Source organism: Oryctolagus cuniculus, chromosome 16 (assembly GCF_051225735.1).
Source record: "Oryctolagus cuniculus isolate XC-2025 breed Fujian yellow rabbit chromosome 16, ASM5122573v1, whole genome shotgun sequence".
NCBI lineage: Eukaryota > Metazoa > Chordata > Mammalia > Lagomorpha > Leporidae > Oryctolagus > Oryctolagus cuniculus.
The window spans coordinates 78921630-79209987 of NC_142882.1; the positions used below are offsets into that span (position 1 = coordinate 78921630).

At 41.9% G+C, this 288358-nt stretch overlaps 4 protein-coding genes across 18 annotated transcripts in view; 3 read left to right on the plus strand and 1 right to left on the minus strand.

Annotated features, from left to right (window-relative positions):
* Positions 1-47922: 47922 nt before the first annotated feature.
* VPS50 (VPS50 subunit of EARP/GARPII complex) lies at positions 47923-167433 on the minus strand. 5 transcript variants are annotated; one of them, XM_008261723.5, is made up of 28 exons: positions 167238-167433; positions 155296-155364; positions 144309-144431; positions 142715-142786; positions 141521-141574; positions 140613-140683; positions 139236-139353; positions 139119-139154; positions 137935-138017; positions 123191-123233; positions 121055-121153; positions 118477-118617; positions 105991-106123; positions 103041-103132; positions 100776-100870; positions 100350-100448; positions 97372-97462; positions 94543-94719; positions 91752-91870; positions 89438-89544; positions 82512-82633; positions 69921-70001; positions 61744-61892; positions 60252-60348; positions 59127-59285; positions 55037-55158; positions 51085-51274; positions 47923-48654 (listed from the first exon to the last, which is right to left on the minus strand). In XM_008261723.5, exons 1-28 carry the CDS (start codon positions 167268-167270, stop codon positions 48535-48537), a joined length of 2895 nt encoding a protein of 964 aa, XP_008259945.1. In that variant the 5' UTR covers positions 167271-167433; the 3' UTR covers positions 47923-48534. The 5 variants fall into 5 exon arrangements, with proteins under 5 accessions (XP_008259945.1, XP_051708950.1, XP_069915918.1 ...); XM_051852990.3 differs by lacking the exon at positions 167238-167433 and adding an exon at positions 164700-164879; XM_070059817.2 differs by lacking the exon at positions 141521-141574 and having other exon boundaries at positions 167238-167417.
* Positions 167434-167437: 4 nt separating this feature from the next.
* HEPACAM2 (HEPACAM family member 2) lies at positions 167438-219372 on the plus strand. 6 transcript variants are annotated; one of them, XM_008261727.5, is made up of 10 exons: positions 167438-167610; positions 182033-182386; positions 186041-186325; positions 199128-199424; positions 210696-210821; positions 210911-210935; positions 211028-211065; positions 212349-212422; positions 215719-215828; positions 218669-219372. In XM_008261727.5, the coding sequence occupies exons 2-10, from the start codon at positions 182182-182184 to the stop codon at positions 218670-218672; spliced, it is 1164 nt and encodes a 387-aa protein (XP_008259949.1). In that variant the 5' UTR covers positions 167438-167610; positions 182033-182181; the 3' UTR covers positions 218673-219372. The 6 variants fall into 6 exon arrangements, with proteins under 6 accessions (XP_008259949.1, XP_017199806.1, XP_008259948.1 ...); XM_017344317.4 differs by having other exon boundaries at positions 167475-167610; positions 182036-182386; XM_008261725.5 differs by lacking the exon at positions 167438-167610 and adding an exon at positions 175346-175520.
* A 24723-nt stretch (positions 219373-244095) lies between these two features.
* SAMD9L (sterile alpha motif domain containing 9 like) lies at positions 244096-263439 on the plus strand. 4 transcript variants are annotated; one of them, XM_008261728.5, is made up of 3 exons: positions 244096-244330; positions 248393-248519; positions 258019-263439. In XM_008261728.5, the coding sequence occupies exon 3, from the start codon at positions 258040-258042 to the stop codon at positions 262792-262794; it is 4755 nt and encodes a 1584-aa protein (XP_008259950.3). In that variant the 5' UTR covers positions 244096-244330; positions 248393-248519; positions 258019-258039; the 3' UTR covers positions 262795-263439. The 4 variants fall into 4 exon arrangements, with proteins under 4 accessions (XP_008259950.3, XP_008259951.3, XP_069915919.2 ...); XM_008261729.5 differs by having other exon boundaries at positions 244106-244330; positions 258023-263439; XM_070059818.2 differs by lacking the exon at positions 244096-244330 and adding an exon at positions 247941-248079.
* An 8042-nt stretch (positions 263440-271481) lies between these two features.
* Positions 271482-288358, plus strand: part of SAMD9 (sterile alpha motif domain containing 9) — a 21700-nt gene continuing 4823 nt past the window's right edge. Inside the window, exons 1-3 of one of the 3 annotated variants that reach the window (XM_051852992.3) lie at positions 271482-272017; positions 284538-284628; positions 287010-288358. The exon at positions 287010-288358 is cut by the window's right edge and continues 4823 nt beyond it. In XM_051852992.3, the coding sequence (XP_051708952.3) occupies positions 287018-288358 (1341 nt within the window). In that variant the 5' untranslated portion in view covers positions 271482-272017; positions 284538-284628; positions 287010-287017. Of the gene's footprint in view, positions 272018-284537; positions 284629-285358; positions 285485-287009 lie in introns of those variants that run through there. The other 2 variants (XR_016223133.1, XM_051852995.3) reach the window with 2 other exon arrangements.

Genomic DNA, 288358 nt, shown 5'->3' on the forward strand with positions numbered 1-288358 from the left:
TGGCAAAGTGGCAGGATATAAAATCAATGCACAAAAATCAACAGCCTTTGTATACACAAGCAAAGCCATGGCTGAGAAAGAACCTCTAAGATCAATCCCATTCACAATAGCTACAAAAACAATCAAATACCTTGGAATAAACTTAACCAAGGACGTTAAAGATCTCTACGATGAGAATTACAAAATCTTAAAGAAAGAAATAGAAGAGGATACCAAAAAATGGAAAAATCTTCCATGCTCATGGATTGGAAGAATCAACATCATCAAAATGTCCATTCTCCCAAAAGCAATTTATAAATTCAATGCAATCCCAATCAAGACACCAAAGACCTTCTTCTCAGATCTAGAAAAAATGATGCTGAAATTCATATGGAGGCACAAGAGACCTCGAATAGCTAAAGCAATCTTGTACAACAAAAACAAAGCCGGAGGCATCACAATACCAGATTTCAGGACATACTACAGGGCAGTTGTAATCAAAACAGCATGGTACTGGTACAGAAACAGATGGATAGACCAATGGAACAGAATTGAAACACCAGAAATCAACCCAAACATCTACAGCCAACTTATATTTGATCAAGGATCTAAAACCAATTCCTGGAGCAAGGACAGTCTATTCAATAAAAGGTGCTGGGAAAACTGGATTTCCACATGCAGAAGCATGAAGCAAGACCCCTACCTTACACCTTACACAAAAATCCACTCAACATGGATTAAAGACCTAAATCTACGACCTGACACCATCAAGTTACTAGAGAACATTGGAGAAACCCTTCAAGATATTGGCACAGGCAAAGAATTTCTGGAAAAGACCCGGGAGGCACAGGCAGTCAAAGCCAAAATCAACTATTGGGATTGCATCAAATTGAGAAGTTTCTGTACTGCAAAAGAAACAGTCAGGAGAGTGAAGAGACAACTGACAGAATGGGAAAAAATATTTGCAAACTATGCAACAGATAAAGGGTTAATAACCAGAATCTACAAAGAGATCAAGAAACTCCACAAAAACAAAACCAACAACCCAATTAAGAGATGGGCCAAGGACCTCAATAGACATTTTTCAAAAGAGGAAATCCAAATGGCCAACAGGCACATGAAAAAATGTTCAAGGTCACTAGCAATCAGGGAAATGCAAATCAAAACCACAATGAGGTTTCACCTCACCCCGGTTAGAATGGCTCACATACAGAAATCTACCAACAACAGATGCTGGCGAGGATGTGGGGAAAAAGGAACACTAACCCACTGTTGGTGGGAATGCAAACTGGTCAAGCCACTATGGAAGTCAGTCTGGAGATTCCTCAGAAACCTGAAGATAACCCTACCGTTGGACCCAGCCATCCCACTCCTTGGAATTTACCCAAAGGAATTTAAATTGGCAAACAAAAAAGCGGTCTGCAGCCTAATGTTTATTGCAGCACAATTCACAATAGCCAAGACCTGGAACCAACCTAAATGCCCATCAACGGTAGACTGGATAAAGAAATTATGGGATATGTACTCTTTAGAATACTATACCGCAGTAAGAAACAACGAAATCCAGTCATTTGCAACAAAATGGAGGAATCTGGAACACATCATGCTGAGTGAAATAAGCCAGTCCCAAAGGGACAAATACCATATGTTCTCCCTGATCGGTGACAACTGACTGAACACCAAAAAGGAAACCTGTTGAAGTGAAATGGACACTATGAGAAATGGTGACTTGATCAGCATAGCCCTGACTGTTAATGAACAACTTAATACATTATCCCTCTTAGTAGTTTTTTTTGTCTGTTCTACTTAATATGACTGGTTTAATTCTGTAATTAATACACAGTTATTCTTAAGTGTTGAAATTCAACTGAAATGTGATCCCTGTTAAACATAAGAGTGGGAATAAGAGAGGGAAGAGATGTATAATTTGGGACATGCTCAAGCTGACTTGCCCCAAATGCTAGAGTTAAAAACATAACAGGGGATTCCAATTCAATCCCATCAGGGTGGCATGTACCAATGCCATCTCACTAGTCCAAGTGATCAATTTCAGTTCACAATTGATCATAATGAAAGGACTAAGAGTCAAAGGGAGCACATAAACAAGTCTAGTACCTGCTAACACTAACCGATGGAATAAATAAAGGGGAGAGTGATCCAAAATGGGAAGTGAAATACTCAGCAGACTCATAAAATGGCAGATGTCCTAAATAGCACTCTGGCCTCAGAATCAGCCCTAAAGGCATTCGGATCTGGCTGAAAAGCCCATGAGAGTATTTCAGGCATGGAAAGCCAAGACACTCTGGCAAAAGATCTCTGCGAGTGAGATCCCAGTGGAAAGAACAGGTCTTCAAAGAAGGAGGTACCTTTCTCTGAAGGGAGGAGAGAACCTCCACTTTGACTATGACCTTGTCTAAACGAGATAAGAATCGGAGAACTCAGAGGGCTTCCATAGCCTTGGAAACTCATGACTGGAGCATAGGGAGACTACTGATGCCATAGACAGGAGTGTCAATTGGTAAAGTCAACAACAGGAGTCACTGTGCACTTACTCCTCATGTAGGATCTCTGTCCTTAATGTGCTGTGTATTGAGATTTAATGCTATAACGAGTACTCAAACAATATATTTCACTTTGTGTTTCTATGGGGGTGCAAACTGTTGAAATCTTTACTTAATGTATACTAAACTGATCCTCTGTAAAAAAAAAAAAAAAAAAGAAATTCTCAACTCCCAACTTGACTCTCACTGGGATTAAACATGACAATAGGTCTGATCTGATTTCATCATCATTTAAAAAAATCATCTATTATTTTTCACTTTATGTTTCTGTGTGGGAGCAAACTGTTGAAATCTTTACTTAATGTATGCTAAGCTGATCTTCTGTATATTAAGATAATCGAAAATGAATCTTGATGTGAATGGAAGGGGAGAGGGAGTGGTAAAGGGGAGGGTAGTGGGTGGGAGGGACAGTATGTGGGGGAAGCCATTGTAATCCATAAATCGTACTTTGGAAATTTATATTCATTAAATAAAAGTTAAAAAAAAAGTAAAAAAAAAACATAGACGCAAAAATCCTCAATAAAATTCTAGCCAATAGAATACAACAACACAACAGGAAAATCATCCAGCCAGACCAAGTGGGATTTATCCCTGGTATGCAGGGATGCTTCAACATTCGCAAATCAATCAATGTGATTCACCACATTAACAGACTGCAGAAGAAAAAACCATGTGATTATCTCAATAGATGCAGAGAAAGCATTCGATAAGATTCAACACCCTTTCATGATGAAAACTCTAAGCAAACTGGGTATAGAAGAAACATTCCTCAATATAATCAAAACAATTTATGAAAAGCCCACAGCCAGCATCCTATTGAATGGGGAAAAGTTGGAAGCATTTCCACTGAGATCTGGCACCAGACAGGGATGCCCACTCTCACCACTTCTATTTAACATAGTTCTGGAAGTTTTAGCCAGAGCCATCAGACAAGAAAAAGAAATTAAAGGAATACAAATTGAGAAGGAAGAAGTCAAACTATCCCTCTTTGCAGACGATATAATTCTTTACTTAGGGGATCCAAAGAACTCTACTAAGAGACTATTGGAACTCATAGAGGAGTTTGGCAAAGTGGCAGGATATAAAATCAATGCACAAAAATCAACAGCCTTTGTATACACAAGCAAAGCCATGGCTGAGAAAGAACCTCTAAGATCAATCCCATTCACAATAGCTACAAAAACAATCAAATACCTTGGAATAAACTTAACCAAGGACGTTAAAGATCTCTACGATGAGAATTACAAAATCTTAAAGAAAGAAATAGAAGAGGATACCAAAAAATGGAAAAATCTTCCATGCTCATGGATTGGAAGAATCAACATCATCAAAATGTCCATTCTCCCAAAAGCAATTTATAAATTCAATGCAATCCCAATCAAGACACCAAAGACCTTCTTCTCAGATCTAGAAAAAATGATGCTGAAATTCATATGGAGGCACAAGAGACCTCGAATAGCTAAAGCAATCTTGTACAACAAAAACAAAGCCGGAGGCATCACAATACCAGATTTCAGGACATACTACAGGGCAGTTGTAATCAAAACAGCATGGTACTGGTACAGAAACAGATGGATAGACCAATGGAACAGAATTGAAACACCAGAAATCAACCCAAACATCTACAGCCAACTTATATTTGATCAAGGATCTAAAACCAATTCCTGGAGCAAGGACAGTCTATTCAATAAAAGGTGCTGGGAAAACTGGATTTCCACATGCAGAAGCATGAAGCAAGACCCCTACCTTACACCTTACACAAAAATCCACTCAACATGGATTAAAGACCTAAATCTACGACCTGACACCATCAAGTTACTAGAGAACATTGGAGAAACCCTTCAAGATATTGGCACAGGCAAAGAATTTCTGGAAAAGACCCGGGAGGCACAGGCAGTCAAAGCCAAAATCAACTATTGGGATTGCATCAAATTGAGAAGTTTCTGTACTGCAAAAGAAACAGTCAGGAGAGTGAAGAGACAACTGACAGAATGGGAAAAAATATTTGCAAACTATGCAACAGATAAAGGGTTAATAACCAGAATCTACAAAGAGATCAAGAAACTCCACAAAAACAAAACCAACAACCCAATTAAGAGATGGGCCAAGGACCTCAATAGACATTTTTCAAAAGAGGAAATCCAAATGGCCAACAGGCACATGAAAAAATGTTCAAGGTCACTAGCAATCAGGGAAATGCAAATCAAAACCACAATGAGGTTTCACCTCACCCCGGTTAGAATGGCTCACATACAGAAATCTACCAACAACAGATGCTGGCGAGGATGTGGGGAAAAAGGAACACTAACCCACTGTTGGTGGGAATGCAAACTGGTCAAGCCACTATGGAAGTCAGTCTGGAGATTCCTCAGAAACCTGAAGATAACCCTACCGTTGGACCCAGCCATCCCACTCCTTGGAATTTACCCAAAGGAATTTAAATTGGCAAACAAAAAAGCGGTCTGCAGCCTAATGTTTATTGCAGCACAATTCACAATAGCCAAGACCTGGAACCAACCTAAATGCCCATCAACGGTAGACTGGATAAAGAAATTATGGGATATGTACTCTTTAGAATACTATACCGCAGTAAGAAACAACGAAATCCAGTCATTTGCAACAAAATGGAGGAATCTGGAACACATCATGCTGAGTGAAATAAGCCAGTCCCAAAGGGACAAATACCATATGTTCTCCCTGATCGGTGACAACTGACTGAACACCAAAAAGGAAACCTGTTGAAGTGAAATGGACACTATGAGAAATGGTGACTTGATCAGCATAGCCCTGACTGTTAATGAACAACTTAATACATTATCCCTCTTAGTAGTTTTTTTTGTCTGTTCTACTTAATATGACTGGTTTAATTCTGTAATTAATACACAGTTATTCTTAAGTGTTGAAATTCAACTGAAATGTGATCCCTGTTAAACATAAGAGTGGGAATAAGAGAGGGAAGAGATGTATAATTTGGGACATGCTCAAGCTGACTTGCCCCAAATGCTAGAGTTAAAAACATAACAGGGGATTCCAATTCAATCCCATCAGGGTGGCATGTACCAATGCCATCTCACTAGTCCAAGTGATCAATTTCAGTTCACAATTGATCATAATGAAAGGACTAAGAGTCAAAGGGAGCACATAAACAAGTCTAGTACCTGCTAACACTAACCGATGGAATAAATAAAGGGGAGAGTGATCCAAAATGGGAAGTGAAATACTCAGCAGACTCATAAAATGGCAGATGTCCTAAATAGCACTCTGGCCTCAGAATCAGCCCTAAAGGCATTCGGATCTGGCTGAAAAGCCCATGAGAGTATTTCAGGCATGGAAAGCCAAGACACTCTGGCAAAAGATCTCTGCGAGTGAGATCCCAGTGGAAAGAACAGGTCTTCAAAGAAGGAGGTACCTTTCTCTGAAGGGAGGAGAGAACCTCCACTTTGACTATGACCTTGTCTAAACGAGATAAGAATCGGAGAACTCAGAGGGCTTCCATAGCCTTGGAAACTCATGACTGGAGCATAGGGAGACTACTGATGCCATAGACAGGAGTGTCAATTGGTAAAGTCAACAACAGGAGTCACTGTGCACTTACTCCTCATGTAGGATCTCTGTCCTTAATGTGCTGTGTATTGAGATTTAATGCTATAACGAGTACTCAAACAATATATTTCACTTTGTGTTTCTATGGGGGTGCAAACTGTTGAAATCTTTACTTAATGTATACTAAACTGATCCTCTGTAAAAAAAAAAAAAAAAAAGAAATTCTCAACTCCCAACTTGACTCTCACTGGGATTAAACATGACAATAGGTCTGATCTGATTTCATCATCATTTAAAAAAATCATCTATTATTTTTCACTTTATGTTTCTGTGTGGGAGCAAACTGTTGAAATCTTTACTTAATGTATGCTAAGCTGATCTTCTGTATATTAAGATAATCGAAAATGAATCTTGATGTGAATGGAAGGGGAGAGGGAGTGGTAAAGGGGAGGGTAGTGGGTGGGAGGGACAGTATGTGGGGGAAGCCATTGTAATCCATAAATCGTACTTTGGAAATTTATATTCATTAAATAAAAGTTAAAAAAAAAGTAAAAAAAAAACATAGACGCAAAAATCCTCAATAAAATTCTAGCCAATAGAATACAACAACACAACAGGAAAATCATCCAGCCAGACCAAGTGGGATTTATCCCTGGTATGCAGGGATGCTTCAACATTCGCAAATCAATCAATGTGATTCACCACATTAACAGACTGCAGAAGAAAAAACCATGTGATTATCTCAATAGATGCAGAGAAAGCATTCGATAAGATTCAACACCCTTTCATGATGAAAACTCTAAGCAAACTGGGTATAGAAGAAACATTCCTCAATATAATCAAAACAATTTATGAAAAGCCCACAGCCAGCATCCTATTGAATGGGGAAAAGTTGGAAGCATTTCCACTGAGATCTGGCACCAGACAGGGATGCCCACTCTCACCACTTCTATTTAACATAGTTCTGGAAGTTTTAGCCAGAGCCATCAGACAAGAAAAAGAAATTAAAGGAATACAAATTGAGAAGGAAGAAGTCAAACTATCCCTCTTTGCAGACGATATAATTCTTTACTTAGGGGATCCAAAGAACTCTACTAAGAGACTATTGGAACTCATAGAGGAGTTTGGCAAAGTGGCAGGATATAAAATCAATGCACAAAAATCAACAGCCTTTGTATACACAAGCAAAGCCATGGCTGAGAAAGAACCTCTAAGATCAATCCCATTCACAATAGCTACAAAAACAATCAAATACCTTGGAATAAACTTAACCAAGGACGTTAAAGATCTCTACGATGAGAATTACAAAATCTTAAAGAAAGAAATAGAAGAGGATACCAAAAAATGGAAAAATCTTCCATGCTCATGGATTGGAAGAATCAACATCATCAAAATGTCCATTCTCCCAAAAGCAATTTATAAATTCAATGCAATCCCAATCAAGACACCAAAGACCTTCTTCTCAGATCTAGAAAAAATGATGCTGAAATTCATATGGAGGCACAAGAGACCTCGAATAGCTAAAGCAATCTTGTACAACAAAAACAAAGCCGGAGGCATCACAATACCAGATTTCAGGACATACTACAGGGCAGTTGTAATCAAAACAGCATGGTACTGGTACAGAAACAGATGGATAGACCAATGGAACAGAATTGAAACACCAGAAATCAACCCAAACATCTACAGCCAACTTATATTTGATCAAGGATCTAAAACCAATTCCTGGAGCAAGGACAGTCTATTCAATAAAAGGTGCTGGGAAAACTGGATTTCCACATGCAGAAGCATGAAGCAAGACCCCTACCTTACACCTTACACAAAAATCCACTCAACATGGATTAAAGACCTAAATCTACGACCTGACACCATCAAGTTACTAGAGAACATTGGAGAAACCCTTCAAGATATTGGCACAGGCAAAGAATTTCTGGAAAAGACCCGGGAGGCACAGGCAGTCAAAGCCAAAATCAACTATTGGGATTGCATCAAATTGAGAAGTTTCTGTACTGCAAAAGAAACAGTCAGGAGAGTGAAGAGACAACTGACAGAATGGGAAAAAATATTTGCAAACTATGCAACAGATAAAGGGTTAATAACCAGAATCTACAAAGAGATCAAGAAACTCCACAAAAACAAAACCAACAACCCAATTAAGAGATGGGCCAAGGACCTCAATAGACATTTTTCAAAAGAGGAAATCCAAATGGCCAACAGGCACATGAAAAAATGTTCAAGGTCACTAGCAATCAGGGAAATGCAAATCAAAACCACAATGAGGTTTCACCTCACCCCGGTTAGAATGGCTCACATACAGAAATCTACCAACAACAGATGCTGGCGAGGATGTGGGGAAAAAGGAACACTAACCCACTGTTGGTGGGAATGCAAACTGGTCAAGCCACTATGGAAGTCAGTCTGGAGATTCCTCAGAAACCTGAAGATAACCCTACCGTTGGACCCAGCCATCCCACTCCTTGGAATTTACCCAAAGGAATTTAAATTGGCAAACAAAAAAGCGGTCTGCAGCCTAATGTTTATTGCAGCACAATTCACAATAGCCAAGACCTGGAACCAACCTAAATGCCCATCAACGGTAGACTGGATAAAGAAATTATGGGATATGTACTCTTTAGAATACTATACCGCAGTAAGAAACAACGAAATCCAGTCATTTGCAACAAAATGGAGGAATCTGGAACACATCATGCTGAGTGAAATAAGCCAGTCCCAAAGGGACAAATACCATATGTTCTCCCTGATCGGTGACAACTGACTGAACACCAAAAAGGAAACCTGTTGAAGTGAAATGGACACTATGAGAAATGGTGACTTGATCAGCATAGCCCTGACTGTTAATGAACAACTTAATACATTATCCCTCTTAGTAGTTTTTTTTGTCTGTTCTACTTAATATGACTGGTTTAATTCTGTAATTAATACACAGTTATTCTTAAGTGTTGAAATTCAACTGAAATGTGATCCCTGTTAAACATAAGAGTGGGAATAAGAGAGGGAAGAGATGTACAATTTGGGACATACTCAGGCTGACTTGCTCCAAATGGTAGAGTTAGAAACATACCAGGGGACTCCAAATAAATCCCATCAAGGTGGCATGTACCAATGCCATCTCACTAGTCCAAGTGATCAATTTCAGTTCACAATTGATCATAATGAAAGGACTAAGAGTCAAAGGGAGCACATAAACAAGTCTAGTACCTGCTAATACTAACCGATAGAAGAAATAAAGGGGAGAATGATCCAACATGGGAAGCAGACTCAAAGAATGGCGGATGTCCTAAACAGCACTCTGGCCTCAGAATCAGCCCTAAAGGCATTCTGATCTGGCTGAAAAGCCCATGAGAGTATTTCAGGCATGGAAAGCCAAGACACTCAGTCAAAAAAAAAAAAAAAAAAAAAAACCTAAATGAAAGATCTCTGTGAGTGACATCCCAGTGGAAAGAACAGGTCTTCAAAGAAGGAGGTACCTTTCTCTGAAGGGAGGAGAGAACCTCCACTTGACTATGACCTTGTCTAAACAAGATAAGAGACGGAGAACTCAAGGGGCTTCCATAGCCTTGGAAACTCATGACTGGAGCATGGGGAGATTACTGAGGCCATAAACAAGAGTGTCAATTTGTAAAGTCAACAACAGAAGTCACTGTGCACTTACTCCTCATGTAGGATCTCTGTCCTTAATGTGCTGTACATTGAGACTTAATGCTATAACGAGTACTCAAACAGTATATTTCACTTTGTGTTTCTATGGGGGTGCAAACTGTTGAAAGCTTTACTTAATGTATACTAAACTGATCCTCTGTAAAAAAAAAAAAAAGGAAGAAGAAATTATCAATTCCCAACTTGACTCTCACTGGGATTAAACATGACAATAGGTCTGATCTGATTTCATCATCATTTAAAAAATCATCTATTATTTTTCACTTTATGTTTCTGTGTGGGAGCAAACTGTTGAAATCTTTACTTAATGTATGCTAAACTGATCTTCTGTAGATAAAGAGAATCGAAAATGAATCTTGATGTGAATGGAAGGGGAGAGGGAGTGGGAGAGGGGAGGGTTGCAGGTGGGAGGGACGTTATGGGGGGGAAGCCATTGTAATCCATAAGCTGTACTTTGGAAATTTATATTCATTAAATAAAAGTTAAAAAAAATTTCACAGTGAGCACATATTACTCCTACATGCAGAAAATTACTGTAAATTAAAGAAAATAAGATGAACCACGTGTTTTGAACAGTATGTGTTACATGACGTTCATGACAGTTCCTCCCCATACAACTCCAGTGGTAGAGCACGCATGTTATTAACAACCATCTGGGCCACCATGGATATACGTTGCATCTTTAATGTTTCCTTCAATAAGAAAAATTAAAAGTGAAGCACTTTCTTCTTTTGAAAGTGGCTTGATAAAACTGGAAGAGAATGGGCTTTTTCCATCCTGGATACTTCCCTAAGAATCCCAACCTTCTTGCGACTCTGGGCAATCCGGCCAACATTTCTGAAGATGGGGTAGGGGCTACAGTGTGGAACGCTGGTGACTGTCTCTTGCTGTCTCTTGCTGCTAACCCTGCTTCTCTCTTCTGAGATGCTAACTCTGGGAGTTTACAAACTACATATCCCAAGATCATTTGCAGCTGGATGACAATAAAGATTTGCTAATATAAGTCACTGGCTGGTGCCTGAAGGAAGGTTTCCAGGCACTTCCTAGCTAGCTGCAGATGACAACTCCAGCTCCAGTTTCTGGCTTCTGTCCACAGGCTGAGCACCCAGCGCTTGGCTTCAATGGTCCAAGCACCTGGCAGTGTGGCCACAGAGGCATTGGCATCAGCCACAGAGCACACATCCTACCATGCACTCCTTACAAAGACCCAAATGCTGCTCCCATGGCGGGGTGAGGGGAACAGTGAGGAGTCTTCAGAACTCCCACTGATTTCAGAGGAAAATGTGCCAAAATATTAGCAGTTTCAATGATTTAATCAATCAAGCAAATATGGTTAGAGGCTAGCTGGTTCTGTGTGGATGTCTGCTGTCCACAGGCTATGATTATGCATTTGGCAAAGGTAGAAAACTCAGCAGTATTTGACAGACCAACTCTCTCCCTCTAACAGACTTTTCTGACCTGCAAGTTACGGAATGAGAGGGGGAAATTATTCTTGACAGTGGATTAAGTGCCTAGCAAAGACAGGGCTCACACCCTTGTCGCTCCCCATCTTCGTGGAGGAACGACACAAGACCCTGCACTGTTCTTTCGTCTGCTCGGCCCTCCCCGGGTTTGCTGCTGGTTCTTCCCGGGTTGGCTACCGACCCTTCCACCTCCGTGGAAGGGCGGTTCCCCCTGCCACATTCCCCACTTCTGCAGGGGAGCGGCACACCGCTGGCCGGCTCTCTCAGGGGCTGCACAGGTGTTCCTTCAGATAGATGTTCCTGGTGCATGTTGTCTCTCTCCTCCTTTATAGTCCTCCTCCGCCAATCCCAACTCAGCTGCCCACACGCCGAGTATGCTGCTCTCCTCCAATCAGGAGCAGGTCCTGCTGCCTATTGGTTGAACTGGAGGCAGCTGTGCAGAAGCCGTCTCTCCCTTCTCAGCGCCATATTGTGGGAGAGCAGATGCATAGAATAAGTCTTAATTCCAGTAACTCAGTCCAGTCCGGGTTGCTCCCAGTTGCTCTCCACACACCCTCCTCTTTTTTTTTTTTTTTTTTTTTTTTTTTTTTTTTTTGACAGGCAGAATTAGACAGTGAGAGAGAGACAGACAGAAAGGTCTTCCTTCCATTGGTTCACCCCCTAAATGGCCTCTATGGCCAGAACTATACCCATCCGAAGCCAGGAGCCGGGTGCTTCTCCTGGTCTCCCATTGGGTGCAGGGCCCAAGCACTTGGGCCATCCTCCACTGCACTCCCGGGCCATAGCAGAGAGCTGGACTGGAAGAGAAACAACCAGGACATAATCCGGCGCCCCAACCGGGACTAGAACCTGGAGTGCCGGCGCCACAGGCGGAGGATTAGCTAAGTGAGCCGTGGCGCCGGCCACACACTCTCCTTTAAGTTATTGAAGTACTAAAGATTCCCTCGTCTGAGGATATAACCCTATCCCCTCCAGAGTGACCACTGTACATTCTTTGCTTTTTGTAAAATAAATTGTATTGTGTTTACTTGAGGTTTACAACATGATGTTATGGGATACATACAGATGGTAAAATGGTTACTATTAGTATAGGAGATTAATGTAAAGGACTTAAAAGTTCATGAGAAATGTGTGCTATCTTAAATCCATTTGTTCACAAGCTTTTTGACATACCCTCATGTCTATCATATGATAAAGCTATTTTGTGATGACAGCAGCTAAAAATCTACTTAGCTGGCAAAAATCCCCGGTAAAATACAACTTGATTAATACAGTCTTGTCGTCTGCCCCTCCTCGCTGGTCCCAGTGTCCCACTGGCCACCCTGTCCCCGGTGGGGTGTGCATAATGCTCTTCTGCATTCAGAAACGTGGGAACAAGGCTCAGGAGAACCTGAGTAGTGCTGTTGCAAAGGAAGACAGCCAGGCCCTGGAAGTAAAATCCAGTGTGAGAACTAGTCCCGGGGGCACAGCACGTCGTCGTGACCTGCAAGGAAATTCCTGTGTCCTCAGGGCAGAGGATGGGAGCTAAGCCACTCTGGTCGGAGAAGAACCAAATCCCTCATGAGAAGGCAGGGCAGGCAAGCCCACCTCTGCCCCAGAGACCCCCATTCTAGTATCCAGGAACTAGACCACTCCCTGTCAGCCGTGATGATGCCTCTGAGTGCACGATCAGCCAAGCCACTCTTCAGCTCACCAGAGCTCATTCTTACTTTGCTATTGTAGATGTGTCCAGGGCCTGACAAATGGTGCAATACTTCATATGACAGAATGTTCTGTGCCAGGAGCAAGCAAACTCTGGACTGCTCATACATGAGCCGTCAGCACTTTCCAATGTTCTAATCAACTGTTTCCTTTTGTCTGGACTGGGAATAGACCACACTTTCTTTTTCCCAAAAATTAGGAACTAAAATAAGTATCATAAAATGACTGGGACTGCTGATAATTTTCCATTTTTCAACTCAAATATTACCTCACCTCAAATATTACCTCTCCCTCTTGCCAGCTGTCATTTAGTTTTGTAGCTTCTTTTTATAGTTACACATTCAGTTTAGAAAGATCAGCTACAAACGTAATTCTTTTAGGAGAGATTTTCACAGCACTATTTCTCACATTCAGCAAATCTAAGTCAACAGTTGCATTATATTACTTGTAGCCAGAAGGAAGAAAAGTAGAGACGAGGGTTACAAGTGAGTTCTCCTGCTTTCATATTTAAAAATTCAGTGCTAACAATTTTCATTCCAAGCTAGTTGAGTCCAAGGTTTCAGTTACGTAAAAATCCCTCAGGGGCTGACCAAGGTCTAGCACCCAAGAAGGGAATGATATGCTGTATGTCCTGCTTGCTCTGATTATAGCAACCATGAACTTTATCATTGCCAGCTGGCGTTTTCCCATGGCCCACATGTGTTTCACAGTATAACACTCTAGTACTCTAACTTGGTGATCCAAATGCCTTCATTTCAGTCTATAGTCCACAACCTCTCTCAACAAGGACTGTCTGTCTGCATTCACCTAGCAGGGCTCCAGTGTGAAATATGCTGTTTAGAATGCAGGAAACAACATCCCATAGGACAACTCAGGGCTGCCTGTGTTCTTGTTGCCTCTACTTTTGCAAAGCACATGGACAATGGCTGTATTTTAGTCGCTGAGAGAATCCCTGGCCCACTTTCCTATCTTCTGCTTATTCCTACTCCAAACCACCAGAGAGTAGATTTAGGCAGAAGAGAGCACCAGTATACTTCAAGAGCAAAGCTAGAGGCCAGCATTGTGGTGCAATGAGCTAAGCTGCTGCCTGCAATGCCAGCACCCTATACTGAAGCACCAGTTTGAGTCTCAGCTGTTCTGTTTCTGATCCAGCTCCCTGTTCATGTGCCTGGGAAAGCAGCAGGGGATGGCCCAAGTGCATGGGCCTCTGCCACCCACACGGGGGAGATCCAGATGGAGCTCCAGTCTTCTGCCTGCACCAGCCCTGGTTGTTGAGAACATTTGGGGAGAGAACAATCTCTCTCTCTCTCTCTCTCTCTCTCTCTTCTTCTCTCTCTCTCTCTCTCTGTCCATTCAAAAAAGTAAACCTTTCTTTTATAAAAAAAAAAAGTCCAGTCTACATCACATTTGTACAGCCTTCACAGCTAAGATAATCATTTCCATCACCACTTTTTGCTATGATAGGAAATGTACCATTCTCAAAACATGGTTGATAGTTAACCATCTACCCCTTTTATCCAGGAGATACCTGAGCTACAAACAGCACTGTGCATATTGTCCTTAGTTTGGGAAATCGGGCAGCAACACAGTTGGAGTAAACTAGTGAGTAACTAAGCAGAGGCAACACCAAGCCCGTGATCAAGCATGTCTCCCAGGAACCTTCTGATCCTACACCCATTCACAACTGGCCTTTTACTGAAGGTGAACTCTTCTCTTTACATGCAGCGCTCAGCTTGACCTGCCCTATCAGTGCTGGCCCCAGGCAGGAAGCAGGACATGCAGGGCCACGAAGAAGGTGTTGGAAGGTGGAAATGAAGACACCAGATTCTTGGAGAGCCTAAGGAAGGGAAAGGAGTACACCATGCTTCTTGTTCTATTATGTTTCTCTTTCTCTAGATAACACAAAATCTTCCCTGCCACTTGGCTCAGAAGAGCTAAAATCACATGAAAACTCAAATGCTGCTTTTGATCTGGGTCTAAGGATTGAGACCGACTTTGCCATTTCTACATGAACCAAGCAGTGATCAGAAAATGGCATCTCTGGAGCACAGCAGGCTGTTGTGGCTGTACTGAAGAGTCAGTGAAAGGAACTCAAATGTGATGCAAAGAAAAGGTCTCCACAGCCCTAGAGGGCAGTAGCATAATGGAGGCAAAGTGGGAGAAATCAGGAACATCCATTCAAACTGTACTAGGCCAAGCAAGAGGTATTAAGAACTGGAAATTAGGGGCCGGCGCCGTGGCGCAGTAAGTTAATCCTCTCACTGTCTGTAACTCTACCTCGCAAATAAATAAAATCTTAAAAAAAAGAAGAACCAGAAATTAGTCAAAGACAGTGTTAACGAAAGGAAGTAGCAAGTATGAGTAGGACGTTGTGAATAGAACCAAGCAGATATTTTATTTCACAGGGTATGGAAAAGGAAGGAAGTTGAGAATTGAAAATGGCCTAGAGGTTTCCAGCTAAAGGGCAGGCACTTAAGACACCACTTAGGATGGCTACATCCCTGAGTGACCTGGGCTTGAGTCCTGGCTCCGCTCCTGATTCAAGCTTCCTGCTAAAGCGCACCAGCAGAGGTTGAAGACCCAAGTAGTTGAGTCCCTGCCACCCACATTAATACCCAGATTGGGTTTCTGGCTCCTGACCAGGGCTGGCAAGCACTGGGCTGTTGAAAGTATTTGGTAGGATGACCCAGTGAATGACAGCCTCCCTCTCTCTCTCTCCTCCTACCTTTCAAATAAATAAACACATAAAAATAAACATATTTCCAGCCAGAAGACCAGAAGGATGCTTAAGCCATTAACCAGAAGAGATCTGCGGAGATGGAGAGGTTTGGAGAAGGAACGTAAGTGGAGAAAATCTTGGGTATATTTATAATGCACTTCAAATAAAACTGAAAGCATGAACAAAGGTGATGCAAGTTTATCGGGCAATTTAAAGATTGGCATTTTAATCTTTTTCTTAATGAAATTTGTAGTCTTACCAAAACCCAGTCCTTATGACAAATGTTTGACTGAAAATATATTAAACCCATTCTCCCCAAGGCTCTGTTCCCCTCTGAGGGAGATAACAGCTGACAGGTGATGACCATGAATCAAGATGCCTGGAATCACACAGTTGAGTAGTTCATTAACAAAATCATAGTTTCTCAGGATAACCAAAGAAGAATAGCCTACAGATCACACTTCTCTAACAGCCCATAACTGTAAGTGAGGATATGTGGTTTCCTAAGTTATTAAAAATAACTTGTAATAAGCCAGTGGGAATAAGCATTCTCACAATAACAGAAACATTCTACCTCTTTGTTTCCAAAGATCATGGTGGACACAGAGACAGAAAACTCTTCCTTATATGATACTCTTGTTTAGGCTTCCTTTACAAACTTAACTCTTGTATATAACATACATACATTTTATAATACAGTGAAAGTTTTCAAAATATGATCCAGCACATCCTACTGATCTGAAGCCACAGTCCACGTCAGATTTCTGCAGCAATAAAGATGTTTCTGCTTTCAGATTAAAGTGCGCAAATATTTTCCTACACAAGGAATATACAAAAATACTTCTAGAATAATGAGTTTAGTGAGGTACCAGGATACAAGATAAACGTTCAAAAATTGCATCTCTTCATACTACCAAAGAAAACATGAACAAAATAAGAAATATAATATCAATTATAATCACTCAAATGAAATGAATTTATAGATGCCAAATATGCACAGGACTTAAAGGATGAAACCTCCAACATGTTTCTGAAAGAAATCAAAGAAGCTTTAAATAAAAAGAGTGACATACTGTGTCTATGACTCAAAGATTCAATTTTGTAAAAAGTCTTAATCATACTCAAATTAAAATACAAGTTTAATACAATTCAAATAAGACTCTCAGCTAGATATTTTGTAAATATAGACAACATTATTCTAAGATGTATATGGAAAGACAAAGGAGCTAACATAGCTAAGAAAAATTTGAAAAGAAGAATGAAGTAGTAGGAACTAATCTACTTGATTTCAAGACTTAATATGTAGCTATAATAATCCATACTGGGTGGTATTGCTACATAGATCAATGGGACAGAATACAGAACCCAAAAATAAAACCAATTATAATCACTTAAAAAAAAGAAATGAAGAAATGGGAGCCTGGTTTCCCGTGTTCATGGCAGGAACTCAAACATTTGTGCCATTGCCTGATGCCTCCCAAGGTATGATTAGCAGCAAGCTGGAATTGGGAGAAGAGCTGAGACTTGAACCCAGGCTCTCTGATGTGGGATACAGGCATTCCAAGTAATATCTTAATTGTTGCACCAAACACCTCCCCTTATAAGAAATTTTAAAGCCACTCAGAGCTGATTTGTCTCATTAAGCAATATTATAAAAAAAAGAGCTTTTTTTTCTCCAAAATAATCAATTTTTTATTACTAGAATGATTTTCTCTGTAGTTGGGAATCACAACTGCTTTTTATATATTTTAAAAGTTCAGGCCCTTGAAAAATTGCATATAGGATGGAATCATCCCAAATACTTTCATAAATGTAATAAATTAAATAAAATAGGAAATAAATGAACACTACAATGTCATGATGGCTTTGTTCACTTTTGCTTTTATTTAAAATAATTGCACAAAAATATGTGAAGAACAGCATACATTTTGGAACATGGCTTACCTGGTCCCGATTTCCTGGGATGTTGCCAACACATGCAAGACCCTTGTGCAAACTAGAACAAGATGCCCATCTGGGTGGGGAATTTACAGCTGCCCCTTCCTCCACACAGCCTCTCGGAAAATAGAAGCATCCTGTTGGGTTGTTCATGGAGGTAAAGGAGAGTTTCCATTTTATGAGCAGCAACTGGGTGGTAGGATAAGGAAATCTCTGATTTTTTCTCATGGAGAGTCACAAACATACTCTTAGAGATTCCAGTCCCAGGTACACCTTGAAACTGCTCACTCAGTACCAAGTATCAGGAAGTCAATGAGTCCTTAACATGTGCTTCCTAGCTTCTTCCTGCAGTTGGAAATGCTCAACTTTGTCCACTCTACAACCTCCCAGAGCTCCCACTCTGACTCTATTATATTTGTTACCTCCAGTGTGCTCCTTGTTCCCAAGGCCCGGCCATCCTCCTGTGTCTACCCAGCTTTCCAGTCATTCCAAGCAGGTGTTATCAGAGAGCAGGTGCTCCTACTCCCATGCACACTAGTACTATTATAAAACTGCTGAATCACCTTCTGAGAAGGGGAACATTTATTAGTACTATTGCTAATATAATTACAGGCCTGTAGGAGAAAAGAGCATGTCGTACAGATGCCCAAATCCATCTTCCCACTCAGAACCGGGTTTGGGAATTTATGGGATTAGCTAAGCAAAACAAAGTGACAGAACATGATAGAAGAAAGGGGTGAGGAAAGCCCTTGGAGCATGTGCCTTGACAGGGCATGTATTTCTATATGGCTTATGTCAGGCATGGGGCATCACTTAACATGATAAGGAACCAAAATGTACCTCTCTGGTCTGAGTTGATCTGCTGTGCAGGCTCCAGTTGCAATGTTGGCTGCAGCCAGTTCAGTCCAGGCTTCTCAGGAACCTTGAAAGGGCAATTCAGATTCCCCACCCCCCACCCAGGAAAAACAACGGTTATGAGGTTGCAAGTTACTATGAAACAGGCGGGTGAATGACTGTTGCTGGGTGGTTAGTATGTTAAGCAGCCACAGGAAGCTTGCTGCTGAGCATGGGGAGGGGGACTCTGTGTTACCCGTGGTTTCACAGGCTGTAGGCCTTTCACTGTGTCTTTCCCTGTGGACAAGATGTTTAAGACCTTTTCATGTCTGCCACTGATCTCTGAACCCCTCTCAGCTACCAGATAATGAGATGGCCAGGACTGAAAACATCACTCACCAAGTAGGGAGTGGGTCCATACTGCCTCCCAAGAGGATGGTGGGATGCTCAGGTCATGTTTTTTAGCAATTTTTTTAAAAATAAATTTATCTCCCGTTTAAGATTTGAATATAATTTTGTCTGTTTATAACTAGAGTTGCATCTTTGCATGCGGATTTATTTATCCTTCCAGTTCAAAATTTTTTGAAGTATTTTGCCAGATGTCTTAGCTTCAGTTTTTAGAGAGTATCACCTTATTTGTATATTTCAGTATTTTTAAAGTTCATTTATTTCTTTTTATTTATCTGAGAGAACTTCCATCCACTGATTCACTCCCCAAATGCCCCCAATAGTACTTTTTAAAAAGCAAAATCTTTCAAGATACTCTATTAGAGAGTGCCCGAGTAAAACAATTTACATAACGCATTCCTACATATTGCTTTTTTTTTTTTTTTAATTTTTGGACAGGCAGAGTGGACAGTGAGAGAGAGACAGAGAGAAAGGTCTTCCTTTGCCGCTGGTTCACCCTCCAATGGCCACTGCAGCCCGTACGCTGTGGTGGGTGCACCGTGCTGATCCAAAGCCAGAAGCCAGGTGCTTCTCCTGATCTCCCATGTGGGTGCAGGGCCCAAGGACTTGGGCCATCCTCCACTGCACTCCCGGGTCACAGCAGAGAGCTGGGCTGGAAAAGGAGCAACCGTGACAGAATCCGGCGCCCCAACCAGGACTAGAACCCGGTGTGCCAGCACCGCAGTTGGAGGATTAGCCTAGTGAGCCACAGCGCTGGCCATATTGCTTCTTAAAAACAGGATGAAAGGCTTTATAATTAACCTTTTGCTCAGAGACAGCATCAAAACAGAAATTGTTTTGTAAATCACATAGTCTTTCACTTCTTTGTCATGGGGGAAATACTCCCAAGAGTATCAGATTATTTATTCTAGTCTTAACCATTTGAATTATGGAAGTACATGTAATCTTAAAGTCTTTAGGAAATGTCAAGTAATAAAAATAATTTTTCAGGGGCCAGTGCTGTGGCGCAGTGAGTTAAAGCCCTGGCCTGAAGCGCCAGCATCCTATATGGGCGCCGGTTCCAGTCCTGGCTCCTCCACTTCTGATCCAGCTCTCTGCTGTGGCCTAGGAAAGCAGTAGAAGATGGCCCAAGTCCTTGGACCCCTGCACGCATGTGGGAGACCTGGAAGAAACTCCTGACTCCTGGCTTCAGATCGGCATTGCGGCCATCTGTGGAGTGAACCAGGAGTGAACCAGCTGATGGAAGACCTCTCTCTCTGTCTCTACCTCTTTCTGTAACTCTCTTTCAAATAAATAAAAAAGAATGCTCTTTAACAAAAATTATCAAGAACAAGAAGTTGTGATGTAATTGCTCCCCTGAAGATTATACCTTTGGGGATACCAAACATAGCATTTATCAACACTGAAAGAAAACAAAAAAAATTTTCACAAGCAGAGAATACATCAAACAAACATTTGCTTGAATATATCTGGCAAGGAGAGTTTTCCAAAACCTAATGAATCACAGTCAGACCCTGGCAAAGAATGACACCAATTCATTTCACTTAACTGAAGTATTGACTCATTCTTCACCTAAAAATTTCAGAATATTCTATGTCCATTACCAAATGGTAGATCACATATAATAAAAATAGATTAACACCAATCACCCTCCTAGGAAAGACGTGAGTGGAAAGTAATTTAGCTTTTATGTTTTTGATCCAAAACTTGTGTCTGATAATTGGTTTATTTTTTATATGGATAGTGCAAATAGCACAATCTGATTTCAAGTAGCTTATTTTTGGCACTCTTTCTAGGGAAGTTTGAAAGAGTTTCTGGGAAAACATCAATCAAAAATATTTCATGTTGACAGACTACAATGTATGTAAATCTGATTTTCTGCCTTTGGGTGATTTGTCTTGATTTGAGACTTAACCTAAATTTATGTACAAGAGAAAGATGCTTTGGAGCTTCCCGCCCCATTAATCTAGCACACAATTAATGTAAGTCTCCCATCAGACATCACTACTAACTAGGGATTTTAGGTGCAAATGACAGAAAGACAAGTCAAATCAGTTTTAGAAGGGGGAGAAAAAGGAATGCATCAGCTCATATAGCTGAGGCTCAGCCAGGGTTGAACTGGCTTATGTGCAGGAAGATCTGGAAGCTCAAGGTGTCACCTGATTCATCTACCTTTCTCCTCCCCTATGAGTTTTGTTTTCAGGTGGGTTCTCTCTCTATTTTAATGACCTCAATAGTCCCAGATTCCGTTTCCCTGTGGTTCCAAATACAGCCAGATACTAAGTCTCATTGATGCACATGAAACATCAGGTTTCCATGCTTACCACCAGAAGGGGGTGTGAGTGAGAGAAGGACCTGTATGACCCAATCTATAAGGACCAAGAATGAAGAGGGCTTATTCCCAAAAGAAGAATCAAAACTGTATAGCTAGAAAAATGGGGGAAGGATGCTGGGCAAGCAAAACCTACATCTGTCTATCAGAAGTTGGCAGGACCTCTGACCACATGCAACAACTCCAGCTGCAGCATGGACAATAAAAGGAGATTTTTGGTTCACAAAATCCAAACCACTAAAATAGCAAGAGAAAAGCTGCACTTCAGGAACCCCAACATTTCTAGGACAGTCTTTTCATGTCTGCACTACTGTTTGTGTCCCAACCTCACTGTCTCAGACTGGACTCCTCCATGCTGGAAACATGGTGGCCTACAACTTAATATTTCTTTTCTCATGGTCCCCCAAGGAAGGGTTCTGAATTTGCACTCTCTGACCTGGCATTTAAAAAAGGCATTTAAAATGGTTCAACACAATCCCTGGGCCAATCTCTGTAGCCAAGGAGGAAACACCTTTGATAAAACCAGGAGAGCTCTTCACAGGGGAAGTGGTCAAAAGAATGGTTCCCAGGAGAAGAGAGATACAATTCCTAAGAGAGAAGAAAGACAGGACACACTGAAGGGTAAAGGTTCAGAATGTCTTGATTTGAATCACAGCACAGTACAATGATCGATCTATTATGGCTCCTATAAATACACCTTCCATATCTCCAAAAGCAAATATCAGAGATAAATAGTAGACAGGTAGTTGATGATACATATATAGACGATTGATAATATAGATGGATGAATAAATATGGATGAATGGATAGACAGGCAAGAAGTATATATAGTCAGATAGATACATATCACCATAGCGACTATATTCCAGTAAAGAAATTCTTACAAATTTCTCTAGGGCCTTTCCACAATGCCCTGCTTGCACAAAGAGTTATTTTCCAATAAAAGTATGTCTTATAAAAGGAAAAGTTTTGTAAGCAAATTCAAGCTTTACCTCTGTAACATGTCCTATTTTTCCTTTAGCTGCTAGGAAGATGAGACAAATTCATCCTGCCAAACCATGACTCTTCCCAATGCTAAAAGTCATCTAAGTAAATGCAGTACCACTGTACTATTGTTACTATTGAAACAGTAAAATCTTCAAAAATCTTGGTTTTGACTAAGATCATGAAATATGGGCAGGTTGACATAAAAGAGGAAAACTGGGTGGCTGTAGGGGGACTGATACTTCACATGGAGTTGCCAGTTGTACTGGTCAAGATGCTCCAGAAAAACAAATAGAATGAATAAAAGTTGTGTGTGTGTGTATGTTTACATGTATACACACACTCATTCACACGCAAGTACATGAAGGGACTTTGAAATGTTTATGGAGGGACCAGTGTTGTGGTATAACAGGTTAAGCTGCCACCTGCAATGCCAGCATCCCAAAACAGTGCTGGTTTGATTTTTGGCTACTCTGTCCAATCTATTTTGCTGCTAATGTACCTTGGAAAGCACTAGAAGATGAACCAAATCCTTGGGCCTCTGTACTCACGTGGGAGACCTAGATGAAGCTCCTGGCTCCTGGTTTCGGCCTGACCCAGCCCCAGCCATTGCAGCCACTAGGGGTGTGAACTAGCAATGGAAGATTCTCTCTCCTTCTCTCTCTCTCTCTCTCTCTCTAATTCTGTCTTTCAAACAAATAAAATAAAATTTTTAAAAAGTTCATGGAAAATGAATATTATTAAAAAAAACCATGCATAGATTTAAATTTTCTTTGATACCAAAACAAACTTACCTCCAATTCCATTTTCCACAAACTTTTTGAAATACCCTCCTGTGTGTGTACACTTCTATATATACATCTATAATTAATTTGTATCTTTTTTTAAGATTTATTTGTTTACTTGAAAGTCAGAGTTACACAGAAAAGGAGAGGCAGAGGCAGGGGGTGAGGTCTTCCATCTACTGGTTCACTCCTCAATTGGCTGCAATGGCCGGAGCTGAGCCGATCCGAAGCCAGGAGCCAGGAGCCCCCATGGGTCTCCCACGTGGGTGCAGGGGTCCAAGGACTTGGGCCATTTTCTACTGCTTTCCCAGGCCATAGCAGAGAGCTGGACCAGAAGTGGAGCAGCTGGGACTAGAACTGGCGCCTATATGGGATGCTGGCACTACAGGGGGCGGCTTTACCTGCTACACCACAGCGCCGCCCCTATAATTAATTTATATTATGAGGAATTGACTCATGTCATCATATAGACTGACACATCTAAAATCTGCAGAGTTGACATCCCAGTTCCATTCCAAAGGCCAGAAGGTCTCCCTGGAAGAGACAATGTCCCAGTTCCAAGGCCATCATATAAGAAGATTCTCTCTTACTCATGGGAGGATCCACCACAGGTTCTTTCCAGGCCTTCAGTTGATCAGACGAGACTCGCCACATGAAGGAGGCCAATCTGTCTGAAGCAGCCCTGAAAGCGGTCACTGTTCATGGAGCCTGCTTCCTTTTCATGGACAACAGGATTAGTGGTGTTTGGGTTAGTGATATTATTTATGCCAACTGTATTCATCAGATCTAACGAACTGATAAAAGTTGCATTTGTAGGCACATTAATTCACACATTTTATCTATGGATTTTGAACATTATGAGTTCACAATTATGTCTACAAATTTCAATCTGAAGCCACAAGGTTCTATTTCATTTTCTTCATGTACAAGTTTGTAACTCCCTTTAACAACATTGAGAACCCTGTCTCCCTAAAGTTTACCTATTTGATCAGTTTCCCCTATATCTAACCAATCTCCCACCTACAACACCTCATCCCTCCTAAACAGAAACTCTCCTTACTCTTTTGCGGCTTTAACATTACTTGTTGGCTCACTGTAGCCTCGTAGTATCAGAATTGGCAGGGTAGCCCACGGAGTATTTGACTAATAAGAGTACGGTGCATGTATCACTAGATAAAGAAAAATATGTGGCTTCTGGCTGTCTCCCTGATCACTTGCTTTGGGAAAAGCTAGTGTCAAATCACAAAAAGAGGCCTGTATAGTGAGAAACTAAGGACCCCTAGGCATATGAGCGAGCCAACACCAAAGTGAATCCTTCAGCCCCGGTCAAGACCTCATAGTGCAGTCCTGGACGTGTGATGGTAATATCGTGAGAAACCTGGAGCCAGAACCACCTAGGTGAGTTGTTCCTGAAGTCCTAACCCTTAGAAATTGTGAGAGATCAATAAATACTCACTCTTTTAAGCTATTACATTTTGTAGTAATTGTTAGGCAGAAGTTGATAAGTTATACAACCTGCTAGTGGGTGATCATGTCTTGCTACTGATTTTCCTGATTTTGATGTTGGAATCCCAAGTCTTTGTAACTCCTCAATTCTGGATAAACCAGCACAGCTGAACAGCCTACAGGTTGGACAAAATGCAAAGTACATTAACATGGCCGAGTCATGAGTTAATGTTTATGGCAAATAGCAACAGCTTCATCACAAGCATATTTATTATCATCTTTAAGACATTTTTTAAAAGAATTCTAATTAGCATGTAATACTTCTAGTCTGGGAAGACACAATGCAACATTTCAACATATAACAGGCACCAGGCTTTCCATTTCCTTTCCTATTCCTTGTGTTGGGAGTTCACTAGCTCCTCTCTTCTAGTGCCTTACACAGAAATAGACCATCTTGCATCACTGGGAGCTATAATCACTACACGATGCTCCAAAATACCAGAACCTGTTATGTTTACCCTACAGTGTTGGGTATACACTATCCAACCTCTACCCATCCCCGTTCCTCTTCCTGGACTCTAGTAATCACTTTTAAATTCAGATAAAACATACATACTACATATATACATATATATAATCATTACTATATTATATATTATACACTAATAGATTAGATTATTATATATTATTATTAACAACTTCCATATATTAGAGAGAATATGTAGTATTTGTCTTTGTACATCTGGCTTTATTATCTTTATAATGAAATAATTAAAATAAATTATTCCTAAATTCCAAAAAAATACCGAGGGCAATCTGTTTTACTCTGTCTATAAATATAATTAATGTCATCTAAAGGAGCCCTCATGGAAACACCCAGAATAATGCTTGACCAAATGTCTGGGCACCCAGTGGCCAAGGCAAGTTGACACATAATATTAACCATTACACCAGGCATCTCTGAGGGAATGAGATTGCAGAAGAACCAGCCCTGAGAAGATCTGTGAGAACAAGTCCAGAGGCCCTGTAGAGAGGACAGGTTGATAGATTAGGGGAACAGAAACAGCAGTGTTTGTAGACCAGGCTAGGCAAAGCCAGGGCATTAGCTGAGGCCAGAGAGGTGCACAGGACAGGCTCAATAACACTGAAGAGCCAAAAAGGAGCAGTGGTCTGCAAAGTATGTATGTTCATATTTTCAGTGTTTTAGTCTAAAAATCATAAGTGAATGAAAATCAAACCCCACATCGCTTTACATTTTAAATAGCTTTCTAATGAATAATGAGCAGAGATTATCCCAGAGGGTCCAAGAGGTGAGGTCGGCATCACAATCAGCCTGCGATACAGACTTGGAGGAGGCAACCATGGAGCGGTAGTGTGGGGTCTCTTTGGCACAGTTTATCATGATCCAGGGTGGGATACTTTGAAGCCTGAAACATAGTATCTTCCTTAATATTTCATGTTTTCCTGAACATTTTGTGATTTTCTGGAACTCCTTCTGCTTACATATAATCATTCTGAAGAATGCTGTTGTGTGAAGGATGGTCAAATTACACAGGGGAAACAGGCACGCCCACTTAGTCTTTGACTCACAGATGTCTCACCTAGTGGAGGTAAACAGAACACCAAGTGAAGTTGGAGCCAGACGGGCCAAGACTGACTCGGAAATAGCCACCCTGGCCCTTAACCCAATGGATCTTCTCTCTATGCACTTTTCTGAACACTTTGGATTTTACCCCCTGAGAGACACAGCATTTCCTTAATAGCATCTCTCTGGCAAAGGACCTGATACACCAACATTCAGCTTTGAAAGTTCCTCATGCTCACGTGATGGCTCGATGAAGGGTCTACCTTCGGGAGCTGAGTGGGTTCTTTCTTTCCTCTTTGCCTCTTAAGCCCCTTTACTTCCAAACCACTCAAGATCCACTAACCACAAATCTCCACGAGACTGCCACAGAAGGTGGAAAACAGCGCAGAGTATCCCCCACCACCACCACACGCACACTTGCAAACCTGTTTAGAATGTGTCCCACATCTGGAGAAGCCCAGTTAGACCTGGTTGATGAGTCAGTTCAGGCACTTTGCATTTAAGACTGTATTTTTTGCCTACGAGCTGATTATACAAACAGCTGCTCATAGCCAAGAGCAGAGATGAATGGCACGGTCAGTTTAAACAGACACACACATTGCTCCCTTCGGCACTGGAAAAATGTGCTGTTTTTAGCTCTGCTCATCAGCAGTTTTTGGTTTAATTCTCAATGAGAACCCTCTCCCGGAGCCAATCTGGGAAGAGAAGTTCTAGTCAAGGCAAGGACTTGTGAAGTCACTGATCTCTTCATGAGATAGCAGATTTCTCTGAAAGATCCAAGAGGACGTATTCAAATGAAGGAAACTTAATGTACTAGGATTGTCCACGGGAACAAAACCAAGAAGAAAGGTGTGTGTGTGTGTGTGTGTGTGTGTGAGAAAGAGAGAGAGAGAGAGAGAGAGAGAGAGAGAGAGAGAGAGAGAGAGAGAGAGAGAGGACTGGAATTACTTATGTAATCATGGAGCTAATTCTGCAGTCCCAAATACTGCAGGGCAAGTGGGTAAGCAGGACACTCCAGGAAGCTGATGGTACCATGCAAATCTGAGGGCAGCAGGCTCATGACCCACAAGGAGTCAATGTTTCAGTTCGGAGTCTACGAACAGAAAAAGCAGTAGGCAGGAGGAATTCTGTCTTTTTTGGGAGAAGGTCCGCCCTTTGCCCTATCCAGGTCTTCAGTCCCTTAGGTAAGACCCACTCACATTAAGTCTACAGATTCAAATGTGAATCTCCTCCAAAAATACCTCATAGAAACATCCAGAAAAGTGTTTGACCAAATGTACTGGGCTCCCCAAGGCCCAGTTGACAGGTAAAATTAACTACGACATTTTCAAACACTTGTATGATTACATTTTAATTTATTGATGAAGATTGATTCCAACACTTAAAGGTTTTTCTTTCCTTAACCAAAAACTAGTGATCCACTCACAATTTCCATGTTATCAACATTGTTTTGTACAATCTGGTAATATCTCAAGCAATATTGGGAAAATATATTTATTGGCATTATTTGAAACTACGGATTCTCCTTATATTGTGCCTGACATTGAAAATAAGTAGAGGTGGTCAGTGTGGTACAACGGGTTAAGTTGCCACTGGGTCACCTGCATCCCCTATTGGAATGCCTCTGCTTCTCATCCAGCTCCCTGGGAGACAGCAGCTGATGGTCCCTGCCACCCACATGGGAGACCCAAATGGAGTTCCCGGCTATTGGCTTCGGCCTGGCCTGGCCCTGGCTGTTGTGGGCATTTGGGAAGTGAACTAGTGGATGGAAATATGTAATTTTGTCTTTTTTTATTTTCCCACAGGGATTCTCTGGGCTTAGACTTTTGAGCAACACTAGATGAATTCTGATTTGGAGATGATGAGGTATAGAATGAGGGCATTTTGCATTAGGGTGGACATCGATCATGAGGACCAAAGGTGGGATGTTTTGGCTTGGATGGATCCCATGGGTTCAAGTATGGGAGGCATGGCTCCAGGTGGCAGTGCTGGCAGACGGTGTGGGTCTTTGGGATTGGGTCCTAGTGGGAGGTGCTATTTCTCACAGAACCTTTGGTGGTCTTAGTGAGAGAGCTGCTGTAAGACCCTGATCTTGCCCGGGGTCAAGGTGTCTTCTCTTGTTCCCACACACTGCTGCCACTGCCATCTGCCCTGATGTGATGCAGCCACGAGTCCTCATCAGAACCAAGCCAGTGCCAAGCCATGCTGCGGGACTCCAAACCTTGGCAGCTAAACAAACCTCCTTATCTTCAATTAGCTTGCCTTAGGTATTTCATCCTTGATAGTTTGGATTTTAGGTTCTGGTCTAGGATCCATTTTGAGCTAAATCTTGTTCATGTTGCAAATGAAAAGCTGGTTAATCCATTGACCAGTGGTGTGCATTTGCTGGACTGGCATATTTTAGAGACATTCTGTCGACAGAAAGATTCTGTGGACAAAGGGTTTGGAGATTCAGCTAGCGTTTCAGACAGGCCTCAATGATATCAAAAGTGATGATGAGCCGGTGCCGTGGCTCACTAGGCTAATCCTCCAACTTGCAGTGCCAGCACACCGGGTTCTAGTCCCAGTCGGGGCGCCGGATTCTGTCCCGGTTGCCCCTCTTCCAGGCCAGCTCTCTGCTGTGGCCAGGGAGTGCAGTGGAGGATGGCCCAAGTGCTTGGGCCCTGCACCCCATGGGAGACCAGGATAAGTACCTGGCTCCTGCCATCGGATCAGCGCGGTGCGCCGGCCGCAGCATGCCGGCCGTGGCGGCCATTGGAGGGTGAACCAATGGCAAAGGAAGACCTTTCTCTCTGTCTCTCTCACTGTCCACTCTGCCTGTCAAAAAATAAAATAAAATAAAATAAATAAATAAATAAATAAAAGTGATAATGAATGGGAGCGGAAAAAGTTACTCAGAAAGTTTTTGTGTTTTCTACCCACTGCTGAAGGAACTTAAATGAAATCACATCTATTCTTCCCCCATGCCAAGAAGGTCATCAAACACTATTTTCTTTACGTAGCCTCCCTTTCCCAAGGGGAAGCCTCAAGATTGTGTCTCATAACTGAAATGGGCTGCTGAGGGCTGCTTACTTATACATCTCTCTCTTCTGCAGAACTCCAGATGGGGGTATGAAGGCAAGATGCCCGGTAGGATGGCTTCAGAGCCAGGAGATGCTGTGCAGGCCTGAGTCTGCTCCTCTGCTTTGAAAACAACAGCCAGTTGGTGTCTCAGAGAAACCTGAATACAAGGGCCCAAGAGAGGGAAAAGTTCCAAATTCTGCCATCACACCTGCAGTGGTGAAGCTCAATGAAAATGCTGGCACCCAGGACCCTCACCCACTCTCCAGGAGCCTTGGAGGTTTCTATAATTCTTTTTATATGGTATCAGTGGAGAGGAAAGTCCCTGAAAACATGAAAAAAATTGAAATTCTTAACATCCTTGTATATAGGAACATAAATGCATGCAATTTTTAAACGCTGTTATTGAAGCAAAATAAATTGTGTTTGAAATGTTTTAACAGTTAATGATGTGTAGCATCTTCTCATGGCCTTACTGCCACTTATAGGTCTTTTATGGTAAACTCTCTTTACATATTTTGTTCATTTTTTTGTTGGATTTTTGCTTCCTCATTTTGTAGTTTTAAAGTTTCTTTATATAGTCTAGATCCAGTTCCCTCATCACATATATGACTCTGCTTGAGACTTTTCTCTTCTTCTCTAACAATGACTTTCAGGGGCAGGCATTGTGGCACAGTGGTTAAAGCTCCAGCATCCCATACTGGAGTACTGGTCCGAGTCCTTGGTGCTCTGCTTGTGATCTATCTGCCTGCCAAGGCACCTGGGAAGCAGCAGATGATGGCTGCAGCACTTGGGCCCCTGCCGTCTGTGTGGGAGATGGGAGTGGAGTTCCTCGCTCCTGGTTTCTATCTGGTCCAGCTCTGGCTGTTGCAGACATTTGGGGAGTGAACCCACGGATGGAAGATCTTTCCCTCACTCTTTATCTATTATCTCTCTCTCTCTCTCTCTCTCCGTTACTTTGGATTTCAAATAAATATCTTTCAAAAGATGTCCTTCCAAAAGCAGCCATTCTTAATTTTTATGTAGTTCAATTTATTTTTTTATGGTTCATGCTTTCTGTGTTTAATTCAAGAGATCTATGAACCGAATTCAGTTTTTTATGTTTCTTTCTAGAAGTATTATGATTTTATATTCAGGCCTAGGATCCATTTTGAGATAATTTTAGTTTATGTTGCAAGCTATGAATCAATTATTATAACTTTTGTTTTCTCGAGGCCTTGTGTTTTTGTTTAGTTTTTTTATTTCTGTTTGTTTTTTTACATACAGATATTCAACTACCCTGGCACCATCTGTGGAAAATACTATCTTTTATTTTTTCACCAATAAGTTGTCTCTGTGCTTTGTTGAAAATTGACCACGTATATATTGGTTTACTTCTGGACTCGCAATTATGTTCCATTGCTCTACATGCCAACCTTGACGACAATACAAACCGTCTTGATGGCTGCAGCTTTATAATAAATCTTGAAGTCAAAGTGGGTCAGAGTGTGCAGAGCAGACCTCCTTGCTTTGTTCTCATTCTCCAGGGGAAGAATTCAGTCCTTCACTATTCACTGCAACAGCAGCTGTCGTACTGTTGGAGGTGTTCCTTGTCATGTTGAGTAAGTTCCCCTCTATTCACTTCTCTGAGAGAGGCTGGATTTTTAAAAACTGCTTTCTCTGTATCATCCTTTCTCCACTGAACTGACTCCAATAGGATCAAACAGGAATCAACAGCAGAAAGATAATAGAAAAATCTGTACACACTTGGAAACTAAGCTACACACTTCTAAATAATCTGTAGGGGAAAGAAGCAGGCCTAAGGAAAATAAAAAGATAAACAGAACTGGATGAAAGCAGAAATACAACAAATTAAAACTTGTGGGAAGAAGCTAACTCAGCGCTGACAGGGAAGCTTACAACACTAAATGCTTACAATAGAGAGGAGGAAAAATTTCAAATCAGGCATCTAAGTGCCCATCAAAAAGCAGGTGATCAAAGGAATCCAAAGAACAATGGAAGAATCACAAAATAAAGCCAGAAAGCAGTAAAATTAAACACAGAGAAGCAATCAAGTCAATGAAACAGGGCATTACAAACATCCTACACAGCCAGTCACATGAGCAGTCCTGTATCTATTAAGGAAATCAAATTTGTAATTCAAAATTTAAAAAAGAAAGCGAAATTTCCAGGTCCGGCTGTTTCACAGAATTACAACAAATAGTTACAGAATTAACACAAATTCTAAACAATGTCTTCCAGAAAAAGGTAAAAGACACACTTCCAATTCATTTTATGAAGCTACTATTACTCAACAAAAACAGTTTAAGAAAGAAAACTACAGACAATATTCCTCATGAACACAGCCACAACAATCCTTTAAAAGACTGAAAAGTAGAATTAACCGACATACAAAAAGAACACTGCACCTTGACCATATGAAGATTATTCCAGGGACTCAACATTGTACAGAATCCACACAGCAACAAACTACAGGAAAAATCATACGTGGATTGCATTTCTCCTTGCTGGTCAGAGGTCCAGCGGCAAGACACATCCAGGGACATTCCCCACCAGACTATCCCTGAGCTCCTCTCTCTATCTACAACCAACACTGATTTATCAACCCATAACTGTCATCACTCCCACTTTCTAAGGGAGACCCTTTCTCTGATGAGCTTAGAAAGAAGGAAAAAAGAAGGTCTCAGTAATCTCAGGGAAGCAGATCCTGAGAAGAGAGGGGAGGGGAGGCGTCACTTCCAGCCTCAGGATACAACAAGGGCTGAGTCTGGGCTGTGGCGGGAAGGATTCAGAAGCTTGATTGCAGTAGGGAGGAATGAGACATATGATGGGAAAACAGGAATGGGAGAATGGACCATGGGAAAAATAAACTAATCTACGGCAATGTGTAGAGTGTAGCTCTGGAGATGAGCGCAATGCCAAATAGGGAGCATTTGTGTTGGGATAGAAGGTAATCAAGTTCAACTATTGTATGCATATGATAAAAACCACACAGCCAGAGTGGGGGCAGGGCGTGGGGCTGGACACTGAGGATTACATCCATTTCCTGAGCAAGTACAGCTTGTGTCGGGGGCAGTTTCTCATGCATTATCTTACACAGACCCCCTATCCACCCTAAGATTTAGCTATGCTAACTCCCATCATACAGCTGACAGAGGTGTATTAGGAAGGCTTGGCGGTAACATTCCCAAAGTCACATCTGGATCAGGCAGTGGAGTGAGAATCCAAGCTGGGGGCATCGCTGCAACTTGCTGCCGTCCTTTCTCGGGAGGCAAGCCAGGGCAACATCCACACTTCAAACCTGAAGCCACTTTCCATGATGCTCACTCTGCAAAAGGCAGCTCATCCTGATGAGGAGTTCTCACCTCGCCTTGCTGCCGGTTTCATTGTTCAAAACAGTGGAAGGAATGAGGGCCAGGTACTGCGCAACTGAAAGAGGCCTGAATTCCACTGCAGTCCTCGGAGCAGTCACCTTAAACTCCATTCTTCAAACAGAGAACTGAATGATAACGGGATGACAAGGAGAACCTTTGAATAACGGAGCCAGATCCCTAAGATTCACAGTAGCATAGTCAAAAATGGCCCCCACACCATAACAATGTCTAACATATATTGCTTTGTGCCAGGCACTTCACCATGAATTGTATATACTCTTGTAACCCTATGAAAGATTCTTTGTTATTTCAATTTTGTTTTTTGACAGGCAGAGTTAGTGAGAGAGAGAGAGAGACAGAGAGAAAGGTCTTCCTTCTGTTGGTTCACCCCCTAAATGGCTGCCACAGCCGGCGATGTGCCGATCCAAAGCCAGGAGCCAGGTGCTTCCTCCTGGTCTTCCATGCGGGTGCAGGGCCCAAGCACTTGGGCCATCCTCCACTGCCTTCCTGGGCCACAGCAGAGAGATGGACTGGAAGAGGAGCAACCGGGACAGAATACGGTGCCCCAACCGGGACTAGCACCTGGAATACCGGCGCCACAGGCAGAGGATTAGCCTAGTGAGCCACAGCGCTGGCCTGTTATTTCAATTTTACAGACAAGGAAACTGAGGCACAAGGAGGGTAAGTAACTTTCTCATGCTCACCTAGCAAGTTCAGTTCTGGAGCTGTCACTTAAGCACTGCTCTGCATCCTGGGTCCCCCTCCAACAGATTCATAAAATGATTAAACAGAAATTACAGTCCCATGTCCAGACCAAAGGAACGTAACTAAGGAAGAACTTCAAAAGAGAAAAGAGGTGAGAAGAAGGAAGGAGGAAGGAGAGGGGGAGGAAAAATGGGAAAGTGAAGGGAAACAGGAGGAATAGAAAGCAGAGAAGGAAGAAATTCTAAGTAGAATAGCCAAAGGAAAAATGGTAAAATTTTAAAAAGTAAAATAGCCAAAGGAAAAGAGGAGGTGATTCAACAAAATGTGTTTTGGCTCAAAATGGAAAATGAGACCATTCAAGATGGCTTACCCATCTTTGACTACAAGTGCCAAGTTCCTATCACCACAATTAAATGTGTGCCAAATAACACTTCAAATTGCCCATATTTTTGAAAACTCCTCTAACACGCTCAAAATGATCAATGGTCTTCGGTGACAAAGCTCATCTTGGCTCTTGTCTCCAGGACAGTTTGAAAAACATTTAAAGCAGCTTCCAACAAGTGAGCTTTAAAGACGAAGACAAAGTACTCATGGAATATACTGGATACTCAGTCCTTTGATATGAACTAATTATGATCTCATTTAGAGTTGTATTATTGACAAATACTTAAATCTTAAGGACAAAACTGCATTTGGGTTGCTTGCAATAAGCCTTGTCTTAAAGATTAAGGACTTGAAAGTAAGCAATGGATCTGAGTCCAAACGCACTTGAAATAACCATCCCATTATCTGGAGCAGCAGCCACCAGCCAGTGCATTTGTTTGTTTAGAAGGTGAAGTTGGGGCCACAGAGTTATGCATATAAGCATGGAGAGGAAAATATCAGATCTTTGCATTTATAGATTTCTCAACTACAGAGGATTCTACTCCACAAATAAAGGGTCCTCTCTTAGAATCTTAAGGTAATGAACAGTGGTGGGTTACCAACCCCATTGATGCCTCTGTGGTTTTCTCCATTTCCATTTTCTTTCGCTCTCACTAGCATTCCAGTGCCATTCTTCTGTCAACCCTCAAACGAGCTGAAATAAGGAACCAGAGAAACTGGCAATCCAAGTATGAACTCGCACACTACTTCTTCTGTTCCCTGGGACAGTGCAAGGTTGGGACTGGAGAGGCTGGAGAGTGGGTGACCAGGATGAAAGAGGACAGAGAGGGAGTAGGCAGAAAGGGGAAAAGGAGATGCCATGGTGTGACTAAGCAGCCGAGGGACTCACTGCTGAGCCTCCCCCAGCACGAGTGCTGCTATGACCATGGGCCACAGACCACTAGATAGCCTGACTTCAGCCCCTGCATACAGGCAGCGAGGGCTGTGTACCATACAAGAGGAGAAGGGGAACACTGATTCCACAACTGACAGAAATAAGTTAGGATTCCCACAGGAGCTGGTGTGGCAGCAGAAACAGTCCCACTGCCACATGAATGTCTTAGCAGTCAGAAGAGGCTCTCATAAGCAGTATACCAAAAGAATGCATGAAGGCAAAGACCCTCAGGCAATCAGCTACACAAGGCATAACCATGGGTTCTTACTTCCCTAGAGCAGTCATATTACTAGCAAGAAACTCGGTTCTTAAATGCACAGGCACGAAGACCCACAGGAGCACCATCCAGCATGTGCTCTGCAGTATGCTAAGTGACCCCTCAGGAAGGAGACAAATACATAGCAAAGGAATGGAAACCGGATGCAACCCAGGCAGACCCTGAAGAAACGTGATGAGGTCCATCAGTGGCCCTGCTTGGTTCCCACGGTTGCTGGGAGCAGCCATGGGAAGAGTTCTGGCTCCACCCTGCCAGCCCTTGCAGAGTGGCTTTGGGAAAACTGTAGACTTCTGAGCCCCGTGGAGTCACCTCCTCTACAAAATGTTAGTGATGGCTACCGCCTACTGAACTACGAATTAAATCCTTTGCTAAGAGCAGGTTTCACATTCATTTATTCTTAAAATGGTCCTCCCAAGCAGGTGCTTTTATCCTTCCTGTGTTAAAGGAAATGCTCTTTAAAATTAATGAGGCACAAGAGTAACCAGAGAGTAGGCGAGGGCAATGTCAAGCCCACCAAGCCCCAGCCATCAGCATACATCTGGCTCTTGGTAAGTCTGATGTGGGAACAAATAGGAGAGAAAGGCCCAAACTACCTGTGTAGAGTAAGAGAAACTTTCTCCAAAGAATCAAACCAAAACCATGTGCTTGGAATGGTTTATAGGGCAATACATAAATGCACAGCTTCCAAAATGAGAGTGGATTCTGGATTTCTCAATCAAATCTACCTCTTTGATTTACTGCATGGCCATGAATTAAGCAATTTCAACAGATTATCTAATTTTCTCCTTTATTGAATGGCCATATTAGTGTACCCACCACACAGATCTGTTGGCATGAAATAGATGGAGGTAAAGCATTCAAAGTATGCTTGGTGCCTGTTATCTACCAAGATTGATCCTACTGCTGGCTGTTCAGCACGGGGCTGTGTGTTGTGCACTGCACAGCCTTTTCCACAGGGGGCAGAGCCAAGAGAATGGATCCCAGATGATGCAGCATGAAGAGCTTACAAGAGAGTCTAGAACACAGGCTGGGAAATTGATGATGGCAGCAGGAAGACTTCCCTAAGAAGGTCCCTGGATGAAATGTGGATAGGGAAAGGAGGCCACTGAAGCTGTGGTCCTGCAAAAAGACAGCTGGCAGGAGTCTGCAGAGAGGTGGCCAGGTCCTGCGAGTAGGTTTTCTTTTTAGGTTGTGTGCAAAAGCAAAGAAAGTTGCATGTGCATTCTTCCCAGAAAGGATAGATTTTGCAAAGTCCTGGGAAAGTACAGTTCTAGAATTTGCTTCATAAGGAACACACAAAAAAACAACTACAATGCAATTTGTTTATAAATGTGCTTCATTCTCCTCTCTCCCAGCAATGCTGACTGGTAAAAATGGTTGTCCTGATGGATTCTTGGAGGGAAGGAATTCTAATGGCCTTCCCTTGTGCAGGGGTTCAGGGAAATCTCAGAATACCTTTAGCTGAATAACTTCAGCTTCTCATTCTGAACACTGAGAGAGATGCACTCACTTACCTTCTTCACAGAGTCCAGCTGTGGCTTCTTCATAAACCAAGTGCCTCCACAAATCCTCCAGCATCTGAAACAGCAGTTGTGCATTAACCAATTCTGTAAGATGGTTCAGCACTTCCTGGGTACGGGAGGCTATCCACAAAATGGAACTTTGTAACCAGCTGATGCACAGACAATGGCCATCTAGATGGCTACCTTCCTTTACCAAATCATGAACTGGCACCACTCACTCTCAGATTTAATGAATTGCTGAAGGAATCAAAGACCAAATCACTGCCAAATGGACTGCATTAGCAATTCTTGCAGTTCCACTCGACGCCATGCTTAGGACTCATGCACGAACCGCAGACTCCCGGGGAGCATCCCTCTTCTTCCGCCCGTCAGCGGAAGGCGCCGAAACACGCCACACTGCTGGCCACTCGGAAGCTCATGCAGGAAAGGCAGTGCTCAGAGATCTGGCTCACACACTAGTAACAATTTTTACACTAAAGTAGGCAAACAATAAATGCTGTCTACAAACTGCAAGAAAATCCCTCTCAGCAGTCAGCCTGGAAAAGCTATGGGGCTATGCTTTTCATCAGGGGAAAGAAAGTTCAGGTAAATAACTTCTATGAACCACTTCCGCCCTGAGTATGTACGTATTAAAAGGTAAGCTTGAGGTTTTAGTTCTCAAATCAGTGCGCATCAGTGCTTGTGGAAACACTGATCACTGGGCTGCATCGCCAGTTTCTGACACCAGAATTTGCTTGTCAGACAAGGTCCCAGGTAAGGCAGAGGCTGGTGTGGACACTTGGAGAAGCAGTGGTCTGGTGCTGTGGCATAGTGGGTAAAGCCACCACCTGTGGCACTGGCATTCCATATGGGTGCCAGTTAGAGTCCCGCCTGCTCCAGTTCTCTGCTAATACACCTGGGAAAGCAGTGAGAGATGGCCCATGAGCTTGGGCCCCAACACCATGTGGGAGACCTAGAGGAAGCTCCTGGCTCCTGGATTCAGAGAGGCCCAGCTTTGGCTGTTGGGGCCATTTGGGGAGTGAACCAGCAAATGGAAGCTCACTCTCTTTCTGTCTCTCCCTCTCTCTCTGTAACTCTGCCTTTCAAATAATTTTTTTTTTTTTGGACAGGCAGAGTGGACAGTGAGAGAGAGAGACAGAGAGAAAGGTCTTCCTTTTTGCTGTTGGTTCACCCTCCAATGGCCGCTGCGGTCGGTGCGCTGTGGCCGGCGCACCGCGCTGATCTGATGGCAGGAGCCAGGTACTTATCTTGGTCTCCCATGGGGTGCAGGGCCCAAGGACTTGGGCCATCCTCCACTGCACTCCCTGGCCACAGCAGAGAGCTGGCCTGGAAGAGGGGCAACCGGGACAGAATCCAGCGCCCCGACCGGGACTAGAACCCGGTGTGCCGACGCCGCTAGGTGGAGGATTAGCCTAGTGAGCCGCGGCACTGGCTTCAAATAAATTTTTTAAAAAGCATTAGTTTAGGGCATCTGTTAAGAACAAGTTAAGTTTCACCACTGTTCACCAAAAGCCAAGATATGTAATTGACCAAGGTATTTAATCATCACATGAATGGATAAAGAAAATGAGGTATATACACACAATGGAATATTACTCAGCCACAAAAAAAAGAATGAAATCCTGTCATCTGCAGCAAAATGAACAGTATGGGAGGACAGCATAAAAGTGAAATAAGCCAAACACAGAATGACAAATGTCGCATTTTCTCTTGTATGTGGAAGGTAAAAGAAAAAAACAAAAAACTCAAGATGAACACAGAATGGTGATTAGTTACTAGAGGCTACGAGGAATGGGAGGGGATAGGGAGAGTGTGGTAATGAGTACCAAATCAGAGTCAGATCAAAGGAGTAAGCTGCAAGAGTTACACAGTGTAGGGGGTAATTATAGTTCACAGTAACCGAGTAGATTCTGTATGAACAAATAGAAGCAGGAACTCCAAATTTCCCATCTCATAAAATCATGCCAACAGAAATGTGGATTACCCTGTTTTGATCAGGATGCATCATATACATGTACTGAAAGACTACTGTGGCTCCTATATAGTTTTTGTTAATGAAACTATTTTTTTAAGATTTATTTATTCGAAAGTCAATATTTACACAGAGAGAGGAGAGGCAGGGAGGGAAGGAGGGAGAGAGAGAGAGAGACAGAGAGAGGTCTTCCATCCGCTGGTTCACTCCCCAGATGGCTGCAACAGTTGGAGCTATGCCAATCCGAAGCCAGGAGCCAGGAGCTTCTTCCGGGTCTCCCATGCAGGTGCAGGGGCCCAAGGACTTGGGCCATCTTCTACTGCTTTCCCAGGCCATAGCAGAGAGCTGGATCAGAAGTGGAGCAGCTGAATCTCAAACCAGTGCCCATATGGGATGCCGGCGCCACAGGCCACAGCGTTAACCCACTGCGCCACAGCGCTAGCCCCGTTAATGAAACTATTTAAAAAAATAAGTCAAGCTTCATCTCAGGCACCTATGGGTGTTTAACTTCTAAGAGATTGAGGTACACTGTGGGGAGCAAACCGGACTAGACTGAGTTACTGGAATTAAGACTTATTCTATGCATCTGCTCTCCCACAATATGGCGCTGGGAGAGAGGTAAACAGCTTCTGCACAGCTGCCTCCAGTTCAACCAATAAACTGTAGGACTTGCTCCTGATTGGAGAGCAGCGTACTCGGCGTGTGGGCAGCCGAGTTGGGATTGGCGGAGGAGGACTATAAAGGAGGAGAGAGACGGCATGCACCGGGGAACATCTAAGGGGAACATCTGAGGGAACACCTGTGCAGCCCCCGAGAGAACCGGCCGGCGGTGTGCCGCTCCCCTGCGGAAGTGGGGAATGTGGCCAGGGGGAACTGCCCTTCCACGGAGGTGGAAGGGATAGTAGCCAACCCGGGAAGAACCAGCAGCAAACCCGGGGAGGGCCGAGCAGACGAAAGAACAGCGCAGGGTCCTGTGTCGTTCCTCCACGAAGAGGGGGAGCGACATAATGGTGCCGTGACTCGGATAGGAAACCTAGGACGGATAGGAAACCTAGGACGGATTAGGAAACCTAGGGCGGATAAGAAACCTAGGACGGATATGAAACTTAGGAGGGAAGAAACGGGAAGAAATGGGAAAATTTCGGAGAGAGAGATTAGCAGACAGCCTAGGGAAAAGCCGGACAAAAAGGTGCCGGAAGAAGCTATTGAAAGCCTAGGCATAGACTCGGATACGGACTACGGGGAAAGCTGGGAGAAATCTCTAAGGTCGAAAGCGAAAGTGAAAGCTAGAACAAACAGACTCGGATGCGGACTGTGGGGAGAGGCCAGGAGAAATGAGGGAGGAGTATTGTTGGAGGAAAGCTTGGGGAAACATACTGGGTAGAGAAAAATGTTAGGGAAATTGAAGCCGCGGGGGGCAGGCCGAGGCGGAAACGAAAGCCACTTTGGGATTCTCAAGTTAGCCCGGGAATAGGGGGCGAAAAGTTAAAACCAGAAGCGGAAACGTAAGCCTGGTTGGGATCCGTCTGATTAGCCCGGGGAGCAAAGGACGGGAAGCCAAACCGTGGGGCGGAGACGTAAGCTGGGTTGAATTCGCCAGGCTAGCCCGGGGAACTTGGATTGAATGCTAGTGGCGGAGACGCAAGCTACGCTGTGTGACTCGCGGAAGCCGCCGCGTGCAGAGAGAACCCTGGGCGTGAATAGATAGGGAACGCGGGGCTGGCACGAGGCCGTGGTTCAGACGCAAAAGGGCTAGTGAGAGACCGCGGAGTGTGCCCGCGAAGCCGAGCCGCGCAGATGAGAGAGGCGCGGGCTGAAGCGGCTCAGAGCCGGTGAGGCGCCGAGAAGCAGCCTCGGGGCGGAGCCCGCTGGCGGGGCGAGGCACCGGGAAGCGCAGGGATAAGAGAAACAGAAGTTTAGAAGTAAAATGAGAGAAATGGGAATGTTGGCAGACAGAAGTAAAATGGGAGAAATAGGAATGCCCGGAGATAGAGAAATAGAGAAATAGAAAGGCCTCCCTACAATACTGCAATTAGAAGGCTTGGATTCGGTCTGCCCGATTAGTGAGGCGATGAGCACCTGCGGTGGCTAGCAGCTTATGCGCCACAGGTCACCGAAGACAGGCACGAATTAACATCAGTAAGGCCTCCCCACAATACAATTAGGAGGCTTGGATTCGGTCTGCCTGATTAAGGCGGTAAGCGCCAGCAGGCGGCTCGACCAAAGTATGAGCCGCAGGTCACCGAACACAGGCACGCATCAGCGCCTAAAAACCTCCTCACAACATGGCGAAGAGAGGACCCGGATTCAGTTTGCCTGATTGATAGGACTTGTAAGAACCTGTGGCAACTCTAGCAAGTAGAGCAGGGTGTGTGCCGCGGGACACCGAAGACAGGCGCGTATCAACGCCAAAAATAAAAAGAAAGGGGGATCTGTGGGGAGCAAACCGGACTAGACTGAGTTACTGGAATTAAGACTTATTCTATGCATCTGCTCTCCCACAATATGGCGCTGGGAGAGAGGTAAACAGCTTCCACACAGCTGCCTCCAGTTCAACCAATAAACTGTAGGACTTGCTCCTGATTGGAGAGCAGCGTACTCGGCGTGTGGGCAGCCGAGTTGGGATTGGCGGAGGAGGACTATAAAGGAGGAGAGAGACGGCATGCACTGGGGAACATCTAAGGGGAACATCTGAGGGAACACCTGTGCAGCCCCCGAGAGAACCGGCCGGCGGTGTGCCGCTCCCCTGCGGAAGTGGGGAATGTGGCCAGGGGGAACTGCCCTTCCACGGAGGTGGAAGGGATAGTAGCCAACCCGGGAAGAACCAGCAGCAAACCCGGGGAGGGCCGAGCAGACGAAAGAACAGCGCAGGGTCCTGTGTCGTTCCTCCACGAAGAGGGGGAGCGACAGTACACTGTCTTTTTAAACTACTAATAATTTTATTTCAAATGCCAGCGTGCATCTATCTTCAATAGCCACTGAATGAGTAATTCTTTTTCCACAATATTTATTATTTGTTTACTTTCATTCTATTTGAAAGGAAGACCATGAGAGAGCGAGAGAGCGAGAAAGAGAGAGAGAGAATCTTGCCTCTTCTGTTCACTTCCCAATGCCTACAACAGCCAGGTTGGGGCAGACTGAAACCAAGAGCCATGAATTCCATCCAGGTCTACCATGTGGGTGACAGGGAACTGAGTACTTGAGCCATCAACTGCTGCTTCCTCGGGATGCATTAGCAGGGGGCTAGATCAGAAGAGGAGAAAGTGGGACTCACCCCAAGTCCCTATATGGGATGCAGGCATCCCAAGTGGCTACTTAACCACCAAGTGCCTGCCCCTTTTCCACCATATTTGGAAGTCAATAAACACCAATTATGTCTGATGCAGGACAGGGAGCTCTAGACTGTAACAAGTGGACACGTGACTACAGTGCCCTAGAGGAACTGACCAGCTGTTCAGGAAGGTGTAGACAGGAATTCGAGTTCAAGGGGACTTAGTGTTTACGTTTCATCCACCCTTTCTTCTGAGCTAAGGAAGATCCCGTACTAGGTGCCATCGTGGATACACAGTGGAATACACACCAGGAAGTCCTCGGCCATTCTTCCCTCTATAGAGACTCTCTCCTTTCCCCCAACTAACAGGCCAGCAAGTGGTTAGTTCCACTGGATGCAGAGCTTAGAATTACAATTTGGGTGACTGTAAGTTCAGCCTGTTCTACCCCCAGAGTCCATGTTTCAATACCCTGTCCCTTGTATTTAAACAACATCTGCCACTGTATTCATTCCTGTTCCCTTCCTGACTTCACAAAATCTGGCTCTGCAGCCCACCCTGTGTCTTCCAAGGGGCCCCTTCCCCTCCACCTTAGGCAAACCACAACAGCCTTCCCATCCTTCCATCTGCTCTCCTGCAGCCAGCTCATTTCCCTCTCTTCTTAAGGGGGTCCTTCCTGACCCTCACCCCAGACTTTCCCACTGTGACTCTCACCAAAATGTAATGCATGCTTGCCTTGCGGCCCTTGATCCTACTGGATTCCAGCTCCTTGAAGGCTGGTGCTTCCTGTCTTGTCCACTAAAGTATGTGTGCAGAATGTCTGGCCTGGCCCTGCCGTGGCAACCACAGGCAGGACTTGGAATTTAATAAATGTGCAGCCAAAGGGATCACATAAACAAGACTAGTGTCTGCTAATAATAATTGATAGAATTAAAAAGGAGAGAACGATCCAACATGGGAAGCAGGATACAGAGCAGATTCATAGAATGGCAGATGTCCTAAAAAGCACTCTGGCCTCAGAATCAGCCCTTAAGGCATTAAGATCTGGCCAAAAAGCCCATGAGAGTTTCTCAGGCATGGAAAGCCAAGACGCTATGGCAAGAAAAATGATCAAAATGAAATATCTCTGAGTGAGATCCCAGCAAAAGAACAGGCCATCAAAGGAGGTACCTTTCTCTGAAGGGAGGAGAGAACTTCCACTTTGACCATGGTCTTGTCTAAATAAGATCAGAGTTGGCAAACTCAAGAGGTTTCAATAGCCTTGGCAGCTCATGATAAGAGCCTTGATTACTGATGTCATAAATAAGAGTGTCAATTGTTAAATCAACGTGAGTCACTGTGCACCTGCTCCCCATGTAGGACCTCTGTCCTTAACGTGTTGTACTATGCGAATTAATGGTAAAACTACTCAAACAGTACTCTATATTTTGTGTGTCTGGGTGGGTGCAGTCTGTTGAAATCTTTACTTAGTATATACTACGTTGATCTTCTGTATATAAAGATAATTGAAAATGAATCTTGATGAAGAATGAGATGGGAGAAGGAATGGGGGATGGGATGGTTGCAGGTGGAAGGGAGGCTATGGGGGGAAGAACTGCTATAATCCAAAAGTTGTACTTTGGAAATTTGTATTTGTTAAATAAAAATTGAAAAAAAAAAAATAAACGTGCAGCAGGCTACTTTTTAAGTGGACAATTTTGTATGGCCTGTAAATGTTGTTATAAATATCCAAATGGCCCTGGCAGAAAAAAGGTTCTCCATGCCCATGAGCACTGTCAGAGGGCAGCCAGGGCCTGACACAGGAAACACACTCTGAGACAGCACAGCCTCGGAGCTCCCTGTTCACTTGATTGCCAAGCTGCACCAAATGCACCTTCACGCAGCAGCAATGGCTTCCTCTTCCCTGGAAAAGGGAGCTGCAATGTCTGAAGGCTCTGGGGAGCTCCCAAGATGGCTCTTCTATTTGCACCAGAAAACCTTCCCTCTCGTACCCAGGTCCTTGCCTGCCTCTCGTGCGGACTGACTACGGCAAGGCCATGAGCACAGTGCTGCTTTTCTTTTTCAAGTTACCCGACAAAGCTTATGCACAAACTGACTATGATGTGGAATTTTTCCTTAGCTTTATGATCAGGCAGATGGTGACCCTAGAGGGGTCCAACTTGCATGACCAATTCTCACTAAAATTCACGGCTGCAATATGAGTCTCCTGCCTCCTGAAGAAAGCTGGGCTTTAGGTTATATTCTGATGTCTCCCACATCTCTGAGCTGTAGAAACCATGAAGAGCAAACTGCCCTGCCCACAGCTTCCTTGATCTCCTTCAGTAACCCAGCCCTCCAAAGACTTCTATTCCCTTGAGCAAAAGTCTTAAGTCATCCAGAATTCTCTTAAATATCACATCAAACAACAAACCCTATTGCCTCTACCTTCAGAATAAGAATCTGACCCCTCTCACCAGAGCCCCTGCGATCCTGACCACCAGCACGCCTCTGATGCTGAGCTGTGTTCACTTCCTACCTCCTCTCCTGCTTTGCTCCGTCTCCCTACAGCCTTCTCTTCAATGCAGAGTGGTTTTTGCTAAAACCCAAGCCACGAATCAGGTCAAATCTCTTCAGAGCCCTCTGAAGCCTTCTCATCTGAAAGTAAAATCCAAAGTCTCTCCAGGCTTCCCAGCGTTGTCTCTGACCCCTCTTGCCACATCCTTTCTGTTCTTACTCTGGCATACTGTGCCAGCCACACTGGTTTCCCTGCTATTCCGAGGACAGAGCCTCCACCCTAGGGGGCCTTTGGACAGACCACTCCCTCGGCCTGCAGACTCTACCGCAGTCATCTGTGTGGCCTTCTCATCTCCTTGTAAGCAAGAACTGCCTGCAATCACCCTGGTTAAGACTGTATTACCATCGTAACTATCATCATCTCTTACCAATTCTTCTCCCCAGCATCTATCCCTGAGAAGGACATATTTCATGGAAAGGAAAGCATTTTGTTTGCTTCTTAAAAGGTTAAAATGTGACTATCAAGTACAGAAGGCAAGATGGAGAACAAGAAACCAGAAAAATACACCTCCCAAAGATTGCCTGAGGGTGTAATTGGTTAGAAATGAACTTACTGGCTGGGAACCAGTAGCCCCTTCCTGTTAAGGCAAAGACATCATGCTTGCTGTTTACTGCAGCTGGGGAAAGACAACCACAGCATACAAATGTATTTTTTTTTTTTTTCATTTTATTCGGAAGGTAGAGAGACACACAGAGAGATATCTTCCATCCACTGCTTCACTTCCCAAATGCCCAAAAGAACTGAGGCTGAGCCAGGCCAAAGCCAGGAGCCTGGAACTCAATCCAGCTCCCCTCCATGGGTGGCAGGGACCCAAGTAATTGTGCCAACACTTGCTGTCTGAAGGGTGTGCATTAGCAGGAAGCAGGATTCAAGAGCAGAGCCAGGACTGGGATCCAGGCACCCTGAGGGGAGGCAGGCATCCCAAGCAGTGTCTTAACCGCTGCACAAAATGTCAACCCCTGGAAATGTCTTCTCTTTAAAACAGAAACCCTTTCTGTTACTGACAGGCAGAATGAACAAATCAAGGACTAGGAAGAAATAGAATAAAATGAAGACTGTTCATCAGGAAAATCCCTTTTCCGTATGGAAAGGCTCAGTTCAGTACAAAAACTCCATGAAGAGAGAATCTAGAAATCCTCAACAAGGCCATGGGTGGTGCTGGTGCTGCAAGGAATTAAAAAACAAAACAAAACAAAACAAAACAAAAAAAAAAACAAAACTAAAGTAATTGATAAAAATGGTTCTTCATCCAAAATAACAAAAAATCGTTTCTAAATGCTCTATGTTAATCATATCAATAAAGTACTAAAATCCCACGGGGACCATTTTAGATGAGGGAGAGTATTTAGCTCTAGTTTTGTTTATAAAATAAGAAAAATGAGAAAAGATACAGGTATGCTTAGCATTATTCACAAAAGCATGTACCACTCAAGAAAAATATGTGAAAGCTAATTAATTGCTTTCCTCTCTCTCTTACTTTTGAACCCATTAAGAATCCTCAGGAACAAAATTTTGTTCCTGTGAGAGCGAGCAGCTTAAATGTTTGATGGCCTTCAAATCTGAGGATGATAGGAGCTGAGCAAGTACTTTCCACAATAAGAAAAAAAAATCTGCAGAAAGTTGTAATAGTCTTAGCATTTATGAAGATTACCTTAGAAATAAGTCATTAATCATTTATTAACAAGTCATTAATCACTATCAAGAAATAAATACCATTTTGTTAACTAAGTCTGTGTCAAAATTACCCCAGCAGTTGTGTAGGGGTATGTGTGTGTGTTTGTACAAGTGTATGTTTTCATCTTACCACCACTACTTCTGTTGGCTTTGAGCACCACTTGTATCCACCTTCCGGTTCTATTTTTCATTACAAAAAAGTAAGTATGCTTCCAGAGTGAACTGGATTACAAGCTTTTTTGATGACTACCTTTCAGCAAGTGAGTAAGGAAAAAGCTATTTAATCTAACATTTTACTTTAGCACCCAGCTAAATAGAAATTTTTAAAGGACATTTTCCTTAAAGATATGATAAACTATCACATAGTCATGGCTTCAGGAGAAATTCCATTTCATTTTGTTAGTAAATGAGCTTATTAGTCAGGGTGAACTCACAAGTCTCTGTAGGTTGTTATAAACTGAAGCAAATCAGCTCATTTGAATTGCTATGTATCTACCTAGCATTTTTAATATAAAACAATGTATTTGTTGAAATAATCATTCTTTCTTAGGGATACTAATTTACGATGCTCCATATCAATTTAAAACCTTGAATTCTACAAGGTGCTTTCATATAAGGTGTCAAAGTTGAAAAAAAACTTGAGACTAAAATAAATGTTTGGTAACTCTGTTGTTTTCAGAACATGTACGAATTATATTTACATCCTCAGCTTTTCAATTCTACTCATCTTAAAACTGGTTTCACAAAATGTTACACCGTCATACTTCAATGTCTCTACATAACAGATTTGAGAAATGTCTGGTAGCTCTCTTTGGTGATTACATGATTCCAATCTCCTTCTACTATTTTGATATGAGCACTTATTAAACTACCCTCTAATACAACAACAACAAAAAATCCACGACAAAACATAAAACTTTTTCAAACAGCATTGAAAAGACTTACCACTTTTGTTTTGAAGATGGAGAAAACAAAGTAATGGTGGGTTAAAAGATCTGTCAAACTGCACAGCAGAGTCTTTAACAAGATAAACCATTCTTTCGTAGCACTTCCTATGACCTTGCATAACACTGGCCTCTACCAGGCAGGCAACTGCCGTCACATTATCTACAGCCAAGTAAGCAGAAATGAAAGGAAACCAACTATAAAATCCATACTAGAAAAAAAGGAGAAATAAGTAGCTTCTAATCAATTGAGAAACAAATAAGATTGATTAGTTCTTAATGTGCCCCACTAAATATCCACTTACACGTAAGGACCAAATTCATCTCATGGTTGCTCTCTTCACGTGGCTGCATACAGACAGTGGCTACAGGCAGCATCCACGAGGGCACAATCTAGTGCCACAGCAGATCACAATGGCACCACACTCATACCTTTCTATAAAAGGAACGCTTTAAATCGACAGGAAATTGAACTGTGAAGCGACAGTCTGAAAATAAGAAGTTGTTCACACAGGTACCCACAGATACAGTCTAGACTTCATGTCACACTGTGTGGTTCTGGACGTCCATGGGGGCTGATGGACATGGAGGGGCAATCCGCCTGCCTCTCCTTGCTGATCACCTGGCAGTGCCACCCTTTGCCCTTTACATTAGCGTCTCAGCTCCCAGACAGCTCACGGGACACAAGGCCTATTTCTAATGCAATTGCTCACGATCCTGGAAGTTACTGATGCACACAAACTTGGGCACAGAAATCACCTGGGCTTAGGTGTCTTCCACGCTCCAGACACAAAGAACAAACATGAAACTTGTTGGATGGTTGGTAGGAGTGCCTGGGAAACTGACTTTTGTAACACAGGTAGGTAGATAGGTAGGTAGGAGGTAGGTACAAACACCTCTGGCTTCAGGGCAAAGTTGAGAGGAACAGCACGCAGTTACTACAGATTTAACAGGGCTCCAAGGTCTATCAGTGACTACACTGGTATTGTGTTACATCTGTGTCACAAGCTGATATTTAAGAAAGGCAAGCATATGATCCTATACTTATCTAGCATGTAATTCTTTCCTGAGTCAGTCAAATAAGGCCTTATAGTCCTAAAATATCCCATATTCTTATAACGAAAGATGGAAGAAAATCTAATCACTACAAGGCACTGAAAAGGTATACTCAATCAAATTACTTTTCAACGTGGATATGCAATAATTCAAATTAGAACATGCTGAAAAAAATCCCATTAGTTTCAGGAAATTTGCCTACCAGGTAAAAATATCAAAATACAGTCTCACACAAGCTTATCATATTACAGTATAACATTTATTCAATCTCATCACTTATGATCACTTTATTATAATGAAATTAACCCTGACATAAACTTTTGACATTTAAAAACAGAGAATACACAGATTTTTCAGCTGTTTTACTTACATGTACTTTTTAGTTCCCATGCAGTACTCATAATAAGGAAATATTATACATCAGCCCTCTCATATTATGCTCAGGCAGAACCAAGTTCAGAGGGAAACAAAGTGCCAACATAAATTCATCTCCAAAAACTGCCCAAAGCCACAGGAAGCCACTGTTCCTTCTAATTATATATTTACTGTACATTCTTTTCTGTAAATGTGTAATTGTAGTCACATAACAATAGTTATGATGAGGCAATAATACCGTTTTAGGAAGGGATTAAACAAATGCGACCCGAAGCTGAAGAGAGGAGACCAGAGCATATAAAAGTCATCGGAGAACACCACACACACACGCACACCAATGCTTTCCACTTGCCGGCTGGAGAGAACATGCACAAGGTTTTCTTAGCTGACGGTCATCAAGATCGCATGAAAAATTGGCCTTCACATCATCTGTGCTGACAGGAGAGTAATACCACTGAGGAGAAAGAGCCGTGCTCATTATCTTCTAGGTCTGTCTAGGTCATCTATGGCAGCTAGAAGCTTCTGTCTTGCCTTCTTATTGATATGGGATCCCAGGCAAACGTTTACCAGGTTGGTTAGCTGCTTCGTTGAATATTCCTGCTCAAGAAAAGAAGATCCAGGTTTAGCACACGGAGAGATGGGATCAATGAACCAAAAAGAACAGGTGTCGAGGTGCCTGCCAAGCTGCGGGACCAGGGAATAAGGTGAGCACACACTTGCAACAGGGAGCAACAGAACCCGTTTCAACAGGGCCAAGGAGCCTCCCGGGCCTGTGCTTTTTACCATTTCGAAGATGAGACGCTTTATGCTTGTTTCTGTGACACTCTCCGCTAGGAAGTTGTCAAAATATGCTGACATCTCAGTTCGTAAAAACACCACTGATTAAGTATTTTTCTGGTACTCTATAGTTTGTGAGCAACTTTATATTTAAAAAAAATTTCCATGAGAACAACTCTTCTAAGATACAATAAATTAATAAAGTAACAAGGATCAGAAAGTCACTGTTTGTTAAACTCTATTAAAACTGGCAGCAAGGAAGTAAAATTAAGACCTTGGGTATCTCAGCATTCAAACCTATCCAGTTCCCATGCTCAATGGGAGGCTTGCAGCCTAATCTGGTTCTGGAGCTTGAACAGCAACAGTCCAGATGGGGAAAGACAATGTGTGCTCGCTCTAAAAAGAAAAGGATATCCATCTACACTGAAGATAATGCACAAGATAAAGCAACTTCCAAATACGAGAAAGAGCTCCCTCAAAAAAGTCAGCAAACTGGTATCAATGAAAGCGTTTCCAAAACCCCAAACTAGAGAATTTCAGTCTGCTATGGTAAAGAAGAAATCCTACATGGGGCAGCACTCTGGCACCGAGTAACAGAGCTGTACGAGCTGTGCGTTTTCTCCTTGGCCGCTTCCTACTCCCTCCCGGCCCGTTGCTCAGCACCAGGACTGACGCGTTCAGAGGGCGCTTTACCAGGCGGATTCTCGCAGCACTCAGCGGCGAGTCCCTCTGCACATGGCGTTAGCATTCTGGTTCTCAAAGGTCACAGGGGCCAAAAGTGGTGGAGTTTTTCTCAATTTTGACTTACTGCTCAACGTCACTGAAAACCAAATGTACATTTCTACTCTGTTTCCAACTGACAACAGGCGCATTCACACAAAACTCAGCTAGTGCTGACATGCCACGCTGATGTTCACCTCATCTTTTTACAGCATTGAAAGTAGAAAAGCAAAGCCTGACATGGTAAACACAAACAATTCCTTATTTCCTTTTCCGAATTTTACTTAGCTTTTACCCACAATGGTTATAGCCTATGTAAATATGAACTCTAGAGTTACTGGTGTAATAAGATTTGGTGATAATTTTAACATTTTCCATATTTTCTTAAATCCATGTTCACATACTGCCTATCTAAACAAATGGCATAACAATAATACAAAAAAGCTCTCCACACATATGCTTGGGAGAGACACAAAAGTACATCAAAAAGGGTGGAAAAACGGAATTAAAAGATTTGGTGCAAAATCTTTGAAATCCATGCATAGTCTTTTCTTAATAGTCATTTCCATGACTTTTTGAAGACCCCTTGTAATTGAGTTGAATTGTGTTGAAAATTCAGCTATTCTTTTTTTTTTTTTTTTTTTTTTAACAGGCAGAGTGGACAGTGAGAGACAGAGAGAAAGGTCTTCCTTTTGCCGTTGGTTCACTCTCCAATGGCCGCCACAGCTGGTGTGCTGTGGCCAGCGCACCATGCTGATCCGATGGCAGGAGCCAGGTACTTATCCTGGTCTCCCACGCAGGTACAGGGCCAAAGTACTTGGGCCATCCTCCACTGCACTCCCAGGTCACAGCAGAGAGCTGGCCTGGAAGAGGGGCAACCGGGACAGAATCCGGCGCCCCGACCGGGACTAGAACCCGGTGTGCTGGCGCTGCAAGTTGGAGGATTAGCCTAGTGAGCCGCGGTGCCGGCCTCAGCTATTCTTAATAACAATAAATCATATTTTTCTACTTACCTACACATCTACACAGCAGAAAAATTGTCAATCTGTATTAAAGGTTAAATCTGATATAGGATACAAATGAAATTCCACCATTTAGATATTTACATCTTCCACCATCCCCAACACTGTCACTGTGGTTAGGATGTTGCTATTTCATTGCTGAGGGGCACAAGAAGGCTACACAGCAGTCTACACATTAGGAATCATTTCAGCATTACTGCTTTCCATCCACAAGTATCTTGATGTTAACCAACATCAGGCTTTTCTTCTAACGCAGTTGCAGGAAATAAATAGTGAGTATTCTCACTCTGGCTGTGTTTCTAGATAATTACTGTAATGATTCAAATGGGCTCAAAGGGACTTGATTAAGGCAAAGGACACTGCACAGACAGAATCTGGACATAGTAAAGAACTAACCTGAGTATTTGTGTTAAAAAAAAGTTTCTTTATGCTCCACTCTCATGATTTTGAATTAAATGATACACCAGATATACAAAAGGGAGTGAAAATTAAGGTTTTCAGCTCTCACCCTGTGCTCCTTGATCCAACGTTCCATGTCATTTTCAGTTAGGTAGTAGGCTTTAATATAAGTTTCCACAAATTCTTTATCAGGAATGGGTCTAATATCGGTTAGTTTTTCAAGTTTCATTAAAAACTGTTGAAAATCTAACTGCATTAAGGCACGACCCTCATTACTGCACTTCTTGACGTTGGCATATCTAAAAAACACAACAATAAAAAAACTGATAAATAATAGGCACTTGAATTTTTCTCTAGCTCCTATTTGGGCAGAATAGGAGTAACATGAGAGGGTTATAGGAAAAAGAGCAGAAGAGCTGGGAGTCAGAAGTGGGTTATATTTATACCTTGTCATTTTACCTACCTGGTATGTATGTATTAATATATGTATATGTATATACATGTGTATGTATGTGTGTGCATATGTATGTATGTATGTATGCATGTATTTGAAAGACAGAGTTACTACAGAGAGAAGGGGAGACAGAGAGACAGATCTTCCATCCACTGGTTCACTCCCCAAATGGCTGCAATGAGTGGGGCTGGGCCAGGCTGAAACCAGGAGCCAGGAGCTTCTTCTGGGCCTCCCACGTGGTGCAGGGGCCCAAAGACCTGGGCCATCATCTGCTGTTTTCCAAGGCACAATAGCAGAGAGTGGCCGGGACTCAAACCAGTGCCCACATGCGATGCTGGCACTGCAGGCCATGGCTTTTTAACCTGCTCTGCCCCAGCAGCAGCCCCACCTATCTGGTCTTCAACTTCCTCACTTGCAAAGCCAAGAGACTGAGTAACTTCAAGGCTCTTTGCTGCTCTGTGGACTACAGTTCCCTGCACTCAATGAACACTTTGTAAGAAAGTTAAACTGGCACCCCAGTTGATCTCACTGCTAAGAATTATTTATGAAATCCAAAGTAATCTTGGTTTTAGAAAACGATTCAATATTGGAACTAGTCAGCTCAAAGGAAACAAATGAAACAATCCTCCCATGAGCACCAGATAAACCTGAGAAATGCATAAGCATACTCCTATTAACCCCAACAGAACAATATTTTATTACTCCTAAGTCAGTGTCTCATTCCTTCAATCACACAGATTGTGGACAATTCAATTTTATGGAATGAGCTACTTCCCCACTGGGAAATGTGCAAGAAAATTAAAGCTTATGTTATTTAAGGTGACCAAGCTTCCTCCCCTCCCCCATAAAGTGTTTTATGCAGAAATCTCACATATGATACTCATTTTTATACTTTATTAAATAAACTTATTGAGGGCACTTTTCAGTTGTGACTGCTGACACACAGCCTTTTATGTCTGATGCCACTGCTGGGTGCCACTCGGAGTGCGCAGACTGTGGTCTGCTCATCACCTTACCTCTCCACATCCCAATACATTCTTTCATAGAACAAATGAGAACTAAACAGAAACTGGGTAAATGATAGTGTCAAAGTTCAACTGATGTGCAATTCCTGACCACTGTGCATGGTCTTTGAAACAGCTGCTTCGGGGATCGGCTGTGGTGAAGTGGGTTAAGCTGCTGTCTGCAGTGCCGGTATCCCATATGTGTGTTTGCTCAAGTCCTGGCTGCTCCACTTCTGATCCAGCTCCCTGCTAGTGTGCCTGGTAAAGCAACAGAAGACAGCCCAGGTGCTAGGGTCTTTGCCACACACATGGGAGCTCCTGGCTCCTGGCTTCAGGCTGGCCCAGCCCCAGATGTTGTGGCCATTTAGGGAGTGACTCAGTAGATGGAAGATCTTTTTCTCTCTCTGCCTCTCCCTCTCTGTAAGTCTACTTTTCTTTTCTTTTTTTTTTTTTTTTTTTTTTTTTGACAGAGTTAGATAGCGAGAGCGAGAGCAAGAGAGAGAGAGAGAGAGAAAGGTCTTCCTTTCGTTGGTTCAACCCCAAAATGGCTGCCATGGCCGGCACTGCGCCGATCCAAAGCCAGGAGCCAGGTGCTTCTTCCTGGTCTCCCACACGGGTGCAGGTGCCCAAGCACTTGGGCCATCCTCCACTGCCTTCCCAGGCCACAGCAGAGAGCTGGACTGGAAGAGGAGCAACCGGGACTAGAACCCGGTGCCCATATGGGATGCCGGCACCGCAGGCAGAGGATTAGCCAAGTGAGCCATGGCTCAGGCCCCTGTAAGTCTACTTTTCAAATATATAAGTCTTTGGGGGAAAAAAAATAGCTGCTTGCTATTCAAGGATTTTCTCAAAAGTTTTCTAAATTTTAAATTCAACTGTAATAAAAGTTTACATACAATAAAATGTGTTGTATTGCAGGTTATAGATAAACCTCAGTTTTTCAGCATTTTATTATTTACAACTTTTGATTCACATCTAACACTTGAACACCTTTATGGGGCACCTCACTTCAACATATTCACACAGAACAAATGCATCAAGCCAGGCAACCAACCCTTCTATTTCCTTTCCTTTGTGTTTGGAGCCCACCAGCTCCTCTTTTCCAGTTCTTCATACAACACAGAACAGAATGCTGTGAGTCACGGTCACCCTACTCTACTGTGGTACACTGGAACTTGTAACCCTTTTTTTTTTTTTTTTTTTTTGACAGGCAGAGTGGACAGTGAGAGAGAGAGACAGAGAGAAAGGTCTTCCTTTGCCATTGGTTCACCCTCCAATGGCCGCCGCGGCCGGCGCGCTGCAGCCGGCACACCGCGCTGATCTGATGGCAGGAGCCAGGTACTTATCCTGGTCTCCCATGGGGTGCAGGGCCCAAGCACTTGCGCCATCCTCCACTGCACTCCCTGGCCACAGCAGAGAGCTGGCCTGGAAGAGGGGCAACCGGGACAGAATCCGGCGCCCTGACCAGGACTAGAACCCAGTGTGCCGGCGCTGCAAGGCGGAGGATTAGCCTAGTGAGCCGCGGTGCCGGCCAACTTGTAACTTCTTAAATGTATTACTATTTCTTACTTGTGTCCTACATGTCATGGGCAGACTGAGCATAGACTCTCAATAAATGGGAAAATGTTGATAGATCTGTAACTTGACGCATGGAAGATGTATAAAGTTTACCATGAGATGGTGAAGACGATTGTAAATGGGGTAGGGGTCACAGGGCTGACTCTGCCATCAGAAAATTAGCTTTCATACACTCATCTTCCCCATCTATAATACTGTGAATGTGGACATGCTGCCTAGCCTCGATTCAATGAGCCCAGGATTTTTCACTGATAAAACATAGAAAATAACTGTACCTACTGAAGAGTACTTCTGTCAGGATTTATATATTTGTGCTGCTTGGTTCAATAAATGACACATGATTGGTGCTCAATAAATGTTTAAGTTCAAACATCATCAGTTTTATTGTTAAACAACTATTGGTTTAATTTTCAGATAATCATTAAACTTTTTTTTAAATCATTTATTCAAAAGGCAGAGTTACTGAGAGAGGGAGAGACACAGAAGAGAGAGGTCTTCCATCTGCTGATTCACTCCCCAAATGGCTGCCATGGCCAGGGCTGGATCAGACTGAAGCCAGGAGCCAGGAGTTTCATCCAAGTCCTTGGCTACGTTCCACTGCCTTCCCAGGCTCATCAGCAGGACCTGAATGGGAAGTGGAGCAGCCAGGACTTGAAGTGGTGCTCATATGGAATGCTGGCATCCCAGTGGCGGTTTAGCCTGCTGCACCACAATGCCGGCCCTGATAATCATTATATTTCACATTATCCAGTCGTCTATTAATTGGTTCTATGTCATCAAAAAGGGGGTGGAGGTGGGCGGGAAGGACAGCTAGAGAGAGACATACTGGAGTTTAAGGTTTCTTTTCTAATGGGTTCCAAACACCTCTGCTGTTTATCATTACCTCTACCTATTCTCTCTATCCATTAGTGATTTTAGTCACACTGATTAGTGATTTTTTAGTCAGACAATGACTTAGTATAATATCACTCATATACTATAATTTATTATTGAAGAAGCAGATGATACTTTCATGAGTGACTTACCCTTCCACAATAGTTCTATTAGCCAATCGAATACAATGTTCCCAAAGTATATTAGACACAGGCAAAGGTATTCGAACTCTCTTAGAAACTTCATTTAATCGCCTGTTAAACTGTTCAAATTCCTAAGAAGACAAAAAGTGTGGTTGTATATAAATATCATTATAACGCCACAAAGATTCTGCACAAAAGTAGTAAAACAAAACAAAACAAGATTTAGAAAGATTCAAAACTGAACCAAGTAAAACAAAAAGGAGTCATGCCAAAGATAACGTGGACTTAGTGAGAAGTTTTAGAAAAGCAGGAATAAATTATGTCACAGTCGAGTACACTACATTTCATCTCAAAAGAACGAAGTGTTAAGAATGCTCAATGTTTCCACATCTCAAAATTTCCTATGGTTGTCAGTATGTAATAAAAGAAATAAATAACTGAATTTGCCTTTAAAAATATCTTACAGAAACCCACTTAAAAATACTTAGAGCTTGCAACTCAGAATTAACTATTTGGAATCTGTGGCTTTCTTTTTTTTTTTTTTTTTTTTTAATTTTTTTTTTTTTTTGACAGGCAGAGTGGACAGGGAGAGAGAGAGACAGAGAGAAAGGTCTTCCTTTTGCCGTTGGTTCACCCTCCAATGGCCGCCGCGGCTGGCGCGCTGCGGCCGGCGCACCGCGCCGATCCAATGGCAGGAGCCAGGAGCCAGGTGCTTTTCCTGGTCTCCCATGGGGTGCAGGGCCCAAGCACCTGGGCCATCCTCCACTGCACTCCCTGGCCACAGCAGAGGGCTGGCCTGGAAGAGGGGCAACCGGGACAGAATCCGGCGCCCCGACCGGGACTAGAACCCGGTGTGCCGGCGCCGCTAGGTGGAGGATTAGCCTAGTGAGCCGCGGCGCCGGCCCAGAATCTGTGGCTTTCTGACACAAATATTTCTCTTTGCTAAATGTTGAAAGTAAGTAAGTATCAAATAATTCAAAGGCATTCCTCAGTACAAATGAAAAAAATCTTCTACTACCTTTGGAAGAACTGAACATTTTATTAACATTTATTGCCATTTTGACATAATTGCATTCAAAATTAGAACATTTCTAACTGATTTAGACAACTCTAATAGTTATATGAAAGCAGTAGATGCTTAACCTCCTGTTTCTTTGGACTATTATCATCTAAAATACGTTCATTTACAAAAGTAAATAATGCTGTACCCTTCCTTGGCAATATATGTATATATGTGTATATATATATATATATATATTTAAAGATTTATTTATTTATTTGAAAGTCAGAGTTACACACAGAGAGAAGAGAGAGGGAGAGAGGGAGAGAGAGAGGGAGAGGGAGAGGGAGAGGGAGAGGGAGAGAGAGAGAAGAGAGGTCTTCCTTCTGCTGGTTCACTCCCCAATTGACTGCAACGGCCAGAGCTGCACCAATCCAAAGCCAGGAGCCAGGAGGTGCAGGGCCCCAAGGAGTTGGGCCATCTTCTACTGCTCTCCCAGGCCATAGCAGAGAGCTGGATCAGAACTGGAGCAGCCGGGACCTGAACTGGCGCCCATCTGGGATGCTGGCACTGCAGGGGCAGCTTTACCCACTACACCACAGCACCAGCCCCTGGCAATATATTTCTAATAAAATTATAAAAGCTTACAGGAGCTTCCTGGTTGGAAAAGCTATACAATGTGTGCCTATTTTCTAGCAACACTCAGGAGAAAAACAATCTAGTCAGAGTTACACAGTGATAACTGTACTATCCTGTGCTCTTTTGCTACTTCCTAAATCCTAACTTTGCTTACCGACTTATCTTTGACAGTTCATTGTTTTTAATTACTTTTTAAAAAGGAGCAGACCATCCATTCACTAAGCCTACCTTTGAAAATCAAAGTTAACCAAGCAACTGCTCTTTATCTGCTGTTTCGTTTTGTGGATCCAGTGGAGCAATATTTGCCATGGTATTCATTGACACATTTGTTATGGGAAACGGCTTTGAATTTCAAGAGGCATAATTCAATATTTTTCATTAACCTTTTATTTTAAAGATGAAGCTGTATGCTTACTGGATAAAGTGACATTCCACTTAGCACTAAATTCAATGTTTAAGAATGCTTGTTGTATAATGAATAATAAAACCACTTCATTTTACTCATGATTCTTCTGAGACAAGAAAAGAGGCGGCTGTCTTCTAAATGCTTACATGTGGATAAGTAATGGAAAGGACAAAAGTATCACAGACAAACTTTATGATTAAAAAAGCCCTTAAATAATGGCCCCAAATGGGTTTAGGTTAATAATCTGAATAACACTGGTGCTTTCTTACAACACTTATGGTTTTCAGACTTAAAAATAACTGAAGCAGGGAGCCTCCTTATGGGTGCATTCTTGCTGAACGCACAAGTCTTTTCTTACATCCCTATGAGTACCACAGTTAGCACCCTCTGTGGTCTGAATCTGCCTGAATATGATCTAAAATCCTCCCTCCCAGGCTGATGGTGTTAAGAGGCCAGGCCTCCAGGTGGTAGGTAGGTCATGAGGGCAGAGGGCCCCCACATGGGATTAGTGTCCTTTAACAAAAAGGCCCCAGAGAGCAGCCTTGTGCCTTTCTTTGCATGAGGATGCAGTGAGAAGGTGCTTTCTATGAGAAACTGGATCCCTGCTGGACAGTGACTCTGTCTGGTCCTTGGACTTTCCCGCCTCCAGGATGGTAACAAATAACTATGTATTGCTTAGAAGCCACCAGGTCTGTGACAGTTTTCATAGCAACCTCGATGGACTAACATAGTATGTCATAAAAAACAGAATCACCTTTTCACAAATGGAATTGTTTAAAAAGAAAAGAGGGGGGATGTCATTTTTTATAAATTACAATGATGTTTCTGGAGTTCTGACAATGAGGCTTCAAAAAGTGCAAGAAACCTTCACATCACCTTTTAATTCCATGGTTCTATAAACTCTTTGAAGCGTCCTCACATGGAGGAACCTTGTCACACACCTCTCAGATCTCCACAGAAACTTCTAGACACTGCTCACTGAGTCCCTTGATTCAGGGACAACCTCACAGTCATCAACCCAGTCCTCCAAAGGGCATCAAAACTTGCTGGGAGCTGGGGCACAAACAACACCACCACTACCATCTCTGTTCTAATTTATGGATTTGTTTATTGGCTTTCAGCTGTTCCAGGATATTAATTACTGCCCGTGGCTAAGCAGGTGGCAATGACTGTGTAAATGCAACCAAAGCCAGCACGGTCAAGAAGAGTCAATTTCTTCCCATTGACAAAAATGGAAAACAAAGATTTTTCTGAAAGCTGCTTTTATTTTCTGGGATGCTCTTTCCTCACTCAAGTACTGTATTAGCCCAAGTCTCTACCCACTTCAGGCCTCTTCTCCACTCTCACTAATACGGTCCTTCTCTGACCACATCAGATAAACGGAATCCCCCACCCATCCGTATCCCCCTACTGTCTCCCTGTTCAGCTAGTCTATTTTTGTTTTGCACAGGACATCATAGCTCAGTCTATCCATTTCCTGACGCACTGGGATGTTCCCTGAGGGCACGCTGGTCCTGAAGTCACAACACCGACAGATCCTCTACTTGGTCCATGTTAAGTGACCTATAAATATCTATTCATGCATATACAAGGGTGGGGGGTACAGCTAAAATTCCTTTCAGGAAATTCATAGATGCACTGATTGCAAAGAGATGTTTGTGTGACATACTGCAAAAGTAATGTGACTTCTAGAAAAAACAACTGGGACTATCAGGGCGTGGTCTCTTGCTAATGACTAAACACCCTGCTCGACAGAGATAACTTCTAACAGAAATGTCACTGAGCCATGGCTATTGAGACTGCATAACAGGAAATATAGCCATAACATGCGACAATCCAGCCATTACTCAAAAGGGGAAATTAGAAAAATCAGGAAGTCTACAAAGTATTCTAAGATCTACAGAAGAACACAAAAGTCAGAAAACAGCCCTATCCCAACTCAGAGACTTTAAACACCACAATTTTGGAAATGTAACAGTAATTATAACTGCGAGTAACGGAACATTTGCCCTAGAAGAGTGATTGTTGGCCAAGACGTGTTCCCGAGCACTTGCCTTTAGCAATGCATCTACATATATGTTGTGCTGTGACATAATTTCCTTTACATCCCATTTCACATTAGCCATTAGCAGCAGCATCTGTTCATAATCGATGGCTTTGCCAGCTACAATCCAGTAAATGGGTTTGCGTAGTTCACTGGCAGTTGAGACTGTCTGAAATTAATTTCATAAAAAAGAAAATAATTAGTTCTTGAAAGTATCGAAACTATAAAGAATATCTTGCCCCTGTTTCTAGTATACATCATATCTGAAAACACAATGTCAAGCATTTGGAGATTTCAACTATGAATATATTTCACTTGAGCACAAAGGTCTCACGCAAAACATCACTGAGTCATTCGATAAACCTGAGAACACCGACACTACAATTAGAAAAGAGTTTGGGATTTTCACGAAGACTAGTGAGCACTTCTCAAACTCCTCCCCCCGCCCTGCATTTCCACCCCACCCAGCTCCCTCAGGAGCCCACCACCCTTCCCTGGCTCTACTGCAACAGCCTCCAAACGTGTCTCCCTGTCTCTAGGCTCTCACTGCACCCAAATTACTCTTCCTAACACACTTGGCTCCCCTGTTACAGACCCTCCAGTAGCTCCCAGTACCCCTGGAATAAGTCCAGCTCCTGGCAGGGAGTGCTATAGAAATGACGTAATTCCTCCTCCTCACTGCAGCCCTCTTCCCTTCTCCAGCCAACTCACAGGCACCACGCTCTCCCACACCTCCCACGCCAGTCCCTGGTCTAGCATGTACACTCAAAGCACTCGGTCCACCTGGCTGGCCCACTTGAAGCAAGCCTTTCTTCACCACCTCCTCCCACCACGGCTTCCTCCGGCCGCCAGCCGTGGCTAATATCCTATCAGTACTTTTTCCCTTTATCAGACTGCTCATCCTACTTTATGTAAATACAGTCTTATCAGCTCTCTCTCACTAGACTAGAAGTTATGAGTTGTTCAACATGTACTATTTGACACAGGACTTCATGAGTAACTAGATAAATATTCTATCCAACTCCCCCGGGGTTTGGAAACTGACCTCTAGATAAAAAAATAGATAAATAAATAAAAGTTGAGACAGCCATCTTGCCCCCAGTGGAAATGATAAGCACGCACGAGCATCTCTGACCTGGGAATAGAACTGCTGAAGGAAAGGCTTTTTGACCGCAGGCATCACAGCATCCAGATGGGGCTGAAGGAACTCAAACTGTTCAGCCAAGAACACCCTGAAGGGAAAAAAAAGTACCCACTGTGCACATGGTGCAGGGTTCACAGCCTGGAAATGTTCCCTTTAATCTTCTAAGATCTCAGACCAAAACTTTACCAATTAAAATGATTTTCCACCTTAGCGAATTCCCTGTACTACCCACCTGACAAGTTCATTAGCAGTATCTATCTGTACAATAATTAATTCTGAGCTTATCACCGAATGGCACTTGAGGAGAAAGAAGGGTGACTTCAAAGACGCTAATCAGGTTACCATAAGATGTAGAGTTATGCTGCTCTGCATGTCAGATGGGGGCACAGATCACAAAAAATTGAAAAAAAAGAATAAACACTATTTTAAAAAAAAGAATTTCCCTTAAAGATCCCAGTCAGTTATATACAACAGACTCTCACATTCACAGACTCAACATCTAACACTTTTCAGAAGTAACCCCAAAACTCCCAAAGCACAGCAAACCACGACTGGGCTGACCTGTCCATGGGAACTCCAGCTGCAGGGGGTGGTCCACAGGACGGGGCTCACGTGGCTGTCAGCAGCTGCACTGCAGTCGGGGCCCTGTTTTTCTCTACTTTTTGCTAAGCATGTAAAACTTCTCCAGGTATACTGGACTACGTATATATGGAAGAACTTACTTACTTTAAATGTATTAACAAATTTGGGGATTCCTAAAGGTCAGGAAACCCTCTTGCTGATGTCAAGGGTCAACTATACATAACACCAACTGGCAGTTTTTCTAGAATCATCAACATCAGTAGGAGAGTATATAGTAAAATGCAACACTTTTTAAGTTTTACTTAGAGCAAAGATTGGGGCCCACATTGTTGCAGTGAAGTAAGCTGAGGCTTGCAACGCCAGCACTTCATATCGGAGTGCCAGTTCAAGTCCTGGCTGCTCTGCTTCTGATCCAGGCCCCCGAGAATGGGCCTGGGAAGGCAGTGAAAGATGGCCCAAACACCCGGGTCTTGCCGCCTACGTGGCAGACAACGATGGACTTCCTGCCTCCTGGTTTCATCCTGGCCCTGCCCTAGCTGCTGTGGATACTTGACAGAGAGAACTGCAGATGGCAGATCTCACACTCTGTTTCTTCCTGTCTCTCACTCACTCTGCCTTTTAAAATAAATAAATAAATCTTTAAAGAAAAAAACTCATTTTTTTTAAAAAGCAAGAATCATGTTGCTAAAGATCAAAACTTGATTTTCTTTCCACTTAAATTACTGAAAACCAAGGATGCAGTTTTAAAAATCAATTGGTAATCTACATTAGGATGTTCTTCTCAGAAAAACGTAAGTGATATTAATCTGGTAGACATACACTGCTAGAAGTCTACTTGTACAACATTTAGTTTTATAACCTTTCTTATTTAATGGCGAAGCAACTATTTTTAACAACTTACAAGGATTCCGTGGCTACCACTCTTTCTGCCAACCCATACAACGTATCGCCAGCCGTCAGAACCACAAGGTGACTGAGGTGTGGGCTCGGGACCTTCTCCCTTCTTTCTTCTGCTGCTGTGAGGGTGGCAGCAGGGTCTGCTGAAACCTCCTGAAAATACAAGACAGACACATGCACCTGAAACAGCAAATCTAACAGGAATAAATCAGCTGATTCGGATGAGACCAGAACTGTAATTAAAAACTCGGAAGCACACATCAATTACACTTAGTTTTCGGTCCTTTTTTCTCTGCTTTTATGTTTTGTAACTGCTGGGACTTTCTTTCTATACAAAGTGAAAAGGCTCCTCCTATATAACATCATCCAACTCGAGACACGGCCACCTGTGCATGACCTCAAGTCTGCCAACACAAGGGTTCTTCAGGAACCACCACCATTTCAGAGAGACGAGAAGTTGCAGATATGGGAAATGAGATTGCCTCTTGGTGTAATTAATCATTTCAAACTCAAACCTCAATCACGGTAACCTTGGTAAAGTCTCCTGAAAGCAGTATTAGGATGTGGAGAAAAGCTGAAACAGAACAGCTGTCGCTCCCCCTCTTCATGGAGGAACGACACTAAACCCTGCCTAGGCTTCATATCCGAGTCACGGCACCATTATGTCGCTCCCCGTCTTCGTGGAGGAGCGACACAGGACCCTGCGCTGTTCTTTCGTCTGCTCGGCCCTCCCCGGGTTCGCTGCTGGTTCCTCCCGGGTTGGCTACTATCCCTTCCACCTCCGTGGAAGGGCAGTTCCCCCTAGCCACATTCCCCACTTCCGCAGGGGAGCGGCACACCGCCGGCCGGCTCTCTCGGGGGCTGCACGGGTTCCCTTAGATGTTCCCCATAGATGTTCCTGGTGCATGCCGTCTCTCTCCTCCTTTATAGTCCTCCTCCGCCAATCCTAACTCGGCTGCCCACACGCCGAGTACGCTGCTCTCCAATCAGGAGCAAGTCCTACAGTTTATTGGTTGAACTGGAGGCAGCTGGGTAGAAGCTGTTTTCTCCTCTCCCAGCGCCATATTGTAGGAGAGCAGATGCATAGAATAAGTCTTAATTCCAGTAACTTAGTCTAGTCCGAGCTGCTCCCCACAGAGGAGAGCAGATGCATAGAATAAGTCTTAATTCCAGTAACTTAGTCTAGTCCGAGCTGCTCCCCACAAACAGCTGTCTTGCCTGTGGCTGGGGACAGACTGCAGATGAGACGGAAGATGGTCAATGTGACAAAGGAAAAGGACGCCCAGAAAGCAAGGTGCGCTGGGCTGCTCAGCACTGTCCAGGCAGTCAGCGGGAGGGACGTGGTCTCACCGGAAGTCAGACTTCCCGGCTCTCAGGGTCACCTTCATCTGATGCCGTGCTCACTAGCAAGCTTCTCCTTCTTGGGCTTCACAGAAATAGAGTCTGTATTATAAACAGACTAGCACAGCAAGAATGTTGAAGATATGCCCACTCAACTTGCCCTTAATGTGAAGCAAAGAAATTTTTTTTTTTTTTTACTGAGCTCTAGTAAACAGTAAAAATACCCACCCCCAAAAATCACTTGAACTCACTGACATACTGGCACAGATCTTTCTGAGGGTGGGAGGTACTGTCGTCCTAGGCAAGGAGGTGCACACTGGCTACTCGGAGTAGCTGATGGAGAAGAGCCTTCTGGCACTCCAAGTCTTTCAGTGAAGATGCAAGCTACCTGAGCAACCTCTTTGCAAGGCCAACAGGAGAGAATGCTGAAAACACTGACATCTTCATACCAGTGACTTTTTTTTCTTTTTTTCTTTTTTCTTTTTTTTTTTTGACAGGCAGAGTGGACAGTGAGAGAGACAGAGAGAAAGGTCTTCGTTTGCTGTTGGTTCACCCTCCAATGGCCGCCACAGCTGGCGCGCTGCAGCCAGCGCACTGCGCTGATCCGATGGCAGGAGCCAGGTGCTTCTCCTGGTCTCCCATGGGGTGCAGGGCCCAAGCACTTGGGCCATCCTCCACTGCACTCCCTGGCCACAGCAGAGAGCTGGCCTGGAAGAGGGGCAACCGGGACAGAATCCGGCGCCCCGACCGGGACTAGAACCCGGTGTGCCAGCGCCGCAAGGTGGAGGATTAGCCTGTTGAGCCGCGGCGCTGGCCACCAGTGACTTAAATGGTTGCTACATTGAGTGTCAGAGTAATCTTATTTAAAACAAAATTATTTACTTACTTGAAAGGCAGAGTTACAGAGAGAAAGACAGAGAGAGGGGTCTTCCATCCACTGGTTCACTCCCCAAACAGCTGCAATGGCCAGAGATGGGCTGATCTGAAATCAGGAGCCAGGAATTTCTTCCTGGTCTCCCACATGGGTGCAGGGGCCCAAGCATTTAAGCCATCTTCTGCTTTCCCAGGCCATCCAACAGGGAGCTGAATTGGAAGAAGAGCAGCTGGGACTAGAACCAGTGCCCATATGGATGCCAGCACTGAAGGTGAATACTACACCACAACACTAGCCCCTAGAAAAATCATTTTAATTGCTGCTTTAATGGGGAAAGAGGAGAAAGGTCAAGGTAGTGACGTCACAATTGCATTGTAAAAAGAACTCCATGGTGGCACAGTTCACAATGAAGGGCTCCTACCAATACTTATGATACCACTGTCTCAGTCACTAAACCGAGGTAAATCATGGAGAATGTTTACAACCACATATACTTGCAATAATAACCAGCTTGATTTGAAGATGGGTATTATAATTTTAGTTTACGTATAGGACTTCCAGTACTGACATGGCAATAAATTCTACACACTATATTTTTAAAGTAATTTCCTGAAGAGAAATTTACAAAAAGAAAAAAAAAACAATAAATTACATGCAAATTATGCAAAAGCTTAATACAAAAGAGCTGTTACTTTTTAAAAAGTTATCAGAATATACATTAACTTCTGTCCCACATCCTTTAACAAAAAGGTTTACAATTTATATTGAATTGTAGAATTACACAGCTATGAGATGCTAACCATTATCAAATAAATCCCCTGCAAGTTAACATACTACTGTCAATATGGAGTTCAGAAGTGAGGACATATGAGCAGGTAGTATAACTAAGTATTAAATGTGAATTTGAGAGGGAGGGAGGGAGTAAAGGTGGGAGAGAGAACCTCCCAACTGCTGGTTTACTCTCCAAATGCCTGAAACATCCAGGTCTGGGCCAGGCCAAAGTCAGGACCTCAGAACTCAATCTGTGTTTCCCACGTAGGTAGAAGCTGTTGCATCCCTGGATGTGTGTTAGCAGGAAGTTGAATCAGAAGCTGAGCCAGGTCTCAAACCTACGCACTCTGATAAGTGATGCAGGTTATCCTAAGCGGTGTCTCAACTACTGCATCAAATACAAGCCCCAGAGTTACTTCTGAATTTCACTCTTTTATGATTTGAAATCATCATATATATAACTTACTTGTAAAACTGAAAGTGTTTTCAATTTAAATCCTAATTATTTTGGGATCCAATAGGGAGGTGGTGCTGGAAGGTGCTGGTAGGCCAGCAGGGGGAATAACTACAGCTTGGGGGAAACGCAGTTTATTCCATGTGTGACAGGAGGGGCCAGAAGCACTCGCCAGCTACCCCCTCAGTACCTCCCTCACATATATGATGCACTCCCCCTTTACTCATGGGCTCTCACAGAAATCACTGGATTTGTGTCCCCACTTCACAAGGTTTTCACTAGAATGCCTTTTGCTGCTCCCAGTTAATACTGGCATTTGAGGCATAAAAATTACAGTAATTATCATCTAAAAGCTGAAGGTCTGTATTTACCTTTAGGAAAATACACTTGACTGAAGCAAGAGAGGTACAAAACGGCACGCTGACATAAAGGGGTGCATACTTAGTGTGCACCTGGAAAAGCTCCTGACCGGATGGGTGTTTCAGTTCACACCAGCCCACTAAGTCAGAGACGCCCTGTGACGACTTGGAGACTCTCCCACGATGAAAGTCACATTGTTTAGCCTTTCTTGCCATTAATTTACTACCACAAAGAAAATTCTTAATTATGAACTTTTCAGGACAAACTTAAAACATGTTTTTTTATCAAAGATTTAAAGTTGACCAAAGGTCTAAGAGCAAACACCTGGGTCAGCATCACCGAAAAGGTAACTAAAAATTCACGTTCCTGGTGCTGTCATCGCCTGTAGCAGTCTCCCCACTTCTCTTCCATTAAACTTCTTTGCCTACACTTTGCTTTGATGTACCAAATTTTCTTAGTTAACACTGAATTTCCACGATAAATGATTTCAGGTGGCAATCACTCCAATTTTGCCTTTCATAGCTTAAAGAGAAATCAAAATTATAGAAGAGATCTATGAAAAAGATAAAAATACTAAAAAGTGTTTATTAAAACTTTAACTGACATGTAAGAGAAATATAAGGAAAAATATTATTTCCACTTAGTTGGTTCCACAGTGATTAGGCTATAAATTATTTTAATAGCCAAAGAATGTACTGAACAGCAAGAAATCAATCAATGTTCTCTGCCAATGTAGATGCAAATTAATGAAGTGCAGAAAATTGATCTACCAGCTTAGAAAAACCTGAGATCAAGGTCTAGTAAGTGACAAATATATTTTCTAAAATAATAGAGCAACACTTATCAGCACCAGTAATTACTGTGTAATTCGACATGGAAAACTTCGGTTCTGGTGACATCTTTCCCTCCAGAGGACCAGGGCACTGGACAGACCTGCCAAGGCTCCTTACTCAGTGGAGGAAGAATGACTGCTTGCACGGTCTTGTCATCCAGTGAGCAGTCTTCTGACTTGAGACAGCAAGGAGAAGGACTTAAAGAAAGGATATCTTCAAAATATAAAGTGTCGAAGAGAACACCCAAGAACAGGCATATCTGCCTGTTTATTTTTTAACAGAGGGAAGGTATAGTTAACTTTTCAAAAAAAATCTTTAAATCTGACAACCACTTCAGTTCAGGAAAAAAGTTTTCCAATGATCAAAGGAGTCAGGCAGATGCTGCCGATACATTATTACCCAGCAGAAGGGTGGCAATGAGCCTCAAAGAAAAGCAAGTTTGGCCCCACTGTCTACCTGGTCATGCTATTTCATTACACAGCGTGTGACAAAATCTGAAGCATAAATATACAAAGAATGTTCAAAAGTTTATGGAAAAAGTATACATGGATTTCAAATAATTTTTCACAAAAATAGACATCTTTTGATTTCATTTCCACAAACTTTTTTTTTTTTTATTTGAGAGGCAGAGTTATAGACAGTGAGAGGGAGAGACAGAGAGAAAGGTCTTCCTTCCGCTGGTTCACTCCCCAAATAACCACAACAGCCAGAGCTGCGCCGATCTGAAGCCAGGAGCCAGGTGCTTCTTACTGGTCTCCCACGTGGGTGCAGGGGCCCAAGGACTTGGGCCATCTTCCACTGCTTTCCCAGGACATAGCAGAGAGCTGGATTGGAAAAGGAGCAGCTGGGACTAGAACCTGTGCCCATATGGGATGCTGGCATCGCAGGCAGAGGATTAACCTACTGCACCATGGTGCCGCCCCCTCCACAAACTTTTCAAGGTCTCCTAGTATCCATGCCTTAAGGGTCGGATTGGGAACTGTAGCTTGACAATCATAAACTGGTAATTAGCAGAGACAACAGAGAAATGCTGGAGTGAATGAGTCTAGTTTCAAGAAACAAGAGAAACTTCAGCTGAAAAGTTAAGATCTGAGGAACACAATCTTAAAAAGCACCAAACACAGGGGCCAGTGTTGTGGTGTGACCAATTCAGCTGCCATCCCACACAGAAATGCTGCTTCCAGTCCTAGCTGTTCCACTTCCAATTTAGCTCCTGCTAATAAAGTGCCTGATAAAGCGGTGGGAGAAGGCTCAGGTACAGGGATCTTGCCAGCCACATGAGAGTCCTAGTGAGTTCCAGGATTAGGACTGGCCCAGACCCAGCCATTTAGCTATTTGGAGAGTGAACCAGTGGATGGAAGCACTTTTTGTGTGTGTCTCTCCCTCTCTCTGCCTTTCAAATAAATAAAATATTTTTTAAAGCATCAGGCATAGAAAAATGTCAGTGGGACTGAAAGCCACATTTTTGCATTGAAAAAAAAAAAAAACCTGTGCTTGCTTCAGCACCACATATACTGAAAAAAAAAAAAAAAAAAAAAAAAAAAAAAAGCCATGACTCTGCAAATGAAGATCAAGGGTTCAATGGGGATGAATACCCAGAAAATGTGCCAAATTACACCAGAAGGCATGCATAAAACCCAAGAATTGGTTTATTCATCTACTCTATGTAGATTTATTTAAGACATGTTCGGTGCTAAGGTAGGTGTTCTAAATATTCTTTTAAAAAAAATATGTGGGAGGCACCAGTGTTGTTGAGCAGCCAGTAAAGCCAGTGCTAGTGATGTTGGCATCCCCTATGGGTGCCGATTTGAATTCAGCTGCTATACTTCTGATCCAGCTCCCTGCTAATGTGCCTGGGAAAGCAGAAAAAGTTGGCCCAGATCCTTGAGGCCTTGCCACCCATGTGGAGACATGGAAGAAGCTCCTGGCTCCTGGCTTCAGACCAGCTTAGCTCTGGCCTCTGCAGCTATTTGGGAAGCGAATCAGTGGACAGAAGTGCTCACTCGCTCGCTCTTTCTCTCTCTATCGTTCTTTACCCTTTCTCTCCTTCCTTCTTCCTCTATTTGTAACTCTGACTTCCAAATAAATACATAAATCTTAACAATAACAACAACAACAACAACAAAAATGTAGGAAGAGGTGTTTAGCCTAGCAGTTAAGATGCCCAGGTCCTATATCAGAATGCCTGGGTTCAATTCCCAGCTCCAGGCTGTGGGAGACAGTACTGATGGCTCAAGTAATTGAGTTCCTGCCACTCCCTTTGGGAGACTTGGATTTTATTCCAGACTCCCAATCCTGTCTGGTAACAATCCCTCTCATTGCAGACGTTTGGGGAATGACTAGTGGGTAAAGACTCTGTCTCTAAAATAATGACTTTTAATGCCCTAAGTAAAAAGATCTTCAAATGATAAGGCTGATGGAAATCAAAGTGTATTCACTGTGGATATATTAGCACATGCTTCTCACTCTGTATTCACAGATCTGTTCAAAGATCACCAACCTACCACTCTCTCCTTTCTTTTTATTTTAGCACTTATCAGTGTCTGACAGTACCTTATCTATTTGCCTCTCTGCTCCAAAAAAACACAATTCCCAAGAAGACAGGCGGATACCTCTTCTGTGCACTGATGAATTCCCAGCTCTGTAATAATGCCCAGCACAAAACTGATTTTTAATAAGCACTTCTTAAAAAAAAGCATGATTACATTACTCTGTAAGACTCTGAACAACATAACTATGTACATAATATAGAGCTTACACACGAACAGAAAGATGATTGCTTGTTTGGGGTAGCTTGAAGAAAAAAGAGGAAATTTAGAGAAGCCTAGGGCTAACGCAGAGCCTGAGAAGCACACTGACAACAAAATCCTTCTGGCTGTAGTGGCTCCTGCAAGAATTTTTTTTGCTTATTTTAAATGCTTATTTTAGCTTTAACAAAGGCCTAAGTTGCTATCTAGTCTTTCTTCTTAAAACATGTATTTCACGATGAGACACACAGTCAAGAATTGGGAGTTACCACTACATATCAGACTAAACCCAAAACTTTCTCCTTGAATATCAAAGCCATTGATAAAGTGGTCCAAACTTTCTCCCCAGCACAAGTTTTCGACATACACCAATTCCCCAATAACAAAGACCTGCCACACTTTGGGCCATGCCTGTCCCACTTCAAGGCCCTTGCTCAACCTCTGTGCCTTTCTTTGAGTACTATTCATTCTTCTCTGTCCCACTAATTCCACCCCTGTCCTTCAAAGTCTAGCATAAGTCTTGCTTCTTCCTTTAGTCATTCTGTCACCAATTTTATACATAAACCTTTTTTCTCTTTGAACTTGTACTAGATGCCATAGTCAATATCACATTCCTGCAGGTTCTATTTTTCTCTCTCTGGTCAGACCCTAGACAAGCCCCATCTGACTTTGAATATGCACTGGTAATGCTAAGGATCTGGCACTCAATATGCACATAAACAAACATTTATAGACAGGTGATCGGATGGCTTCTTCGTATTATATAAAACCCAAAGGAGTGGACTGCAATTCCCTACTCACCAGATCAATAAGGCTTTCTTGTATTCTGTTTAGAGTTGTTCTTAGTCTACTACTACTGAGGCCAAGTCCTGTTGATTCCAACTGAAAAAAAAGGAAGAGAGACACATTACATCACTCTGGAGATACTCTTGAAATGTCACATCTTGTAACTAAAGTATTTGGTGGGTCTTCATTGAGACAGTTAGCCTTCAGGCTTTCCAGACTGCATTTAAATATTTCAACACAGTAATCCTATCCTTCAAGAAAAATAATCACCTATTCATGTGCATTGTACAGGTCACGTTAACACTGACCGATCTTGGCCGGCGCCACGGCTCACTAGGCTAATCCTCCGCCTTGCGGCGCCGGCACACCGGGTTCTAGTCCCGGTCGGGGCGCCAGATTCTGTCCTGGTTGCCCCTCTTCCAGGCCAGTTCTCTGCTGTGGCCAGGGAGTGCAGTGGAGGATGGCCCAAGTGCTTGGGCCCTGCACCCTATGGGAGACCAGGATAAGTACCTGGCTCCTGGCTTTGGATCAGCGCGGTGCGCCGGCCGGCGGCCGCAGCAACCATTGGAGGGTGAACCAACGGCAAAGGAAGACCTTTCTCTCTGTCTCTCTCTCACTGTCCACTCTGCCTGTCAAAAAATAAAAAAAATAAAAATAAATAAAAAATAAAAAAATAAAAACACTGACCAATCTCATAAATTATCAGAACACAGCTTCAATAGAATTACTTTCCTGAAAGTTACTGGTTTTAATAAGTTAATAAGTTAAGATACTTAAAGATAATACACTCTTTTACTGAATATAAAATTTGTTGTGTTTATGCAAACATACAATAATATAAAGTGTTGCTAATTAATCTTTCTTACACAAATTATAGACAGCCTAAATATTCATTCAAAACTGAAAGAAATCTTCTATTAGGGTTAGTAAACATTTCACAGTACAGAATTCTACTCACTACAACAAAGCCAAAGCATTTATAAAAAACCTTCATGTAAGAGCATGAATGAGAAGGGTGTCAAGAATGTTAAGGGCTCAGGGCTGGCGCTGTGGCTTAGTAGGTAAAGCTGGCACGGGTTCGAGTCCCGGCTGCTCCACTTCCCATCCAGCTCTCTGCTATGGCCTGGGAAGGCAGTGGAAGATGGCCCAAGTCCTTGGGCCCCCACACCCGCGTGGGAGACCTAGAAGAAGCCCCTGGCTCCTGGTTTCGGACCGGCACAGCTCCAGCTGTTGCGGCCATTTGGGGAGTGAACCAGCGGATGGAAGACTTCTCTCTCTCTCTGTCTCTTCGTCTCTCTGTGTAACTCTGACTTTCGAATAAATAAATAAATAAATCTTAAAAAAAAAAAAAAAGAATATTAAGAACATAAAAAGCCACTTAGTCACTTAGTAAGCTCCTTGTGTGATGATTCAATTGACTAAAATAAATTTAATTTAAAGATGATCATATACACATCCAGGCATTTGGAAATGTTAAATGCTAAAATGTTTTCTATGTGTGAATAAATGGGAAACATGACTTGTTTAAGAAAACATAGACTCACTGATGTATTCATAAACGATTTTGTTTGACTATGTGGGCAAATAAACATATAAGCTTGCAGAGATTTCTTATTTTTCCTCTAATCCCATTTAAGATATGAGGATGACATATTATTAATATGCACCAGAATGTCTCAAATTAAAATAGCTGTGAAATGACACTATGTAGTAAAATATGAACTAATTATAAATGCTAGATTTTAAGACATCTTGGTTTCTCTAGGTTTTGTAAACTTCACTCACTCCTTTTTCCATAAGATGTTATTTATACGCAATTAAACTCAGGCATTTTAAGCATACAGCATGATGAATCTAGGCAACTGTATACACTCTTGCAACCAGTACCATAATCAAAATACAGGAGTTCTCTCCCCTTTTAAAAATGTCCTCAAGCCTTTTCTATTCATTCTCCCATCCCCATCCTGTATTCCTGATCTGCTCTCTATCACTAAAGATTTTGCCTTTTCTAAAATTTCACATAAATGGAATAACAGTCTTTTGTATTTGACTCCCTTTATTTAAAATGCTTTTGAAATTCACCCATGCTGTGAGTCTGTCAGTATTTTGTGTTTTTTTTATCACTTAATGGTATTCAACTGCGTGCATTTAGCACAATCTGTTTCTTTATCCACAGGTCAATAAACATTTGGTCCTGTTTTGGGTTATATGAATGATGCCACAATAAAATTCACACGTATGTCTGGACATATATTATTTTCAGCTCTGAGTAAACACCTAGAAGTGGTATTTCTGGTTCATACAATAAATAGACTTTTAGCTTTATAAGGTACTGTGATACTGTTTTCTGAAGTGCAGCCTTTTGAAGGCCATGCTTTTTTTCATTTCCACAGCAGTGTATATGAATTCTAGGTTGTCTAATTGACAGAAGTTCACATCTCCTACAAGTCAAGCTGAAGCCCTAACTCCAATGTGATGGTGTCTGGAGACCGATTCTGGGAGAAAATCAGGGTTAAGTGAGGTCACAAGGGTGGGTCCCTGGAACTAACCCCCTTGGAAGAAGATACACCAGACAGCTTACTTCCACGTGAGCAGAACATAATGTAAGGACACAGCAGGAGAGTGGCATCTGAAAGCAGAGAGGCCTCCCCGGGAACAGAACGGGCTGCACCTTGACAGTGAAGGTTCCAGCCTCCAGAACCGCGCGGAATAAATCTTCCGTGTTTAGGATGTCCAGTCTAGAGGTGGGCATTTGGCAGAGCAGCTAGGGTGCCATGTGGAATGCCTGCATCCTATATTAGAGTACCTGAGTTTGAGTTTGAGTCTCAGTCACACCTGGGACAGCAGACGATGACTCAAGCAGTTGGTACCTGCCACACATGGGAGATCTCGGGTGAGTTCCCAGCTCTGAGGTCTTTGGGAAGTGGAGGGTGGATGGGAGCTCTCTCTGTTGGCCTCTCTCCACCTCTCAACGCTGGCATCCCATCTCCGGGCACCAGTTCCAGTAGGCTGCTCCCTGCACTGATGCTCCTGAGAAGGCAGCGAAGGTGGCCCTAAGACTGAGCCCCGTCATCCACATGGGAGACCCGGAGTTCTGGGTTCTTAGCTTGAATCCATTTGGGGAGTGAATCAGCAGATGAAAGATCTTTTTCTCTCTGGCTCTCCCTCTCTGCCACAATGCCTTTCAAATAAATAAAATAAATCTTTTTTTAAAAAGTAAATGCCATTAATCATTTTATTCAAATTCATTTTACCAATATTTTCCTTTATGGTTCATATTTCTTTGTGTCTTTTTAAAGAAACAAATGCCTATCTCATATGTCACAAAGACATTTTCTCCCAAGCTTTTTTCCTAGAAGTTTCATAATTCTGGATCTTATATAGGTATTATAAATAGTGCTTATTTATATTCTAGACAATGAATCACGTTAGCACCTTTCTCAGAGCCAATCGACTGTAGGTGTATGACGATTTCTGATTTTATCCTGTTGCATGGATCTGCACAGGCCACTACCATACTATCTTGCTTACAGGAGCTTTACAGCCAGTCTTTAAAATCAGGAAATTTAAATGGTGTCCCTTCAGAATTTGTTTGGCTATTCTGGGTCCTCTGGCTTTTGTACCAATTTTAAAACAATGCTGTCAATTCCTTCAGAAATGTTTCACTACAATTTTGACTGGAATTGAATTGAATCTATAGATTTGGAGAGGTCTACAATTTTTATAATAGTAATATACAAGCCTGAAATGTCTCTTTGTTATTTATCTAGTTTTTAAAAAGTTCCCTTTATAATGCTTTAATTTCTTCAGTGTACAAGTCTATCAAATTATCTGCTAAATTTATTCCTAAAATTTTTGACGCTATTGAAAGCAAAGCTGTTTTCAAAATTTCATTCTCTAATTGCTCAGTCATTGATTTTTATATACTGATCTTGTTTCCGGGGCTTATTATATTAAAAGCTTATTTGTAAGTTCCTCATGAACAATCTATGTCACCTGCAAATAAAGGTGATTTCTTTTCCAATCACTATGTCTTCTAGCTCCTATCTTACCTTTCAACAATGGCTAGGAACTTCGGAACAATTTAAAAAAAAATGGTAGTGAGTTACCTTTTTTTTTATTATTTATTTGACAGGTAGAGTTATAGACAGCGAGAGAGACAGAGAGAAAGGTCTTCCATCCACTGGTTCACTCCCAAAACAGCTGCAACGGCCGGAGCTGGGCCGATCAGAAGCCAGGAGCCAGGAGCTTCCTCCAGGTCTCCCACGTGGGTGTATCAGCAGAGATGCTAGCAGAGAGCGCGATCGGAAGAGAAGCACCCAGGACTAGAACCAGCGCCCATACGGGATGCCGGTGCCACAGGTGGAGGTATCACCTCCTGCGCTACAGCGCTGGCCCAGTGAGAGTCACCTTCTCTCTGTGCTGCTGTGAGGAAGCACTGAGAATTTTGCCACTGAATCTCGCCACTGTTTGCTGTTCCACAGACGCACATTACCAGGATGAGGAAATTCCTTTCTGTTGCTAGTTTTCTAAGTTTTTATCATCAAAGGATATTAAACTTTGTCAAATACTTTTTCTGAATAACTATAAACTATCAAAGATTTTTCTTCTAAGGTAGGGTGTTAACATGGTAAATAAACAACACTGGTTAATTTTAAAATAGGATTTTAAGCCGTTAAATCAATTCTGTATTTTCAAGACAAATACCACTTGGTCATAAATCAACTTGTTAACAGCTCAAGGATATTTTAAAAATATATGTCCATGAAGTATATTGGTCTTGTGGCATCTTTGTTTTGAATACGTGTTAATATTGGCATCATGAAACAAATTGTCAGATATTTGTTTTACCTCTATTTCCTGAGAGTTTCTATAACATCAGTATTTATTGAAGGTGTTTATTGACAAATTTAACCTATTTAATGATTAAATAGCTGTTCAACTTTTCCAGTTCTTCTTTGGTCGGTTTTTATAACTTGACTTCGTCAAATAATTTATCCATTTCATCTCACTGAACAAATTTATTGGCACAAAATTGTTCATATTATTTCCTCGCTGTCCTTTGAAAGTCTAAACGTTCTGTTATGATGGTCACTCTTCATTTTTGATACTGATAAACTGCATCATCTTTTATTAGTATGGCTTGTATTTCATCCATTTTATTCAAATTTTAATAAGAACCAGATTTTGGTTTCATAGATTTTTTTAAAAAATTGCCTTCTGTTTTCAATTTATTTCTGCTCTTATCTTTATTATTCCTTCCTTCTGCTCACTTTAAGTTTAATTTGCACTTTTTTTTTAAGATGTAATTCAGATCATAATTGAGACTCTTCTTTCTCTGCTCCCAGCATTTAAAGCTCGATACCTCCCTCTACACACAGATTAGTTTAGCTCACAATTTACTGATATATCGTGTTTTATCATTCATTCTAAAATACTTTCTAATTTCTCTTGTGATTTCTTCTTTGACCTATTCATAGTTTAAAAGTATGTAATTTCCAAATACTTAGTTTTCCCAATTATTTTATTGTTATTGATCTCTAACTTCATTATACCAATACCAGATAATATAGTCTACATTATTTCAATTTTTAAAATGTATTATGGCAGTTTAATGGCCCAGAATGCTTTGCATACGAGTACCAAGACATTTGCTAAACATATCATATACTCTCAAAACTATAAATCCTGCTGCGGTTGTGGAGTGTGCAGTCCCACAGAAATCAATTAAGTCAAGATGGTTGTTAGTATTGCTCAAATATTCTATGTATCTGCTGATCTTCTGCTTACTTGCTCTATCAGTAATTGTATGGTATTAAAGACTACAGCTACAATGCATTTTCTCTTTTCCCCTTTACTCCTGTCAATTATTATCTCATCATCTAATTTGACATTCTATTTTTCTGAGTTACATACACATTTATAATCCTTATGTCTTTGTTGAAAAGATTCTTATATCATTATGGCATATCTCTAACTCTGAGAATATATTTTCTTTCCAAATTTATTTTATCTTTTAATAAAGCCAATGTAGCCTTCTTATGTTTACATGGTACATCTTTTTCTACCCACTTGCTTCCAACCTATGTGTGCTTTTAGATTTAAAGTGTTTCTTGGGGCCGGCACTGTGGCATAGTGGGTAAAGCCGCCACATCCCATATCGGCACATCCCTGCAGCTCCAGCATCCCATATGGCACCAGTTCATGTCCTGGCTGCTCCACTTCCAATCCAGCTCTGCTACAGCCTGGGAAAGCAGTAGTAGATGGTCCAAGTCCTTAGGCCCCTGCACCCACGTCGGAGACCCGAAAGAAATGTCTGGTCCCTAGCTTCAGATCAGCTCAGATCTGGCCTTTGTGGTCATTTGGGGAGTGAACCAGTGGATAGAAGACCTCTCTCTCTCTGGCTCTACCTCTCTCTCTAACTCTGTCCTTCAAATAAGTAAAAATAAATCTTTATATAAAAAAGTAAAGTGTGTTTCTTAAAGTGTCGATTTTGTTTTTAATTATTCTGGCAATCTCTGCCTTTTGAGGGTTTGGTCCATTAACATTTAACGAAATGATGTTGAATCTGAATCTACTATTATATCTCTTCCTTGTTCTTGGTTCCTCCTTCCCTGCTTTTTGTGACTATGTTAATATGTATTTTAGAATTCTACATTAATTTTCCTGTTAGCTAAAGAGCTGAAGTTCTTTGCATTATTTTTCACGACTTTTCCATACTTCCTCGACTTTTAATGGTCTGCTTACTACTAACAATGTACTACCTTGCACAACACACAGAAGTCTTGCAAACATAGATCCATGTCACCCTATATACCTTATTACTGTTGTTTCATATAAAACATCTACATCATGAACACCAAGAAGACTATGATATGATTTCAGTTTCAAATAGCTATATGGTTTATAAAGAAATAAGTGGAAAAATAACCTTTTGCATTTCCTCAAGTAGATTCTAATTCCAGTGCTCTCCATCCTTTTCCAAGGATTCGTGTTTTCATTTGGCATCATTTACCTTAATTCTGAACAACTTCCTTTAGGACTTCTTACACACATATTGCATGTCTGTTATAACAAATTATTTTTAATCTAAAAATTCTAATTTCACTTTCATTCTTTAGAAAGTTTGTTCTAAAATTCTGAGGTAGAGTGAGCAAATGAGAGATCAAGTGAGCTTCCTTCCCAAATACTCCCAACAACTGAGGCCAGGCTGGGGCTGCAACCTGGAGCCAGGAAAGCAACAAATCTCTCATGGAGGTGACTCAATTAAGAACTCAATTACTTGTGCCATTACCACTACTTCCCAAGGTCTTAGCTGCTGGGAAGCTGGAGAAAGGAGCCAGAGCTGGGAACTGAATGCAGGTACTCCAATATGGGACACAGGTATCTTTCTAGGCTAAACACTTATCTTTCCTATCCATTCTTGAATGGTATTTTTCTTGACTTGAAACTCTGGACAGATGGTTCTCTTCTTTCAGTACTGTAAAGACATTAATTCTTCTAGTCTCCACAGCTCTGGTGAGAAGAAAGCTGTTAAGCAGATCACTGGTACCTTTTACATACAGCAAGTCTACTGTGGTTTTCAAGAAACAGTTTCGTCACATATATCCAGAACATTTCTCCATACTTACTCTGCTTGCTTTTTCTTCATCATCTTGTATCTACAAGTTTTTAGCCATTGTTTTTTCAATTTTTTTCTGCCCCACTCTCTTTCTTCTCCTCCATCTAAGATCCTAATAGAATGCTTGCTTAAGCATTTTATATAATCTAACACACATCCATAAGACTCTGATCATGTTTGTTTTCCAATCTTTTTTCTCCACGTTGCCCACTTTGAATAATCTATTTATTTTTCTTCACCTTCACATTTTTATTTCCTGTCATGTCTACTACCTAATGAGTACATTTTCTGAAACTGTACTTTTCAGTTCTAGGAATTCTCTTTGGTTTTCATCACTTTTGCTGCTAGAATTTCCTACTTCTCTGCAGAGATGTCCATCTTTTCCTTCGGGGAATGAAGGATAATGGTCCATTTAAAATCCTTCTTCCTTAGTCCCAACACCTTAGAGTCAGATTAGATTGCCTTTCTTTGTACTTAAGGATACAATTTCATTTTTTTGGTTCCATGTATGTTGGGTAAGGTTGGACTGCACCATCAATTTGATTCTGGATTCTTATTTTTCTCCCATAAACACTGCTTCCTTTATTTTCAGTATATAATGTTCTTGACTGGGTTTAAACTACAAACTGATTTTTGCGTAGCAGCTCTGATGTCTGTTCAGGTCTGTCCACCAGGTCTGCCGTCAGTTCATGGGTTAGTCAAAGATATGGCTCTTCTTTTTCATGCTTCCACCAGTGTCCCAGTTTTGTGGCCCCACTTCATGGTTCTTCAGTCCACAAACACAGGTTTTCCTACGCGTGCCTCCAGCTGAGTGCCATGTGGACCGCACTTAGCTCCCGGCTATTTATTTTTACAACATCTCTTTCTCTCATCTGCATGAACTCCCCACCAGTCTATCTGCTTCTTCCACTTACTCTCTAGGATCTTCAGATGGTTGCCCTTTGCATAATCTCTAGGTTTTACGGTTGTTTTCTACAGTGAGTATCATCCAGAAAGATGGAATTAACTTCCACTGTGTGGAAGTTAATTAATTAGCTAATTAGCTAATTAAGTTAATTAATTTCTTAAAAGTTTAGATACCAAATCACAGACTCTCTATAAAGAAACAGTTTTATTAATTAGAGGAAATCACAAGTAGAGCTTAAAAAATGCTGTCAAGGAAGAACCCTAAGATTTCCTTCCATCTGCTGAGGGCTAAAATGCTGACCTCCATGCGCCAAGTACCTACTGTGTGCTTACTGCTATGTTATACAAAGAAAAGGCCTTCAGAAGAGAGTATACACAGCAAACACAAGGACAATTTCACTCAAGAGGTGAAAATCAGAGAGCCTAGCACAAAGCAAGATAAAGCAACACCAAGAGGAAAATTAGAATAGAATACGATGGATTTGGTATAAAATAGAACCTGATGGACTGATCGACAACCAGCCCAGTGACGAGCAAGGGCTTCTGGAGGAACAGAACGAGCAGGGAGAATCGATCTTTTGGACTAAAACATACACTGTGTTCCCCAACCAATGACATTCTTGAAGCCAGAAACCTTGGGCGGGGAGGGATACTGATTTTTCCACAAGGACCCATCTATCTAAATTCACTAGTGTAAACCCCTTTCTTTTGGGATAGAAGCAGATACAATCACATTTATCCTATTCTTCCCATTCTACCCAGTACCTGACCCCCACTTCCTTCCTAACATCTACGACACAACAGTTAACAGAGCAATTTGGAGGAGTATTTACTTTTTTGAATATGGAAACTAATAGGATTTACAATAGTCCTGAAGGGCTTATTTTATCAGGAAATTAAAAACTACCTCTTCAATCATAAATGCATACATATACTTATTTGTGCTATTTATTCATTTATGTGTAGTTTTGCTCCAAAAGAGACTTAAAGTACATAATTAAAAAGAATATAAGCTTGCAAGTTCTGAAAAAAAAAAAAAAACCACCTTGAATTATGTATATAAAAATTAAGAGGGGCCGGTGCTGTGGCGTAGCAGGTAAAGCCACTGCCTGAAGAGCTGGCATCCCATATGGGCACCAGTTCTAGTCCCGGCTGCTCCACTTCTGATTCAGCTCTCTGCTATGGCCTGGGAAAGCAGTAGAGGATAACCCAAGTCCTTGGGCCTCTGCACCCATGTGGGAGACTCAGAAGAAGCTCCTGGCTCCTAGCTTCAGATCGGCCCAGCTCTGGCCATTGCAGCCATTTGGGGAGTGCACCAATGGATGGAAGACCTCTCTCTCTCTCTCTCTTTCTCTCTCTCTCTGCCTCTCTGTAACTGCATATTATGAAAAAACTATGTATGAATTTCAAAGTTTTTGTACCAAAATAACCTTACCTTTCAATTTCATTTGCAACCAGTATTTGTTTCCATTTTAATTTGTTATTTTATTTGAAAGGCATGCAGACAGGGGGTGGATGGGAGGAAGAGAGAGAAAAAGAGGAGGGAGAAAGACTGACTGATCTCCCATCCACTGGTATACTTCCCAAATGTCCACAACATTCCAGGCTGGGCCAGGCTGAAGACAGGAGCTAGCAACACACTCAGCTTGACAAGTGGCAAGGACCCGATTATATGACCTGCTGCCTCTCCAGGAACACTCTATCAAGAAGCTGGGGGCCGGCGCTGTGGCTCACTAGGCTAATCCTCCACCTGCGGCACTGGCACCCTGGGTTCTAGTCCTGGTTGGGGCACCGGTTCTGTCCTGTTTGCTCCTCTTCCAGTCTAGCTCTCTGCTGTGCCCCAGGAAGAGACAGTGGAGGATGGCCCAAGTCCTTAGGCCCTGCACCTGCAAGGGAGACCAGGAAGAAGCACCTGGCTCCTGGCTTCGGATCAGTGCAGCGCGCAGGCCATAGCAGCCATTTGGGGGGTGAACCAACGGAAGGAAGGCCTTTCTCTCTGTCTCTCTCTCTCACTGTCTAACTCTGCCTGTCAAAAAAAAAAAAAAAGAGGGTGGAGTGGACAGTGGCCTGCAGGCCCACTCTAAAAAAAAAAAAAGAAGCTGGAATTGGGAGAAGAGCTGGGACCAGAACGCAGGCAATATGGCATGGTATGCAAGCATCCCAAACAACATCTTAAGGGTTGTACCAAATGCCCCCTTTACAAACTATTGAAGTATCCTTCTACATATAGAAAAATGAGAGTGTTTACTTTGACAAATCTGTGCAGAAAACACCTTTCATAGTGATTCAAAGTTGTTACTTTAAATAGTGTTTCCTTGAGCTTTGCAGAATTGAAAACAGTAGTGTTTGAATTATAAATCATTCTACTGAAGATGCACATGTTTTCATATTTACACTGTAGCTAAAAACTAGCATTAGTAAATAAAATCTAATAATAGAAAATGTCTTTTTAAAAATTGCAAGTAAGAAGAACAGGAAATGCAATATAAATATTTACTCGTTCACATTCTATGCACACTTTACTGGTTCATGTACTACAATATTCCCATTACAACATATAGGTAGACACTCCCATTTACAAGTGGTAACTAATTGTTTCAATATAATTAAATAGCTCTGAGTCTCACAGAATTGAAAACTCTTTATAAAATAAAATATCAGACTACTAGGTTCTTTAAAACATAAGAGGTCTTAACTAACATATGCAACATATTTTACAGTATGCATCTAATTATACTTGGCTAACTTTCTCAGATTCTGCTGTACCTCATTTTAAATAAACCTGTGTCGGTACATAATTAGCTGTGAAGTTGTATCCTAAACTCTTCAGTTTCCCAATGTTATAGAAAGATTCTATTTAAACATGTCTTACTAATATGGTCCAGAACTATCTGTCCAAAATGATAGCCAGACTGGTCACATGTTACTATTTAAAAACAAAAATCACTAAAACTAGATAACATTTAAGAATTCAGTTCCTAAACCACATTATTCACATTTCAAATGCTCAAAGCTCACTGGGCCAGTGGCTACCATATGGAACAATGGAAATCTAGTACATTCCATTATTCTGAAATCTCCTGGACAGCGCTGATATAAAGCACAGTCCAAAAGACAGCATAGGGCTCATCTGGAAGACTCAAAGACTCTGACCATTAGTTACAACTCCAGGATGTTTTTCTTCTGCTAATACTTATTTAGGAAGTTTCCAAATTCAGAGTGATGGATTAGTATATATTCTACAGTAACAAATTCCCAAGTAACAATTTGTCTCTGAATTTCTTAGCATTCCTTCTAAAAAAAAATTTTTCCAGAATGAAAAATACTAGAAATTCAGATCCTATACTAAAAGAGTTTGTCTTTGATATACTGGCAGTTACAACAAGGATATGAATATTCAAACGATACATGTAGTTATATTCAAATCTACATGTTTTTTGAAACAGTATGAAGTAAGAAAAGTTAATATTATGATATAGTCATATATCTCAGTAATTCGTTTTTATAAAGAAAACTGCCAAACACCCAGGCAAATCATATAATAACTTCCAAATATCAGACTAGTCACCTGCATAGTACATGTTATTCTCCATTAGTAATGAAGTAGAAAAAGAGAACTCGGTGAGGTACAGGAAACATTAATTTGGTGGCAGGAAGATGGTTCAATTAAAAGATTTTCAATTATGTTAATAAATGTTTGTCATTTTCTTCTGAATTTATTATTGACTACTAAGATTGTTAGCCAATACTTAAAATGTCTCATTTACTGTGTAGTAATTATACATGGGGTCAGATTTCAACAAAACAACCTGCCAAAATATGTCAAGGTTAGAAACAGATATCACACTCTTTCTGCCAAAAATTTCAATAAAATACAATGTTTATCATATCAAAGCTTACAATGCACAGTCAAGGCAAATACGCAGACAAAAAGCTGATATGGATAATTTTCCAATTAATGGCTACTTCTCAAAATATTACTTGGTTATCTTATAGAGAAGAATGAAAAATTTTATTTCACATTTAAAATATGAATAAATTTTAAGATAACTGATTTTTTACTCCAAGGTTTGACTTACCGAATCATTCCGACCAAAAAAGGTATATATTGCATACAGGTAATAATCGAACAGTTGAGACATGAAATGGATAACATCAAAGGCAATTGGCTTAAGAATATTCATCATCTGCATGTATTTCCCTGAAAATAAAAAAAGAAAAAAGAAAATATTTAAAATTTGTTATTCTGTAAGCATAAAAACACAACTATGAGCCGGCGCCGCGGCTCACTAGGCTAATCCTCCACCTTGCAGCGCCAGCACACCGGGTTCTAGCCCCGGTCGGGGCGCCGGATTCTGTCCCGGTTGCCCCTCTTCCAGGCCAGCTCTCTGCTGTGGCCAGGGAGTGCAGTGGAGGATGGCCCAGGTGCTTGGGCCCTGCACCCCATGGGAGACCAGGAGAAGCACCTGGCTCCTGCCATCGGATCAGCGCGGTGCGCCGGCGGCAGCGTGCCGGCCGCGGCGGCCATTGGAGGGTGAACCAACGGCAAAGGAAGACCTTTCTCTCTGTCTCTCTCTCTCACTGTCCACTCTGCCTGTCAAAAAAAAAAAAAAAAACACAACAATGACACAAAAATACCTAAGTGAAATGGAAAACTGCATTCCACAGTGACACCAGCCAAGTGTCAAGTATTCAGTAGTTACAAGTAGTTAGTGGCTACTGTTACAGACAGCACAGATCATCCACAGTTCTGTCATCTTGGAAAGTCCTATGGGACCATTTGGACACAAACAATACAATCATGTTTTCCTATTACAACATTCTACTGCTTGTCCAATTTCTATCAAACTATACTCTTCTACAAATAACACTGTACACATAACACAGTTCCTCTTCTAGGATGTTCCATTTAAAATACTTTCTTCAGAAATAATTAAGTGCAATAAAGCAAAATACAGCAGAGAAAAAGTGGTTCTATTGAAAAAGCTTAAACACACACCACAAAAGGAAAAAGAACATTTGGAAAACACTGTCTGTTCCCCTGAACCCTTGCCCTGTGAAATCTTGTGGCAGAGGCCAAGAACATTTCTTGATCACTCCATCACTCAAGAGCTCACCACTTTCAAAGTGCCAAGATGTCAATATTCAAATCTCTCCCCCCTAAAGCAGGGAGGGGAACCTTTTTTCTGCCACAGGCCACCTGCATATTTATAAAACCATTTGTGGGCCATACAAGATCATCAACTTGAATCAACTTGAAAAGTAGCCTGCTCTAGACCTACTGAAGTTCAAGTGCTGCCTGTGGTTGCCTTGGCAGAGCCAGAACAGATGGTTTCACCGGACCCACACATCCCACACACCGGACGTTCCCCACTCCTGCACCATCAACTGGTGTTACCGAAAAAATTTTAAAAATCAACTTTTGGGGGCTGGCGCTGTGGCGCAGTGGGTTAATGCCCTGGCCTGAAGTGCCAGCATCCCATATGGGCGGCTGTTCAAGTCCCGGCTGCTCCTCTTCCAATCCAGCTCTCAGCTATGACTTGGAATGGCAGTGGAAGATGGCCCAAGTCCTTGGGCCCCTGAACCCACGTGGGAGACCCAGAAGAAGCTCCTGGTTCCTGGCTTCAGATCAGCGCAGCTCTGGCCATTGCAGCCATCTAGGAGGTGAACCATCGGATGGAAGACCACTTTCTCTCTGCCTCTCCTCTCTCTGTGTAACTCTGACTTTTGAATAAATAAATATTTTTAAAAAAATCAACCTTTGGCATTGACACACTTGTTTATGTCTCTGAAGGGCAGCTGAGAAACAGGATGAATAAAAAAAAAAACTATAAGTCCCTAATTCTGATCATTTTGAATGAGAAATGATAGGGAAAGAAGCATATTATTTAAATGCCCTAACCTTTCTTCTGCAGATGACTTTAAAGCAGGTCATTTGCTTCATTTCCAAATGAGCAAGTAATTCAGGTGCTGGCTGTACATCATGTAACTGCTACAAACTTTACACTGATATTGTTGAGGACATCACGACTCACAGAGAACATGTTAAGTGGGGCCGGCACTGTGGCACAGAAGGCGGAGTCTCTGCCTGCAGTGCCTCCATTCCATATATTTTTGCTTATAACATTCTTTATGTTTACAAGAAAATCCTGTGGCCGGCACCGCGGCTCAATAGGCTGCTCCTCTGCCTTGCGGCGCGGGCACACCGGGTTCTAGTCTCGATCAGGGCACCGGATTCTGTCCCAGTTGCCCCTCTTCCAGGCCAGCTCTCTGCTATGGCCCGGGAGTGCAGTGGAGGATGGCCCAAGTGCTTGGGCCCTGCACCCGCATGGGAGACCAGGAGAAGCACCTGGCTCCTGCCTTCGGATCAGCGTGGTGCACTGGCTGCAGTGGCCATTGGAGGGTGAACCAACGATAAAGGAAGGCCTTTCTCTCTGTCTCTCTCTCTCACTGTCCACTCTGCCTCTCAAAAATTAAAAAAAAAAAAAAAGAAAATACTGTAATGTTTTGTGTTTTCTAGGTTATTTTCCATCTTGTTTCCTTAAATAAACTCCAATAGCTAGTAGAATTTCTAGAGCAAAGTATTAGCTCAAAAAAAATCTATTAGATTGAATGCAATGCACTTGGCAAAAAAAAAAAAAAAAGTGACTATATTTCCTTAACTTAGAAATTAAAACATATCATTCTTTATTACAGCAAAGTGAACAGTGGATGTTAGCAAGCTCACAAATACACAAAAATATGTTTTAAGCATTTGAAAAGATACTTAAATTCACTCATAATTAACACATTTTTGAATGAGAAGTCATTTTCAACTGATCAGACTGGCAAGCATCCCAAAACGAATCCTGCACTGTTGCTGAGAAACTGGGAAAGCAGATACCCAAACAGTGTCACCAAATGGCTTTTCTAAGCTTGCCAGTAACCTTACCAGCCAGCTGCTAATATCTATCAAAACAGCAAATACACACTTTGACCCAGCCAGGGGAAGCAGTTATAGGCATTTGTCCCACATCTCGATTTACATATGGACAAAGGTATTTCCTCAAAGATTATTTGCTGTGGCACTGTACTATCACATGGCTGGAGATAAACTAATGGTCAAAAATCGAGGACTTACAAATTGTGATACGTCTACTATAAGGCCCTTCAAATGTACAAAGAAAATGTGTATTATGAAAAATCTATGTGGCCAGCGCCGCGGCTCAATAGGCTAATCCTCCGCCTGCAGCGCCGGCACACCAGGTTCTAGTCCTGGTCAGGGCACCAGATTCTATCCCGGTTGCCCCTCTTCCAGGCCAGCTCTCTGTTATGGCCCGGGAGTGCAGTGGAGGATGGCCCAAGTGCTTGGGCCCTGCACCCCATGGGAGACCAGGAGAAGCACCTTGCTCTTGGCTTCGGATCAGCGCGGTGCGCCGGCCGCAGCACGCTGGCCGCTGCGGCCATTGGAGGGTGAACCAATGGCAAAAGGAAGACCTTTCTCTCTCTCTCACTGTCCACTCTGCCTGTCAAAAAAAAAAAAAATCTATGCATGAATGTAAAACAGCTTTGCATAAAATAAACACTTTTAATTCTATTTCTTGACAAACTTTTTGAAGTTTTCTTACATACAGTAAGACATGTATGCTAAGATATTTTAGGTGTAACCTTAAGGTACTCGGAGTGAGGAAAGCCTGAAGAAGAACAGTACACGGCTGTTCCTCGGGACCCACGGGAGGGGTTGTAAGGCCCCTTGAGGACAGCAGACTCCTCTCCAACACATGGTCTCCAAGAACTGGAGTGCAGAAATGACAGGGGACAGAACGAGGCGCTTCTGACCTGGAGACCCGCAGCGAGCGGTTCCCTGAAATCCATCTTCCGCGAATGTACACGGAAGACATCCCAGGGACAGAGAAAGTGATAGGCACAAAGGTCTACAAGGGGGACACGGGGGACCACGGCAGCACCTAATCCCAGCCCTAAATAAGAAGGACCACGCTCTGCACTGCTTACTGATTGCAACTCTAGTAGAAGACATGGAGGAGACCGAGATGACAGCGGTCATCTCTCTGCTGAAGAGGGTTTTACTCAGGACCAGGGCCTGCGTTAATGGGCTTCTCTCCATTTCTATAAATCTGGTACTACAAAAACAATATCCATGGTTCTGATCAACAATTCCTATTTTTTAAGATATCTTTTTATTTGAAAGGCAGCATGACAGAGAGAGAGGGAGAGACAGAGACAGAGATCTTCCATTGCTGATTCACTCTCCAAATGGCTGCACCAGGTCACAGCCAGGATGTAGAACTCTGCCATCCAGGTCTCCCACGTGGGTGGCAGGGGCCCAAGCACTTGGACCACTTTCCACTGCCTTCCCAGGTGCAGGGAGCTAGATCAGAAGTGGAACAGCTAGGATTCAAACTGGCACTCTGAGATGGGATGCCAGCACTGCAGCCGGCAGTTTAACCCACTGCACCACAATGCCAGACCCTGTAATCCTTATTTAAGGCAAATATCCTCTTTTTTTAGATAAAGAGATTAGCATCACACATTGTTTCTTCAAGTTCCTTGTGCTTACCAAGAAGTTAACAGTTGCATTTCATGTGTGCATTTAACTGAATGAAACATAATAAACACCGCTTCTCAATTTTCTTTTAGCCTTGCATTTTACTTGCCTTGATTCCAATGAATACAAGCCCTTTAGAACAAAAAGCTAAACTACCCACCCAGAGTCTCTTTGGAAGTGGGTAAGACAGGAAACATAAACAACTGCTTGGGTTGGTGGATTGTATTATCTTCAACCATCTGCTCCCCCGATTCCCAGCGAGAGCCTCACCTACTCCTGTCCCCTAAATACTCCTGTCCCCTCCTGAGGCAGAAGCTTACATCTCCCTGCCATTATCCTTGGCCAGCGACAGGTCACAGAGGAAGTCAAGGGTGCCCCACTCCTGACTGAACACTCTAGGAGTCCCAACACCATGCAGCTCCTGATCTCCCTGTGTTCCTGACTGGGCCATCCTTGCTGGTTGTGACTCAGAATGAAGACACGTGAAGCTGAGCTATAGAAGGTCAGGAGCCAGTGTGTCACATGTGAAAGATAAACCTCTGTGGTCAAAATTCACTGGTAAGTCACAGGTGTTTATTCTTTCATCATCATCTAGCAGAAGCTGACTACATCAAACTACATCTCAATGGAGTGTTCAGTCACTGAAAACTACTTAGCTCAAAAGGCTAAGGAGGATGACAAAGATTCTGAAAGGTCTGGAATTCCCAGCAGTGAGGCCCAGATAAGGGAACTGAGCACAGAGTGAAAAACGGACGGGGTGCGGGGGACCTGAGGAAAGGGGGGACAGGAGAACCATCACCATACAGCTGACTGGTGACCACATGGAAGAAGCGGAGAATATAGGCACAGGTTTACTCTTTGCTTCGAAGGGCAGAACTAAGACCAACAGATAAAATTACAGGAAGGACAGACTTTGGTTCACCACTGGGAAGAGATTTCTACTGCTGCAATCAGCCTAATGAAGGTTGAGCAGTCCTACCAAACAATACTCTGCCAGTGCTCCTGGAACAAAGGCTCGGTGGCACCACTTTGTGGGAACCAGGACCACGAGACCTCTCAGCACCCTCCCAATTCATGACACCATGTGCAATGAGCTCACTGGGATCAAAGAAAAGCCAATTTCCCTGGCAATAATTAGCCACACAACAGCTTTTTAGAACTGGTCTGTTTTCTGTGTGTCAAAGAAATGTATACCTTTTCTTTTCCTCTCAAATTCATTATTATCTTCCCTTATTTTCTCTAAAGAAAGTAGGACTAAAGTCTTTTGTATGTTTCATCCATCAATGAAATTTAGGAATTATCTTAAGGAACAAAGACCATTTCATCAGAGCTATGAATTATTGTTTAATCAAACTTAATAGGTAAAGAACACCTTTATAAATACAACACACAGATTTTAACAGAAAATCACTCCAATTCCTGACTGGTATAGCTGACAATTAATGTGAGCAGACAACACTATAACTTTTTTGTCACATGTGAAGACCTGTTCACGAAATGGAAAGGATGAGATCGTAAGATGTTGAAACATTAAAAAAATCTATATCACTCTCAACCCTGTATATTTAAAATGGCATTTTTCATGTTGATTGTCTTCTTTTTTTTTTTAACAGGCAGAGTGGACAGTGAGAGAGAGAGACAGAGAGAAAGGTCTTCTCAATAAAGGTTTTATCTGTAATAAGAACACTTCCTGAGGCCGGCGCCATAGCACAGTAGGTTAATCTTCCGCCTGTGGCTCTGGTATCCCATATGGAGCCGGTTCTAGTCCGGCTGCTCCACTTCCAATCCAGCTCTCTGCTATGGCCTGGGGGAGCAGCAGAAGATAGCCCAAGTCCTTGGGCGCCTGCACTCATGTGGGAGACCAGAAGAAGCTCCTGGCTCCAGGCTTCAGATCAGTCCAGCTCTGGCCGTTGCGGCCATTTGGGGAGAGAACTAACGGAAGGAAGACCTTTCTTTCTGCCTCTCTCTCTCACTATCTGAAACTCTATCTCTCAAATAAATAAATAAATAAATAAGAACACTTCCGTTAATCTGAACATTTAGCTTGTAAACTCCCGTGTCTGAAAATGCCAGAGATCACTATTTACTCTGCCTATCTGATGGGGAGATAGTGAAGATCCATGAAACAATTAAGAAGAAAACCATTGTGTAAATGTGAAACTGGTTCTATCATTATCCTACAAAAACTTCTAACTCACCTGCAGAATTTTTCATTACATTTCAACTAACTGTAATATTTTAGAAAAATTAGAAGATGCAAAGACTTAATAAGTAGCTACATGAAAAAGAGAAACTGACATAAATGTTAATTTTACACTATCTGGAAATTTAAGACAAATAGTAAGCTTAAATTCCTCACTATAGAGGGTACTGGAATAGACAATACATGAAAATCATTCAGTAATAAAAACAGACTAAATAAAGTGCTATTTTTTTTAATTCAAGGGTACAGCTACTTACCAACAAGCCTTATGACATTCAACGTTGTATTTGTTAGGATAGGTGCGTTCACTTTATTTAGACTGTAATCTGATTTCTTCCTGCTTTTTAGGGTTTCTCGAGAAACACTTAATTTAGAAAAACAAAACAACCGCAATTAGGATTATAAAGTAATAAACCAGGAAAAGTCACTCATTAGCATCCAGTTTTCATTCCCTATTTACTGAAAACTTACTATCCATCAGGTATAAAGACAAACCTTTTCTCCTTGCAGAATTTATATTCCAGAAGGGAAAACAAATAAGTAGGCAAAGAAATAAAGTGGTATAAATGTATTTATTTGATTCTAAGACATTATCAACCATTTAAAAAAGCTGCATTACTTTAAACATTAGATTTTCTAAGGAAATTATATAGCTAAGTATAGATGTACTAAGTTTCCTAACTTCAGAAACCTGTAAGAAGAAAAAATACTCCCCTTAGAATATAAAGTAAACATAAGTTATGATGACAGAATTCAGGGTTGGAAGGAGATACTAAATTCAAAAGAAAAATCAACATTATACGGTACGTGAAAGAAAGGGAGACAACATACACTAGTGAGAAGAAAGAGATCATGTCTATAGAAGCTCACAAAGGGCATTCTGCTAGCATGTGGAGCGAGTGAGCAGAGGGAGAAGTGACAGGAAAAGAAGTAACTCAAGGCCAGATCACTGAAAGCAATCAAATCCAGCAGGTATGAACCTCATCTTCAACTACAAAAGGCCATGATTAAATCTGTACATAAGAAAATGATCCAAATTTATATCTAAGAATGGATTTGAAGGAGGCAAGACTAGGGACATGAAACCATTTATAGAAGACAACCTAGCAATCTGTCACAGAGATGATTTAGGCATGAATGAGGAAGGCAGTGCGGAAATGCTAGGAAAACTGAAATTTAAGAGACACCTAGAAGGTGGAATAGTAATGACCAGAAACAACACTGGGAAAGTGAGTGCAGACTTGGCATTTAATAGACTGAGGCAACAACAGCACATATGGAACACATGACTACTTCCTTTCTTGAGGTTTTCTATGCGAAGCACACATTGATTTTATAAATCTAAAGTTTTTTCTTCTGTAAAAAACTACTGATCAAAAGCTCTTTGATCATGTCTGATAATTTCATCAAAGTAATAAAGTAACTTTTTCAAATTTCAAAACATGAGTATATAGATGTGACACAACTTTTTTAAAAAAAGGTATTAGCAAAAAGCTACTTCAAGCTGTATAAATCAGAAGAAAAGCTACATTGAAATTGCTTTCTTTTGCATGTAAAAGTTTTTAAATGGCTAAAACAATATGTTTTTTTCACAGAGTAATCATCCAAATCCAGTTACATAGAACTGGTCTGTAAAGAGCCACAGTTCTGTTAAATACAACTTTTCATATTATTTTTCCCAAGAATGCACTGTTATAGAATATAAGGGAAAAATCTCTACTTTCAACCTTCCAGGAATTTTTCTGGAATATAGAGTCAATTAAAATTATGTCCTAGCAAAAACTGATGAAGAGAGAGGAGGAGATGGAAGAGAATAGAGGAGTGAGGGAAGTGTGGTTGTCTTCTTGGAACTGTACTTATGGAATGCACACAATCTGCTCTCCTTATACCAATACACATTTTTTAAAAGATGTCATACCTACCAAAATATTTTAATTTGTCATTCTTTGTCGCTCCCCCTCTTCGTGGAGGAACGACACTAAACCCTGCCTAGGCTTCATATCCGAGTCACGGCACCATTATGTCGCTCCCCCTCTTCGTGGAGGAACGACACAGGACCCTGCGCTGTTCTTTTGTCTGCTCGGCCCTCCCCGGGTTTGCTGCTGGTTCTTCCCGGGTTGGCTACCGTCCCTTCCACCTCCGTGGAAGGGTGGTTCCCCCTGCCACTTTCCCCACTTCCGCGGGGGAGCGGCACACCGCCGGCCGGCTCTCTCGGGGGCTGCACAGGTGTTCCTTCAGATAGATGTTCCTGGTGCATGTTGTCTCTCTCCTCCTTTATAGTCCTCTTCCACCAATCCCAACTCTGCTACCCACACACCGAGTACGCTGCTCTCCTCCAATCAGGAGCAGGTCCTGCTGTTTATTGGTTGAACTGGAGGCAGCTGTGTAGAAGCTGTTTCCTCCTCTCCCAGCGCCATATTGTGGGAGAGCAGATGCATAGAATAAGTCTTAATTCCAGTAACAGTATAGTCCGAGTTGCTCCTCACAATTCTTGTTTTTTCTTAACCTTCCTATGGTATGTTAAGAGCAAAACATGAAATGCTAAACACCAAGCAATCTAAGGCCAGTTACCTTTTCACAGGAGCATCGCCTGTCTGCTCATCCACGTAGTCTCGCTTGAGTTCCTCAGGAACATCACTGTCACTGTCATACTCTTGGTAGGCACTCTTTTCTTGTTCATCAGATTCATACTGCAGAGAACGCAAGAGCATTCAACAATGCATGTCAAAAGCCATCTTTCCTGCAGGTCTTTCAACACAATAAAGTACTCACTTCTACAAGAAGTTGCTAAAGAAAATTCTCAATAATTTAGCTTTAATTTTGTCACCACAAATCATTTTGTCTTCTATTCATATCCTACTTGAACCAGCTCAAAAGGAAAGGAAAATAAAACTTAAAATTATACTTAAAAGTTCGTAAATGTCCAACAATATATCAAATCTCTAAAAACAAAAATCAAACAAAAGCAAAATAAATATCCTACTTGTCCTGAAACAAGGAAAACAGTTATATTAGATTTTCTTTTACAGTCTCTTGTAGGTTTCATGGCCTTGACTTCCAGTTTTCTAGTTCATTATAAAGAGGTTGGGTATCCAAATCTGGGACTCTCTAAGTGGTGATTCAGGTTAACACAGACATACAACACACACGTGGATGTCTTATCTAATTAATTATGATGAGATTTAATCCGAGGGCAGTTTAGAAAATTAGGCTTAGCACCAAGGGACCTACAGAGAGCAAGGATGAAAGTAGCAGATTTACTCCTTAGAAGAAGGGTGTCTTCTTAACCCTTTCATCATCTCTATCCCACCATGGCCAGTGCCACCATGGGAAAGGACAGTGGAATCCATGAGTAACAAAGATATGACAGAATCATCATGAACATAACCAATCAATATGACATATTAATACAAGTAAATAAAGGTTAACATTTGTTGAGTTTGTAAAGGAGTATGTGAAAGGGTTTCCATGAATTACGTCACTGAAGCCTAAAAAACAATTATATGAGGAAATTGTATTCTTATGTAACAGTTTAGGAAACCAGGAACATGACAATATGGAGAGAGGTTAAAAGGCATATATGGTAGGCCACATTTAGATGTGGACTCTGATCCTAAGTTACATCCGGAAAGACCAGATCATACATTATTACAGCAAACAGTATGACAGGCATTCCCCGATACTATGTGAGCTGGTGAGATGCATAAGGGAGTTCTGCACATCTAGTGCTTGCTGGCTGGGACAGAGCTTCAGGACTCCAGAGTGTAGTTAGTAATCCTTATGTGAGGACTCAATGTTTACAAATGTACCTACTTCCTAAAAGGATTTGGAACCTCAAAACTAACACTTAGAAACAGTATTTTGTGGTCTTCATGGACATGTACCGAGCAGCACAAGCTTTGTGCTACTCCGTGTGCACACTCCCCATGGGGCAAACAAGCTCAGCTAATTCAGTGTCCATGGCAACTTTACAGAACACGGCTGTTGTAGACAGTCTGAGGCAAATACTGAGTTTTTATCAACAAATCACTATTATGAGAATATATATTATTTCAGGAAACTTAGAATGACAACTCTTCTAAGTTTAGTCAACTTCATAAGGGCAAATGTCACAAAGAATCACTGAATTGTAACTGAAAATAGTATTTTTTATGAAAGAATTTAAACTTAATGATAAAACATAATGTATATTTTCATGGCAGTATTTTTTTAAATGCATCTTTGTTAAACAGAAAGAAATTCCAAAACCAAAATACAAAGAACAATTCAACAGATTTTTGTCAGAGCTGGACAGTTTCCATTTCCACTTCTCAAATCAAAAAGTCACAGTGGGTCCCTGTGGATAGTATGAAGATCAGAGGGACTCATCAAACAATGCTCCTGGTCAAATAAAATACAGGCATCTCTGGGAACCCATGGAGGACTGGTTCTAGGACAACAAAATGCAGATGCTAGCAGCAGAGTATTTGCATATAATGTGAACACATCTTCCCATACACTATAAGTTGCCTCTACATTACTTAGCATGCCTCACAGATGAGCAATACTACGTAAACAGTTGTTATACTACATTGTTCAGGTAATACTGACAAGGGAAAAGGTCTGTACTTATTCAGTACAGATGTACTAATTTTTAATATTGTTATTTCATATTTCATGAATTCACAGATGGAGAACCCACAGATATGGGGGCTAATTGTATTATGAAAATATCCCACATATAACTGCAAAGCAAGCATTTCCCTCATTACAAATACAGGGAAACAAAGAGTCACAAAGTAAAAATAATTCGCCAAGGGCCCACAAAGCTAATAAACATTAAATGTCATATTCCTTATCTGCCTTCAACCCTTTTCCACTAACTCACATTCTCTCTCATTAACACGGTTTTTGATCTGCTCAAAGTGTTGTTAAAACGTGGTACTTCTAAATCCTAAAAACATCCTTACCAAGAACTTAAGCACAGCATTACTCTCTCAGATATGGGGACTTCAAATAAAATTACTCACTTAGTTACCCAGGAATGGAGTTCAGAGAACAATGAGGGTGATCTATTCCTTTAACCATCTCTCTGCATAGTAGATCTTATATTCACTGAAGAAATTACACTACTACTCAATAAATAATCTGATAAAAACATGCAGCAAACATAAAGGCAAAATTTATTGTTCAAGAGGACAATGTCCACAAAGTATATTATAAAGTCATTATCTGTACAAGTGATGTCACATGTACACAGGGGTAGGACAGTGGGTGGTAGACAAATGAGTGTCTAATAAATTATCTTGCTCACTGGGTGGAACACTTTTAAATAAACGAATCTCACATATGGTTCACAATATGCTTCAAAAACATCACGTACCCCATTAGAAGCCAAGACATCCTCCGTTTCTTCGTCCTTGTGGTTGGCCTGGATTTCAAATGGATTGCCGCCACTGCAGTACTGCTCAAACAAGGTCACCGACTTCGAGGACGTCGAGACTGGCTGCTTACTAGGTGAAACCGATGGGGAACGGGACTGCTCCAGGAATTTAAATTCCTAAACATTAAAAAAAGGAGGCAAACAACAAAATTCAAGTACATGAACACATTCCATCAAAGTCAAAGTTGAGTTAGGAAAAAAAAAACACTGTTCTTTAGGTTATTCACGTTTAAGTCTTATTAGCTGTGTGAAAACACAACTTGGAAAGATGTGTAAAGGTTTTCGTAAAGTCACTTGAACGTATGATCTGGATGAAGCTACTTTTGACGTACTTTAAGGAACTGCAAATAAAATTTTTTAAAATAACAAGAAATTTGTTTGATTTCTTCCAAAAATTTTAACATGCAGCCAAGGCCCTCATACTACTGTTTGAATCAATAAAGTCATTTATGAAAACTGTGTGACTTTACTGTTGTTAAGTCAGCACCTTGCTTACTCACACACTTGCACCACAGAAGATATTCTATACAGATCCATCAAAAACAAAGTATGAATTCTATTTCCTTCCTTGTTAAATGGAAATCTATAAACTTTCATTTACTTTTATGTATATACCAAGAAGGCAATGTCACAAACACCTGTGCTGAAGGTCGATGATGTATCTTCCACACCAAGCTTGCTATTAACCCAGTATGTGCCATAGATAATGATTAGAATGTCACTTGGCCTCTCTATACCTCAATTTCCTCATCAGTAAAATGAGAGGATCAATCTGGATCGAGAGACTCCCAAACACTAAAGCTTCATCCATTACCCAAATGAAGAAACAGGCAGGCTGGAGAGGCTCAGTACCAAGCACAGATTACACAGCTAACTTGAGGGAAAGTTGTGATAATTTCTAAAGTTCCACTGCATTAGAACACTCAAAGAATTATCACACACATGTATTAAACATGTTCTCCTACCTGAGAAGATAAATCCTGAATTTGTTTATATGACTTATATGATTTTTTTTTTTTTTTTTTTTTTTGGACAGGCAGAGTTAGACAGTGAGAGAGAGACAGAAAGGTCTTCCTTCCGTTGGTTCACCCCCGAATGGCCACCATGACCGGCACGCTGCGCCGATCCGAAGCCAGGAGCCAGGTGCTTCCTCCTGGTCTCCCATGCAGTTGCAGGGCCCAAGCACTTGGGCCATCCTCCACTGCCTCCCCAGGCCACAGCAGAGAGCTGGCCTGGAAGAGGAGCAACCGGGACAGAATCCAGCCAGCGCCCCAACTGAGACTAGAACCAGGGGTGCTGGTGCCGCAGGCGGAGGATTAGCCTAGTGAGCCACGGCACCGGCCTATATGACTTTCTTAAAAGATATTTTTAAGTTCTTAAAAGGTACATGGGCTTAAGTTTTAAATGATGTATTTATTCTTTTTATATTTTAATCACACATGATGTAAGGCCTAGCATAATGCCAAAGAATCATGCCATTATTTTTATAAACAAGGAATGAACATAAATCAGTAAGACAAAAAATTTTAACGCCAAATCCAAAGAAATACATGTGTCCGATGGATACTGAGTTATGAAGTCTTTAAGATAACTATTTTAGAAAAAATTAATGCACAATTGAATGGAAATGGTTCATTATGCCACTTAAAAAGTCTTATAATTACACCAAGTATGTGTACAAACACTGACTTAATGTGATGGAAAAATAAAAATTCAAATAAAATTGTTTAACCGTGATCTACCTATGGGCACTAAACGTTGACACTTGGTTGAACACAGTGTTTCATGCAAGAATTCTACAATGTGTTTAATCAAGCAAAAATCAAACCAATTCAAGACTTTTTCACAGAACACTCATTTCATAAGAATTCAAGGACTCAATTAGCTACTAAAAACTGCTTAGGAATAATTTTCACCAGTCTATCTTGTATTTCTAGGGCATTTTCTCATTACAGAAAGATTTTTTTTTTTTTTTTTTTTTTTTTTTTTTTGACAGGCAGAGTGGACAGTGAGAGAGAGAGACAGAGAGAAAGGTCTTCCTTTGCCATTGGTTCACCCTCCAATGGCCGCCGCGGCTGGCGCGCTGCGGCCGGCGCACCGCGCTGATCCGATGGCAGGAGCCAGGAGCCAGGTGCTTCTCCTGGTCTCCCATGGGGTGCAGGGCCCAAGCACCTGGGCCATCCTCCACTGCACTCCCTGGCCACAGCAGAGAGCTGGCCTGGAAGAGGGGCAACCGGGACAGAATCCGGTGCCCCAACCGGGACTAGAACCCGGTATGCCGGCGCCGCTAGGCGGAGGATTAGCCTAGTGAGCCGCGGTGCCGGCCTCATTACAGAAAGATTTAAGAATTGCAGTTTATTTAAGAACATATTTGTTCCTTTAAGAAATGACAAATATTCTACAACTATAAATAATACTTTTACCAATATAACTACAACTATAAATAATACTTTAACCAATATAACTATTTAATTTTTTGCAAAATTTCAAGAAAGCAGTAGACTTTTTCCTGAATTCAAAAGGGGAAAAATACCATCTGAATTGTGACTCATTTTAGGCACAAGTATTCTTGAAGTGTATAAAGTAAATTTTGTAAGGAGTCAGATGTTCACACACACAGAAGGTTCATTCTTGTTAAGAGGCTGACTTTTAATCTCTTGCAAGAATGATACGGCATTGTTCCTTAATTATTTTATACATGCTGTCATATATCTGGGTTTAAAACATTAATAAGATGACTAAAAGATTTCTTTTTTTCTTAACACTTACGTGAAGTTGTAAGATGCTGAAATTCGATTTAACAGGACAAAGTTCCCACGTTTCATTCTCTAAGAACATTCTCAGCTCATCAAGTCGCGTTCTTAAAGAAAAATGTACAAAGATAAGAAGAAAAGCACACTATAGATAAGAATTGAGGAAATAATGTTCAGTGCAAACAATCACAGATTTATCATCATCACAGTAAACTTCAAAAACACATTCAGATTAACACAGTAAACATAAATGTGTACTCCTAATTGATAATGTCTTATTATCCTTAAAAGTTCTCTCAAATATTTACTAACCTTACGTATTTTCACCATACTGCAAAAATAATGAATGTGTAAGAAATGACAGTTTTACTCAGGAACTAAACTAAAAGCTTGTCTCCAACTCATGAATTTAAAATATTCTTAGCTAATCATACATCAATGATAAAACACAGAGAAATAATTCACAGATGCATGAGATTATAAATACTAATAAACAATTTACGTTAAGCAGCACTGATGGTAATCACACTGAGTCACAGGTTAAGAAGATTATCCATTTCTGATGACACTGAGCTCAGGATTGATCTTTGTACAGGTTTTACAATTAAATTAGCAAGTAAGACACACATGTACTCCACATTCCGCTAATCACTATTTCATACAGAGCTCTTCTTTCTCGGACTCTTGGTGTCTATCCTGAGTCATCATCACATTATAAAGGCAGTCCCTGGAAAACTAACCCTTCTAGCTGAAAAAAGGGTAATGTCCACTCTTTCTTCTTCCTATTACAAACTGTTACTGCCATGCAAAAAAAAAAAAAAAAAAATGAAATTCTTTTTAAATCCAGGCATTCTAAACTCAAAAGGCAATAAACAGATGAATTTGTGAAAAGCAAGAATTGCTCCAAACTTTTCAGTTAACAGTTAAGGACTTTATGATAATTATAATAAGTTAAATAAAACAGAGAAAAAGATGTACAAAGTGAGTAAGAGAATATCAAATAATTTCAAAAATGAAAACAAAAAAGGAAGCATATAGACATTCCAGAACTGAAAAATATGTTTGTAAATAAAAACTGGGTCAGTAAAATAGCAGATCAGAGGTAGCAGAAGACAGGATTAGTGACCTCCACAAATCCACAGAAAATACCCAAATTAAAACACAACTTACAGAAAGAAAAATGGAAGAAACAGAAAGCATCATAAAAGATATGCATCTTGTATGCACACAATTGGATAGTGGGCAGAGAGAGAACGAGCAGAAACAGGATCTGAGGAGGAAAGGGCCAAGAATTCCCAAAAGTGATCATGCCCATGCCTCACATCATATACAATGACTGAAATGGATCACAGATCTAATGGAAGAATTAAAATTATAAACGCTACAACTCAATGACAAAAAACCCATAATTCAATTTTTAAAAATGGGCAAAAGCATTGAACAGCTATCTCTATAAAGAAGATGCACAAATGGCCAACAAACACATGAAGAGGCTAAACATCAGGAGTTACTCGGGAAACACAAAGCATAAACAGACGCTGTTCACACTGCCGGGGACAGCTGTAACCAGAGACAAACCATAATGCTGTTGACAAGCTTTTGTAGAAACTGAGAACTTCTTCCCACACTGCTCGGAATGTAAAATCGTACAACTACTTTGGAAGACAGTTTCACGGTTCCTCAAAATGTTAAACACAGAATTCCCAGAGAACCCAGCAACTCTCCTTTGTATTAGCTCCTGGTGGATGCTCTAGCAATTTTCCACCAGCTGGGTGACTGAAAGAGTAGAAATGTGTTCTCTCCCAGTTCTTGGGGGCCAGAAGTCTGCTGGCACTTTCTCCAGAGCTCTCGGGAGGAGAACCCATCCCTTCCCTTTCCCTTCCTGGCGGCTGCTGCCATTCAGGGAACTGTGACCACCATACTCCACTGCCAGCCTCTGGCTTCATGCTGCCTTCTCCTCTGTGTGTGCAGAGTTGTTGCTCTGTGTCTGTGCAAACTCCCCTGTGCCCTCCTCTCACTTGTGATGGTTTTTAGGGTCTACCCAGTGAATCCAGGACAATTCCATTACAAAGTTCTTCATGTCATTCCCAGAGACACTTTTTCCAAAGAAGTTAACATTTACAGCCTTCCAGGATTAGGACTTTGTGTGTGTTCCTGTGTGTGTGTGGACGGCAGAAAGGGTGTATGTCATTGTTTTCACTCTGTCATACACTCCTAGATGTACACTATGAATGAGGAAAGAAAGCAGAGTTTGAAATTCTAACTCACTGGTATCAAGTAACAACAAAACGAAAATGAACTTTAAGACATAATTCAATTCAAATGACAAAATGCGCCTAAGGAATAAACTTAGGGTCTAGCGTTTATTAAGAGAGTTCTAATCAACATTGGCTTCCTCTGGTCCTCAAATTTAATGCTGCTCTAAGCACACAATCACACTGAACATTCCTGCCTGCCGATCTCCACTCCTAAATCCATTCCTGCTACACTCCATGTAAGTTAGCAGTGATTGCCTTGCTAGGCAATGTGGTACCCGATCTTGGCTTTGAAGCTGGCTCCTCAACTCCATGCCCTATCCTCCAGAAGCCTGCTTACTCCTAATGACAGATGCTCTCTAGCACCCCTCAGTGAACTCCATCTCTACTGATTTAACTTCCTTATTACAGACGCAGGCATGAGCAGCAGCCAAGTTCTTTCAGTGAGCCCTGATTTAACACTAGCTTTTACTCATACAGAAGTCTGCTCACTGTTTAGTTCAATATTTTGAACCCTTCAAGAGTAACAGTATATGAATATTTACAATAATAATGAAAATATTTTATAGTGTTTTTTATTTTACAAGCCCTTGATCACCCTAGAATGAGTTATAAACAAAATGCTCATTCCAATTCAAAAGTAATTGTTTTGAGTCAATTAGTGCCATAATATTAAGTAGCAGACAATAGTATTCCCATTACCTCAGTAGGCTTGTTCTTATTTTATCAGCATTCTTACCTATGGTAGTTCTTGAAATAATTGACACTTTGTTTTCTAATAGACTCTTGCAAAACTTCAGACTTGCTCCCACAAAATTCTTCTCCAACTTGCATCAACCTAGTAGGATAAAAAGGTTTATGTAAATTTCCACAATATAGTTAAGATTGGTTCTTTTTCCTTAAAGACAACAAATCATAAAAATGCAGATACTTGAAAAAAATTCTAAAGATTACAAACCTATTACAGTTTACTTAACATCAAATGGCAGAACTATTTAAAGAAACAGGCACTCACAGAAACACACATACACCCAGCAGCAATTCAAATATAAATGTGCAATTACGTTAATTTCCATGAAGTTAAACATGATTCACTAATTCATGATTTCTCTGATTATCACAGTTGAATGAATCAAACTGAATAAGACAAGATCTCAAATACTACCTGCTGATTATATCCAAAACAAAGATGAAGTCATCATATTTGAATATAGACAAATCAGTTCCAAGCAAGTAGGTTTTCACTTTCAGCTGAACATCCTGTAAAACCAATAAACAAACAAAAAAATTCAACAAACTCAAAATATAGAAAAGTAGTCAGTCTTTTAGAGTTGCAGATTAAAATGAAGCAGGAACATGTTCCTTCTAATAAAGATTTTGTATTTAGGTCAGTAGTCAACATCTTTATGGGTAATATAATAGAGAAAATTCTCTATATATCAGATACAAACTAGTAATGTCACAGCAGTCATCATTACGACTTAACACAGTTGTATGTATTTCTGTTTAACATAAAACATACACATGCACCTCAAGAATTATATCCTCACACTGGAAATTGGGATTAAAGTCACCAACTGTTATTTATGCATGGGTTGGTTGGTCAGCCCCAAACAATCAGTTCAAAAACAATCAAAGAAAGGGGCTTTGGGCTTAGTGGCTAAATGCACCTCATCACAGAGTGCATGGGTTTGAACCCAGGTCTGCCCTTGACTCCAGCTTCCTGCTAATGCAGAGCCTGTGGGACAGCAGTAATAGCTCAAGTAATTGGACTCCTACAACCGACACAGGAGGCCTGGACTGAGTTTCCAGCTCTGACTCAAGCCCTGCTCAGCCCAGGGCATTGTGGGCATCTGGGGAGTGAACCAGCAGATGGCAGTACTCGGGTTCTCTGCCTCTCCAATCAATTTTTTTTTTAAGATTTTATTTATTTGAAAAGCAGAGTTGTCAACAGAGAGGGAAAGACAGAGACACAGACAGAGACTGACCTTCCATCTGCTGGTCCACTCCCCAAATGGCCACCAACAGCTGGGGTTGGGCAAGGCCGAAGCCAGGAACCTGAAACACCATCTGGGTCTCCCACATGAGTGGCAGGGGCCCAAGCACTTGGACCATCCTCCACTCCTTTCCAAAGCACATTAGCAGGGAGCTGAATTGGAAGTGGAGTAGCCAGGAGTCAAACCAGTGCCCATATAGAATACCAGTGGTGCAGGCAGTTTAAACCAACACACCACAACATCAATCCCTCAAAATGAATCCTAGTAAGTCAAAATACTCAGAATAAGATAACAGAAATGACCACACACAACACAAAAAAACTGATAGCTTTCATGTTTTTCTTTTTCTTTTTTTTTTTTTTTTTTTTTTTTTTTTGACAGGCAGAGTGGACAGTGAGAGAGAGAGAGACAGAAGAGAAAGGTCTTCCTTTGCCGTTGGTTCACCCTCCAATGGCCGCCACGGCTGGCGCACTGCGGCCAGCGCACAGCGCTGATCCGATGGCAGGAGCCAGGTGCTTCTCCTGGTCTCCCATGGGGTGCAGGGGCCCAAGCACTTGGGCCATCCTCCACTGCACTCCCGGGCCACAGCAGAGAGCTGGCCTGGAAGAGGGGCAACCGGGACAGAATCTGGCGCCCCGACCGGGACTAGAACCTGGTGTGCCGGCGCCGCAAGGCGGAGGATTAGCCTAGTGAGCTGCAGTGCCAGCCTTTTTTTTTTTTTTTGACAGGCAGAGTGGACAGTGAGAGAGAGAGAGACAGAAAGAAAGGCATGTTTTTCTTTTTAAATTGTAGCTGTGTTAGAAAGAGGACAGGGGATGGCCGGCGCCGTGGCACAATAGGTTAATCCTCCGCCTGTGGCGCCAGCATCCCATATGGGCACCGGTTCTAGTCCTGGCTGCTCCTTTCCCAATCCAGCTCTCTGCTATGGCCTGGGAAAGCAGCAGAAGATGGCCCAAGTGCTTGGGTCCCTGTACCCCTGTGGGAGACTGGGAAGAAGCTCCTGGCTCCTGACTTCAGATCGGCACAGCTCCGCCCGTTGTGGCCATTTGGGGAGTGAACCAACAGAAGGAAGACCTTTCTCTCTGTCTCTTCCTCTGTCTGTAACTCTCTCAAATAAATAAAATAAAATCTTTAAAAAAAAAAAGAAAGAAAGAGGACAGAGGAGAGAGGAGTGTAGAGGAAAGGAGAGGAGAGGTGAGGTGAGGAAGAAGGAAGAAAAGGAGGGGGAGGGAAATGTCATCTTCTTAGGATTGTACCTATGAGCCACATGGAATCTGTTCTGTTTGTACTAATATCACATTCACATGAGAATTGAAGAGAACTGTGTTGTAGTAATCATCATGCATTTGCTGTGAACCTGAGAATCTAATGTATTAATAGATTCCTTTAAAAAATAAAAATGAAATGTTAAAAACAATTTTAAAAAGCCAAACCTGCCATATTCGTGTAAGTCCATGTTCTAATTTCTTTTTTATGTAGCCACGATCAAAATTCGTTTCTTCAGTACCCATAATATTACTCCCTTCTGAAAATAAAAGATGGCATGGTTTTTAGATTTACTTCAATGTATTTTTGTTTCCCAGACAATTTCAATTTAATCAAAAAAGTCAAAAAGTATTATAAATATATCTTTAAAAAAGTATTAAAGTTAATCCTATTTATGACAGGTTAAAGTTACACTGTGAAATACTAAATATTCTCAAGACCACTCATTCACAACTGACTAGATCTGAGAGTCTAACCAAGCAATGTGGTCCTCAGGTTCTCAACGGCCATATACTATCAGCTGCAAGACCATGATGTCACAGGCTAGGGCCAGGGCATTAAGAATCAATTAAATGAGGCTGGCATTCCACCTGAAGCACCAGCATCCCATATGGGTGCCGGTTCGAGTCCCAGCCACTCCACTTCTGATTCAACTTCCTGCTGATGCACCTAGGAAAGCGGGGGAGGATAGGCCAAGTGCTTGGGCCCTTATACCCACGTGGGAGACCCGGAAGGAACTCCTGACTCCTGGCTTTGGCTTGGTCCAACATGGCCCTTCGGAAGTGAACCAGTGGATGAAAGATTTCTCTCTCTCTGTAACTCTGCCTTTCAAATAAATAAAACAGATTTTTAAACCAATTAACTCAATTACCAATTAATGTGCATACTAACAAGAATACACAACATAGAACTTCTCAGTGAGGTCATGAGGGCCACATTTTATATTTTTCATAATGCATAAAGATTTACTCATTCCAGATCATCTAATAATGTGCAGTTCAACAGGTAAGATCAATAATCTGCCTCACAATTTTCCTTAAGAACAACAGGGACTATACAGACATTTATGTTTAAAAAAAAAAAAAAAAGTGTGCCTCGCCTCTGTGTGACTAAACCAAGGAGGAAAACTGAATCCACTACTACTATCATCTCGCCTTGGGCTGCCAGGGTGTCTGCTGGCAAGGGGTAAAGAGCCCTTGCTCAGGGCCAGCACCAGGCACATGCCTCCTTCCCCTCAGAGCACTCCCCGAGTGTCACAGGAGGCAGCTCTCACGGCCAAGGACCCAGCAGCTATGGCAGAGCACCTGAACTAGAGCTTCAGAGTTTTACTTTAGAACCTTTAAGTGTTAGGACACCAAATAGTACAAAAAATTACTACAGAGCTATAGCATGTGAATTCCAGAATCCTCTTACAGGGGTGAGAGTGCAGGACTGGGTACAAATCGCCTGGCCTGCAATGCCAGCTCAGGGTCCACTCTTATCTCCACTTTTTCTTCTTTCTCTCCCTTTCCTTACCTTCTCCTCCCCAACAATATTTCTTTTTTGTTTTTATTTAAGATTTATTTATTCATTTGAAAGAGTTACAGAGAGAGAGAGGGAGAAACAGAGAAAGGGATCTTCCACCCGCTGGTTCACTTCCCAAATGCCTACAACAGCCGAGGGTAGGTGAGGCTGAAGCCAGGAGACAGGAGCTTCTCCCACATGGGTTGCAGGGGCGCATGTACTTGGGCCATCTTGGGCTGCTTTTCCAGGCCATTAGCAGGGAGCTGGACTGGAAGTGGAGCAGCTGAGCTCGACACTAGAGCCCGTATGGGATGCCGGCATCAGAGATGCCAGTACAACCCACTGTACCACAGCACCATCCCCCCAACAATATTCTAATGAAAACCCATCCATAGAATCCTCCTCTCTCATTTTTTGCTTTTTGTTTACAGGTTTCCTATTGGTCAAAGATGAATATTAATTTATGTCTTCTAAACCTCTGAAACCCTATGCTTAATCCAACTGGAAGACCTGGGTGTTCCCTCTACCCACACTACCACAAAAATTAAGCAATTCAGAAAGGCGAAGTTATTGGACTAATTGGATTGAACAGCTACATAAAGCAGTATGCAATATCAAAAGCTGTGCAAGATAATTTAATTTGTCCATTATTAAACAAAATATTGACAAATCCCTTATTCATTTAAAAATACTTTGAATGCTTAATCTTAGCTATTGTTCAAGGGTAATCATTTAATAGATATATAACTGGACAGATGAAGTAGTTTAAATAGGATGCCTAGTAAATATAAACATTTTTTAAAGATTTTTTTTTTTTTGACAGGCAGAGTGGACAGTGAGAGAGAGAGAGAGAGAGAGAGAGAGAGAGAAAGGTCTTCCTTTGCCGTTGGTTCACCCTCCAATGGCTGCCGCAGCCGGCGCACTGCGCTGATCCGATGGTAGGAACCAGGTGCTTCTCCTGGTCTCCCATGGGGTGCAGGGCCCAAGTATTTGGGCCACCCTCCACTGCACTTCCTGGCCACAGCAGAGAGCTGGCCTGGAAGAGGGGCAACCGGGACAGAATCCGGCGCCCCGACCGGGACTAGAACCCAGTGTGCCGGCGCCGCTAGGCGGAGGATTAGCCTAGTGAGCCACGGCACCAGTGAAATCATCTTTTTTTAAGAAATTCTAAGTTCTGTTGTATTCTTGGGAAGGGATTTGTTGATTCAATCAGTAAGTCTCAGAATCTAGATTTATAAGTACAACTTGAGAATTAAAAAAATAACCCTGTACTAATAATAAACATTTAGCATTAATTTCATAGTACATTTGTACAGGTCAATGTCTTAACTAGTTTAAAATTTATTGTATTACAGAAAAAAAACATTTTTTAAAAAAAGCTATTTCCCAACAATTCTTCCCTAAGGCTATCAGCACTGGTACTACCTGCCACTTGAAGAGTCCTGTGGCCCCATTAATCCCCAAAGCTAACGGAGCTTTGTGGTAGCTGAATCACTTCCTTTGCTGAACACTGAACCTACAGCCAGCGTAAGCCCCAAAAGCATGACTGCCGCTCCTCTTTTTCCCTACTCTAGAAATGCGGCATACTTATAGTGCAAACCAGGTCTCTCCTACCAGCAGCCGCAGCGGTATCCGCGCCATCGTGCTTCTCATGCCACTCCATTGTCCTGTAGTAGCTGAGCATGACTTCCCAGAGAGCTTTGCACAGGTCTGCAAGGCAGGGAATGTAGCTGTCTGGTATGACGTGCTGAGGAAAACGCAGAGCCAATTTGTAAATGATTGTGTTTAACACAGTTAGACAAAACATTATGCGGTCATGAACTCACTAAAAATCAGTGATAACTAAGAGGTTTTTCTACTGACATGCCAATGGTAAAAATTGTTTCTTCAAGTAATTATCATTTCAACATGGCTTATCACCCTTTAGCAACACTGCACCACATACTGAGAATCAAATTTTAGACACAGAGCCATAAAGTCTTTGAGAAATTATAGCATAAGCAAGTGTTGGCCTAAACATCAGCATCATAACATAATGGATTTTTTCAAAGCAATGCTTCTAAATCTGCAAATACCCCTTTATATTTATCCTTGGATGCAAGCCACACTTGCGATAACAGAATTCATATTTACAATTCAATCATTTCATTTGTGTAAATTAAGTAAACACCTTCAAAATTTTATAAATTCCTGAAATCAAATGGATATCAATATTCTATATTGGATAATAATGTTTTAAAGTAATATTCTATATAACAAGGCTGCAAAACAGTGGAACCCCAAACCTCCTCCTTAATAAAAATACATGGATTTCCCCTCTTTATCCTTTGTAAAAACAACTCACTTGCCATTCTGCCCTTTTTTGCTATTCCACTTTTGCAAGCTTCCCATCTGTCATAAGGTAATATTTGTGGCATCATTTGAGAGTACTATATAGCCATGAGAAGTAATTTTGGGTAATTTTTCATAGTTAATGTCATAATCACTATCTTTAAAATGAATAGGTCTAAATCCTTCCCCCCATTAATTTTCAATATATGTCATTACATCTGACATATCTATACCACACACACAAACTGAAAGCCAATAGCAATTAGCAAGGCCAGGAAAAGGCTACAAGTAGATGGCAATAAAAAGCAAAAACCACAAAAAGTTTGGGACTGACTGTAACCATATAGCCAAACAAAGTTACTCCTCTACAGGCCAATTTCTCTTTCTCAAACTCAACTTTGCATAAATTTATATTTATATTATCATTTTTTTTACAGGCAGAGTGGACACTGAGAGAGAGAGAGACAGAGAGAAAGGTCTTCCTTTACCGTTGGTACACTCTCCAATGGCCGCTGCAGCAGGCGCACTGCAGCCAGCTCACCATGCTGATCCGATGGCAGGAGCCAGGTGCTTTTCCTGGTCTCCCATGGGGTGCAGGGCCCAAGCACCTGGGCCATCCTCCACTGCACTCCCTGGCCACAGCAGAGAGCTGGCCTGGAAGAGGGGCAACCGGGACAGAATCCGGCGCCCCAACTGGGACTAGAACCCAGTGGCCGGCACCACAGGAGGAAGATTAGCCTATTGAGCCGCAGCGCCGGCCATATTTATATTATGCAAATAAATTTAATCTAGGTATATCACAACATTTGTTCTGGTAGTAACGGGAAGGTAAGGTGAGTCATATTTTTCCCAAAGAAAAATTATTACTATCCAAATAATTGCGTTATAGTCCACCAATTAATTTCTGCTATCCTTGTCACAGTTTAACAAGCCAGAAAATTGAAACTTGGATCTACTACTACTTTTGCTATTTTCACCTTATGAACTTACAATCCAGTAGTAAGACAAGACCTGCCTATTCTTTTTTTGTTTTTTAAGATTTATTTTATTATTTGAAAACCAGAGTTAGAGAGAGAGACACAGGGAGAGAGAACGGGAGAGGAAGATAGAGAGAAAGAGAGAGAGATCTTGCACACACTGGTTCACGCCCCATGTAGCTGCAACAGCCAGGGCTGGGCCAGGCCAGCCAGGCCAAAATCAGGAGCCAGGAGTTTCATCCAGGTCTCCCACACAGATGCAGGGGCCCAAGGATTTGGCCCATCTTCTGCTGCTTTCCCAGGCACGTTAGCTAGGAGATGGATCAGAAGTGGGGCAGTCAGGACTAGAACTGGCACCCATATAGGATGCCAGCAGTGCAGGCAGAGGCTTAACTCCTTAAGCCACAACACCAGCCCCTCTCATTCCACTATTCAGCATTCCAATCAATCTACTTGATTAAAACAAAAATGATGAAATTAGCTTACCAAAACCTCAGGCTTGATTATAAATAGGTTTGTCATTTCCAAAAATAGTGCAGGGATTGGCACTTCGGGTAGCAGATAAAGCTGCTGTCCGCAGTGCTGGCATCCCATGTGGGTGCCGGACTGAGTCCCAGCTGCTCCACTTCCGATCCAGCTCTCTGTCTGTGGCCTGGGAGAGCAGTGGAGGATGGCCCAAGCATTTGGGCTCCTGCACCCACATGAGAGACCTGGAAGAAGCTCCTGTTGTGGTCATCTGGGGAGTGAACCAGCAGATGGAAGACTTCTCTCTCTCTCTCTGCCTCTGCCTCTCTGTAATTCTGCCTTTCAAATAAACAATAATAAAATCTTTAAAAAATCTAAAAATAAATATAAGTGGCCTGAGTTTGAAGCACATAATGTAGGAATATCATCTTTTGAAAACTGCTTACGTGCCAAGTAAAGCAGTAAATATGGGGGGGGGGAAGGAGGCTGCTAGAGTTAGTTTTTTACTTCTTATTATATAATTTACTTTTAGGCCCATCAGAAATCTCTATTATCAAATCCCTATAAAATTTCAGAAAGATGGTTTTTATATTGCAACATCAAAATGAAAAGTCTTAAGGGACATCCTTAAGGCATTATTCAGGCATTATTCCCTAAATAGGTTTGACACTGTTATCGCGTCCCAGTCAGCATAAAGGGAACAGGTGTTTTGGCATTCTCACAGCAAACTCTTGGCCCCAGCTTCCCCCCCCGCCCCCCACACTGACACAGGGATTCTGAAACAAACACAGCAGGGTCAGTGTCCTGAGATGACTGCTGTTGGCTGTGAGCTCACATCTCCAGACACTCCTGCTTTATCTCAAAGGCTGCTGGTCACAACAGCACCATCTCAGGGGCTAAAGACAACTGCGCATCGCTGAACTCTGGACCTCAATGAGCTGAACGTCTGAGCCCGACTGTATATAATCCCTCCAATCCCTAATTCCCTCTGTAAGTGACAAGCTGCACAAAATGTAAGTATCTGAAGGACTTGTTAACCACGGGAAATCAGAGAGGAGGTACCATATGGAGGAAGGAATACTGAGCATGGAACATGCATGAGCTTGGGACCCGGTCATGCAACCTACTTGGTCATAACTCCTGCATCTCTATCTTTAGTTCCCAAGAATTAAAAGTAACTTATTGAGTCTTCGGGAAGCTTTAAAAACTACAACTCTCTATAATTAAAAATTTTCCTTAGCTTTAAGCAAAGCATTCCCTGTACCTGGCTGGCTTCATTCATCATGTACACAGTTACAGGATGGGCATCTGGCCTGGCAGTTACGACACCAGTTACAATACCCTCACCCTGTATCCGAGTGCCTTGGTTTGAGCACCATCTGGGCTCCTGATCCCAGCTCCCTGCTGATATGTACCCAGGGAGACTGCAAGCCCACTCAAATGGTCAGGTCCCTGCTGCTACCAGGGGTACTTGGGTTGAGTTCTCATCTCCTGGCTTCAGCCTAGGCCAGCTCCAGTCATTGCAGGCACTTGGGAGTGACCCAGCAGATGGAAGCTCCCTCTATCTGGCTCTTTACCGCTTAAATAAATCAAACACATTTTTAAAAAAGGAAAAAAAAAAAGTATTTTCTTTAAACAACAAGAAATCACAAATTTCTCATCTACCAAGTATTTTTATCATTAATGTTAAATACGTATATACACATAAAGACATGCAATATGTGTGATATAAATGATCGCAACATGGAACTAAGCAGCACCCATTAAACTGGGGAATAAGGTTCTCCTTTAGCACCATTCCCAGGTCTTTTTGATGGCTGTAAATGGCCTTTACAAAACAGATAATACTATAAAACAAGCAAAGCATTCACAATTAGAATAATTATTTTTCAAAGTTGCAAGTGACAAAATGCTGATCTGCTGAGATCACAAGAAGAGAAGTATTGAAATACACAAACACTATCAAATTAAGGTTAGGGTTTTGTGGCAAGTTTCAAAAATACTTTTCTAGCAGTAAATTAGTTTTGTGTGCCACCTTCTAAGAAGTAGATGGGCTCTTTCAACTGTTATTCCCAATTACCACCCACCCCAAAATTACCCAGCAGTGTCGGTGTTGATTGCTTCAGGGGTTCATAGATTTGGACACTAGAGAGGCTTTGCCACATGCAAGCCAGTTTCGAGTGAAGAGAGCACCTCTCCATGTCCAGCGCTGAGAGGAAGGCTGGTTCTCCAAGTGACTTCAGCCCTGAGCATCTGTTCCACGGGCACTCATCAGACCCAGGGTACCTGAGAAGCAACCAAACTACCATTCTGACACATAAATAAACCAAGCCACACAGGCCACTGCTCCTTTCCCCTGTGTGCTCCTGTGTTCCTGATGAAACCCAAGACCAAAGTCAAACACAGTTGTCTCCTCTTAACAAAAATGTTCAGTTGTTCCTTCCTTAGGAAACTTAAAGAGCTGTGTTGACATCTCCGACAGTTTACGCCATTTGAACTTTTCTTATTCTACCTCTGGTCATGACTAATGTGACCTTACCAGATTATAAATTCTTCCAAGTCTTATTTATCCTTGCTGCCCTGAACTAATCATTGACGAACAGAAGCTGGAAAAGGACAAGTGCAAGGGGCACACTTAGGATGTAAGAGTGCTAAGAGAATGCAGTCCTAGGTCTTCTCACTACATCAGCATCCACAAAACTCTAACAGGTTAGCAGATCATTTTGCAAGGAAAATAAAATTTCAGACCCTTCAGAATTCTTGACAATCCAAAGAACAAAAACCAGGGAAAAAGGAAAAGATGGATAAATTTTCCTTACCAATCTTTTGATCATTAAATTTCAATTTTAAAAACTATCAAAAGGCCAGCGCCACAGCTCAATAGGCTAATCCTCTGCCTGCAGTGCCGGCACACCGGGTTCTAGTTCCGGTCGGGGCACTGGATTCTGTCCCGGTTGCCCCTCTTCCAGGCCAGCTCTCTGCTATGGCCCAGGAGTGCAGTGGAGGATGGCCCAAGTGCTTGGGCCCTGTACCCCATGGGAGACCAGGAGAAGCACCTGGCTCCTGGCTTCGATCAGCACGGTGCGCCAGCCGCAGCGGCCATTGGAGGGTGAACCAACGGTAAAGGAAAACCTTTCTCTCTGTTTCTCTCTCTCTCACTGTCCACTCTGCCTTTCAAAAAAATAAATAAAAAATAATAATAAAAAATAAAGAATAAAAAACCTATCAAAAGCACGTTTTATTTTACTTTAAATAGCAAGAAATTAGTATATAAATTTATAAATTCGTGTCGCTCCCCCTCTTCGTGGAGGAACGACACAGGACCCTGCGCTGTTCTTTTGTCTGCTCGGCCCTCCTCTGGTTTGCTGCTGGTTCTTCCCGGGTTGGCTACCATCCCTTCCACCTCCGTGGAAGGGCGGTTCCCCCTGCCACTTTCCCCACTTCCACGGGGGAGCGGCACACCGCCGGCCGGCTCTCTCGGGGGCTGCACAGGTGTTCCTTCAGATAGATGTTCCTGGTGCATGTTGTCTCTCTCCTCCTTTATAGTCCTCTTCCACCAATCCCAACTCTGCTACCCACACGCCGAGTACGCTGCTCTCCTCCAATCAGGAGCAGCTCCTGCAGCTTGTCAAGTTGGTGAAAGGCAGCTGGGTAGAAGCTGTTTGCTCCTCTCCCGGCGCCATATTGTGGGAGAGCAGATGTATAGAATAAGTCTTAATTCCGGTAACTTAGTCTAGTCCGAGTTGCTCCCAGTTGCTCCCCACAATTCGCATATAAGGAAATTAGCCAGGAACTAAATATATATGTGATAAGCAAAAATCTGAGACATGAATACTTAAACTAAAACTGACCTGAGCAAGGCTTCAAATAATAATATTCCTTGAAATGAAAGGTTTCTTTCTAGGGCAAAATATTCAGATATTTTACATTCATCAAGAAAGGAAAGGCTCACTCACCTACCCATCCAAATCAATGAAATTAACCACAACAGTCTGTTTAATTTCCTGAGCATCCCAAATATGCCTTCATGAAAAGCAACACAAACTATTCTGATATGCTACCTTCTGGTTCCTGACAAATAAGCTACTAAATAGCAAGTAATCAGCATTCATGCATTAAGAGAAAGAGATAAAAGCAGCCACTGCTGATGAGGAGTATAAATTGAAACACACTTTCTAGAGGCAATTTTGGAAATACTAACCAAGGCCTTTAAAATGGAAAGCCTTTGACAATGCAATTTCATTTCTCATGATTTCTCCTAAAGAAATAATTAAATGGAGTGCAAAGATTTAGATTGAAGAATATTCACTACAGTGTTGATCATAATGACAAAAGCTGTAAATAACATCAGTATCCAAGAACAGAAAACTAGTTAATTAATCCACAGGATTGTCTAAACTGAAATGCTGCCAGGTCATTAAAAGTTATGCGGGTAGCAAATTTACTACAATGGAAAATTGTTCATAACACAGCAAGGGAGAAAAATATTATAAAACAGTGTGTACAGTTACTTTTAAGGGCTACTTGCTTAAACATACATTAAAAGAACCAGATTGCATGCAGACACATATCATTTTTATTTTCTTCCTCTTGCTAATCTCTTCTCCTATAATTAATGTTTTGTTGTGTAATTTAAAATACATGTACTTTTAAGGATAAGCACATTAATTAAAGATTCCTTAATGTGAGCAACTACATATATAATCTGTATTATGTTTAACTCTATGAAGACTATCAGTGACATACAAATGTATAAATAACAGACTAGCTTACAAAGTCAGAAAACAGGACCCAGCACTGTGGTGTAGCAAGTAAAGTCACCACCTGTGATGCCAGTGCCAGTTCGAGTCCTGACTGTTCCACTTCCGATGGAAGATCAATCTCTCTCCCTCAATCTCTTTCTTTCTTTTCTCTCTGTAATTCTTTCAAATAAATAAATAAATGTATATTAAAAAAAAAAGGTCAGAAAATAGTTAGAAAAGGGACAAAGTGGCAATTAATTTTATGGAGAATGCAAAACAATTTTGTCCTGAACTTCCTGGCAGCTCACTGTCTATAGTAAAGAGATCTGGTACACTCTCATACTATCGAATGAGAGAAAATATATAAATTCTTAGGAACAGAAACACATTTTTGACTCAAAAGAGAAATTTGTCTTTAGATTTTTATACGAATATCAAAATGGACTATCTTTAACAGGGGTCTTACTAATGATACTTACCGACTCTCAAAAAATTAAGTACCAAGAGATTTTTAGTTACAAGAATGAAACTTTAAGTCTTGAAGGATGGCACACCTGACTAGCCTTCCGTCATCCTCCCCTGATGTATGCATACTAAGCACCTATAAACGTGTGTGGCTCAGAGCAGGTGTCCAGCATCGGGCTCCTTTCCCCCACCGCTTACTCAGGTGTGAATTTTGTCCACACTGTTCCAGCTGGAGACAAACAAGGCAATCCTTGGGCTGATCACTTCCAACGGGCCAGTCACCATGAAATTACATACTGAAATTCTTTTTAGAAGTGTTTTTTAAAATATAACCCAAAGTATTACCACATTACCAAGTTCATTTCAAAAACACACTTCAAAGCTCATTAAGATCATTTGGAAATCAACAACTGAAAACTGGCTGAGAAAACTTCAGCTGGCTTAGTCAACTCTATTATCAAAAAAATTATTAATCAATAACATTCTAATTAGCATCTTGAAATAAGCTCCCCAGGGAAACCATCAGCCTGTCAAAGACATGTTATTAAAAAAAAAAAAAAAAAAAAACCTTCTACGAATACTTTATAAACTTTCAAATAAACCAGAAGGTGTTTCTCTAGAAGGTCACAAAGAGCTTTCATGTGGTATCTATAAATCTCTCCACAAACTGGTATAAACATGTAGTACACATCAAAATGTAAATGCATTCACAAATGAGGCTTCATTTTTTAAGTAAATTATCACTATGTTATCACTATAATCCTTTAAATTGTCTCATCCAGAAATGAAGTTGAATTCTCATTTTATATTTTTCTAAGTATTCGCCATTTATTTGTTATTTGGACTTCAAAATCATGTACACATTTAACAACAACAACAAAAAAGAACCTAAATGACTGGCCTAAAAATAGTAAGCTAATAAATTCATGAAAATAGGGAAACCAGACTGAAAGATAAACTATAAAAAAAAAAACTATGTTTCTAATTTAGAAAACATGGATTAGTAGAGGAAAAAAATACATTCAACTGCAAAATTATTTCCAAAAGTTCAAAACCAAGAAAACTTATAAACTCAGCAATGCTAAAAGAAAATAGGTGTCAGAAATTTCTTAAAGGGATAGGATACTGCTAGCCTTAAGAACTCTGGGTTCAGTGAACCAGAGTTTAAAAATAAAAAAGCACTAATTTTGCCCCAGACTTCTTTGCGTGGGTATTTAAAGAAAAAATAATAATAATTAATCCAATTTCAATCTACTCATTTAGGACAATATCTTAGGATGTTTTAAAATAAACTATGGGGGTGACTGTTAGGCCTAGTAGTTAAGATAATTATGGACTCCCATCAGAGTAATTGGGTTGGATTCCTAGTTGTGGCGTCTTACTCCAGAATCCTGCTGATGCAGACCCTGGGAGGTAGCGGTGATGGCTAAAATAACAGGGTTCCTGCCCTAAGTGGGAGGAGGCCTGGATTAAGTTCTTGGCTCCCAGTTTTAGTCCCAGCCCAGCACTGCCACTGCAGGCAGTGGGAGAGTGAATCAGTGGATGGGAAATGTTTTGTCTGTTACTCTAGCTCTCTGCTTTTCAAATAAATAAATTAAATAATGGGAACAGTGCTGTGGCACTGTAGGCTAAGTCTCCGTCTGTGGCGCCAGCATCCCTCATGGGTGCCAGTTTGCGTCCCGACTGCTCCTCTTTCAATCCACTTCTCTGCTATGGCCTGGGAAAGCAGTAAAATATGGCTCAAGTGCTTAGGCCCCTGCACCTGCATGGGAGACCTGGAAGAAACTCCTGGCTTCTGGCTTCAGATCGGTCCAGCTCCAGCCGTAGAGGCCATTTGGAGAGTGAGCCACTGGGTGGAAGACCTTTCTCTCTGTCTCTCCCTCTCTCTCTCTGTAACTCTACCTCTCAAATAAATAAATAAAATCTTTAAAAAAATTTTAAGCTAATTAATTAAATGATATTATGAATAAGGCAAACCGAAGATTACCTTTTTTATTCCAATCTCTTTTCATTTAAAGGAAGCACAGTCATTCCCTGTTCACAGGAACTGCATCTGCTTCCTACTATGTTATCATTCCTTTACCTTAATTTTCAATGTTACTTTTGAACTATTCTTATGATTATAATATCCATTCAAAATATTCTGCTGTGCAGAGAAAATACACGGTCACAATGCCTGGGTTCACCTTTTTCATTTCCAAAATATTTCACAGTCAACATTCTTTGCACGTCTCCAGGGGATTTTACTGTTTCCCGCTTGCCCAAAACTCTATGCCACATGCGTTCTCACATAAGTATGTCTTCAATAATTATTTTCAGTTACTTTTAATGAGGGGCTAAAATGATCCCCCACTGCCACATATTGAAAAGTTAAGAGCCTTACACTCTAATACAAAGCTCCTGCATACATATCTCCCTTGCCCAAATTTTGAAATGCCAGTCATGCTATTTGTTCTCATCAGATAAATACTTAAATTTCCTTTCATTAGCTTCTTTATTCAACTTTATAGGGTCCCTCTATTTTTCTTCTCCTGAGCTAACCATTTCCTTTTATAGAATCTACTTGCTAAATGTTCACAACTTTTCACCAAATTAAATAATGAAGAAATAGGACTGGTGAGAAGTAATTTCTTCCTACTCTTATCTGGTTTAACACATAAAATACAATTTAAAGAAATGAAATAAATTAACACTTGATTAGGCCTCAAAAAGATAGCTGTACACCTGTCTTTCCAAGGCACCACTGTCTAGAAGTTCCAGTGTGACCTCTAGATGGGCTGGAATAACTTCTGAAGTTACCCAATTTTTTATTAAAAATAGTGCCAAAGAAAATGAACTATTTATGCATCAAAATCTTTACCTTACGAAGTTAACTCCTTTCTTCAAAAGAAATTTCTCCATGAAACCACTAACATTTGCTACTTATCCCCATCACTTTAAACCCAAATCACCTCAACTCATGTTTTAGCACAGCTCAAATAAAAAGCAAAGTTTACAACTGTGTTGGGTGAACATTAACAAATGTGCCTGCTGTTCCGTGCATATGTTTTCTATGACTAAGCTCTGGTATATTAATAAATCATTTCGCTTCTTAATTATATATACCTCATATCACACATACATGGATAATTTCATGATGATGTGCCAGAAGTTTCTCAAGGGTAATTTTAACAAGTGTGTGCTCACATTGAAATGAAGAAGCACAGGTTGTTTGTCATCTGATCACTTAAATAGGCACAACTATTTCCAAACGTCAGCTTACTTCAAAACAGGAGGGAAATTCAGAAGAAACATAACAGTATGTTAAACATCTTGAGCACAAATTGTTATTCATAAAAAGTTGTAAGTCAAGAATATCTGCATCTTCAATTTAGGGGAATACAGAAGACTTTCTTAATAAGCATGAGCACAAAGGTCTTTGACTTTTAAAAGTGTATAAAAGTCAACAAAACACCATATACACATACGCGCACACACACATACAAAAACACACACGATTTAACTGCAGCAAAGAAGATGGAAGGACAAAAGCCTATTTCACTTAAAATGTTTTAGTTACTAATTCTGCTTTAACAGAAAAATGGTTAATTTGCAATAAGCTACCACTTACATCATCTACTAGTGAAAATAACATTAACAGAATCAAAAATAAATGTGACTGGATATTTAATTTTAAAGTACATACTATCAACTTAAGAACATTTATGAATAAGAAAATAAACAATTTCAAATTATTAAAATTTAGGAAATGATGACTATACTTGAAATAGACATTTAGAGATGTAACTGTATGATTATGTCACAATTAAAGTCCATAATCATAAAATGTAAGAAAATACTCTACATGATTTATGAAATTATTTGAAAACATTTCAACCTATAACCTTCCCTTTTCATTGACTTAATCTCTAATTTTATATCTACATATATAACATATAATTTCCCTTTTCCAGAATATTTGTTGTACTTCAAGTAAGAAAACTCCAGATGCCAAGATATATGACCAGTGCTTTTGACTAACTCCATGGAGAATGAAGATTAGCTTAACTTCACACTTACACCTAGACACAATTAAAAGAGTAGATATCTATTTCTTAGAACTGTTAAAACTTCCTTTGTTGACATTACAGAAAACTCAAGAATGTTCGAGATTTAAAGAGAGCAGGGTAAACAGTGGTCTCCACATGTCACATCTAGTGGTCAATCCTGTAACATGCCCACTTCCAGACACTCAGCAGCACCTGACACGTGCTCATGCTCCGTCCTTCCTCAAACGCTTCCTTCTCCAGGCTGCAGGGACACCGCCATGCCTCTTCTCTTAGCCAGCCAGCTGCTCTTCCTCAGTCTCTCCTGCCCTAATTCCTGATGTCACAGGCCACCGCCTCTCTCAGGTCTTCCTCATCGCCCTGTTCCTCAGCAAACTCCTAATCCAGTATCATGGCTGACTACTCTCACATCCACAACCTCAGGTTCTATCTCCCCAGTTTCTTTTATCAAACTGCCTCCTCAGCAAGTCCACCTGGATCTCTAACAAACAAAACCCATCACTTTCCAATGCAGGCCTGCTCCTTGCCAGCCTTCTCTGTAAAAGCAAATGGCACTACCACTCAACTGCCACTGGTTCTTTTCCTCACACACACTGTGAGACCTTCTTCACAGAGCCCAAGCTGGTCCACTCCCACCTGCTCGGTTCTATTACCTAAAGACCTATGAGCCTTCAAGAATGAAAAGGAAAAACTGGTTACGAAACAGCACAGAAAGATTGAGTGGAAGCCTGTAGGGAAAACCAGCAAAGCAGTTGCTCAGAAGCACCCAAGATGGAATCACAGAAGAAAATTCAGGGCCCGAGGGACAGGATTAAAAGAAGCCATGAGAAGGCAGAGTCCATTTAAAAGCAATAACTCTTCAGTCTTGGCAGCCATTATTATTTGTGTCAGCTTTCTTGTTTCTCTAGGAAGAATAATATGGAAGGAAGGAAAAAAAAAAAACAAAAACAAAAACCTGGGAAACCATTTGTTTTTATTTTAGTAGCATCTTCCAATAGCAGGTGTGAAGAAAGGGGAACATGAATGTAAAATCTGTGAGTGAGATATAAAAACAGGAATTCGGTGACTACGTACTGTACAGAGATCTTTATACTGCAGCTTTTGGAATTTCGTATCTGTATTGCACGCACAGAGCTCCACGTAACCAAGAACGACTTGAAACACAGTATTGTGAATGGCTTGGGTGAAGTGCATATGAAGTTGATCCATTGCTGTCTATGGAAAGAAAAACATACAGCATAATTTCAGTATTTATTACAACATGATTTATTTATTAAAATGAAAAAATTTCAACCGATTGAAAAAACTCAAGGGAAAAAACCTTTCCAAATTTAGCTATAGAACAAAGATCACTACTATCCCCAGGATGGACTGTAGTCTGCACATAACCCAAATCACCGTGACAGTGTCCCACTTGAGAGAAATCTGCATGACCAATGCCATTCTGTGGCTCTGCATTTACAGCCGACACTCAGCCCGCTCTTCCTCACACATGCCAGGCCTAATGATGGCTCTGGATGTGCCATCAGATGCTCGTTCCCTTACGTGATCCAGGGCACTTCTCTATGGTTGCCACCTCCGAGAAACCTTTCCCGACTATCCTCTGTAAATCAGCACTTCCCCTCACTCTACCCACTCACCCTGATTTATATTCCATTCTACCACTTGTAACTACCTGACATCACTTCCATTCATTTCTTTTGTTTTGTTTTGTTTTGACAGGCAGAGTTAGACAGTGAGAGAGAGAGACAGAGAGAAAGGCCTTCCTTCCATTGGTTCACCCCCCACAAATGGCTGCCACGGCCAGCACTTCACACTGATCTGAAGCCAGGAGCCAGGTGCTTCCTCCTGGTCTCCCATGGGGTGCAGGGCCCAAGCACTTGGGCCATCCTCCACTGCACTCCCGGGCCACAGCAGAGAGCTGGACTGGAAGAGGAGCAATCGGGACAGAATCTGGCGCCCCGACCGGGACTAGAACCCGGTGTGCCAGCGCCACAAGGCGGAGGATTAGCCTAGTGAGCCGCGGTGCCGGCCTCCATTCATTTCTTTAATGTTTATAGATCTCACTGGAAGGTAAAATATATTAGGGCTTGGCCGGCACCGTGGCTCACTAGGCTAATCCTCCGCCTTGCGGCGCCACCAACCCGGGTTCTAGTCTCGGTCGGGGCGCCGGATTCTATCCCGGTTGCCCCTCTTCCAGGCCAGCTCTCTGCTATGGCCAGGGAGTGCAGTGGAGGATGGCCCAAGTGCTTGGGCCCTGCACCCGCATGGGAGACCAGGAGAAGCACCTGGCTCCTGGCTTCAGATCAGCGCGGTGCACTGGCCGCAGCGGCCATGGAGGGTGAACCAACAGCAAAGGAAGACCTTTCTCTCTGCCTCTCTCTCACTGTCCACTCTGCTTGTCAAAAAAAAAAAAAAAAAAAAAAGATATATTAGGGCTCATACAGAGGCCCCTGGAGCAATGTACACAGTAGGTAACAATTTTCAAGGAATGTAAGACTTAATCTTATGGGGAAAATTAGAAGTTATCCCAATTTTGAAGATCTTTAAAAATATTCCTCAAAATTTCAAAGTGTCTTTATTGTTTCCAAGGTACAGGCCAAGACATGAAAATTAGTAAAGAACAACAAACTGTCAAAATTCTTTAATGAGATTTCAAAAGGTTAATAGAGTTTGATAAAGCCTTAAATTTCCTTTTTAGAGAGAGGACCACTGAAGGGAAGAAAACCTTTACACTCATCATGTTCAAGTGTTATCTAGGCAAATATATAATTCTGGACATACAGAAGACACAACTTTCACACCTTGGCCCCTAGTGCAAGTTTTTCAAGGAAATCTTTGGGCATTAAGAGTATGGAAAGCCATGATAATGAGAAAAGTTATGGCATTCAGTGAATACTAGAATAATAGAACCCCATGAAAAATCCGATAAATGCAATGGACCTCTTTTATAGGTCAATGCACAAGAGTTACATATTATCTTAAGTGGTTGTGGCTGGCCAGTCTAGAAACCCATGAAGGCCCTAACTAAGAAATCATGTTTCTGGATCAACAGCTGTGGTAACAGAGAATACATATCATCTGCCAATGAATTATTTTATAAAACACTTTGTTTTTAGATTTTTGTTTGATTTATTTTGAAAGACAGAGACAAAGATATCTCCCATCCATGTTGCACTCCCCAACTGCTTCCAGCAGCTGGACTAGGCAGGACTGAAGGCAGGAACTAGGAACTCAATCCAGGTCTCCCATTTATGAGGCAAGGACTCAAACACCTGGGCCAATATCTGCTGCCTCCCGGGGTGCCAGGACATGAACCGCATACTCAGATGTGGGAAACAGGAATCCCAAGCACCATCTTAAACACTGTGCCAACATCCACTCCTATGTTTTTTTTTTAAGATGTATACAATTGTGAAAATACTGGGCCTGAAAATTATTTCTTAGTTCCAAACATTTGTAATGTTTTAATTACACTACATATACTCAATTTATGCAAATTATATCACTACCATTAATTCGGCATAAACATGTACTTTATTAAATGAAACGTCATAAGAATATTACATTAATAATATTCAGATCTAAAACAATCTTCAAGGTCAGGAGATTCCTGATTAAGAAAAAAAGCAAACATCCTTTTGAAACTAACCTGTGTTTTTCCGAGCAGTCGATAAGCTTGTTGAACCTTGGTATAATGGTTAATGTCAAAATTCTTGCAGATTTTAGAAAGAGCCACATCCAATTGCTCCTAGGGAATTAAAAGAAGAAATGAACAGTGATTAAGACATACTGTTTTCAAGAAAATATTTGGACTAATCTCTCACTTGTAATTAATATCTAAATATATTTATTATCACACTGGATTTAGTAGTCAAAAACAAGTTTAAATGAAACAGAAATAAATTGGAGTTGTAGTTTATTAGCAATTATAATCTACTTTACTAAATATCATTAACATGTGAGTTTTTATACCATGAAACCTATGTCTACTCTTTCCAAGGAAACAAAATAGTTGAACAGTTTCTAAAGAAATTTTATCTTTACTGAACTTTATATTTCGTCAAACATCTGGTAATATCTTACAACTATATGAACTGATTTCAGGTAATACTGAAAAGCAATCTTTCTGTAATCATTGACAAGTAATTCTCAAAAAAACCCATCGACCTTGAAAGTACACATCTCGAGGTTTAAGCTTTTCTATATAAAAGCACTATTTGTTTATGAACTTCTATTTCAATTATTTCATTTTTATATAACAATTTTTTACAGAGGTGTAGAGTAGTATTATATGTAGACAGTAAAGAAATACTGAGCTCTCATAGAAAATCATCATTAAAAATATTCAGAAAATTTTTTACTTTAGGGATTAAAAGCATTTGTTTCTGTGATTATCAAAAACTTGGCCTTCTTGCAGTTAGCAAAGAATTACTTGTGATCAGAAACTACCTTCACAAGACTTTTGAAAGCCTAAACTCAACAAAATAAAAAGCAGAAGAAATCAAATAATTCCTATTAAATTTACTGAAATGAAAACCCTGCTTCGCAAAGACTGCCAAGGTGAGAGATGAACTCCGAAAATGTGTGTGGGAGGTAAAAGGCTTCATATTCACAGCAACACATTTTTTCCCTTCCTGTTTCTAGATTTTTAATGCACTGATGAAATAACTCTACTATGAGAGTTAGGACTCTGTAGGAGAGTTTTCATCAACCATTAATTATGGATAAACTAATTCACTAAAAGAGAAGTGGTTGATAAAATATAATCAATACATGAAAAGTAAGTTGGCCATTGGATATACCCATGACTGACTATATCCCTGTTTTAAGGTCCCATAATTCCAAAAGTCTTATTAAGCTTACATTTAGGTACTCCAAATGAAAAACAACAAATTGTAGTGATCTGGAAACACCAGTTAGGATGCCAAACTTAAAACACAATGTTGCAGTTGTGCCATTCAGAAAAAGCTTGGAAAAGTCATTTATGACAAAACTTTTTTTTTAACTTTTATTTAATAAATATAAATTTCCAAAATACAACTTTTGGATTATAGCAGCTTTTTCCCCCCATAACTTCCCTCCCACCTGCACTCCTCCCATCTCCCTCTCCCTCTCCCATTCCATTCGCATCAACTCATTTTCAATTCTCTTTATATACAGAAGATCAGTTTAGTATATATTAAGTAAAGATTTCATCAGTTTGCACCCACACAGAAACACAAAGTATAAAGTAATGTTTGAGTACTAGTTATACCATTAATTCACATAGCACAACACATTAAGGACAGAGATCCTACATGGGGAGTAAGTGCACAGTGACTCCTGCTGTTGATTTAACAATTGACACTCTTATTTATGACGTCAGTAATCACCCTAGGCTCTTGTCATGAGTTGCCAAGGCTATGGAAGCCTCTTGAGTTCACCAACTCCAATCTTATTTAGACAAGGTCATAGTCAAAGTGGAAGTTCTCTCCTCTCTTCAGAGAAAGGTACCTCCTTCTTTGATGGCCCAATCTTTCCGCTGGTATCTCACTCACAGAAATCTTTCATTTAAGTCATTTTTTGCTTTTTTGTTTGTTTGTTTGTTTTTTACCAGAGTGTCTTGGCTTTCCATGCCTGAAATACTCTCATGGGCTTTTTAGCCAGATCCGAATGCCTTACAGGCTGATTCTGAGGCCAGAGTGCTGTTTAGGATATCTGCCATTCTATGAGTCTGCTGTGTATCCTGCTTCCCATGTTGGATTGTTCTCTCCTTTTTAATTCTATCGGGACAAAACCTTCTTACCTCAATTTGCTCTAAAGTGTCTTGCAGCTTTGAATTCAGTTCACTAGTAAATAAAACAGAGAGTTAGATGTGCCCATCTTTTTTTTCTTTTCTTTTCTTTTTTTTTTTTTACAGGCAGAGTGGACAGTAAGAGAGAAAGAGACAGAGAGAAAGGTCTTCCTTTGCCGTTGGTTCACCCTCCAATGGCCACCGCGGCCGGAGCGCTGCGGCCGGCGCACCGCGCTAATCCAAAGGCAGGAGCCAGGTGCTTCTCCTGGTCTCCCATGGGGTGCAAGGCACAAGGACTTGGGCCATCCTCCAATGCACTCCCTGGCCATAGCAGAGAGCTGGCCTGGAAGAGGGACAACCAGGACAGAATCCGGCACCCCGACCAGGACTAGAACCTGGTGTGCCGGCACCACTAGGCAGAGAATTAGCATATTGAGCCGCAGCGCCGGCCAGATGTGCCCATCTTTAAAAAAGACAATCTAAGTACTAAATAAATACATGTCAGCTGCATAAATAATAAACATAATCAAGAACCAATAGTATGAACAGTATGATGGGCTGCTGATTCTATAGACATCCAGTAAAACAAGAGAAAGAAATACAAGGGAAAACATTAGAGTACAAAATAGATAAGATCATTATTAGCAGCAAAATACATATGAGCAGAAAATCTTAAAGAACTCATGGATAAAACTGAGAACTAAAGAATGAAAAATTATGGCAATTTTTAAGATAAAAGTATAATTAAAAAGTAAAGTTTAAAAACTAAGATTAATTTCTATATATTGGGAACAAATGATTAGAAAATGAAAATTTTTAAATACCATTTAAAAACAAATACCCAGAAATACTAATAAGAGTACACAATGTTTTATTCTGCTCATTTAAAATTCTAAACAAGCAAAATGTTAGTGACAGAAGGCAGAACAGGGACACCCAGAGACAACGCGGGCAGGCAGGAAGGTTCTGGGGCACTCACAATGCTCTCTGTCTATTCCTCGGTGTGTCACATGGCTATGTTTACTTTGCAGAAATTCACCGAGCTATACATTTAGCATATGAAATTGAACCTGGGCTTATTTGTCTAATTATCTGTAGGTCAATTTAAAAAACAGAATTGACATTAAATTATTATATCTCATTACTAAAAAAGATTTATGATAGCCAACAAAATACAATCATATGGAAAATATTTAACAAAATAGATTGAGATTCAGTTTTTAAAACAGTAAGAACAAGTGAAAAATGTAATTTAACACACCAAAATCTGAGAAAGTTTTCCACAGCTGTTATCTGTGATTATTAATTTGGTTCTTGAATTCCTAGCAGCCAGAGTATAATAAATAAGGAAGGCCACAGTACATGATTTCATAATATTATCCATATTATTCAAACAACTCAAGAGGGGGAATAATCAAAACACAACAAAGAAACTAAAACCATTTTTGCTGACATTAAGTTAATTCTGCCTATCTTGATAAAGTGGACTTGTTGTCTCCTAAGGCATAACACCTCTAACAATACCCTGGCAGCACATCCAGTAACAAGTTCCTTGTACTGGCTTTTGACAGAGTCTCTCAGTGCAAGCTGAGGAGGCCACACCAGAGTAAGACATAGAGACACAGATAAACAGAGATAGATAAATCAGTCTGTCAGAAAAATAAATCCAATAGAATATAAGTATCCAGTTTTTGATAGTCTCAAAGATAAACGTCCAAAAATCTAAAGGAACTGAGTCACTGTTTTACAAATACTATTTATCATAAGCATACTTTAGACTGAAGTTGAGGACTGGAGATTATATTCCCTAGTAAAAACTAAAAGCAAAACAATATCCTTCAATAATCAACTATATAGGATTAATATCTTATTGAAAAAAATTAAGATCTCTAAGCAGGAAATTATGCCAGAAATGCAATCAAATTCATATACAAGTTAAGGGAGTATTTGTAGGAAGCATTTTAAGATTTTCCTTGGGAAAAAAAAAATACAGGCCAATTCCTGTCCAAAAAACAATGAATGAATGAATGAATGAATGAGAGATAAAGGTTTCAAAACACCATACCGAAAGGACGTTAAAAAGAATTAAATAAATGTTTCACCCAATCCCTCATACTCTAAAACAAAGGATGCCTATATAAAGAGAACGTGGTACACAATAGAATACTATGGAGCCATTAAAAAGGATGAAATCCTGGGGCCTGCACTGTGGTTTAGCAGGTAATGCCGCTGCCTGCAGTGCCGGAATCCCATATGGGTGCCAGTTCTAGTCCCGACTGCTCCACTTCCCATCCAACTCTCTGCTGTGGCCTGGGAAAGCAGAAGATGTCCCAAGTCCTTGGGCCCCCTGCACCCCTTGAGACCCAAAGGAAACTCCTGGCTCCTGGCTTCGGATCGGCACAGCTCTGGCCTTTGAAGCCAATTGGGGAGTGAACCAGTGGATGGAAGACCTTTCTCTCTCTGCCTCTCCATCTCTCTCTGTATAACCTTGACTTTCAAATTAAATAAATAAATCTTAAAAAAAAAAAAAAAAGAAATTACATCAAGAGAAGTAAGTCAAGCACAGAAAGGCAAATACCACATGACCCTGCCCGTATCAGAATCTAAAAAAGTTATCTCAGAAGTTAAAAGTAGAATAGTGGTTACCGAAGCAGCCATAAACACATACAATTATCACATGACAAACAGAACTAAAAACAAACAAACAAACATCGATATCTTCTCTACCCCAGAGTCACTCCTTCTCCCATGTTCATTATCTTGGTTCACAGCATCAGCATCCACTCCATGCACGCTAGAAACCTCTGGGTCACCTTTAATGCTTCCTCTCTTCATGAGTAACCGGAAATGAAATCCTGCTGATTCCACCCTTTCAGTATTTCCCATAATCACCCACATTATACAGTCCCAGTTTTCTAACTGAAGCATTTTTATCTTTTGCTTAAATTATTTATTTATTTTTCCCCCAAAGAAACCTTTTATTTAAGGAGTATAAACTTCATACAGTTCATAAGTACAACTTTAGGAATATAGTGATTCTTCCCACCACACCTGCCCTTCCATACAAAAAAAATGGAAAAATCTCCCATGTTCACGGATTGGAAGAATCAACATTATCAAAATGTCCATACTGCCGAAAGCAATTTACAGATTCAATGTGATACCAATCAAAATACCAAGGACAATCTTCTCAGATCTAGAAAAAAATGATGCTGAAATTTATATGGAAACACAGAAGACCCAGAATACCTAAAGTAATCTTTTACAACAAAAACAGAGCTGGAGGCATCACAATACCAGATGTCAAGACATACTACAGGACAGTTATAAACAAAACAGCATGGAACTGGACAAAAACAGATGGACAGATTGATGGAACAGAATAGAAACACCAGAAATCAATCCATGCATCTATAACCAACTTATCTTTGACAAAGGAGCTAAAATCAATCCCTGGAGAAAGTACAGTTTCTTCAACAAATGGTGCTGGGAAAACTGGATTTTCACATGCAAAAGTATTAAGCAAGACCCTCACCTTACATCTTACACAAAAATCACTCAAAATGGATTAAAGACCTAATCTATGACCCAATACCATCAAATTATTAGAGAACCTTGCAAGACATTGGCATAGGCTAAGAGTTCTTGGAAAAGACCCCAGAGGCACAGGCAATCAAAGCCAAAATTGACAAATGGGATTACATCAAATTGAGAAGCTTCTATACTACAAAAGAACACTCAGCAGAGTTAACAGGCAACCGACTGAATGTAAGAAATTATTTGCAAACTATATAAATGATAAAAGATTAATAACCAGAATATATAAAAAGATCAAGAAACTCAACAACAATAAAACAAACACCCAGTTAAGAAATGGATGAAGGACTTAAACAGACATTTTTTCGAAAGGGGAAATCAAAATGGCCAACAGACACATGAAAAAATGCTCAAGATCACCAGCCATCAGGGAAATGCAAATCAAAACCCCTGATAGAATGGCTTTCATACAGAAATCAACACACAACAATTGCTGGCCAAGGATGTAGGGATAAAGGTACCTCAATTCACTGTTGGTGAGAATGTAAACTGATAAAACCACCTTGGAATACAGTACAGAGATACCTCAGAAACCTGAATATAGACCTACCATATGACCCAGCCATCCCACTCCTGGGAATTTACTCATGAGAAATGGAATCAGCATATGAAAGAGTTATCTGTACCTCCATGTTTATTGCAGCTCAATTCACAGTAGCAGCAGTTCCCTCAACAAACCCAAGTCACACCTTTCATGGTTGCATATACTGTTCACAATAATGAAAATATGCCTTTGCCTTTTCTCACTTACCAAAGTCCACCTATCTTTCCAGTCCCAATTTAAATGCCATCTTCTCTGGGCACCCCTCCCCTGCTAACTCCTCCATAAGTTGCACGATACTGTTTACAGTACCCTATATTATAGTAAGTCAGATAGATTGTGACTTTGTCTCTGGAGCCCAAGCCTCCAAGAGACTCTGGCTTATCTCCTAGTGACTCCCTAGGACTAAACTTACTACCTGACTCACAGCAGGTAATAAGTATCTGTGAGTCAAATTTGCAATTCAAACAAAAACAGCCACATGTTACCATCATCCCTCAGTCCCTATTTTCTACCTCAATAAATAAAACTACAGAGACAGAAGGAAAGAAGAAGACACCATTTTACAAGAAAAAGACCCACTCTAGACTCTGGGTCTGCAGATGCCTTAGCAGGAAACAGATGAGCTGTGCTAAAATCACTTTCACCCCTGCCATATGGAGTTCAACAGCTCAGCCAAGGCTGAGGCTAGAAACCCAGACACAGACAGACAAGGACAACTAGCATAATGGTGACTCCTGGCCAGTAAACACATTCCTTATGCAATCTTTGGGATTTACAGGAAAAAGAAATACATCTAAATTCATTCATGGGTGAGAGTAATGGTTTCTTCAGCTTCTCTGTCCAAAAAAAAAGAAGCTTTAGTGTATATGAAATTACAATAAATCTACAGGTTGGTATTAATGTGCTTATTAACAGTTACATGATTCTGTATCTTATGTAATAAGAGTTAATGCAAACATAGTAATGTAAATCACATGTAGAAGATGACAAAAAACTTGGTTTCATTAAAAATGTTTTCAAAATCTACAACTGCAGATAGACAATTTATTACTAATTTAAAAACACATATATAAAAATTATGTGATTAAGGAGTGGGCATTAAATGCACAGCTTTTAAAGAAGCCCTGTCATTTAGAATAGTGGATTCAAGCCATTTTAGTCAATTAATCAAAGCATGTTGAAAGGAGCTACTCATAAACATGTTGATAAATAAAAGCTACATTAGGGTTTAAAAAAAAATCACTGGTTCTAAGATGGAAGGCTAAAAGCTTTTAAAAGCTATCTGCAAGCTGAATGGAATGAATCAAACAATTCTACAGAGCATTTTTAACATCACTGCAGAAAATATTGAAGATAACATATCTACAAATAACTAATTAATAATGTTCTTTTTAAATAGCTGACATAGGAAAAGCACATATTCACAAAAATGAGTCCTAGAAAGGTTGCACATAAATCAATATTTTATTCAAACTTCATTGTACAAAAAGACAAGATGGCCCAGAGATAATCACCCTCTTAATGAGTGCTTCCTGGTCTGTAATTTAATGATTTAAGGAAAAGTCCCTCAATATCCTTGGACATCAATTTCTTTTTTTTAAGCTAAATTTTTTTATTTATATGAAGTGAACGCATTCCATGTATTTCATACACCCAGATTAAAAGCACAATGATACTTCCTCCCAACCCTCCTTTCTGCCCACGCTTCCACCCTTCCTCCTCCTCCCTTTCTTATTTTGTCTTAATTTTTACAATGACATACTTTCAATTTATTTTATAATCACAAGCTTAACCCTCCACCACATAAAGAATTCAACAAGTAGTAAGTAGAAAAACCATTGCTCTTCAATAGTATAGAAAAGAGCTGTACCAATAATCACATTTCAAAATGTCAATTCACTCTTACACATTACCTTTTTTGTGCTCTGTATATTAATTACCACAAATCAGGAAAAACATATGATATATCCAAAGGAAATGAAATCAACATACGAAAGAGTTACCTGTTTTCCCCCTGTCTGTAGCAGCTCAATTCACATTAGCTAAGATATGGAATCAACCCAGATATCCATCAACTGACGACCGGATAAAGAAAATGTGGTACATATACACTATGGAGTATTACTCTGCCATAAAAAATTTTAAAATGAAATCCTGTCTTTTTTAACAAAATGGATCCAACTAGAAACCATTATGCTTAGTGAAATAAACCAGTCCTAAAAAGACAAATATTAATTTCTTATCGAAGGTGAGCTTGATTAAAAAAAAAAAAAAGTTGCTTTTAGCCATAGTGTTTCAGTATTCTATTAGATACTGAACGCCAATTACCAAATGACCATATGTTTGTACATGGATCAGTAAAGTTCTAAAACTTTCTGAATGAACTTTAGGTAAGTAGACGTTCAAGTTTACCCTGTATATTCACAGATCCTGGAAATGCTAGCATGTCTAGCTCCCAGCACAGTCCAGTGGTTTCAGTCTACACAAAGAAGCAGAGAATTTAACAGAACTTCAGAGAAAAATCTGACTTTCAAACACTATGAACCTAAACCAGTAACATTAAGGCACCATCATATGACCAGACAGTAACAAAATTCTCTAGGTCCAGCCAGATCACTGCCTGTGCTTTCTTCAAAAAGCCTTGACCTAACCTACAACACAATCTTTACTTAATGTATGCTAAACTGATCTTCTGTATATAAAGAGAATCGAAAATGAATCTTGATGTGAATGGAAGGGGAGAGGGAGTGGATAAGGGGAGGGTTGCGGGTTGGAGGGACGTTATGGGGGGAAGCCATTGTAATCCATATTCTGTACTTTGGAAATTTATATTCATTAAATAAAAGTTAAAAAAAATTAACAACAGGAATCACTGTGTACTAACTCCCCATGCAAGACCTCTGTCCACAACGAGTTGTATTATGAGAGTTAACTGTAAAACTTGTTCTCAGTTTTGTGTGTATGTGTGTGTGTGCAAATTGTTGAAATCTTTACTTAGCATAGAGTTGATCTTCTGTGTACAAAGTTAATTGAAAATGAATTTTAATGCATAATTGGACTGGGAAGGGGAGAGGGAAGAGGCAGAGGGGTGGGAGAGTAGGTGGGAGTGCGGGTATGGTGGGAAGAATAACTATATTCCTAAAGTTGTACTTATGAAATTTTTATTCCTCTCTGCCTGTCAAAAAAAAAAAAGTAAAAATAAATAAATAAATAAAATTACAATGAAATCTACTTAGAGAATTAATTCACTGTAGAGACACTTGTAAGAAAGGAAATGGTGGATGGGGCAGAAGGAAAAACTTTAGTCAAAAATAAAAAAAAAGAGAAGGAAAAAAACTGTCTTATTTTTAAACAATGCTACATTGAGAGGATGAGGCAGAGGAAAACAAGTTAAATAAAAAAAATAAGGAGTGCAGATGGGTTCAAATCAGCATGATCTCAATACTTTGGGCCAAGCACACTAAACAACAAGGCAATGGATCTAGCTAACAGGCCTGGTGACCCAGAGGAAACACTCAACACTCACACAGTAGACAGGGCTCCTGATGGGCCCTGGCCCAAGACTAGACAAAGAGAAGGAAAGCACATCTTGCTAGAAAAGCACCAAGGCAACAGGGAAAGAAAAGTCCCTAGCACAGGTTATATTTGTTGGCGAAGGCTTTGCTCACTGTGTGGTTTACAGAGGTTCTACAACCTCCAACTTTCACAAATCTGGAAAATTCATAGTTGGATGAAAAAACATAAAAGGGTACTGTTGAGATTACAAGACATTAAATACATCTGTCTATTAAAGCACAGTACTCAAAAAACCCGTTCTCATAGTACCCAGAACTTTTGGCACATAACATACAATGCCCTCAGTCCCCTCAAGTAGTTTCTTTCAAATGAAATAAAAGAATAATAAAGCAGTTTTGACTTTTAAATCTTTTCTCGAAACTAATTAAGATACACTTCAATAGAAAAAGAAATGAAATGCTTCACTCCCAGATGCACTTTGACATAAATACATTCTGATTCTTACTCCCAGTAAGTCCCAACTATATGACTCTGTCAATCAATTCAAGAACTGTCAAATAGCGTAAAAATGTTCTCTGTCAGCTATAACAGTAGCTTTTATTAAAAATGCTGAAACACAGCACATCTCAAGGAAGATACAGGGACAGAAGAGGTACCAGTTTCCTTTCACTTTTTCTAAAAAAACTGAGTACATCATGTTATTACTTGTCATTTCATATATGAAACTACAGTCATATAATCTGAGACATGCTAGATATAGTCAATGCCTCTTTATACGGAAGCAAATATGTGAATTCTGTTCTTCTGACTTTCAGGATCATAAGAGGCAGCCCTGAGACATTATATATATGTAATCTATCCCAAGTACCTCTCTTTGGGCCACAGAGTCTCTTCCTGACACTAAAAACCTTATTTCCAAATAAAGGAGTGATGTGACTTGAAGAAAAGAATATATAATCTACCAAAGAAAAGTTAAAAAGTAGATGAGCAGGTACATTGTATACATGAACTTGCTTGAAATACAAATATTTTTTTAAAAATCACATCAGAGTCCAAAAATGCTCTAAAACGTAAGTGGTTGTCTTAACTTAAAGAGATCACTAAAAAGAATATATTTAACACTTTCTAGTCATTAATAGGAATGAACACCAGATTTCTGTGTTGAAAAAAAATGAGACTATGTAAATTCAGTTAGAAATCAATTACTATTCCAATGATTACCAGAGTGTCAAATGATTTTTTTCCTCTGAATTATGCAGGTCCAAGCAAAAGTTAAATCTCGCCTTTGATTTAATTCTACAAATCAGGTCAGGTCAATTAAATGAACTTTTAATCTGTTGCGGAATCCTTTCTGAACAGGCCCAACCAGAAGGCTCAAGAACGGGTACATGGGGCTGATGCTGTGGCGTAGCAGGTAAAGCCACCGCCTGCAGTGCCAGCATCCCATATGAGCGCCAGTTCTACTCCTGGCTGCTCCACTTCCGTTCCAGCTCTCTGCTATGGCCTGGGAAAGCAGTAGAAGATGGCCCAAGTCCTTGGGCCCCTGCACCCGCATGGGAGATCCAGAGGAAGCTTCTGGCTCCTGGCTTTGGATCAGCGCATCTCCAATTTGTGTTTTAGATGACCAGAGGGGGAAAAAAAAAAAAAGAAAGAAAAATACATGGCAGAAAACAGGTGCATCTAATTAATAAACACAAATAAAACGATGTTAGAATACAGTGGATTTTGTGTTTGTGGACTCCATTTGTCCCACACATACAGTAACCTGTCCCTACATCCCACATCACGTTACTTACAAAAGCAGTATACTCACTTACATGCAGATTCTAAAACAACTCACAGAAGCAGAGAACAGTGGTTACCAGAGGCTAGGGATGGCATACCAAGGGTAGAAAGCCTCAGATGGGAAGAATATGGTTTGGGATTATTGTGTGTTTGCTTGTTTGTTTTTGAGATCTATTGCACTGCACAATGAATATGGCTAACAACTCAGTACTATATATTCCAATATTACTAAGAGAATATCAAATGTTATCATAATATCAAAATGTCAGAGTTGGGATGACAGGCTAATTGGATTGATTTAATCACTCCACATTGTATTCGAAAATCACATCACTTTGTATGCCACAAATACATATATACAACTATAATTTGATATATAATTCTTAAGTGTGTGAATCAACTTAAAACTTTAAATTAAAGACACAAATAAGTGAACAAACTTATGCTCTCCTAAGTAAGAATCAAAATAACACGTGAAGGGAAAGGGGGTCTGGCACTAGGCAGGCTGAACAGTAGCTAGCAAAGGAAACTGCCAGTATGCGGGAGAGAAGACCTGCTGGTGATGGGGCTGTCACCACCACAAATACCTTCAACAAACAGCTCTGCCCTCAGAGCCACCATGACACTTCCAACAAACCACCAAGCTAAAAACTAACTCTGATAGTTTTCCTGGGAAATCTAAGATAAGATCTCTTTACAATGATTTCTTTGGGATGTGAATGTATTTGAGATATATATTGTTGTCTGTTTGCAAAGACAAATTTTTCTTAGGATTTCATGTTCACTCATACATGTAAATATATGCTGGGGCAGGCATTTGGCATAGTGGTTAAAATGTCTACATCCCACACAGGAATGCTTGGATTCCAGTCTCAGCTCTGGCTCCTGATTTCAGTTTCCAGCTAATGTGCACCTCCCAAGAAGCAGCAATGATGGCTCAATTAACTGGGTTCCTGACACCCACATGGGAGACTTGACTGCATTCCCAGCTCCCAACTTCAACCATGCAGGCATCTGGGGAGTGAACCAGGAAATGGGAACTCTCTCCTCCTCTCTCCTCCTCCTCTCTCTCTCTCTCTCTGCTTCTCAAACAAATTAAAAAAAAAAAAAAAAAAGGAAAGGAAAAACTAAAGAACAGAAGCCAATTTCATAAAAAATACAGCAGGCCTGTCATACACTGTATTACCTAAAACAATTATAAATCTAAACTACCATTATAGATCTTTTCAATCTCCAACTTTTTACCCTGGCTGATAACTGTAGTCATACCTCCACTTATTTGTCGGGGAACGGGACAGCCTGGCCAGCTGTGCCCCTCCCGACATGTACGAGCACAAGAAGTTTAGTGCTGGGCTTTTTCCACCCTGCCCGTTGCTAATTGCAAGATCCTGTTTTGACTTTAAGCATCCTGTTATTGCATGTTTCCCACACTTAATTGGTAACATGTTTTCCGTGAATGATATATATAAATAGGTGGACGGTGGGCAGGGGTAGTGAATGAACGCTGGTAAAAGAAGGAGGAATGAATGAACGCTGGTAAAAGACGGAGTAATGAATGAACGCTGGTAACAGGCGGAGTTGTGAATGAACGCCGGAAACAGGCGGGAGTTATGAATGAACGCCGGTAACAGGCGGGAGCTGTGAATGAATGCGAGTAGTAAGCGGGAGTGGTGAATGAAGGAGTTGTGAATGAATGCCGGTAACAGGGCGGGCGTTCGCGACATGTAACGCGAGTCTGCTGAAAAATAAAGTGGAAGCTGAAAAGCCGATAAACGCGTCTGGTGTCTCCGAGGTCTCGCCGGCGTTAACCTATCCGGAAGGTGTACGCCTGCACTTATTAACAAAAACAAACAAACAAACAAATAATAACACCTCCATGTTAACTTTTGTTTCATTTTTTAAAACTAGTTTAGCTGCATTTAAAAAAACTTCCTTATTTATTTGAAAGTCAGAGTTACAGAGAGAGGGAGAAACAAAGAAACAGAGATTTTCCATTCACTGGTTCACTCCCCAGATGGTCGCAACAGCTAGGGCTGAGCCAGGTTGATGTCAGGAGCCATGAGCTTTATCCGGGTCTCCCATGTGGGTGCAAGGGCCCCAGGACCTGGGCCATCCTCCACTGAAATTCCCAGGTGCATCAGAAGGGAGCTGAATTGGAAGTGGAGCAGCTGGGACTCAAACCGGAGCCTATATGGGATGCCAGCATTGCAGGCGGTGGCTTTACCTGTTAACCCACAACACAGTCCCCCTCCATTGTTAACTTTTTTTTTTTTTTTTTTTTTTTTTTTACAGGCAGAGTGGACAGTGAGAGAGAGAGACAGAGAGAAAGGTCTTCCTTTTGCCGTTGGTTCACCCTCCAATGGCCGCCGCGGCCAGTGCGCTGCGGCCAGCGCACCGCGCTGATCCGATGGCAGGAGCCAGGAGCCAGGTGCTTTTTCCTGGTCTCCCATGGGGTGCAGGGCCCAAGCACTTGGGCCATCCTCCACTGCACTCCCTGGCCACAGCAGAGAGCTGGCCTGGAAGAGGGGCAACCGGGACAGAATCCGGCGCCCCAACCGGGACTAGAACCCGGTGTGCTGGCGCCGCTAGGCAGAGGATTAGCCTAGTGAGCCACGGCGCCGGCCTCCATTGTTAACTTTTAAAAGCCCAAATGAGAATTTCTTTCAAAGACCTTTTTTTATGGCTAATTCTCATCATGTAAGATGTTAACTTTAGCACAGCTAAAACACAATTTTTAGTTTCAGCATGTCATGCTCCCTCAATCTCCTGCCACACTCATTCTTCACTATGATAACAGATGGTGACTTTTTCCAAGTCAGTCTCTGCTGCTTTCCCTGCAAAGCCTCAATGTATCATGTTCTCTATTTCATTTTCAACCTTTCACTCCTTTCCATCAAGGTTTCTCCCCCTGGATTTTTCTCTCTTTTTCACAAAATTTCCTTACCTTAAACTTGCATGTCAATCAACTCCCATCAGATCTGTCCCCCAAAAGTCAAGCATGACTTCACTGTTGTTATATACATCCAACCAATGTGCATTTTCAGTTCTTATTTTAGTTGGCTTCTCTGTGATGAAGATTTAACTCACAGTGCCCAGAATTTGGTATCCACAGCCCCTCATGTTTGGCTTGACTAATGCCTCCAGCTCCCACAGTGAGATCTCAGGGCCCCCACTACATGCTCAACTTCCTCTCTCTAGAGCCCTATTCCACTTGAGTCTTCTTCAATGTGGGTCCTCTTGACAGTTAAGGTTTCTCTGTAACCCCACAGATCATGCTGATCACATTATGTGTGGGCCACCAGTGTGCTGACAATTCCAAAGCAGACAACTGCATATAGTAAACACTGAAGAGATGTAGAACTGCTGGAATTAATTTCACCCAATAAAGAAGCTGTTATCACTACACAGATGTTACAGCACAAAATGAACCAGATGGGTGCTACATGTTTTCTTAGGATCCGGAATATGTCAAGAATGTCAGCCGGCGAAGCGCTCACTAGGCTAATCCTCCGCCTTGCGGCGCTGGCACACCCGGTTCTAGTCCCGGTCGGGGCGCGGGATTCTGTCTCAGTTGCCCCTCTTCCAGGCCGGCTCTCTGCTGTGGCCAGGGAGTGCAGTGGAGGATGGCCCAAGTGCTTGGGCCCTGCACCCCATGGGAGACCAGGAGAAACACCTGGCTCCTGCCTTCGGATCAGCGCGGTGCGCCGGCCGCGGCGGCCATTGGAGGGTGAACCAATGGCAAAAGAAAGACCTTTCTCTCTGTCTCTCTCTCTCACTGTCCACTCTGCCTGTCAAAAAAAAAAAAAAAAAAAAGAATGTCCAAATACACTCAACATACTAGAGCTAATTCCCCATTTACTCAATCTAATAAGTATAAATGATACTGTCAAGTTTTTAGTAACAATTTCTCTCAAAATGGACAAAACTAAAACATCACTAGTACCGCATGTTATGTGTGTCCTGAGCAAACAGAAAGTGTTATCTCAATCTGCATAATCCTAAGGGAAAAAAAAACATAAATATTTCCTCTAGGAGGAAAATATCTTGCCCCACACCTATACCCAGGAAAGTCCTATATATGAGAATATTAAAAAGTTAAAAGAAAAACATTAATTAAAAACTGTATTAGGGGCTGGCACTGTGGGTTAGTAGGCTAAGCCCCTGCCTGCGGCACCAGCATCCCATATGGGCACTGTTTCAAATCCTGGCTGCTCTTTTTCTGATCCAGCTCTCCACTATGGCCTGGAAAAGCGGCAGAATATGGCCCAAGTGCTTGGGCCCATGCAACCACGTGGGAGTCTCAGAGGAAGCTCCTGGCTTCAAATTGGCCCACCTCTGGCCATTGCAGCCATTTGGGGAGAAAACCAGTGGATGGAAGATCTCTCACTCTGTCTCTCCCTCTCTCTCTCTGAAATTCTACCTCTCGAATAAAGAATAAATATATTTTTTTAAAATTGTATTTCTGTTTTCCTCTACCATAATCCTTTCATTTTTCAGATACCCCCAATCAACATCTATAACACTAATGAGTCATGTTCACCGCCAGAATTTCCATAACAGGAGAGACAAAGCAGCTGCATTCTCTAATGGATATAGACTGAATTGGAAAACGCATTTGCATGACAAGCACATTATTTTATTTAGATGGTATATTTATTTGTGATGGATTTATAGTGATGATGGAAATCATACCTAGGAAACAGAGACTCCCAAGATACTGTCACAAGTAATACAAAACCTTCATTATAAGCAAACCAAAAATCTATTAATAAGCAAAAGATGCAGCATCACTTTTGCACTATACATCTTATAATTGTACAAGACACCAATATCAAATATGTAATCACTTAAATATTACAAGGATGACTATTATCTAAACGAAAAGCAAATTTTCCAAAAGACTTATCACATTGTGGCAGACACATGAACCATTAGGATGTTAGAAGCAGGCAGCAATACCACCCTCAATATTTATAGGACGGGCAGAGTTGAGGGAGACAAGTTTCCAAGAGGTGCAATGGAGAAGTAAACAGATGAGCTTATTCCTGTGTACTATTCTATAAAAATAAAATCAGCCATATCAGAAAGACTAGAAAGAAAGAATTTCAACAAGATACAACATAAAAGTGGAGGCTATGATCTTTCACTGCTTAAGAACTGCTATTCTATTAACTTTACTGTACTGCCCATTTACCAACATGAATGCTACCAGAACACTTGATATGAACTTTAAACATTTATTAACATTGTGTGTTACAAGACTCCTACATAAAACTGGTGCTAGAATCAGCTTTGGGCTTTGGTGCAAGCTTACCTGATACAGCTGTAATGCTTGAAGGTGCTGGCCGCATTCTGACATTCCAGGCATAGCTGTATTGCCCCAGGATAGTCTTCCTCCTTAGACAACCACAGAAGCCATCAGACTGCAAACATTTTTTCTTAAAGCCCCTCATAAAAACACCTCACTGTTTCCACTGCAACCACAAGCCACAGAATCCAAAAACTGTAATGCCTCTTAAACAAGGATCAGAACAGCAATTAATAAGTAACAAAGAGACAGCTAACTCTAGGCCTAACAAGTATGCACAGAAAAAAAAATTTAAATCATTCTGTTTCCTTCAACACAGAGTAACAGGCCTCTGAGACACAACAAAGTCTACACAGAATTACACGCTGCTCTACAGAGAAAGCTTTCTTCCAATGTACCATCTCCTTCCAGGGAAGTTTACACAAGATGCTCCCCGACGGTACGCATTCTACCTGTAATCCACATTCAACGGTTCTACCACCAAGGAAAGAGATCCATAAACATTTCTAAAGAAATGAATTTGGGAAAAATAGTGAAGTATTCACTAATAATCTCACAATATTTTTATCCCACAAACAGTAATTTAGTATCAAATGAAGTTCTCAAATGGGTTTCTCAAGCTCTAGTTTAGTAGTCATCCTTTAGAAGGAAGACAATTATCTCAAAAACCACAGATAATGTTCCCTACGCTCCTATCTAAATTCCACAGGTGCAAGACAAACCATGGGGTACACAGAGACAATGACAAAGCACTCACCCCCATGGAGCTCACATATTACAGGGAACTACATGATATTTTGTTACATGATATTTTGGAGAACTTCATTACTATATTTTGACTATAACACTAAGAATACAGAGAAGAAATACAGGAGAAAACAGCTCAATCAGAAAAACAATTAACACATGAGCTATCAATTATAACCAAGAGATCATACATTACTTAAACCATGACTATTTGTTAGATGTCAAATTTGATTTTACTATGGCCTGGACACAATGTAGCCAAAAGACTGAAGTTATCCTTCCAATGTTACATTATTTCAAATAAATGCTTTCCCAAACAAATGTGTTTTTCTAAATGAAGTATACATTATGTCAGCAGGAAAAAGTTCTACAAGAATCTTAGCATGTCTATGAATACACCTTTTCCATACACCAACTGGAGAAAACATGCCTTGTTAACTTACCTCCAGCATTTCACTTAAGCGTACATCTGTTCTTTGCTGAAAAAAACAAAAATCAAAGGTAAAATCTGTTTCAACCACAAATCAAGTTTCAATTTGTAAAAAGTGGCCTATATATACCAATGTTTTGATCGTTCTCAGAGATTTCAGGAGGCCAATCAGCAGCTGACGCTTCCTTTGATTTGCAAGGAGGCCTAAGCTAGCTTGAGTAAAACCTTCTTTTGCAATATTCAGGTGTCTGCAAAAGGGAACAACACATGGTTAAAACTTTCTAGTACAGTAAGAATTATTATCAACACAGAAAAATTCTGGCAACTAGTGATGGGGTGACTGACCTGGATTACTCTTACAACAGGACTATGGCTACTATTTGACAAACATATTCAATTACTTGGTCTAAGCAGACATTTTTCAACATGCTGGGAGTAGAATAAGAAAAGAACAGGGGTTGGCATTATGGCATAGCAGGTAAAGATGCCACCTGCAGTGCCAGCATCCCACATGGGCACCAGTTTGACTCCTGGCTGTTCCATTTCCAATCTAGCTTCCTGTTAATGTACCTGAGAAAGCAGTGGAGGACAGCCCAACTGCTTGGGGCCCTGCCCCGACGTGGGAGACCTGAAAGAAGCTCCTGGCTCCTGACTTCAGCTTGGGCCAGCCGTGGCCATTGCAGCCATTTGGGGAGAGAACCAGTAGATGGAAGAGCTCTTCCCCTGTCTCCCTCTCTCTCTCTCTCTCTGTAACTCTGCCTTTCAAATTAAATAAATGATCTTTAACAAAAGAAAAAAAAGGACAGAAATGTAGAATAAACATTTAAAAGTTTAATACAGGGGCCAGTTTTGTGGCACAGCATGTTAAGCTGTCGCTAGAGGGACTGGCATCCCACATCAGAGTGCTGGTTTGTGGCACAGCTTCACTTCTGCTAATGCGCCTGAGAAGGCAGCAGGTGATGGCCCAAATGTGTGGGCCCCCGCCACCCATGAGAGACCTAGAGTGATGTCTGCACTCCTGGCTTTAGCCTGTCCAAATCCTGGCTGTTGCAGCCATTTGGGGAGTGAACCAATGGGTGGAAGATCTCTCCACCTCACTTTCTCTCCCTGTCTCTCCGTCTCTTTCTGTCACTCTTTCAAATAAATAAATCTTAAAAACTTAATAAAATGTTTACAAGATAATTTCATTTTCCTAGTAATTTGATTTTATTGCGTTTCACAGAATAACAGATTGACGAGTTGGAAAAAAAAAGCTGGTCTTTCACCGTAAATAGTTTAAGAAGCACTAGTCTAAACTATATAAAAAAAATATTTTTTTAGCCCATGAGTAGATGTATAGATATCACCATACACCCTTATGGTGCAGTGTTTACATCACAACATAAATTCATTTAAGGAATGGCATTCAAGAAACCATAGCATAATGGAAAATCAATTATTAGGATGGATTTCATAGTTACTGGAATATTTTGCAGTTTAAAGAACAAAGTATCATCAGAAGCAATACCTCCTCCCATTGGTGCAGATAACAGCAGCCAGCTGAAGTCCTGTCTGCAGTGAGGTAACTCTTTCAAGTTCCTATGGAAACATCAGCTATAGGTTATCATTTGAAACATTCTTTTTTTTCTTATTTACATGGCATGCTAACAAAAATTCTAGTGGGTTTCAAAGAAAAGCCTCTTTAGAAAGCAAAGTCACATCAAAAATACCTGAACGTGAGAACTGTTAGTATATACCCCACAAAATCATTTAAAATGACTACTTTCACTGATTTTCACAATGACATATGATAAAATATTTAATTAGGATTGCTTGGGAAGAAATCTAAACCCATCCTGTTTTAGACAGGGAAAAAAAAAAAACAATGTCAATAATAATATACTCCTTTAAATATTTCTACCCAACACAACTTCTCAATGTAATTAAGTATATGACAAATATACACTAGGATTTCTGTTGGCTAAGATTTTTTGACAATCAATGCCTTCATCTGAACTGGCAGACATTTTCTATGGAGGCTCTGATTTTCTAATGAAAATACAGATTCAGCTAGACAGTCTCAATTTTGCCATATTTTAAAGCTGGACTGTTGTACAGACATTGAGTCATCATTATCGCTGGTCTAGAAGTCTGTCACAAAGCTAAATGAAGCAATTCTTCTCAAATTTTCTGAAGTTTAATAAACCAAAGAAATCACTTTAGCATCATAAACAAACACTGCTATACTTCTTCAGTTTGGTAAATTCTCCTAAATGACAGAAAAGTGTACACATGCACACACACACACAACACATTCCTCAATTAGTCAAGTTGTGGCTACAGATTATGAATAGAAGAACAATTACAATATTTTGACAGTTTAAAGTATAAATTACTCAACTATTTTTAAAATTTTACTAAAAAAAAATATCCTACCTTTACATAGGCAGGCTGTTTTTCAAGGATTAAATCTGCTACTTTTTTAGAGACCTACAAGAACATGCAATCAAACAAAGGAAGTAAAAGAAAAAGCCTCATGCTTCCTACTACATTTTACATTTACAGTTTTTTGCACGTATATTTCATAGGTCTTCCCAGTAACTTCTAGAGCAAAAATCGACATGCTATGGCCACACACACTTCCTTGGTCTATGAAATTAGCAAAAGAGGTCATGTAGTAAAGCACCCAGCACCATTCTTAATCAAAACTCAATAAATGATCATTATTGCTGTCAGTAATATTGAGTTTCATTCTCTGACTTGGCATACACAAAGATGTAACCATTTTAAGGGTACAGGATTTGATTTAGAAAGATAAACCTTTAGGACAAGTAAATGTTTAGTCAATTTATGAAGACAATAGCTTGTACCCTTCACACCCTTTGGACCACAAAAGAAGTTAAACAAGATGTTTGGTCGCTCTGCTCCTGAGAAATTGAAAACACACGTTTTGAGGAATACTATGACAACACCTAAGGTTCTGCTGGTCAATCCCATGTATATTAATATGTGCTGTACAATCAGAATGACTTTGGACATGAGGCTCCCACTGCACAATTTCAGGGCCTCCGCCAATTACAGCGCAACCAAGCACAGCACACAGAAGGTCTGTAGCAAGTGTCTGCTCGGGAAGCCTACCTGGCTCCTTCCCCCAGGCCGAATGAGAACAAAACACTGCACACTCATTAACTACTGCACCCATCCTTCCACGTTTCTTAATCTGTTCCAAACATCTTTGAAATTATGTGATCTACTTCCTAGATAGTCACTGCTTTTGCCTAGAAGGTTTCCATCAAGGTTAAGAAAATCAAACTTTAAATAGCTTAATAAAGAAATACCCTTGTTAATCTTAAATATCATTTTAAGAATTACAAAGATTCCATAGGAACTGCTGATCACATTTAGGATTCCAGTCAGAGAACAAATTCTAGAAGCAAATCTATCAAACACAAGGAAAACTGCACCAACATTAAACTTTAATATACATGTATCATTTGGGTCAAAGTTGTTAAATAACAGAACTTGTTTGTATGTTAACAGATTAGTTCAAACCATAAAATCTGCAAACCTTACACCTCAGTTGTGTCTTGCCTACACTTTTATTGGGAAGAAATGTGACTTTTTACTTACTGCAGCTTGCTGCTGCTTCAGTTTGTCTCTGTACTCCTCTAATTCTTGCAAATTGAGGACAGGTGGGAGCTTCTACAGAAAAAAAATTCATAAACAAAGAGTTAAAAAATAAACTGCTCAATTCGATTTCATTTACCTGGCCACCTGTGACTAATGAACCACAATCTGTGAGCACAAAACGGTGGCACAGCCCACTGCCCTGAGTCTTTCCTGTCCTCCAGTCTCCCTCACGAACCTCCAGCCACAAAAGCCTCCACATGTGCACCACATAACCCAGGTTCCATCCCTCAAGTAGCCTTGCTACCTCCAGGAAACCCCATTACCACCTGGGCTCCCAGCCCCGGGTACAGAGACACGGTTTCTGTGACCTCTACAAGGAGGATGTGGGGACAGCCCCTAATCCCAATCCCCGATTCCACCAGCCCAGGACTGTCCCTAATTTTGTACGATAAAATGCAAAACAGATTTCCCATCTGAAACATTCTGAATGGTTAACAGGGACAGTGCGAGTTGTTGGACTACATTCTGGATGACATCAGCTTACAGAAGACAGTCTAGGAAACTAACAACAAACACGCGAGTCATCATGTATGTGGGCAAATGAGCTCCAGGTCTCAGTCACCTGCTGGCAAAACTTCCGGCTGGGGTGGGGTGAATTGGTGGATGCTACTTGCACGGGTATGTATGCACACTATATTCGCTTTTCTCTTAAAACCAAAGTACTATTCTGCCATTATTTTTTTGAGGTTCTTACAAATTCAAAAAGCCAGTATTGTTAACATTATGTCACAGAAGCGTTTATCACAACTAAACAGCTATGCAGTACACATTCATGATTAATAGTCTCAGAGCTTTCCTAAACATATTCAGATAATATAAAATAGGAGAGAAGCAGCATACCAATAAGCTGGATGTTAACAACTGAAAACTACGGGGTGGAGGTGGGATGGGGGTGGGGGGAGACCAGCATTGTGGTGTATCCGGTAAAGCCGCGCCAGCAAAGCAGGCATCCCTTATGGGCACTGGTTCATGTCCCAGCTGTTCCACTGCTGATCCAGCTTCCTGTTAACGTGCTTGGAAAAGCGCTGGAAGATGGCCCAAGTGCTTGGGCCCCTGCACCCATGTGGGAGACACAAAAGAAGTTCCTGGCTCCTGGCTTCAGGATGGCCCAGCCCTAGCCACTGTGGCTATTTGGGGAGTAAACTAGTGGATGGAAGATATCTCTCTCTCTCTCTCTCTCTCTCTCTCTCTCTCTCTCTCCCTTTCTCTCTCTCTCTATAGTTCTGACTTTCAAGACTTTCAAATAAATAAAATCATAAATCTTAAAAAAAAAAAAGATGAAAGAAACCCAAAACTATAGAAATGTTTCCCTACTGGTATTCCAGACTTGCACTTAAAATTATGTTCTTAAAAATAATTTCAATTTTAAATAATGCTGACACTCAGTTAGCCATCATGTGGGAATAATACACCTGCTTTGGTATCATAAAAATATAAACACAAATGCCCCTAAAAGGGATGCAAATCTCACAAATGCAATCATTCAATAACAAAAGGCAGTAGGCATATTTTAAAGAAATCTTTTTTGTTTTACCTCCAGTTCATATTTAACAATATCAAATGAGTCTGCAGAAAAATATACTTGTTCAATGCTATTAATCAGCTCTTGTTCAGCTTGAGGGTCACTGGGCTGTTCTCGGAGTTCCCTGAATTCCTCCTTTAGGGACAAAAAAAAAAAAAGCATGGTTATTATAGTTACAGTTTTAATATTCCATCTGCGTGGAAATCATCTGTCTTAACAGTCTGTCTTCTAATCAAAGATACAAACTAACAGGAACCCCGAGCAGCAGCCAGCCAACCCTATTGGCAACCTCAGAGCTCCTGCCAGGCAGAGAAACCCTGGCTCCGAAGAAGTCCACATGCTTAGCTCTGCGATTCCATGAGGCTTCCTTCTGGTTTTGAACCAAACTCCGTTATTTCATAAAATGTTTTCTTTCTAATGATGCAGAATGAGGCTTCTTTGGATTTGTACAACAGAAAAGAGCTTCATAAACAAACCCCTACCCCTGATGTCAGCATTCTTATCCTATGCAATTTTACCATATAAATGGATGAAACTTCAATTCATAAGAATTTCAATAATTCAGATATCTACTCCCCTGCCATGTTGGTTAATCACTTTTATGATTATGATTGTTATTATTATGGACAGGTAGCAAGTTAACCTTGTGATTTCTTATTCAAATTAACCTCAAGCACATTTATGTACACCAAAACATTATTATTAAAAATCATTTTACATTCATTAAAATACTCTAAAATCTTAATGAATCATCAACTAATCAAGCATACAAAAATTACCTGGTCAATTAAAGAATATCAATTTCCAAATATAGTTAGTCTAGAATATTTTATTACCGCACATTTTCCTTTAATTTATAAAAAGAGCTAGTTTGTAGCACACATTTGATGTAGCAGTTAAGACATCCATTGAGATGTCTGCATCTGCTATCCGAGTGCCTTGGTTCAAGTCTTGGCTCCACTCTGAATTCCAGCTTCTTGCTAATGTGCATCCTGGGAGGCATCAGGTGACGGCTCAAGTACTTGGGTCCCTCTACCCACACAGGAGCCTGGACTGAGTTCCAGGCTTCTGGCTTCAGCCTGGCTCAGTCCCTGCCATTGTGGGCATCTGGATATCTGTCAGTCTCCACTCCCCCACCACATACACACACACACACTCTCACCTTCACTCTCTTCGTCTACCTGTCAAATAAGTAAACAATTTTTTAAAAATTAAAAAAGGGTTGGCTTGGACATCATTTAGAGTTTAATATTATATATTTATAAAATTATTAACTATAAAATTGCCCTTATGAGTAGGCTCAAGCTCAAAGAAAATATTAGAACAATAAATCACAATCTCAGAAGGTAAACTGTTTAAATGTGAACTTCCAATAAATTTTAAAGTGAAGGTGAAGTCATATTAAAAAAAAATCAAACCTGCATAATCAAATATGCATGAGAAAGGAGATACCTCTTATAAAACAGACTCACAAAAAAATAAAGGTTAAAAGCACAGCCATCACTGGTACAGCAAGAGATGAGATCCTATGAATGCAGTCAGAAACCTCACATCCTAATAGAGTGAGCAATGCTCCTGTGAGGGTGTGCCCACAACACACAACACGCTCATCCATGTGGCACTCTGGACAGTGATGCCGGGAATCCACGTAGGCTCGACCCATCCCACCTGTGGAAGGAAGGTTCCCAACTAGTCTCTCAACAGGTATGTATCCAGTGGGATGTGGCAGCACAGTGAGCCCAGGCATGTAAGAGGTCAGAATGTCAGGCATTTAAAACACCAGCTTTCATTCACTGAAATGTCATATGCTGAGGGAGGAAACAAGGGCCTGGAGACAGGATGTGGCAACGTGGCCTCGCTAGGAATTCTGCAGCACCAGGAGCAAATACATGCAGTCGGTCTCATTCATGTGTGTGTGTGTGTCTTTAAAAAATTGCTAAGATTGAAAAATATCAGGTACATCTAGTCAAGCCAAAAATTCAAATAGGCGGCAATAATCAAGTACTTAAATGAATACATGCCAATGGCACCTAATATCATACTAAGGTTGTCAGCATAGGACCTACAGATTGATATGAAAGTAAAGACACCAGGTTTTAGCTGCAGCTCAGAATCACCCTTGGGCAAGTTAGTTTCTTCTTGCCTAGTTTTTTTCACCCATAAAGGATACATAGACATATTTTCACTCTCTCAAAATAACAATGAAACAAATATCCAAAGTTATTAAGAATATGAAGGAGAACCACAATGCATTTATAAACACCTCTTAGGTGTGCGGTGATGAATGATGGACCCATGAGAAGGGCACAGTGTGTGCATGGACATAAGAGGTCAGATGCCAGTCCCTCCTAGAGAAATGTGCAGTTAACACCATAGGCTGCACACAGACCCACATGACTTGAAAGAACTGACCTGGAACACTTGATACTCCAGAGTAGAAAACCTGAGCTAAGGAGGGATACACTGAGAAAAGCAAAAATAAAAGTATCATATGAAGAAGAATGCAACCCAAAACAATGGCCCCCAGATAACATCACATCCCTACAAATACCCTCTTCCTTTCGGCCACTTTGGTGGCTCCCATGTGACAATGGAAAGTGAAGTTATGCAGAGGACCGCACGCTGAAGAGAATCCAAAGGGCCTTGTCCTCTGCAGTCCCAGCGCTCGCAGTCACAAGACTGCTTCCCACTCACACTTCCCGTGGTGCCTGGCAGCCACGCACGTGGGCACTGGGTCCAGTGCCAGCTTCTTGAGACCACAGACCCCTGCTAACTCCCCGTCCACCTGCAGGCTCCCCGCACCAAGCACCCTGGAGCTCATAATCACAGGCCAAGCCAAACAATTCATACACCCCCCCCCCGCCCCCCCCACCCCCTGCCCCTGCATTCAGAAAGGAAAATAACAGAAACAAAGGAAAAGGCAGCATGTTCTCCTTTTGATAGTCAAAACTTCCCACCAATTGCTAATGACAGGTTTTCCTTCCCACTAGAAGTAACAATAGATGTTAAATGATTTGGGCTTATTTTATGCGTGGGAACCAGAAAAGTAAACACAAGCAGCTATTCTGCATACTCCAGCACAATTACTCCTTAATTTTGCCATAATATAAACCAATTTCTTAGGATTAAAAATGCACAAAAATGCACAGGATTTCATCTAAAAGAGAACCTGCTTGGAGGGCCAATAAATGGGTGGGAGGCAAAATCTTAGATAAACAAAATTAAAAAGATTCCCTACAAAAAAATTAAATGGCAAAATTGGAGAGGAAAAACTGCCACTTGAAACTCTTGACATCATAAAATGTGCGATTCAGGGGCTGGTGCTGGGGTGCATGGGTTAAACCCACAGCCAGCAGTGACAGCAAACCATATGGGCGCTACTTCAAGTCCCTACTGCTCCACTTCTGATCCAGCTCCCTGCTTTTGCTCCTAGAAAGCAGCGGAGGATGGCCCAAGTTCTTGGGCCACTGCACCTCTGAGGGAGACTGGGAGAAGCTCTTGGCTCTTGGCTTTGGCCTGGCCTCACCCTGGCAGTTTCAGCCATTTGGGGAGTGAACAAGCATATGAAGATCAGTTTCTCTGTCTCTCCTCTCTCTCTCTGTAACTCTGCCTTTCAAATAAATAAATAAATCTTAAGAAACAAGAAAAAGAAAAAAAAATGCTAAAAAAATGTGAAATTTAAGAAAACATTTACAATAACATTAGCTATTTAAACTAAGTTTGGGGTAAAACATTTTAGTCTTACAAATTGCCATGACATCAATAAAACGCTTAAAATGATGTATTTTCAGTGAACCTGGTGTCACGCAGTAACTGCTCAATGCAGATTGACATTAACAGTAGTTTAAGTGACCTGTGAAACCTGACTCCCAAGGCACCTGGCCCACAACCACAGAGGGTTAAGTGTGCCACCACCTGCCTGCCAATGCTAATCAAGCACAGTTAAAGAAAACAGGAGCAGCGTCCCCCAGAGTTACAGCAGGAGAAAAACTACAAGTAAGGAATTTCAGCGCAGAGCAGAGGAAATGAAAGTGTAAAAGGCAAAAATACACCAAATCTGCCCCTCCCCCTCAGACTGTCCTCAGGAACAACCCCGCCCACATTCAAAACTCTCAGCCTCGTCTTGGTGAGTAACACAGCTCCTCCCTCACAGGCTGCTGCAATCAGAGGGCTGGGACGGAGGCAGGGAGGCAGGGAGGGATGGGGCGGTCCCCTCCAGGGAAAAAGGAACAGATCTGGAGGAGATGAGAACTGGTAGAACTTCCCACCTCAGACCCTGGGGAGGCAGTCACCAGTAGGAAGCAAAGCACAGGGAAAGGCACGGGCACAACAGGTGGAGTGTCGCTCCCCCTCTTCGCGGAGGAACGACACAGGACCCTGCGCTGTTCTTTCGTCTGCTCGGCCCTCCCCGGGTTTGCTGCTGGTTCTTCCCGGGTTGGCTACTATCCCTTCCACCTCCGTGGAAGGGCGGTTCCCCCTGGCCACATTCCCCACTTCCGCAGGGGAGCGGCACACCGCCGGCCGGCTTTCTCGGGGGCTGCACAGGTGTTCCCCTTAGATGTTCCCCTTAGATGTTCCTGGTGCATGCCGTCTCTCTCCTCCTTTATAGTCCTCCTCTGCCAATCCCAACTCGGCTGCCCACACCCCGAGTACGCTGCTCTCCTCCAATCAGGAGCAAGTCCTGCTGTTTATTGGTTGAACTGGAGGCAGCTGGGTAGAAGCTGTTTTCTCCTCTCCCAGCGCCATATTGTGGGAGAGCAGATGCATAGAATAAGTCTTAATTCCAGTAACAGTATAGTCCGAATTGCTCCCCACAGATCCCCCTTTCTTTTTATTTTTTGGCGTTGATACGCGCCTGTCTTCGGTGTCCCGCGGCACACACTCTGCTCTACTTGCTAGAGTTGTCACAGGTTCTTACAAGTCCTATCAATCAGGCAAAGCGAATCCGGGTCCTCTCTTCGCCATGTTGTGAGGAGGTTTCTAGGCGCTGATGCATGCCTGTGTTCGGTGCCCTGCAGCGCATGCTCTGCTCTGCCTGCAGGGGCTCACAAGCCCTAACAATCAGGCAAACCGAATCCAAGCCTCCTAATTGCCGTATTGTGGGGAGGCCTTACTGATGTTAATTCGTGCCTGTCTTCGGTGACCTGCGGCGCATAAGCTGCTAGCCGCCCGCAGGTGCTCACCGCCTCCCTAATCAGGCAGACCGAATCCAAGCTTTCTCATTGCAGTATTGTAGGGAGGCCTTTCTATTTCTCTATTTCTCTATCTCCGGGCATTCCTATTTCTCCCATTTTACTTCTATCTTCCAGCATTCCTATTTCTCTCCTTTTACTTCTAAGCTTCTGTTTCTCTTATCCCTGCGGCTTCCTGGTGCCTCGCCCTGCCGGCAGGCTCCGCCCCGAGGCTACTTCTCGGCGCCTCACCGGCTCTGAGCCGCTTCATCCCGCGCCTCTCTCATCTGCGCGGCTCGGCTTTGCGCGCACACTCCGCGGTCTCTCACTAGCCCTTTCGCGTCTGAACCACGGCCTCGCGCCAGCCGCGTGTTCCCTATCTATTCACGCCCCGTGCTCTCTCTGCACGCGGCGGCTTCCGCGAGTCACACAGCGTAGCTTGCGTCTCCGCCACTAGCATTCAATCCAAGTTCCCCGGGCTAGCCTGGCGAATTCAACCCAGCTCACGTCTCTGCCCCACGGTTTGGCTTCCCGTCCTTTGCTCCCCGGGCTAATCAGACGGATCCCAATCCGGCTTACGTTTCCGCTTCTGGTTTCAACTTTTCGCCCCCCATTCCCGGGCTAACTTGAGAATCCCAAAGTGGCTTTCGTCTCCGCCTCGGCCTGCCCCCCGCGGCTTCAATTTCCCTAACATTTTTCTCTACCCGGTATGTTTCCCCAAGCTTTCTTCCAACAATACTCCTCCCTCATTTCTCCTGGCCTCTCCCCACAGTCCGCATCCGAGTCTGTTTGTTCTAGCTTTCACTTTCGTTTTCGACCTTAGAGATTTCTCCCAGCTTCCCCCCGTAGTCCGTAGTCCGTATCTGAGTCTATGCCTAGGCTTTCAATAGCTTCTTCCGGCACCTTTCTCGTCCGGCTTTTCCCTAGGCTGTTTGCTAGTCTCTCTCTCCGGTATTTTCCCATTTCTTCCCGTTTCTTCCCTCTTAGGTTTCCTATCCGTCCTAGGTTTCCTATCCGAGTCACGGCACCATTATGTCGCTCCCCCTCTTCGTGGAGGAACGACACTAAGCCCTGCCTAGGCTTCATATCCAAGTCACGGCACCATTATGTCGCTCCCCCTCTTCGCGGAGGAACGATACAGGACCCTGCGCTGTTCTTTCGTCTGCTCGGCCTTCCCCGGGTTTGCTGCTGGTTCTTCCCGGGTTGGCTACTATCCCTTCCACCTCCGTGGAAGGGCAGTTCCCCCTGGCCACATTCCCCACTTCCGCAGGGGAGCGGCACACCGCCGGCCGGCTTTCTCGGGGGCTGCACAGGTGTTCCCCTTAGATGTTCCCCTTAGATGTTCCTGGTGCATGCCGTCTCTCTCCTCCTTTATAGTCCTCCTCTGCCAATCCCAACTCGGCTGCCCACACCCCGAGTACGCTGCTCTCCTCCAATCAGGAGCAAGTCCTGCTGTTTATTGGTTGAACTGGAGGCAGCTGGGTAGAAGCTGTTTTCTCCTCTCCCAGCGCCATATTGTGGGAGAGCAGATGCATAGAATAAGTCTTAATTCCAGTAACAGTACAGTCCGAATTGCTCCCCACAGTGGAGAGCCTAAGGGGTGGCTCCCTGCGGGGCAGAAAAAACGCACTGCCCAGACACTAAAATTCTACTGAGACCTTTACAAATCCAACAGACTAATCAGAACCAAACTTGTCCCTTCCTAAAGATAAAGCGTCTTAGCTCCTGCCATGTTGCCGGATGCTCTATCAACAATCAGCATTACTGCTCTATTTTCTCAACATAACAAACCAAGCAGGATGATTTCAGCAAGGTAGTAGACAACAAACAAGTATTTGTTGTCAGTATTTCAGGGGCTGTTTTCTCCAGCAGTCATAACACGTCCCACTTCCTCATCTGTGCCCTATTTTGATCATCTCGGAGACAAAGCCGGGTGAATACGTGTGGAAAAATGCACATCATAAGTGTAACTTTATAAAAAATGAAGAAAAGCAATCATCATTGAAATCTACAGCACTATCGATCATTTAGCCAAGGCATTTTCCCTCTCAACATAACAACAAAACGGTTTTATGAGAACTGGGGTTTCAAGTCTATAAAACAATCTGGGCTTTCAACTGTAAGATGTTATAAAATATTTCTCGTATATTTACAGTTTCCAAAAAGCTATAACTTTACAAAGCAATTTCCCACGTAAGAGTTTATCTCCTCAGGGGATGAATTCAGGTTTAGGAGGGAATAAAAAGAGTACAAATTTTGCATTTATCCACTGCTCTCAAATTATCCAAAATACCATGCTAATTAAAAATATCAATTCAACTTCAGGATCTTCGATTCTGGGGCCCTCACTGTGGCACGGCAGGTTAAGCTACCACTTGTGACACCAGCATCACGTATCAAACAGCTCAAACTGCTCCACTTTCTAATCCGGCTTCCGGATAACTGGCAAGGCAGTGGAAGATGACCTAAGTCCTTGGGACCCTGCCATCCATGTGGGAAACCCGAATGGAGGTCCTGGCTCCTGACTTGGGTCTGGCCCATCCTGGCTGTTATGGCCATTTGGGAAGTAAAACAGCGAACAGAAGATCTTTGTCTACCTGTCTGTATATTTCTTTGTATCTCTCCCCACACACACGCCCTGCCAACCCCTCTGTCACTCTGCCTTTCAAAAAAATAAATCTTTTATAACTGCAAAATGTTAGCTATGACAGTTTAACAGTTCCCCCACCAACAAACTCAATATGCTCTTGAATTGTGAAAATAACTTAGCCTAATTCTTAAACCCAAAGAACAGCTTGGAACCTCACAATCTTGAGAAATGGCGAAATCTTCACTTCATAGGTCAGGTTTCAATACCTTACAGAAAATGTATAGAATTTAAAAACGAAATGCAAACCAATTCCCCTTTCTGTAATTAGCTTAACAGATAAGAGCTCACATTAGAAACCCAGTTACAAATCTAGAAAGCAAAGTGCATTTTCTGTGTGCCAGTCAGGGGGTAGGAGAAAAAGAAATTGTGGCCTGAATTTAGGATTTAGCTTTGCCACAACAAGTCGCATCAAAGACTTCCAGCACATCTGCATTATTCTTCATCAGTCAACATGAAAAAACCAAAATCCTAACAACAAAAGCCATAATCATATCAAAGCTAATATGACATCAAGACTCTGGTTGACTGGAAAAATAAATAAATAAAACCTGCCAGCCCCTAAAATCTACACAAAGCCAAAAGGAAGAACAAATTATTAAGTTTTCAATATTCAATCAGTATTATAAAGTCATAAATCACTGAGCTAGAAACAGTTTGAGCTGAGCTAGCAAACAGTATTCAAAATCTATTTCAAACTACAGTTACCCTAAAACCATATTCCACATAAGTTTATAATGAATTGCCAGATGTCTGATTATGTGAGGAAATGGCACATTTTCTTAAAATCTCCCTAAAACAACAATAATAATCCATCAAAGGTAGCCGCTTCATCACTTTCTGTGTGTGTTTTCAATGAAACAGCTTTAAACCCAACTCTATTTTTCTTCAGGCTTTCAGTGCCATCTAGTGGAATCCTGGTGAGTTACAACTACAAAGAACATTTCAAACAATTTATAGAAAAATCTTATAAAAGGTATGGCACTGATTGAATCCAACTTTACAGCACACTTAAGCAACAAGAATGGAAGTAAGCTCCCTGACCATGGGGAAGTCGTGCCTTTTGGGAAAGACTTTTGTCTTCTCACTGCTGTACTGCCAGACCCTGCAGAGTGTGTAGCATACAGTAGATGCTCACGAAATGTGTTGCTGAATATGCATAGAGAAAACACCAGAAGGCAAAGTTAACCTTGACTGCATTAGTAATTTCATAATTTTTAAAGTACTTTTCTGCTGCTTATGTTTTCAGTTCAAAGTATCTTAATTTTATAGTAAAGGAAAAGGTCATTTTAAATTATTATTTTCCATTTTGTTGAAATGCTTTTAATACTTCGAAAATTTGAATGAGAATCATTTTTTGCAAACATCAAATTTCAGGCCATCAAGAACTAGTTACAACTTTTCAAAAATATGATTATATAAAATTAAATAATCTAAAACATATGTCTATGAGAGAAGCATAAAGTCACATCTAAAGTTGTGAAAAACACACTTAGCATTAAAGTTATCCCAAGCTACACCACGTAAGGAATTGCTTAACTCTTAACCTCAGTACTGACAGCAAACTTCCCCCACATCAAACCCATGTGCTGAAGGGGGCTTTACAGCTCTGGACCCAGCAACTCCAGTGTTCTCCAAACCACTGAGAGAGAAGGCAGAGGCACTGCTCCCTGCAGCGGTGCACAGACAGCAAACAGGGGCGAGGAGCTTGCCAGGTTCTCTTGGTGTAAGGCTAAGCGCCGGAGTCCAGCACTAGGACCCATGAATGATTTGACAACCTCACTAACTTGGCTTTCTACTCTGTGCCTGAGAAATCAACGCCCCGACTTCATCTCACCTCTTCTGTTTTCACTGCTGACTGTGATCCTAATTGGACACTGCACCAGGTATCCGTACACAGTACAGGTCACTGATGGCACCGGGGTTGGAGGGTCATGTAGAATACTGCAGTGAGGTCAGAAACTCCCTTCCTACCACTACTGGGGAAAGATCAAGGCTCAGAGTTTAAAGACAACAGAACGTTCTTACTAATGCATTCAAGCATTTTTTTATAGAGGCTCACTCATCAACTTGACATTGATTCTGAAACATGTAATACGGTCTAATTCAAGGCATATTCATAATGTATGGTAATCTTTTTTACATCAAGAAAATAAAGAGACTTACTTGTCAATTAAGATTTAGGATTCTTATTTCCCAAAATTTTATCATACCCAATAATCTTCACTAACTACTATATTGTATATGTCTCTTAAATTTTTGTCCAAATCATTGTATGCAAAAGGCATGCTTAGAATTTTATTATATTAGGGAGAATGTCTGGGTCTAAGCTAACATACAGGCTAAGCAGTGAAAGAGAAATTCACATGATGGGGTAAAGCTCCTCAAAATGCAGGAAATCACCCGCCGAAGCACTGACCTGACCTAAGGCGGGGCCAGGAGTGGCCTTAGACTGCTCATCAAGAGAACTGGAGCTTATAGTTCAAGACGCCAGACCCAGAAACCAAACAGGACTAGACGACGTGATCCCCGCATTTAATATCACAAGAGCCCACGGTCGGAGGTGCAGCTCTGGGTGTGACGGACCAGCTCCTCGCCCCGCACAGCTCCTGGTGGTGGCAGTGAGCAGCAAGGACTGGATGGCAGCTAACAGACCACCTGAAGGAAGCCTGCAGGCTCTGAAATCACATTTATTCCATTTGTAACCCGACAAGTTCACATGAGTGTCAACAAATTAAAATCTAAAATATCAAAATATCTACAACTTAGAATAGGTTATGTTTTAGTTGCTGATTCAAAGACCTCTGCCCAAAACATCATTTCTGGCTGAGCTTGACACAGTCTAAAACACTAGTGGTAAATTATCAAATTATAGCACAAAAATTGTGTGTGTGTGTGTGTGTGTGTGTATGTCTAAGGCTGCTTTCAAGCTAAGAATGTGATAGAATAAACTCCAAACTTATCAACTGTGCATTTTCAGCTTTGCTCCTATGAGTCACCCTGCATCCCAAGGTGTAACGAAAGCAGAAGCAACCCATCCCCTCACTGCCCTCAGAACTCCTGGGCTTGCCACAACAAGCATCTGCTGTGGGAAGAAAAGCCTCTCTGGATCGCTGTAGGCAGAGGCAGGGAGATGTCCCTCAGGAAGAAAACAGCCACGTTCCCCAGCCTCAATCCATACCTTTCCAGGGACCCGGAGGTTCTCGATGGCGCCGAGGTCGCTGAGGCTCTCCGGAGGGCTTTTCAGACCCTTAAAAAGATAACAAGAGAAAAAGAATTGCAAGTGCACTGAAGAACTGTCAAAGGACAGACACATCTAAGTGGGTTTCTTTTTTCTTTAAAAACAGAAATTTCTCTGCTGTAAGATATACGAACATATACTCTAAAATAATTATTGCTTAATAAATAAAATATCTTTATTAAATCACATAAAGTTATACTTTTAGTATTTTTAAAACAAAGGTGTATTACGTGGCCCATTCAGAATTAATGCAGGAAGTCCAACACAACCATGATTTTAAAACCCCCAAAGCAAAGAACCAGGTAACAAAGCGTTCTGTAAAAGTGCTACCTTTTAATAATTACCAAATTCAGCTGGGGAAAAGGTCCTAGCAATAGTATCATGATTCACGGATGCACTATATATATTTACCAACTGCACTGATCAAAGATTCATAAGTAATGCTAAGTGCTTATTGAATATTTAAATAGTCCCTTTGTTTTACCTGACTATTCCTCACCAACGTATCCAGTCCATGCTGTAATATTAAGGTTTACATCGCACCTCTTGTTGCTTTCTATGGATTCTTTAGCTCTTTGGAACCCTGTACTTTCTCATTTCAAATCAACTGAAGGACCCTGAAAGCCTCATTTGTACCAGGGGAAATTATTCAGAGAGAAAGAAGAGGTAATTTAAAGAGTGCCTTTTAAAAAACAGGCTATCCAAAACAAAGGCCTGGGGGCAGATGTTAGCCTAGTGATTAAGAGCCCACATGGCGGCCCAGCACCCCGGCTCACTAGGCTAATCCTCCGCCTTGCGACGCTGGCACACTGGGTTCTAGTCCCGGTCAGGGCGCCGGAGTCTGTCCCGCTTGCCCCTCTTCCAGGCCAGCTCTCTGCTGTGGCCAGGGAGTGCAGTGGAGGATGGCCCAAGTACTTGGGCCCTGCACCCCATGGGAGACCAGGATAAGTACCTGGCTCCTGCCATTGGATCAGCACGGTGCGCCAGCTGCAGCGCGCTGGCCGCGGCAGCCATTGGAGGGTGAACCAACGGCAAAGGAAGACCTTTCTCTCTGTCTCTCTCTCTCTCACTGTCCACTCTGCCTGTCAAAAAAAAAAAAAAAAAAAAAAAAAGAGCCCACATGGCACAGCAGGGTGCCTGGGTTTGAGTCTTGGCTCCAACTCCAGACTCCAGCTTCCCACCAATGCAGACCCTGGAGGCAGCAGGTAAATGGTTCAAGCAACTGAGTTCCTGACATCGCCTGGGAGACCTGAGTTGAGTCTGCTGCTCCCATTTTGTCCCAAACCCACCCACTGCAGGTGTTTGGGGAGTGAATTATGAATAGGAGCATTCATCATTCACATAAATAAATAAATAAAAATATTTTTAAAACATAAGAAGTCCCTGTAATATTAATCCTTTGGCAAAATTAACTACTCCATGAATTTGAGGATGTATGATATAATCAAGGTATCCTTTTGCTCTATTCTGGCCCTCTGGGGTGTTCAGTAAAATAAAATGCATGGGGTGCTTTATGGCGATCTTTCGAGATGTGGAGTTGAACTTGCTTACTGTTAAATTAGAGATGTGTTTCACCTTCACTAATGTAAAAGGCCACCAGTCATATTTATAATTTTCTATGACAAAGTACTCTGCCTCACACCCAAATCCTCCAAACTCCCAGAATATCTAACTTATGCACCCTTCTCTCCCCCACCTCTCTCTCTCATGCACATTCATCACTCTGATGAGAAACCAATATGCGCCTTCAGAATCATTTGCTCCACAAAGCCGGCTGCAAAGGGCACCATATTTCTCACAGCCCATGAGCCATTTCCACCCATGTCTCCAGGGAGCTTTGAAAAATAAGATGCGTGCGCCGTACACATAGCTACTGAACAGGTATTACTGGAGCAGGACCAAGAATCTGCATGTAAACAAGCACGCCTGGTGACTCAGAGGATCACTAATAATTCAGAAACACAGCTAGACATGCTCTGACAGAATCTCAAAGTCGTGACGCTTTCAATTTTAAACACACCTCACTTTTCTTTCTCAGACCTTAATTCGCAATGGAAGGACAAAACCAAATCTTATTTTCCTCTATAACCTGGAGGCTACCAAAATTCCTGGAACTGAGTAAACAACCAAAGAAATGACTAAATTATTAGGTGGAGGCTGTTCCCAGGCTCCAATCTCTAACTAATTAGCACACTGTTCCCATGGGGACATGCAAGTGACTACAAAATGAAGTTTCCAGGAATGCTTGCCTGAAAAACAAAGGCCTTCTGAGCGTTAATACGCCCTATGGTGAGTGGACCAGGGAAGCAAGGTTACCTTGTCTGCCTCTGTCACCAAGAGGGATCGTGAGGGACCGCCATCCCTAGTGTAGTCGTAAAGAAGACAAGCTTGGGTTACATAACTTTCTCACACCTCTGAAGGTCTTTCTAACCTGACTGAAAATCATGACCACCTTAGAATATCTTTCGTAAAGTCTAATTGCTAGTCCTCTTAAATATTCATAAAAGTGCGGATTTAGCTAATCCAACAGAAATCCTTGGAGAAGGCATCATGTCTAATCTCCTTCCTACACCAGTAACTGAAAGATAAATGTAATCTATGCTGACGACTAGACAAAGGTCTTACCTCCAGGTCGGACACAACACATCCATGCAGCAACTGTCTGCCAAATATGCCAAACCAAGTAAAAAAACTCGGAACTCCCCCAGCATGTTAGGAAGTGGAGGAGTGGAGTGACTGCAGGATGCGCACTGGAGCAGATCGCCTGAGTTTTACCCCGACTCTTGCTGTGGTCCTTAACAATGTTCTTATCCAAACTATGTATTATGTTGTCAGAAAGTGGTACCTCATAGGATATTACAAGAAGCAAAAGAGATAACGTATAAGGGGAGCTAAAAAATGGTGTCTCAGGCATTCTTTTTTACTATTTATTTATTTATTTATTTGAAAGGCAGAAATAGAGAGAGAGAGAGATCTTCCATCCATTGGTTCACTCCTGAAATGGCCACATCAGCCGGAGCTGAGCCAGGCCAAAGTCAGGAGTGTCTCCCAGGTCTCCCACATGGGTTCAGGAGCCCAGGGACTGGGCCCTCTTCCCCAGCTTTCCCAGGCGCATTACCAGGGAGCTGGATGGGAAGTGGAGCAGCTGGGACTGGAACTGGTGCCCACATGTGATGTCAGCACTGCAGGCAGAGGCTTAACCTTCTGCGCCACAGAGCCAGCCCTGTCACAAGCATTCTATAAGAGTTAAGCATTATGTGTAACATTAAAATGACCACAAAGAAATGTTTTTATGTTATCAAAACAGAAATTAAAAATGTCGTAACTATCTTAAAGCAAAGCATCTTACATTTAACTATACTTCAGCATGATAGTTCTTGAAACTTTTATCAGTTTTATGGATTTCTTTTTTATGGAATTCTTTTTTTTATGGATTTTTTTAAGATTTATTTATTGAAAGTCAAAATTACACAGAGAGAGAAGGAGAGGCAGAGAGAGAGAGAGGTCTTCCATCCGCTGGTTCACTCCCCAATTGGCCGCAATAGCTGGAGCTGTGCCGATCCAAAGCCAGGAGCCAGGAGCCAGGAGCTTCTTCCGGGTCTCCCACATGGGTACAGGGGCCCAAGGACTTGGGCCATCCTCCACTGCTTTCCCAGGCCACAGCAGAGAGATGGATCAGAAGTGGAGCAGCTGGGACTCAAACTGGCGCCCATTTGGGATGCCGGCACTGCAGGCAGCAGCTTTACCCGCTATGCCACAGCGCCAGCCCCAGTTTTACAGATTTCTACTACCCAATATGCATTTTTATTTCATCTTCATTTCTCTAAAGCACAAACCAGGGTCAAAACTATACTACTCCGTCTTTATTAAGTTGAAGCTTGCCTTGTACTCATTATCTGTATTTGATTTTCTTTTTTATTTTTGTTTTGATAATGTCCCCAGTTTAAATATATGTAAAATTTAGGGAGCAGGCATTTGGTCTACTGGTTAAGATATCCACTGTCGCTCCCCCTCTTCGTGGAGGAACGACACAGGACCCTGCGCTGTTCTTTCGTCTGCTCGGCCCTCCCCGGGTTTGCTGCTGGTTCTTCCCGGGTTGGCTACTATCCCTTCCACCTCCGTGGAAGGGCAGTTCCCCCTGGCCGCATTCCCCACTTCCGCAGGGGAGCGGCACACCGCCGGCCGGTTCTCTCGGGGGCTGCACGGGTTCCCTTTAGATGTTCCCCATAGATGTTCCTGGTGCATGCCGTCTCTCTCCTCCTTTATAGTCCTCCTCCGCCAATCCCAACTCGGCTGAGTACGCTGCTCTCCAATCAGGAGCAAGTCCTACAGTTAATTGGTTGAACTGGAGGCAGCTGTGCGGAAGCTGTTTACTTCTCTCCCAGCGCCATATTGTGGGAGAGCAGATGCATAGAATAAGTCCTAATTCGAGTAACTTAGTCTAGTCCGGATTGCTCCCCACAGATCCCCCTTTCTTTTTATTTTTTGGCGTTGATACGCGCCTGTCTTCGGTGTCCCGCAGCACACACTCTGCTGTACTTGCTAGAGTTGCCACAGGCTCTTACAAGTCCTATCAATCAGGAAAACCGAATCCGGGTCCTCTCTTCGCCATTGTGAGGAGGTTTTTAGGCGCTGATGCGTGCCTGTGTTCGGTGCCCTGCAGCGCATGCTCTGCTCTGCTAGAACTGCCTGCAGGTGTTTACAAAACCTATCAGGCAAACCGAATCCAAGCCTTCTCATTGCCGTATTGTGGGGGAGACTTATTAGTGTTGGTTCGTGCCTATCTTCGGTGACCTGCAGCTCATACTCTGGTCGAGCTTTGCTGGCGCTTACCGCCTTAATTCAGGCAGACCGAATCCAAGCTTAATATTGTTGCATTGTGGGGAAGCTTTACTGATGTTAATTCGTGCCTGTCTTCGGTGACCTGCGGCTAGCCACCCAGGTACTCATCGCCTCACTAATCGGGCAGACCGAATCCAAGCCTTCTAATTGGCATGTTGAGGGGAGGCCTTATTTCTCTCTATTTCTCTATCTCCGGGCATTTCTATTTCTCCCATTTTACTTCTGTCTGCCAACATTCCTATTTCTCTTTTACTTCTAAAACTTCTGTTTCTCTTATCCCTGCGGCTTTCCGGCGGCGCTCGCCCCGAGGCTGCTTCTCGGCACCTCGCCCCGCGGCAGCTTCATGGCTCTGCGCGGCTTCCCGGCGCCTCGCCCCGCCGGCGCCCGCCCCGCGGCGGCTTCACGGCTCTGCGCGGCTTCCCGGCGCCTCGCCCCGCCGGCGCCCGCCCCGCGGCGGCTTCACGGCTCTGCGCGGCTTCCCGGCGCCTCGCCCCGCCGGCGGGTTCCCGGCTCTGCGCGCACGCTCCGCAGTCTCCACGCACTTCGCGCCCGCACCACGGCCTCGCGCCAGCCCCTGCGTTCCCCATCTATTCACGCCCCGTGCTCTCTCTGCACGCGGCGGCTTCCGCGAATGTTTCCGCCACCACCGGCATTCAGTCCAAGTTCCCCGGACTAACCTGGCGAATTCCAACCTGGCGGCCCACGTCTCTGCCTCTGGTTCCAGATCTTCGCCTCTTGCTCCCCGGGGTGACTTGAAGAATTCCAAGGTGGCTTATATCTCCGCCTCGGCCTGCACTCGCGGCTTCATCCTCCCTAACGTTTTTCTCTACCCGGTATGTTTCCTTAAGTTTTCTTCCAACAATATTCCTCTCATTTCTCCTGGCTACTCCCCACAGTCCGTATCCGAGTCCAAGCCTCCTCCAGGTTTCACTTTCGCTTTCAATCTCCTAGCTTCCCCGCCATAGTCCGCATCCGAGTCTATGAAAGCTTTCACTTTCGCTTTCAATCCTAACTTCTTTCCCACAGTCCGTATCCAAGTCTATGCCTAGGTTTTCAATAGCTTCTTCCGGCACCTTTCTCGTCCGGCTTTCCCCTAGGCTCTTCGCTAGTCTCTCTCTCCAGTATTTTCCTGCTTCTTCCCGTTTCTTCCCTCCTAAGTTTGCTATCCGTCCTAAGTTTTCTATCCGAGCTAGGTTTCCTATCCGTTCCAGGTATCCTATCCGAGTCACGGCACCATTATGTCGCTCCCCCTCTTCGTGGAGGAACGACACAGGACCCTGCGCTGTTCTTTCGTCTGCTCGGCCCTCCCCGGGTTTGCTGCTGGTTCTTCCCGGGTTGGCTACTATCCCTTCCACCTCCGTGGAAGGGCAGTTCCCCCTGGCCGCATTCCCCACTTCCGCAGGGGAGCGGCACACCGCCGGCCGGTTCTCTCGGGGGCTGCACGGGTTCCCTTTAGATGTTCCCCATAGATGTTCCTGGTGCATGCCGTCTCTCTCCTCCTTTATAGTCCTCCTCCGCCAATCCCAACTCGGCTGAGTACGCTGCTCTCCAATCAGGAGCAAGTCCTACAGTTAATTGGTTGAACTGGAGGCAGCTGTGCGGAAGCTGTTTACTTCTCTCCCAGCGCCATATTGTGGGAGAGCAGATGCATAGAATAAGTCCTAATTCGAGTAACTTAGTCTAGTCCGGATTGCTCCCCACATCCACATCCCACAGCGTAGTGCTTCGGTTTGGTTCCCAGCTATGATTCCAGCTTCCCACTAATGCAGACCCTGTGAGAAAGCAGTGATGGCCCAAGAAACTCGGTTCCTGGCAACCACGTGGTACACCTGGATTATGTTCTGGGCACCTGCTCTGCCCTGGCCCAACCCAACCCAATCCTGGGACGTGAACCAGTGGATAGCTGCACACTCTCATGTTCTCTTTCTTTCTCTCCCTTTCTGCTTTTCAGATAAATAAGTAGATAAACAAAATTCCTCATAAAAAATACCTGCCTTTGCACTTTATTTCTTTGCCTGAATTAGATTAACATTTCAGACTACTAGAGTTACATCTATACAAATCCTCATTTTCCATTTATGCAGCCAACAACCTAAGTCTTTTTAAAAATATTATTTATTTACTTACTTATTTGAAAGGTAGAGTTACAAAAAGAGGGTGAGACAGAGAGTTCTACCATCTGCTGGTTCACTCCTCAAATGGCCAAGGCTGAGCCAGGCCAAAAGCAGAAGCAGGAGATTCATCCGGGTTTCCTTGTGGGTGCAGGAGCCCAGGCACGTGACCCATCCTCTGCTGCTCTTCCTAGGCCATTAGAGGGAGCTGGATTGGAAATGGAGCAGCCAGGACTTGAACCACAACCTATATGGGATGCTGGGTGTCACAGGCCGCTTAACCCACTTTGCTACAACACTGGCCTCAACAACCCAAGTCTTAACAAATCAAAAAGAGCACCTGTCATGATCGTTTCCTTCTCTTTTAAGCAAAACTCAAGAGTCTACAATCAGTTCCCAATTTGTCAGCCTCTATGTTCTTTTGAAAGCGTCCTAATCGGGCTTTGCCCCCACCAACGTCATGACCCCTACAGCAGTCAAGTCACGTTCATTCCCCACCCCCCACCCCCGCCCCGGAATGGGCTGATCCGCAAGAACTCCACAGAGCTCTTTACTCTCTCCTCTTTTAAATTCTTCACTTGGCTTCTGAGAGCCATTGTTCTTGGTTGTTCTCTTGATCTAACACTCATTCAGCAACATTGATTGAGCATCTGCTATTTGTCATTTGGAATGCCAGAGACGTCTGATCTCACTGGCTGCACCTTCTCATTCTGCTTTGCTGGATCCACCTCTCCTCCCTGATCTTCTAACACTAGGTTCTCAAAACCTCCAACCTTGGACTCCGTGTCTGTCTCCACTCACTCCACTGGTGATCTGACCAGCTTATATGCCACCTACACACTTGTAACTCCCCAAATTTAGTCTGTATCCTGGACTTCTCTCAATAAATTCAGGCTCATTGGCCAACCATCCACTTTAGTTCTCTACTTCAGCATCTACAAGACTTTCAAATTAACAAGTTCAAAAGCACATTCCTTCTCTCTGTCTGTTCCTCCCTCACTTTCATCTGTCTCCATGAATCGCAATTCCATTCTTCCAGGGGTGGGAGCTTGGAAACCATACGAGGTCATCCTCAATGCTTCTCTTCCCCTCACAGTCCAGATACAACGCACCAGGGACACCTGCACCTCTCCACTGACTACTGCCACCATCCTCTTGTCAACACTCCCACCCCTGGCACCCCGAGGAAGGCCCACAGCCTCTCACGTGGATCACTGCAACAGACTCCTCACTGGGCTCCCTGCTTCCACTCTTTGCCTCTTCAGTCTGCTCTAAAGATTTAGGTAAGAAAGTGATCAATTTCTGTTCACAATTGATCATAATGATAGGACTAAGAGCCAAAGGGATCACATAAACAAGAATAGTGTCTGCAAATACTAACCAATAGAATAAAAAAGGGAGAGAGCGATCCAACATGGGAAGTGGGATACACAGCAGACTCATAGAATGGCAGATGTCCTAAACAGCACTCTGGCCTCCAGAATCAGCCCTAAAGGCATTCCGATCTGGGTGAAAAGCCCATGAGAGTATTTCAGGCATGGAAAGCCAAGACACTCTGTCAAAAAAAAAAAAAAAAAAAAAAAAAAAAAAAAAAAAAAAACTAAATGAAAGATCTCCACGAGTGAGATCCCAGTGGAAAGAATGGGTCATCAAAGAAGTAGGTACCTTTCTCTGAAGGGAGGAGAGAACTTCCATTTTGACTACGACCTTGTCTAAATATGATCAGAGTCGGTGAACTCAGGGGGCTTCCATAGCCTTGGCAACTCATAACAAGAGCCTAGGGTGATTACTGATGCCATAAACAAGAGTGTCAATTTGTTAAGTCAACAACAGGAGTCATTGTGCACTTACTCCTCATGTAGGATCTCTGTCCTTAATGTGCTGTACATTGTGATTTAATGCTATAACCAGTACTCAAACAGTATTTTTCACTCTGTGTTTCTATGTGGGTGCAAACTGTTGAAACCTTTACTTAATATATGCTAAACTGATCTTCTGTATATAAAGAGAATTGAAAATGAATCTTGATGTGAATGGAAGGGGAGAGGGAGCGGGAAAGGGGAGGGTTGTGGGTGGGATGGAAGTTATGGGGAGGGAAGCCATTGTAATCCATAAGCTGTACTTTGGAAATTTATATTCATTAAATAAAAGTTAAAAAGAAGACTTAGGTCAGAAGAGTCTTTCTGAAGCATTAGGTGGGATGTCTCCCTCCTCTGCAGGGCCTCTAACCCACAATGAAAGTCACAGCCTGCAAGCTTCTCCAAGCCCAGCAGCCCAACCTCACCTCCCGCCACCTTCTCCTCACACTGGGCCTCTGCAAAGGGCCTCTGCACCTGCGTTTCCCCGCATGGAACGCACCTTCTCAGATAGCCACAGGCCCCACTTACTCACCTTCAGAGGCTCTATCGTCACAGTGAGGACTTCCAGGGCCTCCCTGCCTGTAATTATAAGTAACCCTAAACGGCCCACAACTCCCAGATCCCTAATGCTGCTGGCCGCTAAAGCACTGGTCGCCGCATCTGCCTTAGCACTCTTCTGTTCTGTTCCCTGCTGCATGTCCCAAACTCCCACAGGCGCCTGGCACATGGTATTCAATAATCATTTGTTAACTGGACTGAAAGAACAGAGGCTGGCGTGATGGAGGAATGACGGACAACAGATCCCATCTAAACGGAGCCAACAAAGCACTCGTGTGTAAACAAAGACCATGGACAAATGAAATCCTCTAAAACCTAAACTTCCAAGATCTTAGCTGCGTACTTCCACACATGAACTTAACATATATTATTAGCACTTTCAGTAGCCTCAAAAAAAAGAAATATGTTGTGTATATTTATTCGTCCTACTATACACTTAACCAGTAATAGACAGTACTAATTAAAGTCTACAAAGTCCCTTAGGCAGCACCTTATTTTCACAGCTCACAGATTCATGAGCCATACACTGAAGATAATCAAGTATGTGGAAGGCAAGCCATAAACATTATTAGGATGACTTTTAAAATTTACATAAAACTCCAAACTTTACCCCACTTTTTACAGTATAATACCAACTTTTGACATATGTTCTTCCGAGCTTTGTTTTGGTTATTTCTTTTCTATTCTAAATAAACCTCAAGTTCAATAAGCAAATGGCTGAGGCTTAAGAGCTACCATTTCCAAAGCAATTCCATTAAACTTAAGAGACATCAACTTTTTACTGACATTTGGAATTCTGTGTTTCTTCTCTCCTACTCACTTTTACAAATAAAGCTCTTATATAAAACACACACACACACACACACACACACACAACCAAAGCTGTTGTACAACTGTAACAATCTGGGCCCCAAAGAACTACATGACGGGGTGCCGGTTCAAGTCCCAGCTGCTCCACTTCTGACCCAGCTCTCTGCGATGGCCTGGGAAAGCAGTAGAAGATGGCCCAAGTCCTTGGGGCCCTGTACCCACATGGGAAACCTGAAAGAAGCTCCTGGCACCTAGCTTCAGATTGCCCCAGCTTGTGGCCATTTGAGAATGGATGGAAGACCTTTGTCTCGGTTTCTCCCTCTCTGTTTGTAACTCTACCTCTCAAATAAATTTTTAAAAATCTTTAAAAAAAAGTTAAGCACCTTTATTAAAAAAAGAAAGAAAGAATCTATTGCCTGAATGACAGGTACAGCTGGTTACTTCTTCCTGCTTTCCCACCATCAACACAGCCAATGGCGATCTCTATAACCAATCACTTCCTTGGTCATGCCCAGGCACAGTTAACCCCTTTATTTACCATTTTAACTTCATTATATCACGTAAACATCACTACCATACTAATCCCATGAGGCACACGTTATCACTCCCATTTTAAAGATGTGGAAACAGATGCTTAGATACAGTATTAAACTTGCCCATAACCAAACAACCACCACAGGATGAAGCGGGACCCAAATTCGTCCTCAAGTAAGAAGCGTTAGGAAGCACACCACCAGTGCTCAACGAAGGTGAGAGACTGCCAAATGTGACTGATCACTTACTTTGAAAAAAGTCACTATGCACGGGATTTATTACTTCTATTTTCATGGCATTACCTAAATGCAATTTAATGCAAGTAAAATAATCATGTAAGAATCATTTGTGCACTGTCCACCATAAGTACACAATTTGTATCCTCAAATACCTCCCAAGTTGAGTTCACAAATAAGAATTTAACTTGGAATTTGCATTCCCTTTTAAATAACCACAGAAAACCGCACGGGGGAAACTCACTAGAGGACTATGCTCCATGTTGTCCAAACTCTTCAAAGCCACATTAATTTAAAACCATAAATTATGTTTTTTTTATATATATCATCATTTTGCCTGGACAAGGGTAAAATTTTAGGGTAGCATTTCCCAAAGTTTTCACATGCATTGGCTTATTCATGGCTCATAAAGGAACCGAATAAAATCAGAGACAGAACAAACCAAAATAATTATTAGCCTCACTTTCAGCCCTGTAAGGAAACTTAAGCTGCAAGTTTGGGGGCTTTCACAAAATCTCAGGCTACCGAATCTCCCGCTATTCTCACTCGTTCCAGGCCATTCCTACCCCCACCTCTCTCCGCAGGCCACCAGCTCGCAGCGGACACACAGTCCGGATGCAGGCGACACTGCAGGGGAGCTGGGACCGTCCTGAAGAGATGACCAAAACGGGAGGAGGGGAGCCAGGGATGCTCTCTGACTGCCTCCTTGCCCTCGTCTGAAGCAGTTGCTGGAAGGCTGCAGCCGCAGGAGCCGGGCTCCCATCTAGGAAGCTCAGGCAAGTTTCCAGGGCGTGCCACGGCTCCCCTGTTCCCTTGGCACCTGCCACCACCTTTAACTTGGGTCTCTGCCCGCCACGGCCCAGAGACTGAACATCTCGGCTCATCTCCCAACCCAGATGAGGGAGGATTTGGCTTCAGCCGCCGACACTTACCTGACGGGTCATAAGAGACTTGATTTTTTGCATGTCGAAATCGTGAGGAAGCTACTTTCCCGGAAAAACCTCACAAATCACATCAAGCCACCCGACAGCGGGCCCAGATACTGGGAAGCCATAGTGGGTTGTCACGTGGAGCAGCCGACCTGGTCATCCTTGCTCTCCCTGGGCATGCTGGGAACTGTAGTCTTCCGGTTGCTGTCGGCGGCAGCGAGAGACGGAAGAGGCCAGCCCAGGTACTCCATTTCCCGGCAAGCCAAGCGGCGGGCGCTTCAGGGAAGCTTGCACCGCGGTTCTTGACGGCGGTACTTGCGCTCTGGACTGAGATTTCTGCTTCTGCGAGGCAGAAACCTACGGCACAGGTGACCAGGTATTGGACGACAGGAACGCTGAGCAGCGAGTACTCAGACCGCACTGACTCGATGCCCCCAGGGAGCGTGACGGAGGAAGGGGCGGGCCGGGAGAAGGCGAGCCTGCCGCGCAGGTGCAGGGGCTCAAGGACGAGCGCTCTCCGAAACTGACCCGAGAACTCGGGACAGCCAGAGTTTGGCCCGAGCACAGGTGTCGTGCCGGTTGCCCGAAAGGCGGCCGGCCCCGCTTAGGCGTGTTCTTCCCCAACTGTGGCACCCCTGCAGAGGCCCTAAAATCAAAGGCTTTTGACTCCCACCTACCCTGCAGTTTAAAACAATCCAGACGGAAAATACGAATAGTGCATATACAGGTCATTTTAAAGGAATTTACTCAGGATTACTGCAGAAACCGAAGGCCTGGTTATCCAGATGTTTTGAGTCGGGCTCATGGATGGCTTTGAATAGCAAGTCCTAAAGCATGATACCAATGATAGTTGTGTTTACATTCTGTCAATGTTTATCAGAACAAAATATGTGACACCCATCATTTCAAAGTCATTTCTCGGGACAACTAAAAAATGGTTAAAGTATCCACCTAATGACAACTATTAGGTAACAAAACTATGGGTGGTAGTCATATGTGGTAAAAATAACAGAAGTGGTTTACAAATGACTGAAGTTTAGGGGAGCCCAAAATCAAAGTTATAGCCAATTCTGAATTCTCCATTCAGAGGCTTTGCTTTATTGTTCACAAGTATAGGCCTAATACGAGGGTATTTTAAAGTTCATGGGAAAATATTCAAAGATGTTTAATGTGGCGCAAAAAATATTTAAATCCATGCTTAAGTTTTTCATAACTGCATTTTCCATGAACTTTTTAAGGACCCCTCCTAGTTGACCTAGGACTTTGTACGTAGCAGCACTGTGAAACTTGGGGCTGTGTGATGCCTTTGCAATCCTCTGGTCTGGCCCTATCAAGGCAACAGCAGACAGGATTCAAAATTCACTGCATATCAGGCTAATCGTTGATCATTTTGTATGGCCCACAAAGAATGTTATAAATATCCAAATGGCCCTTGGCAGAAAAAAGTTTCCTCACCAATCCTAGGTTAATGCAATTTACAAGTTGTAAAGCACTATACAATTACAAGGAATTAACAGTCTACCTTCTGCCCAATTCTCTGCTCTTGCAGATCCACCTTCTGCATGTCGGTCGCTATTACTTAGCAACTCCTTTTTATAGGTTTTCTTATATGCCTCTTTGACCCTGTTATTTATAAACCCTTAAAAACAATCTTGTCACATTAAGGCAATTCTAGTTTAGTGTGTTCTTTTTTTAAGATTTGTTTTTATTTATTTGAAAGGCAGAGCTACAGAGAAAGGTGGAGTCAGAGAGGTCCTCCATCTGCTGATCCACTCCCCAAAAGACTGCAATGGCCAGAGCTGGGCCAGACAGAAGCCAGGATCCAGAAGCCCCTCTCCCACTCCAGGTCTCCCATGTGGGTGCAGCACCCAATCACTTGGGCCATCCTCTGCTGCCCTCCCAGCGCACCAGCAGGAAGCTGGATGGGAAGTGGAGCAGCCAGGATCCAAACAGGCGCTTACATGGGATGCCAGCGCCTCAGGTCAGGGCCCTAACCCAATGCGCCACAGCACCAGCCCTTAGTGTGTTCTTTACCTGCTCTAATTTTATTTGTCAACAACTTTTGATGTGTGAGTATCGTCAATATTTCAAAATCCTGCAAAGTGTCAGCAGAAACAGAAAACTGCCAACCATATTAGTATATACAATGAAACTCAATTTAATAAACATCTGTTGATTGTTGGGCATAGAACAGCACTGGACTGATCACCTCAGATCAATTATGTATGGTGTTTGTCCACAAAGATTTTACAATTTTGTTGAAAACCTATTTTCGGAGTGATCCAATTCTAGTAGTTTTCACACCTTATTGCTCAGATTCACCTGAGTAAGCATGCTATTGTATAGTTGTTGTTTTCTTTGGGATCATTTGTTTAAGATCTTCAGTGATTCTCATTAGGAGACAAGTTCTAGCATTTCAAATCCATGACTTAGAAAGGAGAACATTTTCCTGTGTAAGGTTTTAGGGCCACACGTTTTATTAGAGTTTGATCTAAGTCTAGAAACCTAGATTCAAACCCAGAATTTCCTCCTTGACACACTCGAAATACACAAAGAGTCACCAAAAACAAGATTTTTTTAGCCTGTGTATTTGTTTTTTCTATTGGCAAAATTTTGGGAAATGAGTTTTTCCATATTTACTGGACACTAAAAAGCCAATAAGCATTAAACATGTTTTACTCCAGTACTGTACATTTTAGTTTTTTCTTATAAACTGGAGAAAAGGACAACCCAGGCCTCAAGTGGTTAAAAGGCTATAACTAATTCTGAAAGCACATACAGTAAATCAGTGCTGTTGCTGACAGCACTGTTAGTCATTTAACTAACAACAGTTGACTAACAAATGTTGTTGACTAAATTATATTTTCTAATTCAACTTACCCTAACATTACACAGAATAACTGAGCTGTATACATGATGCATTTTTGTTTGCTGAACTAAACAAACAGAAACCTAAAAACAAAATATAAACTACCTGGAGCCCTAAGTAACTTGGAAAGGGAGTACCACGCCCAGTTTTGCAGGCAGGAACATCAGAGCTCATTCTGGGTAAGAGCAGTGAAGTAGGAAAAGGGCATCTCTCTACTGGCTCAAACAAGAGATGCTCTAGAAGCTTAAATAGGAGCTGGTATCCTGCTTTGTTGAGCAACATGTTTATTATTATTCTATAAATGTCAAAGGAATGGAGAGATGTGGTCTCTGTAGGATGATGTCACTACACTTCCTGATCAGGTGGAAATAGAAGACAGAACAGGAGCTGAAGGTAAACGGTGAGCTGGAGAGGCTCCCGGCAAGAAAGATACTGCTGTGTAGATGGTCAGCAGCACTATTTGATCGATTTTGGCTTCTGGAGGGCAAACCATGAAGGAATGAAGCCCAGCCTGGGCACAAGCACATGCGAGGGCCTCTTCTGGCAGCCAGCTCTTCCTCAAAACCATAAGCCATCCTGGGATCTGCGTAATTACAACAGTAAGAAAATGCTTTCTCTCCCCAGTTCCTGTTCATCCCCTCTGTTCTGTGTTGACCTTGGCCTATCCTCACGTCTGCTTCCCAGTTGTTTCTACCACTGTGACACACATCCCACTCATGATTAAAGAATGTGTATGTTTATAATTCACAAAGCAAATATTTACTGCATACTTACAGTTACTTACATTTAAAATAGACTGTAAACTATGCAACGTGACGTGAGAGAGAACAAAAATGCCCCCCAACACACATACACCCACCCCCTGAACAGGAGCATGTGTGTGTCCCTATGTGATTACATGACCTGCACAGGAGAATGTGTGTATGTGTGTGTGTATCCTATGTGATTACACACACAAACGCTATCCCATGACTCCTTGAATCGACATGCATTAGTTTGTGTTAGATTATCAGCTTTCTCAGATTACATGTAAATATAACTAAGATCAGTAAACAGTAATGCCACATTCTCTTTCTGAATGTGATGGTAGGACAGAACTTTCTAGTGGGTTACAGGTGTCGTGCAAGATATTGATGGTGGGAAATTCCTTAATGATAAAACGAAAACTTCAGACTATTTTTCACAATGTTGTAAAAATTGACAACAGTTGAAGTTAAATTAAAACATTGCTTTTATGACTTTCTGTGTATCCACCCTGGGTTATAAACATATAACAAGTTTATAGCTACCAAACTACCACTAGAGGGCATGTTGAAATAGTTCTGCCAATTGAAATAGCATTTTCCCAAGACTGTGCCCTGTAGATTAAGGTGTGCTGTGACATGAAAGATCACGTGTATGACTCATGATGGCATTTAATTTATCTATGCAGCACTACTATCACCTCATGTCTAGAAAAATGGGATTTTTTTTAAACTTTTATTTAATGAATATAAATTTCCAAAGTACAGCTTATGGATTACAATGGCTTCCCCCCCATAACGTCCCTCCCACCCGCAACCCTCCCCTTTCCCACTCCCTCCCCCCTTCCATTCACATCAAGATTCATTTTCAATTCTCTTTATATACAGAAGATCAGTTTAGCATACATTAAGTAAAGATTTCAACAGTTTGCTCCCACATAGAAACACAAAGTGAAAAATACTGTTTGAGTACTAGTTGTAGCATTAAATCTCAATGTACAGCACACTAAGGACAAAGATCCTACATGAGGAGTAAGTGCACAGTGACTCCTGTTGTGGACTTAACAAATTGACACTCTTGTTTATGGCCTCCGTAATCACCCTAGGCTCTTGTCATGAGCTGCCAAGGCTATGGAAGCCCCCTGAGTTCACCGACTCTGATCATATTTAGACAAGGCCATGGTCAAAGTGGAAGTTCTCTCCTCCCTTCAGAGAAAGGTACCTCCTTCTTTGATGACCCATTCTTTCCACTGGGATCTCACTCGCGGAGATCTTTCATTTAGTTTTTTTTTTTTTTTCCCCCAGAGTGTCTTGGCTTTCCATGCCTGAAATAGTCTCATGGGCTTTTCAGCCAGATCCCCATGCCTTAAGGGCTGATTCTGAGGCCAGAGTGCTGTTTAGGACATCTGCCATTCTATGGGTCTGCTGTGTATCTCACTTCCCATGTTGGATCGTTCTCTCCCTTTTTTATTCTATCAGCTAGTATTTGCAGACACTATTCTTGTTTATGTGATCCCTTTGGGTCTTAGTCCTATCATTATGATCAATTGTGAACAGAAATTGATCACTGGGACTAGTGAGCTGGCTTTGGTACATGCCACCTTGATGGGATTGAATTCGAATCCCCTGGTATGTTTCTAACTCTACCGTTTGAGGTAAGTCAGCTTGAGCATGTCCCAAATTGCACATCTCTTCCCTCTCTTATTCCCACTCGTACATTTAACAGTGATCACTTTTCAGTTAAGTTTCAGCACTTAAGAAGAATTGTGTATTGATTACAGTATTCAACCAAAAGTATTAAGTAGAACAAACAAAAAAAAAATACTAAGAGGGATAACATATCAAGTTGCTCATCAACAGTCAGGGTGAGGGCTGATCAAGTCACCGTTTCTCATAGTGTTCATTTCACTTTAACAGGTTTCCTTTTTGGTGCTCAGTTAGTTGTCACCTATCAAGGAGAACAAGTGGTATTTGTCCCTTTGGGATTGGCTTATTTCACTCAGCATAATGTTTTCCAAATTCCTAACAGGGATCACCAGAAAAATGGGATATTTTAAAATACAACAAAAGGAAAAAAATCTCAGAATTTAAAACAGCCCTTTAAATTGCAAATTTTTTTAAAAAAAAGATTTGTTTATATTTAAAGGCAGAGTTACAAAGGGAGGGAGGAAGGGAGGGAGAGAGAGAGCCAGAGAGACAGAGGGAGAGACCGACCTGCCATCTGCTGATTCACTCTCCAATAGCTGCAAAGACTGGAGCTGGGCCAGGCCAAAGCCAGGTGCCTTTATATCTCTTGTTTTGATAAGGATTCAAGAAAATTAATCATGAGGCAGCACTGGGTTTGAAATTACTGGAAAGAGTTAATTTAGTAAAGGCAGTTGGTGATTAATATTGATCTAAATGGTGTTAAGGGAGCCTCATAACTTCCATATTACTTTCCAAATTGTATTGTGCAATCCAGTATTAACTGACTTGCATTTTCAAGTTTATGTATTCATTTTCATTTAATTTCAAAGGCTATGAGACATAAAGAAAAAGAGACAAGGAAAAAGATCCCTCATCTACTTGTTCACTCCCCAAACTGCCACAACAGCTGGGGCTGGGCCAGCACAAAGCCAGGAGTCGGAAATTCAACCCAGATTTCTCACTTGGATGGCAAGGACTCAAGTGCTAGAGCCATCATCTGCTGCCTCCCAGGTTGTGTATACAGGTATCCGGAATCAGGAGCAGAGCTGGAACTCAAACCCAGGCACTCTGATACAGGATGTGGGAGTCCGGAGCAGCTTCTTACCTGCTATACCAAACACTTGCTCCTCTGTGCCTTTCTTGAGAATCAGGAGGCACAGGTGGAAGAACATCTGCAGTTGTTTCTGGGGAACAACTTAACAAAAGTACTAGTTATGCACCAAGGACCCCTAAGTAAATAAGACTGCTCTCTGTATTCAAGGAGCTCAAAGGGAAAATGAACACACAGTAAAGTAAATCAAGGTCAATGAGATAAGAGATGCAATAGACATATGTTCAAGATTTAAAACAGGACAGAGGCAGTGTGGTGGGGTCTTACCCAGGTGTGGGATGAGCCCTGGCCCTTTGTCTACAGCATGGAGAGATGATACAGTGACCCACCTCTGAAGAGGATGCAGCTTCCCAGTAGTCACTCACTTTCTTTGCCAGAAGAAGCCTTTCTAGACCATTTGGGAGCCTTGATACAAAGAGTGTTTCCAAACTTGGATCTCAAAATAGCTAGCATTCTTTCTTGACTTGAATTATGCTTGAGAAATAATCTCCCTTCTCCCAGCAGGACTGGACTTCAGTGGGCCTAAAAACTGATTTATGCAAGCAGTTCGCCTGATCTGATGCAGACTTGGTTATAAACTTTCCATTTTAGGAGTGGAAGTCTCTGACCAGACCCTTGTTGCAAATAAGGGTTAACTTATAACTTTGTAAATCAAGCAGAAGTGTTCAGGTGACCTGCTGCCATGACAATGAAGAGGCCAGGCTAGAACACCATAGCTCCAACACCTCGCTGGAGGCAGTATCTTTTCTGCATCATTGGTTCACTTCCTCTGTGCTTCAGTTGTGAAAATGTGGCCCCAGTATTACCTGTTGACATCGGCTTTTAATTATAGTAACAGTTCCACTTGGAAACACACTTGTGATTTACTTTTCATAGTGTGATCAATCCATAGATTCAATGAAACCATCATAGTCATTCGTAGTAGAGAATACTGCGTAGGAGAATGTATCTGTTAAGGTACTCTGGTGCTGTTTTAATTCTTTGGTGTAATTTTTAAAGATTATTTATTTGAGAGGTAGAGTTATAGAGAGATGGAAAGACAGAGATAAAGTTCTTCCACCCTCTGGTTCACTCCCAAAATGATTGCAATGGCTGCAGCTGAACCCATCCAAAGGCAGGAGCTAGGAACTTCTGGGTCTCCGGTGCAGGGGTGCAGGGGCCCAAGCACTTGGGCCACCTTCTGCTGCTTTCCTAGGCAGCTGGATCAGAAGAGGAGTAGCCAAGACACAAACCAGCGCCCATAAGGGATTCCAGTGCCTCTGGCGGAGGCTTAGCCTACTACACCACAGAGCTGGCCCTTTCTTTGATATAATTTTTATGTCACTTAGTTTGTGAAGCTTTCTAAATGTTTAGCACAGACATACATACTTTTAAATTTCATTTAAAAAACACTCATTTCAAACTAATAGCATAGTTATTGCATAAGAGGAAACTAAGCTTTTGTTCATAAATTTCACAATATTCCCTCCTTCTGAAAATGTACTTTCTTCCAATACGGTCTCCTAAATGGATGTTTTCCTTCATGTGATTATTAGGAACCACAAATAACATAAAATGCACTGACAGTTGCTTATTAACGCCAAGAAACTACTCTGAAAGTCGTAAGCCTGTATTCTTGCGGAGCGTGTAACAGGTGTTCCTCTCCCTGTGTCCTTTGTATACACATTCATTCTGTATTCAAATCAGAGAAGCAAAGGCAGGGTAGGGTCTGTTGCCTCACTACTGATTTCCCTAGCAAATAAGCCAGCAGCTGCCAGTCCAAGAACCACGTTCTCACCAAGGACAAGGCGCTGCGTGCATGGGACAGGATGCTTTCATGGAGCCCTTCAGCGGCAAGGTTGGCAGCGTTCAGTGCAAAATATTCCTCCTTCTCTTAGGTAAGGCCCTGCATGAATCATGTTGTAGCCATTTGGGTTTTCTTAATTATTACTATTATTGTGGGTAAATGGTAAATATTTGCTATAGGCTGTAGATTCGCCCAGATAACTAAAGAGCAGGTCAGAACCTTTTAACAATAACACACTGTTCGAGCAAAGAAGCAGGAACATTTAGGAGAAATGAGGCTCAATAAACAGACCATTATGGTTTTCTTAGAACAACAGTTACTGCCACTAGCACTCGTGAAGAAAGTTAAGATATTCTAGAATTATAATGAATTTCTTCTTTTTACTGAGGTTACACGGAGGCTGAACAGGCTTTAATGTGTTTATTTTGACAAATATTTTAATAGGCCATGAAATTCTGACTGCTTGGAATGATATTCAATATGATTCATGGAAGTTGCTTATTTTAATAAACTTTTAATTAAAGATACTGTGGCCAACCCTTGATTCTGCTTTATTCTAAGTTACCTTTCTTTTGGAATATAGACAAAGGTGACAAAAATTCATATGCAAAGGGAAGACTGTGTTTAAAAACATTATTTATCCAAAATGCCCTTCACTTTTCTTTTTGCCCAATGCTTATTCCTATTAATTTTTTCTATACGTTTATATTCTCTTTCATTCTCCTCTTTATCCTTAGGGTTGATAGGAGTCTCTCCACTATTCCTACTTTTTTCCATGTCAACCCTATTTTCGCCAGCTGTTCTCTTTTCCATTATTCCTATTCATCAGCTTTAAAAGACAAGTAAGTTTCTTATTTCGCTCATAGTCCACAGACAGGAATTCATACAACATTTTATTCTTTAAAATTTAAGAATAATTTAGCAATATAAGCAGTTGAAGTTCTAGACTTTTTTCAGTTACTTAGAGCCTTACTTTCACTGGCATATCTTGTTAGTTTTCATTCTAGGTATGACTGTTATTCAGATTTAGACCTAATGTTGTACATATCCCATATATTTGAAACAGTTGGTAAATTTTTGAAAGTTTTTTGAGTTACATCTAATTGTGATTGCTCAAGTTACTACAGTGATCATGTTATTATAGCTGATTTTTATCTTTTCAAAATATTTGCAATATTAAACAATTACCATAACTGGCAGTCTTTGGCATTGTTCTTGGCTTTGAGAGTATCCACTGTCAGTGCCCCAATTATTTTTAATTTTAAAACCATAAGGCTCTTATAATTTCATAAGTGATCGCTTTGTAGTTGGTCTTAAAAAGAACAGAGTCAATTCAGTTGAGGAACTTGACAAAAATAAAATGTAGAAACAACATGTTCATAAATAGTTGAAGTGGTTATTATATCTTAAGACTTTCTTTCTTTTGCAAATTTACTTTTCTCCATAGGTACAGTTTTGGAAAGACCATAGGTTAGGTGTGAACTTTATTTTTAGGAATATTGCATTTCTGTCTGTTTCTTCTTTTTAAAATAATCATTAAAAGCTGAGGCCCAAAAATTGGCTTTGTACAATATATTCAAAATGCATCTTCATAAAGTCTGTTTTCTATAAAGATGCAAGAGTTTGTTTTCAGTCAACAGTAATTGTATTATGCTTACTAACACCACGCATGATAACAGGGAAGTTAATGCCAGCCATTCTGAGCTACAGCAGAGGTCACTCTGTGACGTCTGATGTTTATATTCAATACAGTGAACTGGGCTAGGGAGTCCTTGTTGCTGGAATGTAGATCAGCTTTACTGTATGACTTCAAGTATGGCTTCACTGCGTACTCTGTCAGAAGACTATACTTACACAGGTCAAGAGAGTCTCTAAAGAGATTATTGCTATAACTTTGTTTTCAGATTATAAATGATATTATCAATGATTCTTCAGATCAGTGAAATATCTTACATGCAAAAAGCCCGTTTTTTCTTTTTAGCAGTAGTGACTCCAATAAAGTTGAGTTTCTGAGTCCAAATATTTGGAATATTAAAGGAAAATTAGAATTTCATAAATTTTTACATAATTTATTTTCTAGAAATTTATTTGTTCACAAAGGAGATAACTTAATAAAATCAAAAGTCCTAGTCTTTTAGGTCTTCTCATGGAACTAGGAAAGAGCACTTGACAATTTCTCAGAATAAAGCTAATTTTTCTAAATTTAGTAAACTACTGGATTTGACATCCTGAATTAATCATATCTCTAGGATGAAACATATAAATGACAAAAAAATGTGTTCCTGAAATGTAAAGGAAGCTTCCATCTATCTATTTATTCACAAATTTTACTATAAGTGTGGATTGAATCATATCGGTAGGTTCATGGCCTCCCTGAAGAATAAAAAGACTTTTGGCAACAAAGCTAAGATATTGATTGTATAAAGAAAAATTCATTCCTTGATGACATCCTTATAACTTATTACCTATAATTTATCTATTAAAAATGGGATAGACAATTTCTAAGCAGATAGCTATTATAATAGCATGTTCATTTAAGAGTACACATATTAGAAAAAATTCATTTGACATGGAAGTAATGAATATATTCAGAGATATTAATGGCAATAAAAAGGTATTATTACATCAGACAGTCTCTAAATTGTAAATACCGTATAAAATGTTATTGTCTACTAAAGTGGTTTCATTTTCTCTGGGACTCAACATATTATATTTAACAATTTATTAAATAAGGCTTTCTTCCTATAGCTTTAGCTATAGACTCTCTAATCAATCTTTTCATACATTATATTCAACACCCTGACTCAAATCCAAAAGTCAGTAACCTTTCTATTCTAATGATACTGTCACCCATAGTAATACAGTGTTTCCCAACCACTCAGAATACTAACTCTCAATCTTTTTCAAACACGATTACAAAGAAAGTAAGAGTTTGTTCCTTTGATGAGAAAACTTATGAAGCAGGCTAACAAGGACCTCTGTTATGGCGACCCCAAATGACAAGAACAGACTGGTCAGCATTGCATTCAGGCCCTCTGCATGGACACCTCAGTCTAGCAATGACTTCTTTTTTTATTTATTTTTTTAGCAATGACTTCTATGTTGAGCTGTTAAATGTCTTAAATGGACCAACAAGTCAGTGATAAAACCATTCACTGCCAGAGGCAACCACCTCATTTTATGTCAGCAGCCATGCAAGTTTTTTTGTATTGAGTTCCCAAGGCAATTATGTGGATCCCCACAATTATCCTTGGTTTTAGAGTTATAGAGAATTGCCACTTTATTAAAGGATACATAAGGATTGACAATACATGGAAAAAAACTGAAAATTATTCAAAAGTCTTTGAGTCTTCTTCAATTTGTACCTTCTCAAAATTCTTTTGGCCCTTCGCTTTCTTTTTTAAAATGTTGGTTGATTGATTTGAAATGCAGAGTGACAGAAAGAGAAGAGGAGAGAGAGATAACAGAGCAAAAAAGATCTTCCATCCACTAGTTGACTCCCCAAATGGCCACAATAAACTGGTCTGGGCCAGATCAAAGCCAGAACTCCATCCAAGTCTTTTACATGGGTGTCATGGGCCCAAGTACTTGGGCTAGCCTCTACTCCTTCCCCAGGTGCGTTAGCAGAAAACTGGATTGAAAGCAAGGCAGCTGGGACCCGAGCTGGCACTCTGATATGGAAGGCCAGTGGCACAAGTGGAAGCTTAACCTGCTGTTCCACAACACCATCCCCTGGCCCTTCACCTTCCAATGTGGTAGCTGCTATCCTGAGCAAACACCTCATGATGTCAAGAATATATACTTAGAGAGTCTGGGAAAGCTTTTAACCTCATCTAATATTGTCTACTGTCCATGTAGAAGACAGCTGAGGCCAAGAATGAAACGACTTACCTAAGGGAACGTGGCTGACCAGTCCCATTGTATCCCACTATGTGCCCTTTGCTAAGACTTTGCACTTGCCAAAATAGAGTACACACATACAAATCCTCATATATCTGTTAACTCCTTTGTTATGGACCAGATCACTCCAGTGAATGCAAATACAGTTGAGTAGCAAAATAAAGAAAGGAGAAGAGAATCTTAGGTACACACAGAGGCCAAGGAGGCTATAAGACAAGATTTTATTTCCCCTATCGTCTGCTCTCCAGCCATGGATTCAGGTTCACTTCTGTGTTACTATGTGGGTGCAAACTGTTGAAATCTTTACTTAATATATGCTAAACTGATCTTCTTTATATAAAGAGAATTGAAAATGAATCTTGATGTGAATGGAAGGGGGGAGGGAGAGGGAAAGGGGAGGGCTGTGGGTGGGAAGGAAGTTATGGGGGGGCCATTGTAATCCATAAGCTGTACTTTGGAAATTTATATTCATTAAATAAAAGTTTTAAAAAAAGGAAAGCAAAGGAGAGGCAATCAAACAGGATGAACATTTTGTGTATGAGAAACTGAAACTGTAAACTCTCCCTCTATGTGACTAATTTTCATCTCTTCTCACCTACTCCAGGATTATACTCCACTGTCACTCATCTCTATTCTACTTCAGCAACGTTTCTCTTTCTAGTTAATCATTCCCAGTGACCAAAGACCCTTCATTTCATTTCATATTTCACACCCCTCTTCAGTTCCTGTGCCATTTGTCTGCCCCCCTCCCTTCACAGGAAAACTCACAAGTATCTATTCCCACAGTCTCCAATTTCCTATTTTCTCCCTTTTCTCTCAGTGTTCAAAATATCCCATAGCTAAATTCATTCCTTTCTCCTCCCCTACTATTTCATAGGTACCATATTGTCCCTAATTTTAAGATTAAGGCTTTTTTTTTTTTTTTTTGACAGGCAGAGTGGACAGTGAGAGAGAGAGACAGAGAGAAAGGTCTTCCTTTTGCCGTTGGTTCACCCTCCAATGGCCGCCGCGACCGGCGCGCTGCGGCCGGCGCACCGCGCTGATCCGATGGCAGGAGCCAGCAGCCAGGTACTTATCCTGGTCTCCCATGGGGTGCAGGGCCCAAGCACTTGGGCCATCCTCCACTGCACTCCCTGGCCACAGCAGAGGGCTGGCCTGGAAGAGGGGCAACCGGGACAGAATCCGGCGCCCCGACCGGGACTAGAACCCGGTGTGCCGGCGCTGCTAGGCGGAGGATTAGCCTAGTGAGCTGCGGCGCCGGCCCAAGATTAAGGCTTTAAATTAAAAGGCGTCTAAACAGGGATTCCAGCAACATGGCATCCCTGAGCTAAGGAGGACTCTTCCCACTGCAAATACTTAGAATTGCTAACTAACGTGAAACAGTGTATCATGATTCAAGGTAAGAGGGAAGAATCTCCAAGCACCAGAAATTAGAAAGAAAGCTGGAAACCTAGCTGGAAACACACACACACACACACACACTTTCCAGGGATGTCAATAGGCAGAGCTCTACACCCCCAACCCCCATGTTCTCGGAATCTGGCTTTAATCAAGCTTCTGCATCCAGTAAACTGTTTCAACATTACCACTTGGTTGTATAATGGGTATCACAAAATGGACATGCCCAAACTCAGTTCTGAGCTTCCACCCATCAAACTGTTCTCCCCCGAGTTGTTTCCCACCACTAAGGTGTTTGTTGCCAACTCAGTCTTCCACTTGGCCTAGGACAAGAATCAAGTCACTCCTGCCTCCTCTTTATTTCATGCATCCCACCTGCAATGTTCATAAATCCTTTCAGCACCACCAACCTTTTCCGTACCTTTTGCTACCACCCTGGTCCAAGCACAGTCATCACTTAAGTGGTCCCAATCTCTTGTCTTTGGTTCAAGCTATTCTTATAGCAGCAGGAGTGAGTCTAATAAAACGTAAGACATAACATACCCCTCCTCTGCTCGCAAAGCTCCAGCTGCATCCTGTCTCAGAGTCAAATTGTCGTCATCTCTCCCATGAGCCCAGGGTCCTGCCTGATCTATCCCAGCACTTCACTGACCTTGTGTCTCTGCACACTCCTCGTGCTCCATTTAACTCCACCTGTGCCTGCCCCTTGCTGTTTCTCACACACAGCAACTAGATTCCTGTTACGGGCAGGATTCATGACTGAAAATGGTTTACTGCCACTCTCCTTCAGATATTGCACTTGGCAGGTTTCAGCAAAAGGAGAAACTTTCAAAAAGTAAAACATTCAGCCATTTCAGAAGACTTTGGGAGAATCTTTTGAGGAAGTAATTCCCCCAGGGTTTCTGGTGTCACATTGTTTTATCAGAATGCAATATGACACCGGTACTAATATAGTCATAATCTCAAATTTTTCCATGGTTTCCCTGGACTTTAGAACTAATCGTCTTCCCCAGTTCTCCTTTTCTCATTATTCTTTAACAGTCGTAGATAGGAACTTCTGCTTTTCCCTTTCACCTCGCCTTTAGAAAAGTCACACAATCGCATAGTCTTTGGGTGGAGTTTTTAACATGCAGAAGGTTTCAAAGACAAATATTGACTTCTCCATGTAACCGGTACTAGATGGTCAGTCCCTAGAAGTCTCTCTTCTCTGAAGACGATCATCGCCCCATTAGCTTCTCTCTGCAGCTGCCTGTTTCGATTATGACATGTGGCTGAGGGGCTTCATGGCTTGCCTTTTGTTCACAGCAGGTGTTTGCTCAGGACTGAAGGTGACGGTGCCATCACACACAGTCCATGGCATCAGGGGTCAGGCCCTCTACCTACCTGTGCACTACGGCTTCCACACTCCAGCTTCTGACATTCAGATCATTTGGCTGTTCGAGAGACCCCACACGATGCCCAAATACTTGCTGGGCTCTGTGAATAGATCTGTGGTTCCCGACCTGGAATACCAGCACAAGTTCACCATGATGCCACCCAACGCGTCTCTGCTCATCAACCCACTGCAGTTCACGGATGAAGGCAATTACATCGTGAAGGTCAACATCCAGGGAAACGGAACTCTGTCTGCTAGTCAGAAGATACAAGTCACCGTTGATGGTGAGTCCATTTGGCTGTGCGTGGGCAAAGGCTCAGGAGACTAAACCACCTGGGGTTGAGGTCCTAGCTTTGCAACTTTAGGCTAATTTATTCACCCTCCAACCCTTGACATTTCATGGCACTGATGACATTGCTGCATGGGGCTTTCCGAGCACGAAGTAGCATGCATAGAGGGAATACGCACAGGGCCCAGCAAAAGGTAATCAAGCAATGTGTATAACTTATCACTTATTTGTCTGGGAACTAACAAGTATAAAGCTGCTGACTTAATGAGATGGAGAAAATATTACTTTTCTCAGTGGTCAAATGCACCCTGGGAAGTATCCTACTTTTGTCCATGAAAATTTTTATCTTGGTATGTTATGTGGGGGAGGATGAGAGTTACTCAAGGACCACTAAGGACAATAGAAGTTTCTGAAAATGTCCTCTAAGGAAAAGTCAAACCAGCTAATTTTTAGAAACTTATTTTCCTTGCTGAAGTATGTAAGAGATGTACTTTTAAATATACTCTGAGGTGAAGTTTTGATGTTTTTTCTCTAGACCTGTTTATTTGACAGTATTCTCCAGTTTGGTAAATACCAATTTCACGCTATCGATTGCTTTGGCCAATAATTTGCTGTCATCAATGACTCTCTTTTTCTCACATCCCACATCTAGTCCACAAGAAACCTCTGTCAGCTTTACCTGCAAAACACGGAAAGAGTCCAACCATGTCTCCCTGCCCCATCACTGCCCCACTCACCACCACTCCTCTTCAACTCTGCTCTTACTTCCCTGCCAGCATCAAAGTCTCACCCCTACTGATAGCTAAACAGAGACCCAAACCATGACAATTCCTGTCTCTACCTCCAGCCTGGGAAGAAAGGAAAGAAATTCACTGTTGGTAGTTCTGGAGTTCTTGCAAGAGCAGACCTACATGCCTGAATTACTCCAAAGAAATTATCTAGAACAGACTTTCTAACTTTCCCTTCCTGGTATTGATGGCCTTCATACCATGAGTTGGGCAAAGCTTAAAGGCCACCTCCTAGCAGTGATGAAAGGGAGAGGCAATCAAAGAGGATGAACATTTTGTTTATGAGACACTGAAACTGTAAACTCTCCCTCTATGTGACTAATTTTCATCTCTTCTCACCTACTCCTGGATTCTCCTACTTGGCTGCCTCCCAGTCTCCCGGCCTCCTAAAGCTTCAAATCCATTGCTTCTTTCTCATTTAAAATAAGAGGCACTAACAGTGGCCTGCGAGGCCCAACACACCCAGCACCCATCTGCCCCCATTCTCTCTCTGTGTACTCCTCACTCACTCTGGCCCCCTGGCTCTTCTTGGAAAAGGCCAACCACACTCACATCTCAGGACTTCTGTATTCGATGGAGTCATTCCACCCAACTGGCTTTCCTCCCAGATAATAATATGATCCCTTCCTGTATTTTCTTTAGGTCTCAGTACAAGAATGACTTTATCTTTGAATATTTTCCTGACCACCTGATAGAAAACTAATCTCACTCCCCCAAACACACACCCACCCACCCCTCCACACACACACACAGCATCATTCTCTATTTCCAATTCTGCTTTCCTCTGTTTCATAGCTCTTGTTACTACCTGGACATATTACATGTTACATATTATAATATTTATTATGTATTACAAAGAATGTATGGAAAATATCATTATGAAAACACTAGGCATGTATTTTAAGACATTTCTGCACTGAAATCAATCTTTCTTCTAATTCTATTTCTCTTCCAAAACTTTTTGAAAAGCTGCCATATGATTTTGTTGTTTTGTTTCTCTTTCTCAACTAGAACACAGGACCCAAGGGAGCAGGCACTTTGAGGGGTCTGCTGTCTTATCCCCAGGGTCTCATCCCTTGCCAATCACAAGTAGACCCAGTCGTCTTACAGAGAGTCAGTGAGTGCCAGAGGAGGGAATGCCAGGCTGAGAGCGAGCAAAGACTCAGCATAAGCAATCAAAGGTTAACAGATTAAAGAGGAGACATACCTAAAAGAATTTACATAAACTTTTCCTGTGATGTGTCCTGTCTCAGTGCAAATCTTTGAACAGCACAAGAGTGATCCAGTCTGCTCTCCCAAGCCCAATGACATACTACCTGTTCATTCCATTCCATATCTATTTCTACACGCAGATTGGAAATATGAGCCTTTTCTGCATAATTGTGTATGATTGGTTTTTCTTTTTGTTGTAATAATATAAACCAAATGCAATTCTAAACTGTTTGTTCTCACCTGTGAAGATAGGGAATTCAATTAAATGGACAAGGAAGTTGACTAAGAGAAATGCTGGGAGGGTTCAAAATGGCTCAATTCCCCTCAAAGTTGCCTTTCTATCTCCTTCCTCCCTTTTATTTCCTTCTGTCTTCTCTAGGCTGGAGAATTGGGTCTGTGTGTGTCCTGATACACATTTGCCAGTGTAGGAAAATGTACACAGGAGACAAGATAAATGTACCTAAAGAAGATCATCAACCCAATTAAAAGCTTGATAGCAAATCAAAGTCTAAGTATCGGAGCGAATTGCCTGTCACTTATGTGTCATTTATTTCTGTGTTTTGTAATCATATACAGAAAGAGATAAGCAAATGTATACCTCTCCAAAATGCCGGAGGGAATCAGTGCCAGATTTAAAGTCTTCTTTCTTATTCTACTGATTGCTGTGTAACTCTGAACAAGTCACTCTTTGTCAATACAGAGATAAGAACTTCAAAGATTGGTGAATATTGCTGAAAATGTTGTGGGTACATAAATAAGTTCTAACTTCTATCCATCAATTTCAGAATGAAAATTTAGAGAGGGAATAATATTTATTCTTGGAAATGGATTCATTTGACAAATATTAAGTGCTGAGTGTGTGTAACACTCATAAAATATAAAGAAAAAAGACTAAAAACATAAAGTGAAATGATAAAATGCAAAAGGAAAAATATAAAAATAAAATTGTTTTCCTGATGACTTTCCATTCTAATAGGAATTTCCATTATATTTGTCTCATATTTCTAATTTGACACAATCTCTATAATACATTTTATAATACCTTCAGAGGAGCCATTGTTGAAAGGTAAGATTTGGTTTGCTAATGTGACTAATATAATGCTGCAACACGAATGCAAAGAAATTAAAACATGTAACTATTGGCTTACAAAGAATGAAAAGGAAGTTGGCTATCACTTTCCCTCTGTAGTCCAAAAGTATTTGCATATGAGCTCAGTATTTGTGTATAAAAATTGGGATTCACCACATTCACTTACCCCAAGGACCTAGTCTTGGGACAATTAGAGAAAATCAAGAGAGGGAAAAAATAAATTTTCTCTGTGAAGGTTCTCATATACTCTTACGGTGTTGGGGAAAGCACAGTGAACAAGAAATCAGGAAGCTGGAGTTCTCAGTCACTCGTTAGGTATCTACAAGGTACAGGGCTTCACTCCACAATCTTTGAAGAGAACTTTTAGAATTTTTTTATCTCATGATACTTTTGTTTTATCATTTTGCATTTTCATGACTTTTATTCTCTTTCCTAATGATTTCCTGTGCTGCCTCCATTTACAAAGTGTAAAATGCCAGAATTTAATATTTGAAAAACACGAGTTTTATTGTGACCCAGAGGGTGGAAAAAAATCATTTTCCCTCTCTTGATATTGCAGATCTCATCACCAAGCCAGTGGTGCAGATTCACCCTTCCTCTGGGGCCGTGGAGTATGTGGGCAACGTGACCTTGACATGCCAGGTGGCAGCTGGCACTCGCCTGGCTTACCACTGGCTGAAAAATGGGAAGCCCGTGCGCACCAGCGCCACCTACTCCTTTTCTCTCCAAAACAACACCTTTCATATTGCTCCAGTGACCAAGGAAGACATCGGGAATTACAGTTGCCTGGTGGAGAATCCCGTCAGTGAGATGGAAAGTGACATCGTTACACCAACCATATACTGTAAGTTCTTTTAAAAACTACTTGAGTTTTTCCAGAAGAAATTCTTCTCACAGGGGTAGTCACAGAGAACATCGGCACTGGACATCGCTTGGGTAGTGCAGTTCAGTGCCTGGCACAACTCAGTCTTTGAAGATCGAGGTGAGATATTGACCCAGGGCCATTCAAGACACAATTTGTGATTTCAGCCAATTGAGTGACCTCATGTCCACCAGAAAGCAGGAATCTCGATTGTAAGAGCCTAGAACAATGCAGATGCAGTAACTTTCTTATGTCTGAGGAGCAAGAGTTGGTGGCAGTAAACCAGGAGAGGAATGTGCCCTGTGGCTGACTGTTCCCGGGTTAGGCACAGGCAGGGTGTCTAAGGATCTGGCTGTTCCCTCTGCCCATCTTCTCAGCATCAACTTTTAAAATTAATTCCTTTATCGTAAACAACAGATAACAATTACACGTATTTATGGAATACAGAGTGACAATTGAGTGTATGTATACATTTGTAATGAACACTCAGCATTACCCATCATCTCAAACATTTAGCATTTCTTTGTGATGAGAAGATGCAAATTCTTCTCTTCTAGCTCTTTTGATTTATATGATACAATATGATAAGCAATAATCACCCTCCTGTGCAATCATGTGTCAGAACTCATTCCTCCTGCCTGGCTGTCAGGGCAGACCAGTCAGAACAAAGTTTATTAGTCTGCAGTAAGGTATTCAGGTTCCCAGGGAATCAGCAATTATTTCTGGATTTTGATTTTCTTTGGTTTATTTTCCTGTTGTTGGTAAACTTTGTGTTTAGCTATGGTGAACAAACTCTTCAGTTCCTGTCCTATCAGCATCACTAACGCAGTGAAGGGACCTCTTTCCTCATTGCACCATTGTTCCCAATCCTCTCTATTCTAAAACACTACCCCTATTTGATATTGCATTCTAATTTCAGCTTAGCACGATGTCTCCTCTGCACTGGAGACAACTCTTTGTTGTGGGGGCTCTTTTGTGCATTGTAACATGCTTAAGAGCATCCCTGGCCTCTCCCCGTATGTAATCCAGTAGCACATCCCTCCAGCTGTAACAATTAAAAGTGTCTGTGAACATTGTCATAGGCTCCCTGTGGGCCAGAACTCAGAGAACCAATGGCTATCACACTGGGAAGTCTTATCTGTTATCATGTTGCCTACAGCACAACTGCACTAGCAGATTAACAAGAAAAGTGGCAAAGAAAATCTCACTGCTGTGACATGAAGGTGGGCAGCGTAACTGTGGAATCATAAGGGGAGAATGAAGCCTGCTTCCTGTAAGCACTCACTCATCAGTGAATCTCTTAACACGAAAGGAGGCACAAACCATAGCATTTTGAATGTTATAAGTCAGATAGACCAAAGTGGACAGCATGTTGGGTCATTTCCGGTGTGACTTTAGTTGAATCCCTTGATCTTTCTGGGCCACATCTGTGCAATGGAGATTGTGAAAACCACCTCACCACACTTCTGTGGCGAACCAAGCACTGTGTGACAAATAGCCAGTGACTGGCACAAATCGGATGCTAGGTAAATCCAGGCGGCTTAGTCAGAAATACATCTGTATGGGAAAAAAGAAGTACCAGCAAATGTACAAATGTAGCCTTTCCTGACTAGAGAAAGCTCCAGGAAGAAACAGCACCAGCAAGGGAACAAGAAGAGGCCAGGGAGGGGACACACATACCCAGGGAGGCTTTGCTTTGGATCTGCAAAACTAAGCTATGGAAAATATAATTGTGAAAACTTGAACATGGACATTTTCTTTTATTTTAGTAGAACAGAGAAAATAAAATGCATGACATAGAATGCTATCTATGCCACAGAGATGTAAATAAAGAAACATAGTGGACAGTGCCAGTTCATGTCCTGGCTCCTCCACTTCCCATCCAGTTCCCTGCTAATATGCTGGGAAAAGCAGAGGAAGATGACGTAAGTGTTTGGGTCCATGCACCCACAGGAGAGACCCAGATGGAGTCCCAGGATCTAGGCTTTGGCCTGGCTCAGCCCTGACCACTGTGGGCCATTTTGGGAGTGAGCCAGCAGATAGACTCATTCTCATTCTCTCTCTCTCTCTCTCTCTCTCTCTCTCTCTCTTTCTCTTTTTCTCTTTCTCTCTCTCTCTCTCCCTCTCTCTCTCTCTCTCATTGTAACTCTACCTTTCAAATAAATAACGTAAATCAAAGAAGTACCAGCAGCAGCATAGTGAGTAGGAATGAAAATTATGGAGGGAGAAGGCTTAGGTGCAAATCCTGGGTCTGCTACCTTTCTCTCTCCCTGCTTCAGCTCCTTAATCCATACATTGGTGATAATGTTAACCTACTTCATAGAATTATTATGAGGATTAAATCTGTCATTCTATGTAGAGTGCTTAGAGTAGTAATTGATCCATAGTAAGTTCCCCTAAGAAAGTTAACCATTATTATCTCTATAATATTATTACCCTAGGGGAATTCAGAGCATGGAAACATTCCTTCTGCCTGTGGAAAAAAAATTCTTGTAGAAAGCAGCATTTGGGGTGGACTTTGAACAATGCTTGGGGCAAGTGACAATATCTGAGAAAACCATTTCAGGCAATGAGGACAACAGGAGCTCAGGCACCAAGCAGAGGGACGTGTTTGACAAACGGGCCAATGTGGCAAGAGTACAGGATATATGAAAATGTGTGGGGGAACTGATGGTCGGATAGATAAATCTGAGTCCAACTATGAGGAGCTCTAAATTCTAGGACTTATTACCAGTTTAAAAAAATTATAAAAGAGAGTAGATACAAAAAATGACTAGAAGACAGTTTATATTTTCATACACATTTCTTAGAGTAAACTAAGGGATATTTGTCAAGAAAGCATGTTTTCAACATATATCAAACTTTGCACAATTATATAAATGGTATGTGTAATAAAGGAAAAAAAAGAGGCACAGAGTGAATTTCATGAACCTAAGTAAAGGAGAAAAGTCACAAAATTTGAGCTATATTAAATATAACTAAGAGCAATTTGTAAGTATTTTTTCTGAAAAGTATTGTTCAAACAATGCAGTTAAAAAATGGGCAAAGGATATGAACAGGCATCTTAAAAGGACAAAATATAAATGGCCAAGAAACACATAGACACATGAAAAAAATGCTCAGGATCACTAGCCATCAGGGAAATGCAAATCAAAACCACAATGAGGTTTAACCTCACCCAAGTTAGAATGGCTATCATCCAAAAATCAAAAACTAATAAATGTTGGTGAGGATGTGGAGGAGAGGGTACCCTAATACACTATTGTAAACTAGTCCAACCATTAGGGATGATAGTATGGAGATTCCTCAGAAACCTGAATATAGACCTACCATATGAACCAGCCATCCCACTCCAGGGAATATACCCAAATGAAATGAAGTCAGCAAATAAAAGAGTTATTTGTACCCACATGTTTATAGCAGTTCAATTCATAATAGCTAAGATATAGAATAAATCCAGATGTAGATTAACTAATGACTGGATAAAGAAAATTTGGCATATGGGCTGGCACCTTGGTGAAGTAGGTTAAGCCTCCACCTGTGGTGCTGGCATTCCATATGGGCACCAGTACAAGTCCTGGCTGCTTCACTCCCAATCCAGCTTCCTGCTAATGGCCTGGGAAAGCAATGGAAGATAGCCCATGTGCTTGGGCCCCTGTGCCCATGTTGGAGACCTGAAAGAAGCTCCTTGATCCTGGTTTAGGACTGGCCCAACTCCAGCCATTGTAGCCATTTGAGGGAGTGAAGCAGCAGATAGACGATCTCTCTCTCTCTCTCTCTCTCTCTCTCTCTCTCCTCTCAAATAAATAAATAAGTCTTTTTTTTTTTTTGACAGGCAGAGTTAGACAATGAGAGAGAGAGACAGAGAGAAAGGTCTTCCTTCCGTTGGTTCACCTCCCAGATGGTCGCTACAGCCGATGCACTGCGCCGATCCAAAGCCAGGAGCCAGGTGCTTCCTCCTGGTCTCCCATGGGAGTGCAGGGCCCAAGCATTTGGGCCATCCTCCACTGCCTTCTCAGGCCACAGCAGAGAGTTGGACTGGAAGAGGAGCAACCGGGACAGAACCGGTGCCCCAGCCGGGACTAGAACCCGGAGTGCCAGCGCTGCAGGCAGAGGATTAGCCTAGTGAGCCGCAGCACCAGCCAAATAAAGAAGTCTTAAAAAAAAAAAAAAAAAAAAAAAAAGAAAATGTGGCAAATATACAGAATGGAATACTACTCAGCAGTAAATAAGAATTAAATCCTTTTGCAACAAAATAGAAGCAACTGGAGACCACAATGTTTAGTAAAACAAGCCAGTACCAAAAAGAAAAATATCATAGATTTTCTCTGATATGTGGCACTTAGTATATTATACAAAAGAAGAATGAAACCAATATCTTATGATTTGATTATAGTTTTTAGCTCTTGTCTATACTCCTGTGGAATAGTGGTCTTTCAACATTTTACTTATTGAACAGTATGCTTAATGATGCGTTAAGCCTGTGATTATAAAATAAATTGAAATTATGTTGCTGTAAAAATTAAAGGAAAAAGAAAGGAAGGTAGGATGGAGGGAGGAAAGGAGGGACGTATGGTTATCTTTAAGAATTGTGTCTTTAACATCTGTTCTCTGTATATTAGTACAAAACTTAAAATTAACATACATAAATTTTAAAACTTTATACTTTGATTTTGTTATACAATCTTGATAAAGAACCAAAAAATTTTAACTATTAATCCAACCTAGTTCACATTCAGTATTAAATATGAACTGATCAATTCACTTAAAATATGAACTGATCCTTTCACTTAAAATAGAAGAAATTACATTAAAGAGTGCCAAAGAAGGAAACCAGTTTTTCACCAATGCCAAAACATCTCACACAGTAAACAAATTATATGAGTATATGAACAGCTTCTAGAAAGTTCATGGAAAATATGAATTATGGAAACCATGCATGGATTTCAAATGTTTTGCATCAAAACAATTATTTAATTATATTTCCATGAATTTTTTGAAGAAGCTTCACATATGATTTGTTCCAATTATTAGTTATATTGTGTTGAAAGATGGCTTTACTTATTAGTTGAATTTTAGATAAAATTTTCCAATAGTTTTCCCATAATGTTACATTCAGATTATATTATAAAAATATTCTATCAGCCTTCAAACATAGGTTGAGAAATATATTTACAAAGAAATATAATCTTGTCTATATTCATGACCAGCATTGAAGGGGAGTGAAAAATTCAAATTGGTGAAGTCTATTTATATGGGTATTCCTGACCTAGTAAGGTTATTTTGACATGATTTTAAATTTCTACTCAGGGGCTGCTGCTGTGGCATAATGGGCTAAGCCTCTACCTGCAGCGCCTGCATCCAAAATAGGCCCTGGTTTGTATCCTAGCTGCTCCTCTTCTGATCCAGCATTCTGTTATGGCCTGGGAAAACAGTAGAAGATGGCCCAAGTCCTTGGGTCTCTGCACCCACATGGGAGACCCAGAAGAAGCCCCTGGCTCCTGGCTTGGGATCAGTCCAGCTCTGGCCATTACAGCCATTTGGGGAGTGAGCCAGCAGATGGAAGACCTTTGTCTGTCTGTCTGTCTCTCTTTCTCTCTGTAACTCTATCTCTCAAATAAGTAAATAAAATCTTAAAAAAAAAAAAAAAACCCTTCCATTCAAGTCTAGGTAATACAAACCTAAGTACTTGAATTATGTAAACAGAGAAAAAGTGAGCAGACAATTATATCAAATCTAGGACTCAGTGGATACATCTCATGTTTTTCTTTATTGTTTGGTTTGCATCCACATAGGAAGGTACAAAGTGCAAAATAAAATATTAACCCAGTCAGACATCATCTTCCGCATGTGAATCCCAAAGAATTACCTTTCAGCGTAGTGGGAGACAACAGGAGATGAGACTGTGTTGGAATATTCTTTGTTAGTCGAGGGAAACCTGATCATAATTTGGCTTTGGTGCTCTGCTGGGGAGTGCAGTAGATAGAACAATGGTTATGTGCCGGAGCTGTACACTTGGTGTCCGTGAGAGAAAGCCTTGTTCTGCCATTACCAATGTGCAGGTGACATACCCCCTCAGTGCACCCATGTGCTCTCCTGCTTATCTATGCTCTCCCCAGTGGAATGCTAATACCTATGTCAATGGGGGGGGGGGCATTTAATGTGAATTTATGTGTAAAAAAGTTAGTGTATGGTGCATGGAAAGAACTCTTTTTCTTTGCCTTTTTTTAAAATCAAAATTATGCTGATATAATTTTCAACATGGCAATAAGAAGCTATGGAGAGCTTGGATAATTTAGAAGATTCGTACAAACAGAAAATTGAAAGGAAACCTTGAGAGGAACTTTTGACTTTCCCAAACATCACCATTCCTTAATTTAACATACTTTATTTTTCCATAGTATTTCTTTTACATCAATTTCTTCTTAGCTCTCTGTTCCTCTCTTCATCTGCCTACCTATCTTTAAACTCTTGACACAGATTTAAGTAAAAAATTCTTGGGGAAAATTGTTTAAGCAAGTAGAGACATATGAAATTATCATTTTTGAAATTACTTCTGTTTGTTACAAGTTTATTTTAAGCTGGTAAAATGAAAATGAGATTTTCCTTTCAACATGCATCAATCTCACTATTATCATAAAACATACTGATAGTGTGGAGAAGGTAAAAATGAGAGCGAAATTCACAATCACATCTGTTTACGTCAGAGTGTGCTTCAGAGTCCGAAACCATCTTTCCTTTTCTGTGCTGATTGACAGGATTAAAATATCCCAGTTGAATCAGTTCACATTTCACAGAGCCTCTGTTCTATTTACAGATTCAACTTTTTTCTTGACATTCTTTTAGACATGGCCCATGAAAGTCTCACAAAGAAGCATTTATCATGAGTAAATACTGACAGAGAGTGGGAAGAGGAAAATTTACAAATGTGGGTTCTGTTTCCACACTGTAAACATGCATTATCTACATGATTTAAGAAAGATTTTTAATATTGGCAGATAATTGCGATCATTTATTAATTTTTATCTTAATTATTTTTATGTTCAAATGCAGCAACCTTCACTTAGTCAAAATCTCCTCTTATCTGATATTCATTCATTCACTTATTCCGTAATTCATAAGCAACTGCCTGTCACATTACAGATAAAAACACACCTCAGACGCATTAATAATTTTTCTCCCTATCACTATTTCAGCCTGTTTTATTGTTTTTGGGGGGTATTTTTAAATTTGTTTTCTTGACCTCAAGTAGTAAGAATTAAGTCAAATGTATACTCTGAATATTTGTTCTTTTTCCTATCGGTTGACCTGGCATCTACATGGCTGCAATCTTTGCCTTCATTCCATGAAAACTGGGAAGTTGTGCCTGGTGAATGTTATGCCCACTTCTCTTTCTTCTTCCGGTTACTTTACTGTTCCCTCACACCATCATCTTCCCCACACGGTTCTCCCGCCCTGCTCTCGCCTTGCTTCCCCAGTGCCCGGGAGACAGCTGCTGAGCTCCTGCAGTGTCCCAGGCTCACCTCTTCCCCGGTACTCGCTGCGTTATGTTTTCCCTGATTCTTCTCTGTGCAACGAGGAGTTCTTCATTATTCAGCTTCGTATTCATGGGGCAATATTTGACACGAGTTAAGAACACAGACTCCCTTTCAGAGTCCAGTGTTGCTTGATGCTATGGAAAGGCCAAATTCCCAAGACGAGATAACAACTTCTTTGTTAGAGTGCTTTTGCTATTTGCTTTGCTTTCTGACCTCTTGCAAAGTTCCTCAATAATTTAGTAAGTGTCAGATCCCAATATTTATCCCTTTGAGATATATATAATAATTTGGAATTCCAACTTGAATCACCTATTCTGTTTTCTAAAAGTACTGTTTCCATGACATTTATTCATGAAAGCAGGAATTATTTTATTTTAAAGAGAATTTTTAAAAGTATAATAAAATCTATCAAGATTGATCATGTATCTATGAAGTTCTGATGTCATAGTCTGGTGGCAGACAGTGTGAAGGCAATAATTAAGGAGACTTCTACCTCCAGCTGTAAATAATCCAGTTACATTTTGTGTGCAACATATGGTACTGCTGAGGGGGAGTTCTCTAAGTGATAAAAATTAAAGTAAAAAAAAGTGTCATTCATAGTAAATAAATACCTACCATCTGCTCCCAAGCAGGGTGGCAGTCAGCCTCATGACGGAAATTTAGGTACTGTTCCCGCCCAGCCATAAATTGTTAAAGAGAACAGATGATATATGAGTTTACAAGTCACTTAGTAAACAGCCATTCTCAAGGCAATGGGCTCATTTATATTGGGAGCTCTCTGCCAAAGGCAAGAAGGTAAACCCTAATCCAAATTCAAAATGCAATGACCCTTCTACTTTCATCTTCAGCACTGGAGGCAACTCCGGTTGGATCACTCCAAATGTCCCCAACTGGACAGCCCATCCACTCAAACAATACACAAGGTTGTGCCTCAAATAATATACAAGGCTGTACCAGGGCTGGTAAACCTGAAGGGAATAATATTATAGCATGGAGAAAATATATTGTAAGTGATGGATACAGTATGAGATGTAATTAGATAGACGTGTGTGTGTGTGTGTGTGTGTGTGCATGCATGTATGTGTGTAAGAGAGAGAGAGAGAAGCATAGAGGAAATACGTGGAAATCAGGCACTGAAATGTGGGTATTGGTTCTCTGAGCAGTGAAATTACAGATGGTTTTTGCTTTCACCTTTATGCTTCTCTGAATTTTTGCATTTTCAACATCTGACATATATTTCTTAAACTGTATAATCAGATCAAATATGGCACATTCTAAGAAATAATATCATCAGCAAGGAAATTAAATGCTTCAAGATATTAGATTCTAGAAACTGAAAGCAATATTTGGGTTTCAGGCAGGATAGGGTGGATAAGCTATTTGAGGATACCATGTAAGTAAGACAGAGGAGAAAATGCTATGCCAATCATGAAACTCAACAAATGAGGAGGTAGCAAAATCAACCTATGAACCTGAGTAAGTAGAGAAGATGAGCTAAAATAATTAGTCACCTTTCTTTAAAGGTATGCTATATTTTTAAAAAGTGATATTTTTAAAATTAGGACATTTGACGTTATTTACCATTGGTGGCTCCAAATGACTGGACTTCCTCTATAACATGAATCTGCCCTCCAAAAGTGAAAAATAACTACTTGTGAGAATTCTCCACTGTGTTTAAGGTCCCAAGGCAATTTCAAAGGAGGAGTTCCAAAGGTTGAGTAAGTGAAAGCAAATTTCCATTCCTATTCCACTACTCACCATTTAGTGGACTGCTGACTGAGAGACTTTCAGTCCACAGCACACTGTTGGAAACACCTTAGCAGAGTTTTCAGCTGACACTGCATCAGAGCCCGAAATAAAAGAACAGCATCCAGGTCTTAGGGCAGTCACAGGAAAGAGGCACACATTTCTTCTCATGTTCCACTTCTACCTCCAGTTCCTGACTACTTTATATGTGAACTTGCAGCCAGCCCTCTGATGGGTTCCACACCAGTGGAGTCAATCAAGCATGGATTGAAAATACTCAAAAAAGAATTTCTTTAGAATATAAGCCAGAATTTAGACCAGATGAGAAAACCTTTCTAGCTGGGGAATTCTTTTTACCAGTGTCTCTTTTTTATTCTCTGAAAAAACAAACAAACAAAGAAAACCAGGCAAGTTGTCTATCTGCTTCCACTCTGACACTTTAGAAATGGTAAAATGCTGCAGGAGTTTTACAGTGTGAAACAAAACTCATGGAGTATCCATGATTAGGTAGTTGATGATCAATGAGTAGTTTTTAATGATAATGAAGATGCATGTTTTTCCAAATGGGATCCTAAACTTGGAGAGAGGAATTTCTTTTTTTTTAACTTTTATTTAATGAATATAAATTTCCAAAGTACAGCTTATGGATTACAATGGCTTCCCCACCATAACGTCCCTCCCACCCGCAACCCTCCCCTTTCCCACTTCCTCTCCCCTTCCATTCACATGAGGATTCATTTTCAATTCTCTTTATATACAGAAGATCAGTTTAGCATACATTAAGTAAAGATTTCAACAGTTTGCTCCCACACAGAAACATAAAGTGAAAAAATACTGTTTGAGTACTAGTTATAGCATTAAATCTCAATGTACAGCACATTAAGGACAGAGATCCTACATGAGGAGTAAGTGCACAGTGACTCCTGTTGTTGACTTAACAAACTGACACTCTTGTTTATGGCCTCCGTAATCACCCTAGGCTCTTGTCATGAGCTGCCAAGGCTATGGAAGCCCCCTGAGTTCACCGAATCTGATCATATTTAGACAAGGCCATGGTCAAAGTGGAAGTTCTCTCCTCCCTTCAGAGAAAGGTACCTCCTTCTTTGATGACCCGTTCTTTTCACTGGGATCTCACTCACGGAGATCTTTCATGTAGGGTTTTTTTTTTCCCCTGAGTGTCTTGGTTTTCCATGCCTGAAATACTTTCATGGCCTTTTCAGCCAGATCCGCATGCCTTAAGGGCTGATTCTGAGGCCAGAGTGCTGTTTAGGACATCTGCCATTCTATGGGTCTGCTGTGTATCTCACTTCCCATGTTGTATCATGGAGAGAGGAATTTCAATCAATGCCTACATCAACAAATTGAAAAGGCATCAATAATTGATTCCTCTCAAAGATCTAATGAATAGGAACAAACCAAACCCAAAATTAATAGGAGGAAAGAAATAATAAGAACTAGAAGAAAAAATGGACAAATTGAATCCCCCCAAAATGATATAAAAGATCAATAAAATGAAAATCTGTTTTTTGAGAAAATACGCAAAACTGATTTACCAACTAACCAAAAACAAAAGGAGAAAATACAAATTAATAAAATCAAAGATGCAAAAGGAGATGTCAGAATGGATACCACAGAAATAAAACAATTATCAGGAATTACTACAAATAGCTATATGCCAACAAATTGGAATGTCTGAAAAAATGATAGATTTTTATACACATACAATCTACCAAAATTGAGTCATGAAGACAAATAAGAGCTAAATAGACCTATAACCAAGATGGTGATTGAATTAGTAGTAAAGACCCTCTCAACAAAGAAAAGCCTAGAACCAGATGGCTTCTTCCAGGTCTCCCACATGGGCACAGGGGCCCAAGGACTTGAGGCATCCTCTGCTGATTTCCCAGGCACATTAGCAGGGACCTGGATCAGACGCGGAGCATCCAGGACTTGGATAGGCACCCATATAGCATGCTGACACTGCAGGCCAGGGATTTAGCCTGCTGTGCCACAGTGCCTGCCCCATGGATGGCTTCACTGCTGAATTCTTCCAAACTTTTAAAGAACTAATTCCAATTATTCTGAAACTATTCAAAACAATTGAAAGGGAGAGAATCCTCCCAAACTCCCATGAAGCCAGCATCACCGTAATTCTTAAAACAGAAAAAGATACAACAAAATAAGAGAACTATAGACTAACATCCCCCATGAACATAAACACAAAATGCAACAAAATACTAGCTAATCTAATCTAACAACATATTAGAAAGATCACCAGAAGCAAGTGAGATTTATCTCTGGTATGCAGGGATGGTTCAACATAGGCAAATCAATAAATGTGATTGATCACATTAACAAACTGAAGAATAAAAACAATATGATTTTCTCAGTAGATACAGAGAAAGCATTTGATAAAATACAACATAATTTCATGATTAAAAAAAAAAAACCTTAACAAACTGGGTACAAAAGGAACATATCTCAACACAATCAAGGCAATATATGACCAACTCACAGGCATCATTATATTGAATGGAAGAAAGCAAGAAGCAATCCTAAGCAATAAAAATTAAGCTTGCACATCACAATACCAGATATCAAGATGTATAGCAGGGCAGTTATAATCAAAGATTCTTCAACTATTAAAATGTCAAAGCAGGCTTCAGCCTAGCAGTTGGGGCACCCACATCCCACACTGGAATGCCTGGGTTCCAATTCCAACTCCAGCTCCTGATCCAGCTTCCCAACTATATAGACCTGGGATGCAGGTGATGTCTCAAGTATTATGTTCCTGTCACCCACGTGGGAGGCGTGGAATGAATTAGTGAAGCCCTAGCCATTTGAAAATTTGGGGAATAAACTTGCAGCTATGAGCATTTTCTATTTCTCTGTCTCTCTGATCTTTCTTCCCTCCTCCCCTCCTAAATAAATTTTAAAAGTAATTTAAAACAAATAGATCAATAAAATATTATGAAAATACATAACATCCCATATTTTCTTGCACAAATTCATGTTTCTGGTAGGACTGTCTTTTATAAATGTCTGCATAACCTATGCTAGCACTGTAAAGAAAAATAAATAATACTCAAAATATGATTGTCAAAGAGAAAATTTGGGGCATAGTCTATTGTAAAATATTTTCAGGTGGAATTAATGTTTCAGAAATATTGAGTTTGTCTAGCAAGACTGCAGATGTATCAATATATTACTCAAACATTTAACATCACAATCATAGCAACATTTATAAAATTAAAAACCAACTTTTAGGCTTTCACTATTTCAAATAATTTGAATCACATTAAATAATTTCTATTTTTGTGGATATCAGAATAAAACATATTTAGGTCCTTGTCATTCACTGGGAGTCTAAATGAGGTCCTGTTTGCTCATGGCTAACATGAAGACTCTCAAAGAAAATCAGATCCTGTTAAGCTTTCCCAGACCCAAATGTATTATAGTTACTCATGTTACCTTTCTATTTCGTTTTTGCATTTCTGCAGATGGGCCTTACGGACTTCAAGTTAATTCTGATAAAGGGCTAAAAGTGGGAGAAGTGTTTACTGTTGACCTGGGAGAAGCCATCCTATTCGATTGCTCTGCTGACTCCTATCCCCCCAACACCTACTCCTGGATCGGGATGACTGACAACACAACGTATTTTATTAAGCATGGGCCTCGCCTAGAAGTCGCATCTGAGAAAGTAGCCCAGAAGACAACTGACTACGTTTGCTGTGCTTACAACAATATAACTGGAAGGCAAGACGAAACTCATTTCACAGTTATCATCACTTCCATGGGTAAGTGCGACATAAAAGGAAGGGGTCCCAATAAAAGACAACTGGATGCTGGCCTTGCCCTTCCCCTCTCTTACACCCAGGAAGAAGAGAATTTAATTGTGTAAAAAGGCTTCTCTTCCCTAAGTTAACTATGCCATAGCTTCCATGACTCAGAAAACGAAAGCACAAGTGAAATAGAGAGGAAATTCAATTTCTGGCTCTGAGGGGTTATGAAAGAAAATGGAATCAATAAGTTACTGCTAAATTGGCATTCTTGATTTCCTGATTTTATAAACGGGAATATGAGAGAAGCGGGCTGCTCACTTAGAGTGTTTATCTCTACTGTTGCCTTCAGTCTGATGAAAACGTCTTCATGAGTTGGAAATCTGTTTTCCTTTATGCCTAAATGACTCACTGTTTCATGGTCCTTTATGGCCTCTCCCTCCTCTTTCACTATTTAAACACATGAAATTCAAGAAAGTTCTCAACAGGAGTTATCTTGGTAATTTTTACAAAAATTACCTATGAAATTTGGCATCCTTTAGAAATCATTTGGTTTTTCAAAAAACTCATCCAACCATAAGAGTAAAAAATCACTGTCTGAAGCATTGATGTCCAGCCAATTTCCATCCTTCTGAGCCTTCTCTTCTCTATACACATAGTACGATTTCATCCTCCTGTATGATTTCACTTATTTCAGGTAACATCGGTGCATCTCATTCTGTATCTGAACTTAAAGCTCTAAAACTTTATTCCAACTGCCTTCTGGATGTCTCCACCCGGCAGTGCAGGAAGAAGAAAATAAGACAAGCAGGTTTCCCATTTATAGGGTTTATATCATTGTTGCATCGGTAGATATCAAACTGAACCATGTTCTTTCCCCAAAACTGCTGTTCTGTCTGCATTTCCTGATTACATGCATGGCCCTACCAACCTGGGACAGAAAGCGAAATGTCATCAGAGACTCTTTCTTGTTTATTGCCTTGTCCCACATGCAGTCATCAAGTTTGTCCATTCTACTTCCTCTTGCTCAGATCCACCTTTGTCTGTTCCCCCATTCCTTTTCTTTTTTTCTCTTCATCTAGTCCACTTCCCTGTCTCCACTCCTTCTCCTTTTTCTCCTTCCTCTTTTTGCCGCTATCATTTCTTTCCCAGACTTCCCTTACATCCAGAAACAAGCCATATTTCAGTTAGGGAAAACCTTGGGACAGGCATGAGCAGGAGGCGGTGGTTAAGGTGCCTGTGAGGAACGAGTTTACAGAAGGTACTTCTCATTAATACCTCTTCAATTCATGCCTTCTCTTTCTCAATCTTTGTAGCCCCAGTGCCTAGAACAGGACCCAAAACATATAGAAGCTCAATAACTTTTGTTGAATAAATGAGATAGGAATATAGTCCTTATAATTCTCAGGCTAATTTTTACAGTATGTGATCCTTGAACCACCAACATCAAAATCACCCAGGAAAGTTGCCAAAAATGTCATTTCATTAAGGAATCTCAGACCTATTGAGTCAGGAACTTAAAGGTAGTACCTGGGAATCTGAATATTTAGCACACACAAGTGAGACAATTACTTAAGATATTTTTCTTCTATAGTATCTTGAATTTATTAAAAAGCTCTTAAAGAGCCCTCAAGGAGTCTAAGACTGTCACAAATCTGCAGGTTGATGAAGAAATGTATCGAAATTGGGCCCTCCTAGGACTCCTTAAGGCCAAGGGTGTTCGTATTTGCAAAATCACCTGAGAGGTTTGAAATTTATATAATGTCATGGTGGGATTTTGTTTTTCTTTACATGAAGAAGATATTATACTCTTTGTGAGAATGCTGTCCAATACAGCTTTCTGCAATGTCCAATATATGCCATGTTCAATATGTAACACCTAGCCTCATTGCCTTTTGAGTACTTAAACATGGCTATGCAATTGAAGAATTGAATTTTTAATTTTATTTCATCTATATTAGTTTTAAATTCAATATAAATACAAGTAAGGTTTAGTGTTTACCATATTGGACAATACAGATCTAGAATTTTTGCATGGACTATGCTTCATTTGGATAACAGATGATAATACAAATACCTTGAAGACTCCCCCAAAGCACATGTGTGTTTGGGGTGATAAAAACTAGGCACACATTCATTTATTATTTAACAACTTTTATGGGCCAAATACTGGGGTAGGAACTGAGAATATCAACTGAAAAAGAAATTCTTGCTAATAACAATTCCTGTTCACTATACAGTCTAGGGGCCAGCATGTAAACAGCTAAGGGACATCATCTGCTCAGTATTTTGCTAAAATGTTATAGGCTTCACCAGATTTTCACCCTAGTGGCTAACCAAGACATAATTTTAGAACAAGCTAAAATTAAGCATAAAAATAGATTAGCAGCGATCTGGATGTCACCTTAGATTTCATCATGCTGGTTGCAACTGAAAAGCCAGCTATAATATATAGACGTGTACTACAGTTAAGGTTTTTCCCACTGCCTAAACTTTCTGTATTAATATTAGCCAAGATATTTTCATAATATCAGAAGCCTCTAGTATTTGGTTAAGATCTTATTATCAAGGTCCATAGACAGCTCCAGGCCTAATGTCAGATAATTTGCTTTTGAAAATCTAAAAAACCTGTTTGACCTGTACAAAGACCAGGCATCTGTTATTATAGTAAATAAGAAGAGCAGGTGCTTATTTTTCAGAAGGATTCAGGGTTGTCCACATTAGTGCCTCTTTGTGGTTTTTAGAGATATTTTCCAACCTGCAAATGTCCACAGAACTTTAACTCAAACAGTGGCAAAATTAATGAAAATGAATAGCATTGATGTATTTTGCTAAGCATTTAATTTTTTCTAAGTTTCCAAAATGAGTGAACCTCAGCAATTTTGCTAAGTGTATACAGACCTGCAGCTATAAATGATCATCACACGGAACCATCAACTGAGCACTTATTGAGCACCCACGCTGATGAACAAGCTATGTGTGCATCGGTGAGGAATGTGAAAGTGTTTAGGAGAGTAAGGTACCCAGCTTTGCGATGTTTCCAGAACCACTTGGTGTTTGGAGTAGCCAGAGTACAGTTGTAGAAACAGATAAAGAAGGGCTTTGTTTTTAATGAGGCAACAAAGAAAAATACATAACCAACCCTAGAGTCTAAGCACCAAGGTGTGGTCCGACAAAGAAAAAGGAGCCAAAGGACAAAGAAAAAGGTCACAGATACAGAAAGAGAATAATAAGAACAGAAGATAAATGTGTTATTGGGGACTTCCAGCATGGGAGAAAAAGGCTAGAAAAAGTGACAATTAACTTTGTGTGCGGTAAGACTGGAATGATGGTGACTTCTATATCTGCGGACAGTGATTTTTTTTTTTTTTTTGACAGGCAGAGTGGACAGTCAGAGAGAGAGAGACAGAGAGAAAGGTCTTCCTTTTGCCGTTAGTTCACCCTCCAATGGCCGCTGCAGCTGGCGCACTGCGGCCGGTGTACTGTGCTGATCTGATGACAGGAGCCAGGTACTTATCCTGGTCTCCCATGTGGGTGCAGGGCCCAAGCACTTGGGCTATCCTCCACTGCACTCCCGGGCCATAGCAGAGGGCTGGCCTGGAAGAGGGGCAACCAGGACAGAATCTGGTGCCCCAACCGGGACTAGAACCCGGTGTGCCAGCGCCGCAAAGTGGAGGATTAGCCTATTGAGCCGCGGCGCCGGCCGACAGTGATTCCTACCTAATGTGAGGTATCAGTTCACCTTTCTGGATCTCAGTGGAGTTGTTCTGAGGAAAACAGAGACAATGAACAAAGTCACACAGCTAGTAAGTGATAAAATAATATCTGAATTCAAAGCTCTTGTTTTTAACCATTATAGAGCCTCCAGGATGTAACTGCCACTATTGATGGGACTATGGTCTTTCTAAAGGATATGCATAGAGTTACACACACAGAGAGTGTATTTTCACATCACCTTAGCTAATTGAACGCTATATACATATGCAAACTCTGGTTTGTCCATGACATATGCATAATTTCAAGTTAAAAACCAGTTACAAAATATTTGTAACTTGAAATGATGTCTGTAAGTTTCAAGATAATAAATGAAATAATAAATTAGCATCTGTATACTGAAAAACAATGACTTTATTAGTTCTATTAAGAGTTTAGTGAATACACATGTTTCTACTTCAAAGTTTTATGTTTTTTTTTTAAATATCCCTTTCAGGAGTTTGCTGACAAAGAGGTATTTATATTTTTTTTTTAGAAATTTATTTACTTATTTGAAAGTCAGAGTTAAACAGAGAGAGGAGAGGCAGAGAGAGAGTCTTCCATCCGCTGGTTTACTCCCTAATTGGCCACAACAGCTGGAGCTGCACCAATCCAAAGCCAGGAGCCAGGAGCTTCCTCCAGGTCTCCCACGCAGGTGCAGGGGCCCAAGGACTTGGACCATCTTCTACTGCTTTCCCAAGCCATAGCAGAGAGCTGGATTGGAAGTGGAGCAGCCAGGTCGTGACCCAGCGCCCATATGGGATGCCAGCGCTTCAGTCCAGTGCGTTAACCTGCTGCGCCATAGCATCAGTCCTAGATATTTATTTATTTTTTTAGATTTATTTATTTATTTGAGAGGCAGAGTTACAAATAGAGAGAGGGAGAGAAAATGAGAGAAGCCTTCCATCTGCTGGCTCATTCCCCCAAATGGCTGCAACAGCCTGAGGTGGGCCTATCTGAAGCCAGGAGCCAGGAGCTTCTTCCCAGTTTCCCATGTAGGTGCAGGGGCCCAAGCATCTAGGCCAACTTCCACTGCTTTCCTAGGCTATAGCAGAGAGCTGGATCAGAAGAGGAGCAGTTGGGACTCAAACCGGTGCTCATATAGGATGCTGGTGCTACAGACGGTGGCTTAACCTGCTGTGCTACAGTGTCAGCCCCCTCTACCTGAAACTTCTAACTGAATCTAAATCACTACTATGTCATGCAATACTTTATATAAAATGAAAATATTTCCGGAGGTATAATCATCTGGTCAGAATGGAATTCAAGTGTTTAGACTTACTGAAGTCATTCAAATTTATAAATAATCAAGGTTCCCTAAACCATGTGGTCCTGGTTTGAGATTTACCCATAATAGAAATGTTTCATATTTTATGTGATCCCCAGAAACCTACAATATTTATATTTATTTACTTATATTCCATACCTTTTCATAAAGAAGAAAATATAAAAAAACTCAGGTCAGGAAATGAATTTAGTAATTTCTTCCATCTTTCTGGAACTTTCTCACGTAAAGATCTCCAGGAGCTGTATTTTGCTTGGTCCACTGGAGATGATGATGGAGATGGCAGTACCACTGTGTGCTCGGGCCTTGAGCCCTCAGTGACTCCCCCCTGAGCATCACTGTGCTGAGTCGGGGCCATGGTGGAGTGAGAAACAGCACGCCCCTCACCATGGCGCTTCTGCTCTGTGGGACATGAACCGGCTGCCAGCACCAATGAGCAGATTGGATGAGAACGAGCCCAGTACTCCCTCTAATCTAGAAACAGACTCACTGGCTGGTAGCATATGGCTGTCCTGTCGTGGGTACAGTCTCTCAAACAGCAGGGCTGCACTGCCATGGATACCACACCCCTTGCTCATATTTACACTTAACATGTTATTCCATTTTATTTGTTTGCATAAGGAGGGGGCAAATAGCACCTGCACTCAGGCTTTGGTAAATGAGTCGATCATGTTTACATAATCGGAAGAATGGCGTGCTGAGTGTCCACTCTCAGCAAGGAGAGAGAAGGGAGCTCCTGCAAGTGTCCACATTGGCAGCCAGGATCCTTTAACATCCTCGGTGCACGTTGGGTCGGAATTTCCCTGCCGTTTTGGCTTCCAGTTAGGCTTCTGGAAATTCATCTCTGCGAACAATACTTCCCTAGAGCTGCCCCCGCAGACACTGTATTGATCCTTGACATATGTGACACTCTGGTTTGTGAAAGGGAACGAGTTTCAAATGCTGGGCCTGGTAAGTGTTGTGTGATCTGGGATAGAGAAGTGGTGTAGGGAGAGCAGGAGACGTTCAAGACAGAGACCTAACAGGAGAGATCCCCGTTATGGGAGAAGGGACTCCTCATCTGCATGGGGAGGAGGCTTGGCCTTTGTCACGACTAAGGCTTTGGGCTGACAGGCACCGGTCACTGTGGGTGTTCTCCGATGTAGGGCAATCAGAGGCCAAGGGGAAGTAGAAGAGGGCAATAAGGAAGCCATCTGGGAAATCAGGAAGCCGTGGGGGAAGGGAAGGGCGGGATCCTCTGTAAGAGAGAAAGTGCGGACTCTGTCATGTTAGTAACTACACATCATAAGGAATAATCAGTTACAAATGAAGGCGCAGGGAGATGTGACTTATTAGAACACATTCAGTCACTGTGCATTAAACCTGCTACCAGACTCCAGAATCTCACAAGTGAGGGGCAAAGAGATGGTGCATGCCGGTGGGAAACGACACCATTAGAATAAGAAGTGCACTGAAGTAGTCACCCTTGGCATTGCTTTTGGGTTGAAGAAGAAAAGAACAGCTGTGACGATACTTTTACTCAAGGGAAAGCACTGGGCAGCACATGGAAAGGAACAAGTTACCTCTGAATTCTCTTTCGAAGGGCTTGCAATTCCTGAGTTTTGGTGAAGGCAGTCTGCGTTCAGGAGTGAACCAGTAGAAGCATGTGTCGTCTCATGTTAGAAAAGCTTAGAGGAGGGGCCAGCACCATGGCGCACTAGGTTAATCCTCCACCTGCAGTGCCAGCATCCCATGTGGGCACTGGGTTCTAGTCCCGGTTGCTCCCCTTCCAGTCCAGCTCTCTGCTATGGCCTGGGAGGGCAATGGAGGATGACCCAGGTGCTTGGGCCTTGCACCTGCATGGGAGACCAGGAAGAAGCACCTGGCTCCTGGCTTTGGATCAGCACAGCGCTGGCCATTACAGCCATTTTTGGGGGGTGAACCATCGGATGGAAGACCTTTCTCTCTGTCGCTCTCTTTTTTTTTTTTCTCTCTCTCTCTCTCTCACTGTCTGTAACTCTACCTGTCAAATAAATAAATAAAATAAACTTAAAAAAAAATCTTAGAGGAACCTTCACTCCAATTGCAAAAAACACTCATCACCAGCAAAAAGGAAAAAGGCAGAAGCTGCAGTCAGAAAAAGCTGTGCTCCAGTCTCAACTCCAGAGCTCACGGACTGTGACAAATGTTTTAGATTCTTGGACACAGATTGTTTATCTCTAAATGCTGCTGTGCTTTTAAAATAATTTTCTTTATTACCAATATTCACACCAAGTAAACAGGGAACAATGCACATTTGGGTGTATATATATATATATATATGTTATATATATACATAATGCTCATACATCTTACTGTATATTATCTGCATATTGTTAGCACATTTTAAAAGATTTTTTTTGTTTCTCATTTGAAAGGCAAAGTTACAGAGAGGGAGAGAGACAGATAGACACACAGAGATCTTCCATCCACTGGTTCACTCCCAGCCATAACCCCCTAGGCTGGACCAGGCCAAAGGCAGGAGCCTGGAGCTTCTTCAAGGTCGCTTATGTGGGTTCAAGTGCCCAAGCCCTTGGGCCATCTTCTGCTGCTTTCCCAGGTACGTTAGCAGAGAGTTGGATCAGAAGTGGAACAGCCAGGTCTCAAACCAACACTCATATGGGATGCCAGCATTGCAGGTAGTGACTTAATTTACTATGGCACAACACCAACCCCCTAGTGCATTTTAATTTTAACACCATATCTAAAATCAATAAATAATTCACTTATTAAAAGTGATTCCTGAATCATATATCAGAAATCTTTCCATCTGAATATTCAGTATTTCTTATCATTTTATTTATTTATTTCTGATAAATTTATCATTATTTATTCCTTATCAGTTTTTCTTCTTTGCTTTAAAAAAAATCTCTTTGGTGTCTCAGAGAGCATTCTATTTGCCTTTATCTTATTGACAACCACAGCACAGTATGGGATGCTGTGAATTTATGTTTGAAGAGTTAAATTGAGTAAGTTTTGAGGAGCTCCCAGAGTTGCACATCTAGGATGATACAGACTGTGGAAAGAGCAGGTCAAGAGCAACAAAGTGATGTGGGGGTATTGAATCAGAGAGGAAATGTTACAGCTTCAGCAAAGAATTGAGATGCTATTATTAAGAGAAAAAATTTAGTTGTTGCAGCTTCAATTGGTAGAACTGATTAGACTTAAGATGTGGGGAGGATTTCTGTGGGTGTTTTTTTTTTGTTTGGTTGGTTGCTTTGTTTTGTGTGTGTGTGTGTGTGTGTGTGTGTGTGTGTGTGTGTGTTTGTGGCAAGGTGGAAAATTGGAAAGAGCATGGAATTGTAGCCAGATGTCACTGAATTCAAGCTTGAGTCCTGGAATCTTAGATTTCCCATCTTTAAAATAGAACTTATTCTTGCATTGTAGAAGCAGGTAGAATTTTTTAAAGTCTTTAAAATCTCAGAGACAAATAATAACATATAACTAATAAGCAAATAGAGAGGAAAAGAGGAACCAACTGAAATCCTGATTAATCCAAATTAAGATGAGGAAGGAGAGGAAAAGGAATAAAAATATAGGAAATACATAATAAGAGTATATAGCTACATGAAAATATATTAGTAAAGGGGGCAGCACTGTGGTGTGATGGGTAAAGCCAACCTGTGGCACCGGCATCCCTTATGGGCACCAGTCCCAGTTCCATCTGCTTCACTTCCAAACCAGCTCCCTGCTAATGTGCATGGGAGAACAGCAGAAGATGGTTCAAGTGCTTAGGCCCCTGCACCCATGTGGGAAACCTTGAGGAAGCTGCTGGCTCCTAGCTTCAGATCCGCCCAGCTTTGGCCATTGCAGCCATTTGGGGAGTAAATCAGTGGATGGAAGATCTCTCTCCCTGTCTTTCTCTCTGTAACCCTGCCTTTCAAATAAAAAATAAAATAAATCGTGTATACATATGTATATATTAGTAAAAATAAAGTCAATCTGAAGATAGAATAGCGACTATTAGACCTTAGAAAGGGTGGGCAGAAGGGAGGCCAATGGATAACTGGATCACAGGTACCAAAGCACAATGATAGGAAGAATAAAACCTCGCATTCTACAACATTCTGGTGACTGAAGTTCACATTAACTTACTGTGTGTTTCATGAGCAAATAAGAGAGAGAAGCTCAAGTCTCCAAACATAAAGTAATAGCAAAAAGAGGAAAGTGTTAATTAGCCCAATTTTAACAGTGTGCATTGTATACATCTGTGGAAATAGTACTCAGTACCCCATAAATATGTACAATTATTAAGTGTTAATCAAAAAAATTCTTAATGTTTGAGATGAAGATTCTAACCTGATCTGATTATCACATTTTGGATACATGTATCAAATGGTCATGCTAGTCCCCCATGAATATGTATAATTAAAATAATAATAGTGATAATAAATAGGAGGAAATATCAGCACAAGGAAAAAACAAAATATTCTAGTAATTACATTGGGTATTAGTGGACTGAATATTCTAACTACATGACAAGTATTGTCAAACTGTATTCAAGGCCGGCGCCGCAGCTCACTAGGCTAATCCTCCGCCTAGCGGCGCCGGCACACCGGGTTCTAGTCCCGGTCGGGGCGCCGGATTCTGTCCCGGTTGCCCCTCTTCCAGGCCAGCCCTCTGCTGTGGCCAGGGAGTGCAGTGGAGGATGGCCCAGGTGCTTGGGCCCTGCACCCCATGGGAGACCAGGAAAAGCACCTGGCTCCTGGCTCCTGCCATCGGATCAGCGCGGTGTGCCGGCCGCAGCGCGCTGGCCGCGGCGGCCATTGGAGGGTGAACCAACGGCAAAGGAAGACCTTTCTCTCTGTCTCTCTCTCTCACTGTCCACTCTGCCTGTAAAAAAAAAAAAAAAAAAAAAAAAAAACTGTATTCAAAACTAATATTTGGTGCTTTTAATAGACACACCTTATATGTACATATACTAAAAGGTTGAAAGTAAAGTAACAAATAAGCTATACAAATAGTCAAAAGAAAGCTAGCATAGTTATACTAATATCAGATAACTTACATGAGAATTAGATATATTCTTTAAGTCAAGAAGCATTATTTCAGATAAAAAGTGGATATTTTGTAAGAGCAAAGTGATCTGTCCAGCCAGATGATATAAAAATTTTGAATCTCTGTGCATCTAATATCATAGCCTCAAAGTAAACCTAATATATAACAAAAAACAAGAGAACTTTTATAAAAATAGAAAAACTTCACCCAGTGGAAGATTTTAACATCTCTCTCTCTGTAACACATAGGCCAATCACACAAAAGCTTGGTAGGAATAAAGAAGCCAACCTGACTAAACCCTGAGTAACATAAAATACTTACACACAGCTACGAAACTCACTCTCTCTTCCGATGACTGGATGATTATTTTAAAACATCAGCAAATTTCAAAGGATTATACTTTGAAAGAGATCAAAGAGTTGGTAAGAGAAAACTACAAAGCTTCCTAACTTAACGAAATTAAGTAACACACTTCTAAATAAACCCATCAATCAAATAAGAAACCTCAGTGAAAATTAGGAAAATGTTGTGAAATTAATGATGATGAAAATACTCTGTCTCAGAAGTCAGAGGATGCTGCACTCTATAACATCTACATTTAAGAAAGTGATAGAGAAATTGTTGATGGTCTGCACTTAAGAATGTGATAGGTTTGCTGCACCCAGCTTAGCATGTCAGGGCCTCCCTTGGGCCACTCACCACATGGCCAGCCACAGATACTCCCATGGACTTTCCTGTATCTCCTAAAGTAAATGTATTCCTTCCTTGGTGTGTGTGTGTATGTGTGTGTATGTCTCTCTCTCTCTCTCTCTGTCATGCATGCATGCACACACACATACACACACAAACATATGTATGCATATATGTATATGTGGTTGCAGTAGTATCTCACTGAAGACAAGGCACAGTGAGAAGTCTTCATCCCACATTGGAGTACCTGGGTTCAACACCCAGATCCAGCTCCTCACTCCAGCCTCCTGCTAATGCAGACTCTGACTGGGTCCCTGCTACTCACCTGGGAAACCTGGACTGAGTTCCCAACTGTTGGCTTTGGCCCAGTCCAGTTCTGCCATTGTGGAAATCCGAGGATTGAGCCAGTGGATGAGAGCTTTCTATCTGTCTCTCTGTCTATCCCCCTCCCAAGTAAATGAAAATTTTAAGAATCAAGATAAAGCATATACATGCCAACTTATACAGGGATTTTTTTCTAACGATATATTTGTCATTTTGTTTAGGACTGGAGAGGTTTGCACAGAAAGAGAAATCGTTGTCCCCATTAGCAAGTATAACTGGGATCTCACTATTTCTGATTATATCCATGTGTCTTCTTTTTCTATGGAAAAAATATCAACCCTACAAAGGTAGGTTAAAATCAGAAAAAATTTCTTTGAAAGGTTTATATATAGATGGTAAAAATATCTGACTGTGTTTTCTACTCTCTTGGTTTTAGTTATAAAACAGAAGCTAGAAAGCAGGTAATACAAATATTTCTATGGAAATACTTTTTCTTCTTAAATATTTTTCTTCAGTTATCATCCATGACAGAAATACTTATTTGTCTTTTCAGGCCAGAAACGGAATATAAGAAAGCTCAAACATTTTCAGGTAAAGACCAGCCTGGAAAGGGCTATTATCAATATTAATGCATGTTGATAATGTTGCTATTAGTGATTATGCACTCATGTAATGTACTATTAATGTAATAAAATTAACAAAAGCCCACATTAACGTAACACCAGCGATCCCTTAAAGACTGCCTTCACTTTCCAAAGTGTTGTCTCTTGCATTGGTTTTATGAAAATCACAAGTCTGTAGGCTAAGCCTTAAGCGAGTCTCAACTCCATTTTACAGACAGAACAAGTGAGGATCAGAGATACTAAGTCACTTGCCCACAGCTACTGAGTTCTGCTGAATCTTAGTCCATGGATCCATTATTATTACTTTGAAAATGCCAAGGGGTTCTCTCATTTTGCTTCTTCCTAAGGTAGAATTAATGCTGCCAGCTGCATTCCCAAAAGAAGGGGAGAGAGAGGCTTGACAGGGAGCAGCTCTGTCCTTTGTCCCAGTGTGGCCCCCACGACCATCACTGTTGACTTTGTCCTCAGCTGTTACAATGGAGCTTTTGCTTAGACCGTGGTGTCACTTGAGCAGTCCCTTGCATGCCACATTCCCCTTAAGTCCTCTTGGGAAAAATAATTCTTTTTTCTGATCTCAACTTCCTCATGTCCATAATAGAGACAGAAACTCCCTGAGAGTGTTGCTAGGTGAATTAAAGGAAATAATGTAGGTGGAGTGCCTCAGATGATACATGGATGCTTCATCAATGTGGGTCTTCTTCCTCTTACCCAGCCCTGCCTCACTTACAAGTGACTGAATGTCAGAGCTGGCAAGGGCCCCAGACACCATGTGATTCCTCCCTATCACCTCCATTCCCATCACTCCACAGTTGTTGGCCTAGAGGAGTTTGTTTTTATTGCACTGTATTTTATAAGCTTGGGCAACTGGAGTTGTTTATTTACTCTTCATGTGTTCTGATGGTCTCTGTGAGATCTGGTGGGGTGCAGTAGATATTATTGTGGATCCAAGGCTTCTGTGACCTCCAGCCTGAAGCCTTGGGGTCCATGAGTCTCTGGGGATGAAGCACAAGCTTGCCTGCATGTGTGTATCTGAATACTCCATCCACAATTCCTACAACAGGCGAAGGATAATCGTTTCAAATTTGCAGGGGATGCTTTCCCACAGTGCTTAATGGCATTAGCACTACAGGTAATTAGGAAATGCTAAACTGGCTTTATACACGTAGCACTTAAGACAGTCAAGGTTTCTGAAGACAATACTAGCAAATCCAAAGGCATCTGGTTTGTAAGTACCATCTGCTTCCTTTTCAGGCCATGAAGATGCACTGGACGACTTCGGGATATATGAGTTTGTTGCCTTTCCGGATGCCTCTGGTGTTCCCAGGGTTGGTTTTCCTAGTGGTGGGTTTACCACGTGGTAGAGCTGTGCCCCACCCCAGGTGGAAGCAGCACTCATGGGAGCACTCGGGCAGCATGGGCAAATGACCACTTCCTCTATGAGGAATGGTGCTGCTGGGTTCTGGGGAGCTAAGACGCCTCCCAGCCTGCATCAGCACAGTGATGCAGCACACAGTTCAGAAGCCAATCATGCCAATTCAGAAGCATCTTGACCTGCTGAGCCCCGTGAAGTTCAGAGCAGTAGGGAGGTCGAAGGTCAGGAACACTGAATAAACAGAGGGCCAGGAGAGCCTGGTTGAAGTCTTCCTACCTCGCATTGATAACCGCAGCTCCTCACTCTACAGAACTCTCTCTTCCTGTTTGCTCTTCATTCCCCCCCCATCTCTTGGGTGCACTGCAGAGATCGCTGGCCTTGCCCCCAAAAGCACCTCGTGCTCATCAGAGGGAACACGCTGCACAGACTGTGGCACGCAGGTTTCCATCCTTATTATTACCCCAAGGTGTGTGAAATGGGAGCGGGAGGCTTCCGTACAGTTGAAGCCATTTTTCAGCCCTCAGCTGTGTTAACAGACACACAGGATGTTCCTGCACTTCTGTGGATTTCTACAGGACGATTCCCCCCAGCTTTCCCTTTCCTTGGTAGGAGTCCACTTATGGAAGGGGCCACACACCAACTCCTTGCTCTGCACAGTCTCACGCTCATTGTGTAAAAGACCAGTTTGCCTTAGGAAATGCTTCCTTCTCATGTTCAGAGTGTTCCATTGGTGCGTAAGCCTCGCCTGGTGAGTTTCCTGGCCACAGACTTCAGAAATGCCATGTGTGTAATGGAGAGGAACTGATGGGATTTCGTGCAGGTGAAGGGTGTGTCAGTCAGTGGCGGTGGCAGCCACAGCATCTCAGGTGCAGGGGACAGCCGCCTGCAGGGGCCTGGCGATGCCCTTTCCAATCCTAGGCCCGTTTCACTCACGCTCCAGTTCCACAACCAAAGAGATGAAAATAAAATCGGGCAGATCAGTTATGTCAAACAGCTTCTTGCATTGGCAGGAAGCTCCCTCCAAGGCATGGCTTCAAATGGGAAAGCAGAAAACTAAAGTGCTAAGAAGACATGTAATGGAATTTTTGCAGCAAGGAGTTTATTTAAAATAATGCATGCTTTTCATTCCAGGAATTCATTGGAAAGCAGTGCGATTTATGTAAGACACTTTAAACTTAGCCTTGTGATTAATGAGTACTCAGCCTGAGTACTGACTGGGGTACTCAGCCTAGGTACTGACTGGGAGGACGTCAACTGGCTCTAAAGGTTTTAGTTCTGAAGAACTGGTGCTTTGAGTACTTGTCAGCAGCCCTGCTTATTTCTGTCGTGAACAGAATAACTTGACAGGAGCCATGCTCATCTTCAAAGCAAATACTCCTGGGGAACCTGCTGGGGTTCTTAGTTGTCCATGCCGTGTGGTTCCAGGAAGAAAGGAGGAATCAAAACCAGCAACCCAGGAAGGCCCTGTGGGTAGTGGGCTGTAGTTTGAGTCCCAGCTGATCCACTTCCAATCTAGCTCCCTGCTAATGCACCTGGAAAAGTGATGGAAGATGGCTCAAGTTCTTGGGCTCTTGCACCTATGTGGGAGACCTGGAAGAAGCTCCTGGGCCTTGGCTTCAGCCTGCCCCATCCCCGGCTGTTGACACCATTTGGGGAGTAAACCAGCAGATGGAAGACCTCCCTCTCTCCCTCTCTCCCTCTCTCCCTCTCTCCTTCTCTCCCCCTCTTTCCCTCTCCCCCTGCCCCCTCCCCCCTCCTCCTCTCCCCCTCTCCCTCTCCTCATTTCAAATAAATAAAATGATTCTTAAAAAAAAAAAAAAAAAAGCAACCCAAGGAGGAGAAGGGAAGAGAGTCCATGGAGAATCACAGAATGGCAGTTGTATGGGAAAATCAGCAGCCATATCCAAGGGCCTTAAGAAGAAAAGAGAAAGTGAAAATAAAACCAAAATCACAAAGTTGAAGTATAGACAGAAGACACATTGAACTACTAATTATTGTAAGTTTTTTAAAATAAAAATAATTTCTTGGCTTATTGTGACATGCGTACAAATGGAGCATGTCTCTGCCTGTTGTACATTTCACTGTCCATTTAACACCTCTTTTCGGGAATGAGACAGAAGGCAATTGCATGAGATGGACACTTTACTCTTTAACAGCACTAATGCTAGGTTAGGTGAGCAGATTAGGGATCATCTGTAGACTGTTTATACCATAGCCCCTGACTACCTTATGCCAAAGAAAAGCAAGAGTTGACCTCAAATGCAAACTGCAAGCCCAAATCTCCTAGACACAGAAATACTAGGACAAATCACATGTGGCGGAGTTGCCCCTGAGAGCTTTAGCAAGTGGAATAGGAACAGGTGGTGTCCAGAAATCATAAAGCTAAAATGTTTCATTATATCCTAGCAGGTCAAGTTGGGATGAGATAAGAGAACTCCTCAGACCTGCCAAGGGCATTGAGTCTCTCACTGTTTTGAGTTATAAAAATATGAAGGGCCGAAGTGAGCTGGAATATGAATTTAAAAGAAAAAGCATTTGAGATGTGAAAAAAACAGATTTGGCCTAAATAATTGGAAGACAGTGTTCACAGGAAGGAGGAAATTATGAAGCATAAAGAAGCACAAACATCAGTTTCAATAAGATAATTGCTTTGGGGCTTTGTTTTGTTTTGTTTTGTTTTTTATTTTTTACCAAACACAGTAGTATTCTTTCCACACTCACCTAAGACTTCAATTTTCAGAGCCCTATACGTTCAAGCCAAAGCATCTCCCTTTGTGTTTTCTAGATCTTGCTACTCTCATCACTCATAATGGGATGAGGGCTCCAATCTGTACAGAACCCTTTCTTTTAAGCCACTCTTGGGCATGTTATTGGCAAATACTGTCAATGGGTAACTGAGATGTAGCAGAATAAATGATCACTTATGCTTTCTGATAATAAGCTGTCCTGATAGCTCCCTTTTTGCTATTTTTTCTTTCTGCTTTATTTCCTTTACAGTCCTGGCATCTTTCTTCTTAGAAGGAAAGAAGTGATAGCTCTGTCAAGCTCTTCCTCTTGTGAGCTTAGAGCTATGCTGCTGAACAAACTCCCGTAGGGTAAGTGCAGGGAACTGTAGCAAGGAGGAAATGAATGTTCTAGAATGGTAAACACTTCTCAAATCACAAATACTGCCCATTGTTTTCAAAAGCATACTGGGAATGTCCTTTGCTAGTCTTTCACCAACTGCTCTTCATATCTCATGTTTTCCAGATGCCAAGTAGGTCTGTCCGAGGCTCTGAGGGCGTATCAGGGCAAGACTTGCACAGCACCATTTATGAAGTTATTCAGCACATCCCTGCCCAACAGCTAGATCACCCTGAGTAAGTATGAATCTCGCCCCATTTCCTGGTGCTGCAGAACAGCTCAGCATTTAGCCTGTGGCTGCATTGGAAGATGCAGAAGAAAGATATTGAAACGGGAAATGATCATTTCTATACGTTTGAAAATGCACAGAACACTTACCCATCTGAAAATAATCTTGAGAAATAAAATGGGCAAATACACAAATACTTTCTGGGGACACACACTTGGGCCTGTGGCCCCGAAGCCAAGCTCCAGATTCAACAGTCTGCTGTGTACATTTCTCCCCCAGGGAATCCACATCTGGGTGTGAAAGGAATGTCCAGGCCAGTTCTCAAACTATATTGGTTATCTTGGCGATTTTCCAGTGGCTATGCTAGCGTTAGAGCTGTGATGATCTGTCACTACAAACAGGACCAGGAAGAGAAAAGAACTAAGGAGATCCACAGCACAGTTAGCATCAAAAGCCCAAACTCTCATGATTCAAAGCAGTCTGTTCCCAGGTCAGACATTCAGCCTTAAGGCTGAGATGCTGTGTCCCATATCAGAGTGCCTAGGTTCGGTTCCTGGCTCCAGCACCCACTCCTGACTCCGGCTTCCCACTAATCCAATCCTTGGGAAACAGCATGATGCCCCAAGGCAACATGATTGGGTCTCTGCCACTCACAAAGAAAACTCAATTGAGTTCCTGGTTCCCAGCTTCAGACTAGCCCAGCCTGTAGTGGGCATTTGGGTAATGAATTAGCAAATGTTTGGATCTCTCTCTGGATCTCTGGATCTCTCTCTCTCTCTCTCTCTCTCTCTCTCTCTCTCTCTCTCCACTCCTGCCTCCTACCCTTCCTCCTTCCCTCTCAAATAGGTAAATATTTTAACATAGCCATTTATTCCCAGTTGAATAGAGAAGTGAGGACTCAGGACTCATCTCTCACCCAGAGAGAACAAAACCCACTCCGAGGCATAGCAGGCAAACTGCTTATCCATCTCAAGGCTGCCATCAAGGAGCCTGCCCCCTTCCTGCCCGGAGAAAGAGCACCCACATGCTTTTGAAATAATGAAATGAGCATCTGTTTCGTGTGGGCTGTAGCAGCAGCCTATGGGCATAACTGCCGCATATCATCTTCCGTCATTTCTTTATTTGTCATTACTGACTTTGAAAAGCACATCAGAAACCACACAGAGGAACTTCCCCTCTGGCAAAAGACAGAGCCAACAAAGTAATCGCTGCACACCTCTGGGTAAACAGCAAAAATAACAGCCAGGAGTGAATGGGAACTCCTCTGATGGGGCCAGAACCCATCAGTCCTTGGGGGACCAAGGCAATCATTTAAAGTGCAAGAAACAGCAGAGTACTGCATCAGAGAAAATGTACCTGGAATCAGATAAATAAGGAAAAGACCCCTTGGAGCCAGGAACTTCTGGTGTGAAAATAAAAGAAATATGCAAAGTATGTTGTTATTAACCTAATAGGATTCTACAAGAGAGGGATGTAATTCCAAGACAGCTTAAAAATAAAACTCTAAAATAGTACCTAATTCTCTCTACTTTCTGGAATAAAGTTAGGAGAATATCCTTTCTCTCTCTCTCTCTCTCTCTCTCTCTCTCGTTGACACATAATAATTGTACAAATTTATAAATGTTATCCTCTCTGAATACAGATTCATGTTATCTATTCTGTTAAAATGAATAAGTAGGATGTTTTTATCAGCAAACATTTTGTTGTTGTTGTTGTTGTTGTTGTTATCAGAGAAGCAGGCAGACAGAGAGCTCTGTTCCACTGCTTCACTCACCAAATGCCCACAACAGCCAAGGCTGGGCCAGGCCAAAATCAGGAACTAGGAACCCAATCCAGGTCTCTCACATGGTGACAGGGACCTAAGTACTTTGAGCACTCACCTGCTGCTTCCCAGCATGCACATTGATCAGGAAACTGGAAGCAAAAGTAAAGCCCTGATGAGAACCAGGGGCTCTGATTTGGGATGCAAACATCTTAACTGCTGGACCAAAAGGCTAGTCCCTGTACTTATTTTATTAACAAATAATCCACATCTCTAGGACATTTATTATGTGCTAGAGAGAGAAATTAAATAATAGTTTAGTGGGCTCTTGTTTGCTTATTTTACCTAAAGATAAGTGATCCTTCATAAAATAAATATTCCTCAATAGAATGTGTTGGCTACAGATGCAGAGACCATTTTTCTCTCTGGATTGTCTATGGTTTTATCCTCTACATCTAATTGAATTCAAAGATCAATTTCCTGAATAGTGAAGTACTATAGGTGGTTAGTGAACGTCTCCCATCCTCCAACCCCAAAGCGGATGGACCAGCTCAGGGTAAAGGATCCTAACTCAGTGCATTCTTTTTCCTTTATTTGACAGTCACGTGTGAGGTAGGAAAGACAGCCAAACAATTCTATTCTTTGACTCTTAGATTATTTTCTTGAAGACATGGTCTGTTACCTAATTGGACGATGTTTAACAGCTTGCTAAATTGGTCTGTGTTCCTGTTCTAGCACTCAGCCCAATTCTTTACCTAACTTACGGCTGCATTTATTTAAACGCTGTTCTGTTGACCTCATTAAATATTCTGGATATGGTTGTTTTGAACTCAAGGCTGGCTGTAGGTGTCTTAAAAACAATATTCAAATAAGTAATCCTTTAGTTTTAAAAGGAAATTATGTACAGAATTTAATGATTGCTTACTCTTCTAATTTATCAACTGGTAAACACAGTTTTCTTGAACTATCTTAAAATCTCATACTATTTGTAGCTATAAAAAAGAAATAAAAATATTTAAGTTTCTTTTACCTGTAGACTCAGAATCCATAAAACACTCTGCATGTCTTATATATCTCCTTGCCAGGTGAGCTGTCATGGGCAAAGCAGTATGCTGGAATGAAATACTGAAGGGAAAATAGTGGAAATTTGAGAAAAACAGTGGCAACAAATATCCATCTGGAATCAGTGAAGAAGTCAAGTCCACATCTTCTTACTCATCACTTCTTTGAAATTCAGAGTAGAGACTTTTATACAAGTGGGACTGCAGGTTTCCAGTCTGCAAATACTGTCTTGTGCAACAGAGGAATGTGAGACATGCCCACTAGGAGGGAGAAAGCTCTACTCTACTTTCACTTTCAGAAACATTGACACTCTCCTATCTCAACCATATTTGTAAGCTTTTTTTCAGCAGACTTTGTTTTATAACTCTCATTCCTGGTAAGCTTTCCAAATATTTTTTCTTTTATGAATTTCTTTCTTGTTATTTGTACCACAAAATAATGATGGTTGTCACAAAAGTAAGACTATGTCTTTTCCTTGATTATCAATCACCAATGGTAATTGCAAAAAGACTCATAAATGCTTAAGGAAATGATGTAAGCTTTATTTTTATTTTTGTCCAAGAAAAGATAACAAGTAAGTTATTCTGTTTTTGCTTTTATGTGACCTTGTTTGTTTTAGAGAATAAAATATTACATAAAAGTCAGATCATAGAATTAGATTTTTTAACCTTATTTCCCAATATGCAACAAAGCAGAGATAAAACTATTAAAATGAAAATTTTGCTGCCTTGTGGCCTATTATTTTGAATAGAAAAAGGAAGTTGAAGAATAGAGTCTCTTTTTTTAAATGTTTCAAGCAAACCACTGTATTTGCACTGCCCCTCTCAGGTTTCCATAGAAAGCACAAGGTGAAAAACAGATTAAGTCAGATAATTTCTTTTTAGTCTTTTCTATCACCGTTATATATTTTTCTTCTGGAAAAGTCCTACCACACAGTTTGTCTTTCCATTTTGCTGCTTTATCTAATTAGAAAATGAATCGATGCTCATTGTAAAAATACATGTATACCTGGAAATGCAGATGACTTGCTGCTGTAAGATAACCAAAATCACTTGTAATTTTACCTCTCTGAAATAACCTGCTAACATCCCCCCAGAGTGTTACCTATATGAGTATTCACACTCCATCCAGCTCAGGAAAGGATTTAGGATAGCTCATAAAACGCATAATATAACAAGATAGACTATGTCCAAAAAACCAGCTTGGTAAGAAAAACACGGTGAGGGAACGAGAGACACCGTGAAAGCACAAATGAGGTGAATATCCAGTGAGGTGAATTCCCCTTCATTGTGGGTGTTGTTTTCCACCCCCGAGATCATGTGGCAAATGCAAGTGAGCATCCATATAGGAGCTTCTGAGCTGAATGCAATTTGTGACAGTGCCGGAGAAATGCAGCAACCCCACTGCAGGGCTCGGAGCCAGCCGGTCCATCTGTGCAATTCTGCAGCCACCCCAGCTGCCCCCAGCCCTTCCCTGCTGCTGCGCTGGGCTGTCCTCTCTGCTCTCAGTGGGCACACCTCGCTGCAATGAACTAGAGCTGCGTCTTGGACTTCCCTTCCTAAACCTAGCCCTAAAACACTAATGCTCTATCATCAACAGCCTTTCTTGGAAAGGTAATCACCACAGGATTCACAAATCAAAACCCTATAAAAAGTGGACACCCAGGTGATGTGCTTATGAGGTTTGGGTTTTGATTTGGGGTTTGGCTGTTTGTGTATCCCCCAGACTTTCTCACTACAAACCACAAGAAATATAAATATGGATTGTTTTTTTCAAATTCACTTTTCAATTGCTTCTCACTCTTCTTATTTCTGTATCTCTCTCACACACACACACAAATACAGACTGCCTTAATGCATGGTTCCACTCAGAAGGCAAGGAGTCGCTGAAGGGGAAAATGTGAAAGGACCTAGAATCCAATTAACTTTGGCCATCATTGGTGTGAGCACTGGGTGACTCACTGCTTTTTAAGTAAATTAGGATGAAATCTCATAAATTAATCAAGGTCTCCAAAAGAAGTGATGAACCAAAACTCAGATGTTCACCTAATTAATAAATTAATCTTTAAAAACTGGCCTAGAGTTCTTTGCTTATTACTAAATGCAATCTTAGCTATTGCTGCTTCTTAACCTTATGTTACCATTTGTAACTAGGAATAGAATTGTATTCCTAGTGCTTATTATTTTTAAGGACTATGTCCTACAGACAGACTTTTAAGCAATAAAACACATACTATTACAACACAGTTTTCTTTGGCTTTCCAATAGTTAATAAATTATTAATATTAATAATTAAAACTAAAGTAATTTTGATTAGATTGCACACAAAAGCTCAGAGACTAAAGTTCACAGTAACCTTCACTTTTGTTGGATTATGTTTCTTTCACAGTTTCATTATGATACTAAAAACATGACAACACAGTACTGAGCATACAGCTATTTCTCATACATTTTATTAAAGTTTGGGGGATCGGCACTGTGGCTCACTTGGTTAGTCCTCCACCTGTGGCACCAGCACCCCATATGGGTGCCGGGTTCTAGTCCCGGTTGCTCCTCTTCCAGTCCAGCTCTCTGCTGTGGTCTGGGAGGGCAGTGGAGGATGGCCCAGGTGCTTGGGCTGCTGCACCCGCATGGGAGACCAGAAAGAGGCACCTGGCTCCTGGCTTCGGATCGGCGCAGTGCTGGCCATAGCAGCCATTTGGGGGGTGAACCAATGGAAGGAAGATCTTTCTCTCTCTCTCTCTCTCTCTCTCTCTTTCTCTCACTGCCTAAAACTCTACCTGTCAAAAAAAGTTTTGATTTAATTTTTCTGTTTTTTTTAAAATGTTTAATTGACATTTATGGGATACTATGTGATGTTTTGATATGTGAATGCATTGTGTATGTCCAATCAGGGTAAACATATTTCTCATTTACCCATTTATCATTTCTTTGTGGTGAAACCATGCAAATCCTTCTAATAGTTTGTTTAGAAAAAACACAGTTTATTAGCATTATCTGTAATCACACTACTGTGCAATACAGCATCATGACTTTCTCCTATCTAGCTAAAACTTAGTACTCATTAAACAAACTTCCCCTGCCCTACCCTTCACCCTACTCCTCCTGGACCTTGGCAACCACTATTATACTCTTAACTTATTCAGAATTGTCTTTTGTTGATTACTCATATGAGTGATACGATATAGTACTTGTCCTTTTGCACTGCACTTATTATTTAACATAATGCCCTCCAGTTTCATCCATGACGCTACAAATTACTTAATCATTTTTATGGCTAAATAGTATTCCACCACATTTATTTCTTTTAGTTTTTTTAGAAAGCTTTTATTTAATAAATATGAATTTCATAGGTACAGCTTTGGGATTATAGTGGTTCTTCCCCCCATGCCTGCCCTCCCACCGCCATTCCTGTCCCACCTCCTACTCCCTCTCCCATCCCATTCTTCATTAAGATTCATTTTTAATTACCTTTATATACAGAAGATCAACTCTATACTAAGTAAGGATTTCATCAGTTTGCACCCACACAGACACACAAAGTACTGTTTGAAGATGAGTTTTATTGTTAATTCTCATAGTACAACTCATTAAGAACAAAGGTCCGACATGGGGAGCAAGTGCACAGTGACTCCTGTTGTTGAAACCATATTTTCTTTATCCATTCATCAGTTGATGGAAACTAAGTTTGCTTCTATTCCTTGGCTATTGTGAACAGCGCTGCAATAAACATGGGAGTGCGGACGTTGCTTCATTTCCCCCGGATATACACTCAGTTTTGAGGTTGTTAGATCATACGGTGGTTCTACTTTTAGTTTTTTTGGGAAACATCCATGTGGGGAGCAACTGGGAGCAACTGGGACTAGACTGTTATTGGAATTAAGACTTATTCTATGCATCTGCTCTCCCACAATATGGCGCTGGGAGAGGAGTAACAGCTTCTACACAGCTGCCTCCAGTTCAACCAATAAGCAGCAGGACCTGCTCCTGATTGGAGGAGAGCAGCATACTCGGCGTGTGGGTAGCAGAGTTGGGATTGGTGGAAGAGGACTATAAAGGAGGAGAGAGACAACATGCACCAGGAACATCTGAGCAGCCCCCAAGAGAGCCGGCCGGCGGTGTGCCGCTCCCCTGCGGAAGTGGGGAAAGTGGCTAGGGGGAACCGCCCTTCCACGGAGGTGGAAGGGTCGGTAGCCAACCCGGGAAGAACCAGCAGCAAACCCGGGGAGGGCCGAGCAGACAAAAGAACAGTGCAGGGTCCTGTGTTGTTCCTCCACGAAGACGGGGAGCGACAATCCATATTGTTTTCTACAATGATTGTACAAATTTACATTCCCACAAACAGTGTGCCAGGGTTCCCTTTTCTCCACATCCTCACCAGCAATTCTTATTTCTTTTAGACTTTTCATACTATTTAATTTATTTTCAGAAGGTGCTTATCTTCTGTTTCTACACTGCTACATATAACCATGTATAATCCCATATCATTCTTACATTTTTCTCTAAAGTACATGTTTGAATATACATTAATATGTTTGTTTTTATTTCACAGGGCAGTAAAAAGTAAACATTTTTTCTCATAGACACAGAAATCAGGCAGAGCACTTGGATTTAAGCTTGATACTTTGATTTCATCTCTAGATTCTCTGTTTATTGTAATCACCATGGAAACTTTGAAGATTATAAACACTTTCACGTACTTGACCTTCTTTGATCGTCATAGGAACTCCATGGGCTAGAACAAGTATGCCCACCTTACGGATGGAGAAAACAAGGCTCCAGAAGTTACATTACTTTCTGAAAATCACCAAACCCATTAACTGATCCTTGCACTTCCCCTCTGGCTCCACATCTGAGGTCTGTCTAGTCCAATGTACCACATAAGTTCCCTGAATGTAACCTTCTGGAACTGGGTGGCCAGCAATGTTTCTCGGGACAGCCTTACCTTAGAAACTGCCATCGTTTCAAATACTGTTGGAATTTGATTTACTTTTTGTTTATTTGTGCCTGGAACTCTCTCATTGGAATATGCTCCTGTGACAGATGACAGCTCAAATACTTGCCACTGATAGAGTGTGAACTGTGAGATTGGTGTGGTGCAGAGGGCTATCTGCATGCTGGCATTCCGACTGGAGTCCCAATTCCCCACTGCTCTGCCTTCAGTCCAGCTCCCTGGCCACTGCATCTGAGAAAGCAGTGAATGACGGCTCGAGTACTGGGGCCCCTGCCGTCTACGTGGGAGACTTTAGATAGAGTTTCTAATTCCTGATTTTGACCGGGTCCAGCCCTGGCTGTTGCAGCCATTTGGGGAATGAACCAGTGGATAAAAGATTGATCTCTCTCTTTCTCCCCCTCCTTCTCTGTCCTTCTGCCTTTCAAATAAATAAGCTTCTTAAAAAAAAAATTAAAAAAAAACAACTATGAGATTTACACCTGTGAAATCTGCCATCAGAATTCCATCATACATTTGTGACAGAGGCTTTCTGAAACTTCGGGCAGTCAGTTCCTCAAATTCTGCAAACACAGTTGTTACAGAAAGTGATAACCTCAGAGACTGAAGCTGGCTTATCTCAGCGTCCCATAGAAATGCATACCAGCATGTGTGCTTTTTTTAAAAAAAGATTTTATTTATTTTTTAGACAGATAGAGTTACAGACAGTGAGAGAAAGAAAGGTCTTCCTTCCGTTGGTTCACTCCCCAAATGGCCGCAATAGCTGGAGCTATGCTGATCCGAAGCCAGGAGCCAGGTGCTTCTTCCTGGTCTCCCATGCAGGTGCAGGCGCACAAGCACCTGGGCCATCCTCCCTCCACTGCCATCTCGGGCCACAGCAGAGATCTGGACTGGAAGAGGAGCAACCGGGACTAGAACACGGTGGCCATATGGGATGCTGGCGTCGCAGGCGGAGGATTAACCTGCTGCGCCATGGCGCCGGCCCCAGCACGTGCGCTTTTGAAACAGACAATGTGTACTGAGTCCAGTTGGCTATCTGCTGTACACTCAGTAAAGACACAATCTGTGGAGGCAAGGAAATCGCCAAGTTTCCAATCACCATGTACCTCTGAGACTCTCGGGGCGCTCGTCAGCTTTCGGAGCTATTTTTCCTTGCAGTTCACTGACATTCTATCAAAATGCTTTGCCTTTCAAAAAGTAGAGAATCAGGAGAGTAGAAATAATTGCTACTTTATGACTTAGATCCCAGGTCACCAGGCATTTTTCCAGATGGGGAAATTGAGGGTCAAATTGTCAGGGCCTCAGTTTCCCCAAGAGAACATGAAGAGGTTGGCTGAGGTGACCTCTGCCCTCCTTTGATTTCCCCAGCAGTGGCTTCTCCCAAACATAACCCTCCAAGCAGATCAGGTACTCTCTTAAGCACTCATTACACGTCAACAGACGTACTTATCAGACTACTATAATTATGCTGTTGGCCAAGCACAGAAAGAAATAATTATAGGAGCTGGCAATGCGGCACAGGGGGTCAAGCTGCTGCCTGTGACACTGACATTCATTTCAAGTCCCAGCTGTTCCACTTTCCATCCAGCTCCCTGCTAATGTGACTGGGAAAGCAGCAGGAGATAGCACAAGTACTAGGGTCCTACCCACCCACGTGGGAAACCCGGGTGGAGATTGGGGTGCTGGCTTTGGCCTGGTCCAGCCCCTGCCACGGTCACCATTTGAGGAGTGAACCAGTGGACAGATCTCTGTCTCACCTCTTTGCCATTCTGCTTTTCAAATAAATGTTTTTCTCACTTGGTTTTCCTTTAATTCTTTTTTCTAAATTTTATTAAGTTCTATAACTTTTATATATGTCATATATATGCAGATTTAGGAACATAGTGATACTAGCAATAATTGTAATTCTGGGGTCTAAATGCAGTAGAACAGAGTAAAAATTTATAGGTAGCATGAAGGGAGGAGTATTTCTTTTCTTTGGGGAGTACCCAGGAAAGTTCCTGACAGTATACAGGGTTCGAAGGTCTGGAGGAGTTTACCAGCTTTAGAAGAAAGGGCATTCCAACAAGCAATGTTATATAAGATTTGCAACATGCAAAGGGCAAATATGACATAGAAATGTGCAAAATAAGGTACCTGTGGATCACCCAGGGGGATACATAGTAAAATTATACAACTAGGTTCAGTGCTCGGGATTAATTCTGGTTAGAAATTTCATTCAGTTAAATTCAAGAGACTCTTATTAACTATCTCCCATGTGCCAGAATAGAGAAGGATTAAATGTGATGCAATCTTTGTCTTCTAAGGACTTGAAGCATAGTTGAAGAAAGATGTTTGGGGCTGGTATTGTGGTGCAGCAGGTTAAGTTGCTGCCTACAATGTTGGCATCTCACATGAGCACCAATTCAAGTCCCACCTGTTCCATTAACCATCCAGCTCCTTGCTAATGCACCTGGGAAAACAGTGGAGGATGACCCAAGTGCTTGGGCCTCTGCACCCAAGTGTGAGATCTGGATAGAGTTCCTGGCTCCTGGCTTCAGCTTGGTCCAGCACTAATCATTGTGGCCACTCAGGGTGTGAACCAGCAGATAGAAGATGCAGATGCTCTCATATTCATTCTCTCTCTCTCTTTCTCTCTCTCAAATAAATACTTTTAAGAACAAAGATTTAATAAGAATAGCACATATGAAATACAGCATGGTACACTTACTATGAAAGCAAGAACACGGCCGGCATCGCGGCTCACTAGGCTAATCCTCCGCCTAGCAGCGCCGGCACACCGGGTTCTAGTCCCGGTCGGGGCGCTGGATTCTGTCCCGGTTGCCCCTCTTCCAGGCCAGCTCTCTGCTGTGGCCAGGGAGTGCAGTGGAGGATGGCCCAGGTGCTTGGGCCCTGCACCCCATGGGAGACCAGGAAAAGCACCTGGCTCCTGGCTCCTGCCATCGGATCAGCGCGGTGCGCCGGCCGCAGTGCGCCAGCCGCGGCAGCCATTGGAGGGTGAACCAACGGCAAAGGAAGACCTTTCTCTCTGTCTCTCTCTCTCACTGTCCACTCTGCCTGTCAAAAAAAAAAAAAAAAAAAAAAAAAAAAAAAAAAAAAAAAAAAAGAAAGAAAGAAAGAAAAAGAAAGCAAGAACACAGAACCATGGAAGCCGAGGTGAGAGGTCAAGTTGGGAGCAGGGGATTCCAAGGAGACTTTCTAAAGAAGCTGAGCTGACCCTCCCAGGACAAGGAGCAGGTAGCTGGGTGAGGAAAGATGGGCCAAGTATTTCAGGCAGAGAGAATGGCCTGGGCAAAGGTGCAGAGGCAGGATACAGCTGGTCTATTTGAATTGTGAGCAGTGCAGCAATGATGGAGAATAATGATAGACAGTAAGGTAGGAAGTGTTTGAATCCAACAATCACGATTCACAGTTGGTTGATTTCTTAATATGAAAATCGTAAATTTAGAAAAAAAAGTCAGGTTCTTTGCCATGATATAACAAGGGTGGGCTTTATTCCTGTTGCAAAAAAAAAAAAAAAAAACTCACTACCCTCTGAAATCTCATCAATATGGCCATTACCGTCCACACATTCTGATCTTCTGAGGCCAAACCACCCGTAACATTCTGCCTACACAGCATTCTAGGCTTCTCTAGCCTCATCCTCCAAATTCTCCCCATCTTTTCTGGTAAACCAATTCCAAAGGCCCTTGCACATCTTTAGGTATAAACTATAATAATGGCCTTACTCCTTGGAAACAATTTTCTATATTAATCAACTTCTTTTTGGTAAAATGAAATATTTGGTTAAAAATTTAACTTTATAAAGAGAAAAGGTTATTCTGATCAAAGGTTTAGAAGTTCAAGTCCAAGATCAGGAACCCTACTGGCTTGGCCTCTGATAGGGGTGGTAATTGTGGAGTGGAGCACGAGTGGACAAAGGATCACTCAGCGAGCCAGGAAGCTACGAGAGCAGCTGGGTCCAGCTCAGCTTACTACCCAAGCCTCTCATGAGAACTATTCTCCTGCGACCTGAAGACCTCTCACCAGCCCCCTACACACCACAAATGGATTAAGTTTCTGCCTTCTTAATACGGCCAACTTAGGAGCACTAGCTAAAGCCCCAAGCCCTTATACTCAGTTGAGGAACATCAATTACTAATTTGCTCAGTGTTCAGATGGCTTCTGCTTTACATAAAGAAACTAGAAAAAAATGGAGAGTTTTTCTAGACTTTACAACCAGACTCAAAACAAGTTTGTTTGTCTCATACTTACTTAATGTACACATATATATCCATTTATTTATTTATTAGAGAATCAATATGCTTATATATATCCAGGAAATGTTCCCATTAGCGCAACACAGACTAAAAACTTCTTTATCTGGACATGGGATAAAGAAGATATGGTTTTATTTACATTTCTAGGATTAAGCACCCAAAATTTCTGCTCCCATCTCAGATATCAAACTTCTCCATGAGCTTTGCCAATGTTTATTGATAGAAGAAATATGGATGCCCAGATGAAGGAGGGATGTGCATTTGTATTTGTGATTTGGTTCTGAAATATCTCTGAAGCAGTGGGTACTTGTTAAACCAACGTAGCCAATCTGCATCAAATGCACTTTTACTGTAAGGGGCAAGTAGTATAGAGGAGTATCTTGTGATATACCTTTGATAGGGCACTAATACGAGTGCTGCCATGTATTCCCTCCCCTTTCTATCCGCCAACCATAAACAGAGGATAACTGAAAGCATCTTCCATTGTCAGTGGTGATGGAAGTTGCAGAGAGAAAACCAACTCCCAGGCCGGCGCTGCAGCTCACTAGGCTAATCCTCTGCCTTGCGGCGCCGGCACACGGGGTTCAAGTCCCGGTCGGGGCGCCGGATTCTGTCCCGGTTGCCCCTCTTCCAGGCCAGCTCTCTGCTGTGGCCAGGGAGTGCAGTGGAGGATGGTCCAAGTGCTTGGGCCCTGCACCTCATGGGAGACCAGGATAAGTACCTGGCTCCTGCCATCGGATCAGCGCGGTGTGCAGGCTGCAGCGCGCCAGCCGCGGCGGCCATTGGAGGGTGAACCAACGGCAAAGGAAGACCTTTCTCTCTGTCTCTCTCTCTCTCACTGTCCACTCTGCCTGTCAAAAAATAAATAATAAAATAAAATAAAATTTTCACACTGAAAACCTAGAAGTGATCATAAAACTTAGCAAATTAAATACATCATATAAATTTATGTCCCTAATACACCACTAAACTCGAGATTGGAGCATGAGAGAGTCCTTTGCCTTTCTGAATAGACCTGCATGTTCCTTTTTTGAAAGAAAAAAGTTACAGAAGCAGAAAAATGAGAGGTAGTGACATTTTGTGCAAGACAATTAGTATTTCAAGAACTAGTCTGCAAAGGTGCGGTGGAGTACCCTGTACTCCATGGCCTCGGTTCAAATAGGCTTACATTGTGTCAGAATCTCAAATAGGGCAGACCAGAACATGTAAAAGTATAAGGTCAAAATGTATAGCCAAGGGGATCTGTCGATACTGTAAAAAGCAGAAAGGGTTATTTTTCAGAATTGGTTGCAGTTTATCTGCTATGAAAGTGTGTGGCTGAGATGTGCATTCAAGATCTCTTCCAACCTAGAATTCCAAAGTGGTTACCTCCCTTAATCCTTTGGTGCCCCCTATGGCCCCAATTCAGAAAGTGTTCAATGAAAACACAAATTCTAGTTTTCTATGAAGATTCCTAATTTAAATTAGCATCTTCATCACTCAATTATACTTCGCCTTTTGGAGTTGATAAAATTAACTGGATATCCATTTGGAGGGTAGCTTGGCAATATGTGTGATCAGATTTTCAAATGTCTAGACTCTTTAACCCAATGTCTAGGAAATGAGTGATAAAGATACCAAGAAATTCTGTCATTTGCAGCATCATGGATGGACTGGCAAAACATTGTGTTAGTGAGACATTAATTCACGCACATGCTGTCATGTTTGTGTGGAAGCTACAGTTGATCTCAAAGACGTAGATAATGGTGGTTATCAGAGCATGTGGACGAGGAAGGGAAGAAGGGACAATGGTTAATGAGTACAGGGATGCAGGTGGTCAGGAGGAATGGCTTATAACATTCTGCAGCACAATAGGACAACTAGGCTGACAACACTAAATTGATTATTTCAAAATAGCTAATAGCACTTTGAATGTCTCCAGGACAGAGAAACACTAAATATTGGAAGTGATGTAAACATCAGTTACTCTGTTTTCTTTACAGGTATCCATAAATACGTTCAATCATTATGTGTCAGGCAAAAATAAAATTCTTAAAAACTGGAATGTCCCTAGTTAGAAGATAATAGTAGTTTTTGAGTGGTGAATATTCACCTTTGTTTACATTGAGTTGGGTTGTAGTTTGCTTATACAGGACCCAAGGCTGGGCAGAGCCATCTGAGTCTAATGGCCTCTCAATTAATTTAACACCATTTTTAAATATTAAATGACTGGTGCCACATCATAGACACTTTACAACTCATTTTCATTGTGCATGAATAAATTTTAGGGATTTTATAGGCTGATACATGTTAGCCCATTCATCCCTTTAAAATGTTGTGCAACATTAAATTACACATACAACATAGTAATCTTTCCTCCAACTACTTCATTAGAACATTTTTTTGTTCCTCAAACAATATTCTCTTTCATGAACTTGTGTGATTCTTTTCCTATAGCATCAACCTAGATACTGAGAACCCAGAGTAGAAACACAGATATTTTCAATTTCTCTAAATACTAATTACTCGACTTAAGAACTAATGCTGTCAACAGAAATCTTTAAGAGTTCTGTTGTGCCAACTTTTTGGATTATTTTTCTTGTACAATTAATGTGAAAGATGCCCTTATTTATAGCTTTGATATGTATTTCCCTGATCACTAATGAGGATGAAATCTTTTCTTATGTATATTTGTAATTCAGTTGCTTTTCTCATTGATTCTTTATATCATTTGCTCATTTTTCTTTTTTTGTGTGTGTGTTTGGAACAACTACTTTATTTTTCTTTAACTTTTATTTAATGAATATAAATTTCCAAAGTTCAGCTTATGGATTACAATGGCTTCCCCCCCCATAACTTCCCTCCCACCCGCAACCCTCCCCTTTCCCACTCCCTCTCCCCTTCCATTCACATCAAGATTCATTTTCGATTCTCTTTATATACAGAAGATCAGTTTAGCATACATTAAGTAAAGATTTCAACAGTTTGCTCCCACACAGAAACATAAAGTGAAAAATACTGTTTGAGTACTAGTTATAGCATTAAATCTCAATGTACAGCACACTCTAATAAGTTCTCTTTTATATTGATTTTCACATATAAGATATCAATCCTTTGCTAATTTTATAAGCTAATGTTGATTACATGACTTGTTTTTTTCTTCCTTATATAGTATCTTCTAATATAAAAAAGTTTAATTTGTGTATAAGTATTTTCCTTCGTGGTGTTTAATTTTGTGTCTTTTGGCACAAATCTTTTTTCAGGTCTCAAGTTTTAAATATTTTCCTCTGAATATTTGTACTGAAAAATTAACTATAATTGTACATATTTATGGGTTACAGTGTGACATTTCAACACATGTATACAATATGTACTGATCAAATTAGAGTAACCGGTATTTCCTTTCCTTTGACAATACTTTATGATTGGAGGCTTAGAGCTCCTTTATTTGTTCACAAAATACATACAAATTTATTATGTATTATAATCATCCAGCTAAGCTTTGTGGCACAGCTTTTATATATATAAATATTATATATTTATAGTATATATAACATTATATATATTTCTATATATATCTATATATTTGTGGGGTTTTCTCCCCTCAGGATACATACAATTGAAACTTTTGTGATTTTCCCCTCTCAAGATTGCTTGGCTATTCAGAGTCTTTTGTGGATCCATATAAATTTTAGGATTTTTTTCTAATTCTGTAAACAATGTTGTTGGTATTTTGACAGGGATTGCATTGACTCTGTAGGTTGCTTTAAGTGGTATGGACGTCTTAACAGCATTAAGTGTTCAATCTGTGAATAAAGTACACATTCCATTCTCACTGTGGTTATTTCGTCAGTGATTTCTAGTTTTCCTTGTAGAGATCTGTCATTTCTTTGGTTAAATTTGGTCTTTCTTTCTTTAAAGGTTTATTTATTTATTTGAAAGTCAGAGTTACACAGAGAGGAGAGGCAGAGAGAAAGAGAGAGAGAAAGAGGTCTTCCATCTGCTGGTTCACTTCCCAATTGACTGCAATGGCTGGACCTGCACTGATCCAAAGCCAGGAGCCAGGAGCTTCTTCCCATCTCCCACGCAGGTGCAGGGGCCCAAGCACTTGGGCCATCTTGTACTGCTTTTTCAGGTTGTAGCAGAGAGCTGGATTGGAAGAGGAGCAGTCAGGTCTTGAACCGGCGCCCATATCATGTTAACCATGCAGTTTACAAGAGACCCAACTGAAACAAAAATCACACAGAGAATTAAACTGCATGGTTAACATGATACCCTGAGTTTCAGTAGATGAACTTAATGCATCTACACTCCTTGTGATAACTACATATTTGCATTTCTCTCTTCACACTCATTATGTTTATCTTTTTATCGATTGTTTCACTTTTTCAGTTTTCCTGACTTTTGGTAAATTGATAAACTTTTCTACATTCTTTTTACAGTGAAAGAGAGAGAGAGACAGGGAGAAAGGTCTTCCTTTTCTTTGATTCACCCCCCAATGGCCACCACGGCCAGCGTGCTGCGCTGATCCAAAGCCAGGAGCCAGGTGCTTCCTCCTGGTCTCCCATGCGGATGCAGGGCCCAAGCACTTGGGCCATCCTCCACTTCACTCCCGGGCCACAGCAGAGAGCTGGCCTGGAAGAGGAGCAACCGGGACAGAATCCAGCGCCCCAACCAGGACTAGAACCCAGGGTGCCAGCGCCGCAGGCAGAGGATTAGCCAAGTGAGCCGTGACACCGGCCAGGCCCTCCATTTTTAAGTCATATTTCTTTCTTCAAGTTTCACTCCTCTTCTTATTAATGCTTATCAAGTAATCATCTCTCAATAAAAATCATTTAGTGGTAAGTCCTCTAGAAATTTGCATAACAAATATCTAAATTTCATTTTGACCTTCAAATTATGGTTTAAATAAGTATACGTTACCAGATCAATGCATATTTTCACTTAAGATATTGAACATATTTTCTCAATGTCTTTTGCATCAATTGTTTCTGATGAGATTTCTGATGACTCAGGCCTGTCGACTGGTTGGAATTTTTTAGTCTCCCCTCCCCTTTATTTTAACTAAATGTTTTTCAGTTTAATTATTCTACATCTAGCTTTGGTCTAATTTTTATTTTTCTTATTTTATTTGCTATTTTCTTTTATTTTTAACTGACAGAGTGTCTTTCTTCACTTCTAGATCTAGCTGCCATTGTATCAACAAACTGCTTGGCAATTATTTTCTTCACTTTGTCTGGAATGTCAATAAGACCTATGTTGGTTGTTCCAAGGTGGCTGAATAGTGAGAAGCTGCACCGACCTCAGTCACAGAAAGATGCCAGAAAAACAAAGAAGGGACCAGGACCCCAGGTCACTGAGTAACAGAAACTTCCGGTGGAGAAGGGACAGAACAGAAAAAAGACTGCATGGCAGCAAAAAGAACAGACATGTCGCCATCAGCCAAGCTGCCAGGCCCCTGCAAAGGAGTCAGTGCCGGGCTGAAAGGTACCATCTTGGCACAGTGAGGCTCCAGAGAGGCGGGGCAATGCCCCAGCCCTGGGGGCTTGGACTGAAAGATTTCACAGTCCCGCTGGCTTCAAGTCTGGGCTGGCGACTAGTGGGTGTCTCAGTGACTACTCTGCTCCATGGAAGGAGGCCACGTTGCCTCCCTCCCCTCCCCACACCAACGCACGAGACTCGATTCACTGTGGTGGGGGTCCCAGCTGAACTCCATCCTGACTTGAGGGACAGCAGACATTCCCAGGGATGCCAGAGGCCACTGGAGCCAGGGCTGCTCACAGGGCAGAGAGCAGACCCTCTGTACCCTGTGCCCGTAGGGGATTTCTAGGCATAGGCCATGGTGCCGACAGGGTCCCAGGCTGCAGGTGGCATTTCTGTGCACCTGCCAAGTCTGACTGGAGAGCCTCAGAGCTGCCTGCTTACTGGGGAGGGTTTTGAGAGGCTGGGGGACACGATGAGGAGTGGTTCAGTGCTCTGGGTGTTGCACATGCCTGTGGCATCATTCCCTCACTCTAGCCTGTGGATCAGCTGGTTAACCTGCCACAGAGAAGGGCTGGGCCTGTAAACACACTAGCCAGCTCTGAAACCCCCTACTCCCAGTGGTGGTAGCCATAGGCGCTCTATCATGCTGATCTTGGGTGTCACTCCTGCCCACCCACAAACCATGCCACTCAGCACACACCCCTGGAACTCAAGTATAAGCCTTAGGCACTCCGCTGAGCCCTATAGGTACATTTCCAGGAATAAAGTCTTAAATAAAAAAGAAAACTCAACCTCCAGAGGTGATTGCAACAAGAGATCCCCATATGTGTAAAAATCACCATAAGAAACACGAGAAACATGAACAAGGAAAGCAATATCACTCCCCAAAATGGACACAAGAATATATTAATATTGGACTGAGAAGGAGGGGAGATGGACAATAATGCCCCCACAAAAAAAGAAAGAAAAAAAAAAGAATGACTGTAAGGTTACTAAAAACAGTTTGATTCCAAGATGGTAGAATAGGGAGGGAGCTTACTGCTCTAAGCTAGGGGAAAACAGTTTTAAAAAAAAATGAAGAGCGCGCATTTTAAGGGGAAGAGTTGGGGAGGAAACCACACGGGAAATACTACAGAAGGAAGAGGGATGCTGTGGATCTACACAGAGTGTACAGACATGAGCACAAGCACACACACAACACGGGACCCCAGCAGCCGAGAGCCCAAGCAATTGCCAGCTTTGGTGAGTGCAGTGCGATGAGACTGCAACAGCCTGTGCCACTGGTGATACAGCTGCGGGAGAGCCTGGCACGAGTCCAGCCTGGAGCCCTGCGGGGGGACAGGGTACCTGCCAACCTACAGCGGGGAAAGGGCCATGATTCTCTCTTCCTGTCTTCACCCACAGCAGCACCCAACAACTGGCTGAGAGGGCAGGAACCATTTTGGACACAAATAACAGCTGCACCAGGCCCTGTGAACTGGCAGCAAGCAGCCACAAGAAGTTGCCATCTTGTCAGTAGCTACAGCTTGGGCGCATGCATTCAGCAACCAGTGCAAGAAGCACCACTGTGAAACAAGAAGGGGCGATGATTGCTGGTTCTTGTGCACATGTGTAATCCAGGGATGTTACCAGAGGGAAAAATCCACTTTCCCCATTGACTTTGAGTCTGGCTGGGAGGGTTGACAGGGGGCTAGGCACCCACATAGGACTGTGAGGTGTCCCCAGCCTCTCAACACACCACAGACTCTGGGGCTCAAACCACTAGGTGGAGCACCCACAGGAAGCTGGCTCTGGAAATGTCTATGCTTCTCTGTGGACAGGACAGACTGGCGGGGCAGAGCGGCTCCTCTGCATCCCGTGGCTCTGGGATCCTTGTGTGCAGAATCTGTGGGAATTCAGTGACTGTAGAAGAGAGCGCAGGTGTAGCTGGGTCTCTGGTCTCCCACTGTGTGCAGCTCCACAAGCTCGCAGCTCCCTGATGCCTGGGGTGGGTCATTGCAATGCATCCATGCTCACACTAAGGACTGCACAGATCCTGTATGTAATTCTTATGACAGCACGGATGAGTATTGCACCAACTCTGGGCTAACAACTGGGCATTGAGCACCATGCTAGACAGAAAGTGAGCACGTTATTATGCCAACAGAGGTGATTAAACCCTCCCTGCTGATAAAAAAGAGGAGACTGAGGCTAGTGTATTAGCATAGTAGGCTAAGCCTCCATCTGTGGTGCCAGAATCCCATATGGGTGCTGGTTTGTTTTCTAGCTGCTCCTCTTCCAATTCAGCTTTCTGCTTACGGCCTGGCAAAGCAGTAGAAGATGGCCCAAGTGCTTGGGCTCATACGTCCATGGGGGAGACCTGGAAGAAGCTCCTGGATCCTGGCTTCAGATTGGCACAGTTCCAACTGTTGCAGCCATTTGGGAAGTGAACCAGCAGATGGAAGACCTTTCTCTCTGTCTCTCCTTCTTTCTGTCTGTAACTATACCTCTCAAATAAATAAATAAATAAATATTTTTTAAAAATTTAAAAAAGAGATCTACCACACCCAACTTGGGAGTCACCATGGATACTTTCCCCACATTGCAGCACTGACCAGAGCTCCCTGGCCGCACCCAGCACACACCTTGGTATCCACTGAAAGAGCAGAACTCCACTAAGCCACAGAGGTATGTCCAACATAAAAGCCATCAGAGAACAAACCAACAAGTATTTCCACAAATGCCTAAAAATAAATGCAAAATTTCAAGAACAAAAAAGTGGAAGACGGGGCCAGTGTTGTGGGACAACAGGTTAAAGCCACAGCCTGCAGTGCCTGCATCCCATATGAACACCACTTCAAGTCCCAGCTGCTCCTTTTCCTATCCAGCTCTCTGCTTTGGCCTGGGGAAGCAGTAGAAGATGGTCCAACTCCTTGGGCCCCTGCACCCACATTGGGGACCCAGAGGAAGCTCCTGGCTCCTGGCTTTGGATCAGATCAGCTCTGGCTATTGTGGTCATTTGGGGAGTGAACCAGTGGAATGGAAGACCTCTCTCCTGGCTCTACCTCTCTCTGTAACTCTTTCAAATAAATTTTTAAAAATAAATAAAAATAAAAGAATATGGAAGACAACATGACTCCCCCCTCAAAGGAACACAACAATGCTTCAATATTAGAATGAGAAGATGGAAAGATTGATGAATTGCCTGACACATATTTCAAAAGATTAATCACAGGATTACTGAGAAGCAAATCCACAAATTTAAAAATCCATACATGAAAAAAATCATACATGACATGAATTGTCCCTTTGAAACTGAGATTTGAAGAAAAATCAAAAAGAAATGAAAAATTCAGTACATCAAATAAAAAATACAGTAGAAATCCTTAACAACAGAATTGGTGATTTTGAGATTTTGAAAGGAAATCAAAATGAAATATTAGAAATGAAGAATTCAACATGTCAAACAAAAAATACAGGAAAAAAAGCCTTAGTAATAGAGTTGGTGAGGCTGAAGAAAGATATCTGAGCTAGAAGACAAATATTTGGAAATTTTACAGTCAGACCAACAAAAAGAAGAAATTAGAAAAATTAAAACCAGTGTTAAGCCAGCGCCGTAGCTCACTAGGCTAATCCTCCGCCTTGCGGCGCCAGCACACCAGGTTCTAGTCCCGGTCGGGGCACCGGATTCTGTCCCGGTTGCCCCTCTTCCAGGCCAGCTCTCTGCTATGGCCCAGGAGTACAGTGGAGGATGGCCCAAGTGATTGGACCCTGCACCCCATGGGAGACCAGGAGAAGCACCTGGTTCCTGCCTTCGGATCAGCGTGATGCGCTGGCTGCAACGTGCTAGCCGTGGCGGCCATTGGAGGGTGAACTAACAGCAAAAGGAAGACCTTTCTCTCTGTCTCTCTCTCTCTCACTTTCTACTCTGCCTGTCAAAAAAAGGAAAAAAAAAAAAACAGTGTTAGAGGTATCTGGGAAGCAATCAAATAACCAAACATATGAGTAAAAGAGTTGCTGAAGGTGTGGAGAGAATGGATTAGAAGGTTTATTCAGTGAAGCAAATACAGAAAACATCCCTAATTTGAAGAAAGGAATGTCCAAATACAAGAGGCACATAGAACTCCTAATAGACATGACCAGAAAAGATCTTCTCAATGACACAGTGTAGTCAAACTCTATGGTAAAACATAAAGAAAAGATTCTAACATGTGCACGAGAGAAATGCCAGCTTACTCTCAGAGGATCTCCAATTAGACTCAAAGCAGACTTCTTATCAGAAACCCCTAAGGGATAGGAGAGAATGGTGAGAAATATTCCAAGTTTTTAGAGAATAAAACTGTCAACCCAGAATACTGTACCGTGCAAAGCTCTCACTCATGAATGAAGGTGAAATAAAGACCTTCCATAATAAGCAGAAATTGAAATAATTTGTCACCACTCGTCCAGACTTACAAAAGATGCATAAAGATGTGCTACACAAAGAAACACAGAATGATAGCTATCATTATGAAAGAATGTGAAGGCAGAAAATCCCCCAGTAAAAATACAAAAGAAATCCAAAGTCAACAATAGATATATTTATCAAAAAATGGCAGAGCCAAGTCATTATTTATCACCTTGAATGTAAATGGCTTCAACTCTCCAGTAAAAAGATAAAGACTGGCTGAATGGATTAAAAAACAAGACACATCTATTTGCTGCTTACAATAAACACATCTCGCCAACAAAGATACACACAGACTGAAAGTGAAAGGATGAAAAGAGAAGACTTCCATGCTAAAAGAAACCAAAAAGTGAGGAGGTATAGCTATTCTAATATCAGACAAAATAAATTTACCATGAAAACTGTTGAAAGACACGAGGGGTACTATATAATAATTAAGGAATCAATTCAACAGGAAGATGTGACTATAATAAATTTATATGTACCCAAAGCCAGAGTGCCTGACTATTTATAACAAATGTTAATGGATCTAAAATGAGACACAGAATCCAATACAAAAGTAATGGGAGATGTCAACATTTAATTTTCAGCAGTGGACATATCAACCAGACAGATCAACAGAGAAACAACAGAACAAACCTAGACTATGGACCAAAAGGACCTAACTGACAGCTACAGAACCTTTCATCCCACAGTTGCAGAATGCATGCTGTTATCATCAGTGCTTGGAACTTTTTCTAGGATAGACCACATGCTAGGCCATAAAGCAAGTCTAAGCTAATTTTAAAAATTGAAAACATACCAGGTATCTTTTCTGACCACAATGTAATTAAGCTGGAAATTAATAACTGTAGACTCTCTAGAATATATGCAAACACATGGAGACTGAAAAATCATGCTGCAGAATGAACATAGAAGAAATCAAAAGAAATCAAAAAATTTCAGGAAATGAATGAAGATGACAATATAACATATCAATTCTCAGGTGATACACCAACAGCAGTGTTAAGAGGGAAGTTTATACCAATTAGTACCTACATGAAGAAATTGGAATGGCATCAAAAAAATGAGCTAGCACTATATCCCAAGGACCTAGAAAAACAACAATAAACCAAACCCAAAATTAGTAGGAGAAAAGAAATAATTAAAACTAGAGAAGAAATAAATAAAACTGAAACAAAAAATATGTGAAATTAAGAGGTGGTTTTTAGAAAAAATAAACAAAATTGATACACCATTGGCCCTACTAACCAAAAAATAGGAGGGAGAAAACCCAAATCAATAGAATCAGAGATGAAAAAGGAAATGTAACAACAGATACCACAGAAATAGAATAATTAGGAATTACTACAAACAGCTATATGCCAACAAATAGGAAAATCCAGAAGAAATAAATAGATTCCTGGACACATACAATCTACCAAAATTGAGTCATGAAGATATAGGAAACCTAAACAGATCAATAACCGACACAGAGGGCCGGCGCCGTGGCTCACTAGGCTAATCCTCCGCCTTGCGGCGCCGGCACCCCAGGTTCTAGTCCCGGTTGGGGCGCCGGATTCTGTCCCGGTTGCCCCTCTTCCAGGCCAGCTCTCTGCTGTGGCCAGGGAGTGCAGTGGAGGATGGCCCAAGTACTTGGGCCCTGCACCCCATGGGAGACCAGGAAAAGCACCTGGCTCCTGGCTCCTGCCATCGGATCAGCGCAGTGCGCCGGCCACAGCGCGCCGGCCACGGCGGCCATTGGAGGGTGAACCAACGGCAAAGGAAGACCTTTCTCTCTGTCTCTCTCTCTCACTGTCCACTCTGCCTGTCAAAAAAATAAAAAAAAAATAACCGACACAGAAATTGAATCAGTACTAAAGATCCTCCCAAAAAAGGAAAGCTGATGGATGAATCCACTGCTGAATTCTACCAGACATTTTTTTAATTTGACAGGTAGAGTTATAGACAGAGAGAGAGAGAGAGAGAGAGAGAGAGAGAGAGAGAGAGAGAGAAAGGTCTTCCTTCCATTGGTTCACTTCCCAAATGGCTGCCACGGCTGGCGCTGTGCCAATCCAAAGGCAGTAGCCAGGTGCTTCTTCCTGGTCTCTCATGTGGGTGCAGGTGCCCAAGTACTTGGGCCATCCTCCACTGCCCTCCTGGGCCACAGCAAAGAGCTGGACTGGAAGAGGAGCAGCTGGGACTAGAACCCGGCACCCATATGGGATTCTGGCACCGCAGGTGGAGGATTATCCAGTGAGCCACAGCGCCAGCCCCAATTCTACCAGACATTTTAAAAGACTAATTCCAATTCTTCTCAAACTAATCCAAACAACTGAAAGGGAAGGAATCCTCCCAATCTTCTTCTGTGAAGCCAGCATCACCTTAATTTGAAAACCAGGAAAAGATGCAAAAGAGAAAGAGAACTATATCCCTATTGAACATAAATGCAAAAATCTTCATCAAAATAGTAGCTCATCAAATCCAACAACACTTGAGAAAGATCATTCATCTGGACCATGTGGAAGTTATCCCTGGTATGCAGGGATGGTTCAACATTCACAAATCAACCAATGTGATACATCACATTAACAAACTGAAGAATAAAAGCATATGATTATTTCAATAGGTGCAAAAGCAGCTGATAAAATACAACATCCTTTCATGATGAAAACCTTAAGCGTACTGGTTTTAGAAGGAACATTCCTCAACACAATAAAGGCAATTTATGACAAATGCACAGCCAGAATCTTATTGAATGGGGAAATTTTGGAAGCATTCCCACTAATATCCACACCAGACAAGGATGCTCACTTTCACCATTACTATTCAATATAGTTGTGGAAGTTTCAGCCAGAGCCATTAGCAAGAAAAAGAAATCAAGGGGAAACACACTGGAAAGGAGGAAGTCACACTGTCCCTATTTGCAGATGACATGATTCTATATTAGGAACCAAAATACCCTTACAAAGAGACTGTTAGAACTCAGAAAAGAGTTTGGTAAAGTGGCAAGATATAAAATCAATACACAAAAATCAATAACTTTTGTATATACAGACAATGCTATAGTTGAGGAAAAACATCAAAATCAATCGCATTCATGAGAGCTACAAAAAAAAATAAATACTTTGGAATAAATTTAATCAAGAGGTCAATGATCTTCATGATGAAATTATAAAACATTAAACAAAAAATAGAAAAAGAGTCAAAAAAAGGAAAAATCTTCTATGTTTGTGGATTGGAAGAATTAATGTCAAAATGTTCATACTACCAAAAGCAATTTTCAAATTCAATGCAATTGCAATCAAAATACCCATAACATTATTCACAAATCTGGAAAAAATGATTGTAAAATTCATATGGAAACACAGGAGACACCAAACAGCTAAAGCAATCTCATATAACAAAAACAAAGCTGGAAGCATCACAATACCAGATTTCAAACATACTACAAGGCAGTTATAATCAAAATATCCAGGTACTGACAAAAAAAGACATGTAGATCAATGGAACAGAACAGAAACTCCAGAAATCAATCCATGCATCTACAACCAAGTTATCTTTGGCAAAGGACCTAAACCAATCCCTGGAGCAAGGACAGTCTCTTCAACAAATGGTACTGGGAAAATAGATCTCAGCATGCAGAAGTACGAAACAAGACTCCTACCTTACACCTTACACAAAAATCTACTCAAAATGAATCAAGAACTAAACATACAACCCAACACCATCAAATTACCAGAGAACATTGGGGAAATCATACAGGACATTGGCACAGGCAGAGACTTCTTGCAAAAGAACCCAGAAGCACAGGCAACCAAAGCCAAAACTGACAAACGCAATTATATCAAGCTGAAAAGCTTCACACTGCCCCTGAGATGCTATCATCTCAAAGTGCTGTCATCCTTATTGAGTCTAGTTTTGTAGTTGTACCATCTATGGTCACCCCTGGCCCTCAGCAGACACCATCATTGAGCTTCTCAAAGACACTGGTGGCTCTATGTCAGTGCATTCCCTGTTGCCTTAAAAAAAGAGAATACTCTTCAGAGTTGCCAGGAAACATCAACACATAGTGGGTTCTCTGATATCATATGATATCTCATATAATAAAGTTATTCTAGGGACCAGCGCTGTGGCATAGTAGGTTAAGCCACTGCCTGCCACGCCAGTATCCCATAAGGGCATTTGTTGGAGATCCAACTACTCCACCACTGCTCCAGCTCCCTGCTAATGTACCTGAAAAAGCAGTAGAAAATAGCCCAAGTTCTTGAACCCCTGCACCCATGTGGGAGACCTGAAAGAAGCTCCTGGCTCCAGGATTCAGCCTAGGACAAGACTGGCCATTGCTGCCATTTGAGGAGTGAACCAGCAGACCAGCAGATGGAAGATCTCTCCCTCCTCCCTTCCCTCCCTCTGTGTGTGTGTGTGTGTGTGTGTGTGTGTGTGTGTGAATTTCAAAGAAATTCAATAAATTTTTTAAATGACCCACCATGAATGACTTGGAAATGACAGACACACCTTGGTTTAATGTAGAAGAAAGGATTCAAAGACTTGGGGAGATCAGGATAGTAGAGTAGCTTCAACTTGTTCAGAGAGAGACTGTCTGTCTACTGTTCACTCCTCAAATAGCCACAATAGTCAGGGCTAGGCTAGGCCAGAGCCAGGAACCAGGACTCAGTCTGGCTCTCCCACATAGGTGGCAGGGACCCAAGTTCTTGCGCATTAGCGGGAAGATGGAATCAAAAGCAGAGCCAGGACTCCAACATGGGATAAAGGTGTTGCAAGGAACATCTTTTCACCCCCTAAATTTGTATTTTAAAGATATGTCTAGAAGCCGGTGCCGCAGCTCAACAGGCTAATCCTCCGCCTAGTGGTGCCAGCACACTGGGTTCTAGTCCCAGCCGGGGTGCTGGATTCTGTCCCGGTTGCCCCTCTTCCAGGCCAGCTCTCTGCTATGGCCCAGGAGTACAGTGGAGGATGGCCCAAGTGCTTGGGCCCTGCACCCCATGGGAGACCAGGAGAAGCACCTGGCTCCTGCCTTCGGATCAGCACAGTGCACTGGCCACAGCACGCCGGCCACGGCAGCCAGGGTGAACCAACGGCAAAAGAAGACCTTTCTCTCTATCTCTCTCTCACGGTCCACTCTGCCTGTCAATAAAAAAAAGCAAAAGTCTAGAAAAAATAAAAAGAAGCAAACAATAGAAAAATGAGATTGAGTTTGGATAATGCAGTTTTTCTCCCTTTCTTTGTATATTCTGTATTTGTTAACCTTGAAAATGAACTTTCAGGGTAAAGCTGCCGTCTACAGTGCTAGCATCCTATATGGGTGTTGATGTGAGTCTTGGCTGCACCACTTCTGATCCAGCTCCCTGTTAATGCATCTGGAAAAGCAGTGGAGGATGGTCCAAGACCTTGGGCCGCTGCACCAACATGGGAGACCCAGATGAAGCTCCTGGCTTCTGGCTTCATCCTGGCCCAGCCCCAGCCATTGCAACCATTTGGGAAGCAAACCAGCAGATGGAAGTTCTCTCTCTTCTCTCTCTGTAACTCTGACTTTCAAATAAATAAATCTAAAAAATGAACTTTGATTATATTGATAATGGAAAAAATAATGACATTTAGCTTTATTGACATATAATTTATGTTTAAAAATTATACACATTTAATGTATATATCTGGATTAGTCTAGATATATGCATACACCCAATATACCCTCACCAAAGCCAAGTTACCAAAAATATCCATTATATCCTAAAAGCAAAAAATGAAGTTTTAGTTTTCAAAATACACTGGTGACCCTTCAAGCAGGAGAATGTAGGAGCACTGAATTAGTTTCCTAGGGTAGGGATACCAAAGTACAGCAGACTAGGTGGTTTAATTCTGGAGGCTGGAGGTTCAAGCCCAAGCTATGACCAGGGCTGGTTTCTTCCAAAGCCTCTGTTCTTGGCTTCAGACAGCTGTCCTTCTCCTGTGGGTGTACGTGGTCATCTCTCCATACATCTGTGTTCCGATTCCCTCTCCTTATAAGGATACTCACACTAGGGACCACATTTCAACTTAATTACCTCCCTAAAAACCTTATCTCCAAATACATTCTACAGTACTGAGGGTTGCAACTGTAACATTCAAATATAGGGAGGACACACTTCAACACATAACAGCCACTTATATCACATAGAGACTGCAATGATCTTTCTAGTATTTCTATACACTTTGCACTGTAGCTGGTTTTGTTCCCCTAATTTCTAAACTCTCTGACTTAAAATCTGTCTGGTCAACCATTTCTATGCAGTAGTTCAAATGAATTGATGGTTTTCTGTGATATTGCCTCATAATTTGCATCCTTTCCAGATATTTGTTCTCAAGCAAAAGTGAAACTCCCTGCATCATCACTTCCTCATTCTGCTGCTGCCCTGGAACCCTCACACACCCGCCCCAAGAGCCAGAGCCTCGGGGACCAGAAAACCTCACACTCAGCGGCTCAGCTTTTTAATAAGGACCCTTACAGTCACGCATCGCCCAGCCATTGGAAGAGGATTGAGAAAGCAAAGATTAAAATGATCTGCTTCAAGTTTCTGATGTCGAAAGAATTTTTCAGGAAACTTCTGGTAAGTTCTGAACTATTAAACTTGTCTTCTCTGTGCCTATGAGGGAACAGCTACTTTTTAAAATTCCAGATGTACTTTTTATACAAATAGGTGTTTGTACATAAATAGCACTTGTGAAAGTATTAATTAGAACCACTAGTGTATTGAAGAAATAATCAGTGTATTGAACTGACACTAACTTTACAAATGCTCTTCTGCAAAGAAATGGACCATGCACGACAATTAGGACTATGAGAACCAGTTAGGACAGTGAGAGGGTTCCTGGTCCTCCCCTGGGTGGGCAAGGGGAAAGAGGATAAAGAAACAATACAAAGAGGGTCAGGAATTTAAGCCAGAAGTCGTAAGGGAACCTGGGGTCGTATGTAATTGCACAGATTTCTCTCTTCCATAACTTCAGGAGTTACTGAAAGTTTTTAACTTTCTCAGAGATAATACATACCTACTCAGAAAGGAATACCTACCTACTTAGGTCTCTCATTCACACCCATCTGATACAGCAATCTGGCTAAACAGTGGGGAAAAAAAAAAACTTCAACTTGTACTTCAGGAAAACGAAACTAACTTGCTTGTGTGTGGTTTCGGTTCGTCAGACCATGGAGGGGGGTGTACCGCCTTCCTGGGCCAGAGCCAGGACTCGAGAAAGTGGATTCCCCCTCCCTCAGCTCTAAGAGCCTTGAGAGCACAGCAACCCCTCAGGACATAGAGACCTGGGGTGCTGCTGAGGACCCCCCCTGCCATGGGTGGACACCCATTCTTGCCCCTAAGAGTTCTGATTTGGTCATTCCTGCTTAACATGGAGACAATGAGAAGTCCCCTGGAGAATGACATCCTGAAGCTCCTTTGTCAACAATTAACTAATAATAAGATGAGTTGGGTTCACAACTGTTTCAGAACAGGAAACTAAGAGCCCCCTAAGAGGTCAACAGTTATGTCAAAGCATTCTCAGAACTGGTCCACACACCAATCTTTGCTTGGTTCCAACAATATCATGATACTTCTGAAAGTTCATGGAGAAATGGAAACTAAAAAAGATGTTTATTTTAGTGCAAAAATAACTTGAAATCCCTGCATAGGTTTTTCATAATTTACATTTTTGAAGTCATTTATATACATGCGGACACTCTTAAAATTACTGAAGTACAAGCCATCTTGAAAGCTCTACAGAATTCCACACATTCCAATCATTCCATGCTCACAATGGCTATCATGATGGAGGGACAGGTCTGAGAAGTATTTGACATTATAATAGGTCCTAAGATATTATTGAAGAGCGCAGTATATCACATTGAGGTAGGATATTGTTTAGTTTGCCATTTAACAAAATAAAACGGGGACCAAGAATCAGTGATCCTGCCTAAAAAGAATATTTCGATCTCCATCATCTCTATCAGCAGAATGTGAACAAAACTAATTGAAAGAAAGCTTTCCCATTAGGTGGCACCAAATTCCTTGTGTGGCACCTTCTAAACTAGACACAGACTCACAACAGCCGTATAGACTCTCAAGAGTTGTAAAAAGAAGGGATGGCTTAGATGAAGGAAGCATTGTGTTGCAGTGAGGTAAGACACCGCTTGGGACATCTATATTCTGTATCTGATCAAACTTCCTGCTAATGTGCCTGTAAGGCAGCTTATGATGGCCCACAGACTTGGGTCCCTGCCACCCATGTGGGATACCTGGATGGAGTCCCTAGCTCCTGCTTTTCTCCTGGCCAAGCCCTCACTATTGCAGGCATTTGGGGAGTGACCTAGTGGATGGCAGATGCCTCACTTGCTTGCTCGCTCTCTCTCTCTCGCTCTCGCTCTCGCTCTCTCTGCCTCTCAAAGAAATAAAGGAAGAGATAGACTACAGAGGTAAATTCCCAATGTGCTGCTTCATATCAAGATGGTTGAGTCCTGTGTTCACTAAGACAGGAAATCTGGAGTACAGCCTCTCTAAGACATCCAGAGAGAGGGTGGACAGTAAAACAGCTGAAAGAGGACAACAGCTAAAGGAGAGAATGCCCCTGAGCTGGACAGAGTGAGTCAGCTTCCCAGAGCAGGGGCAGGGGTGGCATCAGCAGAGGGACCAGACCTTGGACATGGAGCGCCTACAGTGACCGGGGGCCACCTCCATGCCATATCCTGTGTGAGAAACAGCCTCAATCAGGGCTGTAAGTGGCACAGCAGCAAGCTCGGAAGCAATGACTAGAAAACAGCGGATATTTATTCCTGTCCCTTTACTTTTGATAAAACAGCCTTTTCATTCTTGTGGCCAGATGACAGGAAAGAGACTTCCCTAGATTTCTGTCTGGTATTCCAGCCAAGGGGAATAATTGCCCCACTAGGAGAAGGAAAGTCATTCGACTCACACACATGCCAGCTCATGGGCTTTCAAAATTTTACTATTTTTATCACACCAAGAAAACATGTCTCTCATTTGGCAATCTTTTGTTGAGAAGCTATTATGTACTATATACTATAAGATTGCAAACAAAATGTACAATACTTGTCTTCATGAAATGTACAGAGTAGTGGGTGGGAAAAATGAACAAGATAAACAAGTAGAGACATGGGGAATACTTGTAAGTGCTCAGTAGATGAAGAAAAAACTGGCGCTGGAGTTGTGATGCAGCAGGTAGAGCAGCCACCTGCAGTGCCAGCATCCCATATGGGTACCAGTTCAAGTCCCAGCTGTTCCACATCCAATCCAGCTCCCTGCTAATGTATCTGGAAAGCAGCAGAAGATGGCCCAAGTGCTTGGGCCCCTGCATCCATGTGGGAGACCCAGATAAAGCTCCTGGCACGTAGATTCAGCCTGGCCCAGCCCTGGCTGCTGCAGCCATCCTGGGGAGTAAATTAGCAGATGGAAGATGCTGTCTCTCTGTCTCTCCTTCTCTCTCTCTCTGTAATTCTACCTCTCAAATAAATAAATAAATCTTTAAAAAAAAAAAAAAAGAAAGAAAAGAAAAAACAAAGCCAGACTCCGGGGTAGAAAATGTATGTGTGTGGGGGGAATCGATTTCAACAAATTGGCTGGGCAGGGCGTCACCTGGAAGGTGACAGTTAATGAAAAGCTTCATGAAGGTAAAGGAGTGTCCATGGAGGTGGCCCCAGGTCACTGTAGGCGCTCCATGTCCAAGGTCTGGTCCCTCTGCTGATGCCACCCCTGCCCCTGCTCTGGGAAGCTGACTCACTCTGTCCAGCTCAGGGGCATTCTCTCCTTCAGCTGTTGTCCTCTTTCAGCTGTTTTACTGTCCACCCTCTCTCTGGATGTCTTAGAGGTGTCCAAGGAGAGGAAGTCTCCAAGGAAGAGCAGTGGCCAGAAGCCCGGCAGGTGCCACCTGCCTCAAGGAACAAGAAGGAGGTCAGAGGGATGCACCAGGTTCAGAGACAGATCTGGGAGTAAGGTGCAATGGCAGAGGCAGCAGGCACCAGGTCACGTGGGGCGTTGTGGTTCAAAACGAGAAACTTAGCACTTACCCTGAGTCAACTGGGGATTCAGGGTGGGGGAGCACTAAACAGCACATTGGGATGACGTAATTTATGGTATAATAGGGCCACTTTGGCTGCAGTTGTGCAAAGTCCCTGAAGGGGTGAGGAGCCCCAAGAGGGAAACTTGAGAAGGAGCTATTCCTGTTCCCTCAGCACACTGCTGGGAGAAAGAAGGTGCAGGTGCAGGCGGGAGTCACAATGGGTGGTCAGATGCTACATGTATTCAGAAGACACAACCCGTTGGATTTGCTGCAGATGGACTACAGAATATGGGAAGTGAGAAAAAGGACGATTATGCTGTTGTTGGGTGTTTACTTATTTCATTAAATGCATTTAAGTACAGGAAGAGATGCCCTGCAAGAGAGAAGCATTCTCTTCATTACTCTTTAAAGTTTTCTAAATGTTTGGTTCTAAATGTTTTCTTAGTAGAGAGTTAGTGGGGAAAATCTATTCCACAAACACTTCTTAAGGTAGTGGTTCAATCAATTGCATTTGATTTCCTTGATGTAATAGATTCTCAATAGATTTATTCTCAGACAGACCAAACTAGGACTAAGTCTGTTCTGCCTACACCTTTACTTCCTCTTAGGTCACTTACGGGATGTGATTGCAAAATCTCAAGAAAATGCAACTGAACTGAGTTCCAGCTCAAAGAGCCTTGTGAAGATTTATTTCAAGTTCCTAATATAAAAGTAGACGTTCTCAGACAAGCCCTGGTAAGTTTGTTACCATTAAAACCTTGTCTTTTTTTCCATCTATCTTTAAAACTTCATTCTGGAAGCAAATGTGGATCTTTAAAAATGAATATACATTAACGCATCAATAAGAAATTGCTTGAAAATGAGTCTTAAAGGAATGAGAGATAGCACTGCTCTCATTTCTGTACTGACACGTCAGGACATGTGACTTGGGCTGACTGCAGAGTGCTTCAGAGAAAAGTTTCCAGCAGGCTTGGGGAGATTGCAGAGCAGCTGTGGAGGGGGGAGTCTCGGGATGAGGCTGGGAGGCGAAGGTGAACTACAGAGCAGAGGATCAGGAATCCAAGCATACTGAACGAAGAGAACACTGCAGCCAGCTACAGCTCTGCAGACACTCTGTTGTGTGGCTTAAGATGATGTGAAAAGTTCCTATCTAATTAAAGGGAAACCCCTCAAAGCTTAATCATCATTGTGTACAAGACCCGTCTTAGCAACTTCCTTGCACAGAGATGCTATGAGGAAATATATTACTGTAGTGTGTACTTCAGGAAAACAAAACTAACTTGCTTTGTAGTTTCAGTTTCCCTGAGCATAAGAGCAGGGTGGGGCCCTGCTACACTCCGGCCTGGTGCCAGGCGACCTCTCCTGGAGGCAGGGAGACCTGTACTGTAACTGAGGCCAAGACTCCTAGCAATGGGGTGGGCACCAGTGCTGGCTCTGGGGGTACCACTTTGATCCTTTCTGCTCAGCCTCCAGAGGTAAACACTGAAAGCCCTTTAAGAATCATTGTAAAATCAAGTACCAGTCAGAGCACTCCGGGTGCAGAATGATCCTGGAACAGAATACAAGGGCTAAGGTCTAGAACTCTTCTCCCTGGCTGCAACCGGAGTAGCTGCACCTTTCCCCATGCTAAACACATAGGGTCCAGGTAAGCAAACAACCACCATCAAGACAACACTGGTTCTGGTCCAATTCCCCTAACTTATGAATGGGAAAGATGCTGGCTGACAGGAGATGGAAGCTAATCATGACGTCACTTTTCTGATCACAACTCCTCCTACTTTGTACACTTTACGCAGTTTCTGTTCAACCTAAAGATCCCTCATGCTCAAGAAAATACATCAATGGCCCAATGTGTCAGATTCAAGACACAGAAAGGGCCAAGGAGTTGTGTCAAAGTCCAAATTGTTGTTACTTTGAATAAAATACATAGCCCAACCCAAATACAGATCATAGATCAGATAAGATACCCTTATAATTGACAGGATGCCAAAGTTGTGTGAAAGTAACATCAACCTGGTGTAGTAGCAGCCAATCATATGTCTTTTCTCAGCTACCACCAGGGGTAGGCAACTGGAGAAATTCTTTGATGATATACAGGTGTCTTCATGTTTGAACAATGAGGGAACCTTTCAAATAATGTAGAGGTAAAAGACAGTAGGCTTGGGCAACACGAAGCCAGTCACCCTGTTTGAGAAGGGTGGTTCCATCTCCGTGTTAATTCTTGGCAATATTCAAACAACGAAGGAGAAAGGGAGGGGGAAGTCATCACTCTGTGAGTTGACACAAAGTCAAGCCCTCTGCTAGCCCGCACTAAACACACATGCACACATATGTGTCTGGGCATATAGGGGCCAATAAGCAGTCAGTCTTTAAAACCTGCTACTGGTAGAGTTGGGGATCTATCTGAATTGCTGTAATCACTAGCTAAAGCAGCAGAGAAAAATCTCCAGCCTTCTCTTATAATCTTCGGAGTGCCCCCCAAAAAGAGGGTGGGCAGTTCCAATCGCTGGAGAGGACTCTGGCTAGGAGATCACCTCTGACCTGTGCAAAGCTGAGCTGCAGAGTGAAGTAGGGGCATCTCTAGGGGAGGCTCCTTTGGCCTAGCATGACATAGCAAAGGGCAGAGCTGAAGCCTTGGGGCCTTGGCCAACTGAGAACCTCATGTGGCAAGAGACCTCCTCCAGGCATAACCTGGATGGGAAACCTGTTCCTTCATCAAAACTCACAGGGGTGTTAGGAACCCAGAATCCACAGCAGGACTGCAGGTCCCTGTAATCCACATGGCAGGCAAAGGATATACGTGTACAAACGTTTCTCTTAAGACACTCTGACCTGGAAGCCAGAGTTGACTTGGATCTAATAGCTGACAGAAATAAACATATTCCATAGTCTTTTATTCCATTGCTAACTCGTGGGTTTTCAAGAATTCCATTATTATTTCACTACATCAAAAAATCTTAATTTCCTCAGGTGAGAAATAATCACTGCATGCCAATTTTATGTCGGACTCTGGTAAACTTGCCAATGAATGAGAGGCAAATGTGTCAGTTCTCAGAGAGGTTGTGTCTTAGTTGCTGAGACAGACTGAGAAAGTAATGAAAGTACAAGGTGTGTAAATCCTAAGATGAGAAACAAGCAGGTGAGTTGGGAGGAATGGCAAAGAACAGGCTGCAACTTTGGTAAAGAAAGCCAAGAAAGGCCCTATGGATCTGAGTAGAAAAGAGCTGAAGAGGGGATGTGGACTGTCAGTGCCTGGAGGAAGCACATGCCGAGCAGAAGGAGCAGCGTGAAGACCTGCTGCTGCAGCAGGCCTGGCACACTTAAGGAAGAGCCAGGAAAGTGGTGGCGTGGGCAGGATGAGCAGGTGCTCTGGAGAAAGAAAGAGGGCGGGCAGATCGCACAGCACCTTATCCACAGGCTTTGACCTTCTCTCACGGGAGACTCTGGAGGGTTCTGAGCAGACTGACATGAGCACACTTACATCTGAACACGCCCATGTTAGCTGCTGTGTTGAAAACAGAATGAATGAGTTGGGGTGGGGGTAGGCAAAGCCAGAAGCAGAGAGACCAGGTAAAAATAATCGAGATAAGAGATGATGGTTTATACCGAGAAGTACAAAGAGATGGTGAGAAATGGTAGAATTCTGGATATACTGTGAAGGTGAGGTTGAGAGTATTTGCTAAACCTGCTGTGTGTGAGGTATATAGAAAGGGAAGCCAGCAAAGATGAAAGATGCTGCCAAGTTTCCCCCCTGAATAATTGGCAAGTTTCATTAACTGATAAGACTGTGGGAGCGGTAGGTTTGGGGTGGGAGGCACAGATATCAGGAGAGGATTTTGGTCATTAATTTATAAGAGCTGTTTGATATTTGGGTGGAGAAAGAGAAGGCAAATATATGACATCACAGGAGAAGTGGAAGCTCTTGATATTGATTTAGGAAGCACTGGGCACAGTGGTTTTATTTAAATACAAGATGGGTGAGATCTACAGGGAGAAATTTGGGGTCGAGAGGAGGTGTCCAGAGGCTGAGCCTAAGAGACACTCATCATTTAGAGGTGAGAGGCAAGCAGGAGCCAGCAGAGGACACAAAAGGATGGGCCAGGAAGGGAGAAGGAACCTGAGGGGAGTGTGGCATCCCAAGAGCCTGGGAAGAGAGTGTCTCAGGGAAAAGAGAGTGATCATCTGTTTCAAATGCCACTTCCAGGTCAGTGTCAAGTGCAGTTCAGGGAAGAGGGGAAGCCAAAGCTTGCTTGGATGGAGTTCTAAAGGGAATGGAAGAAGAGAACAAGAAACAGCAAGTAAAACATTTATACTGTGAAGGACAGCAGAAATGTGAGACAGAAGTAGATTCAAAAGAGTCTGGTTTAACAGAAGATAGTCGCACAGTTTCAGCTGAAGAGGGAAATCCAGTGGACGTGGAAAGATGGAAGAAGGGAGACAGGTTGACCTTGTTAGGAGTGTGAACAATCCATTCAGGGAAGAGAAACTCAAGGGCCAGGCTTTAGCTTACACTGATGCCCACATCCCAGGGCAGAATGCCTAGGTTCAAGTCCTGCCTCCGCTCCTGATTCCAACTTCCTGTTATTGTACACTCTGGGAGGCAGTAGGTGATGGATCATGTACTTGGGTCCTTGCCACCCATGTAGGAGACCCAGATTGAGTTCTTGGCTTCTAGCTTTGGCCTGGTCCAGCCCCAGCCTTTGTAGGCATTGGGGAGTGAACCAACAAATGGGAGATCTCTCTCTCTCTCTTTCTCTCTCTGTTTTTGCCTTGCTGCCTCTCAATTTTTTTAAAAAAAAAATCAGAATCATTTTCATATTTTAAAACCAAAAAAAATACCACCCTGATGTCTGCCTTAATCTTAGCATACTACTCTCCAGCAGATGGGCCTTTGTGCCCATAAGGATATCAGTCATATTAGATTAGGGTCTACCTTGAAGACTTCCTATTAACTAATTTCGTCTGCAATAACCTTTCTCCAAATAAGGTCACATTCTGAGGTACTAGAGTTTAGGACTTCAGAACAAGAATTTAGAGGATCACAATTCAACCTATAATGGTAATGAATGATAGGATCGAGTATGTGACCATGGGCGTCAAGATGGGTTGAAGTCAAGGTCATTAAACAAGAGGTAGTCAATGAGGTGACAGCCAGGGCAGTGGAAGGACCAATTGCTTGTCTATTAGGAAGGAAACAGTATCAAAGGGCCTGAGTGTCCTCTGCCCTTCACCTGCCTATAAAAGGAGGCCAAGATGTATAAAAATCAAGTATCTAACAAGTGCTCCAAATATGAAATATTTTACCACTAGGGTTTTAAAAAAGTCCACATAGCAAAATCATATTTTTAACATCTCACATTAAAGGAGTGTAGTACTCAGCATTTTCTACAAAAAACATTTCATTAAGAATAGATGGAGGGGAGTGTTGTGGCATAGCAGATTAATCCTCTGCCTGTGATACTGGCATCCCATTTGGGCATCAACTCCACTCCCAGTCCAGCTCCCTGCTAATGCACCTGGGAAAGCAGTGGAATATGGCCCAAGTACGTGGGTGCCTGCACTGTGGGAAACTTCAAAGAAATCCTAGGTTCCTGGCTTTGGCCTGGCCCAGCCCTGGCTGTTGTAGCTATTTGGGGAATAAGCCAGCAGATGGAAGATATCTCTTTCTCTATCATCTTCCCCCCTCTGTCTTTCCAATAAAAAACATAAATCTTTTTAAAAGAATAGATCCAATAACTATTTCTACATTTGGTTCCCTATAGTGTTTACACACAGGTAAGGCAGGGCACCTCCGTTCAGCCTTACCTAAGATGACACTTAGGGCCCATGCAGAGGAGAGAGAATCCTCCTGGATGGGCCTCCCAGCATCAGGAGTCACCTACTGGGGTGTAGTGCCCCCTGCCCAGGAACACCCATGGCAGGCTGGAGCACTGCCAACCATGTTCCTAGACTCATTAGGCCCTTGGAAGGGCCCCTGGGTAAGCCGTTCCTTGCTCCCTTAACTCTGTGCCCTGGGCTTCCTCCTTTCACCTGACTCCTCCCCCCACTCCAGCTACACCCCCTTAACCTCACCTGCCCAAGGTTCCCACTCCCCTGGTGATGCTCTCCTCGTCCTCACATAACCCAGCTTATGCCCATCCTTGTATCACACACAAAGCACTAACATAACCTGCCATTATCACTTGCATGTGTGTGGCTTATTTTCTTTCATCTTCTCCCCCAGACTGTAAATGTCAGGAAAGAACCCGACATATCTTTTGTTACCACTGTCTTTCTGGCACAGAATAGGAACTCAGAATTTGTTGAATGAGTAAACAACACAGGTCAAGGCAAAATAAGACTTTCCTCTGCTTGCAATATATGCATGAATTCTTGTGGCATCTCTAAAACCAGTTCCAGCTACTTTACAAATGAACAGAGTGGATCATCTGAAATATGTTTAGAGTGTTCTTTGTGCCCAGTTGGTCAGAGTTTTGTTCATTGGCCCAGGACTAATTGTGTCTTACAGACTGAAACCAGCAGTGACTTAGGAAATGCAAGGCACCTGTATATTGGTCAGCTTTCTGTTGCTTTAACTACAATACATATGAGGCGCTTCGCAGGAAGTGAGCAGGTTTATTTTGACTCACAGTTTGGAGAGTTGCGCTCCAGACTCACTGCTCTGGCATCTGATGGAGGCTGGCAGTGGTGATCACCTGGTGAGGCTGGAAGCAAAGGCAGCCGGGAAGCACACGTGGCTTATACAATCAGCCTCACAAGAACCACCCCTCCAGGGCAAGGCCCCATGACCTAAAGACCTCCCACCAGGCCAACCTCCCAGGTGCCATATTAGATCAAGTCTCCATTCTTAACCCATCAACAATTCACAACAATCCAGCAACATAAGTCTTGGGGGTTTAAATAATATCTGCATGAGTCTGGAGAAGTCCTTTTCAAAGCATGACTTTTTTTTTTTTTTTGACAGGCAGAGTAGACAGTGAGAGAGACAGAGAGAAAGGTCTTCCTTTACCGTTGGTTCACCCTCCAATGGCCGCCGCAGCCGGTGCACCGCGCTGATCCGATGGCAGGAGCCAGGTACTTCTCCTGGTCTCCCATGGGGTGCAGGGCCCAAGTACCTGGGCCATCCTCCACTGCACTCCTGGGGCACAGCAGAGAGCTGGCCTGGAAGAGGGGCAGCCAGGACAGAATCCGGCGCCCTGACCGGGACTAGAACCCGGTGTGCCAGCACTGCAGGCGGAGGATTAGCCTACTGAGCTGCGGCGCCGGCCCGAAGCATGACATTAACAGCACCAGGAAAAGTCTCACCAAGACGAGTGGAAGCTGCCATGCCCTGTGGCTGCCGGCCTGCAGAGAGGCTGAGGCCCCAGCTGAGCTTGACCTCATGGAGAACTTCCAGGCCAGCTTTTGCAAGAAACCCAAATGCAGATGAATCAATTTTCAGTTGAGCTAGAGGTTATTAGTATACATTAATTTGTTTTTTATTTACTATTATTTATTTGAAAGCCAGAGCTATACAGAAAGAAAGATAGAGACAGAGACAGAGGCAGAGACAGAGGCAGAGAGTGCGCTTCCATTTGCTGATTCACTTTCCAAATGCCTGCAACCACTGGATCTGGGCCAGGCCAAAGCAAGGAGCCCAGAACTCCATCTTGTTCTCACATGTAGGTAGCAAGGACTCAAGTACTTGAGCCACCATCTGCTGCTTCCCAGCATCCACATTAGCAGGAAGCTGGATCAGAAGCAGAGCTAGGACTCAAACCTATGGAATGCAGGTGTCCCAAGCAGTGTCTTAACTGCTATGCAAAATGTTCACCCCAATATTAACATTTTAACACCTAGGTAGCTTAAATCTTTCAAAAATCTTTTAAAATATATTTTCTCTTTTCATAATTCACTTTAATACTTTTATTGGATTGATTCTTAATACTTTTCATCTATTTATACTTAAAATTTGCTCACTGTCTCATTTTCTTACTTAACCACTTTAGTGATTCTTCCTTTTCACTCTGATTCAGTAGGCCCGGGGTGGGGCCTGGGAACGTCATTTCTAGCCAGTTTCACAGTGACTGATGCTGTTGGCCTGGAGATCACACTCTGAAAACCCCTGCTCTCAACTAGGCCTACACACTACATCCACCCAGGCAAGGTTTTAAAAGCACTAATGCTGGAAAACACCACTGTACTCTCTCAGCCAATGGATTCAGAATTTTTAGTTTTTGCAATCCAGCTAAGTACGTAGTTGTAGGGCCTTCATCAGTCTCAGATCAATAATTGGGGCAGGAATTATTTTAACAAGGTTAAAAAAAAAAAGCTCATACCATTTTCCCTATATAATTTCATTCAGGCCAGTCCAGTCTGGAAGCCACAAGAATTAGCTAACAAAAAAAAAAAAAAAAAAAAATCATGGCCAAGGCCCCAAAAGCACCAGCCTTACGGCCCAACAGCTTGAGTTTCAACAGACAATAGGCAATGTCTTCACCAATTGCTTTGTTTTTTCGTTTTGCTTTTTTTTTTTTTTTTTAATTTGACAGGCAGAGTTAGACAGTGAGAGAGAGACAGACAGAGAGAAAGGTCTTCCTTCCGTTGGTTCACTCCCCACATGGCTGCTATGGCTGGCGCTGCGCCGTTCAGAGGCCAGGAGCCAGGTGCTTCCTCCTGGTCTCCCATGGGGTGCAGGGCCCAAGCACTTGGGCCATCCTCCACTGCCCTCCCGGGCCACAGCAGAGAGCTGGCCTGGAAGAGGAGCAACAGGGACTAGAACCCGGAGCCCATATGGGATTCCGGCACCATAGGCAGAGGATTAATCAAGTGAGCCACGGTGCCGGCCCCCACCAATTGCTTTGTGACCATGTAACAAACATGGCAGCTTCCAAGCTGGGATCAAGGTTTCCTGTTCCCCAACAAACCTCCACTTAGCCAATTTTAAATTTTATTTACAATATTCTGCCATGTTACAGAACAATTTCTGTGTTACTTACGATTCTGTTTTTAACTTACAACGACCCAAATTTTACCAAGTGAAGGCTAAAAGGGGAAATTATTACAAGGACCAAAGGGCACAGCATGGGGCAGATGCTGTGGCATAGCCCTGTGACTGTCTTTCAAACAATTAAATCTTAAAAAAGAAAAAGGTGTGTCACATAGTTAGCAGCTACTGCTTATTTCATGATGACACTTACCATTACCTAAGAAATAAGGGCACTGATTGGGACTATGTAAAAAGTTAAATATCAAGCAGGCTTTAAGAGCCAAACTTGTGCAGTGTTTCATGTACATGGGTATTTCAAAGGTTCGTGGAAATGGAGTTAAAGGGTAAGCTTATTTTATTACCAAAAAAAAAAAAATAGTGTGAGGGGCCACAGTTGTGGTACAGTGAACTAAACTGCTCCCTGTGATGATGTCCCAGTCCCAGCTGATCCACTTCCAACCCAGCTTCTGCTAATGTACCTGGGAAGGCTACAGAGGATGACTCAAGTACATTAGTCCCTTCCACCCAAGTGGGAGACCGAGATGGAAGTCTGGGCTCCTGGCTTTTGTCTGGACCAACCCTGACCCACGGGAAGTAAAGCAGTAGATGGGAGATATTGCTCTCTGCATTCCAAAATAAATAAGTCTTTTTTAAAAAAAGTGTGAAGTCCATGAATAGATAAGGGATCTTCAAGAAGGTCATTGAGAATATGTATTATGAAAAAACTATGAATTGGATTTCAAAAAATTTTCAACCAAAATAAAATATTTTTAAAGCATACTTATTTTTAAATTTTTATTTATTTTCATTTTTATTTGAAAAGCAGACTGACCGTGAGAGAGATAGACAGAGATGGAGATCCAGAGATCTTTCTTCCACTGGTTTGTTTCCCATATGTCCACAATAGCCAGGGTTGGGTCAGGCTGAAGCCAGAAGCCTGGAACTCAGTCTGGGTCTCCCATAGCAGGTAGTAAGGACCAAAGTACTTCAGCCATAACCTGCTGCCTCCCAGGGTACGCATTGGCAAGAGCCTAATACCCAAAGTGGAGCCAAGACTTCAACCCAGTTACTCAGCTGGTTTAACAGCTGGCAGCTTAACTGCTGCACTAAACCTCTTCCCTCAAACTTATGTTTAATTCCACTTTTGCCAAAAGTTTATTAAAGTACTCTTTTATAATGTTTGTAAGAAATTATATATACAATTGACTACATAATTCCAATGATAAAGTATAATGCTAAAATATTCGTTTTGTTACTTTTTCCAAGGAAGAAAGGCAAAGCTTTGATATGAATGAACAAGTAACCCTACCAGAACTGGTCAAAGACTGGACCAAAGAGCATGTGAAAAAATGGGTAACTGAAGATCTTAAGGTTGATGAGAAATATGGCCAAATTTTACTGAATGAAGAAGTGACAGGGCTGGTCCTGAAGGAATTAACAGAAGATGATCTGAAAGAAATGGGGTTACCACGGGGTCCAGCACTTTTGATAAAACGTGCGTGTAACAAACTACTTAATAGTTCCCCTGAAAGTGACAATCAGGATTCTGGAAAATTAGATAATATAAAACCATCCAAGAAAAAACAGCAAAAAAAGCCAAAACAGAAAAGTAAAGAAGAGGGAACATCCATGTCTCTCAATATTGATCATGATCTGAGAGAGACTACAGAAATTGAAGTCCAAGAATCAATTCCTTTGAAGGAAAAAGCGTTGGATGAAACAGTGAATGCTGCAGACAAGGAAAATGCAATACAAACCGAACGGTTGACTTGTATGCCATACCCTTTTGATCAGTTTCATGACAGCCAGCGGTATATAGAACATTACATTCTACAACCTGAAACAGGACCACTCAATCTCATCGACCCAATACATGAGTTCAAAGCTCTCACAAATACAGCAGCAGCCACAGAAGAAGATATTAAAATGAAATTTAGCAATGAAGTCTTCCGATTTGCATCAGCTTGCATGAATTCACGCACCAACGGTACTATTCATTTTGGAGTCAAGGACAAACCCCATGGAGAAATTGTTGGTGTAAAAATCAGCAGTAAGGATGTCCTAATTAATCACTTCAACGTAATGATCAAAAAGTATTTTGAAGACAGTGACATCAATGAAGCCAAGAAGTGTATTCGGGAGCCAAGGTTTGTGGAAGTCCTGTTGCAGAACAGCATGCCATCCGACAGATTTGTCATTGAAGTCGACGTTATTCCAAAACACTCGGTGTGTAAAGAAAAGTATTTCTACATTAAGATGCAGAGTTGTAAAGATAACGTGTGGAAGCAAAACCAAGAATATTCACTGTTTATAAGAGAAGGGGCTAGCTCCAGGGATATCCTCGCCAACGCCAAGCAACGAGATCCAGATTTCAAAGCATTTACACAAAATTTAAAGTCACTGGTAGCATCTAGAAAAGAGGCTGAAGAAGAATATGGATGGAAAGCAACTAAGAAGGAGAGTGAAGGACTAAAGCTGGTGAAGCTTCTCATAGGAAACCGGGACTCGCTGGATAACTCGTACTACAGCTGGTACATTCTTGTAACAAACAAATGCCATCCAAACCAAACAAAGCACTTAGATTTTCTAAAGGAAATCAAGTGGTTTGCTGTGTTGGAGTTTGATCCTGAATCTGGGATCAATGGAGTGGTCAAAGCTTACAAAGAAAGCCGAGTGGCCAACCTTCACTTTCCAAGTCAGTATGAAGACAAGACGAGTAGCCTGAGAGAGAAGATTTCTACCCTGAATCTTTATCAGCAGCCCAGCTGGGTCTTCTGCAACGGGAGATCAGACTTGACAAGTGAGACTTACAAACCTTTCGAACCACATCTGTGGCAGAGAGAAAGAGCTTCTGAGGTCAGGAAACTGATTTTCTTTCTCACCGATGAAAATATAATGGCAAGAGGGAAATTTTTAGTTGTGTTTCTACTACTGTCTTCAGTGGAAAGTCCAGGAGATCCACTCATTGAAACGTTCTGTGCTTTCTACCAAGCTCTCAAAGGAATGGAAAATATGTTGTGCATCTGTGTAAACTCACAGATTTATCAACGGTGGAAAGACTTACTGAAAACAAGACTGACGGTGGCACATGAATTATCAAACCACAGCATTTCCACTTTAAATCTAGAACTCGTAAACAGTACTATCCTTAAACTCAAATCAGTGACTCGGTCATCAAGAAGGTTTTTGCCTTCACGTGGATCTTCGTCAGTCATCCTGGAAAAGAAGAAGGAAGATACATTGACCGCTCTGGAAATCCTCTGTGAAAATGAGTGTAGGGACACAGACATAGAGAAAGATGAATCTAAATTCCTAGAGTTTAAGAAATCCAAAGAAGAACACTTCTATCGAGGTGGCAAAGTGTCCTGGTGGAATTTTTATTTTTCTTCGGAAAATTATTCTTCAGCTTTTGTGAAAAGGGACAGTTACAAAGAACTTAAGAATTTAATACAGTGCTGGGCAGAGTCTCCAAGACCAGTATTTGCAAAAATCATCAATCTTTATCATCATCCAGGCTGTGGGGGCACCACATTGGCTATGCATGTTCTCTGGGACCTAAAGAAAAACTTCAGATGTGCTGTGCTCAAAAACAAAGCAACTGATTTTGCAGAAATTGGGGAACAAGTGACCAATCTGATCACCTATAAGGCAACCTGCCATCAGGATTACATTCCTGTGCTCCTCCTGGTAGACGATTTTGAAGAACAGGAAAATGTCTACATTCTACAGAACGCCATCAATTCCATTTTAGCAGAGAAGGACTTGCGATATGAAAAAACATTGGTTATTATCTTAAACTGCATGAGATCCCAGAATCCAGATGAAAGTGCAAAATTAATAGACAGTATTGCACTAAAATACCAACTTTCTCCCAAGGAACAGAGAGCTTTTGGGGCCAAACTAGAGGAAATTGAAAAGCAGCACAAAGACTGTGAAAACTTTTATTCCTTTATGATCCTGAAACGCAATTTTGATGAGACATATATTAAAAATGTGGTCAGGAACATCCTGAAAGGACAGGATGTCTACAGCAAGGAAGCACAGCTCATTTCCTTCCTGGCCCTGCTCAACACTTACGTTACGGATTCCACAATTTCAGTGTCACAGTGCGAAATATTTTTAGGAATCATTTACACGAGTACACCCTGGAAACCTGAGAGCCTGGAAGATAAAATGGGCACATATTCTACCCTTCTAATAAACACAGAAGTCTCAGAATATGGGAGATACACGGGTGTGCGTATCATTCACCCACTGATTGCCATTCACTGTCTCAAAGAACTAGAGGAAAAACATCACTTAAATAAACATCACATTGCATTGAAGCTATTAAATGAGAATTTATTCTATGATTTCGGTATAGGAAGAGACAAATTTCAACACGATGTGCAAACCCTTTTGCTTACAAGACGGCGCAAGGAGTATGGAGATGAAACAGACACTTTGTTTTCCCCATTAATCGAAGATTTACAGAACAAGGAAATTGAAGAGGTCTTGGTGGCAGGATGCAGTCGATTTCCACAAAATGCATTCATTTGCCAAGCCTTGGCAAGACACTTCTACATTAAAGAGAAGAACTTCGAGACTGCTCTCGAATGGGCAAATCTGGCCAAAACCAGAGCACCTAAAAACTCCTACATCTCAGACACCCTCGGTCAGGTCTACAAAAGTAAAATCAAGTGGTGGCTGGATGAAAACAAAAACAGTAAGGTCATTACTGTTAAAGATCTAACGCATTTACTAGAAGCTGCTGAAAAGGCCTCAGGAGCTTTCAAAGAATCCCAACAGCAAACTGACAGTAAAAACTACGAAACCGAGGCGTGGTCAGCACAGAAGTCCCAGAGGAGGTATGACACGTATAACACAGCCGGTTTCTTTGGTGAAATAGAAGTCGGTCTATACACTATCCAGATCCTTCAGCTTACTCCTTTTTTCCACAAAGACAACGTATCGTTTCTAAAACCCATGGTGCAGTTTCTATCAGGAAAGGGAGACATCCCATTTGATGCAAGAAATGAGTATTACTTGGCTCTTAGCAAGTTCACATCCCTTCTGCAAAATTTACAGTCAAATCTGAAAAGGTGCTTTGACTTTTTTATTGATTATATGGTGCTTCTGAAAATGAGGAACACCCAGAAAGAAATGGCGGAAATACTGTTAAGCAAAAAAGTCAGTCGTTGTTACAAGAAATACAGAGACCTTTTCTGCATTTTGGATCCAAGTCCATTACACAGCAAAGAGAGTCAGTTACTCCTGGAGGAGAATTGCAGGAAAAAGCTAGAAGCTTGGAGAGCTGATAGGTTTTCTGGACTCCTGGAGTATCTTAGCCTAAACCACAAAGAAGCCACAAGCACCATGGAAAATATAGTAGATGAATATGCCTTCCTGTTGAAGCAAAACCCAAACAAACGGCTGACAAAGGAGAAACAGAATTTCATTCTGGCCAACATTATTCTCAGCTGTCTGAAACCCACCTCCAAGTCCATTCAACCTCTGAACATGCTTAAAAAACAGCTCCGAGAAGTGCTGCAACTCGTAGGACTACATCATCAATATTCCGACCCTTATTTCTTGGCTTGCCTCCTATTCTGGCCAGAAAACCAAGAACTGGATCAAGACTCCAAACTAATGGAGAAGTATGTTTCATCCTTAAACAGAACCTTCAGGGGACAGTACAAGCGCATGTGCAGATCGAAACAGGCAAGCACGTTTTTCTACCTGGGCAAGAGGAAGGGGTTCAATGGTCTTGTTCTCAAAGCCGAAATAGAGCAGTACTTTAGTAAGGCGCAAAATATAAACTCCCTCTGGCAGAGTGGAGATGTGTGGAAAAAAAAAGAAGTCAAAGACCTCCTGCATCGTCTCGTTGGTCAGGCCGAGGGCAAGCTAATCTCCATTGAATATGGGACGGAGGAAAAAATTAAAATACCAGTGACATCTGTGTATTCAGGTCCACTCCGCAGTGGGAGGAACATAGAAAAAGTGTCCTTCTACCTGGGATTTTCCATTGAAGGCCCTCTGGCATATGATATAGAGGTAGTTTAAGAAAATCATTGGTGCACTGCACAGGTCCACCTCTCTGGGACTGCATTCCCTTTCTCTACGGCCATGTCATTTTTGTGACATTATGGGTTTATTGCTATAATTTTGCTTTTGTCTCCCAAATGAATTATAAACCTTTTTTGTAGGGCAGGAAATATATCTACACACAGAGCTTGGTATATGGTAAGGTCAATCATATAACATTTTGGGGCCACCACTGTGGGTAAAGCTGCCACCTGCAGTACCGGCATCCCATATGGGCGCCAGTTCAAGTTCCAGCTGCTCCACTTCCAATCCAGCTCTCTGCTATGGCCTGGGAAAGCAGTGGAGGATGGCTCAAGTCCTTGGGCCTCTGCACCCACATGGGAAGACCCAGAGGAAGCTCCTGGCTCCTGGCTTCAGATCTGCACAGCTCCAGCTGTTGCAGCCATTTGGGGAGTGAACAAGTGGATGGAAGACCTCTCTCTCCCTCTCTCTGCCTTTGCCTCTCTGTAACTATGCCTTTCAAATAAATAAGTAAATCTTTTAAAAAATCATATAACATTTCAAATATGTATTTTCAAGGTGATATACTTAAAAAGTTCTAGTTATTACCCACTTGTAAGCTCATAACTGCTTAGGGGTCAATAAAAGTCTGTTCTAATTTGATCAGCTTCTGTGGATTTTCTGTATTATGTTTTCATTGTGACAGCAGAGATTTAAATGAAGCGAATGTGAAGGAGAAAGTACCACCTTGTCTCATCGAGCTCAAACCATAAATAAGATCCATACCAGAGTTCCACTTAACTCACTTGTGTGGAAGGTCCCCATCCTCCATTTAATCCCTCCACCCTCCCCACACACATACACAGGCAATTCCTTATGCCCCTTGCCCTCTCCCAACTCACTGCTTCAGAAGGGTAAGAAAGCCAAAAAACAAAGGAGCCCCAAGCTTGAACCCCCTCCGTTCTCTTGTGCTCATTTACACACCAAACTCTCCTTGCCTCCTGTGACTGCAGCCTTGTCCCACCTGTCCTTGAGATCCTGTCTCCATGGCTTCTTTTCCCATCCATTACCCTGTTTGTCGCCTCTACTTCTCAACGTGTGATGGACACAGACTTCTCTTCCCATTGAGATTCTCTTTTTTGCATCCAGCATTCTCCATATGGATACCCTGATTTGCCCTTCATGGCCCACGTCATTGAGTCACTCCCTCTCACACCCAGGAAGTCTGCCTCAGCCCCCAGAATTCAGTTTCCTCAGCAATATGTGCTCTCTACTCTCCAGTGCCAGGAAGGACTCCCAGGAGCTCATTCACAGACTTGGACCAGCCAGGACCATCGCAAACCATGTTCTAGAGCTACCCATTGCCTAAAAAGTGAAGCACATGCTAATACAGACTAAATGGAACATTGAAATACCAGAGTTTACTTTTCCATATCTTTCTGTCTCCTTGTAATGTAACTTAGCTATTCTAGCCCTCAAACCCAATTCTCTCATCCTCAAGAAGCCAATGCCTTACTGGATTCTCTTCACCAACATCTCAATGAATCTGCAGAATGCTCACAGGACCCCCAAACACATCCTCATTTCTGGAATCCACATCTGCTACTGACCTGGCTCCAAATACCTCTTCCTCTTCTGCAGTTCACCTGTCCACCTGGTAACAGGCTCTCTCAAGTGGCTGCAACCTGCAAAGTGTTAATAAGCCTATTGACATAGACTCATCCCCTAGCTCTTCACAACTCAGATAAGATGGGGCTACATTTACTAACACAAACTACAGGTTCAACATAGAGAAAAATTGTCACCAAAAAAGGAGAAAAAGGGATTAAATGTTCCTATTAGCTGTGACTATCTTCAGAGTTCCTATGCCTGGCCCCTCCATCAAGTCTCTTGGGGAATTCTTTCTCCTCCACTCCCATTTCAACAGCCCTGCGGTAGAGTGACTCTTGCTCACTTCTCTCTGATGAGACAACCCTGAACATGAATCCTTGAGACTGGGCTGCAAAGCCTCTGAGGGCTCCAGAAAGAATTCCATATTTCCTGAAAAGGAAGACAGTAGCAGAGCTACCAGTCCACCCATAAGGAGGTTTCTCATTTTTACACAGGAAGTCCAACTCCCCATTTCAGATAAACCCCTTGCTTTATTCTTGGATAATCAAAGAGCTCATTAAAAAACTTTACCTAAAACAAATACATGGTCTTCCTTCCAAGGTAAATCTATGTCCTACAGGAAAACAGAAAACTTACACAAGAGCTCTTCAAAAAGATCATCAAATATGAAATAAAAAGAAAAGTTAATTTGGGTGCAAAACAATTTTTAATTCAACCATAATATGCATTTCCCATGAATTTTTTTGAAAACCCCACATAATAGCCTTAAACTCCAGCTTATCACATTTTATATCATCATTAGGATCTGATTTCTGCTCAGGGAAGCCCATTAATTTTTCATTAATCTTTTCTTAAAATTACTTCACTATTCTCTTTTCTAGAATTTTCATCAGAGAACCCTGAGTGTACTGAGTAGTTATCTGTGATACTACAAGTGAACTCTACTGTATTTCCTCAACTCCTTGCTCATGAGGACTCAATGTCCTCATTTCTAGCAACAGATCACGTGTTAGGAGAGGCGCTGCTGAAACAAGAGCAGTGGGCCGTCCAGGAGAGGGGGAGACAGCAGAACGTTCACAGCTTTGATGCTGAGCGATGAATACAAGAGGGCTCATTATGTTATTCTGTTCATTTTGTTTGTCTTTGAAGTTTTCCAAATAACAAGATTTTCATGAGGCCATAGAATCTATTTAATAAGTTGAAAAGATAGAATCTATATTTTGCCAAGTGAGGCAAACACATGGGTCCCCACCACCCACAGTGGATATGCAGATTTGAGTTCAGAACCCTCAGTTTCAGCCTGGCTCAGCCCTGGCTGTTGCGGGCATATGGGAAGTAAGCTGATGGAAGGTGTCTCTCTCCCTTTCTGCCTTTCAAAAAATATGAATGAATAAATAAATGAAAATTTGAAGGTTTTTTTAAGTGGGGAGATGGAATTCAGGGGTCTTCTGTTTTTCTTTTTTCTTTGCCTTTTTTGTTTACTAGATGTTTCTAATTTTTTCAATTGAACATATGAAGGCTTTCTAGTTAGAAAATATACCACAAATGCATAAAGAATAAAACAGAGTAATGGGCCTAATTACTCAAAATCAAGAAGAAGAGAAATGTGCCCAGAACCTTCCTGCCTCACAAGCAAAGACTGCTTGGGCATATATTCACACTTCCTACATCTGAGAGAAAGGGGAGCATGATAAAATGTGGCTCTAAGTCCAAGAGAAAACCTACATTCTCACCAGCAATCGCTGTTGTCTGTGTCCAGGAATTTGGTCATTCTGATAGGTATATAGTGGATCTCATCGCTGCTTAATTTGCTACTCCCTGATGATGTAAGAGTATGATCTCCCTTTTGGCTTGCAGAGCACAGAAAAACAGCACATCTAGCACACTGAAGTTGCATGGGCCAGATCAACAAGCTACAAAATTCTCCTTCACAGGAGTGCAATACAGAATTTAGAAAATGAGAAATTCTGGTCTAGGGAGAGACACAGGAGAGGAGAGACGGACCGGCCATACTGAAGGCCTGGGGACACAGCGTCCTGGGGACTCTGGGTAACCAGAGAAGCCCATGCAGTAGAAACACCAAGTGGGGAGCAGACCAAAGTTTGTTTCTATGAGCTGGTTGTATTAGTCAGAGGTCCCCCAAGAGATAGAGCAAATAGGATCTACGTGTTTGGAGGGCCTGGGCGGGGGGCGGGGGAGGGTATTTACATACCTATGCATATGAAGGGACTTCAAAAGTTTGTGGAAACAGAATTAAAAGATAAAACTATAAATCCTATTTCTCAACATAAGCGCCATCAAGTTAAAAACATAAGGGTACTGGTCATTGAGTCCATTCCTATAGAACTGAGGGCCCTGGGACTTTAACCAGGTCAATGGCGTCTTCTACACATAATTGACTGAAGAAACAAGACAACGGAAACAAAACAAAACAGGAAACAAAAGTCAGAGGAAGCAAAATCAGGACTGTAAGGCAGATGCCTGGGGCCAGCCTTATGGCAAAGCTACCACCTGCAATGCCAGAATCCCATATTGGCACACTTGGAGTCCTGGCTGCTCCACTTCTGATCCAGCTCTCTGCTAATGTACCTGGGAAAGCAGTGGAAGGTGGTCCAAGTCCTTTGGCCTCTGTACCTATGTGGGAGACCCAGATGAAGCTTCTGGCTCCTGGCCTAGGTCTGGTCCAGCCCTGGCCTTTGTGGCAGTTTAGGGAGTGAACCAGCAGATGGAAAATCAATCTCTCTCTTTTTCTGCCTCTCTCTCTCTCTCCTTTTTTCTCTCTGTATTTCTGCCTTTCTTTCTTTTTTTTTTTTTTTTTTTTTTGACAGGGAGAGTGGACAGTGAGAGAGAGAGACAGAGAGACAGGTCTTCCTTTGCCGTTGGTTCACCCTCCAATGGCCGCCGCGGTCGGCGCGCTGCGGCCGGTGCACCGCGCTGATCCGATGGCAGGAGCCAGGAGCCAGTGCTTTTCCTGGTCTCCCATGGGGTTCAGGGCCCAAGCACCTGGGCCATCCTCCACTGCACTCCCTGGCCACAGCAGAGAGCTGGCCTGGAAGAGGGGCAACCGGGACAGAATCCAGCGCCCCGACTGGGACTAGAACCCGGTGTGCCGGCGCCGCTAGGCAGAGGATTAGCCTAGTGAGCCGCGGCGCCGGCTTATTTCTGCCTTTCAAACAAATAAATAAATTTTTAAAATAAAATAAGAGAAAATAAAATAAAGAAAGCTCTGCTGTTGCTGGCAGGCAATCTGGGTGCAGCCGTTTTGGCACCCATTGAGCCCAGTGTTTATTTTAATTCTTCAGTCAGAACTGCATACGCTGAACCAATTGAGATGCTTTAGTGTTGACTGCTGTTTATGTTATTAATCATTAGTCCTCTCTGATTAGGACACAAGATTTTTTTTTCTTGTAAACTGACTGAGATGGCCTGCCAGGTAGGCTTCATCTTCAACATCGTCTTGTCCTTTCTTAAAATGAGTTACGGCCGGCATCGCGACTCACTAGGCTAATCCACCGCCTACGGTGCCGGCACCCCAGGTTCTAGTCCCGGTTGGGGCGCCGGATTCTGTCCCGGTTGCCCCTCTTCCAGGCTAGCTCTCTGCTGTGGCCAGGGAGGGCAGTGGAGGATGGCCCAAGTACTTGGGCCCTGCACCCCATGGGAGACCAGGAGGAAGCACCTGGCTCCTGGCTTCGGATCAGCGCAGTACACCAGCTGCAGTGGCCATTGGAGAGTGAACCAACAGAAAAGGAAGACCTTTCTCTCTGTCTCTCTCTCTCACTGTCCACTCTGCTGATTTCTTTGGAGCATTGTCCCCATCAGCTTTTCACAGAGTATCAGTGGTTTCACCACCCATTCACCCAAGCTTCACCGTAAGTTTAATGTCTACTCCTGCTTCAGTGTCAGCAGAATTCCTGGTGCCCTGATGTATCATCATTTCTAGTGCCTCAGATCAGGTCCTGTTCAGACATGTTAAATTAACTTAGTAAAAATTTTATTTTGGGGACCAGCGCTATGGAGTAGAAGGTGAAGCCACCATCTGCAGTGCCAGCATCCCACATGGGCATTGGTTCGAGACCTGGCTGCTCCACTTCCATTCTAGATCTCTACAAGTGAGCCTGGGAAAGCAGCAGGCTTAAAAAAAAAAAAAAGATTTTATTTATTTGAGAGGCAGAGTTACAGACAAAGAGAGGGAGAGGGAGAAGGAGAGGGAGAGGGAGAGGGAGAGGGAGAGGGAGAGGGAGAGGGAGAGGGAGAGGGAGAGGGAGAGGGAGAGGGAGAGGGAGAGGGAGAGGGAGAGGGAGAGGGAGAGGGAGAGGGAGAGGGAGAGGGAGAGGGAGAGGGAGAGGGAGAGGGAGAGGGAGAGGGGTCTTCCATCCTCTGGTTCACTCCCCGGATAGCTGCAACGGCCAGAGCTTGGCTGATCCGAAACTAGGAGCCAGAAGCTTCTTCTGGGTCTCCCCTGAGTGTACAGGGGCCCAAGCACTTGGGCCACCTCCATTGCTTTCCAAGGCAATCAGCAGAGAGTTGAATCAGAAGTGGAGCAGCCGGGACATGAACTGGTGCCCATATGGGATGCCAGCACCACAGGCAGAGGCTTAGCGTACTATGCCACAGCACCAGCCACTAAATAAATTATTTTAAAAATTCACCACACTGGTCCATGTGGATCATGGGACCCAGGCTTTGGATCCCATGTGGACAATGGGGCCCATTCATTAGGATGACTCCTAGGAGTGGTGATGAGACTAATGGTCAAATCTAGGCTCTCTTGAAACCACTGCTTTTAGTTCTAACGCTCAGGATGTAAGAGGCCTGGCCTGAAGTCTGGGTTCAAGTCTATCATGTATAAGTTGTACAACCATAACCACATTATTTCTCTGTGCTGCCATTTCCTTGCCTATAAGATGGAGAGAAAAACAGTATCTACTTCAGAGAATCGTAAAGAGTAAATCAGTTAACATAAAGCACTTTGCACTTGCACACGACTCAATAGTTAAAAATCATCTGTTACTAGTGTGAATTGATTGTGAGATGTGGAAACAAAAAGTCAATTACGTATGCACAATCGGGAGCTGGCGTTGTGGCATAGCAGGTAAAGCCACCACCTTAGACAATGACATCCCATGTGGGCACTGGTTCGTGTCCCTGCTGCTCCGCTTCCTCTCCAGCTCACAGCGAATGGCCTGAGAAAAGCAGTAGAAGATGGCTCAAGTGTTTGAGCTCCTGCCACTCACCTGGGAGATCTGGATGAAGCTCTTGGCTTCAACCAGGCCCAGTCCTGGCCGTTGCAGCCTTCTGGGAAGTGAACCAGAGGTGGAGAGTGTGCTCTCGTGCTCGCTCTCTCTCTCTCTCTCTCTCTCTCTCTCAGAAACTCTTTGAAATAAATAGATAAATCCTACCCAAAACCATGCACAATAAGTATTAGTACTTGCTGTTAATTTTTACAATATCACCTATTCTTGTCACTGTCACTCAGACTGTTTTCCACCTAGCCTGACTCTGATCTTAGAGAAGATAAATTCATACAGCAGGACCACCAGGGCCCCCAGTTCTAGTTTGTTCTGTAGAACCTTTGTTCTGTAGCATTTTATATGGAGCCTCAAATAAGTCTCTGGAAGGGGCCACCATTGTGGTGCAGCAGGTTAAGCCACCACCTGCAACACCAGCAGCCTGTATGGGTGCCAATTCAAGTTTCGGCTGCTTTGCATCCAACCCAGCTCCCTGCTAATGTGCCAGGGAAAGAAGCAGAGGTGACCTGGATGGAGTTCCAGACTCCTGGCTTCAGCCTGGCCAGCACCAGCTGTTGCAGACATTTGGGGAGTGAACCAGCAGATAGAAGATCTCTCTCTCTATCTCTCTCTTATATCTATAATTCTTTAAAAAAAAAAAAAGTCCCAGAAAATCATAAAATCATTCCTACCCTTTAGGAAAACAAAGATGGATATTTATTCCAAGGCCAGTGAAATACCAACAGAGATAATTTCCTACTCGGAACTGCACAAGGCTTGGGACTACAAGAAAACCCAGAATAAGGTGGAATTAGGATTTCTGAATATGGGAGAAATAATTAGATCAAGCTAGTCAGCATAACCCTCACAAGAATGTCACCTTTTTTTCCGGTGTGAACATTCGCAATGTACTCGATGTTTTCTAAATGAACAGTGCGCTATCATTCACTGGATTCACCACACTCTGCAAAGCATTTTGCTGCCTTTGACCATCATCATCTCACTGCCCGCATCCTCCATCTCTGCAACCACCACTCCGTTCCCTGCTTCTGTGAATGCCATCGTTTTAGATCCCATAAGAACATGCAGTATTTATCTTCCTGTGTGTGGTCTGTTCCACTTGGCATAATTTAATTCATAAAACTTACCATCACTTTATACCCAATACACTATAAGTGTATGAATTGCGAAACTACAAGTTAAAACAAACAAAAAAAAAAAACACAAAATCTTACACTTAAAGCCCCAATGCCCTTCAGCCCAAGACCACCAGAAATGTACCTAGGATTGAAGGAATTCCTGTTTATGGGTATCTCAATAAGAGGGCACCTGGGAGGCTTCGGGAGGTGCGGTCACAAGGCCCCATGGCTGATAGCAGAGGGCTCCCAGCGCAAGCTTGCTCCTCTCACCCTGTGTGCCACTGCAGGACTCCCGGGGTCCCCATGAGCAAGAGGCCTGCACCAGGTGTGGCCCCCAGACCCGGGACCTCTCCGCCTTCAGAACTCAAAGAAATAGACGTCTTTTGTTTATGGATTGCCCAGTCCGAGGTATTCAGCTATGGCAACAGAAAGTGGACTAAGAAAATATAGAAATATATTTTTTAAAAAGAAAGTAGAGAGACCGCTTGTTGATTCTTTACTTCATGGAGAATGTGATTATAAAGTAAATTGAAAGCATGTTGTTGCAAATATTAAAACTGTGTGTATGAAACACATGAAATCTGCTCTCTCTATATAAATTTTAAAAAGCAAAAAGAAGAAAGAAAACAAGAACGAGCAGGTATTCCCACGGAATCAATGGAGGCCAGGAAGCAGGGCTCTGGGCAGCCTGCGCACGGTTATAACAGAGCAGACCACCAGGGGGCACAGTCGCGACTCGAGCTCCCTGCTGATGCGCCCGGGAGAGCCCGCGGGGAGCGGGGGGCTGGGGCCCTGCACCGCATCAGGGACCCCGAGGAAGCTCCGGGCTCGGGGCTCCGGGGCTCCGGGGCTCCGGGTCAGGCCATTAGCCCGGCTCTGGTCCCTGCGGCCTTCCGGGGAGTGGCCCAGCGGGTGGAGGCTCTCGCTGGCTCTCTCTGTAGCCCTGCCTTTCAAATAAATAAATAAATCTTTAAAAAAAAAAAAGCAGCCGCGGATCTGAGGGAAGTCTCCTGAAAACAGAGATCCAGGAAAGCGAAACTAAAGCTTCAGGCACCTCCTCCTCCTCCGTAGGCACCACACCCTGGTGATGCAAACGAGGGTTGGCATTGAGGAAGCAGAAGGTAAAGGAACTTCCATAAAACGGGGATAACAACATTCTGTCTCACACTGTTTTGAATGAAAAAGCACAGACATCAGATGCTTTCTGCCTCAAAACAGATGATTTTCTACTCACCTGTGTAGAAGAGATCTGTAAGCAACCTGGTAAGTACAATACCTACTATTCATTATTATTACTACTACCTATATCGGCATTTTATTGTATGGGAAGAAATCTACTTTTTGGCAGAAAAAATTGAAATATACATACCCAACAAAAAATATTCTAAGCCTAGAAATTCTTAACTATTTGTTGCTGTGACAGGAGTCTTCTTTGTATTAGTTAGAAAATGAGTCATCAATATGCCATTAAAAAAACACCTTTTTTTTTTTTAAGATTTTTTTACTTTTTTTGAAAGGCAGAGTTAGGACCAAAAAAAAAGCACTTTTATTGATGAAATCCCCCAAGCCATCTTTAGAAAGAAAAGTGAGAATACTAAAGTGTATATTCATCAAGGAGATATTTCACCACTCGCTCTAAGGAATCGGCAGTTTATAAAATGTTTGCAGATATCAGTTCAGATGATAGAGGGAGAGAGAGAAAAGCAGGAAGATGAAACAGGCAGGCATGCTACTCCCAAGTCCTGGGATTACAACTTTCTGCTGCTTCTAAAAGCCCCCCGTCCGCAGGTGTCTGCTTGCTGCCCGAGGAAGCAATGAGGAAGTCCAAAAGGCCGGGAGGATGGCATTTCTGGACAGACGCCTGGTCCTCAGCTGCCCTTAGGAAAGCTACCAGCCCCACAGTTCAGAAATGTCTGTGGGTTGCAGCAGGAAACACACTGTGTTTTCTTTTGTAATCTTGGTTGCTAAGAGCCTTGTGAGCAGATCAAGTACATAAAATTGAAAGTAGCTATTTCAGGCACTGACTGTGCCCGGTGGCTGTGCCTCGTTTTCCTTCCTACCTTTATTTTCACCTCTCCCTCCTTTCTTGACCTAAGGGTTCTAATCTGAGTATGCTCCACTTCCTCCTTTACCTAAAAACCGTGTTTGGCAGCAGAGAGCGTGGAGACATCATTCATAGGTGGACCCCGCAACACAGTGGACACTCTCCAAGTGTGGCAACTGCTTTAAAACTAATTTCTTGAAAGGCACAGTTCTCAGGACTCCAGCAAAGGCCTGTGTCCATGGCACCCCTGTGGGAGATCTGGACTGAGTTCCCAGCTCCTGGCCCAACCCTGGCTGGCTGTTGTGGGCATTTGAGGAGTGAACCAGCAGATAGAAAATCAGTTAATCAACCTCTCTCTCTCCTGTCGCCTCCCCTCCCCTCCCCTTCTTTCCCCTCTATAAGAATAAAAATAGACAGAGGCTTTAGGGGAAGAGTATCAAAGTGAAACTGTTCAGTCATGACCAAAACATCCATAATCTGTAGAGGAAAAGAGGAACAGCTCGCTCCTTTTTTATTCTCTTACTTTCCCAACCAAATGTGCAGACCCAGCTCTCCATCCCTTTAAGCCTCTATGAGGACCTGACTGTATGTTCCTGGTGTGCAGCTCATGTGTAAATGGAGTCATCCATCCAAATTGCCACTCAGGGTCCTAGTCTGGTGTGTGACATATCATCTCGTGGGGTGGCCAACGTCCAGCCCACAGGCCACACAGGCCCGCAAAATCACCTGGTCTGGCCCTGCCAAGGCAACCACAGCTGGGACTTCTCAAAGTTGAACTCTGTGGCTGGTGAATTTTTAAGTTGATAATTCTGTGTGGCCTGTACATGACATTCTAATTAACCAAATAGCCCCTAGGAAAAAAAATAATAAAAGGTTCCCCACCCCTGATTCTAGAGAGTAGGGGCTGAGGGTGGGCTTGGAAGGGAAGTCCCAGCTGATGGAGCGAGAGAGGGAGAGCTCAGGAAAGCATCCTGGTAGACAGGGCAAAAAGTGACAGTGAGCATGACGCCTGGGTGCCTGCGCCCACCCAACAGCAGCAATGACGAGGGTTGTTGCAGTGGGGCTGGTGGCACGGAAGTGAGCTCCATCAGGTGCAATAGAAGGGTCTCTGTCAAGGGATACATGAAAAGTGACTTAGGTTGCAGGGTTGCGAGAGCAGGGTGGAATCAGTTTCAAGCAACTATGAAACCCATTATGAAGCAACGGGAGATGAGGTGTTCAAAATCTAATCCTGTAATCTGAGGCTGCCATAAGAAATGTCTGGTAAAACATCAGGACCACAGACACCCAGAATAGAATTAGTCATCATTCTTGGTTCAAAATACATCATCATGTCTTTCTATGCAAGTATCTCTTCTATTTTATTCATTTTTAAATTTATTTTATAATGTGTTTGGAGGCATAATTCACTATTTAATTGAAGTCACAGTGGTTAGCATTCAGCAGAGAGGTCGGGCCGCCACTCAGGATGCCCGCATCCCGAATCACAGAGCCAGGATTTAACTCCTGGCTCCACTTCCCAGTTTCCTGCTGAGGTGCGCCCTGGCTCAAGCAGCCAAGTGTCTGCCCTGATCTGTAGCAGACCTGGATGTGTTCCTTGCTGGTGGCTTTGATCTGGCTTGGCCCTGGCGGTTGCAGGCATTTGGGGAGTCAACCGGTAGATGGGACATCTCTCTTTCCTTCTCTCTCTGTCTCCCCCTTCCAAATGAAATGAATAAATATAAATAAAATAAAGTTAAATGAAGTACAATTTATACAAAAGAAATCAATCTCAAGAGTATAACTCTATGAAATATTTATATGTATTTATCAAACCAGAACAAAATATAAAATATTTTCATCACACCAGAAGTTTTTCTTGTGCTCTTGCCCCAAAAATATCTTCTCACCAAAAGGTAACTCCTATTCTAACTTCTATAATAGATTAATTTTACCTGTTATTAAGCTTCATATAAATGGAATCCTACACTATGTTTTCTGCTATACTGGTCTCTTGCACTCAACATCACATACGTGAGATTCATCTTTGTCTTTTCCTGTATCGGTAATTTAATCTTTCTTGTTAGAATTGCTGAGTCATAGGGCAGATATATATTTAACTTTATAAAAATTGCCAAATAGTTTCTCAGAGGAGCTGAAATAATTTACATTCCCACCAGCAATATCTAAGCACTCTATTGGTCCCAAATCCATTTGCTTCTGTTAGTGTTAAATTTTAGCCATTCTGGTGGGTGTGTAGTACTGTCTCATTGTAGTTTGACTTTGCACATCCTTGATGGTTAAAGAGCACTATGGGGTCCTAATGGTTGCATCCATTCACATGACTGTCAAAGGCTCCCCTAGTTTAAGAGAAGGTAGGCCAAGTCTGGTCCTCAACCCAAGCCCAGAAACAGCAAATGCCAAAAAGCCTACCTAAGCAGGAGCCTTCCTTTTTGGAATTCGAGTTCATCTAGTCATTACAGTCTAGTCTACCTGCAACTCTGTGATGAATGCAAAGTTTAAGTTCCATGACTTATCTGATATCTTCCCTCATGTTGCAGTGGGAGCATCAGTTCCCTTCTTTAATCACCACCTCATACATAGTAGGAAGTGAGGTCTTTCCACTTCTTCTCAAGTCAGTTTTGATAAATTCTATTTTTCAAGGAGTTTCTTCAGTTATTTTCATCTTTGAGATTTATTTACCTAAAATTGGTGTCAATGACTTCTAATCCCTTTCTTTTTTACAGCATTTGATGTCAATTACTTGTGCCATGGGTCTTTTGCAAGGGTACATCAAAAAGCTCATGGGAGATGTTATAAAAATTATGCATGAATTTTCTTTCTTTTGCACCAAAATGAACAAAGCTCAACTGAATTTTCTGCAAAGTTTTTTAAGAATCCTTGGATTTCTTTGTAAATCTTTCCATGAATGAGTCAATTTTATTATTCTTTATCAAGAACAACTTTAGGGCTTTGTTAAATCTCTTTTTTCATTTTATAGAACTCAGCTCCTTATTTTCTCATTTCTTCTTTTTCTTTGTAATTTTTTTGAAAAGCAGAAAGAGAGAGCCTCCTTCCACTTGTTCACTCTCTTAAGTGCCCACAACAGCCAGGGCTGGGCCAGACCTGAAGCCAAGAGCCAGGAATTCAATGCAGGTCTCCATGTGGGTGGCAGGGATCCATCATCAATCACTTGAGCCATCACCCTGCCTCCCAGTGTCTGCATTAGCAGGAAGCTGGAGTCAGAACCTGGAGACAGGTGTTGAAGCCAGGCACTGCCAAGTGGAATACTGGCATCTTCACTAGCATCAGCCCAGGTCAAACACCCATCTTTCCTACCCACTTACTTACGATTTCTTCTGTTGTCCTTTAATCTTACTAAGTTACCTACTGTATGTTTTTCTCATCCTTCTATTTTTATAAAAGCACTTAAGTCTATATAAAATTTCTACAAGTATTACTGGCACTGTTTTTATATAAATTTTGATAGGCAGCATTTTCTCTACTATTCAATTCTACATATTTCTTCTTTAATGTATGCCATTATAATTTTTTTATTTTTCAGTTAAACTTTTGAGATTGTTACAGTTCACATAGAGTTGTTAAGAAATAATGAGGTACTCTGTGTCACTTATCCCACTTCTGGTAAAGTCCTACAGTCTAGAGTACAAAATCACAACCAAAATATTGACTTTAATACATTCAGAACATAAAACAATCCCATCACCTTAAGGATTTCTCATGTTGCTTTTTTATAGCTAAACCCACTTCGTTATCCCCAGGTAACTATCAGTCTCTTTCTAGAAGAGATTTTTTTCTAGAATTTTTACCATTTCAAGAATGCTGCCCACATGGAGTTGTACAGACTGACTCATTTGGGGATTGGCCTTTCCCACTCAGTGTAATTCTCTGGAGAATTAGGTAGGTTGTTATGTCAATAATTTATTCCTTTTTTATAACAGTCTTTTTTATACAGTCTTTTGCAGAAAATAGTTTTTAATTAGAGTTTCTTTTTTTAAAGATTTTTTTTTTTAATTTGAAAGAATTACATAGAGAGGTAGAGACAGAGAGAGAGGTCTTCTATCCGATGGTTTACTCCCTAGATAGCCGCAATGGCCAGAGCTGTGCCAATCCGAAGCCAGGAGCTTCTTCCAGGTCTCCCACACGGGTGCAGGGGCCCGAGGACTTGGGCCATCTTCTACTGCTTTCCCAGGCCACAGCAGAGAGCTGGATTGGAAGTGGAGCAGCCGGGACTAGAACCAGAGCCCATGTGGGATGCCAGCGCTTCAGACCAGGGTTTCCACCCGCTGTGCCACAGCGGCGGCCTAGACAGAGTTTCAATTTGCCACTTTATCCTCTTATGGATCATGCTTTAAGAACTATATTTTCTCCTGGATATTTCTCTTCTCTAAGATTTCCAGTTTTACATTTTATATTTAATTTCACAACTTGTTCTAAGTTAATTTTTGAATAAGGTATGAGGAGGTCAGGTTGAGTTTCCATTTTTTGTTTTATTTTTGTCCATGAATGCCCAATGACTTGGGCATCATTTGCTGAAACAATTATTCTATCTCCATAAACGTGTTTTTGCATATTTGTCAGAAATCAATTAGATATATTTGTGTGAGTCTACCTCTGAAGTCCTACTTTGTTCCATTAACAATGTGTCTATTTCCCCACCAATATCATGTAGCCTTGATTACTGTAGTTATGAGTCTAGAAAAATCAATTGCCCTCATTTTATTCTTATAAAACTTCTTAAATTATCTGAATTATTGTACTTCCTTTGCCTTTCCATGTAAATTTTACAGTGACCAATTCTTTCAACAGGAGTCATGCTGAAATCCCCATACAATTATTCTAAACTAGTGCAATGATTTGGGGACTTAACACCCTTACTACATAAAATTCCCAGTCTGTGAACACGTTATGTCTCTCAGTTTATTTAGGTATTCTTTGATTTCTTTGATCAGTGTTTTGTACTTTTCAGCATAAGTCTATATGTTTTGTTAGATTTATACCTAAGTATTTCAGGAGTATTTTTCTAAGTGACTCTAAATACAATTGATTTTAATTTGAGTGTTCTTGTGTCCATTGCTATTATAGAGCAAGACAGTTTTTTTTACATGGTTATCTTACATTTTGAAATTTGTTGGTCCTATGAATATTTTTGTGCATTCTTTGCATTATTTAGACAATCATCTGAAAGTAGTGACAGCTTTATTCCTTCCTTTCCACACATTATGTTTTTATTTTGTCTTCTTGTTTTATTGCACTGGCTAGAACTTTCAAGGCTATGTTGAATAAAAGTGCTAAGAGTGGTTATCCTCGCCTAATTTCCAATTTTAAGGGAAAAGCTACAGTCTTTCACCAATAATTATAATGTCAGCTGAAGGTTTTTTTTATAGGTACTCTTTATCAAGCTCAACTTTAGCCCTAGTTTTCTGAGAATTTCTATTATGAATGTATGTTGAATTTTGTCAGATGGTTTTTCTGCATCTGTTGATATGATTGGGTTCTTTTTTTCCTCTGAGGCCTGTAAATATGGCACACTTCACTTACTGACTTTAAATATTGAACCATTTTACATTCCTGGACCAAACATCATTTGATCTGGTGATAATTCTCATCTATATTGCTGAGTTCCACTTGCTAGTGGTATGTAAGGATTTTCTGCACTGCCTTTGTCTTGTTTTGCAAATAAGGAAATACTAGTTTCAGAAATGAATTTGGAAGCATTCTTCTTTTTCTATTTACAGGAAGAGGTTGTATAAAAGCAACATTAGTCCTTTAAGTGGTTGGTGGAATTCTCCTACAAAACTGGGGGTTTTCTTTTGCAGAATATTTCTACGGTTACAAATCAAATTTTCTTAGAAGTTAGGAGGCTATACAAAATATCTATTTCATGTAGGATGACTTGTGGAAGTTCATCCATTTTGAGTTACCAGATTTATGTGTATAAAGTTGTTCCTTGTACTCTCTCCTTGTCCTTTTGAGCATTATAGGGTTTGAAATTATATTCACTGTTTCATTTCTCTTATTAGTAAACTGTGTTTTCTCTTTTTTATTCTGTTAGTTTTGTAGAGAATTTTATTCATAAATCCAAAAAGGCAAATCTTTGTTTCACTTATTTTTTCCATTGTTTTTCTATTTTCAATTTAATTAGTTCTACTCTTTAAAAAAAAAAAAGATTGATTTTATTTATTTGAAAGGCGGAGTTACAGAGAGGGGGGAAGAGATAAAGAGAGAGGTCTTCCATTCACTGGCTCACTCTCCAAATGGCTGCAAAAGCTGGGGTGGGCCATCCTGAAGCCAGGAGCCAGGAGCTTCTTCCAGGTCTCCCATATGTGTGCTGGATCCGCCTCTGCTGCTTTCCCAGGCACATTAGCAGGGAGCTGGATTGAAAGTGGAGCAGCCAGGACTCGAACAAATGCCCATATGGGATGCCAGCGCTGAAGGTGGCAGCCTAACCTGCTACACCACAGTGCTGCCCCCTGCTCTTATCTTTTTTATTTCTTCCTTTTCTGATTGCTTTGGGTTTACTTTTCCAGGTTTTTGAAATAAAACTTTCTTATTTTTGGAATCTTTCTCTTTTCTAATGTATGCATTTTTTCCCTAAGTTTTTCTTTCTACACTGCTTTCCCTGTGTCCCACAAATTCTGATATGTTGTATTTTCATTATGGCTCATTGCATTATATTTTTTTATTTCACTGAAGACTTTTTCTTTGGTGCATGAATTATTTAAAAGTGTGTGACTTTGTGTTTAGTGATTTTTCCACTTGACTTTGTTATTTAATTCTATTAAATTCCATTATAGTTGGCAAACATAGTCTGTATGTTTCAAATTCCTTTAAATGTATTGAAGCTTGCTTTATCATTTTGGATATCATCTACCTGGGCACTGAAAAGAATGGTACTCTGCTACTGTTGGATGGAGTGTTCTGTAATTGTGATTTAGAACCTGCTGGTTGATAGCGTTGTTATTTTTCTATAGCCTCACTATTATTGTGTCTTATGTTGTATCAGTTGTTGAGATACATGTACTGAAGTCTCTAACTACAATCGTGGATTTATTTCAAAGTAAAAGCTCTGTCCGTGTTATTTCACACATGCTGCGACTTTTTTGCTTGGTGAATACTTTGAGCATTGCTCTGTCTGCTGTAATTATAATATTATAATGTTGTAATTATAATATTATAATTTTATAATATTCCTGTCTCTGGTAATTCTCTTTGCTCTGAAGGCTGCTTTATCTGGCATTAATGTAGTTACTTTGTGTTTATTCATTAATTAAAATACCTTTATCTATTCTTTTCACTTGCAACCTACCTGTATCATTGTATTTCAGGTGTCTTACAGACAAGGTATAGTTATGTCATGTTTTTAATACATTCTGACACATCTGTCTGTTAATTTCTGAACTAAGGCTTTTTATATTCAATGCTTTTTTTAAAGATTTATTTATTTTGAAGCTCAGAGTTAGAGAGAGAGGGAGGGAGGGAGAGAGGAAGGAGCGGGGGAGAGAGAGAGAGAGAGAGAGAGAGAGAGAGAGAGAGATATCGATCTTCCACATGCTGGTTCACTTCCCAAATGGCCTCAATGGCTGGGATGGGCCAGGTCAAAGCCAGGATCCTGGAACTTCTTCCAGGTCTCCCACATGAGTGGCAGGGGTCCAAGCACACGGGCCATCTTCCGCTGCTTTTCCCAGGCCATTAACAGAGAGCTGGGTTGGAAGTGGAGCAGCCAGGACACAAACTGGTTTCCATATGGGATGCCAGCGTCACAGGTGGCAGCTTTACCCACTGCACCATAATGCCAGCCCCATGTAGTCACTGATATGAAGGCTTCTATCTGTCTTTTTATCATGTGTTTTTTGTTTCTTCTCTATTTTTTATTTCTCTATTAGGTTTTCTTGCCTTATTATAGGTTACCTGAAAAATTTTCTACATTTCCATTTCTATCTGTCATATATCTGAGTGTACCACCTTGTATACCTCTGTGAGTGATTGCTCCAGATGCTACATCATATATGCATAACTTGTGACAGTCTACTGGTGTTAATAGTGCCTGATTACATGAAAAGTAGAAACATTACTTGTTTTTGCACCTCCTTACCCTGTCTTTTACAATTATCTCAAGTGTTTCCACTTGATTTAGAACTATGCATTTAAAACCATATCAGACATTGAGTCAACCATCAGACATACTTCATAAAACTCAAAAGGAGGAAATCTATTGCATTTACCAATATTTTTGTTTTACATCTTTTTTCTTCCTTATGTCCTAAGCTTCTCTTTTATCATTTCTTTTCTATTTAGAGAACTTCCTTTAGCCATTCTTTTTTCTTTTACGGTTTCATTTATTTATTTGAGAGGTAGAGTTACAGACAGAGAGAAGGAGAGAAAAATGTTTTCCATCTGCTGGTTCACTCACCAAATGGCCACAATGGCCGGAGCTGAGCCAATCCGAAGCCAGGAGCCAGGAGCTTCTTCTAGGTTTCCCATGCAGGTGCAGGGGCCCAAGGACTTGGGCCATCTTCTACTGCTTTCCCAGGCCACAGCAGAGAGCTATATGGGAAGAGGAGCAGCCAGGACACAAACTGGTGCCCATATAGGATGCTGGCTGACACCACAGGCAGAGGCTTGGCCTACTGTACCACAGGGCCAGCCCTTTTAGCCATTCTCTAAGGGTAAATCTGCTGATAACAAATTTTCTCAGTTTTCCTTCATCTGAGAATATATTTCGTTCCCCTTCATTCATTGAAAATATTTTTACTGGTTATAAGAATCTAGGTTGACAACATCTGAATAATATTTGCTGTCTGAATAATATTTGTCACCTAATAATAATAATTCCATTTCCTTCTAATCTCCATGGCTTGCAATTCAAATTGTTTTTCCTATGTAGGGGGAATATTTTTTCTTGTTTTAAGCTTTTAAAGATTTGAGTGTGATACATCTTGGTATAGATTTTTTTTGGTTGATCCTGTTTGTAGTTCCTTCAAATTCCTGAATCTGTAGTTATGTTTATTATTATTAATTTTTTTTGCAAAATTGGAGAAGTTTTCAGGTATCATTTCTTTATTTTTTTATTTTCTTTTTTATTTATTTTTTATTTAGTAAATATAAATTTTCAAAGTATGGTTAATGGATTACAATGGCTCCCCCCCCCATAATTTCCCTCCCACTCACATCCCTCCCATCTCCCACTCCCTCTCCCATTCCATTCACATCAAGATTCATTTTCAATTCTCTTTATATACAGAAGATCAATTCAGTATATATTAAGTAAAGATTTCATCAGTTTGCACCCACACAGAAACACAAAGTGTAAAATACTGTTGCAGTACTAGTTATAGCATTACTTCACATTGGACAACACATTAAGGACAGATCCCACATGAGAAGTAAGTACACAGTGACTCCTGTTGTTGACTTAACAATTTGACACTCTTGTTTATGGCATCAGTAATCTCCCTAGGCTCTAGTATCATGTATCATTTCTTTAAGTACTACTGCAGTCACTTACTCTTTCTATTCTTCCAGGACTCCAATGATATAAATATTAAATCTTTGATTATCATCTACAGACTCTGAGGCTCCACTGACTTTCCAGTAGTCTATGTTCTCTTTCTTGTCCATGCAGGTTACTTTCTACTATTCTATCTTCCAGCTCATTGATTCATTCCTTTCTTCTCTGTTCTTCTGTAGAGACAACCCACTAAGTGCTTTCTCTTCATTACTGAATTTTGCCTTTTTGCCTTTCATTACATATAATTTTTTCTAGAGTTTTTAGTTGTTCTTAGGGAGAATTAGGACAAAGTAAAATCTATGCTGTATTCTGAGAGGAAGAACCAACATGAACTTTCAGAGTATCATGTTCCTGTTTGTGTATCTTTATTCCTAATCTAGCTAGTAAGCTATTGTCATTACTCCTTCCCTCTATTTATTTATTTTTTTATTTATTTATTTTTTTGACAGGCAGAGTGGACAGTGAGAGAGAGAGAGACAGAGAGAAAGCTCTTCCTCCCATTGGTTCACCCCTCAATGGCCACCTCGGCTGGCGCGCTGCGCCGATCCGAAGCCAGGAGCCAGGTGCTTCTCCTGGTCTCCCATGTGGGTGCAGGGCCCAAGCACTTGGACCATCCTCCACTGCCTTTCCGGGCCACAGCAGAGAGCTGGCCTGGAAGAGGAGCAACCAGGACAGAATCTGGCACCCCGACCAGGACTAGAACCTGGGGTGCCAGCGCCACAAGTGGAGGATTAGCCTAGTGAGCCGTGGCACCGGCCCCCTTCCCTCTATTTAAATAAACTGCTGGGGCCGGCCCTGTGCCATAGCAGGTAAAGCCACCGCCTACAGTGTTGGCATCTCATATGGGCACCGGTTCGAGTCCCGGCTGCTCTACTTCTGATCCAGCTCTCTGCTATGGCCTGGAAAAGCAGTAGAGGATGGCCCAAGCCCTTGGGCCCCTGCACCTGTGTGGAAGACCCAGGAGAAGCTCCTGGCCCCTGGCTTCGGGTCAGCACAGGTCCAGCTGTTGCGGCCACTTGGAAGGTGAACCAGCAGATGGAAGATCTGTCTCTTCGCCTCTCTCTCTCGGTGTAACTCTAGCTTTCAAAGAAATAAATAAATCTTTATATAAATGAATAAATAAATAAACTTCCTGCTTGTAAACAAGAGGAGGCAGGAGACTTTTTTATTAATTTCTAAAAACACACAACATAAAATATTCAATCTTAACCATTTTTCAGTGTGCAGTCCAATAATGTTAAGCATAGTCAAACTGCTGTTCAACAGATCTTTCAAAACTGAGAGCCTGTTCCCAGCACAGAACAACTCACCATCTCTTCACATGGTGCAGTTTGGATATGATTTGGCTCTGATCTTTGAACCCCAAAATCAAAAGCTAATGATCCTAAGAGAGTGAAATTCCAATTATAGTGCTTAGGAGTTAGCTAGTGAGAGGCCCTTACGTCTTTGGGGGCATGCCCTTGAGAAGCAGTTGGTTGTAAACGCGGGTGGGTCAGCCCAGTGCCCCTACCCCGCGCCGTTTTCTAGCTGACCATCGGATCTTTCCTCTGCACATGCTGAAACATTGCCATCCACCACCCTCACCAGACACCAAACCAGTGGGACTGCTCAAACTTGGACTTAATATCCATAACTGTGAGCTAAAAATACTTTGCTCTTTATAAAGTTAGTTTCCTCGAGTACTTCATTATAGTGACAAAAAGCTGACTAATACAACAGATACAGCTGCTTGGGACACTCGCATCTCCTATCAGAGTGCCAGGTTCAAGTCTGGATACTAACCTGGTATCTGATACACAATTTTAAAATATTTTCCCCCATCCCACAGAGAGAAAGGTCTTCCTTTTGCCGTTGGTTCACCCTCCAATGGCCGCCGCGGCCGGGGCACTGCGGCCGGCGCACCGCGCTGATCCGATGGCAGGAGCCAGGTGCTTCTCCTGGTCTCCCATGGGGTGCAGGACCCAAGCACTTGGGCCATCCTCCACTGCACTCCCTGGCCACAGCAGAGAGCTGGCCTGGAAGAGGGGCAACCGGGACAGAATCCGGCGCCCTGACCGGGACTAGAACCCAGTGTGCTGGTGCTGCAAGGCGGAGGATTAGCCTAGTGAGCCGCGGCGCAGGCTGGGAATTCTCTTTAAAGTCTGGTACATCTGAAGTAAATCTGTCTCCTCCTCTAATGTTTTTGTCTGTCTGGATTATTTTTAATTTGATTTTCTTAATTTCTACAGAGCAAATTATAAAGAGAAAATTCATTTAACTCACTTTTTAAGAAGGCATTAAATCTTCTGGATTTTCCATCATTGTGGGATTATAGAAGAGGTAGGTTTTCTCTTAATTTTGTTTAAATGTAACTGCCTATTTTATGCTGATACAAGTGTAAGTCATGCTTCTTGTGTACTTTCTGTGTGTATGGAAATTACCTAATTCCCCCACAAAAATGACTTAAATCTTGGACTGTAGCTCTGGCATCTCTGTGTCTAGAAAGAAATGGAAATCCCAACCCCAAATATGTGTTTACCTCTGGATAGCAATATTTCTTGGCATTTGTTCTTGAAACTGGGGGTAAGTAATCCACCTGCCATCATTCCCCAGGCTGTCTCCTGTGTCACTTTGATTTCTCTCACAATGAATGAAAATATCATTCATTGTAATGGCTTACATATTTGAATAGTATTTAAGGCAGATTATTAATATTTGGATTTTTTCTTCTAAGTATTGCTATATTTCTGTAGCCTAGATTACCAGAGAGTAGTCTGACAATTTTCACACAAAGCATTATGCCAGTTATTGTTCAGGAATCAGTCGCTATTAATTATTATGTGAAAAAAATACTTCAGTACAGTAGTAGCCTCCAAATTCACTACTCAGATATCATGGAAGAGAACAGTTCAAAGACCAAATAAAGACACTTGAAGCACATGCATTGTGAAATCTATCAAAATACACACAGGAAAAAAAAGATAGATAATGCACTTTGGTTAAGTACAAGGATCTCATTTCCTGAGTTATAAAACTCACATGTCCTCTCTCCCCCTATCTGCTATGCCAGCACTCCCCCTTGATTGTGCAATTTCAAGAACTGGGTTTTAGAGGTCTGTCCAAAGGGGTTCAGCAGATACAAGAGGCTCTGTTAATGCTATTCACTTGCTGTCATCAGAGAGCTACAAAGGAGTAAGTATGCCGACTACAAATATAGGTCGTTAGTGAGCCTGATAGGTTGTTCTGGATTTTGTTTATGCTTCTCCAGTAGAAAGTGTCCCCCACAGTTACCCAGTTAAGACCTCAAAACCACTGTGCTTCCTGTCTATCTCATGACTATTTACTATCTTGGCCCTTCTATTAGTTCCTAACAATCCTTAACACTCCTATGTTTTGTTTGCTTTATGTCTATCATAATAACATGTTTCAAAAGCTATTTCATTCTTAGCTGTTTTCATATATCCTTATTTTTCCTCTTATTTTCTATAGAATTGTTATATTTTAAATAATATAGCAAACAGACATTATAGCAAATAATCATCAACTAAATAAAACAGTTCTATATATATTAACTACAAGCATCCCCACAATACCCTTAATGAATGAATCCAGAGAAGAGAATTGTGCCTGGTATGCTACCACTTATACAACGAAAAAATATGACCAAGAAAGTGTCTATGTACTCGTATTTGGTGGCATTTCTCTGTAAGGATGCAAAAGAAAGTGGTGATGGTAAGAACTGTATGAGTCAGCGCTTAGTCACCACAATGAAATGCCTATGAAAAGCTATTTATGATGGAAGTAGGTTTGTTTGGGCTGATGGTTTTGCAGCTTCACAGTCTGTATCAGTCAGTTTTTTTTTTTTTTTTTTTTTTTTTTTTTTTTACCATCAATGAAATACCTGAGAGAAGCTACCCATGAAGAGAAGTCTACTTGGGCGCACAGTTTTGGAGCCTCACAGCCCTAGACCAGGTGGTCCCACAGACCTGGCGTCTGCTGCAGACCGCCGGATCACAGGAGCACAAAGTCAGGGCGCATGTTCCTCTGTGTAGTCTCTCCTTCTAAAGCTACCAGGGAGGCTCCACCTAGCATCTCGCTCCTATTAACCACTTCCTTCTGTTCCACGGCTTCTGTTCTGTTGTTCTGTGGCTTCTGTTCCCACCCTCCCAGTACCTGAACAGAAGATTTGGGGAGTTGAATACCTGCATGAATTGGGGAATCAAGTCACATTCAGATTAGCGCATTTCAAGATGGGGCCATCCTGCTGGTTCAGCGGAAGACAATGGAGTCATTGCTGCAGAGTCCTGAGGTGGCACGGAACATCGGAGAGCAAGAGGGAGGCAGGACGGTGTACCAAGCCAAGAAGAAGAGAGATTAGCTAGGCCTGGCTCAGGCTTTTATAACAAACCCTTTGTGGAGAACTACCTTCCAGTGGCTCATCCTCTGTAACCTAAGGACCTCCCACCAAGCCCACCCCTTAGGCACCATCGCTGGATGCAGCTTCCGCTCTCAGCACCATCAGTTGATGACTTTGGGCTTTACTGTCTGCAGGAGTCTGGGAGCCACATCCTACTCAAGCCATAGCAGGAGATAATTAGCTGACATGTCATTTAGAACTTTCTAAATCTTAGAAGACATGTGTTAGAAATGCTATTGAAAACTGATTGTATGAAAATTTTCCTAATAAAAATACTAAATCCTTTTTCTTTCCCCATCTATAGATATCAGCATGGCAGAACAACCGGAGCTTCCAGAAAACACAGATGACTGGACAAAAGAGGATGTAAACAGGTGGTTAGAAAGCCATAAGATCCACCAAAAACACAGGGATATCTTGGTTGCACAAGATGTGAGTGGAGCAGTCTTGAAGTTTTTAAAGAAATCAGATCTTATTGAAATGGGCATAACACATGGACCAGCTGTCCAAATAGAAGGACTGTTCAGAGAATTGCAGAAAACATCTTCTAAAGACCCTATTCGGACATCTGAGCAGAAAAAAGGCAGTAAAAATGTTAGTAATAAACAACCATTGGTCCAAAAGGAAAAGAGAGACACTTCAAAGCAAAAACAAAAGAATAAAGAGAACTCAGATCCGGCTGATGGCTCTGCTGCGAGTCCAGGTGAGAAAGAGCCTAAGTCACCAAAAACTGAGCTCACGGACAATGAAGATGAAAGAGGAGACACGAAAGAAAAGCTGCCAGCCAAAGAACCATCATGCCGGTCACATCCTTTTAATAAATTTGATGAGCAATGGCGTTACAAACTCCATTTTATTCTACAGCCTGAGACAGGACCACACAATCTCATTGATCCAATACATGAATACAAAGCCTTTACAAATGCAGAAAAAAACACAGAAGAGGATGGGAAAATGAAATTTAGCAATGAGGTTTTCGAATTTGCTTCTGCTTGCATGAATTCACGTACCAATGGCACCATTCATTTTGGAGTTAAAGACAAACCCCAGGGGCAAATTGTTGGTGTGAAACTTGCCAGTATCACCAAGAATGCTCTCATTGACCACTTCGATGAGATGATACCCAAGTATTTTGAAGAGCATCAAGTTCAACAAGCAAAGAGTTGCATTCGAGTGCCAAGATTTGTGGAAGTTTTACTTCCAGATAGTACTGTGTCTGACAGGTTTGTTATTGAGGTGGATGTCATTCCACATTACTCTGTATGTGGACATGACTATTTCCAGATTAAAAAGCAAATTTACGACAACAACAACAAAAAGTGGGAACAAAGTTCAAAATTCTCAGTCTTGGTGCGAGATGGGGCCAGAACTGTGAACATCGTGAAAACTAAAACAGATTTCAAAATGTTCAAATTAAATTTAAAAACACTGGCAGAGTCTAGGAAAGAAGCAGAAGACAACTGCACAGCCAAAACAAACAACAGACATGAAGGGTTCAGGCTGGTTGAACTGTTGACAGGAAACCAGGATTTGTTAGATAATTCATACTATGACTGGTACATTCTTGTAACAAACAAGTGTCATCCAAATCAAATACAATATTTGGATTTTCTAAAGGAAATTAAGTGGTTTGCTGTGTTGGAGTTTGATCCT

What these genes read in the sequence shown, in the direction of transcription:
- VPS50 (XM_051852990.3), bottom strand. Translation starts at nt 164,864, where the DNA reads ATGCAGCAGGGAACAGAACAGAAGAGTGCTAAGGCAGATGCGGCGACC. An exon ending in TGACGATAGAGCCTCTGAAG is followed by an intron (nt 155,365 to 164,699) that starts GTGAGTAAGTGG and finishes TATCTTTTTAAG; the next exon opens with GGTCTGAAAAGCCCTCCGGA. An exon ending in ATGTAGATGCATTGCTAAAG is followed by an intron (nt 55,159 to 59,126) that starts GCAAGTGCTCGG and finishes TTGTCTTCTTAG; the next exon opens with GAATTTGAACAGTTTAACAG.
- HEPACAM2 (XM_008261726.5), top strand. Translation starts at nt 175,442, where the DNA reads ATGGGACAGGATGCTTTCATGGAGCCCTTCAGCGGCAAGGTTGGCAGC. An exon ending in GATACAAGTCACCGTTGATG is followed by an intron (nt 182,387 to 186,040) that starts GTGAGTCCATTT and finishes TTGATATTGCAG; the next exon opens with ATCTCATCACCAAGCCAGTG. An exon ending in CGTTACACCAACCATATACT is followed by an intron (nt 186,326 to 199,127) that starts GTAAGTTCTTTT and finishes GCATTTCTGCAG; the next exon opens with ATGGGCCTTACGGACTTCAA.
- SAMD9L (XM_008261728.5), top strand. Translation starts at nt 258,040, where the DNA reads ATGAATGAACAAGTAACCCTACCAGAACTGGTCAAAGACTGGACCAAA.